Raw genomic sequence first — 264,913 nt, 5'->3', positions numbered from 1 at the left:
CAGGACATTTGTGTCTGGGTGACACTCAGCTGGCGCCTTTCAGTCCCCTCCCCCTTGCTTTGCCCGGGAGCCACCTCCCCACTCAGTCCCCACCACATACACACCCTCGAGGCTGCACAACTCCTCGGGAGAGCCAATTCCTCTCACACAGGTGCGCACACGAGCACACACACACAGGGGCACAAACGGGCAACGTCCTGAGCATTCCTGCCCAGCCTCCACGGACCCCTTTCTCCCAAAGCCCCTTTCTTTCTCCCTCCTCTAGGCTGGCTCTAGGCCAACCTGGCATTCCCCTGCTAACCGGCTGCTTTCACTTGCTAATTATTCTAAATACTGCAGAAGGGCACGCAGCCTGCAGGGTCCGGGAAGGCTGGCTAAGGGCCACCCCAATTCCCTTCACCTCGAAGGCAATTCCCCCTTCCCTCTCCCCACTGTCCATCCCCTTCCTCTCCATGGACCCCACCACTGGGGGAAGCAGGCATGGGAGCAGCACTAGGGGAATCAGCCTTTTCTCCCCAGGATCGGCCTCCAGCTTTGGACTGACAGGCGGGGAGTGGAGCTGTGTGCCCCAGGCCTGTGCTGGGGGGAAAGGGGCAATGTCTGGGACAGCCAGGACCCCCCTACTGGGGGAGCGCCAGGCCTGAGAAGCTGAGCGAGGTTTGCCCCAGCTTCACAGTCACCTGGAGGCTCTTGGAAATCCCACTGCTGGGCTGCACCCTGGACCAATTAGACCGGAATCTCCAGGGTGGGACCCAGCCATCAGCATTTGTAAGGTCCCCAGAGGCTTCCAATGTGCAGCCAAAACTGAGAAGGAGCGCTGGAGAGGGCAGAACTCTTTCAGCAGGCCATGCTGGGGAGTGGGGAGAGCATCCACTAGGAGCCTCTCACTGCTATTCACCCCTGCCTTCTCCTCAGTGGGGTGGCTTTTTGGCCGGCACGGTGGCTCTTGCCTGTAATCTCAGCACTTTGGGAGGGTGAGGCGGGTGGCTTACCCGAGGAAAGGCGTGTGAGACCAGCCTGGCCAACTTGGTGAAACCGCCTCTCTACTAAAAATACAAAAAAATTTGCTGGGGGTGGTGGCGGGCACCTGTAATCCTAGCTACTCAGGATACTGAGGCCGGGGAATCACTTGAACCGGGAGGCGGAGGTTGCAGTGAACCAAGATTACGCCACTGCACTACAGTCTGGGCAACCAAGCGAGAATCTCAAAAGAAAGAGAGAGAAAAAAAAAAAAAGAATGTTCGCCCGGGTGCAGTGGCTCACGCCAGTAATCCCAGCACTGTGGAAGGCCGAGGTGGGTGGATCCCGAGATCAGGTGTTCAAAACCAGCCTAACCAAGATGGTGAAACCTCATCCCTACTAAAAATTAAAAAATTAGCCAGGCATGGTGGTGGGTGTCTGTAATCCCAGCTACTTTGGAGGCTGAGGCAGGAGAATCGCTTGAACCCAGGAGGCGGAGGTTGCAGTGAGGTGAGATTGTGCCACTGCACTCCAGCCTGGGTAACAAGAGTGAGACTCCATCTCAAAAAAAAAAAAAAAAAAAGTTTATTTATCTCTTTTTTTTTTTTTTTTGAGACGTCTCGTTCTGTCGCCCCCAACTGAAGTGCATGATGTCAGCTCACTGCAACCTGCGCACCCCGCCCCCACCAGGTTCAAGCAATTCTTTTTTTTTTTTTTTCTTTTTTTTTTTTTTTGAGACGGAGTTTCGCTCTTGTTACCCAGGCTGGAGTGCAATGGCGTGATCTCGGCTCACCGCAACCTCCGCCTCCCGGGTTCAGGCAATTCTCCTGCCTCAGCCTCCTGAGTAGCTGGGATTACAGGCACACACCACCATGCCCAGCTAATTTTTTGTATTTTTAATAGAGATGGGGTTTCACCATGTTGACCAGGATGGTCTCGATCTCTTGACCTCGTGATCCACCCGCCTCGGCCTCCCAAAGTGCTGGGATTACAGGCTTGAGCCACCGCGCCCGGCCTTAATTATTGTATTTTTAGTAGAGACGGGGCTTCACCATCTTGGCCAGGCTGGATCCTCAAGTGATCCGAGGACCACCCGAAGTGGTGAGCCACCACATTACAGGGGTGAGCCACCTCGCCCGACCCCACCTCCTTTTAAGTGTTGGGGGAAGCCCGTTCTCAAAGCAAGGAGCCACCCTTGTGTCCCGGAACTTCCTGCCTTCCCATTTCTGCCTTCCCACTGTATCCCCCACTAGGAACGTGCTGGAGAGGGAGGGAAGGGCCAGGACGTGGGAGAAAAGCCCAGGAGCTCACACCTTGGAGGGCTCCCCCTCCCTGCCCAGGGCACGTCCTGTTCCACAGGACAGGCCACCCAGGGCCCAGTAACTCTCAGGTCTGGAAGGCCCCCAGAAATCCCCTGAACCCCGAACGTTATGCTCCGCTGGGACGCACTGGCCAGGCCCCCCTGCAGAGCGGAGCTAGGTCTGGAACTAGTGTCAGGAAAGGCTCTCCGCCTCCGCCTCCGCCCCAGGACCCGGACTTGCAGGAAGAGGGTGAGCAGGAGGGCGGGAAGGAAGGCGGGGTGGGGCGGTGGAGGGTCAGGTGCAGCTCCCTCCTGGGCTGATGCCCAAAGGTAAACAGGTGTAGGTGCGCTCCCGGCAGGGGGCAGTGGGCTGGTCTTGGGGCAGGCCTGGGCCTGTCGGGGGTGGGGATGTGGGGAGGGGCCGCCGAGCCGGACTTGTTAACAATGGGGTGGGGGAGCGGCCGGGTCCTGCTGACGCATTCTTGTTTGATGAGGAGGAAAACAGGTGACAAGCAAGGGGTGCCACCTCTGGCAGAGGAGGGGGCTTTGTGAGCCCCCCTGCCAAAGCCTCGCTGACTACTGTGAGCTGAGCAGCAGGTGAGGCGCAGGAGGCCCCCAGGCGCTGCCTCCTTCTTCCCAGGGCACCTGTGTCCGCCCCACTCTTGGCTCCCAGGTGGGTAGGTCAGAGGCACTGGGCGTGCTGGGGCTTGAACCTTCCGTGTCTGCGTCAGAAGTTGGCGGGGGCCAACTGGACGGATGCTGTCCCCCGGAAGCCAGCCTGAGCTGGCCAGGCAAGGAGAGGTGGGGGGATCCTCACCGAGGGGGCTGTCAGGGCTGAGGGTCTACCTGCTGGACCCCGCCAGCCTCCCAGTACGGTCCTCAACCAACCCCCGTCAGGTCCCCACCTGCCCTGGGCCACACCACCTGTTCTGAGGACAGAGGGGTCTGAGCCCCAGGCTCCGAACTCCCAGGAAAGCAGCAGTTCCAGGAATTGGAGAGGTGTGCACACCTCCACGAAGCCCACCCTGCTCACGGTCCCCAGGGCTCTTTGCAGCCCGAGCCGCTGTGGGGTTGCGGTGGGTGGGCAGCCCTCCCAGTGCTGCTGTTTGCCCAGGGAATTAAGCTGAGGCGGGGCGGCTGCCCACAGCTCTCCCCTCACCCAGCCACCCACAGGCTCGGACAGCAGCCCTGCAGCCCCACCAGCTGCCCCGCCTCGCTTCCTGCCTAACCCTGGCCACCAAGCCCTGTCCCCACCCCCACTGAGGACCAGAGTGCCCTCGATTTCCTTCTAGTGAACTGCGTCCGGGCCGCCTGGGATACAGCCCCTGCCTCCTCAGCCCACAGCTCCGCAGGCCCTGCGGGAAGGTGGCAGTCCTGCTCATTCCTACCTGCCAAGCATCCTCGCCCCCGCCATGTGAAGTATTTCTCGAATAAATGAATGAATGCATGTGCCGGCTGGCAGATCAATACAAGACAGAAAACCAGCCAAGAAGCCAGATAGGCAGCACCCAGGGGTTCTCCAGGCCCAGGGCTAGGAACATTCCTGAGGCCTCTGGAGGCGGTGGTTTGACCCGGGGCTGTGCAGACGGAGAAGGCATTTCAGCCCGGGGAGAACTCTGAGGAAAGCCCCAGGCTGCCCGGTTCGGGAACTGAGCAAGGGGACCAGCTGTTGGCCCTGTGGATATGGGGGCCTCTCCTGTGGAAGTGAGAACAGAGGGAGGGGAGCAGAGAGCCAGGCCGCCATTAGGAAACCAGGGGACCAGGGAGGAGGGGGCGAAGCCAAGGGGAGCCGGGAGGACGCCTGGGAGCTCTGGCTAGGGTAGCCGCTGCGCTGGCACGCCTGTTCCCTGCCGCCCTGAAGGGAGCGCCCACAGTGCGGAACGCCGCAGGGCACCCTGAGTGCGCAGTGGAAGCTGGCTTTGGCCCCGGGGGTCCCCGAGGCCTCCCACGGGTCATTTCCTTAGTGCGGTTGGCGGGGTGTGGGGAGGGTCTGAGAGCAGGCAGCAAACTCCAGCTCCAAGTGGAGAGAAAGGCAGGAGAGGGTGAGGGCAGGGGTGAGGGCAGGGGTGAGGGCGGGCAGACCCAGAGAGAGCGCTAAGATGGGAGGCCTAGGCCGGCTCAGGGGCTCGTGCCTGTAATCCCAGCGCTTCGGAGGCCGAGGCGGGCAGATCACAAGGTCAGGGATGGAGACCAGCCTGGCCAACAAGGTGAAACCCTGTCTCTACTAAAAATACAAAAATTAGCTGGGCATGATGGCCTGTGTCTGTAGTGCCAGCTACTTGGGAGGCTGAGGCAGGAGAATCTTTTGAACCCGGTAGGCGGAGGTTCCAGTGAGCCAAGATCATGCCACTGCATTCCAGAGTAAGACTCCGTCTCAAAAAAAGAAAAAAAAAGATGGGAGTCCTAAGGGTGTTTGAAGGGAAGAAGGGGCATGGGTGGCCCCGAGGGAGGGCAGGCTGAAGGTGCTGGGGGTTGGCAGTGCTGAGCGAGCTCCCGGTGGGAGCAGGAGGAAGAGGGTCTCCGGAGGTAGGGAGGTTGGAAAGGGAAGAGAAAGGATGGGGAGGGGGTGGGCTGCAGCAGGATGAACCTGAGAGTGTGGGGAGCTCTGGCTAGTGTGCCCTTACACACCTGGGGTGTAAGGGGCGGAAGGGCGGAGGAGCAGGAGGTCTGGAGTAACTTCGGAAGGAGCAAGGGGAGCAGAGATGGGACAGGAGCCCCGAGAGGGACAGCAGCACCGTGAGGTCAGGGTGGCTGACCTGCACCCAGCTCGCAGGATGCAGGTGGAGGCTGGAGATTCTCAGCTGCAGGAGAGGAAGGCCCTGGTCTCAGGTGCCAGACCTGGTGGCCCGGTTTCTTACACCTTTGGGCTGAGTGGGGGAGGGGCACCAAGGAAGAAGGGCCAGACCCAGTCTAAGGGAAGCCTTTCTAAGTCACGGAGTTGGGAAGCCTGCAGCTGGCAGCTGTACCCGAGGGACTCGCAGGCCCTGAGGCTGAAATGTTTGGGCATTGCAGCTTCAGGACGGGAATTCTGTTCTCGGAGCTTTGCTCATGAGGGATGGTGCCTTTTCCAAGCTGAGTCTCCTGCAACCCTCTTTCATTCCCCAGACTGAACCCTCTTTCAGGCACCCCATAACATGCTCAAACTCATGGAGAGGCACCTCAAACTCTCCATATGCCTGGCCGGATTTCCCTGTTCCCCCCGTGGGCCTCCCTCACGCAGCAGCCAGCTGTCTCCTAGCCCGCTGCCCTCGCTCCAAACAGCCACTGGCCCTTCTTTTTTCTTTTTATCCTTTTTTTTTTTTTTTTTTTTTTGGACAGAGTCTTGCTCTGTCACCCAGGCTGGAGTGCAGTGGCACCATCTCAGCTCACTGCAACCTCAGCCTCCTGGATTCAAGCAATTCTCTTGCCTCAGCCTCCCAAGTAGCTAGAATGACAGGTGTCTGCCACCACATCCAGCTAACTTTTTGTATTTTTAGTAGAGATGGGGTTTCACCATGTTGGCCACGCTGGTCTTGAACTCCTGGGCTTAAGTGATCTTCCCACCTCGGCCTCTGAAAGTGTTCAGATACAGGTGGGAGCCACCTGTAATCTGGCTTTTTTTTTTTAAAGGAAAAGCCACCGCACCTGGCTTTTTTTAAAGGAAAAAATTTTTTTTTTTTTTTTTTTTTTTTTGAGACGGAATTTCGCTCTTGTTATCCAGGCTGGAGTGCAATGGCGCGATCTCGGCTCACCGCAACCTCCGCCTCCTGGGTTCAGGCAATTCTCCTGCCTCAGCCTCCTGAGTAGCTGGGATTACAGGCATGCGCCACCATGCCCAGCTAATTTTTTTTTTTGTATTTTTAGTAGAGACGGGGTTTCACCATGTTGACCAGGTTGGTCTCGATCTCTCGACCTCGTGATCCACCCACCTCGGCCTCCCAAAGTGCTGGGATTACAGGCTTGAGCCACCACGCCCGGCCCCTTTTTTGTGTTTTTAGTAGAGACGGGGTTTCACCATGTTGACCAGGATGGTCTCGATCTCTCGACCTCGTGATCCACCCGCCTCGGCCTCCCAAAGTGCTGGGATTACAGGCTTGAGCCACCGCGCCCGGCCGGAAAAATTTTTATATCATAACAGTATATGCACCTGGAATACATATCAACCTTAAAAAGACTTAGTATGTTAAAAAACACACAAAAGAAGCCAGGCACAGTGGCTCAGGCCTGTAATCCCAGCACTTTGGGAGGCCGAGGCGGGTGGATCACGAGGTCAAGAGATCGAGACCATCCTGGTCAACATGGTGAAACCCCATCTCTACTAAAAATACAAAACATTAGCTGGGCATGGTGGCGCCTGCCTGTAATCCCAGCTACTCAGGAGGCTGAGGCAGGAGAATTGCCTGAACCTAGGAGGTGGAGGTTTCGGTAAGCCAAGATCGCGCCATTGCACTCCAGCCTGGGTAACGAGCGAAACTCCGTCTCAAAACACACACACACACACACACACACACACACACACACACACATACACACATACACAAAAGGTCACTAGCTCTTCCTTCAGCTCCTGTTCCTGGGTAGCCATAACCACTTTCATTTCTTTCACTGGTTCAAATAATCCCTGCTGTTCTGTTTTTGTGGTGTGTGTGTGTGACACAGTCTCGCTCTGTCCCCCAGGCTGAGTGCAATGGTATGATCTCAGCTCACTGCAACCTCTGCCTCCTGGATTCAAATGATTCTCCTGCCTCAGCCCAGTAGCTTCGACTACAGACACATGCCACCATGCCCGGCTAATTTTTGTATTTTTGGTAGAGATGGGGGCTTCACCATGTTGTCCAGGCTAGTCTTGAACTCCTGATCTCAGGTGATCCACCTACCTTGGCCTTCCAAAGTGCTGGGATTACAGGTGTGAGCCACCATGACTAGCCTTATACTTCTTCTTCTTCTTCTTCTTTTTTTTTTTTTTTGAGACAGAGTTTCGCTCTTATTACCCAGGCTGGAGTGCAATGGCCCGATCTCGGCTCACCGCAACCTCCACCTCCTGGGTTCAGGCAATTCTCCTGCCTCAGCCTCCTGAGTAGCTGGGATTACAGGCACGCGCCACCATGCCCAGCTAATTTTTTGTATTTTTAGTAGAGACAAGGTTTCACCATGTTGACCAGGATGGTCTCAATCTCTTGACCTCGTGATCCACCCGCCTCGGCCTCCCAAAGTGCTGGGATTACAGGCTTGAGCCACCGCGCCCGGCCTTATACTTCTGATTACTACCAGCACCGGATCTTCAATGTATCTGAATGTTACCCAGTGGCTTCCTGCCATAGAAGGTGAGGATATGGCTCGCTTTCCTCCTCCAGCCTCCTGTTCGGTCAGATTTTTTGTTAGGTAGCCAGACACCCTGTGACTGGTATGACGTGATGCATATTACTCACCGCAGAGCCCAGGGTGCACTCTGAGTACATGTCCTTTCGTGAAGGCTGCGAGAGTTAATAATTGCCTCATTTCTTGTCATTTTAAAAATTCTTTGTGCTCTTATGGCTAATTATTCACAAACGTTCCAAAAAGTCTTATAAATTCTTATCAATACCATTCTCTAGCCGGGCGCGGTGGCTCAAGCCTGTAATCCCAGCACTTTGGGAGGCCGAGGCGGGTGGATCACAAGGTCGAGAGATCGAGACCAACCTGGTCAACATGGTGAAACCCCGTCTCTACTAAAAATAGAAAAAATTAGCTGGGCATGGTGGCGCGTGCCTGTAATCCCAGCTACTCAGGAGGCTGAGGCAGGAGAATTGCCTGAACCCAGGAGGCGGAGGTTGCGGTGAGCCGAGATCGGGCCATTGCACTCCAGCCTGGGTAATAAGAGCGAAACTCCGAAAAAAAAAAAAAAAAAAAAATTCTTATCAATACCATTCTCTTCGAATACCCTTTTAAAAATCCATAAATAGGCCAGGTGCAGTGGCTCACGCCTGTAATCCCAGCACTTTGGGAGGTCAAGGCAGGCAGATCACCTGAGGTCAGGAGTTCGAGGACCAGCGTGGCCAACACGGCAAAACCCTGTCTCTACTAAAAAATACAAATATCAGCTGGGCGTGGTGGCACACACCTATAATCCCAACTACTCAGGAGGCTGAGGCAGGAGAATTGCTTCAACCCAGGAGGCAGAAGTTGCAGTGAGTCGAGATTGTACCACTGCACTCCAGCCTGGGTGAGAAGAGCAAGACTCCATCACAAAAGAAAAAATAGGCCGGGCACGGTGGCTCAAGCCTGTAATCCCAGTACTTTGGGAGGCCGAGGTGGGTGGATCACGAGGTCAAGAGATCGAGACCATCCTGGTCAATATGGTGAAACCCCGTCTCTACTAAAAATACAAAAAAGTAGCTGGGCATGGTGGCACGTGCCTGTAATCCCAGCTACTCGGGAGGCTGAGGCAGGAGAATTGCCTGAACCCAGGAGGCGGAGGTTGCGGTGAGCCGAGATCGCGCCATTGCACTCCAGCCTGGGTAACAAGAGCGAAAACTCCGTCTCGAAAAAAAAAAAAAAAAAAAAGAAAGAAAAAATAAAAAGGCTGGGCACGGTGGCTCCTGCCTGTAATCCCAGCACTTTGGGAGGCTCAGGTGGATGGATCACTTGAGGTCAGGAATTTTTCCTTCCCTCTCTCCCTTCTTCCCTCCCTCCCTCCCTCCCTTTCTTCCTCTTTGTCTTTCTTTCATTTTGGAGCTGTCTATCATTAAATTCTCACTTCAAGTTGAAGGCTTTCCTCAAATGTCTAGCCATACTGGCTGTAAATTCATTTCTTTTTTTTTTTTTTTTTTGAGATGGAGTTTCGTTCTTGTTACCCAGGCTGGAGTGCAATGGCATTGTCTCGGCTCACTGCAACCTCCGCCTCCTGGGTTCAGGCAATTCTCCTGTCTCAGCCTCCTGAGTAGCTGGGATTACAGGCACGCACCACCATACCCAGCTAATTTTTCGTATTTTTAGTAGAGACGGGGTTTCACCTTGTTGACCAGGATGGTCTCGATCTCTTGACCTCGTGATCCACCCGCCTTGGCCTCCCAAAGTGCTGGGATTACAGGCTTGAGCCACTGCGCCCAGCCTGTAAATTCATTTCTAAAATTGAAGTGCTGAAAAGCTATCTACAGTTCAGCAAGTATAGGCAGCTGCCAGCACTCAGGCTTTGCTGTCCGACCACCTAGCCTTTTTGCTGGAGGGCTCTAATGCTCAATACCTGTGGACGTTTTTTCCAGGGCCATTTTATTAGCTCAGGTTTTGAGCCTGGCAGGGCTCTCCAACGCCGTTTTATTACCCCTACAGGTTTTGAGCCTGGCATGATGGCTGCAGAGCCAGGAAGGGGTCAGGTTTTTGTTTTTCAGGATGCAGACCTCTTTCCAGGCTGATCTCGAACTCCTAACCTCAGGTGATCTACCTGCCTTAGCCTCCCAAATATCCTTGTTTTTAGACCAGTGTCTGATCCCTACCACTTAAAAGTGCTTAGTGTCCCTTGGCCCAGAACCTGGATCAATTGCTCCAGAAAATAAACCTCCCATCTCAGTGGGGTCGGAGCTGGGCGGGAGCATTGTCTCTGTGCAGGGAGTGGGAAGACAGGGGGCTAGAAATCTCCTTAGTGTGAACACTTCAGCTTTGTGCAGAATCTGGGGGGAACAATCATTCAACTTTCTTTTGGTACCCACTTCTGTACACCCGCACAGAAGCTGTGCCTCTGCTCTGACACCTTCTCTTCATCTTCACATGTTCTCAGCCTACATTTGCTGAATCTCTCATCAGCCATTATCTCCCCTTCTGGGATTTGTTTTGTTTTGTTTTGTTTGAAACGGAGTCTTGCTCTGTCTCTGAGGCTGGAATGCAGTGGTGCGATCTCAGCTCCCTGTAACACTGCCTTCTGGGTTCAAGTGATTCTCCTGCCTCAGCCTCTCTAGTAGCTGGGATTACAGGTACCTATCACCATGCCTGGCTAATTTTTGTATTTTTAGAGACAGGGTTTCACCACGTTGGCCAGGCTGGCCTCAAACTCCTGACCTCAGGTGATCCGCCCGTCTCGGCCTCCCAAAGTGCCGGGATTGCAGGCATGAGCCATCACACCCAGCCCCATTTTGTTTTTCGTTTTTTCTTTTCTTGTGGATTGATGGGGTTTTGTTTGTTTGTTTGTTTGTCTGTTTGTTTTGAGATGGAGTCTTGTTCTGTCTCACCTAGGCTGGAGTGAAGTGGTGTGATCTTGGCTCACTGCAGCCTCTGCCTTCCAGGTTCAAGTGATTCTCCTGTCTCAACATCCTGAGCAGCTGGGACTACAGGCATAGACCACCACACCCAGCTAATGTGTGTATGTTTAATAGAGATGGGGTTTGGCTAGGCTGATCTCAAACTCCTAACCTCAGGTGATCTACCTGCCTCAGCCTCCCAAAGTGCTGGGATTACAGGCCTGAGTCACTGTGCCCAGCTTAGTTTTATTCTTATTGAGGTAAAATTCATGTGCAATTAAATGAGCCGATCTTAAGTGTATGATTCAATCCGTTTTGACAGATACGTATCAAAACACAGAAGTTCCTCAGGCCCCTTTCCAGGGGATCCCTACCACCATCCCTAAGCAACCACTCATTTGATTTCTATTGTCATGGGTCAGTTTTGCCTGATCTAAAATTTCCTATGGAGGATATCAGACAGTTTGTACTTTGTGTTCAGCTTTCACACAGCATGTTATTTTTGGAGTTTAACTATGCTGTTGCATGCATCAGTAGATTGTTCCTTTTCATGGCTGAATAGTATTTCATCAGCTGATGGTAAGTGTTTGTTTATCTCCAGTCTCCTCTTGATGGATATCTGGGTTGTTTCCAGTTACGATATATTGTGAATAAAGCTGCTATGAGGCCGGGTGTGGTGGCTCACGCCTGTAATCCCAGCACTTTGGGAGGCCGAGGCGGGTGGATCACGAGGTCAAGAGATCGAGACCATTCTGGTCAACATGGTGAACCCCGTCTCTACTAAAAATACAAAAATTAGCTGGGTATGGTGGCACGTGCCTGTAATCCCAGCTACTCAGGAGGCTGAGGCAGGAGAATTGCCTGAACCCGGGAGGCGGAGGTTGCGGTGAGCCGAGATCGCGCCATTGCACTCCAGTCTGGGTAACAAGAGCGAAACTCTGTCTCAAAAAAAAAAAAAAAAAAAAAAAAAAAAAAAAGCTGCTATGAACATTCTCGTACAAGGCTTTTTGTAATATAGCTTTGTTTTTTAAAAAATCCCTTTACTTTTCATTTGGATGGGGTTTGGGAAATGAAGACATAAATGTGTGCAGTCTACCTGCCATATCCAACTGGACTACCCTGAGTTGATTCTTTTTTTATTATTATTATTATTTTTTTATTTTTGAGATGGAGTCTCGCCCTGTCACCCAGGCTGCTGTGCAGTGGTGTGATCTCAACACACCACAACCTCCGCCTCCCAGGTTCAAGCAATTCTGCCTCAGCCTTCCCAGTAGCTGGGGACTACAGGTGCATGCCACCACACCTGGCTAACGTTTGTATTTTTAGTAGAGATAAGACAGGTTTGCCGGGCGCGGTGGCTCAAGCCTGTAATCCCAGCACTTTGGGAGGCCGAGGCGGGTGGATCACGAGGTCGAGAGATCGAGACCATCCTGGTCAACATGGTGAAACCCCATCTCTACTAAAAATACAAAAAATTAGCTGGGCATGGTGGCGCATGCCTGTAATCCCAGCTACTCAGGAGGCTGAGGCAGGAGAATTGCTTGAACCCAGGAGGCGGAGGTTGCGGTGAGCCGAGATCGCGCCATTGCACTCTAGCCTGGGTAACAAGAGCGACACTCTGTCTCAAAAAAAAAAAAAAAAAAAAAAAAGACAGGTTTTCACCATGTTGCCCAGGCTGGTCTCCAACTCCTGATCTCAAGTGATCCACCCACCTCGGCCTCCCAAAGTGCTGGGATTACAGGTGTAAGCCACCACACCCGAACCCTGAGTTGATTCTTAAAAGTGGAGGCGCGGGTATCCAGCAGGAGTGCAGGGAAGAAAGGAAGGAGAGTGAGCAAAGGCGTGGAGGTGGGACCCCCCTAGTGTGCCCAGGAGGCTGCTAGCCTCTCAGTGCTAGGGAAGGTAGGGGCCAGGGTGACCCTTTTCAAGGGCAGTTCTGACCACAAGACTCCTCTGCGAATAGCACAGTGACTTCCCTTGCCTACAGAAGGAGCTTCGGGCCCCCTCTAAGCTACATCAAGATCTGACTCCTGCTCACCCCTCATCTTCCCGCCTCCCCTGCCCTCTGTGACCGGTCACACTAATGCACCACTCAGAATCCCTGTTTTCACTCTTCCTGTCTCAATCCCTGCCCCTCTGCCTTGAATGACCACCCTCCCTCTGTCCCGCTTCCCCCCCTGGATAATGCCCTTCAGGACTTAGTTCCACAATCCCCAGTCCTGGTCTCCACCTGGGTAAGGTGTGATCTCTGGGCTCCCACAGTATCTTCGACACCCCGCAGCTGCTGGAGACCAGGAAAGCCGGTGCATGGTACTGATGACCATACAATGAACCTCTTGAGAGGGGGAATATACAATGGACTACAGGGTGCATGCCACCATGCCACCCAAGCCCAGGTCTGAAAACGCAGGTGGGAGCTTTTCTCTCAATGCAGCTGGTGACACCTGCAGAGGGAGGGTCCTCCCTGCATCACTGTCCTGGCAGAACTTGTGCCAGCCTTTTTGGCCCTTCTGTTTGAGCAGGCAGTTGGTAACACTCATTGGGGCCCCCAGGCTGGTGCCTGAACCAATGTTAGCTCTGGCAACACCACCTCTCTCACAGAAGGGTGGGCCTGCTGGAGCAGAGTTGGGGTTGCGGGAGACATTGGCTCTGCCCCTAGCTGGCCAGAGTTCCAGAACACCCACATCCCACTGTCCATCCTTGACCCTGAGCCCTTTTCGCTGGTGGGTCTAGAACTCAGTTTGGGGGACGACCTCCATCACAATCCCTTTCCCTGCTTCACCCCCACAGCCTGGTGAATTCCCCCAGGGCAGAGGACAAGTGTGGGGGTGGTGGGGGGGCTCTGTTCCTGCCTGCCCAGTACCCATGCCCCTCGCCTGCTGCCAGCACAGACTGCCCACTGTGGGACTCCTGGCTGCCTTCGAGGGTTCAGGTTTGCTATGGGCAGCACCTGGGCTGGGCCCTGAGCTCTGGGAGGCACCGCATCAGCTGCTGGGCCTCTGGCAGACCCCAGATTCCTTGAGGGGCGTGGATGGGAGGTGGGGCTTGTCTGTTTGCCCTTTTCTGGGAGCCAGGAGCAGGTGGAGTGACCCTCAATGACAGCAGCAAGCACCTGTCATCTGCAGGGAGCCTCCTAGCGTCACCCATAGCTGAGGAAAATGAGGCACAGAGAGAGGACACAACTCTGAGGATGGTGGCACAAGTGGAGCTGGCTTCTCATGGCACTGCCAGCTGGGGACTCGTGTGGACGTCTCCACCTCTCCACTCACCCCTGAAGCGTATGTGTCTCCCCTGCTGGCACACAGTTGGTGCTCAGCAGAGCATGGCAGCATGGATGGGGGCAGCAGGATGTGCCCCAGTTCTCACAATGACTTACTGGCAGACCCAGATCCAAAAGCCAGAGTTTTCAGCGGGGCAGACAGTGGGGAACTATCAGAAAGGCAGCTCAGGAGGCCAGGCGCAGTGGCTCATGACTGTAATCCCAGCACTTTGGGAGGCCAGTGGCGGGGAGCAGGTAGAAATCACCTGAGGTCAGGAGTTCGAGACCAGCCTGGCCAACATGGTAAAACCCCTTCTCTACTAAAAATACAAAAAATTTAGCCACACGTGGTGGTGCACGCCTGTAATCCCAGCTACCAGGAAGGCTGAGGCAGGAGGCTCGCTTGAACCCCAGAGGGGGAGGTTGCAGTGAGCAGAGATGGCACCATTGCACTCCAGCCTGGGTGACAAGAGTGAAACGCTGTCAAGAAAGAAGAAAAGAGAGAGAGGGAGGGAGGGAGGGAGAGAGAAAGAAGAGAAGAGAAGAGAGGAGAGGCAGCTCAGGCCTGTCCCACCTGTCAAGAAAGAAAGAAAGGGGTGGGGGGAGGAAGGAAGGAAAAGAAAAAGAAAGAGGCCGGGCGCGGTGGCTCAAGCCTGTAATCCCAGCACTTTGGGAGGCCAAGGCGGGTGGATCACAAGGTCAAGAGATCGAGACCATCCCGGTCAACATGGTGAAAACCCGTCTCTACTAAAAATACAAAAAATTAGCTGGGCATGGTGGTGCGTGCCCGTAATCCCAGCTACTCAGGAGGCTGAGGCAGGAGAATTGCCTGAACCCAGGAGGCGGAGGTCGCGGTGAGCCGAGATCGCGCCATTGCACTCCAGCCTGGGTAACAAGAGCGAAACTCTGTCTCAAAAAAAAAAAAAAAAGAAAGAGAAAGAGAAAGAAAGAGCAAAAGAAAGACAAAGAAAGAAAACAAAGAGAGAGAAAAGAAAAAAAGGCAGCAGCTCAGGCCTGCACACCTGTCCCTCTGTCCTCAGGGCCCAGGCCTCACTTTCGGCCCAGCCTTCCCGCTGGCCTCATTGAAAGGCCCCTATTGAAGAATGAAGTGTGTGGTGTCCTGCCAGGTAAAATACACTGAGCTATCTCCATTCATTCATTCATTCATTCATTCATTTCAGGCAGACAGGAGGACCCTTCCATGGGTGTGGACGACAGGCAAACACACAGAGCAAGAGCACACTGAAGATGCCCTTCAGGGTCATCTCACTGAATCCCCTGCCTCAGGGCAACTATCCTGTCAGCTACCCACCTTCCCTCCCTCCAGTTAGGGAATGAGGCCTCCTGGTTTCCCACTGCTGAGGCAGGATCCGTCAGTCCTCAGTTTGGGGTCGGGGACCATGGTGGAAACCTGGCTCTCAGCCTGCTCCTGAGGAGGGCTTCCCTGTGCCCTCCCGCCCCTAGCCAGCAGCCTGCATCTTCCAAATACGACCCAAGACACCGCACCCTCCTCATTGGCGGCCCCCAGGCCACTCCTGCCGGGCAGCCCACCCCTCTGATGCCCCTCTCCACACACAGTCCAACCTCAGCTGATGCCAGGGCCCCAGGCCACTCTCCCTCCACTCCCCCACACCCAGCTGTCCTCTCCCACACCCCTGTCCTCCTCCCTACTTCCCAGCTTTCCTTCCATAAGGCCGGTCCCGGTCTTGAGGCCCCTCCTGTCCTTCAAAATCCAGTCCACACACCTGTGCCTCGGCCTCCCTGAACCACCTATGACCGTGGCTGCTCCCCAAATCCAGGCCACAGCCCTGTGTCTCTCCTGTGGCCTGGATGACCCAGGCCTGCAGCGCACCCCAAATTCCCCGATGTTTCCAAGAGCACCATCTTCTTGTCTGGGATTTCCTCTCTCTTCCCGCTTCCTACCTCGCTGGGTTCATGAACAAATGAACGAACCTGCCCGACCCGGCAAAAATCCCCACTGGCGGGGGCCTGTGAGGGACCCTTCCCCGGGGACAGCGCCCCCCCTCCCCCCCCCTCCTTTCCGCTCCCCACCGCAGCCCAGCACGGAGAAAGCGGGGAGCCAGGCCTCAGGGGCGCGCCGGGCCGGTGGGGGCTCCTGGGCCCGCGATGGGGATGCCCGCACCAGCACCCGCACCCGCACCCGCACCCGCACCCGCACCCGCTGCCCAGCGCAGCCCCGGCGGCGTCCCCGGTTGCCTGGAGCCGCGGGCCTGGGAGCAGTGGGTGCCAGCGGCTGACGCCACCGCTGCTCGCCGGCCGAACCCCGCTTCCGGGCTGCTTCAGAGGAATGGGGAATGTAGAGAAGCCCCCCGCAGGCTGCCCCAACCCCAGTTCCTGCCCAACCCCCAGCTCGGGCTCCCCGGGCTCTCTGGATGCCCACTCGTTGTTTGCCTCCCCTCCGTCTCCACCTTCCCTCCCTCTTCAGCCTCCTCTCCTGCCCCCGTTCTGTCCCCACTCAAGCCCCCGGCCCCCGGGCCTCTCCTGTCCCTTGCTCCCTGGGCCTCTCCTTTCCCTTGCACCCTGGACCTTCTCGGAGGTTCTAGCTGCCCAGGCGCGGTGGAGGCCAAGGGTGGTGTGGAGCTGGCGCGCCCCCTCGCGGTCCGGCCCGGGCTCGGCCCATCTCCCCGCCTGCGGAAGTCCTCCCGGAGCTCCCCGGGTTCAACCCCCGAGCACGGCGGGAGCAGGGCGCCCCGCCCCCGGCGGCACAGCCACGTCCAGGAGGCCCCTACCGGAGGCCTCCAATAATGGGAGCTGAGGCTGGGCCACGGGGCCAGGGGACGGGCCCGTTCAGCTCCTCCTTTGCCGAGCCAGGAGGGGTGACAAGTGCCTGATGGGTTGCTTAAAGAGACCTGTGAGTAACATTTCCTTGATCTTACAGGCCAGGAAGTCTTCCTGCGGTAGGGTTTGCGGAACCAGCAGCGTCCCTCCTGGGGCCACCACGTTCCTGGGGCCACCATGTCTCTGGAACCGTGCTGAGCCTTTGTAATGCTAATCTACTGTGGTGTGTTTGGGGAGGGTTGGGGGGCTGTAGTATAGTTGTCCTTGCAAGAGGAGAGACTGAGGTGCAGAGAAGTGTCTAGAAGGTGCCAGAAGGTGACTATCCAGCCTGGTATCACTGCCTGGTGATTTTGTTTCTTTGATCTTCAAGAATGGCCTCACTGGGTGAGCCCAGGGGCCAGGAGCCTCCAAATGCTGTCAGCGACTCGGGACTGTTTGGGGGCAGATAAGAGGAGGTGAGGGGTGCCAGGGGTTCTGGATAAATTGATCAGAACTCAGAACACATTTATTTTATTTTATTTTACTTTTTGAGGAGTTTCACTCTTGTCGACCAGGCTGGAGTGCCATGGCACTGACCACAGCCTCTGCCTCCCGAGTCCAAGCGGTTTACGGTATTTCACTGAATGGATGTAATAGATTGAACCAGTTATCTATTAATGGACACTTAAGTTGTTTCCAGGTTTCTTGCTATTGCAAATTCTGCCCCCTTGGGGTAGAAAATGTGTGTATATACGTGTCCTGTACACCACCACCTTTGTATAGACATCTATATGCAGGATACATTCCAAGAGTTGAATTGCTAAATCAAAACGTATGTATCTTTAAAATTTATTTTATTTTATTTTTATGTATGTATGTATGTATGTATGTATTTATTTATTTATTTATTTTTTTTGAGACGGAGTTTCGCTCTCGTTACCCAGGCTGGAGTGCAATGGCGCGATCTCGGCTCACCGCAACCTCCGCCTCCTGGGCTCAGGCAATTCTCCTGCCTCAGCTTCCTAAGTAGCTGGGATTACAGGCACGCGCCACCACGCCCAGCTAGTTTTTTGTATTTTTAGTAGAGACGGGGTTTCACTATGTTGACCAGGATGGTCTCGATCTCTCGACCTCGTGATCCACCCGCCTCGGCCTCCCAAAGTGCTGGGATTACAGGCTTGAGCCACCGCGCCCGGCCTGTATGTATTTATTTATTTTGAGACAGTCTTGCTCTGTCACCCAGGCTTCAGCGCAGTGGTACAATCATGGCTCACTGAAGACTTGATCTCCCACCTCAGACTCCCAAGTAACTGAGACCACAGGCGCTGCCACCGCACGCAGCTAAGTGTTGCTTTTTTTTTTTTTTCTTTTTTTTTGAGACGGAGTTTCGCTCTTGTTACCCAGGCTGGAGTGCAATGGCACGATTTCGGCTCACTGCAACCTCCGCCTCCTGGGTTCAGGCAATTCTCCTGCCTCAGCCTCCTGAGTAGCTGGGATTACAGGCACGCGCCACCATGCCCAGCTAATTTTTTGTATTTTTAGTAGAGACGGGGTTTCACCATGTTGACCAGGATGGTCTTGATCTCTTGACCTCGTGATCCACCCGCCTTGGCCTCCCAAAGTGCTGGGATTACAGGCTTGAGCCACCGCGCCCGGCTGTGTTGCTTTTTTTTAATTTGAGACAGAGTTTCACTCTTGTTGCCCAGGCTGGAGGGCAGTAGTGCGATCTCAGCTCACTGCAACCTCTGCCTCCCAGATTCAAGCAATTCTCCTGCTTCAGCCTCCCAACTAGCTGGAACTACAGGCATGCGCCACCACACCTGGTTAATTTAAAATTTTTTATGGAGACATGATCTTGCTTTGTTACCTACGCTGGTCACAAATTCTGGTCTCAAATCCACCTTGACCTCACAAAACGCTGGGATTCCAGAAATGGGCCACCATGCCCAGCTGGGAACCGCAAATTTAAACAACAACGAGATACCACTACACGGCTATCACAATGGCTAAAATCCGAAACACTGAGAACACCAAATGCTGGTGAGAGCTTGGAGCTACGGGAGTTCTCACTCATTACTGGTAGAAATGCAAAATGCTACAGCCACTTTGTAAGACAGCGTGGCAATTTTTAGAAAGCAAACGTACTCTTACCATATGATCCAGGAATCGTGTTGCTTGCTATTTATCCAAATGAGTTGAAAATTTACATCCAAACAAAAACCTACACAAGAATGTTTGTAGCAGCCTTATTCATAACTGCCAAAAATTGGAAGCAATTGACATCCTTTAGTAGGTGAATGGAGAAGCAAACTGAGGTACATTCATATAAGATATACTTTTTTTTTTTTTTTTGAGACGGAGTTTCGCTCTTGTTACCCAGGCTGGAGTGCAATGGCGCAATCTCGGCTCACTGCAACCTCCGCTTCCTGGGTTCAGGCAATTCTCCTGCCTCAGCCTCCTAAGTAGCTGGGATTACAGGCACGCGCCACCATGCCCAGCTAATTTTTTGTATTTTTAGTAGAGACGGGGTTTCACCATGTTGACCGGGATGGTCTCGATCTCTTGACCTCGTGATCCACCCGCCTCGGCCTCCCAAAGTGCTGGGATTACAGGCTTGAGCCACCGCGCCCGGCCCCATATTAGATATACTTTTAAGCAGCCAATGTGGTGGTGGCTCATGCCTGTAATCCCAGCAGTTTGGGAGGCCGAGGTAGGTTGATCACCTGGATCATCAGGAGTTCCAGACTAGCCTGGCCAACACGGTGAAACTCCGTCACTACTAAAGATACAGAAATTATCTGGTGGTGCATGCCTGTAATCCCAGCTACTCAGGAGGTTGAGGCAGGGGAATCTCTTGAACCCAGGAGGCAGAGGTTGCAATGAGCAGAGATTACACCACTGTACTTACAGCCTGGTCAACAGAGCAGGGCGGCATCTCAAAAAAAAGAAAAAATAAAGAAAGACATATTATTCAGTGATAGGAAATGAACTATCAAGCCACAAAAAGCCATAGAGGAAACTTGAACATTGATCAGAGAAGAAGCCAATCCAAAAGGCTGCATACTGTACGATTCCAACTATGTGACATTCTGGAAAAGGTAAAACATTAGAGACACTGAAATGATCAATGACTGCCAAGGGTCTGTGGGGTTGGCGGGAGGAACAGAGGGAGGAAGGGAGGGATGAGTCAGTGGAGCACAGAGGATTTTTAAGGTGCTGAACCATGCTGAATGATACTGTAATTGTGGATATTGACATTATGCAATTGGCAAAACACACAGAACTGTATAATACAAAGCATGAGCCCTATTTTAAACTATGAACTTAAGGAAACAATCAATAAAGTGAGGAGACAACTCACAGAATGAGAGAAATATTTGCCAACTAGCTATCTGACAGTGGATTAATAACCAGAATCTATAAGGAGCTCAAACAACTCTATGGGAAAATATCTAGTAATCCGATCAAAATGGGCAAAAGCTCTGAATAGACTTTTCTTAAAAGGAGACATACAAATGACAAACAGATACATGAAAAGGTGCTCAACGTCATTGATCATCAGAGAAATGGAAATCAAAATTATAATGAGGTATTTTCTCACCCAAGTTAAAATGGCTTTTTTTTTTTTTTTTTTTTTTGAGACATAGTTTTGCTCTTGTTGCCCAGGCTGGAGTGCAATGGCATGATCTCGGCTCCCCACAACCTCCACCTCCCAGGTTCAAGCGATTCTCCTGCCTCAGCCTCCTGAGTAGCTGGGATTACAGGCGTGCACTGCCACACCCAGCTGATTTTCTGTTTTTGGTAGAGACGGAGTTTCTCCATATTGGTCAGGCTGGTCTCGAACTCTCGAACTCAGGTGATCCACCCACCTCAGTGGTAATCCCAAAGTACTGGGATTACAGGCATGAACCACCTCGTCCAGGCTCTAAAATGGCTTTTATCCAAAAGACAGGCAATAAATGCTGGCAAGGATGTGGAGAAAAGGGAACTTTTATACACTGTTGGTGGCAATGCGAATTAGTATAACTGCTGTGGAACAGTATAGAGGTTCCTCAAAAAACTAAAAATAGAGCCACCAGGTGACCCAGCAATTCCACTGCTAGGTATATACCCTAAAGAAAGGAAATCAGTATATCGAAGAGATACCTATACTCCCATGTTTATTGCAGCTATTCGCAAGAGCTAAGAAGTGGAAGCAACCTAAGTGTCCCCACCCAAATCTCATCTTGAATTATAGCTCCCATAATCCCCATATGTCATGGGAGGGACCCGGTAGGAGCTAATTGAATCATGGGAGAAGGTTTTTTCTGTGCTGTCCTCGTGAGAGTCAATAAGTCTCATGAGATCTGATGGTTTTATAGAGGGCAGTTCCCCTGCACACACTCTCTTGCCTGCTGCCATGTAAGATGTGCCTTTTCTCTTCCTTGGCCTTATTCTCTGATTGTGAGGCCTCCCCAGCAATGTGAAACTCTGAGCCTATTAAATCTCTTTTTCTTTTTTTCTTTTTTGAGATGGAGTTTCACTCTTGTTGCCCAAGCTGGAGTGCAATGGTGTGATCTCAGCTCACTGCAACCTCCACCTCCCTGGTTCAAGCAATTCTCCTGGCTCAGCCTCCTGAGTAGCTGGGATTACAGGCACCCACCACCGTGCCTGGCTAATTTTCGTATTTTTTAGTAGAGAGAGGGTTTCGCCATGTTGACCAGGTTGGTCTTGAACTCCTGACTTCATGATTCACCCGCCTCAGCCTCCCAAAGTACTGGGATTATAGGCTTGAGCCACTGTGCCCAACAGTTCTCTTTTTCTTTATAAATTACCCAGTCTTGGGTATTTCTTCATAGTAGTATGAAAATGGACTGATACACTAAGTGTCCATCAACAAACAAATGGATAAAGAAAACGTTGTTTATATATACCTGGGAGTACTAGTCAGCCATAAAAGAAGACTGAGATCCTGTCATTTGCAATAATATGGATGGAGCGGGAGGTCATTGTGTTATGTGAAATAAGCCAGGCACAGAAAGGCAAACTTCACGTGTTCTCACTTATCTGTGGGACCTAAAATTTAAAACAATTGAACTTATGGAGATGGAGGGCAGAAGGATGGTTATCAGAGGATGGGAAAGGTAATGATGGGGGTAGAGGGAGAAGGGGGGATGGTTAATATGCACAAAAATATAATCCGATAGAATGAATAAGATCTAGTATTTGATAGCACAGCAGGGTGTCTATAGTCAACAATTTATTCTACATTAAAAATAACTATGGGCAGGGCACGGTGGCTCATTCCTTTAATCCCAGCACTTTAAGAGGCCGAGGCGGGTAAATCACCTGAAATCAGGAGTTCGAGACCAGTCTGGCCAACATGGTGAAACACTGTCTCTACTAAAAATACAAAAATTAAGGCCGGGCGCGGTGGCTGAAGCCTGTAATCCCAGCACTTTGGGAGGCTGAGGTGGGTGGATCACGAGGTCAAGAGATCAAGACCATCCTGGTCAACATGGTGAAACCCCGTCTCTACTAAAAATACAAAAAAATTAGCTGGGCATGGTGGCACGTGCCTGTAATCCCAGCTACTCAGGAGGCTGAGGCAGGAGAATTGCCTGAACCCAGGAGGCGGAGGTTGCGGTGAGCCGAGATCGCGCCATTGCACTCCAGCCTGGGCAACAAGAGTGAAACTCTGTCTCAAAAAAAAAAAAAAAAAAATTAGCCAGGCGTAGTGGCATATGCCTGTAATCTCAGTTACTCTAAAGGCTGAGGAAGGAAAATCATCTGAACCCAGGAGGCAGAGGTTGCAGTGAGCTGAAATCGCACCGCTGTACTCCAGCTTGGGTGACAGAGCGAGACTCCATCTCAAAAATAAATAAATAAATAAATAAAAATATGTGGTTTAATTTCCTTTATTATTGCTATTTTGCCTTACTGGAGTTTTAATTCTTTTATCTATTCCTATTTTATTTACGTTTATCAGACTTTCTGTTTTATAGCTTTTTGGTCTTGCTTAGAAAAGCTTATCCCAGGTAGGGAACAGTGGCTCACACCTATAATCCCCGCACTTTGAGAGACCGAGGCAGGCAGATCACTTGAGGTCAGGAGTTTTAGACCAGCCTGGCCAACGTTGTGAAATCTTGTCTCTATTAAAAATACAAAAATTAGCTGGGTGTGGTGGAACGTGCCTGTAATCCCAGCTACTTGGGAGGCTGAGGCAGGAGAATCACTTGAAGTGAGATCACACCACTGCACTCCAACCTGGAAGACAGAGTAAGACTCAGTCTCAGCACACACACACACACACACACACACACACACACACACACACCCCACACACAAAGCTTAGATTGGGATAAATAAAATCACCGGTGTTCTTTCCTAGCACTTGTGGTTTTTTTTTTTTTTTTTTTGAGACAGAGTTTCGCTCTTGTTACCCAGGCTGGAGTGCAATGGCGTGATCTCGGCTCACCGCAACCTCCGCCTCCTGGGTTCAGGCAATTCTCCTGCCTCAGCCTCCTGAGTAGCTGGGATTATAGGCACGCGCCACCATGCCCAGCTAATTTTTTGTATTTTTAGTAGAGACGGGGTTTCACCATGTTGACCAGGTTGGTCTCGATCTCTCGACCTTGTGATCCACCCGCCTCGGCCTCCCAAAGTGCTGGGATTACAGGCTTGAGCCACCGCGCCCGGCCACTTGTTTTGTTTTTAAGTTTGTATTACTGAGCCATCTGAGTTTTTTCCCAGTCCCGATACAGTTTCTTCCATGGAGATATCTAGATCTATTTCTTGGGTGTATTCTCTTCCATTGAAATGCTTTTGTTTATTTCATCAACAGTACACCAGTTAAAGCAAAAAAGCTTTATAACTTAATTATTCATTTAATAATTGGTAGGGGATCTATCTTCCTTGGTTTTTCATTTTCCCAAGAAAACTTTCTGGATAGTCTACTTTTGTTCATTTTCTTCAGGTGAACTTTAAACTCATTTTCACAACTACAAACTGAATGTCCCCTAAGCAAACTGGTTTGAATTCAGGTCCTTAAAGAGTCTGGGGCATCACTGGGAAACCATGCCTGCTTGAGGGATGGAAGCAAAGTGTGAGCAAAGCGTGGGGGTGCTGGAAGCCAGGGCCAGAAGCCTCCTGCGGAGCCTGCGAGGTACCCGGCAGAGCAGGGCGCACTTGCCAGAAGTGTTCCGGCACCTCACAGGCAGAGCTGGAGGGAGGAGAGGCCAAGCCTGCAGGAGCCCCACTGGGAGCAGATCAAAGACAAGCGCAGCCAACAGTTCTTCACAGCTGAGTGACACAAACAAGAGGGTGCCAGGCCAGAGCTGATGGAATCGCCCTGGGTGACCAGAAGGCTCAGCGGGCCATCTAAAGGGCACCCCCCAGCACCTGGCCTTGGCCCCACCCAGAGGGCGTTCAAGGTACCCAGTAAATCTGTGATGAACAAATAAATAAGTGCATGAAGGCTAACTCCTCTAGGAGGAGGAGCAGGGGCAGGGAAGGAGGCCCAAAGGGATGGCGTTCACATCCCTGGGAAGGCAAAGAGAAGTGGAGGAGGTTGGGGTAAAGCTTTTTTTTTTTTGAGACAGAGTCTTGCTCCGTCGTCTAGGCTGGAGTGCAGTGGCACAATCTCGGCTCACTGCAACCTCTGCCTCCCGGGTTCAAGCGATTCTTCTGCCTCAGCCTCCCAAGGAGCTGGGACTACAGGCACCTGCCACTACAAACAGCTGGTTTTGTTTTGTTTTTTTTTTTGTATTTTTTATTAGAGACAGGGTTTCACCACATTAGTCAGGCTGGTCTTGAACTCCTGAACTCAGGTGATCTACCTGCCTTGGCCCCCCAACGTGCTGGGATTACAGGCTGACTAGTTCTGTGACTTCAGCCAAGGGAGGGCCTCTCTGAATAACACGTCAAAAAGGCCCCTTGGATTTGAGGTAAATTAAATGACATCATGCATACAAAGGGCCTGGTATCTAGTAGGTGCTCAAGAAATGTTAGCCAGTGCCCCTCCAGTTCTTCCCTGGCATTCCTTATAAGAAAAGGTGAAAGGCCAGGCATGGCGGCTCACGCCTGTAATTCCAGCACTTTGGGAGGCCGAGGCGGGTGGATCACCTTAGGTTGGGAGTTCGAGACCAGCCTGACCAACATGGAGAAACCCTGTCTCTAGTAAAAAATACAAAATTAGCCAGGTGTGGTGGCAGATGCCTGTAATCCCAGCTACTCAGGAGGCTGAGACAGGAGAACTGCCTGAACCCAGGAGATGAACATTGCAGTGCGCTGAGATCACGCCATTGCATTCCAGCCTGGGCAACAAGAGCAAAACTCTGTCTCAAAAAAAAAAAAGAAAGAAAGAAAGAAAGAAAACATGAAAGACTGACCACCCTTGGGCTATTTGAATACCCCAGGCCTTGCTCTTATTTTTATATGTAAGAGGATTTCTTTCTTTCTTTCTTTTTTTTTTTTTTTTGAGCATAGTGTCTCACTCTGTTGCCCAAGCGTGAGCCACCATGCCTGGCCAGCATTTTATTTTATTATTATTATTTTTGAGAGGGAGTCTCACCCTGTCACCCAGGCTGGAGTGCAGTGGCGCAATCTCAGCTCACTGCAACCTCTGCCTCCACGGTTCAAGTGATTCTTCTGCCTCAGCCTCCCAAGTAGCTGGGTTTACAGATGTGTGCCACCACACCCAGGTAATTTTTTTGTATTTTTATTTTTATTTATTTATTTATTTATTTATTTTGAGACGGAGTTTTGCTCTTGTTACCCAGGCTGGAGTGCAATGGCGCGATCTCGGCTCACCGCAACCTCCGCCTCCTGGGTTCAGGCAATTCTCCTGCCTCAGCCTCCCGAGTAGCTGGGATTACAGGCACACGCCACCATGCCCAGCTAATTTTTTTGTATTTTTAGTAGAGACGGGGTTTCACCATGTTGACCGGTATGGTCTCGATCTCTTGACCTCATGATCCACCCGCCTCAGCCTCCCAAAGTGCTGGGATTACAGGCTTGAGCCACCGAGCCCGGCATTTTTTTGTATTTTTAGTAGAGACGGGGTTTCGCCATGTTGGCCAGGCTGCTCTTGAACTCCTGACTTTAAGTAATCCACAGTCTTGGCCTCCAGAAGTGCTGGGATTACAGGCGTGAGCCACCGCGCCAAGCCCTTTCCTATCCTTCTTCCTTCTTTCCTCCTTCCTCCCTCTGGAAATATCATCTCTGTGAGCGGGAAGTGGGGGCTTAACTATGGCTGGCACCTTGGCGCTCTGCACAAGTTTGTGGATGTGAGAACTAAGATTTCTGAGACCGCAACTAAAACCCCACTTGTTCCCTTTGCTAAAGTAGCTTATGTTGGGTCTAGTTAGGGAATTATTGCTTTACCTCAATCAATACCTATTTGTTGTCAACCCAAGGCTGATAATAGGTTGAGAATAATTTCATTTTTTCATTCTCTCTACTCTTAGTAAATATCATTGTCTCAAATACAACGTGCTTTTCAGAATGAATTTTTTGGAAAATCAGATCGGCAGCTTTGCATCGCAAACACCACTCCTGAGCTGCCCAGCATGAGGAGAAAGAAGAGGCCGCCCGGGCTGCACCCTTTCCTGGCCAGCTGTGTTGACTTAGTACGGCTGACCTCTCTGCACCGGAGCTTCCTCATCTGCACGAGGAAGATGACAGCTGTGCCTGACTCCCAGGTTTCTGAAGAGGATTAGGGGAGCATTAGCAAGCGCAGTGTTGGTCGTAGGGATGGGCAAACAGAAGGCGCTCAGTGCAGGGTAGTTAGCAACCCCATTAGACTCAAGACACTGAAGCAAACTGAAGGAAATGCAGCAAACCACACAGTTTATTTACAAAAATGCAATGACATCATACAAAATTGAAAATATTAGCTTCTTCAAGAGCATCAAGGATTCCCTTCCTAAGACCTATGGAGCAAAATATTATTATCAGTATTTTTCTTAAGCATCTACTATGGGCTAGGAACTGTTCAGAAATTCAGGTTAAATCCTGGACCACGCCCTCAGGGTGTTCACTTGAGCCCAAAACACCCTATCCACGGTAGCTCACTAGCCTAGCCCCCTCATTCTGTTCTGTGACACTTAACAGTTTAAATTTCCTGAACTTAGCCCTTAGGACTACACGAGGACCAGTTCCGCGAAATCATTCTGGGTATTTCCTGACACAGGAAGCTGCCTTTTATCTCCCCCAGCGACAACAGGCCTGAAATTGTCCTCCGGCCGGAGGGAAGACCGCCCATCCCTCTCCAGGCTCTGTGCCCCCATTTCCTCCTCCTCTTTGGGTGGCTGTGGGCGGAGGGAGCGCTTGGGAGCCCTAAAGCTTGGTGCTCACTAGGCAGGGAGCAGGGACTCATGCCTGTAGTCCCAGCACTTTGGGAGGCTGAGGCGGGTGGATCAGGAGATCAGGAATTTGAGACCAGCCTGAGCAACACGGTAAAACCCCAATTTAGTAATAATACAAAAAAATTAGCCGGGCGTGTTGGCATGCGCCTGTAATTCCAGCTACTAGGGAAGCTGAAGCAGGAGAATCGTTTGAATCGGGGAGGCAGAGGTTGCAGTGAGCCGAGATCGTGCCACTGCACGACAGAGTGAGACTCCCTCTCAAAAAAAAAAAAAAAAAGAAAAGAAAAAACGAAAAAAAGAAAAGCTTGGTGTTCCCTCAAATCTTTTGGGCAGGGACGGGTTAGAGGAAGGAGTGACGCTAGGTTTTTCAGGAGCTGGGTCTGCAACCACAACATCCAGCCCTGCAAGGGCGTTAATTCAGGAGCGCCGCCCCCCCCACCCCACACACACACCCTGGAGCTGCAATTGGAAGCTGGGTCTGGAACCCGAGCTCCGGAGCAGCCTCGCCAGCCCACATGATACGTTTTTGCGTAATGCAGGGTGGAAGGGGCAGACGTCTACGCAAGCCCCTGGTTCATCAAATGGACACATGTTGGCATCTACTGTGCCACCTGCTCCGTGCCGGGCTCTCTGGGGAACGTGATCGGCCTTGGTGCCTGCCCACAGAATGCGACCTGGAGAAAGGAATTCGTCGCTTTCCCCAGCAGTCTTTATCAAAAAGTTCGGTCTTTCAACGAAAACAGCAAGTGACCTATAAGGATCCTGCCAGCAGCAGGACATAAAGCCGATCGAGAACCTTCTCTGATGAGGCAAGGAACAGGCGCGTCGAGGTTCCTGTTAAGATCGGAGTACGCCTCACTTCAGAGCCACACTCAAGATGGCCGTCGGTCCGATCCTGGGCTCCGCCCAGGCGCACTTCCGCCTGCCACTCTAAACATGGCTCATCCTGGGGCGGGACCAAGAGCGGAAGTGGGTGTGACGGGGACGGGGGCCTGGTGGGCTAGCTAGAGAAAGATACTGGGGAGTGGGATCTGCGGGGTTCGGAGCTATGATTCCCCCACAGGAGGCATCCGCCAGGCGGCGGGAGATCGAGGACAAGCTGAAGCAGGTGGGCATGGGGCTGGGGAGGCTGGGAAGGAGGTGAGGGAAAGGGGCCAACAGCGGGGCCTGGGTGTCTACTCCGAGAGGAGGCAGCGGTGGGAGGGAGCGCACCCTGCGAGGCGATGGGGTTGGGGGTAGGCCGTGGGGTCGGGACGCAGTGGCCTTTAGCCTCTGGCTTCTGGTGATGTCCTCCCCTTCCCTGCCCCCAGGAGGAGGAGACGCTGTCCTTCATCCGAGACAGCCTGGAGAAGAGCGACCAGCTCACTAACAACATGGTGAGTCTCCCCGCAGCTGGGGGAGGGCGGCAGTCCTCCGGACCCTGGGGGACAGCCGTGCGACCTGGCCGTTCCGGTTCCTGCGGCCTGGGGTTCTGGCACGCGTAGCGTCGGAGGCAGTGTGTGGGTTTCCTCCCTAGCCCCCTCCCGGTGTTCCGCCCCTCCCTGAGAAGGATGCACTTCCCACTGGCCTGGACTTGCTGCTTTCTGTCTAAACTCGCCATTCTTCCTTGTCTCCTTCTGCAAACACTGAGACTGACCAGGTGGGCTCGGTACTGGGCATGCGTCCTTGTCAATGGACCCTCTGCCCGGGAGGCTGGCTCTTTGAGATTACTGAGGGCAGAGAAGACTCAGCCTTCACTCCAGAGGACTTTAGGGGAAAGAGTCCTGAAGTCAGGCAGATCTGGGATCTAATCCTTGCTGCTTGGATGTGCGGCTCCTGATAGGTAACTCTGGTGTCTGCGAATTTATCTGCTAAAACAGAGACTGTGCCAGCCTCCCAATGTGTCTGTGATGGTCATTTGCGCTAATGCAAGAGACTGCATCTTGCACAGTGCCTGGTATATAATAGGTACTCAATAAATGAGTTTCTTTCTTTATTCCTAGGGGAGACTGGAAAAGCACAAAGTGAATAATACAAACTAGTATTTGTATTTAGTCACACAATAATAAAGTCTTAGTCCTTTTTTAAAAAATTTTATTAAAATTTTTTTTTTTTAGGCCGGGCACGGTGGCTCAAGCCTGTAATCCTAGCACTTTGGGAGGCCGAGGCGGGTGGATCACGAGGTCGAGAGATCGAGACCACCCTGGTCAACATGGTGAAACCCTGTCTCTACTAAAAATACAAAAAATTAGCTGGGCATGGTGGCACGTGCCTGTAATCCCAGCTACTCGGGAGGCTGAGGCAGGAGAATTGCCTGAACCCAGGAGGCGGAGGTTGTGGTGAGCCGAGATCACGCCATTGCACTCCAGCCTGGGTAACAAGAGCGAAGCTCTGTCTCAAAAAAAAAAAAATTTTTATTTTTTTTATTTTTTATTTTTTATTTTTTATTTTTATTTATTTTTTTTTTTTGAGACGGAGTTTCGCTCTTGTTACCCAGGCTGGAGTGCAATGGCGCGATCTCGGCTCACCGCAACCTCCGCCTCCTGGGTTCAGGCAATTCTCCTGCCTCAGCCTCCCGAGTAGCTGGGATTACAGGCACGCGCCACCATGTCCAGCTAATTTTTTGTATTTTTAGTAGAGACGGGGTTTCACCATGTTGACCAGGGTGGTCTCGATCTCTCGACCTCGTGATCCACCCGCCTCGGCCTCCCAAAGTGCTGGGATTACAGGCTTGAGCCACCGCGCCCGGCCAGCATTTTTTATTTTTTTATTTTTTATTTTTTTTATTTTTAGAGAAAGGGTCCCGCTCTGTTGTGCAAGCTAGAGTGCAGTGGCATGACTGTAGCTCACTGTAGTCTCTAACTCCTGGGCTCAGGCAGTCCTCCTGCCTCAGCCTCACAGTAGCTGGGACTGTAGGCATGCACCACCACGCCTTGCTAATTGTGTGTGTGTGTGTGTGTGTGTGTGTGTGTGTAGACAGGGTCTCACTGTGTTGTCCAGGCTTGTTTTGAACTCCTAGGCTCAAGCGATCCTCCCGCCTCAGCCTCCCAAATTGCTGGGATTACAAGCATGAACCATCATGCCCAGTTTCTAGTCCTTATTTAATGAGTTTCATCCTTAGAGAGGGTTTTGACAGCAATGCATTTAAGGCTACTCTGTATGAAATGACCTCCAGTCCAGTTTAGGAATGCATCAGAGAGAGCAGAAGTTGAGATTTGGAGATTTGGCTTCAAAGGGTGGAAAGGAAGCCATCTTGGGCTGATTATTTTAGGAAGCATTAATACGATGGTTGGTTTGCCTTCAGATAAAATTTCAATCAATTTGTCTTAGACCACCTACTATCTGCCAGGCGAATGATAGGTGCTGAGGGCACAGTGGGGAACAGGTACACTCTGGTCCTTCCCTTGTGGAGTTTATTATCTAGAAACCAGATAAAAGGCAGGAAATGCCACAGGTGGGTGTGTAGAAGCAGTGCTGGGACCACCATGAGGCCTGAGATCAAGAGGCTTCCCTCCTGCAGGTGTCTATCTTATCATCCTTTGAGAGCCGCCTTATGAAGCTGGAGAACTCCATCATCCCTGTGCACAAGCAGACGGAGAATCTGCAGCGGTTGCAGGAGAATGTGGAGAAGACTCTGTCCTGCCTGGACCATGTGATCAGCTACTACCATGTGGCCAGTGACACTGAGAAGATCATTAGAGAGGGGTGAGTGAGGCCCAGAGGGTCAATTCTGAATGCCTCTTGGACCAACAGCCCTAGTCCTTAAAAGGGAGGAGGGGTAGAATATATTTAAGCCTGGAGTCCCCTGTATTAATTCCCTTCTGCCCCTTCCAAATACATTGTCCTTAGTCCCTCTTCATCCTCCATGCCTCAGCGTGATCTGGCTCTTCTTCTCAGTCCCACAGGAAGGCTGGAAGAGTACCTGGGAAGCATGGCCAAGATTCAGAAGGCAGTGGAGTATTTCCAGGACAACAGCCCAGACAGCCCAGAACTCAACAAAGTGGTAAGGGATCAGCAGAATAATGTGAGAGGTTTGGGGACATCAGTCTCTGCCCTGGTCTCATGAGGGACATGGGGCCAGCGTGAGGATGTATGTGATAGAATACACAAAAGGGTAAGACAGTACATCCTATAGGCATTAGGATTTCTGCCTCAAGAATTACACATTTTTTTTTAATTTTTTGGGACTCATTTTATTAAAAATTCTTTATTATAAATTTTTAAAATATATTATAAAAATTAATTTATATGCCGGGCGCGGTGGCTCAAGCCTGTAATCCCAGCACTTTGGGAGGCCGAGGCGGGTGGATCACGAGGTCGAGAGTTCGAGACCATCCTGGTCGACATGGTGAAACCCCGTCTCTACTAAAAATACAAAAAATCAGCTGGGCATGGTGGCGTGTGCCTGTAATCCCAGCTACTCAGGAGGCTGAGGCAGGAGAATTGCCTGAACCCAGGAGGCGGAGGTTGCGGTGAGCCGAGATCGTGCCATTGCACTCCAGCCTGGGTAACAAGAGCGAAACTCCGTCTCAAAAAAAAAAAAAAAAAAAAAAAAATTATTTAATTTATATTATAAATTACATATGTTTAATTTTTTTTTTTTTTTTTTGAGACAGAGTCCCACTCTCACCCAAGCTGGAATGCAGTGCTTGGCTCACTACAACCTCAGCCTCCCAGGTCCATGCGATTCTCCTGCCTTAGCCTCCTGAGTAGCTGGGACTACAGGTGTGCGCCACTGCATCTGGCTAATTTTTGTATTTTTAGTAGAGATGGGGTTTCACCATGTTGGCCAGTCTGGTCTCGAACTCCTGACCTCAGGTGATCCTGCGCCTTGGCCTGGGATTACAGGCATGAGCCATCGCACCCACCCACATTTGATTTTAAAAATGTATTTGTTGTTTCTTTATTTTGGTTAAAAATGCATAATATAAAACATACTTTTTTTTTTTTGAGATGGAGTTTTGCTCTTGTTGCACAAGCTGGAGTGCAGTGGCGCAATCTCGGCTCACTGCAACCTCCACCTTCCGGATTCAAGCAATTCTCCTGCCTCAGCCTCCTGAGTAGCTGGGATTACAGGCACGTTCCACCATGCCTGGCTAATTTTTTTTGGTATTTTTAGTATAAATAGGGTTTCACCATGCTATCCAGGCTGGTTTCAAACTCCTGACTTCAGGTGATCTGCCTGCCTCGGCCTCCCAAAGTGCTGGGATTAGAGGCCTGAGCCACCACGCCCGGCCAAAATGTACTATTTTAACTCTAAATTGATGGTTGGACCATCTTGGCCAACATGGTGAAACTCCGTCTCTACTAAAAATATGAAAATTAGCCAGGCATGGTGTCACGTGCCTCTAGTCCCAGCTACTTGAGGCTGAGGCAGGAGAATTGTTTGAACCCGGGAGACAGAGGTTGCAGTGAGCCGAGATCATGCCACTTCACTCCAGCCTGGCGACAGAGCGAGACTCCGTCTCAAAAAACAAAAACAAAAAACAGTGGCATTAAGTACATTCACATTGTTGTGTAGCCCTCACCATTATTATCTCCACAAGTATGTTCATCTTCCCCAAGTGAAACTCTATACCCGTCAAACACTAACTCCCCATTCTCTCTTCCTCTGTCTTCTGGTAACCACCATTCCACTTTCTGTTTCCGTGAATCTACTCTAGGGACCTGAACCTATGTGACTTTTTTTTGCATTATGTCTTTTTAATATATATGTTTTAAGAGACAGGGTCTGAGCTGGGCACGGTGGCTCATGCCTGTAATCCCAGCACTTTGGGAGGCTGAGGCAGATGGATCACCTGAGGTCAGGAGTTCAAGACCAGCCTGATCAACATGGAGAAACCCCATCTCTACTAAAAATATAAAATTAGCCAGGTGTGGTGCACGCCTGTAATCCCAGCTACTTGGGAGGCTGAGACAGGAGAATCTCTTGAACCCATAGGCGTAGGTTGTGGTAAGCTGAGATCACGTCATTGCACTCCAGCCTGGGCAACAAGAGTGAAAGCCTGTCTCAAAAAAATAAATAAATAAAAGAGACAGGGTCTGGCTTTGTCACCCAGGCCAGACTACAGTGGCACAACCATAGCTACTGCAGCCTCAAACTCCTGGGCTCAAGCAATCCTCCCACCTCAGCCTTCCGAATAGCTGGGCCCGCAGGCATGTGCCACCATGCCCAGCTAAGTTTTAAATTTTTTGTAGAGATGAGGTCTTCTGTGTTGCTCAGGCTGGTCTTAAACTACTGTCCTCACTTGATCTCCCACCTTGGCCTCTCAGAGTGCTGCGAGGGATTACGGGCATGAGCCACTGTACCTGCCGGCATTTTATCTTTAAGTTTTGGGGTTATTAGGTCATCAGAGAAAGATGGTAGCTGGGCCTCTGGAAATAACAAATCTATTTTCCACCTTAATGGATTTGCCTATTCTGAACTTCTAATATAAATGGTATCTTATAATACCTGGTCTCTTGTGACTGGCTTCTTTCACTTGGCATGATGCTTTCAAGATCCATCCATGCTATAGCATGTGTTAGTACTTCATTCCTTTTTCTTGCCATATGATATTCCTTTATTTGGGCAGACCACATTTTCTTTTTGAGATAGAGTCTCAGCCGGGTGCAGTGGCTCATACCTGTAATCCCAGCACTTTGGGAGGCTGAGGCAGGCGGATCACCTGAGATCAGGAGTTCAAGACTAGCCTGGCCAACATGGTGAAACCTTGTCTCTTAAAAAAAAAAAAAAAAAGAAAAGAAAAGAAGAAAAAAAAAGATGGAGTCTCACTCTGTCACCCAGGCTGGAGTTCAGTGGCAGCTCTATCTCGGCTTACTGCAACCTCCATCTCCCAGGTTCAAACAACTCTCTACCTCAATCTCCTGAGTAGCTGGGATTATAGGCGCCCACCAACACGCTCAGCTAATTTTTGGTATTTTTAGTAGAGACAGGGTTTCACCATCTTGGCCAGGCTGGTCTTGAACTCCTGACCTCATGATGCACCTGCCTCAGCCTCCCAAAGTGCTGGGATTACAGGCGTGAGCCACCTCACACAGCCCAGACCACATTTTCTTTAACCATTTATCCTCCGATGGACACTTAGGTGGTTTCCAATTTTTGTCTCTTGTGAGTAACACTGGTATAAACCCTCTTAAACATGTCATCTTGTGGACAGATTTATTCTCTTCTATGTTTGTGATACCTGTCTCTTATCAGATACGTAGTTTACAAATATTTTCTCTCATTCTGTGGGGTTTACAAATATTTTCTCTCATTCTCACTTTGTTGATGGTATTCTTTGCAGCACAAAAGTTTTCAGTTTGATATTGTCCAATTCATTTATTTATTTTCTTTGGCAAACCCCTCACTAACAAGGAGACAAATTAACGATACAGTGAGAAAATAATCAGCCAGTATTTATTAAGCACCCACTTTCTTGTAAAACCCTGGGTTTTACCTGTAAACATAAATTTTGAGAGAACATGAAGTCAAGGAGTCACCAAAGCCGCTTCCCGACATTTCTTCTTTGGTTAAAGGATATCAGGGCAGAAAAGGACAGAGGCCCCGAGTTAGGAAGACAGAGCTTGCTCAGGCAGGGACCAGCCAGGTATGGCAGAACACTGAAGCAGCAGGCACCCACTTCCTTCTGTCATCCCTGCAGAAACTGCTCTTTGAGAGGGGAAAGGAGTCCCTGGAGTCCGAGTTCCGGAGCCTGATGACGCGGCACAGTAAGGTCGTCTCCCCTGTGCTCATCTTGGATCTGATAAGTGGTGACGATGATCTGGAGGCCCAGGAGGACGTGGCCCTGGAGCACCTGCCTGAGAGCGTGCTCCAGGATGTCATTCGCATCTCCCGCTGGCTGGTGGAATATGGCCGCAACCAAGGTGAGGGGCTGTGGTTCAGCCACATGGCACTCCAGAGGCAGAGGGAGTTTTCTCCCCTTTATTCTTTAATCCACTGGTCATGGGCTTTTGATAAAAGAATGTTTAACTGGGGCTAGGTACATTGGCTCACACCTGTAATCCCAGCACTTTGGGAGGCAGAGGCTGGTGGATCACGAGGTCAGGAGTTTGAGACCAGCCTGATCAACATGGTGAAACCCTGTCTCTACTAAAAATGCAAAAATTAGGTGGGTGTGGTGCCACATGCCCGTAATCCCAGCTAGTCAGGAGGCTGAGGCAAGAGAACGGCTTGAATCCAGGAGACAGAGGTTGCAGTGAGCTGAGATCGCACCACTGCACTTCAGCCTGGGTGACAGAGCAAGTCTCCGGGGGGGGGGGGGGGGGGGAAAGAAAGTTCAACTGGAACCAATATAAACAACAGTTTTATGACTTACATATCAGATTGTGAATCTAGGTAAATTCAAAGTTTTCTTGACTTGGTTTTTATGTTCCTTTGCCTTTTTTGATTAGTTGTAAAATATTCAAATGGTACAGAAAGCCATGGGTGAAAAGTCAAAGTCCATCTCCCACTTCCCTGATGCCTCTGTGACATAACCCACAGATGAGCACTGTTAAGGTGTATCTATGCCGGGCACAGTAGCCACGCCTGTAATCCTAACACTGTGGGAGGCTGAGGCATGTGGATGGCTTCAGCTCAGGAATTCAAGACCTGGCCAACAAGGTGAAACCCTGTCTCTACAAAAAATAGAAAAATGAGCTGGGTGTGGTGACACATGCCTGTCGTCCCAGCTACTCGGAAGGTGAGGTTGAGGAGTGACTTGAACCTGGGAGGTGGAGGTTGTGGTGAGCTGCGAACACACCACTGCTCTCCAGCCTGGGGGACAGAGCGAGGCTCTGTCTCAAAAGAAAGAAAAAAAAAAAAAGGTTTATTTATACCCTTCCAAAAAAAAAAAATCTTTTTTTTTTTTTTGAGACAAAGTCTTGCTCTGTCATCCAGACTGGAGTGCAGTGGCATGATCTTGGCTCACTGCAACCTCCACAGCCCAGGCTTAAACAGTTCTCCTGCCTCAACCTCCCGAGTAGCTGGGATTATAGGTGCGCGCCACTGCACATGGCTAATTTTTTTTTTTTTTTTTTTTTTTTTTGGTATTTTTAGTAAAGTTGGGGTTTCACCATTTTGGCCAGGCTGGTCTTGAACTCCTAACCTCAGGTAATCCACCTGCCTCGGCCTCCCAAAGTACTAGGATTACAGGCATGAGCCACCGTGCCTGCCCCCCCCAAAAATCTTCATGCAAATCTGTGTGTGTGTGTGTAAGAGAGAATATGTATGTATCTTCTAAGTCTCAAATGAGAGGACATGTACTTACACTGTCTTATGATTATTATTTTTTAACTTCATGATATGCCTTGAGATTGTTTCATATCAGTAGATGTAGATTTGCTTTGTTCTTTTCAACAGCTATATAATATCCATGACACGATGTTGCCATTATTTCTTTACCCAGTCCTAAGATTAGAAAAACAAATCTTTAAGCGAAAATTTTAGAAAATAAAAACTCCAATGGATATTCAGTGTGGCACTGTTTTGTTTTTGAGATGATGTCTCGCTATTACCCAGGCTGGGGTGCAGTGGCGTGATCTCGGCTCACTGCAACCTCTCCCTCTCAAGTTCAGGCAGTTCTACTGCCTAAGTCTCCTGAATAGCTGGGATTACACCACCATGCCCAGCTAAGTTTTGTATTTTTTGGTAGAGACAGGGTTTTGCCACGTTGGCCGGGCTGGTTTTGAACTCCTGACCTCAGGTGATCTGCCTGCCTCGGCCTCCACAAGTGCTGGGATTACAGGCTTGAGCCACCGCGCCCGGCTAATTTTTGTATTTTTTAGTAGAGATGGCGTTTCACCATGTTGGCCAAGATGGTCTCAATCTCTTGACCTTGTGATCGCCTGCCTCGGCCTCCCAAAGGGCTGGGATTACATGTGTGAGCCACCATGCCCGGCCTAATTTGTACTTTGTTAATGACTAAAGATGTGTGTTCTTCATTCACTGACATTTGTTGTCTTTTCACCTCCTATAAATTGCTCATGTTCTTTGACCCCTTACCAAGTCGAATCTGGATGTTAACTTTATGTTTTTTACTTTTTTTAAAAAAAAAGTACCATTCAAAACTTACAACTAGGGCTGGGCAAGGTGGCTCATGCCTGTAATCCCAGCACTTTGGGAGGCTGAGGTGGGTGGATCATTTGAAGTCAGGAGTTCAAGATGAGCCTGGCCAGCATGGTGAAACCCCATCTCTACTAAAAAATACAAAAAATAGCCAGGTGGTAGTGGCATGTGCCTATAATCCCAGCTACTTGAGAGGCTGAGGCAGGAGAATTGCTTGAGCCTGGGAGGTGGAGGTTGTAGTGAGCCGAGATTGCGCCATTACACTTAGTCTGGGCAACAGAATAAGACCCGGTCTCAAAAACAAATAACAACTTACAACTAATTATCAGTTCTATTAGAGGATATTTTTCTCTTTTGAGACTTTGCCTGGCTGGACACAGTGTCTCATGCCTGTAATCCCAGCACTCTGGGAGGCTGAAGTGGGCAGATTGTTTGAGCCCAGGAGGTGAAGCCTGCAGTGAACCATGATGGTGCCACTGTACTCCAGCCTGGGCAACAGAGAAAGACCCTGCCTAAAAAAAAAAAAAAAAAAAAAAATTGAAAGACTGCCTGATTTGGGACAAGACGTGGGTGGCTTGTGACCCAGAATGGAAAGCAGATGCTAGGAAGGGTTGACAGGTAGACATGGCAGGTCTGCAAGGCAGGGCAGGGCCTGGCAGCCATACCTCTATCGCTCCGTGTCTCCTTAGATTTCATGAACGTCTACTACCAGATACGCTCCAGCCAGCTGGACCGCTCCATCAAGGGCCTGAAGGAGCATTTCCATAAGAGCAGTTCTTCCTCTGGGGTACCCTACTCCCCTGCTATCCCCAACAAGAGGAAAGACACACCTACCAAGAAGCCAGTCAAGCGGCCAGGTGAGCCCCCATCCTAGCCCATCTCTGCCACAGCCAGAGGCTGACTGGGACCTGCACTGCTTTTGTCCAGTCTAGCGTTCGCAGCATCAGGTCCCTCCAGAGTTTGTTGTCATGGTAACCCCGACTGTAGATACACAGGACAGAAAGCAAGTGTCTGCCCACCCAGTGAGTCCCCCCAAGGGTGAGGCTCTTCCTTCCAGCCAGCAGAGCCTGGGGGTTACACAGCTTCTTTGTAGTGGGGGGCTTACAGGTACTCAGTTAATCCTGTCTGAGGCAGGCTGCAGAGGCCTCCAGGGCAGAGCCCCTGCCTGGACCCCCCCCTCACACACACATCGCCCTGTCAGGAGGCCTGACACACTGCTGCAGCTAGGAAGGATGCTGAGACAGCAAGGGGACAGGCGCTCTAACCTTCACCTTCCAGAAAAGCAGGGTGACCTGAAGTGACGTTTAGCTGAGAGCTGGATGGGGAGAATTTCACTTTCCCGGTCAATCCACAAAGGAAAGAAACCCCAGAGCATCCTCTCAGAAGAACTTAAACTGGCTTTGGGCTCCAGTGTGAGTTGGCGCCTTGTGGAAAGGGGCACCACGATGAGAGGCCTGGGCGGGGCTGTCGCTGTCCTGGGTGAACATCTCGTCATCTCTCTGTTCTTTCTCACTGGCGTCATGTCCCTTGTAGTCTGTGCTCCAGGTAAATAGCGTCTCTGTGAGCCACAGCTTGGCAAGCCTGGTCTCGCCACCGAGAGGTGCTTGCTGCAGCTTGAGGAGATGCTGGGATGTTCCAGTGGGGACTTGGTTATTAGGTGGGACTGAGATTGCTCTGGGAGAGAAAGCCAGAGATGCCGGGGCTGCTCCAACCCAGGCCGGCCCCCTGCCCAGCTGCTGCTGCAAGCACCTGCCCTAGCTGCTGTGGGACCTACTTCTCGTGACAACAGGCTTTGTGTAGAGCTTACTTACTTACTTACCCTCCCTTTCTCCAGTTCCTACCTGCTCCGCCCCTCGGAGAGCGCAGCGTCTGCTCCACGAGGGCACCTGCTCCCCTGCAGGCCCTTGTTTAGGGTTTGGAGAAACGGGCAGAACAGGGGCCGCTCTCAGAGGCACAAGTGAGTAGAGCATTAGGGAGCTGGGGCCTGGGGCCTTCTCCCTACCCACCCAGACAAAACCTGCTGCCAACGGGGACTGCTAGCCCAGCCTGTGGGCCCAGCTGCCTGTGCGGTGGCCAGGGCATTTCTGTGTCTTCCGTGTGGTGTGGAGCAGCCGTCCCTGTAAGGCTGCGAGGCTGCTTGGGCCCCAGCTAGTCTGCACTCGCTTCCTCTTCTGCCTGGTTCTGTGACTGGCCCCCAGGAGGCCCCAGAGCCCTATTTGCACTGCCCTAAGAGTGCCCGCTGGCCATGCAGCCCCCCGGCCTTTCAGGGAGCAGGGATCTGATCTCAGGGAGCTCACAGTGGACCACATCGATCCTTGCCCCAGAGATACAAGAGGAAAACTCTCCGGCTGTGGGGGGCTGTGGGGTTTCAAGAGTCGTCAGGAACTGGTGGGCTCAGGACTGATGTCAGGCTTTAAGGAATCAAGCCCTGGGGACGTTGGTTCCCACTTCTGAGGAGAGGGGCAGGGGGGCCTCCCAGGTGAAGTAGTGACCTCAGTATCCCTGGAGGTAATTAGGTGCCTGATGGGTTTGGTGGCCACCAGATCCACGTTCCCGACCCACATCCTGCGGGTGTGCGTCTGCCTCTGCTCCTGGTGGGTCGTGGGACAGGAATCAGATTCACTCATTAGTGAGCCGTGCTTGCTGAAGGGGAGAGAATGAACAAAGCAGATGAGAGCCAGGCCGTGGGACTTGGTTATTAGGAGCTAATCGTGAACTGGGTATGGTGGCTCATGCCTGTAATCCCAATACTTTGGGAGGCTGAGGTAGGCGGATCACCTGAGGTCAGGAGTTCAAGACCAGCCTGGCCAACATGGTGAAACTCCATCTCTATTAAAAATAGAAAAAAAAATTAGCCAGGCATGGTGGCACATGCCTGTAATTCCAGCTACTCGGGAGGCTGAGGCAGGAGAATAGTTCGAACCTGGGAGGCAGAGGTTGCAGTGAGCTGAGATTGAGCCACTGCACTCCAGCTTGGGTGACAGGACGAGACTCTGTCTCAAAAACAAAGAAGGAAAAAAAGAGCTAATTGTGGTGTGGTGTGGTGTGGTGTGGTGCAGTGCAGGTGCAAGCAATGAGCCTCCAGACACTGCCCCTTCCTCCCTCAGCTTTCTGAGGAGCTGCCAGGACACAGCATCCTCACTGTGCTCAGATGGGCAGTGGGGGGCGGGGGCGTCCCGGGTGCCTTCCTTCTCCCATACATTTTGTTAACAAGGCAGCTGCACTTATCTATTTGAGACGGGAGTTGATTTCTCCACGTCTTCGGCCCCGAGATGTCTCATTCCCACAGAGGAGGCTGACAGAGGAGGCTGACAGAGGAGGCTGACCCAGGCGGCTGTGGGCGCTGCCGTTTTTGTGCTGATTGCTTTCACTTGTGATATTAACTTTTGGTTTTTTCCTCCATGCCAAGAACATGTACCTTCTCCTTCCGAGTGCACCCTCCAGGCTCTCTGTGTGGTGGCTTCTGTTAACCCCTTCTTGGCTTTCGGATTTTTTCCTGTGGCTTTGGTGGTTTGGAGAACTCTGCTGTGTGGGTAGGCTGCCGCTGGGTCTGTGAGCCTTCCACCTTGGGCACAGCGCTCCCCGGAAGTTCAGTTGGGATGGCTTCCCGCTGGCTGCTGTTCAGCTTATGTCCCAACACTGAGCATGCTCAGAGAACTCTGCCTGGAGTCTGGGGCTGGGCTGGGCTGGAGGCCTGCTGGCTTCAGGGTGCCCCCAGGCTCTGCCATCCTGGTTGTGCCCTCTGGGTATGAGAGCTTTATCACCAGTTCCTCCGACCTGAGCCCCTGCCTTTTCTGATGACAGGGCCACTCCGTGGTATTTTTTATTTTCACTTTTCCTGGTGGATCTTGGTCCGTTGTTATCTCTATCACCCTCGGTCCTTTCAGAAATGAACTGAAATCCAGGACAAGGAGGGTCAGTAGTAGAATCAAGGCTCCTGTGGAGAAGGAAATGACTCCTTTCCTTCGTCCTTGTCCCCAGGGTCTCTGGGGGTCCCAGGGAAGGGCCTGCTCACTGTATGGGGCCGGGTGCGGGGCCTGGGGGCAGGCGGAGGGCCGCTGCTGTTTTCTCTCACTCATTTCCTAGGTCTTCTTATCTCCTCTCTGTGTGGCTCTGGTGACAGGGACGATCCGTAAGGCTCAGAACCTTCTGAAACAGTATTCCCAGCATGGTCTAGATGGGAAAAAGGGGGGCTCTAACCTCATTCCTCTGGAAGGTAATCACCCTGTGTTCCCTCCCGTCCCTCCTCCTCCACTGTGTGTCCACGCACTTGGCAGGGCAGAGCCTCCCCCCAGGAGGGCCTCGGGAGAAACCCTGAGGGGAGCAGGGTGGGAACGGCAGGTCCCGGATGCCACTCGGGCTTCAGTGGGTGCAGGGACAGTTTCGCGGCCCTCGGCCTGGTCCTCTCTGGCTGATGGCAGCTCTGCCCTCCCTGAGGCTTCCCTCCTCCCCTCCCTGTCTCTGTCCGCGTCTCCCGTGTGAACTCAGAGAAAGTTATTTGTCTTGGGGCAGCCCTTTCACGCTCAGACCAGCAGTGGCAGGCCCCAGCTGGCCGAGGCCTCCTGGCCTTCCCCTCTTTAGAAAGGGGAGCGTGTGCAGCAGGGGACAGGCAAACCGGGGCTGTTCCCAAATACAGTGAGGTGGGGAACCCCCTGGGGCCAGGCGTCAGCTCTTCAGCGCCTCCTTGGTCCTTTCCCACTGCCCTGGGCCTCCAGGCTTGGGGAAGTGAGCAGCTAAGGACGGTCCTGGGTGCTCACTGAAGTCAGGCTTGAAATGGCTGTTCCCAAGGTAGCTTGAGGTAGAGGAGGGGCTCAGAGCCCTTCCCGATGCCCGCTTCCCACCCCCCATCTGACATCCCCCTCCTGGAGATGAAAGGCTTCTTCCCCGCACCCCAAGGGGCAGCCCACCTGGCCCCTGGATAAACGCTGCTTGTGTTTGTGCGGCCAACGTCTCGCCAGGTCACGAGCATGATTTCCGAGTTAAGCACCTGTCCGAGGCCCTGAACGACAAGCACAGGCCACTGGCCGGTGAGTACCGCAGTCCAGCCCCAGGGCAGCCGCTGACAATGCCTTTGCAGCGGTCCCCAGATGGCCTGCTCCTGCCTGGCCCAGCCGGGCCCACTCTGCTCTGAAGATGGCCAGGCCTATGCGCCTCTCTCCACTCTCTCTCTTTTGGGCCTAGGGTCTCCTTGCCTCTCTCCAGATGGGAGTGCGTGCCTGGCTCTCAGGCCTGGGCCAAGGGGAGAAGCTGCTGCTACTCAGAAAGTAGGCAGAGAGGGAAGGCGGCTGCCTTGAGGGGAGGGAGCCCTGATGTCTGTCTCCTGCAACAGCTCAGAGCTCTGACCCCCTCGGAGCCCATCCCTTGGCACACAGGACCAGGCGGTTCTGCCACTGGTTTTGTCTGTAGGCGCCCCTGCTGCGGCCTCCAGTAGTAGGGTCTGGCCTCCTCCTGGGGCAGCTGGCAACCCCTCTTCTCTGGGAATTACCAGCCCCTTCTCAGATTTTGACCCCATGCCAGCCAGCCTCAAAGACTGCAGCCCACCACCCTCTTAGACGTTCCAGAAACCCTGACTGGGGTGGTCACTGCCTTTGCAGGCCCTGCGTTTGCCCACATGGATGACCCCAGTGCCAGCCTCCTTGAGGTGGCACTGCCACCTGCCCACCCTGGGCTTCCCTCTGTCAGGTACAACTCAGAATGCTCAGTCCTGGGGTCAGTATCCAGGACATTGATTCAGGGACCTTCTCTCCTTATCCTTCTGTCCCTCACCCTCCTACCTCTGCAGAACACTCAGTCCTGGGGTCAGTATCCAGGACGTTGATTCAGGGACCTTCCCTCCTTATCCTTCCGTCCCTTACCCTCCTACCTCTGCAGAACGCTCAGTCCTGGGGTCAGTATCCAGGACGTTGATTCTCAGGGATCTTCCCTCCTTATCCTTCCGTCCCTCACCCTCCTGCCTCTGGCATCTGACCCCTCTGTCTGCACAGAGCTGAGAATGAAGCCAGAACAAAGGCTAGGCTCAGCTCTAGTTGTTCCTCTCACACCTGGCGGGGTCTGCTGGCATCCTCGCAGCTTTCTGCCAGCACAGTCGGCCTCTTCCCCATCCGCTGCTGGTCTGGACTACAGGCCAGGAGCCGGGGGACCCACGCCACTCCCAGCCAGGAGTGTGGCTGGCCTCAGACCGGCAGCTCAAGAGCTGTGCCATCCCCAGGGAGAGATGACATGCTGGACGTGGAGACAGATGCCTACATCCACTGCGTCAGTGCCTTCGTCAAGCTGGCCCAGAGCGAGTACCAGCTGCTGGCTGACATCATCCCTGAGCACCACCAGAAGAAGACCTTCGACTCCCTGATACAGGTCCTGCCCTGCCCCAGGGGCTCTGCGGCCAGCCCTATTGAGAGCTGTCACCGCAGACTCTGCAGCCCTCAACTCCAGCCACCACCGCCACCTTGTGCCCTGGGGACTGGTCCTGGGTAGACACTCACCACCTCCGCATCGCCCCTCTTCCTGCACACTGGCCCCGTCACACCCTACAAGGATCCCCTACCAGCCTGGAGCCAGCTCCCACTGCCCTGCCCTTCCTTGAACCGTCTCCCTGTCCACTCAGGATGCCCTGGATGGGCTGATGCTGGAGGGGGAGAACATTGTGTCTGCTGCCCGGAAGGCCATTGTGCGGCATGACTTCTCCACAGTGCTCACCGTCTTCCCCATCCTGCGGCACCTCAAGCAGACGAAGCCTGAGTTCGACCAGGTGCTCCAGGTGTGTGGCGAGGTGCCCTCGGAAACACGACCAGGAGGCATCCTGCTGCCGGCATGGCCGCCCCACTCCCTCCCCTGGAGAACCCCATTCTCCGTCTCACACCTCTGCTCTGAGGGCGCATGCAAGCCGCGTAGAAGGGGCCCTGGGCGGGTGAGACGCTCACAGGGCGACTGGAGGCGAGCTGGGGGCCCCCTGTGCTTCCTCAGGGCACGGCCGCCAGCACCAAGAACAAGCTGCCTGGCCTGATCACCTCCATGGAGACCATCGGTGCCAAAGCGCTGGAGGACTTCGCGGACAACATCAAGGTGCCTGCCGTCCTCCCCTTCCTCCGCCCAGGCCCAGCGCCACAGCGACCTGGCCCTGGGGGGCTCTCAGAGAGCAGATCTCCAAGAGGGTGGGTTGTCCCTGGGGGTCTCTGGTTGGGCTGCAGGCCTACTGTCGGCACCCCTGTGCTTTCCTTTCCTTCCCGGGGCCTCCAAGCCCTCTGAGGCAGGAAGCCCCTCTTCCACTTGGTCCAGCCTGGCTAGGCTTCTGTGCCTGAGAGGTGTCCTAGCACCTGTCTGCCAGGAGGTGGCACCATGAGCAGGCACACCAGGGTGTGGGGTGGGCCAGGGGCTGCTTCAGGGAACCAGAGGCTGTTTCTCCGCAGAATGACCCGGACAAGGAATATAACATGCCCAAGGACGGCACCGTGCACGAGCTCACCAGCAACGTAGGCACCGCCGAGGGTACTGGGGAGGGAGGAGGAACGAGCTCACCGGCAACCCAGGCACCACCAGAGCACTGGGGAGGGGGAGGGACGCAGGCCCAGGTCCCTTCCAGTGGAAGGGACCCACCAGAGTTGCACCTTTGTAAGCAGTCCCTGGTGGCAGGATGGGTGGTGACATGCTTCGTGTCTGTAACGGACGAGGCCTTTCCTGGCAGACCAGGGCCCACGAAATAAAACACAGTTTCCAGCCTCACTCTTTACTGGGCAGATGCCAGCCTGGGCTGGTCCTGGTCACTCAGAGGGGTCTGTGTGGGAGCCGTTGGCCAGGCCTGCCACTTGCCCTTCTGCACCATCTTCTCCCCACCCAGGCCATCCTCTTCCTGCAGCAGCTTTTGGACTTCCAGGAGACGGCAGGTGCCATGCTGGCCTCCCAAGGTACTGGCACCTCCCAGCTGGGCCCCCTGCCCCACTCCCCTCCTTGCCTAGAGACATGAGGTTAGAGGGCAGGGCACAGTGAGGGGGTCTCTCCAGGCCGTGGATATGTGGCCTGCACAGGGGCCCTGGGGCTGAGCATCAGGAGAGCAAGGTTTGCCTGCACCTTTCAAGACTAGACACTGGACCTCTGGCCCCTCCCTCAGCCCCTTTGACCTTCCTCGCCCTGGAAGCAGTGTCCTCACTCTGGGAGCAGTGCTGGCTGGTTGGAAGATGTCCTTTCTGCCCCTGCCCGCCTCCCAGATCCTTCTCTCGTGTCTGCCTGCTCTGATCAGGCTCGCTCAGCTGGCCTTCCATGGGTATCAAGCGTCTCAGGGCCAGCTGGGTGTCTTCCTGCGGGCCCCTGCCCTGAGACTGGCGCTCAGGGGGTCGGCCTGTGAGCAAGAGCAGCTTTCTCGGTCATTCCAAGCACTGAGGTCCCCAGGCCCTCCCCTCCCTTCCCATTTTGGGGGCAGGGAGCCTGTGGGCAGCCTCCAGTCTTTGGATCTCCAGCTCTCTACTTTGCAGGGCACGCCCTGGTCCTCATAAGGTCCCGCCTGCTGTGTCTTGCTGTCCGTTCTGGCTGTCGTGGGGAGAGGTCTGCTTCGTGGGTTGACGTGCCGTTTCTAACCTGTTTTTTGCACTTTGCATCTTTCTCCCTCCTTTGTCTCTCCCTGCATCCCCTCTGTGCACTGCCTTTCACTCCGTAGTTCTTGGGGACACATACAATATTCCTTTAGACCCCCGAGGTAAGCAGTACGGTTCTGCAGCCCCCCTCTTGTCCCTCTGAAGCCTGGCGGGTGAGGTTCCCTGGGGACTGAGCCTCAGGACCTATTGGGGAGCCCGGGACAGAGGGGACACGAGTCTTCCCAGGGTGCTCTCAGTTCTCTCTGCTCCATTCAGGGCCACTCTGTCTCTGACCTTATCCACAGCACCTGCCGGGGTCAGTGCCCTGAATACACCCCGCAGGCTCGCCCAGCCTCCCTGCCTTGCCATCGCCCTCAGCTTTCCACACTGTGGAGGCCACTGCTTCCTCTGTTCAGTAGGACCTGGTAGAGGGGGATGTTGGAAATGTAGGGGGAGGTGGAGAGGCTGTGGGGAGCTCCTTCTAAGCCTCTGCTGTTGGCAGAAGGGAAGAGGCAGCCCTGTAGAAACCACCCAGGGTGGGCCAGGGGTGGGGTGGGGGCAGGGCGCTGGCATCTCACTCTTGTCCTGCCCACCCTCCTGCTGAACTGGGCCAGTTCCTTGGCCACACCACCCCATCATAGAGGGCAGCTCTGGGTTCCAAAAAGTCCAGGGATGGTGCTTTCTGCAGCAGGAGCTTCCCTGTGACTTAGCAGGTGGCCAGCTCTGCCCGAGAAAGCCCAGGGCCTGTCTCAGTGCCCCCTCAGACTGCTGCATGGGCCGGGGGAAGGGCCGTTGAGGGTCTTGGCTACTGCCACTGCAATAACAGGCCTTCTCTCACAGAGACCAGTTCTTCCGCCACCAGCTACAGCTCCGAGTTCAGCAAGCGGCTGCTAAGCACCTATATCTGTGAGTGTTCTCCTGCGCGGACCAGCAGCCCTGCTGCTGGCATGCCCTACCTTTCCCTTCCTTCCATCTGTGCTCTCTGGCTATTCCCAGAGCCCTCTCCTAAGTGCCATCTGACCTTTGGGACCGCAGCCTGGCCTCTAGTTCAGAGACTGAGGGGAGTTGGGCTAAGGCCTTCTGAAGCAGGATGAGGAGCAATGGATAGGAGTGGGTTAGTGGGTCCTGGGATGGGGTCATTTGGGTCAAACTGCCATGGTGGGGATGGCCCCACTTTTCCCTATGCAGGTAAAGTGCTGGGCAACCTGCAGTTGAACTTGCTGAGCAAGTCCAAGGTGTATGAGGACCCAGCTCTGAGTGCCATCTTCTTGCACAACAACTACAATTACATCCTCAAGTCCCTGGAGAAGTAAGTGGCCTGCGGGAGGGAGTCTGTAGCTTTCACCTTCCCCTCAGCTGTGCAGCTGTGCCAGCCCCTGCCCTCCTGGGCTCCTTCTCTTGTGGTCGAGAGGGGAGGGGGTACTTCAGTCTCCTCCATCCCAGGACCCAGAAGGTGGGAGTGCTACTGCTATAGAATTCATGAGGTTTGGGGTGCAACGGGAGGCCCCCCCAGGCATTGCTACAGCCTTTGCACCTAGGTGCCAATCCTGTCCTTCTCTCCTCTGTCCCTTACCCCCACCCAGGTCCGAGCTGATCCAGCTGGTAGCAGTGACACAGAAGACTGCCGAGCGCTCCTACCGGGAGCACATTGAGCAGCAGATCCAGACCTACCAGCGCAGGTGAGAGGCTGGCCTCGCCCTGCCCCTGCATGGACCCCCTGCCATCTCGGCCCTCTCCCCACCCCTGTGCCACCACTCAATCTTCCTTCTCAGCACCTCAGGACACAGGGATCAGTCATGGGGAACTCCTGCCCTCTGGACCCTAATCTTCCACTTGGTTTTTAATCAAACTCATGGGGTGGAGAGAGAAGCCCCCTCCTGTGCCACCACCTGCTCCTAGAGGCCCACTATGGCCAGCCACTTTAGAGGGGAGCCTGCCAAGTATCAAGGCTAAGAATAATTGAAGAGCTGGCTGTCAGAGATGTGGGTAATGTTTAGCCTAGGAGAAGCGCAAGGTTATGAGAGCACTTGAGCTTGGCTGGGCCTTGCTCTGTGGGGATCTCTGTGCTTCTCTGGTCCTCTTTCTTCCTGGCTTTGTTTCTTCCCTTTGAATGTGTCCCCCACTTTCTCTTGTTTATCTCCCCTCCACTCACTCCTTTCTTTCCGATCTGTTTCTCCATCTTTTTTTTTTTTTTTTTGAGACGGAGTTTCGCTCTTGTTACCCAGGCTGGAGTGCAATGGCGTAATCTCGGCTCACCGCAACCTCCGCCTCCCGGGTTCAGGCAATTCTCCTGCCTCAGCCTCCTGAGTAGCTTGGATTACAGGCATGTGCCACCATGCCCAGCTACTTTTTTGTATTTTTAGTAGAGAAGGGGTTTCACCATGTTGACCAGGATGGTCTCGATCTCTTGACCTTGTGATCCACCTGCCTCGGCCTCCCAAAGTGCTGGGATTACAGGCTTGAGCCACCGCGCCTGGCCCTGTTTCTCCATCTTTTTTTTTTTTTTGAGACGGAGTTTCGCTCTTGTTACCCAGGCTGGAGTGCAATGGCGCGATCTCGGCTCACTGCAACCTCCGCCTCCCGGGTTCAGGCAATTCTCCTGCCTCAGCCTCCTGAGTAGCTGGGATTACAGGCACGCACCACCATGCCCAGCTAATTTTTTGTATTTTTAGTAGAGACGGGGTTTCACCATGTTGACCAGGATGGTCTCGATCTCTTGACCTCGTGATCCACCCGCCTCGGCCTCCCAAAGTGCTGGGATTACAGGCTTGAGCCACCGCGCCCGGCCTGTTTAGACAATTTCTATTCCCAGGAAAAGAATCTGTTGTTTTGCTTAGTTGTGACCCACATCCCTTCCTACCACCAACCACTAAGTAGATCCAGAGATTTAGCAAACAGCACAAACCAGGCCGTCGAGGCAGGCCGTCCTCTGCCCTCATGCTTCTCTTTCTGTCTGGCAGTTGGTTAAAGGTGACCGATTACATCGCAGAGAAGAATCTACCTGTGTTCCAGCCGGGAGTCAAGGTGGGCTCAAGGCCTGGGCTGGGAAGGGGTGTCTAGCAGACGGGGTACTTTGTCATGTCTCTGGGAAAAGTGGACAAGCGTCCCTCTGGGATCAGAGAGCAAAGGATACGTAAGGCCATCAGGGCACAGGAGAGAAGCCCAGGCCAAGGGTGTTTGGGACAGAGTGCAGGCAGGCCGCCCTGCTCTGACTGAGCTTTCTCTGCCGTCTCTCCTGGCTTCCCAGCTCCGGGACAAGGAGCGGCAGATTATCAAGGAGCGTTTTAAGGTGAGTTGCGGTCCTCTCCCCTCCACTGCTTGCTGCTGCCGTTGAGACAACACAGACCCAAAGTTTTGTCTCTGGGTCCCTTCCTTTTTCACCTTTTTGGTGGCCAGGGCTTCAATGATGGCCTCGAAGAACTATGCAAAATCCAGAAGGCCTGGGCTATTCCGGACACGGAGCAGAGGGACAGGATTCGCCAGGCTCAGAAGACCATTGTCAAGGAGACATACGGGGCCTTTCTGCAGAAGTGAGCCCCTTCCCAGCCTGTGCTGCCCGCAGCCCCAGTGGGCATCTTCGAGCTCCTCTCCCTCAATGGAAAAAGGGAAACGGTGATGGGTTTAGGCCGCAGATCCAGCACCCTGGGCTTTGGGGCGGGGCTGGACAGGGAATCACTCTGGGTCACGCCTTCCAAGACTCTATCAGGAGTGCCCTAGGCTGAGGGTGGAGCTGGGGAGGGTCGGCTTCCCTGTCCCCTGACGGCAGTGCCCTCTCAGGTTTGGCAGCGTGCCCTTCACCAAGAACCCGGAGAAGTACATCAAGTACGGTGTGGAGCAGGTGGGCGACATGATCGATCGCCTTTTCGACACCTCTGCCTGAGCCTGCTGCTAGCCCTGCCTGGTTCCAGACTGATGTGTCATTGGACAGATAAGCCAGTGTTAAGTTGCCTCTGGCCGGGTGAGCTCGAAGTCCTTTGGGACACAGACCTGTCTCCAACACCCCATCCAGGAGCCATGTCCCCAAGCCATCTAGTCCTGGGTTCCGCTCTTTCCCCACACCCCGTGTTCCCAACCAAACCAGCACTCTCCCGGAAGACTGGAGTTTCTTCACACCTTGGCTTTTGTGACCCTGATGGCTTCTGAAACAGGAAGGGAGAGAAGGAAGACAGGCCTGTGCCCACTGCTGCCCCATGTATACCAAGAGCAGGAGGCCAGCATGGTCCTACCTCCAGCCTAGGTCAGAGGTGAGGCCAGAGAAGTCCCCCTATAGCCCAGAAATGTGGTGAGGCCCAGAGGGCCAGAGCCCCTGGAGAAGGCAGGCAGCATTGACCCCTCTCTTGGATTTAGTGCAGAAAACACATTCCCGCTCTCCCACAGGCCTGAGGTCTGGGACCTTTCCATCTCCCAGGAGTCCCCTAGGTGCCTGGGGGCAGGCCTGCTCACTGGCCATTCCCCCTGGAGTCCAGCACATTGCAGGAGGCATTTGGAGGAGTTCCGCCCCACCCTCTGCAGCCTTCCTTAGGCCCGTGTCTCTGGTCCCCAGCCTCAGTGCCTCCTGGCCCAGGGCCAAGCAGTCATGTTGCAGAAGGAGCAGTTAGGCTGCCTCCCCGTGCACTGGGAGACAGGGACAATGGGTAAAAGATCAGGAGCAAAGTAGAGGTCAGAAGCAAAAAAATAGGACCCCATCTATTTAGGACGAGAATGAAGACTGGCCCTTGAGGCACACTTGCACATGGGGATGGGTTTATTTCACGCTTTGCTTGTATGCCAGCAGAGGGAGAGCTCAGGGTGGCTTTGTCCAGAGACCCTGTCATGGCCTCCCCCAGCCATGGGACAGCAAACGTCACCCTAAGGCGTGCAGCCCAGGCCCTGCCCCGTTATGGTCTAGGCCTCCTGCCATGGGGTGCAGCCTCTCCAGGGGCTGGGTCAGACTTGCACGCTGCCCACATCCAAATGCCAGCGAAGATGAATTGGCAGCACAGCACCCCAGCCACATACACCAGGAAGAAGATGCGGTCAGCAGTCTCAGGCCAGCTCCTCTGTGACCCCTTTACTCCCCTGGGGGGCTCTGTAGGGACAAAGGCAGGGAAAGAAGTTGTTCTTCAGGGTCCCCCCAACATGATCAGAGTGAACCCCAGGGCTCATCAGCCTGAATCTTTCCCTTTCTTAGATTCTCAGGTGATGTACTTTTGGGTCTAGCCCATTTCAGGCCATCTTCAGTTGAAGAAACCCCTCTCAGAAAGACTGTGGAAGGCATGGGGTTATCAGGGCGTTGAGGTCACCTGGGACTTCAGGGAGGCTAAGTTTGCTCCCTGCCCCAGACCTGTTTCTTCCAAGGAAGGAGGACATGGTGGTGACCAGGGACAGAAAAGCCAGCAGGGTAAATGCAGGGAGCCTCTACACATGCCTGGAGCCCCTTGCCCTCACCCCAGCCCTAGGAGCCCTAGGTGTGCTGCTAGGCCTCATTCCTTACCCCCCAGCCCCTGCCCACCTTCAGGATGAGGCCCTGAGTTGCCATGCTCTCGATGTTCCCCTCTTAGGGCTGGGCTGGGGCTGCTCTTGGCCCCAAGGCTGCCCTTGGCCAGCAGCCCAGCCAGCAGCACAGTCTCCACGGTGCTGAGGAAGAGCAGCAGCAGCAGGATGGTGAAGAAGTAAACTGGGGGAGACAGGGCATGGGGAGATGATCAGAGGCTAGTCCCTGTGTCTCTGGTGCCCAGCCAGCTGAGCAGCAGCGGGTGGCAGGGAGAAACAGGGCAGGCCAGGTGAGGGAACAGGGCTTACTGAGCAGGGGGTTGCAGGAGGAGGAGCTTGGCAGGGCCTCTACCAGGGAGGAGTGGAAGACCAGGTAGCTCAGCAGCAAGGTCACCTTGTAGGCAATGCGCTCGATGGTCCAGAGGGGCAGCAGCCCCCCGCACACATCGGCCAACAGCAGCGCCTCCGCAGGCACCAAGAGAGCAATGATGGACTTGAGTGCAGTGTTCTTCAGGCTCAGCTGGAAGGGGAAAAAGCCAGGGCCTTGCAGGGAGAGGAAGGAGGTGGGCAGCAGGGGTATGGGGCCCGGCCTCTGTCAGCCTCCTCCCGACTGGACTCACCGTCACTTTGAAGCAGGGCACCACCTGATGGAGTGGGACTTGGGTCTTCAGGTCATAAACTACATATTCCCTCTTAACACTCACAATCTCGTTCACCGCGTGGGCCTGGAACTCTAACTCCATCACTGAGGGTAGGAATGAGAACTGTGAACTAGGAGGGAGAGATCCCTGCTGCCAAATCTGGGGGCAGCACATGAGCCCAGGATGACGGAGATTTCTGATGGCTTCTGGCAGGGACAGACTTGGGGACAAAGCCGATCCATAGAAGGGCTTCCCAAACCTTGTTTCGCAACATCCCAAATTGTCTCCAGTTAAAGGAGGGCCTTTATGAGATTGGTAGATGAGCTTTCATTGTAAAAATAAAAGTACTTTGCACCACTTCATGATGGAGGGAGAAGTGGTCAGATTCATCCGTCTGTTTATCATCTCACACTTGAAGTAGGGTCCACAGGGCTATGGCTGTGGTTCCTCATGGAGGGAAGGGGAGGACTTCTCTGCCCGGTTAGATGTCACCCAGTGGGCTCATACAAGGTGGCTGCACCTTCAGGTTGTTCCCAGGAGGCAGGCCGCAGCAACCAGAGCCTCTGGCCTCGCTGCAAGGGGCCCACCCCCGTAGTCAGACCATGGCTGTTGAGGGCAGTTGCTCCAGGAGGACCGAAGACTGATGCGGCCCAGACTTCTAGGATTGCGGAGCTGCTGGGAGTCCAAGTTTGAGTCTGTGACCCTAGAGAGGGGCCCTAAGGCTGCCACTCGAGTCGGGCGCAGTGGGGAGCGCAGGTTCTGCCTCCCCAAGCCTGGGGTAGACTGCTCTAAACACAGAGCTGGGAGCCTTCCTCCCCTCCCCAGCCCTGCAGCCCCTGCCCTGTCAGCACCTGTGTTGCTGAGAGCATAGAAGCTGAGGCTGCAGTTGCTCTGGTCCCGGGGGAAATGGAGGAGCTCGAAGTCGCAGTTGGTCTCTGTGGTGAGGGCCAGGTTGAGCTTCACGTGGCCGTCCTGGTCTACTCGGGCCTGTGGGCTCTGGTCCCTCCAGTCTACCCAGAGCCTGTGGAGAAAGGCACCACAGCCAGAGCCCCAGCCCCTTGGACAGGGGCAGGGGAGGACCCTGGCATCCCACCCCCAATCCCGGGTGCTATCAGAGTTTTGGCAGGAGGAGAGGAACTTGAGGCAGTGGAGGTGCCATTGCTAGTCTAGCAGGGACCGCCAGGAGGGGCCTGTTCACTCAGACGGCCTCTAGGCTATAGATGAGGAAAAGGAGAGCTTTGCAGGGCGGATTCCTGGGGCAGGAACTGTCACTTACGCCTCCAGGATGGTGAGCCTTGGTGTCCAGAGAGAGTCCCAGGGCAGCGTGACAGCATGCTGCGGCTGTGCACTATTGTTCCAGGCCAGGCGAGTGTCCAGCCAGGACTGGGGACACAAGGGCACCACTGACGATCCTCTCCACATGTCCATCCCCCTAAGCTCAGCAGGTTGATGAAGCCTGGTACTTCTGAGCTGGACTCAGCTGGGCTTTCCCATCATACCTCCCCAGGGATAGGAGCTCACCAGCTTAAGCAGCAGCATGGAGGACACTGTGTACCGCAGGATGTCCTGGGAGAAGGGCAGTGCATCACCTCAGGGTGGGCACTGTGTGACAGAACACGGCAGGAGATCCCAGCACTATCCAGATCTGAGTCCTGTTCCCTCCCCAGCTCAGGACTTAGGTCCCTTGGCCTAGCGGCACTTACCACATTAAACACATTGGACACAAACACTTGCACATCCACGAGCAGGGGTGCACTCCCATTGTTCGGAATCTGGATGCTTTCCGAACCTTCTGGGGCAAGTTGAAGTTGAAGAAGAGATATGGCCAGACTGAGCAATAAAGGTCAAGGTCACTCAGGTACCCTAGGGCCCAAATCCCAAAGTTTATGACCTTGCCCTCCACCTACTGGCTTCTGGCCCTTGGAAGCCCTCCCCATGGACCAAGGGTGAGGTGATGCTGAGCCCCAGGAAGGTGAGACGGAGCAGGAGCTGCAGGGCCATGATCAGCTGCACGGAGGGACTGGAGGGAGCAGCGGTGCCTGGGCTACAACCTCTGTTCCAGTCACTTCTCTGGCAGCTGAGCAATTGGTCAGAGGCAGCTGTTCTGGGCAAAGACCCTGGGGCCTTGGACTTGGCAGTCCCTGCCTCAGTTCCGCAAATGCCCAAAGACAAAGCCCAGGACCCAGCCCCACCCACCATGCACCTGCCTTGGTGTCCCTTTCCCGCTCCATTTCCGCCACCTGGAACCTCTACCGCTCCCTGACTTTGTTCTTCTAATCAGGGCCCACAGGTGTCCCTGTATTTCAGTGACCGACACCAGCCTGCCTAAGACCCAAACCCTTGGTCAGACTGTTCTGTGCTCAATGCTGTGAGATGGGGACAGCCTTAAGAGTTTCCCTGCTCTCTTAAACACTGAACTGATTTTATGTAAAGAGCCTTGGTTCAAGAACCCTGGACATGGTGGCTCATGCCTGTAATCTCAGCACTTTGGGATACCAAGGAGGGGGCATTGCTTGAGCCCAGGGGTTCAAGACCAGGGTAACATAGGGAGACTCTGTCTCTACCAAAAATACAAAAATTAGCTGGGTGTGGTGGCATGCATCTGTAGTCCTGGCTACTCAGGAGGCTGAAGCTGGATCATAAGCCCAGGAAGTGGAGGTTGCAGTGAGCCAAGATCAGACCACTGCACTCCATTCTGAGTGACAGAGCAAGGCTCTGCCCTCCCCCCACCACACACACCAAAAAAAAAAAAAAGAGAGAGAGAGAGAAAAGAACTCTGGTAATTTCAGCACTTTGGGAGGCTAAGGCAGGTGGATCACCTGAGATCAGGAGTTTGAGATCAGTCTGGTCAACATGGTGAAACCTGTCTCTACTAAAAATACAAAAATTAGCCATATTAGCGTTTGTGGTGGCAGATGCCTGTAACCTCAGCTACGCAGGAGGCTGAGGCAGGAGAATCACCTGAACCCAGGAGGCGGATGTTACAGTGAGCTGAGATCATGCCATTGCACTCTAGCCTGGGCAACAAGAGTGAAATTCCATCTCAGAAACAAACAAACAAACAACAACAACAACAAAAACAAGTATGGAAAGGGAGTTCTACTTGAAGAAAGGTAAAGGCCAACTCATGAGCAAAGCCCTGGGCATTCCTGTCCTGAACCAGATTCTCAGCTTGCACCAGCCCAGCAGTGCTGTGTACCTGGAGCCCAACCTGCCAGGAAAGACTCTGCTGGCCCCCTGGGTGAAATCGGGTCTCCAATGGCGACCTGATCCTGGTCAGCTGCAGCCAGAGAAGGAAAAGCCAAGACCAAAAGTGGGCGGAGACTGGCTGGGCTGCCCGGACTCAAAGGGGCCCTGCGAACTGGAAGCAGGCAAGGAAGGACCTGTCACACACCAGCGCACAAATCCGATTGGGAACACACATCTGTCATTGACCGACTTTATTGAACGCCTTAAGCAGTCTGCCTGCCCCTGTCACACGCATTGGCGGAGGCCAGTTTGGCAGTGTATATATGTAGCTGGTGTCACAGGGTGGGCCACAGGCAAAGAGCCTTCGGTTGTCCTGTGCTGCCCAGCCTCGGATTTTTATGCGGGTTGCAACCCAGCTGCCTTAGGTGTGCTCAGCCCTCCTTCCTGGTAGCTCTGCAAAGGGTCCTACACTCACCCCTAGGAAGCCCCTCTGTGAAGCACCAGAAGCTGCTGCTTCCCACGGAGTATCAAGTCATTGAGAAACGCTAGGTAGCGCTGTCACTGCATGTGAAACGGTTTATGCGTTTTATTAACAGGCAAAGCTCTCCCCACGATCCCCCAACAATGACTCCAACTCTGTAACATCCAAGCGTGCCCGCTAAGTGCTTTCAGGTCACATCAACTGTCAGGAGGCTGTTGCCTGCCTTTGGGCCCTGCCAGGACCGGCCGGGACCAGGCTCGAGGGTACACGGCTGGGAAGCGCCGGGGCAAGGACTTAGGGGCCCTGCAGCCTCGCTCACGTGCGTCAGGTCGGTGGACTCGCGCTCCATCACGCTGCCGTTGTGGGTGCCCGGCGCGGCAGCGCACACGCGGCCCGAGGCTCGGCGTGGGGCACGGCCCAACAGGCCCTCACAGATCTTGCGGAAGCCTTTGCGGAAGTGCTTGGAGACCAGAGCATAAACGATGGGGTTGACGCAGGAGTTGGCGTAGGAGACCAGGTGCGAGAGGATGCGCAGCGCGTAAGTGGCGCGCGTGAGCGGGAAACTGCCGAACCACACGCAGAGGATGAGCGCGTGGTGGGGCATCCAGCAGAGGCAGAAGAGCGCGGCCACGATGAGGATCATGCGCGTCACCTTGCGCTTGGCTCGCCGGGCACCCGAGCCGGCGGCCACCGGGTCGACGGCGCGCCAGAGGTAGCGCAGGGTGCGCGCGTAGGTCAGGCCGAGAACCAGCACCGGAAGCAGGTAGCTGAAGACGAAGGTGCAGAGGTCCATGGCGCGGCGGCGAGGCGCGCTCCACGCCGGATGGCACACGGTCAGGTTGGCCAGCTGTGACTGGCGGTAGTAGCTCAGGTAGGGCCCGGAGAAGAGCAGCGACAGCCCCCAGATGAGCCCGATCGCTGCCAGCGCGTTTCGAGGCGTGCGCAGCTCGCGGGAGTGCAACGGGTAGCGGATGGCCAGATACCTGCGGTCAGGAGGGGAAGGGACACATCGGCTGAACTGGCGCATTCACGCTGGCGGGCCGCGACCCCTGCACCTCGGGCTCCAGGGCTGCTCTCGAGGAAGGTCCTTAGCTCATGGTTACACTGCACACCCCGGAGATGGAGGTGAGGCTCGGGGTGAGGGTGGAGGTGGGGGTGACCCAGCGCATCCCAGACACTCAGCGGAGCCTGGAGACCCGGCAGGCCGGCAGCAGGAAAGGTGCGCCTGCAAAGCATTCTCCCGCTGCCCCCGGGGATTGGAACCACCGACGACTCCACCGAGAGGGCACCCCAAAGCCACTGAAGACTAAGGGTTGGAGAACCGGCTGTGGACTCCGGGAGGCTGTGACTATCCACTAGTGACGGTGCCGCAGGAGGCAGGGAGGGAGGGCCCAGGCGCCTGAGGCTCTAGCAGACAGTCTGGAGAAGACATGCTGGGCAAGGGACAATTAGTTTCTCAGGGGATTCCTGAGAAAATCCGAGCTCTGTGGGACCCACCAGCGAGCTGGGAACCAACGCACTTCGCGCTCAGTAGCTACAGGTGTGTGGGGAAGTCTGGCCTCGCCTCTCTGTTTTTCCGGAGGAGGGAGAGGGGAAGATACCTGGATTTCCTCCCCAGGAACCATCCTAGTGTCCTTTCAAGCTCTACGTAAGCCCCACGCTCTCCCGAATGTGCCTCTCTCGCTCTCCTCTGGCTGGGGAGGGAGAACCCCAGGGCACGCTCCTCTCCGGGCCTCTGACTTGTTTTGTTTTGTTTGGAGCGGAGTCGCAGAATGGGCTGGGACTGAGTTAGGGACCTTTAGGCATGCTCGCTCAGACTTCTGCATGGGTCCTCGCAAAGGACCCAAGGTCCACAGCCTGGACCTGAGCCTACTGTACCAACCAACCAACCAAACTGTGGCTTGGAGGCAACCGCAGTGGAGGCGCCCGAGGTTGGCTGCAGGAGACAGACGGTCACTTCACACACCCGATCCCCGGCTGGCAACTCTGAGCTAGTTGCTTAGGAACTCAGCTCTTCTCTACATGGGGTACGTACTTTGTCCCATTCCAACCTCACGGTGTTAAGGTCAGAGTTAGGATTAAACTCAGGGTTAGGGTTAGGCTCAAGCCAGGCGAACGCGCGAGAACGCTTCGTACAGGGAAATGCTGCGGGTTGTCAGGCGCAGGCGGCCCCGGAGAGCCACATTCTCTAGGCTTCGAGGCCCCAGGACGCAAGTAACCGAGGAACAACACGGTCCCCATCCTAATTCCTTTTTCTTCTCCTAATTCCTCTTTCTTCTCCGCGCCCGCTTGCCTTCCACTACCTTCTCAATGGCCTCTCCCACTCTGCACGTCCCTTCTTGATACCCCGGTACCGCCTCCCTCGCCATCTCCCGCGTGGATGCCCAACCCCCAGGGACGCCAGAGCGCTGGCTCACCTGTCCAGGGAGACGGCGGCCAGCGTGAAGCTGCTGGCGTGCATGGTGAGGAAGATGAGGAAGTGTACCGCCTTGCACATCAGCGAGCCGAACACCCAACCGTCCAGCGTGTAGATGGTGGCCTGGAAGGGCACGCAGCACAAGATGAAACACAGGTCGGCCACGCCCAGGTTGAGGATGAACAAGTTGGTGGTGCTGACCGCTTGGCCGCCGCGCAGCAGCACCGCCAGCACCAGCGCGTTGCCCACGGTGCCCACGAGGAAGATGAGCGCGAAGAGCAAGGGCACGATGACTGCCTCTGGGTGCCAGCCGCCCCCGCCGCCGGGTTGGTTCGCGTTCCCGGCCCCTGCGCCGCCGGAGACGTTCATGGTGCCGCCGACCCCGAGGCTGCCCGGGTTCCTGCAGCCGTCTGGGTCTCCGCGAGCAGGAAGCTCCCGCGACTGCGACCGCTGCAGCTCCCAGTGCGACTCCGCCGGGCTGCAGGCGGAGGGAGCCTTGCCGCGTCTGGGGCGGGGATGGGGGATGCGCTGGGGTCAGGAGGAGGAGCGAGAAACCGGAGGGTGAGGTTGTCCCCCCGCAGCGGCCGGCAGGACCGGGGGAAGGGCTGCGGGGTGGCCTCAGCGCGCATCCCGTGGCGCGGGCGGAGAACGGCGCTTGGGCCTGCTCGGCGCTCCAGCCCCCGGAGTCATGGGTTCTGGGCTGACCTGGTGGACTGACTTCCCCGGCAGACGCCGAAGAGGTGGAGGGGTCGATCTCCGGTCCTCCGTGTGCGCCGCACCCCTTGCGACTCGGCGCTTTCCTGAAGCCTGGCAGGCGCGCGGGACGTCCGGGGACCGTCGAGGGATGGGAGTGCCCTCAAAAGAGGACCCCTGGGAGACCAGGGTGGGGGTGAGGAGACACGGGGCGGAAGCGGATGAGGGGCACCGGAGTCTGGTTCTTTCGCCCAGGCTGGAGTGCAGTGGCTCACTGCAACCTCCATCTCCCCGGTTCAAACGGTTCTCCTGCCTCGGCCTCCTGAGTAGCTGGGACTACAGTCGTCCACCACAGCCTGGGTAATTTTTTGTATCTTTCTTTAGTAGAGACCAGGCTGTTTCTACTAAATATCTCATGTTGGCCAGGCTGGTCTCAAACTCCCGACCTCAAGTGATCCACCCGCCTTGGCCTCCTAAAGTGCTGGGATTACAGGCTGAGCCACCGCGCCTGGACACCTTATTCCCTTCGCTTGCTCATTAGACGTTTTCCCTCCAATTCAATCCAATATATTGAGCATCTGTTGTGTCAAGTTCTGTCTTTGGCGCCGTGCCTCAGTTTGCTAAGCTGTAACAAGGAAATGGTAACACTTCCTTCTCAGAGGAATCTGCTAAGAAAGGAAGGAGAGGTATAGGAGAGACCTGAACCCAGTTAGTTAAATCTGAATACATCAGATCCTTCTTCTTTTTCTCCTTACCTTATTCGGTATACCTTGAGGAAATTCAAAGTAGTAGAGTTCCACACACAAGCAGCATTTTCCTGGGTGGTATTTAGGTTGCAATAAAATTCAAGCATTTGTTTCTGCATCAAGCATTTGGGACAATGAATCATTACTATTTAAGTAGAACTTTAAACCTCCCAGTTCAGCGGGTCTGAAAATCACCACCTTCTGTCTCTGCAGCTTCGTGTCTGCCTCACCTTCCCCTGTCCTGCTCCCTGGGGCCCAGTGTCAAGAAGATTCATTTTCTTCTTTTGTTCCCCCCAAGGATAGAGCCACTGAGGAGCCCTGCTACCTCCTCTTCTTGGTAAGAAAAACTTATTCACACCGCTGCCCTGCCTGCCTACTCATTGAACAGGAAGATGATAACAGCTTGTGTCTATGAGATGCTTACCATTTATTTATTCAACAAATATTTATGAAGCACCTGCTCCTTACCAGGCACTGTTCTGTGTCCTTAGGCTGTACTATACCAGTGAGCTCTACACAGATCCAGGTGCCCTGTGAACTTTCTAGCAACAGACAATAAACATAACGTATTAAGCTACTGCAAGTTGATAAGTACTTGCAGTAAAAGTACTTTAGAGTAAGGGGATTTGGGAGTACCAGGGTGGTGGCGATTGTGCAACGTAAAGCAGGGTGGGCAAGCAGACCTCATTAAGTTGACATTTGAGCGAAGTCTTGAAGAAGGTGAGGGGCTAGCAAGGTGAATATTTAGAGGAAGAGCATTTCTTTTCTTTTCTTTTTTCTTTTTTGGAGACAGAGTGTTGTTCCATTGCCCAGGTTGGAGTGCAGTGGCATGATCTCAGCTCACTACCACCTCTGCCCCCAGGGCTCAAGCAATTCTCCTACCTCAGCCTCCTGAGTACCTGAGACTACAGCTATCCACATGCAGCTAATTTTTTGTATTTTTAGTAGAGTCGGGGTTTTACCACATTAGCCAAGGTGGTCTCTAACTCTCGACCTCAGGCAATCCGCCTGCCTTGGGCTTCCAAAGTGCAGGGATTACAGACATGAGCCACTGTGCTCAGCCTGTTTTCTTTTTTCAGAGATGGAGTCTCCCTATGTTGCCCAGACTGGTCTCAAACTCATGGGCTCAAGCGATTCTTCCACCTCAGCCTCCCAAAGTGACCACCATGCCTGGCCAGAAAAGCATTTCAAAAAGAGAGTACAGGGCACGGTGGCTCACGCCTGTAATCCCAGCACTTTGGGAGGCCAAGGCGGGTGGATCACGAGGTCAAGAGATCGAGACCATCCTGGTCAACATGGTGAAAGCCCGTCTCTACTAAAAATACAAAAAATTAGCTGGGCATGGTGGCGCGTGCCTGTCATCCCAGCTACTCAGGAGGCTGAGGCAGGAGAATTCCCTGAACCCAGGAGGCGGAGGTTGCGGTGAGCCGAGACCGCGCCATTGCACTCCAGCCTGGGTAACAAGAGCGAAACTCCGTCTCAAAAAAAAAAAAAAAAAAAAAGAGAGAGTACAGCCAGTGCAAAGGCCATACAATAGAAGTGTGCCTGTGTTCCTGAGGCAAGGAAGCTGGTATGACCTGAGTTGAACCACTGAGAGACGTGAGAGACATAGTGTGTAGGGCTTTTTTTCTTTCCCTAATCTAAGGACTGTGGCATGTAGTCTCAGTAAAATGAGGAGGCAGTGCAGGATTTTCGCTAGAGGACCAACATGATACCACTTCTTTTGGTAACAGCTTTGTTGAAATATAATTCACTTGGTTTTGAGTATATTCCCAGAGGTGTGTGGCAGCTGCCACAATCACATCTAGAACGTTTTCTTCCCACTCATACCTGTTAGCTGTTAACCTCCAATCTCCCATCTCCACCCCCACCCTACCTCCACAGGCCCAGACAACCCCTGAGCTACTTTTTGTCTCTACAGATTTGCCTATTCTTAACCTTTCATAGAAAAGAAATCATACAATACATGACCTTTTATGTGTGGCTTTCACTTAGCATGATGTTTTCAAAGTTCATCCACATTGTAGCATAATCAGTACATCACATTGTGTGTGTGTGTGTGTGTGTGTGTGTGTGTGTGTGATGGAGTTTTGCTCTTCAAAGGCACAATCTCTGCTTACCGCAACCTCCGCCTGCCAGGTTCAAGCGATTCTCCTGCCTCAGCCTCCTGAGTAGCTGGGATGACAGGCATGTGCCACCACACTGGCTAATTTTGTATTTTTAGCACAGACGGGGTTTCTCCATGTTGATCAGGCCGGTCTCAAACTCCTGACCTCAGGTGATCCTCACCTTGGCTTCCCAAAGTGCTGAGGTAACAGGCGTGAGCCACTTTACTCCTTTTTATGGTCAAATAATATTCCATTGTATCGTTATACCACATTCTATTTCCATTCACTTATCAATGAACATTTGGGAAACTTGCTTTTTAAAGAAATTTATTTTATTATTTTTAGAGACAGGGTCTTGTTCTGTCACCCGGACTGGAGTGCAGTGGCATGATCATAGCTCACTGTAACCTCAATCTCCTTCCATATCAGCTTCTCATGTCACCCTTCCATGTCTGCCATGGGCTCAAGCAATCCTTCCATGTCAGCTTCTCAAGTTACCGGGACTACTGGTAGGTGCCACTACGTCTGGCCTTTTTTTTTTTGGTAGAGACAGGGGCCTCACTGTGTTGCCCAGGCTGGTCTTGAATTCCTGGCCTCAAGCAATCCTCAGCCTCAACCAAAGCACCGTGATTACAGGTCTGAGCCACCACACCTGGCCAGACACTTACTTTTTTGTTTTGTTTTGTTTTGTTTTTGAGACAGTCTTAGACCCAGGCTGGAGTGCAATCTCGGCTCACTGCAACCTCCACCTCCCGAGTTTTAAGCGCTCAGCCTCCTGAGTAGCTGGGATTACAGGCGCCCACCACCACATCCAGTTAATTTTTGTATTTTTAGTGGGGACCGGGTTTCACCCTGTTGTTAGGTCTGGAACGCCTGACCTCAGGTGATCTGCCTGCCTCGGTCTCCCAAAGTGCTGGGTTAACAGGCATGAGCCACTGCGCCCGGTCTCAGACACTTATTTTAAAATGCATCATTTAATCTTCATAACAATCATTTAAATTGGTTATCCCCATTTCATAGATGAAGAAACAGGATTACCGGGAGATTAAGTTACTTGCCCAATTATCTCCCTGCCGCTAATGACAGAGCGGGAATTGGAATCCCAGGTCTCAGAATCTAGAAGCTGCAGGGCAAAAATTTGTATTTTCCCTTGTCTCAACACTTCTCCCTCTTTGGACTGATCGCCCCAAAGTGCAGGGATCCACAGTCCCAAGCGGTCTGAGAAAGTCCCCCCATTAGGGACACCGTCTGCTGACTGCGCAGCGCTTCCTCCGGCTTTGCTTTCTCACGGTCAGTCCCAGAGGAAAGGTCAGGCAGAGGCGGGTCCCTTACAGACGGGGTGTTCCGTTCCTGTAGGGGGAACCCCACCTCTTAAATCCCTGGGGATGTAGACACCCCGAAATCCAGTGTCTTTGGCCTCCTGCTTTCTGCTGGGCGGGACGTGAGCCAGATCCCCAGTCCAGGATGCAGGACGTGGGGTCCACCTCCGGTCCTCCCACCCTTGGTGTGTGAGGTGGGACTGCCCCTGAGATCTCAGCAACCGCGTTCTCACTGCGGCCGCGAGCCCCCCATCTAGCCCGCCACGATTCTGGACTCTGGATGCCAGGACCCCTCGCGCAGGCGCGCTCCAGCGAATGGCTCCCCGCTGCTGCAAGGGCCGCCGCGGCGAAGTCCGCCGCTATCCCATCAGCCCGGCCAGGCAGGTCCCGCTCTCACCAGCCCGGGTCTTCCCGCCTCCCCTATCCCGTCGTGCTCTGCGGCGCAGGAGCAAGATGGCTGCTGAGAAGCAGGTCCCTGGCGGCGGCGGCGGCGGCGGCGGCGGCAGCAGCAGTGGTAGTGGCAGCGGTGGTGGACGTGGTGCCGGAGGGGAAGAAAATAAAGAAAACGAACGTCCTTCCGCCGGATCGAAGGCAAACAAAGAATTTGGGGATAGCCTGAGTTTGGAGAGTATCCTAGAGTAATCGGGCCTAACTCGGAATGACTACGTGTCGATCTGGAGGGCTGGGGGCGGGAGAGGCGGCGGGTCCCGGCACGTCCTGGCTGGAGAGGCCGAGGGTTGCAGTTTTTCTGGCCCTTACTTTTTGGCGCTCAGTGTTCCGGGGGCTCTGTTTCTCAACTAGTCTTTCCTCGCGTCCCCCTCGCCTTGGCTAGGTCCTTTTCTTCCAGTGGCACTGGGGTATCAGGCAGGTTTCTCCAGGTGACACTATGGCCTCCCCTCTGAGCTCCTGCTTTGGCACCTTGAGCCACTGAACTGGGGAAAGGAAACTGCAGTCTTGACATTTCACTTTATAATCTTGTCTGACAGTCCTCGTAGACTGAGTAGTAAAACCTGCAGGTTGATACTTTGAAAGTGAAGGTAAAGATTGATTCCTAGGAAAAGCTTGTTGCCTGTTTTGATTGTAAGTTACCGTAGTTAATATCGTTTGTGTCATTTTTTTTCTGATGGATCTGTAGGCGTTTTGTCGTGATGAGAGTCATTAATATAAGCTAGGGGAATCAGTTTCTAGTTTTCATCAGTGTGTATCTGTCTTAACTGAGTGCTTGTGGTACTGTTTGTGGCCTTTTGAAATGAATAACAAATGGAGAAAATGTAGGCGAGTTTCTGAAATAACATATTGAGCTTGACATCTTAATGTGCTTAAAGTTTTCAGGGGTTTAGAGTTAAATTTTTAGAATTAGTGGTAATAGTTTCAAGCAGATGTTAGCAAGCCCTAATTTTACTGAGAACCTTATATCTCTTTGTCCCTTTTTAGTCATTGAAAGAGTCCTTTTAGTATTCACTATTTATTTTTTACTTTCTATGGCAAGATACTGAAAGTATAGTGTTCACTATTTTAAAATGTCTCTAGAGAAGCGTTGAGGAAACATTAAAAGAAAACTATAACTCTAATAGATGAAGATCATTGGACTTTCTAAAGTTTAGTACATAATCTTAAATATTTTCACCTTTTTTTTTTTTTTTTTTGAGACGGAGTTTCGCTCTTGTTACCCAGGCTGGAGTGCAATGGCGCGATCTCGGCTCACTGCAACCTCCGCCTCCTGGGTTCAGGCAATTCTCCTGCCTCAGCCTCCTGAGTAGCTGGGATTACAGGCACATGCCACCATGCCCAGCTAATTTTTTGTATTTTTAGTAGAGACGGGGTTTCACCATGTTGACCAGGATGGTCTCGATCTCTCGACCTCGTGATCCACCCGCCTTGGCCTCCCAAAGTGCTGGGATTACAGGCTTGAGCCACCGCGCCCGGCCAATATTTTCACATTCTTAAAAGGAGAGTTTGGTCAGTCGTTCTTCTTTTAAAAGAAAAACCTTAATACTTTTATGCAAACTGTGGCCTATCTTGGTTGACATATGCTAATCATAGACTCTCTAAGCATCACTGCTGTTAAGGAAAGGTAGATTTGGCAAGTGTTGAAGATTATGCAAATGGAGGCTTAGTACATGTCATTTATAACCTGAATCTGAATGAATAAAATATGGGGTCTAGGTGTAAATTGGTGTGAACCACCCCAGTTGTCGTCAATATTTAGAATCCAGCAGCTTAATTTAAACTGGGTTTTGCCAGTGGCCAGTAATGCCCTCCTTCTTTAGTTTGAAAGTAGTAACAGTTCAGGCAATCAGTTTTTCTGTAGCTTAGCCTTGTTCTGTGACATGATAGATATTGAAAATGGTTACAAAAGATCTCACTAACATACTAAATGTGTAATGTGTTGTGGTTTGACACAGATAGAGACTGATGGTACAGGTTTTGGTTTGTTTGGATTCTTGCCATTGTAAGATTTTCCTTAATCCTGACTCTAGTTCTTCAGATTATTAAGGAATCCCAGCAGCAGCATGGTTTACGGCATGGAGATTTTCAGAGGTACAGGTTAGTATCACATACAAGATGTATGGAAATCACTGTGGGATGTCTTTGCTTTTGTTAATATCCTATTTGCTATATCAGAAAATATACCTAGAAAGTCTAACATTTTTCTTTTTTTTTTTTTTTTGAGACAGAGTCTCGCTTTTGTTACCAGGCTGGAGTGCAATGGCGCAATCTCAGCTCACCGCAACCTCCGCCTCCTGGGTTCAGGCAATTCTCCTGCCTCAGCCTCCTGAGTAGCTGGGATTACAGGCACGCGCCACCATGCCCAGCTAATTTTTTGTATTTTTAGTAGAGACGGGGTTTCACCATGTTGACCAGGATGGTCTCGATCTCTTGACCTTGTGGTCCACCCGCCTCGGCTCCCAAAGTGCTAGGATTACAGGGCTTGAGCCACCGCGCCCGGCCTTCTTTTTTTTTTTTTTTGAGATGGAGTCTCACTGTCACTCAAGCTGGTACAGTGAGTACAGTGGTGTGATCCTGGCTCACTGCAGCCTTTGCCTCCCGAGTTCAAGGAGTTCTCCTGCTTCTGCCTCCCTGGTTCAACAGATTCTTCTGCCTCAGCCTCCCGAGTAGCTGGGATTACAGGCTCGTGCCCCCACACCCAGCGAATTTTTGTATTTTTAGTAGAGATGGGGTTTCACTGTGTTGGCCAGACTGATCTTGAACTGACCTCAGGTGATTTGCCTGCCTAGGTCTCCCAAAGTGTTGGGATTACAGGCATGAGCCACTGCGCATGGCCTAGCACTGAGTTTATATTGAATTCTCAAAATATATGTAATTTTTAAACTTAAAATTTTATGATTAGGCTGGGTGCAGAGGCTCAACGCCTGTAATCCCAGCACTTTGAGAGGCCGAGGCGGGCAGATCACCTGAGGTCAGGAGTTCCAGACCAGCTTGGCCAACATGGTGAAATCCTATCGCTGCTAAAAATACAAAACTCAGCTGGGCGTGGTAGCAGGCACCTGTAATCTCAGCTACTTGGGAGCTGAGACAGGAGAATTGCTTGAGCTCTGGAGGTGAAGGTTACAGTGAGTCAAGACTGTGCCACTGCACTCCAGCCTTTGCAACAGAGCAGAGATGGTATTTTAGTAGAGAGCATTTTTAGTAGAGATGGGGTTTTGCCATGTTGGCCAGGCTGGTCTTGAACTCCTGACCTCAGGTGATCCATCTGCGCTGGCCTCTCCAACTGCTAGGATTACAGGAGTGAGCCACCCTGCCTGGCCTAATTTTTGTATTTTTAGTAGACATGGGGTTTCACCATGTTGGCTAGGCCGGTCTTGATCTCCTGACCTCAAATGATCTGCCTGCCTTGGCCTCCCAAAGTGCCGGGATTACAGGCATGAGCCCCCATGCCCAGCTAAAGATCTTTTTTTTTTTTCTGAGATGGAGTTTCACTCTTATTACCTAGGCTGGAGTGCAATGGCGCGATCTCGGCTCACCACGACCTTCGCTTCCTGGGTTCAAGCAATTCTACCTCAGCCTCCCGAGTAGCTGGGACTACAGGCTACGCCACCATGCCCAGCTAATTTTTGTATTTTTAGTAGAGACGGGGTTTCACCATGTTGACCAGGATGGTCTTGATCTCTTGACCTCGTGATCCACCCGCCTCGGCCTCCCAAAGTGCTGGGATTATAGGCGTGAGCCACCACGCCTGGCCCCTAGCTAAAGATTTTAATAAATGGATTCATACTTCTCACTGGACCCTCCAGAGTTTTTGTTGTTGTTGTTAAAAATAGATTCATACTGCGAGAAATTTTTTACCAATGTTTGTTTCTGCTTGTAATGTGTGAGTGTTTCATTTGACTTTTATGTAAAAGGGTAAGTAATACCTAAAACTGCTATTAGGGATTGAGAGAAAAAAGCCAGTTCATAAATTGAACCTAGACTATTATTTCATTTATTTACTTACTTACTTACTTACTTACTGAGACAGAGTCTCATTCTGTCACCCAGGCTGGAGTGCAGTGATGCTGTCTCAGTTCACTGTAACCTCCACCTCCCGGGTTCAAGCAGTTCTCCTGCCGCAGTCTCCTGAGTAGCTGGGACTACAGGTGTGTGCCACCAAACCCAGCTAATTTGTGTATTTTTAGTAGAGACGGGGTTTCAGTGTGTTACCCCTGACCTCATGATCCACACACCTCAGCCTTCCAAAGTGCTGGGATTATAGGCATGAGCCACCATGCCTGGCCTGTTTCTTTTTTTATTTTTACGTATTTGTTTTTTAATTTCTTTTTTTTTTCCCTCTTTTTTACTTTGTGCATCATGCAAAGCAATATTTCTTTCTTTAATAACCTATTCCCTGGTAGCTTTGAGATGCTGAAGTAGTATTTTATTTATTTATTTATTTTTGAGATGGTGTCTTGTTCTGTCGCCCAGGCTGGAGTGCAGTGGTATGATCTTGGCTCGCTACACCCTTCACCTCCCAGATTCAAGTGATTCTCGTGCCTCAGCCTCCTGAGTAGCTGGTACTGCTGGCACATGCCACCACGCCTGGCTAATTTTTAGTAGAGATGGGCTTCACCATGTTGGCCAGGTTGGTCTTGAACTCCTGACCTCAGGTGATCCACCTGCTTCAGTCTCCCAAAGTGCTGGGATTACAGGCAAGAGCCACTGTCCCTGACCTATTTATTTATTTTTATTTCATTTTATTTATTTATTTGAGACAGAGTCTCGCTCTGCCTCCCAGGCTGGAATGTAGTGATACAATCTTGGCTCATTGCAACCTCTGGGTTGCAGAGCTCACTGAGCCTTCTGGGTTCAAACAATTCTCCTGCCTCAGCCTCCCAAGTACCTGGGACTATAGGCATGCGCCACTATGACTGGCCAGTTTTTTTATTTTTGTAGAGACGAGGTTTTACCATGTTGGTCAGGCTAGTCTGGAACTCCTTACCTCAAGTGATCTGCCCTCCTTGGCCTCTCAAAAGTGCTGGGATTACAGCTGTGAGCCACCATAGCCGGCTCCTTGAAGTAGTATTTAAATATCATTTTATATACCATATTACTTCGACTTAAAGCTTAGTTCAATTATATATATATATTACTAATTTAGTCGAAATATGTATATTGGTTGAATATCTGTGTACTAGACACTGTGCTAAGGCATTGCAGAAAATTTAGAAATGAAATCCTAGCCTGGTGTGGTGGCACATGCTGTATTGCCAATTACTTGGGAGGATGAGGCCCAAGAATTGCTTAAGCCCAAGAGTTCGAGACCAGCCTGGGCAACAGCAACATGGTGAGACTCTGTCTCAAAAAAATAATTCTCCCTGCAATAAAAGGATTTATATTAGTAGGCAACTATGTGAGAACATAATTATAATGTCATACACTGTAATAGAAGGAAGAATAAAGAGGTACCTGAGGCCAGGTGCAGTGGTGGCTGCTTGTAATCCCAGCTACTTGAGAGGCTGAGGCAGCAGAATCGCTTGAACCTGGGAGGCGGTGGTTGCAGTGAGCCAAGGTTGCACCACTGCACTCCAGCTTGGTGACAGAGTGAGATTTCATCTCAAAAAAAAAAAAAAAACAAAACTACATGAGCACAGAGGAACAGGCTTGACATAGAGGTGACATTTATAGTGCTTCTTGGCAGTAACCTAATTGGCTTCCTCATTTTTCTTCAGACCTGCATGCAGGTCTTTCTCCATGTGTCCGGTGTCATTCTAGTCTCCTTCAGGATGCCCCTTTCCCAGCTTTACATTCATTAGAATCCTCCTCATTATTATTGGTTTTTTTTGAGACAGAGTCTCACTGTGTCGCCCAGGCTGGAGTGCAGTGTCACTGTCTCAGCTCACTGCAACCTCCACCTCCCGGGTTCAAGCAATTCTCTGCCTCCCCAGTCACTGGGATTACAGGTGCCTGCCACCGTGCCTCGCTAATTTTTGTGTTCATCATCTTGACCAGGATGGTCTTGAACTTCTGACCTTGTGATCCACCCACCTTAGCCTCCCAAAGTTCTGGGATTACAGGTGTGAGCCACCACGCCCAGCCCCTCTTTCTAGGCCCCACCATCAGTTCACTGCAGCCGAAGGTGCTAACAAGAGAATGATTACTTGTGTCCATTCAACTTGACATTGCCTTGTTTTCTTGGTTGCCATTGTCTCTGCATGATCATCCTCAACTTTAATGTGGGTTCCTTGAGCATGGGCACTATGTCGTCCATCTCCTTGTGTTTCCTATAATACCAATCATATGCTCCCCCCACCCCCCCGCCGCCACCATTTTTGAGTTGTTCAATAAATGTTTACGGCTGGGTATGGTGGCTCATGCCTGTAATCCCAGCACTCTGCGAGGCTGAGATGGGTGGATCGCTGGAGTCTAAGGACTTCAAGACCAGCCTGGGCAACATGGTGAAACCCTGTCTCTACAAAAAGCATAAAAATTAGCCAAGTGTGGTGGCTGCACCCTTGTAGTCCCAACTACTCAGGAGGCTGAGGTGGGGGGATTGATTGAGCCCAGCTGCAGTGAGCCAAGATCACAACACTGCACTCCAGTCTGGGTGATAGAGCAAGACTCTGTCTCAAAAAAAAAGAAAAGAAAAAAATGTTTGGAAGCTGTTATGTGATAATTATAGTAACAGTAAGTATGATACCCCAAACTGTTGACCCTTGACCTTGCCTTATTACATAATTTATTATTCAAAATAATCTCAGCTTGGCTGAGTAAGTTTTATTTGTGGTTTCTTACAGGGGCTACTGTTCCCGTAGACAAAGACGTCTTCGAAAAACACTCAACTTCAAGATGGGGAACAGACACAAATTCACAGGGAAGAAAGTGACGGAAGATCTGCTGACTGATAATAGGTAATGACTGCTCTGTGCTAGTTGCAAAGTACATCCTGCTAATGCATTTATTGAACAATGACAGTGTGCTAGACTTCACACTAAACCTTTTAATTATCTCTGGTGACTCTTTTAACAGCTCTGTGGGGTGGGCATTGTTTACTATTTCTGCGTTCTAAGGCAAGGAAACTGAGGCTCAGAGAAGTTCAGTAGCTTGTTCAAGAACTGTGTTGGGGCCGGGCACAGTGGCTCACACTTGTAATCCAAACATTTTTGGAGGCCAAGGCGGGCGGATCACTTGCAGTCAGAAGTTCAAGGCCAACCTGGCCAATATGGCAAAACCCCATCTCTACTAAAAAATGCAAAAATTAGCCGGGTGTGGTCTCGGGCATCTGTAATCCCAGCTGCTCTGGAGGCTGAGGCAGGAGAATAGCTTGAACTTGGGAGGCAGAGGTTGCTGTGAGCTGAGATTGCACCATTGCACTCCATCCTAGGCAATAAGAGTGAAATTCCATCTCAAAAAAGAGAGGCGGTTCCCTCTCTCAGCTTTGGAGCTCCCATCCTCTGTCTCTGTACAGGTAAGTTTCTTCCTTCTCCCTTCCTTCTTGCCTCTCTTGCCTGTTAAACTCTTTGCTCCCTAAAAAAAAAAAACAGAACCGTGTTGGGATGGCAAATGTTCAAGTCAGTGATTAGAATCTAATTGATTATTAGGTAAGGTTTCTAGAATGTAAATTCCAGTGTCTAAAACTAGATGCTTAAATCAATATATCATTTTTTTTTTTTTTTTTTTTTTTTGAGACGGAGTTTCGCTTGTTACCCAGGCTGGAGTGCAATGGCACGATCTCGGCTCACCACAACCTCTGCCTCCTTGGGTTCAAGCAATTCTCCTGCCTCAGCCTCCTTAGTAGCTGGGATTACAGGCACGCGCCGCCATGCCCAGCTAATTTTTTTGTATTTTTAGTAGAGACGGGGTTTCACCATGTTGACCAGGATGGTCTCGATCTCTTGACCTCGTGATCCACCCGCCTCGGCCTCCCAAAGTGCTGGGATTACAGGCTTGAGCCACCGCGCCCAGCTAAATCAGTATATCTTAATGAAATCGAGTGGTGTGTAATTTTTTTTTTTTTTTTTTTGAGACAGAGTCTCTCTCTGTTGCCCAGGCGGGAGTGCAGTGGTGTGATCTCGGCTCACTGCAACCCCCACCTCCCAAATTCAAGTAGTTCTCCTGCCTCAGCCTCCCAAGTAGCTGGGATTACAGTCATGTGCCACCACACCAGCTGATTTTTGTATTTTTAGTAGAGACAGGATTTCACCAGGTTGGTCTCGAGCTGATCCACCCACCTTGGCCTCCCACAGTGCTGGGATTCCAGGTGTGAGCCACCATGCCCTGCTGGTGTGTGAATTATTATAGAAGAGTCCTGTATTTCAGTGCTGAATGCACTAGTGCTTAGCATTTCCTGAAGAATTTTTAGTCTGTCAAGCAACGTATAGTGAAGGTCTCCAGGTCTTCCTCACACTTAATGGGCCAAATTGTGCTCCTGCCACCTTTTCTGTAAATGAAGTTTTATTGGAACCCAGCCACACTCATTTACATAGGTATTGTTTGTAGCTACTTTTGTGCTACATCAGCAGAGTAGTTGTGACACACTAGATACAGGAGAAGAGGCATGGTCCATGAACCTTATTGACTTTCATCTTGTTGAAAGATGTTGGTCAATGCAAACCAAGGAATGCTACAGCAGAAGTGCCATGTTGTGTATCATTTACTGTTCAGCATTCTGAAGCCTTGGAAAGGAGACTTGAGGTTGAAGGCTCTTGACAGGGAAGTCAGTAAGCCTGCATGGAGGAGGCTTGACCTTGAAGGCTTTGTGAGAGTTAAGAGCATCCTGTGTCTGGGGAAACAGCATGCTGTGGTATCTGTGCATGCAGTCTAGGAACTGGAAAGCCCTGGACACTTGCTAGCTGCTACTCAGGCAGTGAAAAGGCTGTGAGCTTGTGTAGGCCACAGTCAGAAAACTAGAGCCTGGAGACCATCACAGGATGCGGCATTAAGTTTGATAAGAACGCCACTTAGGAGAAATCTCTCTTGCCCCTTTTTTTTTTTTTTTTTTTGAGACGGAGCTTCGCTCTTGTTACCCAGGCTGGAGTGCAATGGCGCGATCTCGGCTCACCGCAACCTCCGCCTCCTGGGTTCAGGCAATTCTCCTGCCTCAGCCTCCTGAGTAGCTTGGATTACAGGCATATGCCACCATGCCCAGCTACTTTTTTTTGTATTTTTAGTAGAGACAGGGTTTCACCATGTTGACCAGGATGGTCTCGATCTCTTGACCTTGTGATCCACCCGCCTCGGCCTCCCAAAGTGCTGGAATTACAGGCTAGAGCCACCGCGCCCGGCCGCCCCTTTTTTTTTGAGACAGTCTCGCTGTCACCCAGGTTGGAGTGCAGCAGTGGGATTATAGCTTACTGCAGCCTTAAACTGCTCCTGTGTCATCCTCTTGAGTAGCTGGGACTGTAGTCATGTACCACCTTGCCTACCTAACTTTTCTCTTTTTTTCTTTTGTTGAGATGGGATCTCACTATGCTGACCAGGCTGGTTTCAAACTCCTGGCCTCAAGCAATCCTCTCACCTCAGCCTCCCAATGTGCTGGGATTACAGATATGAGCCACTACACCATGCCTGTACTCTCTTAGGATATCAAGATCCTTTACTGTAAAGAGTCAAGGTTAAGCTGAAGTTTAAGACAGATTGATGAAGGCAGTAAAGAAAGATTCACCTCTACAATAATAAAGTAGTTAACTAACTTAATTGAGCTTAGTAAGTGCCAGGCTCTGGTCTAAATGTGTTATTTCTATTACTGCATGGGAGAGTGGTGCACAGAAACATTAGTGCTTTGCCCACAGACACACAGCTAGTAAGTGGTGGCACTGGGGTTCTAACCCAGGCTCTGGAGCCCTTGTTTATTACCACTTTAATATACTGCCCCCCCACCCCACCAACTTTTTTTTGAGACGGAGTCTCGCTGTTGTGCAGATTTCAGTACAGTGGCATCATCTTGACTCACCACAACCTCTGCCTCCTGGGTTCAACCTCAGCCTCCCCAGAAGCTGGGATTACAGGCATGTGCCACAATACCAAGCTAATTTTTGTATTTTTAGTAGAGATGGGGTTTTACCATGTTGACCAGGCTTGTCTCGAGCTCCTGACCTCAGTTGATCTGCTCGCCTTGGCCTCCCAAAGTGGTGGGATTACAGGGGTAAGACACCATGCCCAGTAAATATACTGCCCTTTTTTGGGGGGATGAACTATCATTCTTGTTGCCCAGGCTTGAGTGCAATGGTGCGATTTCCACTCACTGCAACCTCTCCCTCCTGGGTTCAAGCAGTTTTCTAGAGATATGTCCAGTAGATGATAAGAAACCTGAGATTGAGTCCAGGTTGCGAATACAGGTACTGGTTTAGAGTTGTGGCTAATAATGCTAGAAGAGTTGTTTTGAGAGTAGCAAAAGAGGGAGAGTATAAAAAAAAAGTTGAGAAGCTGAAGATTCCATCTCAGAGAATATCTGCGTCTGCTGATGGCTTTGTTGTCTCTCCTCATCTGTCTCTCATCTAGATACTTGCTTCTGGTTCTGATGGATGCCGAAAGAGCCTGGAGCTACGCAATGCAGCTCAAACAGGAAGCCAACACTGAACCCCGAAAACGGTTTCACTTGTTATCTCGCCTACGCAAAGCTGTGAAGCATGCAGAGGAATTGGAACGCCTGTGTGAGAGCAATCGTGTAGATGCTAAGACCAAGTTAGAGGCTCAGGTTAGTGCCTTAACATCCAGCTTTGTTTATCGTGGAGAATCAATATGTTTTATTTATTTTTATTTATTTATTTTTAGAGACGGGATTTCACATTGTTGGTCAGGGTGGTTTCGAACTCCTGACCTCAGGTGATCCACCCACCTAGGCCTCCCAAAGTGCTGGGATTATAGGTGTGAGCCACGACGCCCAGCCTCAAGATGTTTTAAAAAGCTACAGTTAAACAGAACAGAATTTCTTAATGTTAGAAAGTGATAGTCAGGGGCCGGGCGCGGTGGCTCAAGCCTGTAATCCCAGCACTTTGGGAGGCCGAGGTGGGTGGATCACGAGGTCGAGAGATCGAGACCATCCTGGTCAACAAGGTGAAACCCCGTCTCTACTAAAAATACAAAAAGTTAGCTGGGCATGGTGGTGCGTGCCTGTAATCCCAGCTACTTAGGAGGCTGAGGCAGGAGAATTGCCTGAGCCCAGGAGGCGGAGGTTGCGGTGAGCCGAGATCGCGCCATTGCACTCCAGCCTGGGTAACAAGAGCGAAACTTCGTCTCAAAAAAAAAAAAAAAAAAAGGTGAAGTTAGCATCTTTTGTTTATGAGCTCTTGATTTTTTATGTTTTTTTTTCTTTTATTGAGATGGAGTCTTGCTCTGCTGCCCAGGCTGGAGTGCCATGTGGCACAGCCTTGACTTGCTGCAACCTCTGCCTACTGGGTTCAAGCAGTTCTCCTGCCTCAGACTCCCAAATAGCTAGAATTACAGGCTCATGCCACCCCACCCGGCTAATTTTTTTGTGTTTTTAGTAGAGATGGGGTTTCACCATGTTGGCAAGGCTGGTCTCAGACTCCTGACCTCAGCCTCCCAAATTGCTGGAATTACAGGTGTGAGCCACCACTCCCAGCTTTTTTCTTTTCTTTTTTTTTTTTGAGATGGATTTTCACTCTTATTGCCCAGGCCGGAGTACAGTGGTGTGATTACAGCTCACCACTATCTCTACCTGCTGGGTTCAAGTGATTCTCCTGCCTCAGCCTCCCGAATAGCTGAGATTACAGGCATACGCCACCACACCCGGCTAATTTTGTATTTTTAGTAGAGACGGGTTTTTCCATGGTCAGACTGGTCTCAAACTCCCGACCTCAGATGATCCGCTCATTGTGGCCTCCCAAAGTGCTGGGATTACAGGTGTGAGCCACTGAGCCCAGCCTTATCTTGTTTTTTTTTTAATTGGGTAATGCTTCATTCCATAAAATAGAATGAGTATTCCCAAGCTCTTGTTTTTTTTATAACTAGCTGTAACTTTTTTTTTCAAGACGTAGTCTTGCTTTGTCACCCATGCTGGAGTCTGGAGTGCAGTGGCATGATCTTGGCTCACTGCAACCTCTGCCTCCCGGGTTCAAGAAATTCTGCTGCCTCAGCCTTCCAAGTAGCTGGGATTACAGGCACATGCCACCCACGCCTGGCTACTTTTTGTATTTTTAGTAGAGAGAGGGTTTCACCGTGTTGGCCAGGCTGGTCTCGAGCTCCTGACCTCATGTTCTGCCCACTTTGATTTCCCAAAGTGCTGGGATTACAGTCATGAGCCACCACACCTGACCAACTAGCTGTAACTTTTTAAGAAAGATCATGTTTTGCTATATAGATTAAAGCTTACGTCTTGTACCTGGAAAATTTCACAAAGAACTTTTTTTGGAAATGAATTTTTTAAAAAAGAGATGGTAGATATTGCAAGGTTTTATTCAACTTCTTTTTTTTTTTTTTGAGACGGAGTTTCGCTCTTGTTACCCAGGCTGGAGTGCAATGGTGCGATCTCGGCTCACCGCAACCTCCGCCTCCTGGGTTCAGGCAATTCTCCTGCCTCAGCCTCCTGAGTAGCTGGGATTACAGGCACGAGCCACCATACCCAGCTAATTTTTTGTATTTTTAGTAGAGACAGGGTTTCACCATGTCAACCAGGATGGTCTGGAACTCTCGACCTCGTGATCCACCCGCCTCGGCCTCCCAAAGTGCTGGGATTACAGGCTTGAGCCACCGCGCCCGGCCTTATTCAACTTCTGATGCTTATGTCATAGCCCAGAAAATGGTTGTTAAACAAAATGAAGAAACCAAATTTCCTTCTTTTGAAGTTCTCTCCTGGGAAGTGAATGAATCATAAATTGCCTATGTATCACATTTTATTGCTTAAATAAGTATTTCTTTTTAAAAATCAACCTGTGAGCCGGGCGCGGTGGCTCAAGCCTGTAATCCCAGCACTTTGGGAGGCCGAGGCGGGTGGATCACGAGGTCGAGAGATCGAGACCATCCTGGTCAACATGGTGAAACCCCGTCTCTACTAAAAATACAAAAAAGTAGCTGGGCATGGTGGCGCGTGCCTGTAATCCCAGCTACTCAGGAGGCTGAGGCAGGAGAATTGCCTGAGCCCAGGAGGCGGAGGTTGCGGTGAGCCGAGATCGCGCCATTGCACTCCAGCCTGGGTAACAAGAGCGAAACTCTGTCTCAAAAAAAAAAAAAAAAAAAAAAAATCAACCTGTGATTAATATATCCATATAATATAGCTATATTATACATCTATAATATATATATTAAATATATGGATATATATAATATATATATTATATATCTATTTTTGTTTTTTAGCGACAGAGTCTCGCTCTGTCCCAGGCTGGAGTGCAGTCATGGCTTAAGCAATCCTCCTGTCAAGGCCTCCTGAGTAGTTGGGACTAGAAGGGCACACCACCACATGCTGCTAATTTTTTTTTTTTTTGGAGATGGAGTCTCAAATATCGATCCATTTCCCAGGTTGGGTTGCAGTGGCACAATCTTAGCTCACTGCATCCTCCGCCTCCCAGGTTCAAGCAATTCTCCTGCCTCAGCCTCCTGAGTAGCAGGGATTACAGGTGCCTGCCACCACACCTGGCTAATTTTTTTGTATTTTTAGTAGAGATGGATTTTCATCATGTTGGCCACCCTGGTCTCCAATTCCTGACCTCAGGTGGTCGGCTCACTTTGGCCTCCCAAAGTGCTGGGGTTGTAAGCGTCAGCTACCGGGCCTGGCCACATACAGCTAATTTAAAAAAATTTTTTGTAGAAATGTGGTCTTGCTGTGTTGCCCAGGCTGATCTCGAACTCTTGAGCTAAAGCAACCCTCCTGCCTCAGCATCCCAAATTGCTAGGATTACAGGTGTGAGCCCCCATGCCCAACCAATATCCTTGTTCTTTTTCTTCTTTTTTAAAATTTATTTTTATATTTAATTATTTAGAGACGGAGTCCCACTCTCTTGCCAGGCTGGAGTGCAGTGGCGCAATCTTGGCTCACTGCAACCTCCACCTCCCAGGTTCAAGCGATTCTCTTGCTTCAGCTTCCCAAGTAGCTGGGACTACAGGCACGTACCACCACAGCCAGCTAATTTTTGTATTTTTAGTAGAGACAGGGTTTTCCCATGTTGGCCAGGATGGTCTCAATCCCTTGACCTCATGATTCACCCGCCTTGGCCTCCCAAAGTGCTGGGATAACAGGCATGCGCCACCGCACCCAGCCTATTTTTAATTTTGTGATAGAGACAGGGTCTTGTTATTTTGCCCTGACTTGTCTTGAACTGTGGGTTCAAGCGATCCTCCCACTTTGGCCTCCCAAAGTGCTAAAATCACAGGTGTGAGCCACTGTGCCTAGCCAATATCCATATTCTTGATATTGAAGTTAGAAGCCAATAAAGGAATATTGAGTGGTTTGGTATTGAAGCAGTTCCTCCTCTTCTGTCTGCTCACAGGCTTACACAGCTTACCTCTCAGGAATGCTACGTTTTGAACATCAAGAATGGAAAGCTGCCATTGAGGCTTTTAACAAATGCAAGTAAGTCCTATAGTCCCAAGGCTGTGGCCAGTGTTAATTATAGATAGTCAAATTTAAGCTGCAGATCAGGTAGTGGATTATTTCTGTGAAAGTGAGGGTGACTTTTCTTTCCTATAGAAATGTTGATGATTCTCTTTCATCTTTAGAGCATGCCAGTTATGGTAGTTGTTAGAAGAGCTTCAAAGGGCCATAATTTGTTTTTAGTCACTGTGTTCCCCAGGAGTTTTTCTTTTATACAGCTGATGTAAAACCTGACTTTTCTTTTCTCTCAGAACTATCTATGAGAAGCTAGCCAGTGCTTTCACAGAGGAGCAGGCTGTGCTGTATAACCAACGTGTGGAAGAGATTTCACCTAACATCCGCTATTGTGCATATAATATTGGTGAGCAGGGATCAAGACATTATACTCAACTTGAGCATTGACAGGTGGCCTAGTGGGAGTTCATTGCAGAGATCCTAGAGAGTCAACATAACTTTCTTCTCCTTCCCTTGCCTCCATCTTTGGCCTGAGTTTCGGTTCATGGCAAAAGCAGAACTGTTGACGCCAACCCAGCTCAAAATTACAGTAGATAGTTCTGCCTCTGTGTCTGTTCTGCTGTGCTGTGTACCCCTGAAGAGCAGTCTTGAGTCTCCTGGGTCTCTGGCTGAGTTTGTTTTTTACTTTTTTCTTTTTTTTTGAGATGGAGTTTCGCTTTTGTTGTCCAGGCTGGAGTGTAATGGCGTGGTCTTGGCTCCCAGGTTCAAGCGATTCTCCTACCTCAGCCTCCTGAGTAGCTGGGCTTACAGACATGTGCCACCATATCCAGTTCTTTTTTTTTTTTTTTTTTAGTAAAGATGGGATTTCTCCATGTTGGTCAGGCTGGTCTCAAACTCCCAACATCAGGTGATCTGCCCGCCCGGGCCTCCCAAAGTGCTGGGATTACAGGCTTGAGCCACTGCGCCCGGCCATTTTCTACTTTTTAAGAGCAGTTTTAGGTTCACAGCAAAACAGAAAGATACAGAGACCCATATAAGCCCACCTCCCACATCCGCAGCCTCTCCCATGATCATCTTCCCCCACCACAGGGGTGTGTTTCTTACAATTAGTGACCCTTCATCGACACATCATAATCTCCCAAAGTTTACATCAGGATTTATGCTTGATATTGTACATTCTATGGGTTTGGACAAATGTTTCATGACACATATTTACCATTATAGTAACATACAGAGTATTTTCTTTTCTTTTTTTTTTTTTTTGAGACGGAGTTTCGCTCTTGTTACCCAGGCTAGAGTGCAATGGTGCGATCTCGGCTCACCGCAACCTCCGCCTCCTGGGTTCAAGCAATTCTCCTGTCTCAGCCTCCTGAGTAGCTGGGATTACAGGCACGTGCCACCATGCTCAGCTAATTTTTTGTATTTTTAGTAGAGACGGGGTTTCACCATGATGACCAGGATGGTCTCGATCTCTCGACCTCGTGATCCACCCGCCTTGGCCTCCCAAAGTGCTGGGATTACAGGCTTGAGCCACCGCGCCCGGCCCGACATACAGAGTATTTTCCTTGCCCCAATCAATTTCATTCTTTGAAAAGACTTGTCTTCAGAGAACAGATCATACTGTACATTCATTGAAGTAGCATGTGGAGGGGGAAGAGCTGTTTAAGTCTGAGTTGAATCTAGTGAATCTCAAGAAAACAGACCAGACCCTTGAAGATTTTCCTGTCTTTCTCTCTCAGGGGACCAGTCAGCCATCAATGAACTCATGCAGATGAGATTGAGGTCTGGGGGCACTGAGGGTCTCTTGGCTGAAAAATTGGAGGTAATCTAGTGTGTATATTTTTGTGAAACATTTTGTGAGTTGGACAAAGTCCAGAAGAAGGAGTAATTTATAATCCCCTAGGGATATTTGATATTAATATATGTATATTTGTATCTGTATTACAAAATATCTACATTTGCTAAAAATTTTAACAAAAAGCTTTTTTCAGTTAACACTTCTAAGTATTCAATTTTTTTTTTTTTTTTTTGAGACAGAGTCTTACTCTGTCACCCAGGCTGGAGTGCAGTGGCACAATCTCAGTGTCAGCTCACTGCACCTTCCACCTCCCGAGTTCAAGTGTTTCCCATGCCTCAACCCCTGCCAAGTAGCTGGAACTACAGGCATGTGCCACCACACCCAGCTAATTTTTTTATGTTTTTAGTAGGGACAGAGTTTTACCATGTTGACTATTTATTCTATTTGTTTAAAACAAATAGAAATTGGTGGCTGGTGGGGTGGTTCACATCTGTAATCCTGGCACTGTGGGAGGCTGAGGTGAAAGGTTCACTTGAGCCCAGGCGTTCAAGACCAGCCTGGACAACATAGTGAGACCCCACCTCTACCAAAAAAAAAAAAAAAGTTTTAATTAGCTAGGCATGGTGACACACACCTGTAGTCCTAGCTACTTGGGAGGCTGAGGCAAGAGGATCACTTGAGCCCAGGAGTTCAAAGTTGCAGTAAGCTGTCTTTGGGCTTACTGCACTCCAGCCTGGCCAACAGAGCAAGTCTCTGTCTATTAAAAAAATTAAAGAGGCTGGGTGTAGTGGCTCACTCCTGGAATCCCAGCACTTTGAGAGGCTGAGGCAGGTGGATCACTTGAGGCCAGGAGTTCAAGACCAGCCTGGCAAAACCACTATCTCTACTAAAAATACAAAAATAAGTCAGGCATGATGGCATGTGCCTGTAGTTCCAGCTACCCAGGGGGCTGAGGCACAAGAATTACTTGAACCTGGGAGGCAGAGGTTGCAGTGAGCCTAGATTGCACCACTGCACTCCAGGCTGAATGACAGAATACAACTCTTTCTCAGAAAAATGAAAGAAAGCAATTGGTATATACTACTTTTTTTTTTTTTTTTTTTTTTTAAAGATGGGGTTTCACCGTGATGGCCAGGCTGGTCTTGAACTCCTGACCTCAGGTGATCCACTCACCTCGGCCTCCCAAAGTGCTAGGATTACAGGCGTGAGCCACTGCACCCAGCCGGTATATACTCTTTATGGAGCATAATATGTTGATTCTAGAAAGAGGCAAATGATAGATTCCACTTATTTTCACCTCCATCACTCATATCCCCAGTTAAAGCTTTAACTTTTTCAAACTGCTTTTCAGGCTTTGATCACTCAGACTCGAGCCAAACAGGCAGCTACCATGAGTGAAGTGGAGTGGAGAGGGAGAACAGTTCCAGTGAAGATCGACAAAGTGCGGATTTTCTTATTGGGATTGGCTGATAATGAAGCAGCTATTGTCCAGGTGAGGTGGAAGAACTTACTGTGCTGTCTTCTATATGTGTCTGAAGGGTGTCCTTGTGTGTTTAAGATGTAGTGGCTCATTGGTACGCAGTTCTCATAAACATTTAATGCTGTTTGGGATTTTGTAAGTCTGGAGGTGTAACTTATTGAATAACATTATTTTGAAAACTGAGTTTATCGAGGAATTCTTAATGTTTAGAGGGCAAAGAAATTGACAGCAACAGTCATTAACATAAAAAATAGGAGGTATAAGAGGCTGGCTTAAAGGAAGGAGGCACATTTGGCCCAGCAGGTGGTGCAGCAGCTTAACTATTATGTCCCTGAAGTCTGTCTGACATGTTGTCATAGCCTCCTAGCCTTAAAGGGTTCACCTCTTAGTCCTGGGCCTTTGCAGGAGAGCCTGGTTCAACCAGAATGTCTTGTTTTGTGTGCGGTGTACATGCAATATACACGCAGAGCTGTATCACTTGATACTGGCTACTGACGTAATTACCTGTTTGTGGGCACGAACAACCAAATGTGTTCTAAACATTAGACATCCTGGTGATCTTGCTATGTATGAGGTGGACAGTGATGGGGGCACTTTTTAGAGCTTTTCCACATGAGTTAAAGGACGTCTTTAAAAAAACAGGCTGCTGACAGTCGACTTCCTCATCAGGGAACAGTGGCATTTCCTAAGACTTCACAGTAATCTTTTGCACCCTGAATAATTTGTGTATGAATTGAAGGGGGCAGCATTTTGTTAATGTGTTGATGAGTTGGCTTAGGCATCTAAACTTTTCAGCGACTTGCTCTAAAATGGCTACTCTGGGTTGGAGGCAGCTTTTAACAACTGAAGACTTTATGTGTGTCCTTGTCTGTTTCATATAGTCTCTCTCATATCCTCATATCCCTTTTATTTGCTTGAAGGACAGAAGACTAGAACAGTACCAGAAAGTTAATTTGTCCTTCAGCTGAAAGGCTGAGGAACTTTTCTGAGAGCATTCTGTTGGCACTGTTGTATGGTGCTACCTCCTCAGGACAAAGGCTCTGGTAGCAACCATTTATATTATGTGACTGGTTTAATGCTTTGGTTTAAAGTGGTAAATGCTGGGAGAAAGAAATCACCTCATCCTCAGTTCAGTGCCCAGCAGCAGAGACAGTGGGGCAGGAATTCTGACTTGAAGAGCAGTTGAGGGAGAGAGATCCATAGGGGCAAGTTAAATGAGGGCTCTTTGAGAGTGGGGCTGCAGACACATACCAAATAAAAAACAGGAAAAGCTAACGTTAAGTAATTTTGAAAAGTCACTGCTGACACGGTGGCTCATGCCTGTAATATAGCGCTTTGAGAGGTGGAGGCAAGAAGATCACTTGAGCTCAGTAGTTGGAGACCAGCCTGGGCAACATGGTGAAACCCCATCTCTACAAAAAAATTTAGCCAAGCGTGATGGCGTGTACCTGTAGTCCCACCTACTCAGAGGCTGAGGCAAGAGGATCACTTGAGCCTGGGAGCTTGAGGCTGTAGCCTGGATAGCACTGTGCAACTCTGTCTCCAAAAAAAACAAAGTTGATAACGCTTGAAGTTTAGAAAATACATTGATGTTTTAAGAAGATCGATTTGGAAAGGGTGGGAAGGGGACGAGAGATAAGACACTACACAGTGGGTACAGTGTCCACTGCTTGGGTGACAGGTGTACCAAAGTCTCAGAAATCACCACAGAATAACTTATCCATGTAACTAAAAACCACCTGTTCCCCCGGAAACTATTGAAATTAAATTTAATTATCTAAAGATCAACTTACAGTCTCACTTCCCATATGCCTTCATTGATGTGATGTCATACTGAAAGGAAAGCACTGTTTCCTTTTATTTTTTTTTTTTACATTCATGAGCGTTCTTATGTGTTTTTTTTCCCTTGTTGGAATTATACTAAGATATAGTTTTGTATCCTGGTTTTTTTGTTTGTTTTCTTTTGTTTTTTAAATTGAGACAGAGTCTCGCTCTATCACCAGGCTGGAGTGCAGTGGCCTGATCTCAGCTCACTGCAACCTCCGCCTTCCAGGTTAAAGCAATTCTCTGCCTCAGCCTCCTGAGTAGCTGGGATTACAGGTATGAGCCCCACATACCTGGCGAATTTTTTATTTTTTATTTTTAGTAGAGATGGGGTTTCACCATCTTGGCCAGGCTGGTCTTGAACTCCTGACATCGTGATCCACCCGCCTCGGCCTCCGAAAGTGCTGGGGTTACATGCATGAGCCACCTCGCCTGGCCTGTCTCCTGTTTTTATTAACATGTTGTAAGAATTATTTTATTATTATTATTTTTTTGAGACGGAGTTTTGCTCTTGTTACCCAGGCTGGAGTGCAATGGCGCGATCTCGGCTCACTGCAACCTCCGCCTCCTGGATTCAGGCAATTCTCCTGCCTCAGCCTCCTGAGTAGCTGGGATTATAGGCACGTACCACCATGCCCAGCTAATTTTTTGTATTTTTAGTAGAGACGGGGTTTCACCATGTTGACCAGGTTGGTCTCGATCTCTTGACCTCATGATCCACCCACCTCGGCCTCCCAAAGTGCTAGGATTACAGGCTTGAGCCACCACACCCGGACTTATTTATTTATTTGTTTGAGATGGAGTCTCACTCTGTCACCCAGGCTGGAATGCAATGGCACGATCTCGGCTCACTGCAACCTCCGGGTTCAAGCGATTCTCCTGCCTCAGCCTCCCAGGTAGCTGGGATTATAGGCACATGCAACTGCGCCCAGCTAATTTTTTTGGTATTTTTAGTAGAGACGGGGTGTCACCATCTTGGCCAAGCTAGTCTCGAACTCCTGACCTTGTGATCCACCCTCCTCCGCATCCACCTTCCAAAGTCCTGGGATTATAGGCGTGAGCCACTGAGCCCAGCTTTGTAGGGGCTTTTAATTGCTCTTCCACAAGAGACAGTGGAGTGTTTGAAGGGTACATGAGTTTAAAAGATTGGGAGGAACCATATGAGGACAGTTTGAGGTCTTGTGATTTGGAAAGAAAAAGGCTGAAGGAGGAAGAAACCTGTTAACATAATGAATTACACTGATGAATTTTCACTATTTACCCAGTCTTGCATATCTGAGTTAAGCCCACTTGGTTATGACATAGTATACTTCTTATATATTGCTGGATTTTATTTGTCAGCATGTTAACAATTTGTGCACTTATTTATTTTCATGGGGAATAATAGCCTATAATTTTCTTTCTTTCTTTCTTTCTTTTTTTTTTTTTTTTTTTTTTTTTGAGGCAGGTTCTTCCTCCTTCGCCCAGGCTGTAGAGCAGTGGTGTGATCAAGGCTCACTGCAGCCTCTGCCTCCTTGGCTCAAGCAATCCTCCCAGCTCAGTATCCCAAGTAACTGGGACTGCAGGCACATGCTACCATGCCTAGCTAACTTTTGTATTTTTTGTAGCAATAGAGTTTCGTCCTGTTACCTAGGCTGGTCTTAAACACCTAGGCTCAAGTGATCTATGTACCTCCACCTCCCAGTGTGCCGGAATTAGGTGTGAGCCCCCGAGCCAGCCATGTCATGTGGTTTTCAGAGTCTGGTATCTGGATTTACAGACCTTATTAGATAGGTTTGGAACTGTTCCTCCTTTCTGTTTTCTGAAAGAGTTTATGTAATAATAGTATTTTCTCCCTTAAATGTTTGTTACAAATCATCAGTGAAACCCTTGGGCCTAGAATTTTCTTTATGGGAAAGCTGTTAAAATTTATTTTTGCTTATTTTATACAAATTCAGTTTTTTAAAGAGATATAGGTCTGTGCATTTTTAAATTTCATTTTGTGTTGGTTTGGATACGTTTTCTTTGGTAAGGAATTTATTTCGTGTAAGTTGTTAAATTTATTGGCACAAAGTTTATGAGATATTCCTTTATTAATGTTTGTAGCATCAGAGTGTTTTCTTCTATTAAAGTCTTGTTAATGTGCTGGTTACAGTTTATGCAGTTATTTCTTGGTGGTTGTTCGGTTTTGGAGATTTTTTGAGTCACAGTCTTGCTGTGTTGCCCAGGCTGGTCTCGAACTCTGTCCAAGTAGCTGGGGTTATCGTGCATTCCACAACCCCAATTTATCTCTGCTTTTTAAGTATCTTACATAGGCCTTAGGGTCACCTCTTAAATAGCCTTTAAGTAATGTGGTAGGTGTAAAAGATGTATCTCAAGTAACTAGAACTACAGGCACTTGTCAAACAAAATGTACTGACCCCAGGGCCTCTTGGTAGGTTTTAGCTTTAAAAACTACTAAATACCTAATGTCCTGTATCATCATATACATCTCAAGTCAAACCAGTAAGTAAAGTAATTTAATGATGGTGTCAAGTGATGCCTAGTTAAATCCCAGTTATCAGGTGTAGCACTGTTAGTGATTAAACAGCTATGGAATGAACCATGGGATTTAAATGGGAAACATGCCCTTTGGCCGATTGAGGATGGTCCCAGGAAGAACCAGTTTCCCCTTGGTGCTGCTGTTAGATTATTTGGCTGGATATAATATGGGCCTTTCCCACCTGGCCAGTTCTAATTATTTCTGTTCTTTTTTTTTTTTTCACATTCAGATTGGAGGAATACAGTTCTCATTATTTTGTTGTTCTCTGTCCTGGAAACAGAACTATGACTTAGAGATACATGGTACTTGATTTTGGTATCTTTCTTTTTTTAAAAAAAAAAAAAAATTTTCTTATTTTTTGTAGGATTGGAATTTTCTTTTTCTTTTCTTTCTTTTTTTGTTTTTAGACGGAGTATTGCTCTTATTGCCCAGGCTGGAGTGCAATGGTGTGACTAGGCTCACGGCAGCCTCTGCCTCCCAGGTTCAAGCCGTTCTTCTGCCTCAGCCTCCAGAGTAGCTGGGGCTACAGGCGCATTTCACCACGCCAAACTAATTTTTTTTTTTTTTTTTTTTTTTTTTTTTTTGTGATGGAGTTTCGCTCATTACCCAGGGTGGAGTGCAGTGGCATGATCTCAGCTCACCGCAACCTCCGCCTCCTGGGTTCAGGCAATTCTCCTGCCTCAGCCTCCTGAGTAGCTGGGATTATAGGCACGCGCCACCATGCCCAGCTAATTTTTTGTATTTTTAGTAGAGATGGGGTTTCACCAAGTTGACCAGGATGGTCTCTATCTCTTGACCTCATGATCCACCCGCCTCGGCCTCCCAAAGTGCTGGGATTACAGGCTTGAGCCACCGCGCCCAGCACCAAACTAATTTTTAAATTTTTTGTAGAGACAGGATCTTTCCTTGTTGCCCAGGCTTGTCTCAAACTCCTGGATCAAGCAGTCGTCCTGCCTCAGCCTCCAAAGTGCTGGAATTACACTTGTGAGCCACAGCGCCTGGCCTAATTTTTTGTAGAGAGGGGGATCTCAACTGTGTTGCCCAGGCTGTTCCCAAACAATCCTCCTTCCTCAGCCTCCAAAATGTTAGAACTATAGGCATGAACCTCTGCACCTGACCTAGTTTTTTATTTATTTATTTTATTTTTTTTTTTTGAGACAGTTTTGCTCTTGTTGCCCAAGCTGGAGTGCAATGGCGCGATCTCGGCTCACCGCAACCTCCGCCTCCTGGGTTCAGGCAATTCTCCTGCCTCAGCCTCCTGAGTAGCTGGGATTACAGGCACGTGCCACCATGTCCAGCTAATTTTTTGTATTTTTAGTAGAGACGGGGTTTCACCATGTTGACCAGGATGGTCTCGATCTCTTGACCTCGTGATCCACCCGCCTCGGCCTCCCAAAGTGCTGGGATTACAGGCGTGAGCCACTGCGCCCGGCCTTAGTTTTTTATTTTTTGTAGAGATGGGGTTCTTCCTGTGTTGCCCAGGCGGGTCTCAAACTCCTGGCCACAGGTCATCCTCCTGCCTTGACCTTTCAAAGTGCTGGGATTGCTATTTTGTTTTCTTTAATGCTTGATCACTCCTGACTTGTCACTAGTTGCATTTAGAGATTATTTTTAGATAGCTCTTTCTGCAGGGAGGACAGACTTTAAATATCTGCAGCCTTGGTGATTCTTATTCTCAAGTTATAGTTAGTATTTTAATGTTTGAGTGGAAGAAAGACCATTTATCTTTTTCTTTAAAAAAAAAATATATACACTCACACACACACACACACACACACACACACACACACACACACATATATATATTTTCCCCCTCAAGTGAGGTTTGTTTCCTTCTTTACCAGATTTCCATGTGTTTTTTCCTAGACCTCAATGGGCTGGGTAAGGTTTGATTCCTGTCCCCATAGTAGGGGTGTGGTAGGGAATGTGGTCAGACTTGCCCTGTGTGTCTCTTAGTCATACTACCACCTTCCAGCATTCCATAGACAAGTGAAAACAATCTGAGAATGTGGTTTTTAACAGCAGGAGGTCTGTACATCAGGCTACACTGCAGCTCAGTTTCCTCTGCACCAGTCAGCTTTGAAACAGGCTGACAAGAAAACCTGAACTGCAGAAAAGCCCATCCTGAAGGTTTCGAGTTTTGTAAAAACTGACCTAGGATTGATTGATTCATCTGGACTAATCAGTAACATATTACTTCTGGGCTTAAGATTTCTCCCTGTCATAGGCACACCTGGGAAAAGGTCTGGTCAGACCACAAATTTTTATGCAGGGAGCTTGCCACTTGTGTTTAGGAGCACATTCTGGTTGGTCCAGTGGCTGGCGGAGAAGGTGGGCGCACATGTGGCCAGGAATCCTGCCTCTGCGTGTTGAGACGAGTTTCTTATTCCTTTTAGGAATCATCTCGCCCTCAAATATAGATTTATAGCAGGCGTCCCCAAACTGTGGCCCCCTGAGGCCATTTATCTGGCCCCCCGCCATACTTCAGGAAGGAGCACCTCTTTCATTGGTGGTCAGTGAGAGGAGCACAGTATGTGGCAGCCCTCCAACGGTCTGAGGGACAGTGAACTGGCCCCCTGTGTAAAAAGTTTGGGGACGCCTGATTTATAGTATAAAAGTGTAAATAGCAAAATATGTTGAGGGCTTCCTATTTGGAGACATTTTGCCCTGCCCAGGGAGAATGATGAGAGCTTCTCCTTCAGAGATGAGTGGTCTGAGTCATTGCAGCGTGGGTGTCATAAGAAAACACAAGTGACTTAAGTCCTCCCCTTCAAATAGACTTTTTCCTTCATTGCTTTTTAAGATGTTTGTCAATTGCCCAGTGGGAACTTAAGAGTTTTGTGGAAGCAGTGGGGATGTTTGCTGGATTTCTGCACCTTGATGCAGAGGCGTAGTCAAAGGGAGCAGAGATAATACGTAGCCGTCAAGAGGTTTGGCATTTTATCGTCTTGTAAGTTTTGAACTTGAACTGTACCCTACCTACAGGAAAAGAGGCAAATCCTGTGTAGCTGGTAAGACGAAGTTTGTTCATTTCTTGAACGCCCATTGCCCCAACCACTGAACCCCACCTATCTGAGAAGGGTGTTGGTGGCATGTTTGTTGGATTACATGGAATTAAAACGGGCACTGTAGCTCATCGTTTCTACTGAGAATGTGGCTCTGGGATAGTGTTTCTTTTTTCTTTTTTTTTTTTTTATTCGAGACAGGGTCTCACTCTGTTACCCAGGCTAGAATGCAGTGGCAGAGTGATCTCGGTTCATGCAGCCTTCACCTCCTGGGCTCGGGTGGTCCTCCCAACCTCAGCCTCCCGAATAGCTGGGACCACAGGCATGCACTACCACACCTGGCTAATATTTTTGCATTTTTTTGCAGAGATGGGGTTTTGGCATGTTGCCCAGGCTGGTCTTGAACTCCGGGGTTCAAGCAATCTGCCTACCTCTGCCTCCCAAAGTGCTGGGATCACAGGTGTGACCCACTGCGTCTGACTCCATGCGTGTTTCTGAAGCCATGCTGAGTCCATCATGTCTTTTTTTTTTACTTTAAGTTCTGTGATACATGTGCAGAACATGCAGGTTTGTTACATAGGTATACGTGTGTCATGGTGGTTTGCTGCACCTGTCAGCCTGTCATCTAGGTTTTCAGCTCCGCATGCATTAGGTATTTGTCCTAATGCTCTCACTCCCATTGCTCCCCACTTCCCGCCATTCACATGTCTTACTCAAGTTTTTAGTACTCTAGATTCATGTAGCCTCTTCCAATTGCTGAGTATTATACAGCAGCACTATTCCATAGATTAGTACTTTGAAAAATTAGACCAGTAAGGTTGATGAGGTGATTCTAAAGAATCTTGCCAACCTGAGAGTGGCCAACGATATTTTATAAAGTGCGTGCCCCAGTGTTGCTGCACCGTCTAGTGTAGTAGCCATTCAACACATGTGGTTATTGAAATTTAAGTTAATGAAACTTCTGGCTGGGCACCATGGCTCATGCCTGTAATCCCAGCACATTGGGAGGCCAAGGCAGGCGGATCACCTGAGGTTGGAAGTTAGAGACCAGCCTGGCCAACATGGTAAAATAGCCAAGCATAGTGGCGGGCGCCTGTAGTCTCGGCTACTTGGGAGGCTGAGGCAGGAGAATTACATGAACCCGGGAGGCAGCAGTTGCAGTGAGCTGAGATTGTGCTGCTACCCTCCAGCCTGGGCAACAGAGTGAGACTCTGTCTCAGAAAAATAAATTAATAAAAGATAAATTAATAAAACTTCTGAGTGCTCAGTATGTGTATTGGACAGTGGACGTAGAGGATATTTCCTGTGGCAGAGCGTCTGTTGGACAGTGCTGCTCTGGTGTTTTTGGGAGTCAGTGGTGGCCTTGTTTGCTTTACTACATTTATAGGATGACTCTGCCCCAGTTCACTCCCAAGTTAGTGAACAATAGGAAAGTCAAGTAACTTGTAAGTGGAAAAGTATGTTTGATTTATATTGGGTAAGTTACAAGGAAGATTTTTTTTTTTTCACACTGGAGACTAGAAAAACAGAAGAAAAAGATTCTTAAGAACTTTTAAGAAAAGCTTTCTTAGGCCGGGCACGGTGGCTCAAGCCTGTAATCCCAGCATTTTGGGAGGCCGAGGCGGGTGGATCACGAGGTCAAGAGACCAAGACCGTCCTGGTCAACATGGTGAAACCCCGTCTCTAATAAAAATACGAAAAATTAGCTGGGCATGGTGGCGCGTGCCTGTAATCCTAGCTACTTAGGAGGCTGAGGCAGGAGAATTGCCTGAACCCAGGAGGCGGAGGTTGCGGTGAGCCGAGATCGCGCCATTGCACTCCAGCCTGGGTAACGAGAGCGAAACTCCGTCTCAAAAAAAAAAAAAAAGAAAGAAAGAAAAGCTTTCTTAAGAGAAGAAAAAATATTTTTCTTTAAGCGCCCCCCACCCATCTCTTAAAGGAGTGAGCAGTACTGAATTTTCCTTTGCGCTTTCTTAGAGGTCAGTGGAACATTAAGACTTTTTTTTCAGATCGAATTCCAATTTCTATGGGAAGTCAAATATTGTAATAGAATGTTGATGTTTTAATTTCACAGTAGGTCCGCCAGTCACACAGGTTCATCTCCATTCTGTCTTTTGTCCATTTCTGTCTGCTCAGTCGGATTCTTTAGGATGATAATGTGGCTTGGCAGGTATTCAGTTAGTGAATCACTTTTCACTTACCCCAGCTGTGCCAGCTGTGTAGCAGATGGATGACGTCCAGTACTTGTGCAAAGACTGTCGTCTCATGCATGTCAACCTTGTCTGTCCTGAAAGTTGTTCTCAGAGTAGTCATGTGGAATATCTGAGTGCAGCATGTCTATGGTGAAGTTAGTATGATATTTAGGAGAACTGTCTTTTTGGTGGGTATTGATTAGTCTTTTTATTTTTTATTTATTTTTTATTTTTTTGAGACAGAGTCTCTGTCTGTTGCCCAGGTTGGAGTGCGGTGGCACGTTCTTGGCTCACTGCAACCTCGGCCTCCTGAATTCAAATAATTCTCCTGCCTCAGCCTCCCAAGTAGCTGGGACTACAGGCACATGCCACCATGCCTGGCTAATTTTTTGTATTTTTAGTAAAGACAGGGTTTCACCATGTTAGCCAGGATGGTGATTAGTCATTTTTATTACTTGCTTGGACCTACAAGGAATCATCTTTGAGTTGGGTTACATTCGTAATGGGTAATTTTGTTGGCCTACGGTAGAGCTTGACAGTTTGTTCTGGAAGGAAAAGATAAAGAAGCTTCTGGTGTGCTGTGCTTCAGTGTGAGTGCCCTGAGTTCAGTCTGTAAGGCCCCTCAAGGAGTGCCAGGTCCTGGGCAGAGGGCAGAGTGCTGGAGGGAAGTAGCAGGAAGTTCTGTTCTAGGAAGAGACATAATGCCTTGCTAAGTTTCACATCAGTTTTTTCAGCATGTTTACTTTAAAAATATAACTCCCGGCTGGGCGCGGTGGCTCAAGCCTGTAATCCCAGCACTTTGGGAGGCCGAGGCGGGTGGATCACGAGGTCAAGAGATCGAGACCATCTTGGTCAACATGGTGAAACCTCGTCTCTACTAAAAATACAAAACATTAGCTGGGCATGGTGGCGCGTGCCTGTAATCCCAGCTACTCAGGAGGTTGAGGCAGGAGAATTGCCTGAACCCAGGAGGCGGAGGTTGCGGTGAGCCGAGATCGTGCCATTGCACTCCAGCCTGGGTAACAAGAGCAAAACTCCATCTCAAAAAAAAAAAAAATTTAACTCCCCTTTCCATATGAATAATGACTAACGCTATAAGAAAACATATGGTAGAGAATAGTAACAATTAAAACGGTCTCTGGTGTGGAGTGAGTGTGTGGTCAGTCTCCAAGCGTGATTTTGCTTTCCTCACATTAGATGACTATGGTTTGCTCAAAGTAAAGTTTCTTACTTTGATCTGCCCTTGTTTAGGCTGAAAGCGAAGAAACCAAGGAGCGCCTGTTCGAATCCATGCTCAGCGAGTGTCGGGACGCCATCCAGGTGGTTCGGGAGGAGCTCAAGCCAGATCAGGTAGGACCCTGAGCCGGAGCCCTGGTGCTTGCTCTGAGCAGGGTCCAGCTCAGCCTGTGACCCCTTCTCAGGTGGACCCCAGTGCTCTAAGTGCACTGCTCTCTTGGCCACTGGCTTTTGTTGTTGTTTTTTAAGGTGTGGTAGTCAGGACAAAAAAGGGCCTTTGGGCTCCATCACATTCAGAAATGAATTTTTCTCTCCCCTGTTCTTCCTAATGGTTTCCTATGTGGCCTGTTAAGCCTGTCATCTCAAATTTTGTCTCCAGGTGGACCTCTCCAGTGCCTCCTTTTTCTAAAAATACTATCCCTGTGATTCCTTCAGGCATCTAGACTGAAAATCTCAGATCTGTTTGTCTCTTTTGTCCCTGTCACCAAGCCCACTTTCTTCTCCCTTTGCAGTGCTCGTGTCTATTGTTGATTTGCCTGTTTCTATTTCGCCTTTCTTCTCGTGCCTAGGCAGCTACGAAGGTGTCCTGATCGCTGCTTCTGTCTTGGTCTCGGTTCCTTCCTCCAGGCCTTTCTTTTGCAAAGTACAAATGGAATCTTCCTAGATGTAGCTTCCCTGTCTAATTATAAAAAGCCCAGTGATTGGCTGGGCACGGTGGCTCACGCCTGTAATCCCAGCACTTTGGGAGGCCAAGGTGGGCAGATCACGAGGTCAAAAGATCGAGACCATCCTGGCCAACATGGTGAAACCCCATCTCTAAGAAAAAAAAAAAAAAAACCCCAGTGATTTCCTCTAGGTATTGAGCAGTAGCCTCCAAACTTTTGTGATGATAAGCCCCATGAGCAGCATTCAGCCTGCACCACTGATGTGTTTATTTATGAATTATATATCTTATTATTTGACTAATTTATCATATATAAAATGCATTAAAATAAGGGTTTTTTTGAATTAAATAAATAGAAGTGGAAATTCTAATTTTCTTTTCATACCCGGACTCCCTGGGTTTTATGTGCCCTACTTAGAGACCACTGGTCTCTGAGTTCAGACTTCAGCTGGTGTACAAGCCATCCTCAGTCTCTTCCCAGCCTCGTACGTTGCTCCATCTTCTGAGTCCTCTGCCTCAAGCTGTTCCACTTACCGTCATCTCAGTAATGCCTTTCCCCCCAGTACGTTACACTGTTCTTATTCCCCTCCTTTCTCACACTTGGATAATCTTTCCTGCCCTTCTTCACCTGCCCAAACCTCACCTGTTTTTCAAGGTCCAGCTCATAGCTTACTATCTCTGAAAGGTATGCCTGCACACCGTCCCAGCCCACAGAGACCTCTGCAGTTTCTAAATATCGGATACTTGCAGCTGTAGGGTGTTTTTGTTTTGTTTTTGGAGATGAAGTTTCACTCTTGTTCTCCAGGCTGGAGTGTAATGGTGCAATCTCAGCTCACCACAACCTCTGCCTCCCAGGTTCAAGTGATTCTCCTGCCTCAGCCTTCCGAGTAGCTGGGATTACAGGCATGTGCCACCAAGCTCGGCTAATTTTGTATTTTTAGTAGAGATGGAGTTTCTCCATGTTGGTCAGACTGGTCTCGAACTCCTGACCTCATGATCCGCCCGCCTTGGTCTCCCAAAGTGCTGGGATTACAGGCATGAGCCACTGCGCCCAGCCAGCTATAAGTCTTGATAGTTAATTATTGGCTCTTCATAAAAATTTATTTTTATTGTGGTAAAAAACGTTAAACACAAAACATACCACCTTACCCATTTTTAAGTATACCGTTCAGTAGTAATTACTTTTATCATGCACAACCGTCACCACCAGTCCATCTCCAGAACTCTCTTCATTTTGTAAAACTGAAACTCGGTACCTATTAAACAACAATAACTTCAAGTGTTGCTTTGGAACTATTTTTTTCAGCATCTGCCACGGAGCTTTGAGTATGAACTTTTTTTCTGCAATCACTGCTTTCTCTAAGGAGTCTCCTGCTTCCTTGCCCTTTTAGGCTGCCTTTATGTGTTGTTCTTCCCTTCATCAACTTAACAGAGGTACCTACAGGGTTCCAGCCCCTGTCGCTGTCACTCACCTTGAATGCATGGCAGTTGGGAGACACGTCACAGAATGTAAGGAATGTGGTGCTGCAGGGCACATTCATTTCCTATTGCTGCGATCATATTACCACAGACTTAATAGTTTAAGATGATACAAATGCATTATCTTATACTTCTAGAGGTCAGAATCTCATGGGTTCACAGGGCTGTGTTCCTGTAGAAGCCCTGGGGGAATCTTTTTCCAGTATTACCAAGAATGCATCTCCTGGCTCCTAGCGGCTGCCCATAGTTCTTGGCTTGTGGCCCTCGGCTTGTGCTTCAAAGCCATCAGCTCCTCTCCCCTCTGCTTCCATTTCTACATCTTCTCCATCTCTTCTCCATGTGCCTCCCTCTTCTCAGGACTCTGGGATTACCTTAGGCCCACCCAGATAATTCAGAGATCCTGAACTTAATCATACCTGCAGAGTCTCTCTCTCTTACCGTATATCGTAACATCTTCACAGATTCCAGAGGCTAGGATGCAGATAGCTCTGGGGATACATTATTAAGCCAGCCACAAAAGGCAGGCTCTGCCAGCACAGGGGTGGAACTGGGATCTATGGCCTCCACCTTCACCCAGAGCCATGGACTGAGTGTGATTTCAGTGCGTTGGGATGAGGCACTGGGAGGAGTGGACAGGAAGTCTCATCTGTCCTTTACCCTCAGTTCTCTTATTTGAGGTCAGTTTTTAGATGCCAGTGACAATTTGAGTGCCACTGTCATTCTAGATTATGTCAAGTAGTAGAGCTTTGATATTTGAGGACTCCTGTCTTATTTGAGAAGTCTGTGTCTATGTTCAGGGCACTTCAGAGACCCCACCATTGCGTGAGATGGTCAGAGCAACAGAGAGCATCAGTTGCTTTGCTTTTTACCTTTTTCACTTTCTGCAGAAACAGAGAGATTATATCCTTGATGGAGAGTCGGGGAAGGTGTCTAATCTTCAGTACTTGCACAGGTAAGAGTTATTTTAATTTTTCTACTTTTTAATATTGTTAAAAGATCATTTGAACAAAAGATTATACATTATGTTTTTAATTTCTTTGTTTCTTTTTTCTTTTTTTTTTTTTTTTTTTTAAGATAGAGTCTCGCTCTTGCCCAGGCTGGAGTACAGTGGTATGATCTTGACTTACTGGAGCCTCAACGTCCCGGCTCAATCAATTCTCTCACCTCAGCCTCCCCCAAGTAGCTGGGACTATAGGCATGCATCACTACACCCAGCTAAATTTTTTTTTGTAGTGATAGGGTTTTGCCATGTTGCCCAGGCTGGTCTTGAACTCCTGGACTTGAGCAATCTGCCCATCTCAGCCTCCCAAAATTCTGGGATTACAGGCATAAACCACTGCACCTGGCCTACATTTAAAATTTCTTTTTTTTTTTTTTTTTGAGACGGAGTCTTTGTGTTTTGAATGTGTTAAAATTGTCCATTTCACATTGAAGTTTAATTTCAACTCAAGTTTAACTCCATCTGGAGTTTATTTTTGTGGAAGGTAAGGATCTGCTTCTCTTTTTTCCATAAAGATAATAGGTTGTTCTGGGAAGATTTATTGATCACTGCATCCTTTCCCTGCGGCTCTGCCAGGCATGGGTCCCACTTTCTCCATGTGTGCTCTTTCTCTGGACTCTTCTGCTTCATTGGTTTATTTGTCTGTACTTGGACCATCACAGTGCATTATATACCTTTGCGTCAATCTCGACACCTGATAGAGCAAGTTCTCCTCGCCAGGTTTGTCCTTGGGGGTATCTTGACAATTCTTGTCCCTTCCTCCTTTGTATACATGTGAAAGTCACTCATCCCAGCACTTTAGGCAGCCAAGGCAGGTGGATCACTTGAGTTCAGGTATTCAAGACCAGCCTGGGGGAAACCCATCTTTGCAAAAAAAAAATTTTTTAAATTAGCCAGACATGGTGATGCATGCCCATAAGTCCCAGCTACTTGGGAGGCTTAGGCAGGAGAATTGCTTGAGCCCACAGATCTAGGCTGTGAGCCATGATCATGCTACTGCACTCCAGCCTGAACAACAGAGTGAGACCCCGTCTCAGAAATGAATAAAGTAGAATCACCTTGTCAAGTTTCATTTTTTAAAAAGATGAGTCATTTTGTTTTACAGAAGAGAAGAAGAGTGATTTCTTTTGAAACGTAGAGGGAGAAAGAAGATCATTAGGAAAACTCCACTTCCCATCAGATTCTCTTTTCCATCTGACCTTGAAATTTTGATTTCTTAGTGACTGCTTGTAATTTATATGGTGAACCTGACAATATCCTTAACCATTCCCCTATTCCTCTCCATATTCCTATAAAAGCAAAACCACAAAAACTCCCTTCTCTACCCTTAAACTTTACCTTAGAAGTTTTCTGCAAATGTCAAATTCACATAAAATGTTCCCCCAGAGGACTCAGCAAGAAGGGCCCTTAGACGATGTCTGTTTCAACAACCCGATGAGAAAGACGAGGTTCTAGGAGGTTAAGTGATATGTTTGTAGTTAACAGCCACAAAAAATCAGGAGTTAGTCTACCTTCCTCACCTTGAAAAGACCCTTTGAAACATTCGACAAGGCTTAGGAAACTTTGGAAATTTTGAAACCCCCGCCCATGGATTCATTCTCCCACCCTAAGATATAGCTGGTATCATACCATGGATTTCAGATCAGGGCAGAGGCCAGCTTTGGGGTAAATTGATGAATCAGGCTGCTGCCCCCACCACACACACACAGGATCTTGCTCTGTTGCCCAGGCTGTGGTGTGGTGGTGCAATCACAGCTCACTGCAACCTGGACCTTCTGGGCTCAAGCAGCCCTCCCACCTCAGCCTCCCAAGTGGCTGAGACTGTGTGTGCCACCATGCACGAATTTTTTGTTGAGACAGGTTTTTGGCATGTTCAGGCTGGTCTTGAACTCCTGGACTCAAGCAGTCCGCCTGCCTTGGCCTCCCAAAGTGCTAGGATTTCAGGCATGAGCCCCATGCCTGGTCCAGCTTTTGTATTTCAGTAAAACTTTGGAAAGCTGTATCTAAATACCCATCATTTTGTGATAATTTTTTTTGTTTTGAGTCTGATTCTGCAAAGCTTTTTAGGAAAATCCATCTCATGACCTTCTCTCCTGTTTCTCAGAAGCATCCACTTTTAATTCTTTTAATACATGTCTATGGGATTTACCTCAGTATCTCTAAATAACATGCAGATTTGAGATTTCATCATTTTGTACCTCTACACCGCTGTGTCTCACTCTTCCACTCACTTCTCCCTGCCTTGACCCTTCTTGACTCCCACCTAACCTCACACAGGTTTTCTCATTGCTGACACCATCCAAGAGCTCCTTTGTGTTTTCTGAATGTTTGGTTTTGTTTCTCTTTTTTGAGACGGAGTTTCACTCTTGTCACCCAGGCTGGAGTGCAATGGCGCTATCTCAGCTCACTACAACCTCTTCTTCCTGGGTTCAAGTGATTCTCCTGCCTCAGCATCCCAAGTAGCTGGGATTACAGGCACCGCCACCACACCCAGCTAATTTTTAGTAGAGACAGGGTTTCACAATGATAGCCAGGCCGATCTCAAACTCCTTACCTGAGGTATCTACCTGCCTCAACCTCCCAAAATGCAGAATGCTGGGTTTATAGGCATGAGCCACTGCACCTGGCTTTTTTTTTTTTTTTTTTTTTTTATAAATAGAATCTTGTTTTGTTGCCCAGGCTGGAGTGCGATGGCGTGATCTGGGCACACTGCAACCTCTGCCTCCTGGATTCAAGCCCTTCTCCTGCCTCAGCCACCCTCGTAGCTGGGATTACAGGCACGTGCCAGCACACCTGGCTAATTTTTTTTTTTTTTTTTTTTTTAAGTAGAGATGGGGTTTTGCCATGTTGGCCAGGCTGGTCTTGAACTCCTGACCTCAAGTAATCTGCCCACCTCAGCCTCCCAAAGACTTGGAATTACAGGCATGAGCCACCGCTCCTGGCTAAATGTTACCTAGTGTCTCATTCTAATTTCACAACTGCACAGCCTTCCCTTATCTTTCTGGGGTTGGTAATCATTTTTTGAAGGTCTTCTCCGCGTAGAAGAACTTCCCTCTTGATTCTGGCCTCTTCCTTCTTGGTAGAGGCTTTCCTTGATTAAATGTCTAGTGATTCTTGGTCATCCACTCCTGTTGAAGGATGTGGCTTGTCAGATGCAAGCTCTGCATAAGAGCATGAAGCTCCTCTTGGTGTTTGGCTCTGCCCTTCCACCAAGGACTCCAACTCCAGAACCTTGAAGGGTTTCCGTTGTGCTGTTGAGATCTCCGGGATATACAAGGCCGCTCTTGTTCTGGAAGCAGAGTAGAGACCAGTGGTCAGTGCTCAGAACTTGACAGTCCCTGCATCGTGTGCTCATTGTGGAGCCCCTGACCTCAGCTGCGTCCCCTGTCCCCGGCATCTTTTGTATTCTCTCTAAGCTCTGGCCTCTGGTCTTCTGCCAGAGTGGGCTGGGGCTCTAGACACAGAAGTGCTGCTTAAACAGATTTTCGACAGTGAACATGGGTTTAGCCCTAAATATTAAAAGCACTTGCCAGGTGGTACAGTTAAAATAGTCTCTTCCGTTTATACACATGGTTAGTATGCATAACCACCCAAGTGACTGTACCTTAATGTTTTCTGAGTGGAGAAGACCCTCAGATGAGTGGGAGCAGCTGCAGTGGAAGAATATTGTCCTGTAGTGTGAGCTGGTCAGGGCACTAATCCCTGCTTCAGAAACTGGCTTGCCATCCATGGGCCATCTCTTTTTTTATTTGAGACAAGGTCTTACTCTGACACCCAGGCTGGCATGCAGTGGCACATTCTTGGCTCACCATAATCCCCACCTCCCAGGCTCAGGTGATCCTCCCACCTCAGCCTCCTGAATAGCTGGGACCACAAGCCTGAGCCACCATGCCCAGCCAGTTTTATTTTTTTTTTCATGTTTAGAGTCAAGGTTTTGCTGTTACTCAGACTGGAGTGCAGTGGTGTGACCATAACTCACTGCTGCCTTGAATGCTAGGCTCAAGTGATCCTCCTGCTGGGATCCCACTCTGTGTGTGTTTTTTTGTTTTCCTCCACTGTGTGGTTCTTGAAAAAAGATGCAGAAGGTATAAATCAAGCAAAAAATCATGATAAGGTCCCATACAGGCCCCCTGCAAACTTGCCACTTGATGTAGCCAAATTCAGGGTCCCTTGAAGCCCAGGCCAAATGGCCCTGCTGTGGCCGCCCACCCCATCCCCCACTTCCTCTGGGCAAGCCCCAACTCGTCGTCCAGTCCTCCTCCCAGTTCCTCCGCTTCTCTGAGTATAACTTGAGCTGACTTGGGGTGCATTCCAGCTACCTGACTTATATCAAGCTGTCAACGGCAATCAAGCGTAATGAGAACATGGCCAAAGGTCTGCAGAGGGCTCTGCTGCAGCAGCAGCCAGAGGATGACAGCAAACGCTCCCCCAGGCCCCAGGACCTGATCCGGCTCTACGACATCATCCTACAGGTGACCCTTGAGGGCCGGGAAGGGAAGGGCCTGTCTTTTTCCTTTTCCTGTGTTAGACACAAAATGACTTAATTTTGCATCATGGAAGGGCTGTGACAAGCAGGATGTATTAGTAGCTTGGCAAAAGACAAAGGTCTTACACCAGTTCTGCAGTCTGTGAGCCCCAGCTCTCAGCCATGTTGGTGTGTAGAGAACAGTGACCCCAGCTCATCACTGAGAACTTCACCTGTGTAAGACGCTCCCCAGTGCTGTAGAGCATCTGATACCCGAGTCCATGCCATCTCGGCCCCTAGGGAGTTTGTCAGTAGGACTGTGAGACACACACAGAGTCAAGCCATCTGAGTACAGGTAGTTGCTCAGCAAAATAAAAGCTCAGCGCTGGAACAGATCCCTTCCAGCTGAAATGGGCCAAGAAGTCTCTGAGGTGGGTTAGCTGTGAGCTGTGGTATAAAGGACACACATGTTTCCACAGTCAGAGAGAGGAGTGGAGGCGATACCAGGTGTGGCTGTTGCCAGGTCACCTCACAGGCTTTTCCCCATTGTATTGAGCTTGGGCTTTTTTTTCCTCACCCTTATCTGTTCTTACACAGTCTTCTGTCAAAAATTCAGTCTGAGATCTCTTCATGAATTTTCTTGTTGCATCTGTTGTACAGAATCTGGTGGAATTGCTCCAGCTTCCTGGTTTAGAGGAGGACAAAGCCTTCCAGAAAGAGATAGGCCTCAAGACTCTGGTTTTTAAAGCTTACAGGTAACGTGCCATGGGATGGGCAGAGGCTTCCTCTGCCTCCCAGCTTCTATAAGCATTGGGAGCGTGACCTGGCCCACAGCAGATGGGATGGTTGGCTTTGATTGTATGGTTACCCTGCCTGTGATCAGAGGAAGGTCAGCCCGGCATGTGCAAGGAGAATTTCTAAAGGCTGTGGCCAGTAGTGGCCAGTGATCTTGTCTGCTCTTTGGCCAGGTCAGAGGACGTGGAGTGCACACGTTAAACTTGGCTTCCTCCACTTACCTCCTCCCTCCCAGGGGAAAAGGGGCAAGCCTTGAAGGGGTGTTAGTTAGCAGAACCAGAGTGGCCAGTTCAAGGAACTTGAACTAACTCGGGATAAAGCTAAACTCAGTTTCTTAAATGACTTGTGTCACTCGTAACTTGGAAGTGGGCTGGGCAGCAAGATGGGGTGCAGCCAGGATGGAAGGCAGAGCCCCTGCATTCTTGCCCTTCCTCTCCTGACCCTCACACACCAGTGTGCTCCGGCGCTCCAGCGTGCCCCGTCTTCACTCCGTGGCCCCTTCTGTCCTGTCAGGGACCAGCATTGCTCAGACTCTGCTGAGTCCAGGAGAGGAATTTCACTCAGGAAGACCCCTCTGTGGGTTTTGTTTTTGGGAACGCGATGAGCAGAGATGAATGATTGCAACTCGGGTGTGTGGATATGGGGGTAGGATTTCTGTTCGAGCTGGGCAGCGTTCTTCCTTCCTGTCCCTGACTTCACCATGCTCCTTTTGGGAACTGTTCATCCTCTGCAGAGTCAGCCAGTCAGTTAAAACCCATGGCTCAGTGTTGGGCCTACCTGGGCATCTCTGATTGCTGGGAAGCATCTCTGCAGGGCAGCCTACAAATCTGAACATTTCCCACGAAGGGGGCTCCCATGCAGTGATCCCAAGTTAAGAACCCTGTTTCCTAAACTGCAAGGAAAGCCTTGGTCTTGGGTAATTGCTGCTTTAGAATATTGTGGCTCTTTTCCCCTCCCCATCAGGTGTTTTTTCATTGCTCAGTCCTATGTGCTGGTGAAGAAGTGGAGCGAAGCCCTTGTCCTGTACGATAGAGTCCTGAAATATGCAAATGAAGTCAACTCTGATGCTGGCGCCTTCAAGAACAGCCTAAAGGTGAGACGTTGGCCTCTCCTCGTTTGCAAGTCTGGCAGGTTATGGAGTCCGGCTGTGGGAGTTGTGAGGGTAACAACAGCTGGGCTCTACCTCAGGCTGGTCCTCCCTGGCTGCCCAAGGGACCTGGTGTGTCCCTGACTGCCCAGGAGCTGCAGGCTGTGTCACTCATGGCTGTGCTCCAGGCCTGAGGAGGATTTAGGTATGAAGAAGGGAAGGCGTTTTTCTGATATAAAACAAGCAAAAGGCTGAGCATGGGGGCTCACCCCTGTAATCCCAGCACTTTGGGAGGCCGAGGCGGGTGGATCACACCTTAGGTCAGATGTCTGATACCAGCCTGACCAACGTGGTGAAACCTAGTCTCTACTAAAAATACAAAAATCAGCCAGGTGTGGTGTCACCCGCCTGTAATCCCAGCTACTCAGGAGGCTGAGGCAGGAGAATTGCCTGAACCCAGGAGGCGGAGGTTGCGGTGAGCCGAGATGGCGCCATTGCACTCCAGCCTGGGTAACAAGAGCGAAACTCCGTCTCAAAAAAAAAAAGACTGCATTTCAAAATAAAGTGCAGCCATGGAAGGCTTGCTTTGCTCCCCCACCCCACCCCACTACCAAGACAGAGTCTCACTCCGTCTCCCATCTCCCACGCCCGGAGCTTTACTGATTATTGAATGACAACTAGCTTCTTAAGCTTGTGACCTGCTGTGATGATACAGAACTTACTGCAACATCGGCTGGTCCAAAGAATCCGTGTGTATTTGATGAGTAGAGACCATTTAGAAAAGGAAGCAAAGGTTCCCGTTGTTAGAGTCACACCAGTGTAAAAGCTGCTGCTGCTGGATCCCGTGCAAGCTCAGAGGGTAGAGAAGAGACCTGGTTTCTGCCCTCAGAGAGCTTGCGGTTTTGTTGTAGCCACAGCCTGGCACGCAGGAGCCCACCTGTAGATGGGGAAAAAGTAGAAGAGGGCCCCAAACAGGTAGAGCTGGGAGAGAGCAGAGGGATGTGGGGCAGGTGGGGGTGACGGGCGTGGCAGCGTCACCGCCGTGGACTATCATCTTGGGACGCGGCGCAGACCAGTGTAGACCTGATCTCGTGCGGAATGGTTTGGGGGGACGTGTCAGAGAATGGAGGCGTGATGGGTTCTGTGGTGTCCAGACCGTCTCAGATCATTCCTGGTGTGCCAAGCAAGAGACCGAGGCCAGGAAAATTCACCCGCATTGAAGCAGCGGGGTGAACCGACTGAGGGCTTATTCCCCTGGGCCAGAGGGCCCAGCCCTGAGTCCCAGCTTGCTACCACACGGGAGCGTGGCCAGCGCATTGCCTGACCTCTCCATGCTTCTGTTTTCTCGTCTGTAAAATGGGAGTGCAAACTGCCTCAGGATTATTGAGACGGTTGAGCTAGTGACTATGTAAACCGCTTAAAGCAGGCGTCCCCAAACTTTTTACACAGGGGGCCAGTTCACTGTCCCTTAGACTGCTAGAAGGCCACCACATACTGTGCTCCTCTCACTGACCACCAATGAAAGAGGTGCCCCTTCCTGAAGTGCGGTGGGGGGCCGGATAAATGACCTCAGGGGGCCGCATGCGGCCAGAGGGCCGTAGTTTGGGGATGCCTGGCTTAAAGCAATGCCTGGCACAGTGTTTAGTGTATGATAACTTTATTAATGTTATCAACATCATCATTATTTCCAGGCAGTATCACTTAAGCCATGGCATAGCTTTTCCCGTTTCAAACGGGCTAACGTTTTGTTTTGTTTTAATTTGTTCTAATAGGGAGAACCATTTAAAAAGTCTAATGTCCTGTGAAAATAGCAGTGGTATTGCGTAGCCCAGGTTAGTTTGGTGTGCTGCTCTGAGCTGGCCCTGGCTCTGGAGGACACATTTTCTGAATCGTTGCAGGACCTGCCTGACGTGCAAGAGCTCATCACTCAAGTGCGGTCGGAGAAATGCTCCCTGCAGGCCGCGGCCATCCTTGGTGAGCCCCTGCCTGGCCTCTGTATCCGCAGACTCCCCTCCTGCCACTCCCCTTCTCTCCCACACCCCACACGACTGTTTTAAGATTTGAAAGGTTGTCTTGATTCATCTGTATGATGTTTCTTTTTCCTGGCCTCCACTTGTGCCAGTTGGGCACCGGCTCGTGTAGAAGCATTTTGAGGTGCGCTGTTACCCTGGCCCTTCTCCCTGTTACTGTCCTCATGCCACTGTGCTGACTTCACTGGGCCGGCAGCGTTGGATCTGGGATTGATCTGTTTATCTGCACCCCTTCTCAGCAGGAGACATGCTGACTTCCCCACATGCTGGCTCCTTTTGCTTTTAGGATGTAGGGGCCACGTGTGTGACAGGCCTCATTTGTGACTAATATGCTGTTATAAGTCCTTGTTCTTACCGAACCTCTGTGAAACTTTCAGATGCAGATGATTCTCATCAAACAGAGCCTTCCTTCCAAGTCAAAGACAGTAAGGTAAGTCTGGGCCATGGTTTTTGAGGAACACAGAGCAGGATTAGTAACAGACTAGGAACGCATGCTCACTGCAGAGCAGCAGACCCTTCATTTCTAAGGAAACCCCCCGCCGCCCTCCCTCCTCTTGCCCAACCTGAAAGCTTCCTGCATAAAGTTTGCTAGATGTCAGATCATCCCCGATAAGAAGATTAAGGAACCTGTTGCTGTACAGAGTAGCACCTGTGGGTAAGAGCTGTATCTCGTAACATGGCCAACAGATCTGTACCCCAAACCTGCCCCTCTCTCAGCCTCTCTGGGTTTCAGTGACTCTGACTACAAGGGACATGGTAGCCCCTCCTCGTAGGAGGCTGTTGGAATTGAGTGATTAACTGGATGGCCCCTGTAAAGCTCTAACCTGGGCAGTCGGCACTCAGGAAATGTTCCGCCAAGGGTGTCCTGTGATGCTTACATACGTCTCTTTGATTTGACTTCCAGCCTCTGGTTGAACGGTTTGAGACATTCTGCTTGGACCCATCCCTGGTCACCAAGCAAGCCAACCTTGTGCACTTCCCACCAGGCTTCCAGCCCATCCCCTGCAAGCCTTTGTTTTTTGACCTGGCCCTCAACCATGTGGCTTTCCCACCCCTTGAGGACAAGTTGGAACAGAAGACCAAGAGTGGCCTCACTGGATACATCAAGGGCATCTTTGGGTTCAGGAGCTAACCAGGCTCTTCCTCGGGGGCGGGGGAGATTCGGACTCTTCGTCTGTATTGTGAGAAAGTCCCAGCAAGTTCCATGATATTAAATCCAGGTCTGCATTGGCCCGGGGCAGGAGTTTACACCTTCAGCCCTGCATTCCTACGTCTTGTGTTTGTACACTTACGTTCTTAACCAGTGTGTTAGGAGAGCGCCCTGTCATCTTCTGGTAGATGTGTACGGGGTCCCCCTGTCTCCTTTACCTCCTGGGAGAGGGGCCACTGCTGTCTGGTGCCCTGTTTGGTCGGTAATGCGTTCAGGAGTCCACACCAGGCACAGCTGGGGCCTTGAAACGCTGTCATGCTTCTTCAGTACCATGGATTTGAAATGAACTCATCCTTGCTGTGAGCATCCAGGATCCCTTGAAAAGTTTATCTATGACTATGAAACTGGCAACGTCACCCCAGAATTACGGTCAGCCTTATTCCCCTTCACCTCCCAGTGAACGCTAAGAAGTTTCAGAACAAGCAGAGAGCTCTATTTTTAGAAGAAATGTGTTACATTCAGAAATGATGAAACCAAATCTTATATTAAAAGGCAAAGATGACGGAGACTGTGCCCATTTCTTACGTGCCCTCCCTCACGTCAGTCCCCGGTCTCTCCTCGGGAGCCTGGTTGTGTGAAGCCGCTGAGGTAAAGTGTGACCTGACTTACTGGCAACGAGGTGTGGCCGATGCCAGACACAGATGTTAGAAGCACTATTTTTAAGGAGTTCCCAGTCTGTAATTTTTAGATGCCATTACACTTTAATTCCCTTCTTTTGGCCCCTTTTTTTCTTAGTCATCCTTTTTCATTTATATTATAACATCAATAATAGAAGTCACAAAAGCAATGTAAGAAAGAAAGCAAGGAATAAAAGTGATTTCAACATGGACCTGACACTTACGACTCCCTTTGGAAATCAAAACTCACCTGTCCCATAGGAAAGAAAAGCAGGAGCCGCCAGATTTTTCAGGCCAGTTGTCCTGGCGCTTGAGGAGGTGAGGCTATGTGTTTGAAGCCAACCTGGGCAACATAAGAACCTCTCATTTAAAAAAAAAAAAAAAAAAAAACCCAAGAGCATTGTTTCAGGATGGCACTATAACTCCTCAAGGATTTTCCCTGCCCGATGCCCAGATGGAGCTGATTCATTGAGACAGGAATTGCAATAGAGAGAGTCTAATTCACACAAAGCTGGCTAAATGGGAGACTGGAGTTTATCATTACTCAAGTGGGTCTCCCTGAAAATTCAGAGCCTGGGAATTTAAGGATAATTTGGTGGGTAGGGGGTCAGGAAGTGGGGAGTCCTGATTGGAGATCAGGAGTTGGAGATGAAGGCACAGGGAGCTGAAGCTGTCTTGTGCTCAGTCGGTTTCCCGGCTGTGGGCCACAAGACCAGATGAGCCAGTTTGGATAGGTGGTGGGTGCCAGCTGATCCAGAGTGCAGGATCTGAAAAACATCTCAAGCACCATTCTTAGGTTTTACAACATTGATGTCATCCCTAGGAGCAATTGGGAAGGTTCAGAATCTTGTGGCCTCTGGCTGCATGACTCCTAAGCCATCATTTCCAATCTTGTGGCTGATGTGTTAGTCCTACGGAGGCAATCTGGTCCCCAGGCGAGAAGGGGGTTTATCTCTGAAAAGGGCTGTTGCCATCTTTGTTTCAAAGTTAAACAGTTAAACCATACGCTTCTCCCAAAGTTCGGCTTATTCCCAGGAATGAACAAGGACAGCTTGGAGGTTAGAAGCAAGATGGAGTGGGTTAGGTCAGATATTTTTCACTGTAATAATCTCACTCTTCGCATTTTTGTAAAGGTGGTTTTAGAATGCCACTGTGCGCTTGGCTGTGCCCCTTGTTTTCCTAGTAAGTTGCAGGGAGAGAGGATTAGGAGCGCAGAGGATGATGAGACCCAAATCAGACTTGTTAGAACTGAGTGGTGGCGAGCAACCTCTAGATGCTAGCAGCAGGGCTCTGAGGCCCTGGGGTTTGTTTTGGGTCTGAGAGCCACAGAAAGATTTTTTTTTTAATTGAAAGTTTCATCATCTAGGCCATATAAATTTAGGACTACCCTCATCCCCTCCCTCCCTCTGAAAATATAAGACAGATAGGCTAGACACAGTGGCTTACACCTATGATCCCAGTACTTTGGGAGGCTGAGGCAGGCAGATCACTTGAAGCCAGAAGTTCGAGACCAGCCTGACCAACATGGCAAGACCTTTGTACCTATCAAAAAAATGTTTGTAAAGAAAAATATATAAAGTACAGATTTGGTCTTAGGCTGAGGTCCAGGGTTTTGATCAGGTCAGTGTCCTTGGGGGCTGAGGGACCACAGGTTTGGGAGCTGGGGGGAGCTTCATACATGTCCTCACCCTCCTCCCAGGGTCATAGGCCAAGATTCTGCACCTCCCTTGTCTCGTCTCTGCACTGACTGCTCTCCTCCAGCTCCAAGAACCCGACTCCAGGCCCGGCCGTGCGGCAGTCTCAGGCCTGCCTGGTACCATTGCCTGCAGGCATGGCGAGGGGGACAGGCAGGGGGAGTGCCCTCATCCTCCTGGAAGGTGTCCCTTTGTCCTGCCCACAGGCCTCCCAGTCCCTCATACTCTCGAGTGCTGGCCTCATGGGGATCCAGGACCCATAAACTAGAGATGGAGACGAATCCCGACTGCACCTTTTCCTTCTCGGGTTGCCTAATGCTTTGTCTCTCGGCCACACTACAAATTCCATTCCCCCACAGTGCTCCTGCCAGGCATTCTGAGCAGCATTGGCTGTTATTGGTCAGTGATGCTGTTTAGTATTAAAAGCAGGTGTTTACATAAGAAGACAGATCTGGCTGGGCCGAGGTCTCCGGCGAGCTCGAACATCCCTTCACGTGGGACCCCCGGACATTAAGCAGGCTGTGTCGTGGGGGACAGAGCGCCAGACGCAGGACCCCCTCCAGTCCTCAGGCCCGGGAACCCGCTCTGCCTCTGAAGCAGGTTTCAAGTCAGGCCCTCACTGCCCCGGGCCTCACACGATGTTCACTGGGGGTTTTCACAGAAAGCACTTCGGAGGTCACACAGTCCTGCCTTCCCACGGAGCAGGACATGTGGATGAGGACCCAGGGCTGGGAATGGGTCTGTTCCAAGGGGAGTTCCTGTGTTGTGTTTGCTCTGGTCCCTCCTCCAGGATGGCCTCTGGTGCTGTCCGCAAGCTCTGACCCTGGAAGAGGCTTCTGTCTCCAACATCAAGAGAGGATGAAGAGAGCCGCATTCAGTCTCCTTATACTTTATTTATTTAGAGACAGAGTCTCGCTCTGTCAACCAGGCTGAAGTACAGTGGCCCAATCTCAGCTCACTGCAACCTCAGCCTACCAGGCTGAAGCAATTCTCTTGCCTCAGTTTCCCATGTAGCTGGGATTGCAGGTGCCCGCCACCATGGCCAGCTAATTTTTTGTATTTTTAGCAGACAAGGTTTCACTATGTTGGCCAGGCTGGTCTCAAATGCCTGACCTCATGATCCGCCCGTTTCGGCCTCCCAAAGTGCTGGATTGCAGGCGTGAGCCACTGCATCCAGCCTATGTGATCATGGTTTCTATTCTGTTCCAGACGAGCCCCACCAGGCCTGCTGGTTTAGGGTGGGGCTCTGTTCCTGGCCTGTTCCTCTCTTCCCGAACGTTGCCTGGATGTGCTTTCTCCTCTCCGGTTTTACGTAAAGTCAGTAAGAACTCTTGGATTCCCTGCTGGAAATGAAGCAGTGCCAGGCTTGGTTCTTACTCCTTCCCCTGATGGCAACGTGAGCCTTTCACCACGACCACGAGGTGACAGCTTGTGATGACAGGGTACCCTCAACCCACAGAGGCCCTGGGCCAGAGCTGGACTTCCCTACCCGAAGCCAAGGCAGTGGCTTCACTCCCGTAGGAGCGGAAGGCCGACGCCAGGGGCTTTTCAGGTGAGACTGCGCTCTGTTCACTGTCATCGCTGTGGCAATGCTAATTTTTCACATATGAGGTATCATTAGTCACACACACAAAAAACTCATTGATCACAGAATTCTAAACAGCACAATTCTGTCTGCAGCCTTGAAAAGCTTGGAACATTTAGAGGTCTAGGAAAATATCCAAAGATAGCAGAAATATGTGTTGGTTCTAATTTTTTGTTTGGAGATACTTGTTGCTACAGAGGAGATGGAAACCAGATTTAGCTGTAAAATTTACCGATGTTCCAAAGCAAAGAGAATAAATTGGAAACTGCCTGCATCCTGACAACACCAACTGGAAGATTCCAGCCTGTTGTTCTGTTAAATGTTGGAGACACTTGGGAGCAGGACCTGGGAGGGGCCGTGGTTGGGGGCACCGCCCAGGGCCAGCTGGGGTGGCAGGCTATTCGGGTTGCACACAGTGGATAGGCCCTGTCTTCTAGGTCCGCCCGCTGCTCCATGCACCTTCTGGCACAGAGAGAGGGGCTCTACAAGCGTCCGCTAGAGGTATTATTATTTTTTTTTTTTTCTGAGACAAGGTTTCACTCTTGTTGCCCAGGCTGGAGTACAGTGGCACAATCTTGGCTCACTGCAACCTCTGCCTCCCAGATTCAAGTGATTCTCCTGCCTCAGCCTCCCATGTAGCTGGGATTACAGGCATGTGCCATCATGCCTGGCTAATTTTTTTTTTTTTGAGACACAATTTCATTCTTGTTGCCCAGGCTGGAGTGCAATGGCATGATCTCAGCTCACCACAACCTCCACCTCCCAGGTTCAAGCAATTCTCCTGCCTCAGCCTCCCAAGTAGCTAGGACTATAGGTGTACACCACCATGCCCAGCTAATTTTGTGTTTATTTAAATTTTTTAATTTTTATTATTTATTTATTTATTTTTCTTTTGCGACGGAGTTTCACTCTTGTTACCCAGGCTGAAGTGCAATGGCGCAATCTCGGCTCACCGCAACCTGTCTCCTGGGTTCAAGCAATTCTCCTGCCTCAGCCTCCCGAGTAGCTGGGATTACAGGCACGCACCATCATGCCCAGCTAATGTTTTGTATTTTTAGTAGAGACGGGGTTTCACCATGTTGACCAGGATGGTCTCGATCTCTTGACCTCGTGATCCACCTGTCTTGGCCTCCCAAAGTGCTGGGATTACAGGCATGAGCCACCGCGCCTGGCCTATGTATTTTTTTTTTAGTAGATATGGGGTTTCACCATTTGGTCAAGCTGGTCTGGATCTCTTGACCTCAAGTGATCCACCCACCTTGGCCTCCCAAAATACTGGGATTATAGGCGTGAGCCACTGCGCCCAGCCGATTTTTTGTATTTTTGGTAGAGACAGGGTTTCACCACATTGGTCAGGCTGGTTTTGAACTCCTGACCTCAGGTGATCCATCCACCTTGGCTTCCCTAAGTACAGGCATGAGCCACTGCACCTGGCTCAGAGGTACTATTATTTGGTACAGACTAAAGAAAATATCTCAAACAGCCAGGCATAGTGGTGCGTGCCTGTAGTCCCATCTACTTAGGAGGCTGAGCTGGGAGGATCGCTGGAACCCAGGAGGTCAAGGCTGCTGTGAGCTGTAATCACATCACTACATTCCAGCCTGGGTGACAGAGTGAGACCCAACCTCAAAAAAAAAAAAAAAAAAAAAAAAGTACCTCAAATGACGAATGCAGATGGAATACTTGTGAAGACCTTTTCAAACTGTTAGGGTACTGTCATCTGAGGCTGGTGGCCCTGTGTTTGGCTTTTGCTTTGGGCCAGGTTCCTGCGTGCCTTAGCCCACCAGAGGCGTTACCTGCTCAGCTGCTGTGTGCTCGCTCTGAGACCTGCAGAGAACTTCTTCAAGACATCAGGGAACTGCTTTTCTCCCCCAGTGATCACTCTCCCCCAGGAGCAGTTTGGTGTCGGGAATAGGAGCCTTGTTTGTCTGTGATCCTTGTCTGTGGCAGGTGTTTTGTTCACCTTCTTTAAATGTACCTCTCTGTTCTCCTGCACCACTCAGGGTTGAATAAATCCCCACCACTTGGAAAAGAACCATATCCTTTCTGTTAGGCCGACTTTCCCTAGGATCTGCTTTTTTTTTTTTTTTTTTTTTTTAAGATGGAGTCTTGCTCTGTTGCCCAGGCTGGAGTGCAACGCCGCCGCCATCATAGCTCACTGCAACCTTCACCTCCCAGGTTCAAACAATTCTCCTTCCTCAGTCTCCTAAGGGATTACAGGCCTGAGCCACCATGCCCGGCTACTTTTTTGTATTTTTAGTAGAGACAGGATTTCACCATGTTGGACAGGCTGGTCTCAAACTCTTGACCTTAAGTGATCTGCAGCCTTGGCCTCCCAAAGTGCTTCCCAGAGATCTTCTGACTCAGCAATGCAGTTATGATGGGCAGGTACCTGGGCCCATAAAAGCTGAGTAACGTTAGCTGCGGCTCTTCTATGGAATGGAGAAGGGTGTGGCTGTGCAAAGGCCTGGCCACGCAGTGCCCCCCTGTGCTGCCCAAGAAGAGGTGTGGGACAGAGAGAGCCAGCGCCCAGGGTCCACTGAGCTTGAGTGGCTGGGGGAGACCATAAGGAGTTTCCCCAAAAACGTTCTGAGTCCAGATCCCAAGAGAGTGTGGGCTGCTGTACCCTGAGTCAGTGGGCACACAGAGCTCAGAGACCCTTCCGCTCAGCCAGGCTGCGCCCTTGTCTCCCCCTTCCCAGGAAGTCCTAAGTCTGTGCAACGCCATTCAGACAGTAGTTTGGGTCTGATGAGCTGCTGTGTGTGCCGGGCGGTTTAACCTCCCCTTTCCAGCTTCCTGACAATAGAGACAAATCAGGCAGCTATGAGAACTGCTTGTTCCTTCGTTTTCGTGTTTGTTTGTTTTATAAATCTTTTTCTCCCTCAGACCAGTTAGGCCGAATTTCCCTAGGATCTTTCGTTTTTTTTAAGACGGAGTCTTGCTCTGTCGCCCAAGCTGGAGCGCAATGCCGCCATCATAGCTCACTGCAACCTTCAGCTGCCAGGTTCCAGCAATTCTTCTTCAGCCTCCCAAGTAGGCTGGTTGTGACCAGATCCTTGCTGCCGTGGTGCAGCCGGTGGAACATTTTCTCCAGCGGTCACACAAGTCATTATCCTGGCATGGACAGTTAGCTGGCTGCCTGCATCAGAGGCACTTCTCCATAGCAAGGCTGCAGGTCCCCGGACCTAGCTAGTACGGACAGCTATTATATTATTATTATTATTATTATTATTATTATTATTACTATTGAGACAGAATTTGGAGTCTTGCTCAGGCTGGAGTCCAGTGGCACAATCTCAGCTCACTGCCATCTCTGCCTCCCAGGTTCAAGCAATTCTCCTGCTTCAGTCTCCAGAGAAGCTGGGATTACAGGCATGCACCATCATGCCAGGCTAATTTTGTATTTTGTATTTTTTTTTTTTCTGAGATGGAGTTTCGCTCTTGTTGCCCAGGCTGAAGCAAAATGGCACGATCTTGGCTCACTGCAACCTCTGCCTCCCTGGTTGAAGCGATTCTCCTGTCTCGGCCTCCCGAGTAGCTGGGATTACAGACATGCACCACCATGCCCAGCTAATTTTGTATTTTTAGTAAAGATGGGATTTCTCCATGTTGGGCAGGCTGGTCTGGAGCTCCTGACCTCAGGTGATCCGGCTGCCCCGGCCTCCCAAAGTGCTGGGATTACAGGCGTAAGCCACCGCACCTAGCCTAATTTTGTCTTTTTAATAGAGACGGGGTTTCTTCATGTTGGTCAGGCTGGTCTCGAATGCCTGATCTCAGGTGATCCACCTGCCTTAGCCTCCCAAAGTGCTAGGATTACAGGCGTAAGCCACCGTGCCCAGCCAGACAGCTATTATCTTAAAGACGGCATAAAGACCCAGGCCCTTCGGCCTACCAGTTCCTGAGTAAGATTGGCTGGGCTGCAGACTTCTGGCGTGCAGGGATGGCGCGTGTGCAAGGTGGCTGCAGGGGCTGGGGAGTGGGCTGCAGCAGCGCGGGTCCTACAGCGGAACCGGGCTGGTGCTGTGGGTCCCCTTTCTCCCAGGGAGAGGGGATGATGATTCAGAGGGAGGGACAGATACCCCAAGGCAGCCTTGGTTTTGAGGATTCCGGGGGCTCCCTCTGTGTTCTCTCTCTTGTCGTTTAGTGTGGGGAATCCTACCTGGTCTCCTAATGCACACAGGGTTCGGCTGTTTTCTGTGTTTTGGAGTTTTTGTAGTTGCCTCCTCTGAAGTCCCTAAGGAATCACTAGCACCTGTGCCTCCAAATTGCTGTCTGGTTGGGCAAGCTGTGCCATCTTTTGCTTCTCTCTAGGCCGACCTTGGCATTTCATTTCTTTTTATCAGACTTGCTGGGCAGACTCACAGCCAAAAGAGCCCCCTCCAGATGGCCCTACAGATTCCTGGACCACAGCCTCTGACCCCACCGCTGTACCTGCAGACAATGGAACGCGGCTGCTCCCTTGAACCCCCAGCCCTCCGGACTGTGCTCCTCTGGGCCCTGCCGGAGGAGGCTGCCTCTGCTCTGCTCAGCGGGCCAAGGGAGGAAAGAGGTCATCACTCAGCTTCGGTCCAAGGGTCTGGAAGCGGAGGTTTTGTACAAACAGGGCAATTTCCTGCGATGGCAAAGCCTCGCCTCATCAGGAACACATGGGAGCCTGGCAGTTTATGGCTCCCAGGGCAAAGTAGGCAATTACCACCATCTGCCTCGGCCAGGAGAAGCATGCCTCCCCAGGAGCCCCAGAGCTGGAGGAGAGTGAGCACCACAGGGCTTAACCGCTGACACACTTGCCAATGGCCACCCCGTGTGGCAGTCACATGTGCCCAGCCGTGACTGGCAGCCTTGGAGCTGGGAGTCTCACTGTTTTTGGTCTGATCAGGCCTCTTGCTCAGGTCCCAGGCCGGGTGAGCTGCCAGCTGCCCACATCGGTGTGGAGCTCCAGGTGCAAGGAGTGAGCAAGCTGCCGTGTAAAGTTGTGGCTGGCAGAGGCCCGAGCAGCTCCAGGGACACTTTCATCTCTAACCTCTCAATCCACCGAGGAACAAGCGGGGCCAGGAGAGGGGAAGGACTCACTGGGCCCTTCAAAGTGGGGAGATGCTATCTTTGTATACATGGGTTTAAAAAATAATTTTTTTCTAAAAAGGAAAAAGAGAGCCGGGCGCGGTGGCTCAAGCCTGTAATCCCAGCACTTTGGGAGGCCAAGGCGGGTGGATCACGAGGTCAAGAGATCGAGACCATCCTGGTCAACATGGTGAAACCCCGTCTCTACTAAAAATACAAAAAAATTAGCTGGGCATGGCGGCGCGTGCCTGTAATCCCAGCTACTCAGGAGGCTGAGGCAGGAGAATTGCCTGAACCCAGGAGGCGGAGGTTGCGGTGAGCCGAGATCGCGCCATTGCACTCCAGCCTGGGTAACAAGAGCGAAACTCCGTCTCAAAAAAAAAAAAAAAAAAAAAAAAAGAAAAAGGAAGAAAAAAAATAATTTTTTTCTGAGACAGTCTTGCTCTGTCACCCAGGCTGGAGTGCAGTGGCTCAATCTCAGCTCACTGCAACTTCCACCTCCTGGCTTCAAGTGATTCTTCTGCCTCAGCCTCCCGAGTAGCTGGGATTACAGGCGTCCGCCACCATGCCCGGCTAATTTTTATAGTTTTAGTAGAGATGGGGTTTCACATGTTGGTCAGGCTGGTCTCAAACTCTGACCTCATGATCCATCTGCCTCAGGCTCTCAAAGTGCTGGGATTACAGGCTTCCGCCACCGTGCAAGGCCAAAAAAAATTTTTTTTGAGATGGAGTTTTGCTTATGTTGTCCAGTCTGGAGTGCAGTGGCTCAATCTTGGCTCACTGCAACCTCCACCTCCCGGGTTCAAGTGATCCTTCTGCCTCAGCCTCCCAAGTAGCTGGGACTACAGGCCCCTGCCTCCATGCCTGGCTAATTTTTTTTTGTATTTTTAGTAGAGACAGGTTTTTTTCTTTGTTTGTTGGTTGGTTTTTGAGATGAAGTCTACCCAGGCTGGAGTGCAGTGGCGTGATCTCGGCTCACTGCAACCTCTGCCTCCCAGGTTCAAGCGATTCTCCTGCCTCAGCCTCCCAAGTAACTGGTATTACAGGGGCCCACCACCATGCCTGGCTAATTTTTGTATTTTTAGTAGAGATGGGGTTTCACTATGTTGGCCAGACTGGTCTCGAACTCCTGACCTCAAGTGATCCACCCTCCTTGGCCTCCCAAAGGGCTGGGATTACAAGCGTGAAGCACCAAGTCTGGCCAAAAAAAAAAAAAAAAATTTAACTGCAAGCAAAGAGATCTGGCAGAGGCCAGGACTTAGGGCTGAAGGTTGGGGCACCCTATCCAACCTCCAGGCCAGAGCTGTTCGAAGAAATCCTGATGTGCCCCAAGCGCAAGCCTCATCTGTCACTTTAGAGTTCTCAGCAGCCATGTTTTAAAGAGTAAAAAACAACAGGTCAAAATTTAAAACGCACCTGTAATCTCAGCTACTCGGGAGGTGAGGTAGGAAAATCACTTGAACCTGGGAAGTGGAGGTTGCAGTGAGCCGAGACCGTGCCAGTGCACTCCAGCTTGGGACACAGACTCCATTTAAAAAAAAATTTTTGCGCAGGGCGCGGTGGCTCAAGCCTGTAATCCCAGCACTTTGGGAGGCCGAGGCGGGTGGATCACGAGGTCGAGAGATCAAGACCATCCTGGTCAACATGGTGAAACCCCGTCTCTACTAAAAGTGCAAAAAATTAGCTGGGCATGGTGGCACGTGCCTGTAATCCCAGCTACTCAGGAGGCTGAGGCAGGAGACTTGCCTGAACCCAGGAGGCAGAGGTTGCGGTGAGCCGAGATCGCGCCATTGCACTCCAGCCTGGGTAACAAGGGCGAAACTCCGTCTCAAAAAAAAAAAAAAAATTTTTTTGCCGGGCGCGGTGGCTCAAGCCTGTAATCTCAGCACTTTGGGAGGCCGAGGCAGGTGAATCACAAGGTCAAGAGATCGAGACCATCCTGGTCAACATGGTGAAACCCCGTCTCTACTAAAAATACAAAAAAATTAGCTGGGCATAGTGGCACGTGCCTGTAATCCCAGCTACTCAGGAGGCTGAGGCAGGAGAATTGCCTGAACCCAGGAGGTGGAGGTTGCGGTGAGCCGAGATCGCGCCATTGCACTCCAGCCTGGGTAACAAGAGCGAAACTCTGTCTCAAAAAAAAAAAAAAAAAAAAAAAAAAAAAAATTTTAATACGTTTCATTTAATTCAATATATCCAAAATATTTCAATATGTAATCAATACAAAAATTAATGCGATGCTACCCCAGGTGCGGTGGCTCACTCCTGTAATCCTAGCACTTTGAGAGGCCAAGGTGGGCAGATCACTTGGGGTCAGAAGTTTGAGATCAGCCTGGCCAGCATGGTGAAACACCGTCTCTACTAAAAATACAAAAAAATTAGCCGGGCGTGGTGGTGGACGCCTGCGATCTCAGCTACTCAGGAGGCTGAGGCAGGAGAATCTCTGGAATCCAGAAGCCGGAGGTTGCAGTAAGCCGAGAGTCGTGCCATTGTACTCCAGCCTGGGCAACAGAGCAAGACTTGTCCACCCCCCCCAAAAAAATAATGAAATGTTTTACATTATTTTTCCATAGTACGTCTTGGAAATCTGGTGTGAATTTTGCACGTAGACCACATCTCACTACACCACACACAGCAGGCTTTGCGGCTGCCAAAAGGGACGCTGAGGGGCTTGATCCAGGCACTCAGCCCCATCTTGGCCTTTTAAATAAAGGACTCCTCTCTCTCTAAAGTGTGAGGCCAGAGGTGAAGCACAGACAGCCATGCCCCGCTCCGTGTCCCTGTCCATTCTCCTGTTTTCTCCTGGAGCCAGGATCGCTGCCATCCGACAGAAGCATCCGCAGTGACAGCTCCCCTCCGGGCCTGGGATGTTCCTGCCTGCCGCCTGGCAACCCTCATTAGAGCAGCCGGGCCTGATTTGATCCGGCATGAGAAGGTCACGCCAGGAAGTCAGCTCTTGTTTTTCTTGCAGTGAATCAGTTAGCCCTTAATCTCTGGGGCGTGTGAGGGCCCCCGCAGTGCTCATTTCCTTCCAGGAGGGATTCTGCCTGAGTGTTCCAGATCTCAGCCTCACTGCCCTCTGCCCAGGGCACCTCCCCCTGCACAGCTCAGGGGCCTCCCCTGGCTGCTCCCAGGCTGGAGTCTGGACACCTCTCCCCAGGGCCCCACTTCCAAAGACTGTCACCTCCCAGGGAAGGGTCAAGCTCAAAGGTGAAGCAGCCCGGCTCAGTGGCTCACGCCTGTGATCCCAGCACTTTGGGAGGCTGAGGAAGGTGGATCACTTGAAGTCAGGAGTTCAAGACCAGCCTGGCCAACATGTTGGAACCTCATCTCTACTAAAAATACAAAAATTAACCGGGCGTGGTGGTGGGCGCCTGTAATCCCAGCTACTCAAGAGCCTGAAGCAGGAGAATCGCTTGAACCCAGGAGGCGGAGGCTTACAGTTAGCTGAGCTCGCATCACTACACTCCAGCCTGGGCGACAGAGCAAGACTCCGTCTCAAAAAAATAAATAAAAGCCACCAGGGGCCATTCCTGGTGAGGGAAGAGGCAGGTGGGGAAACCCAAGTGCAGCGGGCGCCCCGCCTCTCTGGAGCTGGCCTGAGGATCCGAGGATCCCAGTGAAGCTCGTCCTACTTCATCGGGCTCCGAGCCCCGCACAGATGGCGCACAGAGCCCTGCACAGAGCCAGCCAGGAAGATGGGGCGAGGAGGTGCTGCCCTGTGCAGGCTTTGTAAAGTGGGCCCTGGAATCCCAGTTGCTGGGGAGGCTGAGGCAGAATAATAGCTTGAACCTGGGAGGTGGAGGTTGCAGTGAGCCGAGATTGAGATCATGACATTGGACTGCAGCCTGGGTGACAGAGCGAGACTTTGTCTCAAAAAAAAGGACCTCGTGCCAGTTGTCTGGAGTAAATGTCCCCTGGCTGCCCCGTCATGTCGGTGGAGAACAGAGAGCCAGGCCCTGGGCTGGCAGGACAGCCCCTCCTCTCCTGGGGGATGGAGAGCTGGGGGTGGGGAACGGCCAGGCAGGCAGCGGGGCCTCTGAGCTGCCTGGCAGTGCTGATTCACCCTGCGCTCCGGGGCTGGGGCCTCTCCTCGTCTGTCTCCAGCCTCCTCTGTCCTTGCCCAGCTCCTTCCCCATCTGGGTGTGACCGCCGCGGCGCTCCCCGGGGCATGTGGGTGTAACAAGTCCAAACCTTCTGTGGGAGTCAGGCAGGCTCGGCCCCGCCCTCCGGGCTGTGCCCTTTCCTCCCAGACTGGTTGTGCAGGAGCGGGTGAGTGCGGCCCCTGTGGGTGCATGCGCGGCAGGCCTGGGGCCCGGCCACCCGCTGCCTCACCTGCAGGGAGGGGCCTCCCAGAAACTCCCTTCCTGGGTACCCAGCCGCCCCACCTTGCCAGACTTAGCTGACCAGCCAACAAGGACGCCCGCTGCCTCCCACCTGCCCTCCTGCCCGCCTTCGCCAGCCAAGCCCAGCCTGAGCCAGCACCTGCCTTTACGACCATGTTCAAGGGGCTGAGCAAAGGCTCCCAGGGGAAGGGGTCCCCCAAGGGCTCCCCCAGCAAGCACAGCCGGTGAGCGGGGCTGGGGGAACGAGGGAGCTGGGGTGGGGGTGGTGCCAGGCCCAGGTCCTTGAGCCACCTGGAGGCGGCAGCCCAGAGCCCAGGACCAGCCCCGCGCTGGCATTTGGTGTCCTGAGGCCAAAGGGCCCAGGAGTGAACTCTCTCCCTCCTTGCCTTGGGATCCACAGGCCCAGGCCAAACTCCAGCCCTGGAAGGAGGTGGGGCATGGCCTGGGGCTTCCCGCATTCTCTAGGGAGGCCTGTGGGCCACAGACTGAGGCCGCTGAGCGGGAGAAGTGCTGGACAGGAGCCTGCCCTGATGCCCTCCTCTGCCAGAGGCTGGGAGACAGGAGAGCCCAGCTGCCTTACTGTAGCTCTGCCCCAAGGCTCTACTTGGCCGGAATGACCCCTGGGGCCCGGGTGCAGGGCATGAGGACTGGGGTGGGTGGGGCCTGGGGTAGGGACACAGAGGCCCTGCTGCCTTCTGCCTAAGCTGCAGCTTTCCCTAGAGTCCTTGTTGTGTGGAAGAGCTGGGGGTTCATGGCCGGTCACCATGGCTCACGCCTAGAATCCCCGAACTTTGGGAGGCCAACTCAGGAGGATTCCTTGAGCCCAGGAGTTTGAGACCAGCCTGGGCAACATAGGGAGATCCTGTTTCTACCAAAAAAAAAAAAAAAATTAAAATTAAAAATAGCCAGGCATGGTGGCACATGCCTATTGCTTAAGCCCAGGAGTTTGAGGCTGCAGTGAGCCATGATCACACCACTGCACTCCCGCCTGCGTGCTGGGTGACGGAGTGAGACTCTGTCTTTTTTAAAAAAAAAAAAAAAAAAAAAAAAAAGCCAGGTGCCATGGCTTACATCTGTAATCCTGCCACGTTAGGAGGCCAAGGTGGGTAGATCACTTGAGCCCAGGAGTTAGAGACCAGCCTGGGCAACATGACGAAACCCCGTCTCTATAAAACATACAAAATTTATCTGGATGTGGTTGTGCATGCCTGTAGTCCCAGCTACTTGGGACGCTGAGGTGAAAGGATCACTTGAGCCGGGAAGTCGAAGCTGCAGGGAGCCATGATCACTCCACTGCACTCTAGCCTGGATGACAGAGCAAGACCCTGTCTGGTTAAAACAAACAAAACAAAGCAAAATAGAGCTGGGGTTTCCTTTCCCTGCGGGTGTGGGGCAGGGGCACTGGGCCTCCCTGGGAGCCCCCGGCTCTCTGGGGCCCAGCCCTGGCTCTCTGAGGATTGGGCAGTGTTCTTCCCACTCAGTGGCTTCAGCTGGTCTGCAGAGGCGGCGGCAGCCCGCCTGGGTCCAGGGTGTCGAGATAAGCACAGGGATGAAAGGCCCGTGTGGGAGTGGGGGACGCCCATTACCCTGATAGGGATCAGGGCACCAACAGACACCAAGGCTGGGTGTCTGGGCGGACGGGAAAGACAGTGGTTAAGACTCTCGACTAACACTCTCGCCGTGTGACCTGTCCTCCCTGGGGCGCCTGAGCCCCACCCAGGGTGGAGTGTGCAGCTCCTGGCGGGAACGGCCGTCCCAGGAGGTGGAACCTGAACACCCAGCGCCTGCAGCTCCCACTGTCGGGGTAGGCTCCCGGGCAGTGGGTTCCTGGCCTGGGGCAGCTTGGTCCTCAGGGCCTGCTGGCTCTGGTTGCTGCCCCCTCACCTCAGGTGCGATCCACTTATTTGACATGAACTTACTGGACACTGACTACAGGCCAGAACTGTTCTAGGCACTGGCGATGTCGCCATAGACAGAACTGACCAGGCCCCTGCCTTCAAGGCGCCAGCCCTCTAGCGGGATAAAAACTGACATGTACTGGGCGCCTACCCTGCACCAGGCCCACAATGGATGTTTCAGGTGGATAAATATAATTAATGCTCACAATAGCCTTAAGGGATAGAGGTTACTATTATCAAAATCCTGCTTTACGAGTGAGGCATCTCAGGCACAGAGACTAACTTGCCCTAGGTCACACAGCATGAACTATGGAGAAAGATGAAACCAGGCTGTCTTGGCCACAGAGTTCTCCAGACTGCTGTGCCTTCACCGGCACTGCCCATTTGCCGGGGTGGCCCATCCTTTGACCCAGCTCAGTGAGGGCTTCAGGGTGATGATCCCCAGAGACGCTGCGCTTTTGAGGCTTGGACCGCTCTGCCGTTTTTTAGGTCTGCTTGACCCTGTGACCTCCGCCGAGTGGTGCAAGCACACGGCTGGCGCTCTCTGGAGGCTGCAGGGCGAGCACACAGAGAAAGCCCTGGGGTGGACGCCAGGCTTCCCTGACCCTGTGACCCAGAGCAAGTCAGGGCCCAATCTGGGCTTTGAACCCTCAACTCGAGAATGTTAGGGTGCCCAGCAGTCTCTCGCGCCTGCCCCATCCCCACTCTGACAGTGAAGGGCTGCTCCAGGCCACTACTGAGGCCTGCCCTCTGGCAAAGCCCCCGGGGGGAGGAGGTGTGGGAGGACACAGGGCTGGAGTGGGCGGAGGTGGCGGTGGGGGCCTTGCTGCTGCTCCCCTGCCCAACTGCCCCTCCCCAGGGCCCAGCCAGGCTGGGTGAGGCGGTGATTCACTGGGTCAGGGAGGGAAGCGACAGGCAGCTGGGTGGGGTCGGGAACTCACTGCCAGCAGAGCTGGCTGAGGCTGGGACACCGACCACCTGCTCCCCAGCGCCACACACACCTGGGACCCTCACCTTTTGAATGCTTATTTGAGGGGGCAGTGCTAATACCCCCAACCCCAGAACTAGCTCACAGAGCCTCCTGCAGACAGACAGAGAGAGACCCCAGAGTCGGGGCAGTAAGCTGGGCTGTGGGGCAGGATGGGGTGGAGGGAGGGCAGTGGACGCCACCTGGCTGGGGCACAGAGGGGCCTCTTCCACCCAGCTGCCTGCTGTCCCCTCCACCCACCAGGGCTGCCACCCAGGAGCTGGCCTTGCTCATCTCCCGCATGCAAGCCAACGCTGACCAGGTGGAGCGGGACATCCTGGAGACGCAGAAGAGGCTGCAGCAGGTGAGTCCAGGCAGCAGGTGGCAGGCTGTGGGCAGGCTGGGTGGCCCGGGAGGCCCATCATCAAGCCTGGGACTCCCTGAGTGGCCCCTGGTGATGGTGAAGATGGGACAGGCAACCCTTGTCTGCACCACACGTCCCCTAACACATGGTGGAGAGAGGGCTCAGCTTCCATCTTTGCTGGGCTCCCGTGTCCTTGTCACCTGCTCCATGAATGCCCTGGACCTGACCCTGTGGCTGGCATGGGCCTCAAGGTTGGCCAGCATAGCTGGGGTCGCAAAGGTGGGGCTCAGGCCCACAGTGAGGGGCAGCAGGGGTGTGGGGGCTCGGGGCCCTGGCGAGTCTGTCCATCCCCTGCCCACAGGACCGGCAGAACAGCGAGCAGAGCCAGGCCCTGCAGCACCAGCAAGAGACGGGCCGCAGCCTGAAGGAGGCCGAGGTGCTGCTCAAGGATCTCTTCCTGGACGTGGACAAGGCCCGGCGGCTCAAGCACCCACAGGCCGAGGAGATCGAGAAGGAGTGAGTGGGGCTGCGGCAGGGCTGGGGGTCCCCGGGGAAGACCCAGGCCCAGCGCTGACCTGCCGGCCACCTTCTTGACAGCATCAAGCAGCTGCACCAGCGGGTGACCCAAGAGTGTGCAGAGTACCGAGCCCTGTACGAGAAGATGGTGCTGCCCCCCGATGTGGAACCCAGGGTCGACTGGGCACGGGTGCTGGAGCAGAAACAGGTCAGGAGCTCAAAGTCACACCCCTGTGTGATAAGAAGGCGATCCAGAACTGCATTTAATCCAGGACCTGACTGCAGGCTTGAACCTGGGCGGCTCAGGGGTCCGGGCAGGGAGACAGCAGAGCAGACAGTGCAGTCAGGGAAGACTTTCTGCAGGAGGAGGCACATGAAGAGCCCTCAGAGCCAGGAAAGGGCTCGGGTGGGTCAGGGTGAAGTAGTGAGGAGAGGATATTCCAGAAAGAAGGAGCAAAAAAGGCTCCTGCTGGGAGGAAGCCTGGGGTTCAACGGGAAGTGGGGAATTCTGGGCAGGTGGGCAGAGCCAGGTCATGGGGCATTCTGATCCCTGGGTGAGGAGTTGTGCTTTGGTGCCACACAGAAGGGGTGTCATGATGACAACACGGGGACAGTGGGGAAGGGCCTGGGTGGAGCGGGGCGTGCTGAGGGCCCCAGAGGTGTCCGGGCAGGAAGAACTGAGGCTGGGTCACAGACAAGGAAGGCTGGAGCTGGGAGACTTCTCAGAGCCTGAGCCCAGCGTCTGGGAACCAGTGGGATTCAGGGGCCACTCCAGAATGACATTGTCCCTAGATGAGCAGGGCATGCAACCCAGCTGCTCCCAGGCTCCTCCACCCTCTGCCCAAATAACCAAGTCCACTTCTGCACGTGGGGGGCGTGTGGGGTTCTGGCTCCCCACCTCGGTCCTGTGGGGACTGAGGCGCGGTCTCTCCTGCAGAAGCAGGTCTTTGCCGGCCAGTACGGGCCGGGCATAGCAGAGCTGGAGCAGCAGATTGCAGAGCACAACATCCTGCAGAAGGAGATCGAGGCCTACGGGCAGCAGCTGCGGGACCTCGTCGGGCCGGTGGGTGAGCCCATCCGGATGTCACAGCCCAGCCCAGCCCCAGCCCGTTTCCCCAGTCAAAGCCGGAGCTAGATTGGCTGGGCCCCGGGCATAGGGGTGGGTAGGTATGGCTGGCCCAGATCGTAGGTGCTGTCTCCCTGCACCCCGCCTCTCACGGGCCTGTTTCTCCCCTTGGTCGAGGCAGGACGCAGCCACCGTCCGGAGCCAATACCGAGACCTACTGGTGAGCAGGAGGGAGGGTTGTGCTGGGTGGCTGCGGGTGGGCGCCGGTGGCCTGCCGGGACCCTGTACATGGGGCCAGTGTTCCTGAGCTCGGCCCGATGGCGCCTTTTGTCCCCTCCCTCTCTCCCCATCCTGCGGCTGGCGCCGGGTCCTGAGCACAGAAGGCGGCGTCGTGGCGCGGGCAGAGCCTGGGCAGCCTGTACACGCACCTGCAGGGCTGCACGCGGCAGCTGAGCGCCCTGGGAGAGCAGCAGCGCCGCATCCTGCAGCAGGACTGGAGCGACCTCATGGCCGACCCCGCGGGCGTGCGGCGGGAGTATGAGGTCGGCGGGGAGAGGTTGGGGCCGGGTGGGGGCGGCCATAGCCGTCATGGTCCTCACTGCCGCTCCCCACCGGCCTCGCCCCCAGCACTTTAAGCAGTGTGAGCTGCTGAGCCAGGAGCAGAGCGTGAACCAGCTGGAGGACGACGGCGAGCGCATGGTGGAGCTGCGGCACCCGGCAGTGGGGCCCATCCAGGTGCGCTGCGGGCAGGGCGGCCATGTGAGAAGGGACGTGTGAAGGAGGGACGGTGGCATGGAGCGGGGGAGGAGCGTGGTCCGAGGGCTCCGTGCTACGGTCCCCAGGCCCACCAGGAGGCCCTGAAGATGGAGTGGCAGAACTTCCTGAACCTGTGCATCTGCCAGGAGGCCCAGCTGCAGCAAGTGGAGGACTACCGCCGGGTGAGCCCTCGGGCAGGCGGCAGAGGGGGCAGGGGGCGCAGGGGGCGCAGGGGCAGGCACCAGGGGCAGGAGGTCCCACAGCACACCTGCCACGGGACAGGCACCGCACCTCTAAACTAGACAGAGCTGGCAGGGCACAGTGGCTCACGCCTGTAATCCCAGCACTTTGGGAGGCCGAAGCTGGTGGATCACTTGAGGTCAGGAGTTCGAGATCAGCCTGGCCAACATGGTGAAAGCCCGTCTCTACTAAAAATACAGAAATTACCCAGACTTGGTGCCCCAGACTTGGTGGCGCGTGTCTGTAGACCCAGCTACTCAGGAGGCTGAGGCAGGAGAATCGCTTGAACCCAGAAGGTGGAGGTTGCAGTGAGCTGAGATTGGGCCACTGCACTCCAGCCTGGGCGACAGAGAGAGACTCCGTCTCAAAAATAAAATAAAATAGAGCTGTGTGGTTGCCACTGGGTCCCAGAGGGCAAGTGAAGGCATGGGTACATTCTCAATAGGGTGAAACCATCCCCAGGGGGGTGAAAATTGGTTCTTAAGGGCAGAAAAATACCTTAACTCTTTTTATGCATGAAGTAAAGAGTCACATACAGTACCTAAGCTGTATATAGGCATATCTGTGGTATTAAATGTCATGGGGGCCAGGTGTGGTGGCTCCTACCTGTAATCCCAGCACTTTGGAAGGCCGAGCCAGGAGAATTGCTTGAGCCCAGTAGTTCCAGACCAGCCCAGGCAACATAGCAAGACCCTGTCTCCATACAAATAAATAAATCTCTATAAAAAATAAATAAATAAAAACTTACAGAGTTGGGGTGGGGGAAATTAAGAAAAGATGTCTTAAAAGGCTCTTTAGGAGAACTGTAATGGAAAAAGGGGTTGAGAAACCCCAATATAATATACAACTGGGATTTGGGGGCAGGTGATGTTTCATACCTTTTCCTATAGAGCCACAAGTTGTGATCACACGCATTGACGATAATTCTGTAAAAGCACCTGGGATGTTTCTCTAGAGCACATTCCCAGCTTCTTCTCCAGGGCTGGGGCAAGTGCAGCCCCCATACTCTCCGTCCCAGCAAGAAAGACTTCAGGTGCTGGAGGGAGGCAAGTGGGGGTGCCCTTCATTTGTGCAGGAAGGACAAAGGCCAAGTGTTCCTGGGTAGGAAAAAAAGACTGACCAGAATAGGGGAAAGTGACGCTTCAGGTTAAGCTGCTTTCGTTTAGCTGGTGCCGGTTTAGCTGGTTTTGTTTTATCTGGTTTAGGTTTCGCTGGTTTAGCTTTATCTGGTTTAGGTTTCGCTGGTTTAGGTTTAGCTGATTTGGCTTTACCTGGTTTAGGTTTAGCTGGTTGACATTTATGTGGTGTTTAGCTGGTTTGTGTTTAGCTGCTTTAGTTTTAGCTGGTTTAGGTTTAGCTGGTTTAGCTTTATCTGGTTTACGTTTATGTGGTGTTTAGCTGGTTTGTGTTTAGCTGGTTTGTGTTTAGCTGGCTTAGGGTGAGCTGGTTTAGTTTAGCTGGTTTTTGTTTACCTGGTTTGTGTTTAGCTGGTTTGTATTTAGCTGGGTTAGGTTTAGTTAGCTTAGGTTTAGCTAGTTTAGGTTTAGCTGGTTTGTGTTTAGCTGGTTTAGATTTAGATGGTTTAAGTTTAGCTAGTTTGTGTTTAGCTGGTTTCGATTCAGCTGGTTTAGATTTAGCTGGCTTAGGGTGAGTGTGCTGGTTTAGTTTAGCTGGTTTATGTTTATCTGGTTGGTGTTTAGCTGGTTTGTACTTAGCTGTTTTAGTTTTAGATAGTTTAGGTTTAGCTTTGTGTTTAGCTGGTTTAGGTTTAACTGGTTTGTGTTTCGCTGGTTTAGGTTTAGATAGTTTAGGTTTAGCTGGTTGAAGGTTAGCTGGTTTGTGTTTAGCTGGTTTAGGTTTAGATAGTTTAGGTTTAGCTGGTTTAGGTTTAACTGGTTTGTGTTTAGCTGGTTTAGGTTTAGATAGTTTAGGTTTAGCTGGTTTAGGTTTAGCTGGTTGAGGGTTAGCTGGTTTGTGTTTAGCTGGTTTCGGTTTAGCTGGCTTAGGTTCAGCTGATTTGTGAGGTAAGTGGGCAGCAGGTTGCCCCAGGATCTGTCCTTGACCACCCAGCAACCTCAGTTCCAGGAAGAGGCCGACTCAGTCAGCCAGACCCTGGCGAAGCTCAGCTCCAACTTGGATGCCAAGCACGACCCTGCACCTGGGGCCCCCCCTGGCACCCCGTCAGAGCTGCTGCGACAACTGGAGGTGAGACAACCGTGCCAGGCCATGCGCACCCCACTTCTGGGAACTGGGTCATTCCATCTTTCTGAGCCTCACCCCTTCTGCCTCAGTATCAAGCCCTGGCCTGAGTGCTCGTGGGGGGTCTGCTCTAGCAGAAGGCTGGCCGGGTACCAGCAAGCCCCTCCCGTCTCTGGACATCAGTTTCCTCATTTGTAGCAGGACAAGGGCAGCCTGGGAGAGCTCTGAGGCCCCTCTAGCCTCTGCTCGGAGGCCTGGGTGGTGCTGTGCTGTCCCATGCCCTGCAACTAGCAGATCCCAGGATTCCAGGCCCCAGAGAGGAGTTCCTTTTACTTTGCTGACTTAGAGACCCCTGCCTTCATGAAGGCCAGCCCCTGGTCCTTTTGAAGGACGGGTATGGGGCGGCAAGCCTCCAATGCAGCCTGGCCTGAGTCCCCACTGCCTGGGCCCCTGGCAGGCAGAGGAGAAACAGCTGGCTGTCACCGAGAGGGCCACTGAAGACCTGCAGCGGCGAAGCCGGGAGGTGGCCCCTCTGCCACAGCGAAGACATCCGCCCCAGCAGCCCCTGCTCGTGGACAGCATCTGCGACTGGGACTCAGGAGAAGTGTGAACTCTCCCACCCCACCCCTACCACCATCCAGCCCCACCCAGCCCAGCCCCTCCCATGGCCAGTCCCATCCTTGCTCAGCCCCGGCCGCCTCCTGCACCCGCTTCAGCCCTGCTCCTTCCCTTGACCCAGACCCTCCCTCTCCAAGTCCTGTCCTGCCTCTTCCCCACCCCAGCACCTCCCGCCCCTGCTCCTGTCCCTGTTCAGCTGCTGTCCCACCTGTCTCTGTCCCCAGTCCCTACTCTGTCCTGGCCTTGGCCCTCTCTCCAGCCCCTGCCCCTGAGCCTGAAGGAACCGCTCCCCATCTGTGCCCCTAGGTGCAGCTTCTGCGGGGTGAGCGGTATAAGCTGATGGACAACACTGACCCGCACACCTGGGTCGTGCAGGGCCCTGGTGGGGAGACCAAGCGTGCCCCTGCTGCCTGCCTCTGCATCCCAGCACCGGACCCTGAAGCTGTGGCCAGGGCCTCTCGGTAGGTCTGTCTAGGGATAGTAACTCAGAGACAGGCTGTGGGCAGACCAGACCCGCCCTGCACTGTCCAAGGCCATGGCCCAGCAAGCAGACCCCTGCTCAAAGGCTGGGCTTCACTGGACCTGCGTCTACTGGCGCTGGGGAGGGAGAGAGGCAGAGTAGGGACGTCCTTCTCCGATCTCCTCCTCGTTCTAGGCTGGCCTCAGAGCTGCAGGCCCTGAAACAGAAACTGGCCACCGTCCAGAGCCGCCTGAAGGCCAGTGCTGTGGAGTCTGTTCGGCCCAGCCAACAGGGTATCCGGGGCACCTGGGGAGGGGTGGCTGTGGGGCTGGAGGGAGTCTGTGATGGGCAGGGGGTAGCCTTGGGTTAGGGACCACTGCTCTGGGGATTTCCTCTCTGGGGTGGCCCTGCCCATTCCCTCCACCTACCCACACAGGACCCTCTGTGGGCACCTGGTGGGGGCACCCATCTGGCAGTCAGGAGATAGGCCCTGGGCCCTCACCAGCACCTCTGTCCCCAGCTCCATCTGGCTCGGCCCCAGCCAACCCACAGGCCCAGAAGCTCCTGACGCAGATGACCCAGCTGGATGGGGACCTGGGGCAGATAGAGAGGCAGGTGTTGGCCTCGGCACGGGCCCCACTGAGCCGCACCACACCCCTGGAGGACCTGGAGGGCCGCATCCACAGCCACGAGGTGGGTGAGCGGTTGGCAAGGGCAGCTGGGATGAGTCGCGCCCGGTCCCTGGTGATCACACTTGAGGGAGGTGAGGCAAGTGCAGGAGCAGCTGGTTTAGGTTTACTGGTCTGTATTCAGCTGGTTTAGGTTCAGGTGGTTTGTATTCAGCTGGTTTAGGTTTAGTGGTTTGTATTCAGCTGGTTTAGGTTCAGGTGGTTTGTATTCAGCTGGTTTAGGTTTAGTGGTTTGTATTCAGCTGGTTTAGGTTCAGGTGGTTTGTATTCAGCTGGTTTAGGTTTAGTGGATTGTATTCAGCTGGTTTAGGTTCAGGTGGTTTGTATTCAGCTGGTTTAGGTTTAGGTGGTTTGTATTCAGCTGGTTGAAGTTCAGGTGGTTTGTATTCAGCTGGTTTAGGTTTAGTGGTTTGTATTCAGCTGGCTGACGTTCAGGTGGGCCTGAGGAACAGAAGGGCGTGGACGGACCCGGGCTCAGACAAGCTAGTTCCCCTCCTGGCTCCTCCACTGACCAACTCTGTGACCTTGGACTACAGAACCTCTCTGGGCCTCGGTTTCCTCATCCCTGAAGCAGACGTAATAATGCCCAGCTCACCCGATCATTCAGGAAGGTTCCAATAGGGCCCAATGTCAGTACCCCCAGGAGGCATTCTGGCGAAGCTCCTGAAATAGCCAGGGAGCCTGGAGAATCTTAGGAAGAGATGTCCCCTGGCTGCAAGTGGGGGCCCTCCTGGGGAGGTGGTGACGTTGTGTAAACGCCTTACCCCAAAACTGCAAATTCTCTGCCAGGTGGAAGCAGTGCTAAAAGTGAAGACCGCCTTTCCCACACCGGGCCGCAGTGTGGATTATCTTTCCAAACCAGTTTCTTTTTCTGTCTTGAGAGTCTCTCTCCATCACCCAGACTGGAGTGCAGTGGCGCAATCTCAGCTCAGTGCAAACTCCGCCTCCCAGGTTCAAGCGATTCTCCTGCCTCAGCCTCATGAGTAGCTGGGATTACAGGCGCCCACCACCACGCCCAGCTAATTTTTTGTATTTTTAGTAGAAACAGGGTTTCACTATGTTGGCCAGGCTGGTCTGGAACTCCTGACCTCAAGTGATCCACCCACCTCAGCCTCCCAAAGTGCTGGGATTATAGGCATGAGCCACTGTGCCCGGCCTGTTTTTTTTTTTTTTTTTTTTTTTTCTGAGATGAGGTCTCACTCTGTCACCCAGGCTGGAGGGCAATGGTGCACAACGGTGTGATCTCAGCCCACTGCAATCTCTACCTCCCAGGCTTGAGTGGTCCTCCCACCTCAGCCTCCTGAGTAGCTGGGACCACAGGAAGGACACATCGAGCCCAGCTAATTGTTTTGGTAGAGATGGGGTTTTGCCACGTTGCCCAGGTTGGTCTTGAACTCCTGAGCTCACGTGATCCTCCCGCCTCAGCCTCCCAAAGTGCTAGGATTATAGGCATGAGCCACTGCACCTGGCCATATTATTTCGAGATGGGGTCTTGCTCTGTTGCCCAGGCTTGAGGGCAGTGGCACAATCAAGGCTCACGGCAGCCTCAACCTCCGGGTCTCAAACAATTCCCCTCTCTCCACCTCCCAGGAAGCTGGGTTCTTAGGTTTTGAAGTCACAGTATCTGCCGCATCAGTGTGGTGGGGTCCGTGGATGGTGCCTGGTGCAGAGTTGGCATTACCCGGTGATGGATAGGGCAGAAGAGTGAACGGCTGATGACAGAATGAGGGCAGCAGTCCCCAGTAGGCAGACCCAGAGCTTTGGCTGGAGCAACAGGGCTGGGTGACCTGAAGGTCTTGTGATCAGGACAGTGACATGAAGATGACTGTAGGTAACTGTGTGCCTGGTGCTCTCCGCTGAGCTCTGGACACAGGCTCTTGTGTCATCCTCCCATTAATCATTCTTTTTTTTTTTTTTTTTTTTGAGATGGAGTCTCGCCCTGTCACCCAGACTGGAGTGCAATGGCATGCACTCTGCCTCTCAGGTTTAAACGATTCTCTTGACTCAGCTTCCCGAGTAGCTGGGATTACAGGGACCCACCACCATGCCCAACTAATTTTTGGATTTTTAGTAAAGACAGGGTTTCACCATGTTGGCCAGACTGGTCTCGAACTCCTGACCTCCTGATCGCCCACCACAGCCTCCCAAAGTGCTGGGATTACAGGTGTGAGCCATTGCACCTGGCCAATCATTCTTTTACATTTATTTATTCTTTTGAGATGGCGTCCTGCTCTTGTCGCCAGGCTGGAGTGCAGTGGCATGATCTCAGCTTGCTGCAACCCCCACCGTCTGGGGTTCAAGCAATTCTCCTGCCTCAGCCTCCTGAGTACTCAGATTATAGGTGCACGCCACTGTAGCTGGCTAATTTTTGTATTTTCAGTGGAAACAGGGTCTTGCCATGTTGGCCAGACTGGCCTCAAACTCCTGACCTCAAGTGATCCACTTGCCTCGGCCTCCCAAAGTGCTGGGATTACAGGTGTGAGCCATTGTGCCCAGCCCCACCTATCAATCATTCAGTAGATGAGGAGACTGAGGGTCACAGAGGCTGATCTGCCCTAGGTCATCCACAAAGGAAAGAGCAGGGGCAGAACTGAACCCAGTTCTCTGTACTGAACCCAAGTATGTACCCATCACACTCTGTGGCCTCCGTGGGCACAGAGTTAGGGTATCCTGGTAGAAGAGTTGGGCAGAACCCACCTACCCAGAGATCCTTGACCCCGCCCCTCTCCAGGGCATAGCCCAGCGCCTGCAGAGCCTGGGAGCGGAGAAGGAGACAGCCCAGAAGGAGTGCGAGGCATTTCTGTCCACACGGCCCGTGGGTCCCGCTGCCCTGCAGCTGCCTGTGGCTCTCAACAGCGTGAAGAACAGGTTCAGTGACGTGCAGGTTCTGTGCAGCCTCTACGGGGAGAAGTGAGTGTTCTGGGGACAGGGCAGCCGGGCAGGGCAGCAGCGTATGGCTCGGGGAGTGTCTGAGCCTTGCCTCCTGTGTGGCAGAGCCAAGGCTGCCCTGGGTCTGGAGCGGCAGATCCGGGATGCAGACAGGGTCATCCAAGGCCTCGAGGCCGCCCTGGTGCAGGAGGCCCCCATCCCTGCTGAACCAGGGGCGCTGCAGGAGAGAGTCAGTGAGCTGCAGGTAAGGGGCTGGCCGGGGCCTCTGGTGGGAGGGGGCACAGCTGATCCAGCAGGTGGGGTGGACATGGCGTCTCCCCAACCACAAGGATGCATGGTTGCATCCACTTCTCCCGCAGCGCCAGCGGAGGGAGCTGCTGGATCAGCAGGCCTGCGTGCTGGGGCTGCACCGTGCGCTGAAGGCCGCCGAGCACGCGTGCGCTGCGCTGCAGAACAACTTCCAGGAGTTCTGCCAAGACCTGCCTCGCCAGCAGCGCCAGGTGCGAGCCCTTACCGACCGCTACCACGCCGCAGGGGACCAGCTGGACCTGCGGTGAGCGGCTGGGTGCTCGGGGCACACGGTGTGGGCTGGTGCAGAGCCAGGCACTGCTGCCTACAAGCTGTGTGATCCTGGGCTGGTGCCTTCACGTCTCTGAAGCTGCTTCCTCAGCTCTAAAATGTAATAACAACAGCACTTGCCTCCCAGGGTGGTGCCTGGCAGAGACTGGCCCATCTCTGAATCCCCAGCTCAGGGTCAGGGAGTGGGGATCTGCAGAGCAGGCTGCTCAGCCACCTGACCTGCCCCGGGAGGAGGCTCCCACCTGCCTCCCTGTGCACCTACCCCTGTCCCCAGAGGGCAGGTCTCACCTTTGTTCTGTGCCTTGTCCTCCTGCAGGGAAAAGATGGTGCAGGATGCCGCCCTCACCTACCAGCAGTTCAAGAATTGCAAGGACAACCTGAGCTCCTGGCTGGAGCACCTGCCCCACAGCCAGGTGCGGCCCAACGACGGCCCCAGCCAGATCGCCTACAAGCTGCAGGCGCAGAAGGTGAGGCCCGGCAGGGACAGCTTGCATGTGCCCATGTTGCCCCCTAGTGGCCAAAGCTCAGAAGCACCCTAAGGGTCTTCAAAGCCCAGGCCACGAGGCCTTGGGCCCCTTCCCTGGCCTCCCGCTGAAATGTTCACTTTGCCCACTGACAGGGCCAGCCCCTTGCTGCATGGCCTGGCTGGGGCAGTGGGATTTACAAGCTCAGGCCACTGAGCCCTGAGGGTTCCGGCCACTACTGCATCTTGCTCATACTCATCAAACCCCTGCCATGTACCAGGCCATGGGTTCACTAGGGCACAACCCTGTGCCCAGGCAGCTCCCAGCCTGGTGAGGGAGGTGTGTGATGTGGATAAGCGTTGGTGGGAGAAGCCAGTGTGCTGGGGGTGCCCCCAGACAGGACACCCGTGTGGGTCAGGGCCGGTGGTGTGGGAGGAAGCCAGGGTAGCCAGGGGAAGATAAAGTGTCCCACGCAGAGGACACAGCAGTCAGGGGAAAGGACAGGGACTCAGGTGAGGGTGACCAGATGGGCAGACCACACAGGCCCTTCCGGCACGGGACCCAGGCTGCATGCTCTCCTGCAGCCCCTGGGAGCTGCTGGGAAGGGGGTGCTTCCAGACTGGTGTTTAGAAGCTGGCTCTGGCTGCGAGTAGAGAATGGCAAACAGGGTGGGAGTGAGGACACTGAGACCTGTGCCGACCCAGGGTGGAAATCCAGGTGAGAGAGGGTGGGGTCCTGGGCGGGGAAGGGACATTAGCACAGGGCGAGGTGGGCAGGTCTGAGACAGAGACTGAAGAATTAGGTGGACTTGGTGACGGCACGAAGGGGACATTGAATGAGACAGGGCCCAGGGGTGTCCAGGGTGCTACTGGGGACAACTGGGAAGAGGGGGTACCCCCACCCGAGGCAGGAACGCAGGGAGCAGAGCATATCTGGGGACATGAATGGGACCGGCTGGGTCTTGCTGAAATGGGGTGACCAGGACAGCCGGGGTGGTGGATGTAGGTGTATGGGAGGGAACTGGGCTGGGGGCTCCTCTAGGAGCTTGTGGAAGCAAAGATGGGTCTAGAACTGCCGGAAAATGAGAATATCTGGGGAGACAGTAGGGAGGTGACATTGGGAAAGAGGCCTGGGACAGATTCTCAGCCCTGGCTGCAAACTAGAATCTCCCAGGGAGCTTTCAAAGCATCCCCAGGCCAGGACCCTTCCTAGACCAAATACATTGGATTATTGTGGTCAGAACATCAGTATGTTCAGTTCCCAGGTGAATAAAAGTGGGCATCCCGGGTTAAGAACTTTCAAACTGGAGCCGTGATTCTCAAAGGGTGGCCCCTGGATGAGCTATAGCAGCATCACCTGGGGACTTGTCAGAAATGTAAATTATTGGCCGGGCACAGTGGCTCACACCTGTAATCCCAGCACTTTGGGAGGCTGAAGTGGGTGGATCACCTGAGGTCAGGAGTTTGAAACCAACCTGGCCAACATGGTGAAGCCCCATGTCTACTAAAATTAGCCTGGCATGGTGATGGGCACCCATAATCCCAGCTACACGGGAGGCTGAGGCGTGAGAACCGCTTGAACCTGGGAAGCTGCAGTGAGCTGAGATCACGTACTCCAACCTGGGCGACAGAGTGAGATTCAGTCCCAAAAAAGAAAAAGCGTGGGGGGTGGGGTGGGGAGAAGAAAGGGATTCTGCCAAGGCGCCTAGGAGAGAAAGGAGGGAAAACAGAGAATGATGTCAGGGAAAGGAGGAAGTCTGGCCTGGGTCTCACTCCCTGCCCTTCCTGACTCTGGGAGGCAGCGCCGGCTGACTGTGGCCCTGCAGGCACTGGCTGGAGGAGAGTCACGGTGAGTGGCATTTCCTGGCCTCCTGACTCTGGCTTCTTCCCTGGCAGAGGCTGACGCAGGAGATCCAAAGCCGAGAGCGTGACAGGGCCATGGCATCCCGCCTCTCCCAGGCCCTGCAGGCGGCGCTCCAGGTAAGCAGCTTGCTTTCAGCTTGTCCCTCTCCATGTGTCTCCCACCTCCCTCTTCCAGCTTTGTCCCCACACCCAGCTTCCCCCACTGGCTGCCAGAGTGCTGTCCTTTCCTCCCTGCTCAGGACTACGAGCTGCACGCAGACACCTACCGCTGCTCCCTGGAGCCCACCCTGGCAGTGCCAGCCCCCAAGAGACCCCGAGTGGCTCCCCTGCAGGAGAGCATCCAGGCCCAGGTGAGATGGGACCTGGGGGCACAGTGGACCAGCTCTGCAGGCCCCAAGGCAGGAGCTGACTCCACCCTTCCTCCCTCCCTCTGCCCTCTTCAGGAGAAGAACCTTGCAAAGGCCTATACAGAGGTTGCAGCGGCTCAGCAGCAGCAGCTGCAGCAGCTGGAGTTTGCTAGAAAAATGCTGGAGAAGGTACGTAGACAACACGTACACTTTTCCCACAACGGCCAGGAATAACCAGGAATGCCACTCTGTTCCCGCAATGCCAGGCCATCACCCTGGCAGTCTCCCTTCCTCCTCTCCCTGCTGCCTGCTGCCCTTGGGCAGCCCTGGCTGCTGGAAAGGGGTGCAGCTCCTGGTCACCCAGTTTTCTCTCCAGCAGTTTTTACAGACTGGTGTCCATCCTAGTGTTAGGCGCTACAGATGGCATTCAGTGTGGTCACACCTTGGCCAATGGACAGTCCTTCAATGGGACAGGACCACTAACCCCAGAGAGCAGAGAAAAATCCCATAGAGCCTTCAGCCTTAACCCAGCCACCTGGCTCTCCACCCTCGTCATACACACCCTTGAGCCAGAATGTCTCCAGGATGCCTGGTGACTTGCCAGTTTTTCTGTTATACTCAGCCATAGTCATGGTCCCTAGATGGAAGGGGAAAGGGTAGAGGTTTGGGAGGGACAGGGAGAACCTGTCCTATTTGCACTTTTTTTTTTTTTTTTGAGACAGAGTCTTGCTCTATCGCCAAGGCTGGAGTACAGTGGTGCAATCTCAGCTCACTGCAACTTCTGCCTCTCCAGTTCAAGCAATTCTGCCTCAGCCTCCTGAGTAGCTGGGATTATAGGCATGCATCACCACGCCCAGCTAATTTTCTGTATTTCTAGTAGAGATGGGGTTTCACTATGTTGATCAGGCTGGTCTCAAACTCCTGACCTCAGCTGATCTGTTCGCCTCGGCCTCCCAAAGTGCTGGGACTCCAGGCGTGAGCCACCGCACCCCGCCCCTATTTGTACCACTTTCTTTCTTTCTTTTTTGAGATGGAGTCCCGCTCTGCCGTCCAGGTTAGAGTGCAGTGGTGTCACCTCTGCTCACTGCAACTTCTGCCTCCCGGGTTCAAGCAATTCTCCTGCCTCAGCCTCCCGAGTAGCTGGGATTACAGGCACGTGCCATCACGCCCAGCTGATTTTTGTACTTTTAGTAGAGACAGTGTTTTACCATGTTGGCCAGGCTGGTCTCAAACTCCTGACCTCGTGATCAGCCCACCTTGGCCTCCCAAAGTGATGGGATTACAGGTGTGAGCCCTGGCACACAACCCCTATTTGCACTTTCTAATGCAAACCAGGCCTGCACACTGCCTTGGGTACTAACATCATTGCACTGACTGGGTTTTCTCAAAACCCTATATCCAAGCATCTTAGGTCTTCAGCTCTACCTCTGAGGACCCACTGGGGAGTCTCAGGAAACAGGGAGGGGTCTTTGATCTCAGGAAAAACGTGGGCTCCTGTCTCAACTGCCCATCCGCCATGTTCTACCTTCTTCCTCTCTGCAGAAGGAGCTCAGTGAGGATATCCAGGAGACCCATGATGCAAAGCAGGCGTCCAAGAGCCCTGCCCAAGCAGGGAGAGAGTCAGAGGCCCTGAAGGCCCAGCTGGAAGAGGAGAGGAAGCGGGTGGCCCAGGTGCAGCATGAGCTGGAGGAGCAGAGGAGCCAGCTGCTGCAGCTGAGGACCCAGCGGCCCTTGGAGAGGCTGGAGGAAAAGGAAGTAGTGGAGTTCTACCGGGACCCCCAGCTGGAAGGCAGCCTGTCCAGGGCGAAGGCCCAGCTGGAGGACGAGGGCAAGCGGCGGGCCAGCCTGCAGGCAGACCTGGAAGCGGCAGCCCAGAAGGTCGTGCAGCTAGAGAGCAAGAGGAAGACCATGCAGCCTCATCTGCTGACCAAGGAGGTCACCCAGGTGGAGAGGGACCCCGGCCTGGACAGCCAGGCGGCCCAGCTCAGGGTCCAGATCCAGCAGCTCCTCAGGGAGGATGCTGTCGTCTCAGCCCGACTGGAAGGGCTGAAGAAGGAGCTACTGGCCCTTGAGAAGAGGGAGGCGGACGTGAAGGAGAAGGTCGTGGTGAAAGAGGTGGTCAAGGTGGAGAAGGATCTGGAAATGCTCAAGGCAGCCCAGACTCTGAGGCTGCAGCTTGAGGAGGGTGCTGCACGGAGGAAGCGGGTGGAGGAGGCTGTGGCCAAGCTACGGGCACACATCCAAGACCTGGAGCGGGCTATCAGCGCGGTGGAGCCCAAGGTCATCGTGAAGGAGGTGAAGAAGGTGGAGCAGGACCCAGGCCTCCTCCAGGAGTCCTCCAGGCTGAGGAGCCTCCTCGAGGAGGAGAGGGGCAAGAACGCAACGCTGGCCAGGGAGCTGAGTGACCTGCGCAGCAAGTACAGCATGGTGGAGAAGCAGAGGCCCAAGGTGCAGCTCCAGGAGCACGTCCGCGAGGTCTTCCAGGTGGATCCGGAAACAGAGCAGGAGATCACCCGGCTCAGGGCCAAGCTGCAGGAGACAGCGGGCAAGAGGAACAGTGTGGAGAGGGAGGTGGAGAAGCTGCTGCCTGACCTGGAGGTCCTGCGGGCCCAGAAGCCGACGGTGGAGTATAAGGAGGTGACCCAGGAGGTGGTACGGCACGAGAGGAGCCCCGAGGTGCTGCGCGAGATCGACCGGCTCAAGGCTCAGCTCAACGAGCTGGTCAACAGCCACGGGCGCTCCCAGGAGCAGCTCATCCGCCTGCAGGGCGAGCGCGACGAGTGGAGGCGTGAGCGGGCCAAGGTGGAGACAAAGACGGTGAGCAAGGAGGTGGTGCGCCACGAGAAGGATCCAGTGCTGGAGAAGGAGGCAGAGCGGCTCCGCCAGGAGGTGCGGGAGGCGGCCCAGAAGAGGCGGCTGGCAGAGGACGTGGTGTACGAGCTGCAGAGCAAGCGGCTGCTGCTGGAGAGGAGGAAGCCCGAGGAGAAGGTGGTGGTGCAGGAGGTCGTGGTCACCCAGAAGGACCCCAAGCTGCGAGAGGAGCACAGCCGGCTGAGCCGGAGCCTGGATGAGGAGGTGGGCCGGCGGCGGCAGCTGGAGCTTGAGGTGCAGCAGCTGCAGGCAGGCGTGGAGGAGCAGGAGGGCCTGCTCAGCTTCCAGGAGGACCGCAGCAAGAAGCTGGCTGTGGAGAGGGAGCTGCGGCAGCTGACCTTGAGGATCCAGGAGCTTGAGAAGCGGCCTCCCGTGGTGCAGGAGAAGATCATCATGGAGGAAGTGGTCAAGCTGGAGAAGGACCCGGACCTGGAGAAGTCCACAGACGCCCTGCGGCGGGACCTGGACCAGGAGAAGGCCCAGGTGAAGGAGCTGCATCGGGAGTGCAAGAACCTTCAGGTCCAGATCGACGTCCTCCAGAAAGCCAAATCGCAGGAGAAGACCATCTACAAGGAAGTGATCCGGGTGCAGAAGGACCGAGTGCTGGAGGATGAGCGGGCCCGCGTGTGGGAGATGCTCAACCGCGAGCGCACAGCCCGGCAGGCCCGGGAGGAGGAGGCACGGCGCCTGCGGGAGCGCATTGACCGGGCGGAGGCTCTGGAGAGGACCTGGTCCCGGGAGGAGGCTGAGCTGCAGAGGGCCCGGGACCAGGCGGACCAGGAGCGTGGGCGGCTGCAGCAGGAGCTGCGGGCTCTGGAGAGGCAGAAGCAGCAGCAGACGCTGCAACTGCAGGAGGAGTCGAAACTGCTCAGCCAGAAGACAGAGAGCGAGCGGCAGAAGGCAGCCCAGCGGGGCCAGGAGCTCTCACGGCTTGAGGCGGCCATCCTCCAAGAAAAAGACCAGATCTATGATAAGGAGCGGACCCTCCGGGACCTCCATGCCAAGGTGAGCCGGGAGGAGCTCAGCCAGGAGACCCAGACACGGGAGACCAACCTTTCCACCAAGATCTCCATCCTGGAACCCGAGACGGGGAAGGACATGTCCCCGTACGAAGCCTACAAGAGCGGCATCATCGACAGGAGCCAGTACCTGCAGCTGCAGGAGCTCGAGTGCGACTGGGAGGAGGTCACCACCTCGGGGCCCTGTGGGGAGGAGTCTGTGCTCCTGGACCGCAAGAGCGGGAAGCAGTACTCCATTGAGGCCGCGCTCCGCTGCCGGCGGATCTCCAAGGAGGAGTACCACCTGTACAAGGACGGCCACCTGCCCATCTCCGAGTTCGCGCTGCTTGTCGCTGGAGAGACCAAGCCGAGCTCCTCGCTCTCCATCGGCTCTATCATCTCCAAGTCCCCACTCGCCTCCCCGGCCCCCCAGAGTGCCAGTTTCTTCTCTCCCAGCTTCTCTCTTGGGCTCAGTGATGACAGCTTCCCCATCGCTGGGATCTACGACACAACTACCGACAACAAGTGCAGCATCAAGACGGCCATGGCCAAGAACATGCTGGACCCCATCACCGGGCAGAAGCTGCTGGAGGCCCAGGCGGCCACAGGGGGCATCGTGGACCTGCTCAGCCGCGAGCGCTACTCTGTGCACAAGGCCATGGAGAGGGGCTTGATCGAGAACACCTCCACGCAGAGGTTGCTCAATGCTCAGAAGGCCTTCACCGGTATCGAGGACCCCGTCACCAAGAAGAGGCTGTCGGTGGGCGAGGCTGTCCAGAAGGGCTGGATGCCCCGGGAGAGCGTGCTCCCACACCTGCAGGTGCAGCACCTGACCGGGGGGCTTATCGACCCCAAGAGGACAGGCCGCATCCCCATCCAGCAGGCCCTCCTCTCCGGGATGATCAGCGAAGAGCTGGCCCAGCTCCTGCAGGACGAGTCCAACTACGAGAAGGATTTGACAGACCCCATCTCCAAGGAACGGCTGAGCTACAAGGAGGCCATGGCCCGCTGCCGCAAGGACCCTCTGAGTGGCCTGCTGCTCCTTCCCGGGGCGCTGGAGGGATACCGCTGCTACCGCTTGGCCTCCTCCACTATCCCACGCTCCCTGTGCTGACACAGGCCAGGCAGCCGGTAGGTGAATGTGTGTGTTGGGGCGGCTAGGATACCCCTTGTCTCAGAGTAGCTTCATCCCAAGCAGTGGGTCTTCCCGTTGGCCACTGTTTATTATTATTTTACTACTGTGGTGTTGGGCTCCCTCCCCTGACCTTGGTGACCAACCCATCCCCAGACCACTACAGCAGCAGCTCAGTCCTTCCTCCCTCCGTGTCTACCCAGTGATCCCAATAAACGAATTCTCCCTGTGCCATGTGGTGTCCCGTTCATTCATGTTTTGGAGCGCAGGAGCCACACATCTGGGGGATGAGTACAAGGACATTGTTGCTCAAGTCCTTTCCGGGAGGACGTGCCCAACCCGCCTGTCTAGGAAATGGGCATCCTCAGGAGCCTGTGCCTCTTTGGGTATTGGGCAGGAATGTGATGGCAGGTCACAGAAAGAGATGATGGTTTAAAATCACTCGAGGCCAGGTTACGTGGCTCATGCTTATAATCCCAGCACTTTGGGAGGCTGAGGTGGGCGGATCACGAGGTCAGAAGTTTGAGACCAGTCTGACCAATATGGTGAAACCCAATCTCTACTAACAATACAAAAATTAGCCAGTCGTGATGGCGTGCACCTGTTATCCCAACTACTTGGGAGGCTGAGGCAGGAGAATCGTTTGAACCTGGGAGGCAGAGGTTGAAGTGAGCCAAGATGATGCCACTGCACTCTAGCCTGGGCAACAGAGCGAGACTCCATCTCAAAAAAAAAAAAAAACAAATCACTAAAGGAGGTCAATTGGGTTCTTTGTAACTCAGAGAAAGGATAAATGCTTGAGGGAATGGATACCCCATTTACCCTGATGTGATTATGACGCACTGGATGCCTGTATCAAAATATCTCATGCATCCCATAAATGCATACACCTACTATGTACCCACACAAGTTAAAAATTGAAAAGGGATCATGGGGCTGGGCTTGGTGGCTCACACCTGTAATCCTAGCACTTCGAGAGGTGGGCGGTGGGGGGGTGCAGATCACCTGAGGTCCGCCTGGCCAACATGGTGAAACGCTGTCTTTACTAAAAATACAAAAAAAATAGCCGGGCTTGGTGGCATACGCCTATAATTCCAGCTACTTGGGAGGCTGAGGCAGGAGAATTGCTTGAACCCTGGAGGCAATGGAGGTCGCAGTTATAGCTGAGATTGCCTATAATCCCAGCTACTCAGGAAACAGGCAGGAGAATTGCTTGAACCCAGGAGGTGGAGGTTGTGGATGGAGATTGTGCCACTGCACTCCAGCCTGGGTGACAGAGCAATTCTGTCTCAAAAAAAAAAAAAAAAAAAGGCCAGGTGCAGTGGCTCAAGCCTGTAATCCCAGCAGTTTGGGAGGCAAAGGTGGGTGGATCACAAGGTCAGGACATTGAGACCATCCTGGCCAATATGGTGAAACCCCATTTCTACTAAACATACCAATATTAGCTGGGCGTGGTGGCACATGCCTGTGATCCCAGTTCCTCAGGAGGCTGATGCAGCAGAATCGCTTGGAAGGGGAGGCAGAGGTTGCAGTAAGCCGAGACTGTGCCACTGCACTGCAGCCTGGCAACAGGGAGTGACTCCGTCTCAAAAAAAAAAAAAAAAAAGATCATGAAAGAGCCCCTGCCTCCCCACCCACCCCATGCCCACTTCCCCACTGTCTCAGTTTGGGTCAGGGTTGTCTCCAGTCCTATTTCAATGTCCCCCTTGTCAGGAAGCCCAGGTGTCCCCCGTGAGCGGTACAACCAGAAAACTCAGGAACATTATCACGTTTATTTCTTGTCAAGCCAGAAACGAACCAAGATAAGCACATCTTGGGTGAAGGAACAACTCCTTAGTGCAGCCGCAGCCCAGCTCTCCTGGGATCGGGGGCATGTCCTCTTCTCCTGTCCCTCACTCCCTCCTGTTTAACTTGGGACTCTGAAATGAAACTCAACTCTTCCCCCAAACATTTTAAATCCAAAAAGACCAGCAGGGGGCACCCTTTCCTCAGGGTCTGGCCCTGCCCAGACCAGGCAGGCCCCCTGCCTTCAACTTGGCACCCGTTGTTCCAGTGCCCGGGGACCTCCGTGCATGGAGCATCTGTGCCTCTATTTTGAAATGACTCTGTCAAACCCAAAAAACAACACGGGATCTCGCTAACCTGCGGGCAGGACTAACCCAGACTCAGCCCTCTGCAGGTTGATGCCAATTCCCTAACGCTTTGCTTTCCCCAGATGCGTCCTCTCTCGGGAATGGGTGGGAGGCAGCTGGGGCAGCAGCCGCTCGAGAGAGGATCTGAGTGTGGCCTTGAGGTTCTCAATGGCAGAATCGCTGCACCACATACTGGCGCACGGCCGGGGAGGGCTCCGGGGACGAGAAGTACCGGTGGGCCAGGGCGGTCTTGGCTGTGATCCGCCGGCTGGGGTCATACTGCAGGAGTTGCTGGGAAGGAAGGAGGAGAAGGAAGATGGGGTCTGAACGCAGCCAGGGTGGGGGGAGGAGTTCCCCTCCCAGGTCCCAGATCACGGGCCTGAGCCCCAAAACGGCTGCCCTCAAACCTAGAACCGCATGAAACCACAACCTCCCGGCTCTCCAGCCAGTTCCGGACACTCATGGAATCTGGACAGTCCTAATGAGTCACCCAGGTCTCCTCAGGCCACTGAAGCTGAGTCACCCTACTCCTTGGGGAGGGTCCCAGGTCCCAGCCTGCTTCTAGTCGGGAAGATCCCTGACGTGTCAGGAAGCAGGGGACTGAAGCTGTCCAGGGAGCAACCCTGGGCGGGGGGCATAGGAACTCACACTCTAAGAAGCCAGACCTGTCCAGCCCTCTACCTTAGAGTCTCTAAACCCAGGCAGGATGTGGAAGGACCCCTGTTGTGGAACAGCCTGGATGGAGGGCTCGGAGCCTTGGCTGGAGTCCGTGCCATCCTGCTGCCACTGGGCGGGTAGACAACACACAGAGACTTCTGGAGAGCTGGGCACAGGACCTGAAGATGAAAATACTGACCCGCCTTCCTCTCACTCAATACCGGATTAAGGACAGAAATGTGGCTCCAAGACTTTCAAGAATGGAGGGTGGGATGGGTGAAGTGGCTCACACCTGTAATCCCCCAGCACTTTGAGAGGCCGAGACAAGAGGATCGCTTGAGCCCAGGAGTTCAAGACCAGTCTGGGCAACATAGAGAACCTTTTTTTTTTTTTTTTTTTTTTTTGAAACAGTGTCTCACTCTGTAGACTAGGCTGGAGAGCAGTGGTGTGATCTCAGCTCACTGCAACCTCCGTCTCCCAGGTCCTGGCTCAAGCAATTCTCCTGCCTCAGCCTCCAGAGTAGCTGGGATTACAGGCACACACCACCATGCCCAGCTAATTTTTCTATTTTTTTTTTTTTTTTTAGTAGAGATGGGGTTTCACCATCTTGGCCAGGCTGGTCTTGAACTCCTGACCTCATGATCCACCCGCCTCAGCCTCCCAAAGTGCTGGGATTACAGGCGTGAGCCACCACACCTGGATGTGAGATCCCAGTTCTACAAAAAAATACAAAAATTAGCTGGGCATGGTGGCACATGCCTATAGTCCCAGATACCCAGGAAGCTGAGGCAGGAGGATTGAGCCCAGGAGTTTGAGACCAGCCTGGGCAATGTGGTGAAATGCTGTCTCTACAAAAAAAAAAAATACAAAAATTACCCAGGCACAGTGGCATGCACCTGTGCTCCCAGCTACTCAGAAGGCTGAGATGGGAGGATCGCTTGTGGCTTGGAGGTCAAGGCTGCGAGTCACATCACTGCAATCCAGCCTTGGTAACTGAGTGAGACCCCCTGTCTCAAAAAGAAAAAAAGAACAGACGGCTCTGCCAGTTGCTTCCTGGACTGTCCAGCCTGGGCCAGCTCAAGGCCAACAGGAGGGATGAGAGGACCATGGCATGGGCCCATGCAGCAAGGAACAGCCTGTTCTGAAGACTGACCACCATAGGAGTCACAGGGGAAACACCCAGGCAGTAGGAGGTGTGGCCCCAGCTGGGCACAGTGGCTCGTGCCTCTAATCCCAGCACTCTGGGTGGAAGATCACCTGAGGTCAGGAGTTCAAGACCAGCCTGGCCAATATTGTGAAACCCCGTCTCTACCTTAAAACAAAACAAAAAAAATTTAGCTGGGCGTGGTGGCAGGCACCTGTAGTCCCAGCCACCCAGGAGGCTGAGGCAGGAGAATTGCTTGAACCCAGGAGGCAGAGGTTGCAATGGGCTGAGATCACGCCATTGCACTCCAGCCTGGGTAACAAGAATGAAACCCTGTCTCAAAAAAAAAAAAAAATTAGAAAATAAAAGAAAAGAAGGTATGGCCCCAGCCTGGGGAAGCATACAGCTTAGATGGAGCAATAATGTCCACAAAGAGGAATACCAAACACAGAAGGCAACTCGGGGAAAAGGGCGCATAGCTTGGCATAAAGACAGAGCTAACTCAGCGATCGCCGCTCTCACAGGGAAGATAAACACTGCACTTATCGTGAGGGAGGCTCCCAGGTCAATCAATCAGTATACTCAAGGACAAGGACGAGCCAGCTGTGTATCAGGAAAGAAAACCTGGCCTCAGGCTAAGAAAGTGCCATGGTTATGAAAGAGGCCGGCTGATGAGGACACACTCTAATTGGAGCAGCAGCCAGAGCCCACGTGCACCTACCATGAGCAGGTCCCTGCCTTCTGGCTCCAGATTGGGCACGATCTCTTCCAGCCCCTTCCTTGTCCACTTAGGGAAGTTGCCCTTATAGTCAGGCAGCTGTGTGACCCCGGGCCATACGGCTTCGCTGGGTGTCCCCAGCATACGAAAGATACGAAAGAGCTGGTCAATCTCAGAGTCACCAGGAAACAGGGCTTTTCGCGTCACCTGGAATGAGGAAGAAGAGAAGGTGTGGGGTCCGACACTGTCATACAGAATCTAATATGAGATAAGTGGCCAGACCCAGGGAGACGCCTGTCAAGATAGCTTTCCCACGGCTATGCATAGAATTCTGGCCTTTATTGGAATAAAGCTGGCCTCCTCAGATCTTCAGCCAGTACCAAACACCTTTTTTTAAAAAATAGAGACAGATTCTTGCTCTGTTGCCCAGGCTGGAATGCAGTGGCCTAATCATAACTCACTGCGGCCTCAACCACAGGCTCAAGCAATTCTCCTGCCTCAACCTCCTGAGTAGCTGGGACTACAAGCATGCACCATCACACCCAGCTAATTTTTTTTTCTTGCTTTTATTTCATTCCCAGACTTCCCAGGACAAGCCCCAGACTTTCTTTCTTTTTTTTTTAAGACGAAGCCTTGCTCTGTCACCCAGACTGGAGTGCAGTGGCACAATCTTGGCTCACTGTAACCTCCGCCTCCTGAGTTCAAGCAATTCTCCTGCCTCAGCCTCCAGAGTAGCTGGGATTACAGGTGCACAACACTGCACCCGGCAAAAAAAAAAAAATTTTTTTTTTGAGATGGAGTCTAGCTCTGTCACCCAGGCTGGAGTGCAATGGCACGCTCTCAGCTCGCTGCAACCTCCGCCTCCTGGGTTCAAGGCGACTCTCCTGCCTCAGCCTCCCTCCCTGGTAGCTGGAATTACAGGCATGCAGCACCACATCCAGCTAATTTTTGTATTTTTAGTAGAGACAGGATTTCACCATGTTGGTAAAGCTGGTCTCGAACTCCTGACCTCGTGATCTGCCCACCTCGGCCTCCCAAAGTGCTGAGCCACCACGCCCAGCCTAATTTTTTGTATTTTTAGTAGAGACGGGGTTTCACCATGTTGGCCAGGCTGGTCTTGAACTCCTGACCTCAGGTGATCCACTCGCCTCAGCCTCTCAAAGTGCTGGGATTACAGGCGTGAGCCACTGTGCCCAGCCCCAAACACTCTTTAATCCACCTCTCCTGTAAATCAGTGGGCCCCACCCAACCCCAGAAGGACCCCGTCGGTGGCACCCCGTGGCCATGTGTGCCCCTCTACCATCTCCGCAAAGATGCAACCAATGCTCCAGATATCCACAGCTGTGGTATAGAACTTGCTGCCCAGGAGAATCTCGGGGGCGCGATACCACAGCGTCACCACCTGCAGGGCAAGGAAACAGCAACATTCAGGGTGGCTGAGTGCATTGGTGACACTCCTCCTGCTGCCCCTCTCCTCTTTGTCTCACGATACCTCATGGGTATAGGTGCGCAGCGGCACCCCGAAGGCTCGAGCCAGGCCGAAGTCAGCCAGCTTGATGGCACCTAACTCATTAATGAGCAGATTCTGGGGCTTCAGGTCTCGGTGGATGACCCGATGTGCGTGGCAGAAACTCACCCCCTGCAGCAGCTGGAAGAGGTAACTCTGGAGAAATGAGTGTGAGGTGGAGCCAGCTGAGTGGAGGCGCTGAGAGGACAGGGATAGCGGGGACGGGGCGTCACCTCCCCTTCCCTGCCCTTCCCTCCCTACCTTGATGAGGTGCATGGGGAGCTCTGAGCCTGGGGTGGAGTCCATGTACTTCTTCAGGTCCTGGCTGAGGAACTCAAACACCAGATAAAGCTTCCTCTCATTGTGTACTACATCCAACAGCCTGGCAGGGAGATGGCAGTCAGGATGTCACCTTCGCCATCCCAGCTTCCCCACCTCCATCCCCAACCCACCTGACAATGTTGGGGTGCTTCAGCTCCTTGAGCAGGGAGATCTCCCTGATGGCAGTGCTTGGGACCCCCTCTGTCTCCCTGCAAGAAACAAGCCATGGGCACAGAGGCCGGGGCCAAGAAGGGCACTTCCAGCCAGGGGGATTGGCTTCCGTGTTCCTTATCCCTGTAGGATGGCCCGGGCCATGTGCTCCTTGGTTTGTCACCCACCAAGATCCACAGAGCAGGGCCCAGGCAAAGGCTGATCAGGAAGCAGTGAGCTGGGTGGGGGATGGGCAAGGGCTGCAGGCAGCACCCAGAGATGAGTGTGGACTCCCAGAAGGAGGAAACGGACCGGAGACTGCCCAGGCTGTGATGGTCCAGGGTGGGTAACTCGGGCTGTCCCAGCACTCACAGATCTAGCCTGATTTTCTTCAGGGCCACCAGCTGTCCTGTCTCCCTGTTCTTGGCCTTGTATACCACCCCGTAGGTGCCCTCTCCGATCTTCTCTACCTTCTGGAACACATCCATGGCAGCAGAGCTGTCCGGGAAACAGAAGGCGCCGAGCCATTTGCACCCCACGCCCAGTGCCCCCACTGCCCCTCCAGCCACCACATGACACCCTGCCCAGCCACACCCAGGTTGCCCGGCTCCCAAGGAATGTGGCCCAGCCACCCCCTTTAGTTGGCTGATCCTGCCTGGGAACCTGGCTGGGGGCCGGAGACCACCTCTCCCACAGCCCAGCCCAGCCTGGACCCCCAGGGGTTTGGGGGCCACCCCTCGCCCAGCCCGGCACACCCAGGACCCCCAGGCTTCTTGCCTGTGCCCGACCTCAGAGGGCAGGGCCCACACTCTCCCACCCAGGCCTCTGCCCAGCCCAGCCATAACCCCCAGGGAGTACGGGGGCCACCCCTCGCCCAGCCCAGCCCAGCCCCCCAGGCCGCTCACCCGTGCCCCGCCTCAGAGGGCAGGACCACCCTCTTCCACCCAGGCCCCCGCCCAGCCCAGCCAGGCCCAGGCTCTGGGGACAAACGGCGACCAGGAAGGGCTGCCCAGGGGCTGGGGCCACTGGGGACAGAGGTCAGGGGTCAGGAGAGCCCTGAAGCCACAGTCCTGCCCTGGGCTGCAAGGTCAGGGCCCAGGGCCTTGGCCCGGCCCGTGTGATGCCACTCAGCCTCCTCTGAGGGCAGAGGCTGGCCGGGGGCAACACCCCTGCGTCCTGGGCCACCCACCCAGGTCCCTGGGCCCCCAGCGCCCTCCCCGAAGGCCCCCGGCCCAGAATTCACCAGAAGCCCTGAGAGGCTGCAGCCCACGACCGGTTGTGGCTCCCCCTCCTGGCCCCCACCAGCGCTGCACCAGGTGCACACATCGAGGGCACGCCCCCTGGGCCTTTATTCACCAGGACCTTCTGGAACCCTCCACGGCCCCACACCAGGCACAGCCCCGGCACCCAAGCTTGGCCACCTGCAGTCTCCCAGGGTGGAGCTGTCGGATTTGGGGCCTGCATTCAGGGCTGTCATTGCTGAACCAATCCCGAAGTAGCGGAAGGGGCTGGATTCACCACCCGCCCCTGTTTTCGGGCTGCAAACAAGGCCGTCGCTGGAGGGGGTGTCTGTGCTCTCCGGCGTTCCTGCAGCTCCAGAGGGTTTGACCCCCGAAAGACGTGGGGGTGTTGCTGGGCTGCTGTTTCTACTGGCCGCCGCCCCGCTCCTGCTGGTACAGCCTCTGCTCCCGGATGGCTTGTTCCAGCAAGGGCAGGTTCATCCCCTCCACACAGGTCAGCACCCGCGCCTTCACCACGGAGCCCCCAGCTGCAAGACAAACACCAGGGCACGAGCGGTGACTGGCAGCCAGTCAACAACGTCCTCCAAGATGCATGCATGCCAGCTGTTCCCTCAACAGCTCTGTCCTGGCTTTTGGCAGCAAGCGGGGTGGACAAGAAAACGGCATCTGGGGCGAAGGCAACTGTGTACTTGGGCCTAGAACTGTGGGCCAGTCATGCACAGCAGGCCGGTGTCTGGAGCTCAGCTGGTGGCCAGAAAACTCTCTGGACTGACGGAAAGGCCCCCTTGGCACTTTGGGACACGCTGTCATCAGAAACCACAGGAAAAGAGACACCCATATTTTAAAAATCCCAGGGACTGAGCTCCAGGTAAGTTTGGCTTTACGGGAGCAGGTCACCGCACCCTGGATGAGAGGCTCAGGGGCTTCTCACAGATGCGATGGGGAACTGCTACATGATGGACAGGTCTGCCCATGTGCAGGTGGCACCAAACAGGAAAGACATCTGGGATTTGCCACTACAGACTTTTTTTTTTTTTGAGATGGAGTTTAGTTCTTGTTGCCCAGGCTGGAGTGCAATGGCCCAATCTCAGCTCACCACAACCTCCGCCTCTCGAGTTCTAGTGGTTATCCTGCCTCAGCCTCCTAAGTAGCTGGGATTACAGGTATGCACCACCACGCCTGACTAATTTTTGTATTTCTTATAGAGATGGGGTGTTGCCATGTTGCCCAGCTTGGTCTCAAACTCCTGGGCTCAAGCGATCTGCCTGCCTCAGCCACCCAACGTGCGGGGATTATAGGTATGAGCCACTGTGCCTAGCTGATGTTTGTTTTTTCCCCCAGTCATAGCTTGCAATAGAAAAAAAAAAAAAAAAAGTTAAAAAAATTTTTGCACTCATGTTCTCTCTGCTCTCTGCTCTCTGCTCTCTGCTCACTTTAATGAATAGATTTCCAAGGCAGGCAGATCACCTGAGGTCAGGATGCGAGACCAGCCTGGCCAACATGGCAAAACCCCATCTCTACTAAAAATACAAAAATTAGCTGAGTATGGTGGTGCGTGCCTGTAATCCTAGCTACTCAGGAGGCCGAGGCAGGGGAATCACTTGAACCTGGGAGGCAGAGACTGCAGTGAGCCAAGATCACGCCACTGCACTCCAGCCTGGTGACAGAGTAAGACTCCACCTCAAAAAATAAAAAATAAGTCAATAAAAAGCAGTCAGAATGCAGTGGGGTGAGGCCTGGAGAGAGGAAGGGGTTATAGGGAACACACACGTTCTTTTAGGAGGGTTGTCTGCAAAGGGAGGGAAGGTCATGGGCAGGCAGGGCAGACTCTAGTGTAGAAGATGACGTCTTAACACTGGGACTCTTATTTCCATTTAGAGGCTTGAGTGCCTTCCATGTCAAGAGGGAAGAACTGTGGTAACCTTTTAGGTAGGAGGGACCCACTTCCTCTTAGACTAGAGGAAGAAGCTAATGGTGGCCGTTTCAGTGTCTGATTGTAGGAGGCTGCCTGTGGCCTCAGTTCTAGCTGGGACATAAAGCAATCTGCCGGTTGGGACAGGGCAGGAGAGGAAGTGGCTTCCTACCAGGCAGGGGTGTGGTATCTGGGAAGGGCGCGTGGCCAGAACACAAGAAGAATTTCTAGGCAGTGCAGGGGGACCCCAGTGAGCCCCTGAAATCACTGTGCTCCAAGTCCTCAGAGCTCTCTGCACTCAACGGGTGCCAGGACCAGGAGGGTGGAGGCTGGGGTCTCGGAGCGGGAGTGATGGAAAGCAAGGCCCAGAGGGGCAGAGAGGCGGGGGAAACCGCCCAGGAGTCCTGAGTCCACAGGTCCTGCCAGGGCAAGAAGGACGCAGCAGAAGGAGAAGTGAGAGTGGGCGGCGTGCACTGGGGCCCGGGACGGCAAGCTCAGGGAGACACGTCCAAGGCGTGGCGGCGGGCGTGGGAGGTGTAACTGGGCCAGAGGTGCATGGTGGTGGAACCAGCTGGCAGCAGGGAGACAGGGAGGGATGTGTGATGTGACATGCCTGAGAAGCCAGTGGAACTCAGGCCCACTCCAGACTGTGGGTGTGTGGTCTGGGGAGGAGGGTTTGGGCAAGTCCCAGAGCCGGCTGGTAAGGATGTTTGAAGAGGGAGGTGCACACGGGATGCCTGGAAGGTTTCCCCCCATCCCTCCCTTTCTCTTTTCTTTTTTCTTCCCTTTATTCTCTCTCTGTTTTTTGTTGTTGTTGTTGTTGTTGTTTGTCTTTTTGTTTTGTTTTGGCAAGCTCTTGCTCTGTCGCCCAGGCTACAGTGTAGTGGTACGATCTTGGCTCACTGCAACCTCCGCCTCCTGGGTTCAAGCAATTCTCCTGCCTCAGCTTCCCAAGTAGCTGGGATTACAGGCATGTGTTACCATGCCCAGCTAATTTTTGTACTTTAGTAGAGACGGGGGTTTCTGCATGTTGGTCAGGGTGGTCTCGAACTCCTGACCTCAGGTGATCCACCCACTTCAGCCTCCCAAAGTGCTGGGATTACAGGCATAAGCCACTATGCCCAGCCTGTTTTATTTTTGTTTTATTTTCATTTATTTACTTATTTATAGAAACAGCCTCTTGCTACATTTCCCAGGCTGGTCTTGAACTCCTGGGCTCAAGCAATCCTCCCTTCTCAAAGTGCTAGAATTACAGGTGTGAGCAACCACACCCGGACTTTTTTTTTTTCTCTTTTCTTTTTTTTGAGATGAAGCTTTGCCCTTGTTGCCCAAGCTGGAGTGCAATGGCGCAATCTTGGCTCACTGTAACCTCTGCTTTCTGCATTCAAGCAATTCTTCTGCCTCAGCCTCCTGAGTAGCTGGGATTACAGGCATGTGCCACCATATCTGGCTAATCTTTGTATTTTTAGTAGAGACAGAGTTTCATCATGTTGGCCAGGCTGGTCTTGAACTCCTGACCTCAGATTATCTGCCCACCTTGGCCTCCCAAAGTGCTGGGCTTACAGACATGAGCCACCAAACCCAGCCTTTTTTTTTTTTTTTTCCAGACAGAGTCTTGCTCTGTTGCTCAGGCTAGAGTGTAGTGGTATGATCTCGGCTCACTGCTACCTCCACTTCCCAAGTTCAAGCAATTATCCTGCCTCAGCCTCACTGAGCTGGGACTACAGGCACCCACCACTATGCCCGGCTGATTTTTATATTTTTAGTAGAGACAGGGTTTCACCATATTGGCCAGGCTGGTCTGGAACTCTTGACTTTGTGATCTGCCTGCCTCAGCCTCCCAAAGTGCTAGAATTACAGGTATGAGCCACTGCACCTGGCCTTTCTCCCTCTCTCTCTCTTTTTTTTTAAAAATAGGGTCTCACTCTGTCACCCAGGCTGGAGTACAGTAGTGCAATCTCGGCTCACTGTAACCTTGAACTCCTGGGCTCAAGCAATCCTCCCATCTCAGCCTCTCAAGTAACTGAGACTACAAGTATGTACCACCACACCTGGCTAATTTTTTAATTTTTGTAAAGATGGGGTCTCACTATGTTGCCCAGGCTGGTCTCAAACTCCTGGCCTCAAGCAATCCTCCCTCCTTGGCATCCCAAAGTGCTAAGATTACAGGTCTGAGCCACCACACTTGGCCTTCACAGGGAGGTTTAACGTAGCCACAGGATGCCCCCTCTGCCCAGGCCAGAGGTCAGGGAGGCTGGAGCACAGTCAGCCTGATGCTCTCCTCCCTCCTCCTCATCTTTGATTCCCAGTCCCCACCATGAATGACAAGCATGTTTGACTTAGAAAATCAAGACAGGCTGGGCACAGTGGCTCACATCTGTAATCCCAGCACTTTGGGAAGCCAAGGTGGGTGGATCATAAGGTCAGGAGCTCAAGACCTGCCTGGCCAAGATAGTGAAACCCCATCCCTGCTAAGAACACAAAAATTAGCTGGGTCTGGTGGCAGGCGCCTATAATCCCAGCTACTCAGGAGGCTGAGGCAGGAGAATTGCTTGAACCCAGGGGGCGGAGGTTGCAGTGAGCCGAGATCGCGCCATTGCACTCCAGCCTGGGCGATAGAGTAAGATGCCATCTCATTAAAACAAAAAGAAAGAAAAAAAAAAAGAAAATTAAGACAAAAATATTTTAAGGGAAAAAAAAAAAACACACAAAAAACAGGTTGTGATGCAAATTCTGAGAGTAGTGAACTGGCCCATGTCTGGTAACAGGCTGCTTCCTCTGAGGCCTGATTAGCTTCAGGTTCAATTTTTTTGGCAAGAACCCATCAGAGATGGTGCTATGTGCGTCCTCCTCATGCCTCATATCAGAGGCACATGATGTTTGTCCTGATTTTTATCACGTTTACGCTGATCAAGCCGGCCCAGGCACTGCCAGCGGGTCCCTCCATCCCAATGTTCCCATCGAAATGTTTCCTAATGATTTTGGCCGGTAGCGAGGACCGTGGCCTGGATTTATCTTGTAAGGGCTTTTAAAGTGATGACTTTGAAGTTACGCATTTCTCCTGCATTTATTCACTGTAACTTTTCTCTGAAGAACTTTCTAGGATGGGCACAGTGGCTCACGCCTATAATTCCAGCACTTTGGGAGTCCGAGGCAGGCGGATCTCAAGGTCAAATGACCAAGATAGACCATCCTGGCCAAAATGGTGAAACCCAGTCTCTACTAAAAATACAAAAATTAGGCCGGGCGCGGTGGCTCAAGCCTGTAATCCCAGCACTTTGGGAGGCCGAGGCGGGTGGATCACAAGGTCAGGAGATCGAGACCATCCTGGTCAACATGGTGAAACCCCGTCTCTACTAAAAATACAAAAAATTAGCTGGGCATGGTGGCGCGTGCCTGTAATCCCAGCTACTCAGGAGGCTGAGGCAGGAGAATTGCCTGAACCCAGGAGGCGGAGGTTGCGGTGAGCCGAGATCGTGCCATTGCACTCCAGCCTGGGTAACAAGAGCGAAACTTCGTCTCAAAAAAAAAAAAAAAAAAAAAAAAAAAAAAAAAAAAAAAATTAGCTGGGCTTGGTGGCGCATGACTGCAGTCCCAGCTACTCAGGAGGCTGAGGCATGAGAATTGCTTGAACTGGAAGGCAGAGGTTGCATTGAGCTGAGATCGTGTCACTCCACTCCAGCCTGGCAACAGAGCGAGACTCCATCTCAAAAAAAAAAACAAAACAAAACAAAAAAAACTTTCCTTCATCAACCATTTGGTTTCTCCGATAGGCAATCCACACAGAAATGGCAGGATAGGGCTGTGTGCGGTGGCTCACGCCTCTAATCCTAGCACTGTGGGAGGCCAAGACAGGCAGATCACTTGACAGCAGGAGTTCAAGGCCAGCCTGGCCAACATGGTGAAACCCTCTCTCTACTGAGAATACAAAAATTAGCTGGGCATGATGGCGGGCGCCTGTAATCCCAGCTACTTGGGAGGCTGAGGCAGGAGAATCATTTGAATCTGGAAGACGGAGGTTGTAGTGAGCTGAGATTGCATCACTGCACTCTAGCCTGAGCCACAGAGCAAGACTCCATCTCTAAATGAATAAATAAATGAACAAACAAACAAACCTCTCCTGTATTTGCAATGGGGCCTTAAGTTCCAGACCCTGGGCAGTGTGTTCCCGAGAGCTCCAGAGACTCACTGTAGGAGTGAGACCATCAGAGAATGCCCTGAGGGTTTCTGGACTGTAATCAAGGGAGAAACCATTTTGCAAAGGTCCTTTGTATCCGTTCCTCCCTCCCAAACCTCACCCAAATCAATGAGCTAATTTTTGTATTTTTAGTAGAGACGGGGTTTTGCCATGTTGGCCAGGCTGGTCTCAAATTCCTGACCTCAGGTGATCCACCGGCCTAGGCCTCCCAAAGTGCTGGGATTACAGGTGCCAGCCACCCTATCTTTGAGTTGGCACCATGCGGCCAGTCCATTCTGAGTTGAATCCTCAAGAATCCTTGAACTTTCGGGCTGTGAGCACAAAGGCTTAAGCCTGATAAAGATTAACTTTTATTAAATAAAAAATAATTAGGCTAGGCGTGGTGGCTCATGCCGGTAATCCCAGTACTTTGGGAGGCCGAGGCCAGTAGATCACCTGAGGCCAGGAGTTCAAGACCAGAGTGGCCAACATGGTGAAACCCCGTCTCTACTAAAAATACGAAAATTAGCCGGGCATGGTGGCTGGTGCCTGTCATCTCATGCCTCAGGAGGCTGAGGCATGAGAATCGCTTAAACCCGGGAGGCAGAGGTTGCAGTGAGCCAAGATCGTGCCACTGCACTTGGCCTGGACAACAGAGCAAGATTCTATCTCAAGAAAAAAAAAAAAAAAAAAAAAAACCAGGCCGGGTGCGGTGGCTCACACCTGTAATCCAAGCATTTTGGAGGCCAAGGCGGGCGGATCACCTGAGGTCAGGAGTTCAAGACCAGCCTGACCAACATGGTGAAACCCCGTCTTTTAAAAAAATTTTTTTTAATTTATAAAAAAAAAAAGAGAAGAAAAAAAAACAGCAATAAAAATCAGAAGGCTGGGTTTGGTGGTGCATACCTGTAATCCCAGCACGTTGGGAGGCTACACAGAGTTTCACTCTTATTACCTAGGCTGAAGTGCAATGGCACGATCTCGGCTCACCGCGACTTCCACCTCCTGGGTTCAAGCAATTCTCCTGCCTCAGCCTCCTGAGTAGCTGGGACTACAGACATGCGCCACCACGCCCAGCTAATTTTTTGTATTTTTAGTAGAGATGGGGTTTCACCATGTTGACCAGGATGGTCTTGATCTCTTGACCTCATGATCCACCTGCCTCAGCCTCCCAAAGTGCTGGGATTATAGGTGTGAGCCACTGCACCTGGTCCTTTTTTTAAATTTAACTTTAGATGCCTACTATATCTGGCATTTCTCTCCGTGTTATCCCTCCCCACACCCCTCCCTCCCCACCACCCTGCTGTCTCTCCCCTACCCTCCTCAGCTGCCCCCAGTGTGTGATACTCCTCTCCCTGAGTCCATGTGTTCTCATTATTCAACATCCACCTATGAGTGAGAACATGCAGTGTTTGACTTTCTGTTCTTGTGTCAGTTTGCTGAGAATGACGGTTTCCAGATTCAGCCAAGTCCATTTTCTTTGTTCAGTCTATTATTGATGGGCATTTGGGTTGGTTCCAGGTCTTTGCTATTATACACAGGGCTGCAATGAACATAAGTGTGCATGTGTCTTTATAGTAGAACGATTTATAGTTCTTTGGGTATATGTCCAGTAATGGGATTGCTGGGTAAAACGGAATTTCTATTTCTAAATCCTTGAGAAATCGCCACACTGTCTTCTACAGTGGTTGAACTAATTTACACTCCCACCAACTGTGTAAGAGTATTTCTATTTCTCCACATCCTCTCCAGCATCTGTTGTCTCCAGATTTTTTAATGATCGCCATTCTAACTGGCGTGCGATGATATCTCAATGTGGTTTTGATTTGCATTTCTCTAATGACCAGTGATGATGAGCATTTTTTCATATGTTTGTTGGCCTCATATATGTCTTCTTTTGAAAAGTGAATGACACCTTCTTTCTACAGAAAATTTAAAAATTAGCCGATCATGGTGGTGCACACCCATGGGCCCAGCTACTCAGGAGCCTGAGGTAGAAGGATCACATGAGCCCGGGAGGTGGAGGCTGCAGTGAGCTGTGAACAAATCACTGCACTCTAGCCTAGATGACAGAGCAAGACCTTGTCTTAAAAAAAATTTTTTTTTTTAAATTTTTTACAGACTCAGATTAGGCTGGGCGCAGTGGCTCACGCCTGTAATCCCAGCACTTTGGGAGGCCAAGGTGGGTGGATCACAAGGTCAGGAGTTCAAGACCAGCCTGGCCAACATGGTGAAATGCCATCTCTACTACAAATACAAAAAAAGTAGCTGGGCATGGTGGCAGGCACCTGTAATCCCAGCCATTCTGGAGGCTGAGGCAGAGAATTGCTTAACCCCGGGAAGCAGAGGTTGCAGTGAGCAGAGATCCCACCACTGCTCTCCAGCCTGAACAATAGAGTGAAACTCCATCTCGAAAAGAAAAAATAAAAACACTCAAGATTAAGGGCTGACAGGCATATTCAAAAAGATCTAACCAAACTGCCTCACATCAGGGATGGTGCTTGTAGACCTGAAGAAATCAGTCGTTTCTCTCTCCTGGTTCTCACTTCCCCCTGGGGACCACCTCTTCACTGTAGTACTGTCTTTTTTTTGGAGACAGAGTCTCACTCTTTCACCCAGGCTAGGGTACAGTGGCACGACCTTGGCTCATTGCAACCTCCACCTCCCCGGTTCAAGTGATTCTCCTGCCTCAGTTTTCTAGTAGCTGGGACTAGAGGCACATGCTACTACACCCAGCTAATTTTTGTATTTTTAGTAGAGATGGGGTTTTGCCATGTTGGCCAGGCTGGTCTCGAATTCCCGACCTCAGGTGATTCACCAGCCTGGGCCTCCCAAAGTGCTGGGATTACAGGTGCTAGCCACCCTGTCTTTGACTTGGCACCATGTGGCCAGTCCACTCTGAGTTGAAACCTCAAGAGTCCTTGAACTTTCAGGCTAATTTGGAAGAAACGTCAACCCTGATGAGACACTGGGATTGGGTCACAAGCCCATTCCTCACTGACTGCCCCAAAGACTGCCCCAGCTCAGGCCCCAGGATGAGAAAGTGGGTGTGTGGCTGCAGCTCACCCTGCTGGTGCTGGAGCTCCCCAAGGACGATATACAGGGAGCCCACCTGGGCATGGAAGGGCTCCACCAACTTGGTACAGACAAGAACCTGGTGCTGACTGGATCCGTGCTGAGCCGTCAGCGTCACCCTAGACTGGATCATGTCATAGAGGCACAACCTGGAGGGCAAAAGAAATGCAAAAATTTCCATCCATAGTAGAACTACCACCACGCTCAAAATGTTTGCATGGCCAAGAAACCCACGGAGAAGTGTTCAGCCTTAATCTGGCAGGTACCACCACACCCAGCTAATTTTTGTATTTTTAGTAGAGACAGGTTATCACCATGTTGGCCAGGATGGTATCGATCTTTTGCCCTTGTGATTCACCCACCTTGGCCTCCCAAAGTGCTAGAAGTATAGGCATGAGCCATTTTTTTCTTTTCTCTTTCTTTTTTGAGATGGAGTCTTGCTCTGTCGACCAAGCGGGAGTGCAGTGGTGCAGTCTTGGCTCACTGCAACCTCCACCTCCTGGGTTCAGGCGTTTCTCCTGACCCAGCCTCCTGAGTAGTGAGGATTTACACACGCCTGCCAACACACCTGGTTAATTTTTGTATTTTTAGTAGAGATGGAGTTTTGCCATTTTGGCCAGGCTGGTCTCAAACTCCTAACCTCAGGTGATCTGCCCACCTTGGCCTCCAAAAGTGCTGAGATTACAGGCGTGAGCCACTGTGCCCAGCGTAGGTTAAAATATTTCTATATGTGTATACACATATGTCTCTAAGATTCTCCCCGTGATTCTCACCTCCTGATACTCACATCCTTGTGCATCCTCTACCATGCTGAGTAAGGCTGACCTGTGTCATCAATAGGATACTGCAGAAATGACTTGAGACTGACTTTTGGGGGCTAAGTCATGAAAGACATTTTGGTTTTCACTCTGCTCTTTTTCTTGGTCACCGCTTCTAGCAGAAACTGCTGTGTTATGAGGAACCTCACACAGAACTACACAGAAATCCACATTGTCAGGAACTGAGTTGTCTTGCCAAGAGCCAGCACTAATTTGCCAAACATGTGAACAAGCCACCTTGGAAGTACAGCTCCCGGCCCCGGTCAAGCCTTTGGATAACTGCAGCCCTGGCCAACATCTTGACAACACTCACCTGAGTGACCCCGAGCCAGATCCAAACAGCTAAACCACTCCCAAATTCCTGATCCACCGTAAGTATGGGACAGTAGTTATTTCAAATTTGGGGGAGACTGGGCACAGTGGCTCATGCCTGTAATCCCAGCACCTTGGGAGGCTGAGTCAGGAGGACCACTTGAGCCAGGAGTTTGACACCAGCCTTGACAATACAGGGAGTCCCTGCCTCTACTAAAAAGTAAAATTGTGTGTGTGTGGGGGGGGGGGGGTGGTTAATTTGTTATACAGCAGATATATAACTGACAGAGTATATATGCATATATGTATATTGGGTGTCTCCATACCCACCCTCATATACAAACACATACACGTGGAAGAGCACATGAAAATAATCACCAAAGGTTAGCAGTGGTTGTCTGGACAATGGGATTATGGGTGACTTTTCCTTCCTCTTTATACCTTTATGGACTATCTACATTTTTTACAATGAGTATTAATTTTTTCAGTAGTTTAATACAATTAGACAAAGTTATAAAAATCTATTTTGGCCAGGTGTGGTGGTTTATGCCTGTAATCCCAGCACTTTGGGAGGCAGAGGCAGGCGGATCATGAGGTCAGGAGTTTGAGATCAACCTGGCCAATATGGTGAAACCACATCTTTACTAAAAAATACAAAAATCAGCCGGGCGCGGTGGCTCAAGCCTGTAATCCCAGCACTTTGGGAGGCCGAGGCGGGTGGATCACGAGGTCGAGAGATCGAGACCATCGTGGTCAATGTGGTGAAACCCCGTCTCTACTAAAAATACAAAAAATTAGCTGGGCATGGTGGCGCGTGCCTGTAATCCCAGCTACTCAGGAGGCTGAGGCAGGAGAATTGCTTGAACCCAGGAGGCGGAGGTTGCGGTGAGCCCAGATCGCGCCATTGCACTCCAGCCTGGGTCACAAGAGCGACACTCTGTCTCAAAAAAAAAAAAAAAAAAAAAATACAAAAATCAGGCCAGGCACAGTGGCTCACACCTGTAATCCCAGCACTCCAGGCAGATCACCTGAGGTCAGGAGTTCAAGATCAGCCTGACCAACATGGAGAAACCCAGTCTACTAAAAATACAAAATTAGCCGGGTGTGGTGGTATAATCCCAGCTACTCGGGAGGCTGAGGCAGGAGAATTGCTTGAACACAGGAGGCGGAGGTTGGAGTGAGCCAAGATCACAGCATTGTACCCCAGCCTGGGCAACAAGAGCAAAACTGCATCTCAAAAAAAAAAAAAAAATTAGCCAGGCGTGGTGGTGTGCACCTGTAGTCTCAGTTATTTGGGAGGCTGAGGCAGGAGAATCATTTGAATCCAGGAGGTGGAGGTTGCAGTGAGCTGAGACGGCGCCACTGCACTCCAGCTTGAGTGACAAGAGTGAGATTCTGTCTCAAAAAAAAAAAAACAAAAAAACTTTTAATTATTTTGGGGGAGGGTAGAGAAAGACATTTAACCATCACCCCACCAGTGAAAAACATAACCATTATTACCTGCCAAATGTCCTCAGTGTGCTGCCATCAGGAACTTGGCCTGCACTGACCTCCCAGGGGAGGTAAAAGATCCCAGGTTTGGGCAGCATCACGGGCTCCTGTAACCAAATAGCTGAGATGGGTTCTGCAGATTCCTGATAAACCAAATAGACTACAAAACAAAGATTAGCAGATATATGATACCAAAAGCATCTTGAAGACTAGCTTTTTTGTTGTTGTTGTTGTTTGTTTTTTGTTTTTTTTTGAGACGGAGTTTCGCTCTCGTTACCCAGGCTGGAGTGCAATGGCACGATCTCGGCTCACTGCAACCTCCGCCTCCTGGGTTCAGGCAATTCTCCTGCCTCAGCCTCCTGAATAGCTGGGATTACAGGCATGTGCCACCACGCCCAGCTAATTTTTTGTATTTTTAGTAGAGACGGGGTTTCACCATGTTGACCAGGATGGTCTCGATCTCTTGACCTCATGATCCACCCGCCTCGGCCTCCCAAAGTGCTGGGATTACAGGCTTGAGCCACTGCGCCCGGCCCTTTGTTTTTTTGAGATGGACTTTCACTCTTGTTGCCCAGGCTGGAGTGCAATGGCATGATCTTGGCTCTCTGCAACCTCCACCTCCCAGGTTCAAGCAATTCTCCTGCCTCAGTCTCCCAAGTAGCTGCAACTACAGGTGAGCACCACCATGCGCAGCTAATTTTTTGTATTTTCATAGAAAGGGGGTTTCACCATGTTAGACAGGCTAGTCTCAAACTCCTGACCTCGGGTGGATCCACCCGCCTCAGCCTCCCACAGTGCTGAGATTACAGGTATGAGCCACTGGGCCCAGCCAGCAGTGTTTCAAATTAAAAAAAAAATTTTTTTTAATAGGATATGCATTCATGTATTTAAAAACAAACAAACAAACATAGACCTGCCTTGACAACAGAGTGAGACTTCATCTCTATGAAAAAATTTAAAAATTAGGCCAAGCACAGTGGTTCACACCTGTAATCCCAGCTCTTTGGGAGGCCAAGGTGGGTGGATTCCTTGAGACTAGGAGTTCAGGACCAGCCTGGGCTACATGGCAACTCCCCATCTCTATTTAAAAAATAAAAAAATTAAGCAGGCATGATATCTCTCACCCATTGTCCCAGCTACTTAGGAGGCTGAGGCAGGAGGATCGCTTCACCACAGGAGGTTGAAGCTGCAGTGAGCTATGATCACATCATTATACTCTAGCCTGGGAAAGAGTAAGACTCTGTTTCAAAATAATAATAATCCAAAACAATATTAAAAAGCTATGTGTGGGCTGGGCGTGGTGGCTCACACCTGTAATCCAAGCACTTTGGAGGCCAAGGCGGGTGGATCATCCGAGGTCAGGAGTTCAAGATAAGCCTGACTAACGTGGTGAAACCCTGTCCATAAAAAACTAAAAAAATAAAAAGCTATGTGTGGCCCAGAATGGTGGCCCACACCTGTAATCCCGGTGCTCTAGGAGGCCAAGGAGGGAGGACTGCTTGAGGCCAGGAGTTCAGGACCAGCCTGAGAACAAAACAACACCCTGACTTCATAAAAAAATTTTTAAAAATTGGCCGGGCAAGGTGGTTCACGCCTGTAATCCCAGCACTTTGAGAGGCTGAGGCGGGTGGATCACAAGGTCATGAGATCGAGACCATCCTGGCCAACATGGTGAAACCTCATCTCTATTAAAAATGTAAAAATTAGCTGGGCGTGGTGGCATGCACCTGTAGTCCCAACTTCTTGGGAGGCTTAGGCAGGAGAATTGCTTGAACCTGGGAGGCGGCAGTTGCAGTGAACCAAGATTGCACCAGGGCACTCCAGCCTGGGTAACAGAACAAGACTCTGTCTTACAAATATATATATATTAGTTAAAAAAAAATCAGGCAAGCTAGAAACACATGTAGTACCAGCTACTCAGGCAGCTGAATTTCTTTTTTTTTTTTTTTTTGAGACGGAGTTTCACTCTTGTTACTCAGGTTGGAGTGCAATGGTGCGATCTCGGCTCACCGCAACCTCCGCCTGCCGGGTTCAGGCAATTCTCCTGCCTCAGCCTCCTGAGTAGCTGGGATTACAGGCACACGCCACCGTGCCCAGCTAATTTTTTGTATTTTTAGTAGAGATGGGGTTTCACCATGTTGACCAGGATGGTCTCGATCTCTTGACCTCGTGATCCACCCACCTCGGCCTCCCAAAGTGCTGGGATTACAGGCTTGAGCCACCGCACCTGGCCCCCCAATAAAATTATTGGCATACAGTACCCTTCAATCTATTTGTGTAACCTGATTCTTCCTGGACACCAGACAAGAACCCGGGTGCCAAGAGGGCAGAGGCTTGGATACTGCTGCAGACCCTACACAGAGCCTGGCCAGAGGGAAGCAACCGCTGGCTTGCTCCCTCTGGTTCCTGTAACTGCTTGCTCGCATGCTCCCTTTTGAGAGGACTGGCCAGTGGCAGGCTGAGTGAAAGCAGCCACTCCAGTTCTCAGCCACGAAGGGGATCAAGGGAACAATCCCATCTCAGCATGATTTCGGCTCACTGCAATCTCTGCCTCCCAGGTTCAAGAGATTCTCCTGCTTCAGCCTGCCAAGTAGCTGCGCCCACCACCACACTCAGCTTTTTTTTTTTTTTTTTTTTTTTGTATTTTCATAGAGACCGTGTTCACCAGTTTGGCCAGGCTGGTCTCGAACTCCTGACTTCAAGTGATCCATCCAACAGAGTCTTGCTCTGTCACCCAGGCTGGAGTGTAGTGGCACGATCTCGGTTCACTGCAACCTCCGCCTCCCAGGTTTAAGCGATTCTCCTGCCTCAGCCTCCTAGGTAGCTGGGACTACAGGTGCATGCCACCTCTCCCGGCTAAATTTTTTTTTGAGATGGGGAGTCTCACTCTGTCACCCAGACTGGAGTGCTGTGGTGAGATCCTGGCTCATTGCAACCTCTGCCTTCTGGATTCAAGCGATTCTCCAGCCTCAGCCTCCTACGTAGCTGGGAACACAGGCGCATGCCACCACTCCCAGCTAATTTTTTTTTGAGACGGAGTCTCACTCTGTCGCCCAGGCTGGAGTGCAATGGTGCCATGTTGGCTCACTGAAACCTCCGCCTCCTGGGCTCAAGCAGTTCTCCTGCCTCAGCCTCCTGAGTAGCTGGGACTACAGGCAGCTACAGACATCATGATCTGCCACCACCACACCCAGCTAAATTTTTTGTATTCTTAGTAGAGACAGGGTTTCACCATGTTGGTCAGGATGGTCTTAATCTCTTGACCTCGTGATCTGCCTGCCTCAGCCTCCCAAAGTGCCTGGATTACAGGCATGAGCCACTGTGCTTGGCAATTTTTGCAGTTTTAGTAGAGACAGGATTTCACCATGTTTGCCAGGATGGTCTTGAACTCCTGATCTCATGATCCGTCTGCCTTGGTCCCCCAAAGTGCTAGGATTACAGGTGTGAGCTACTGTGCCCAGAAACACTTGAATAATTTTTTGTGTTTTTAGTAAATATGGGGTTTCACCATGTTAGCCAGGATGGTCTCCATCTCCTGACCTCATGATCTAACCGCCTCAGCCTCCCAAAGTGCTGGGATTACAGGCATGAGACACAGCCTGGCCTCTCCAAAATCTTTCATCTTAACCTGAACATCTCCTTTCTATTGATCCCAGGTCTTTAGACAAACTCAATCAACTGTCAACCAGAAAATGTTTAAATTCACCTATAGCCTGGAAGCCCCCACCTCCCCGCTTTCAGTTGTCCCACCTTTCTAGACTAAATCAAAGTATTTCTCAAATGTATTTGATTGATGTCTCATGCCTCCTTAAAATGTATAAAACCAAGCTGTACCCTGATCCCTTTGCACATGTTCTAAGGACCTCCTGACGGCTGTGTCACAAGCCATGGTCAATCCTATTTGGCTCAGAATAAATCTCTTTGATTTTTTTTTTTTTTGAGACAGAGTCTTACTCTGTCACACAGGGTGGAGTGCAGTGGCATGACCTCAACTCACTGCAACCTCCACCTCCCAGGTTCAAGCGATTCTCCTGCTTCAGCCTCCCGAGTAGCTGGGACCACAGGCACATGCCACCATGCCCAGCTAATTTTTTTGTATTTTAAGTAGAGATGGGGTTTCACTGTGTTAGCCAGGATGGTCTTGATCTCCTGATCTGCCCGCCTCGGCCTCCCAAAGTGCTGGGATTACAGGTGTGAGACTTTGCTCCTGGCCTGTAATTTTTTTTTTTTTTTTTTTTTTTTTCAGTAGAGACAGGGTTTCACCATGTTGGTCAGGCTGGTCTCGAACCCCTAATCTCAGATATCTGCCCACCTCAACCTCCCAAAGTGCTGGGATTACAGGCGTGAGCCGCTGTGCCCTGCCAAGTTCTTTTCATCAACACATTCCTCTTGTACCCTCTCAGGCACATAGTGCCAGGAAGACGTGTTCTGTTTGTCAGCAAAAGAGACACTCTGCCTGTGACTATGGTGCAGATCACTTGGTGCAAGGTCCTGGTCATAGCTGGCAAGTGAGACTCATGCTGGTAGCCCTGGGGGCATTACAAATTGTCTTGACAGGATTAGATGCTGACTCTGGACTGGGCTTTGCTTACCTGCTAGAAGCTACATATTCTTCCAAAAAATCAGAACAAGGCTGGATGCAGTGGCTCAAGCCTGTAATACCAGCACTTGAAGAGGCTCAGGCGGGCAGATCACTTGAGCTCAGGAGTTTGAGACCAGCTTGGGCAACCTCATTTCTACTAAAAATATGAAAATTAGCAGGGTGTGGTAGTGTGTGCCTGTAATCCCAACTACTTGGGAGGATGAGATGGGAGGATTGCTTGAGCCTGGGAGGTCAAGGCTGCAGTGAGCTGATCGCACCACTGCACTCCAACCTGGGTGACAGTGACACCCTTTCTCACAAAAATAAAATTAAATTCAAAAAAATGAAAAAGCAGGCTGGGCACCGTGGCTCATGCCTGTAATCCCAGAACTTTGGGAGGCTGAGGTGGTCAGATCACAAGGTCAGGAGATCACCATCCTGGCTAACGTGGTGAAAACTCCATCTCTACTAAAAATACAAAAAATTAGCCAGGCATGGTGGCATGCTCCTGCAGTCCCAGCTACTCAGGAGGCTGAGGTAGGAGAATCACTTGAACCCGGGAGGTGGAGGCTGTAGTGAGCTGAGATCATGCTATTGCACTCCAGCCTGGGCAACACAGCAAGCCTCCATCTCAAAAAAAAAAAGAAAAGAAAAGAAAAGAAAGAAAAAAAAAGCAATGGCTGGGCGCAGTGGCTCAAACCTGTAATCCCAGCACTTTGGGAGGCTGAGGTGGGTGAATCACCAGAGTTCAGGAGTTCAAGACCAGCCTGACCAAGATGATGAAACCCTGTCTCTACTAAATACAAAAAAAAAAAAAAGTTAGCCGGATGTGGTGGCTCATGCCTGCAGTCCCAGATACTTGGAAGGCTGAGGTATTGCTTCAACCTGGAAGGTGGAGGCTGCAGTGAGCCAAGATCACACCATTGCACTCCAGCCCACGTAACAGGTGAAACTCTGTCTGAAAAAAAAAAAAAAAAAGAAAAGAAAAGAAAAAGCAGAACAAGAGATAGTGCACAGATTTGGAAAGCCAACCATTGTTTCTTCAGAACAGGGAACACATTGCACAGCCCATAATGTCTAGCAATGAGAAAAAATACCTCTTCCTGAGAGTCACAGTTTGATAAAGAAGTAAAATGTCCTTTGTAAAAACTGTATCAGTGAGAGAATCAGGGGAGTGGGGAGATCTGATCTGATCTAGCCAATGCCCCTCTTGCCCTTGGCCTCTAAGCTGCCCTTAATTATTCCTGGGTTTGGGCCAAGCTAACTTTGGGAGACATTTAGTTTATAGTTTAAATGCTAATAGCCATTCCTTAAAAGGCAACCAACTTTGTAAAGCTAATGAGAGACCACCAGGCTAGGAGGACAGAGGAGCCCAAATTCGGCTAAGACTGCCAGCCATGATTCCAGAGGTCACAAGCTACACAACTTCCCCAGGTAACACCACTATTGCAGACCTAAGATTGGCCTTTGGAGATATCTTTTCAGGTTTTTTGCATATCTGATACCAACAACTCCACATGGACCCCATGACTATGAAACTCTCACCGAGGGAGGAGTTCGCTGGCATAACGATTATACTTTCTTCTTTCTTTTCTTTTTTTTTTTTTTGAGACAGAGTCTCTCTCTGTTGCCCAGGCTGGAGTGCAATGGCATGATCTTGGCTCACTGAAACCACTCCTGTGGCCCCCTCAGAAGTGACTCAACCTGCATGAGGACCATTTGCCACACCCCTATGGTTGCACCCCCAACCCATCAGCAGCAAGCACCCACTGCCTAGCTGCCCCCACTCCTTCCTCCCGAAACTGTATTTGAATAATTCCGAATCTCTGAGCCTTCCAGGAGATTGACTAATATGCCAACTCCTACGTGGTGTGGCCAGCCTTGTGTCAATTAAACTCTTTCCTGACGTAATACCATGATCTCCATGAACAGATTTTGTTTGTGCTGCAGGAACCTATCAGGTGGTTATAGAAGTGGCTCAGGCTATGAAAACACTCGTCGTCTAAAACAGAGAGATGTATGCTCAATAACATGAGAGGACTAAAGGAGTGTCCCCACCTGATATTCCTGTTTTTCTGGTGGATCTGGGAAACAAAGGGTGGGGAGGATGCTGGGATGACTATGAAACTCTCACCGAGGGAGGAGTTCGCTGGCGTAATGATTATACTTTCTTCTTTCTTTTCTTTTTTTTTTCTTTTTTTTTTTTTTTTTTTTTTTTGAGACAGAGTCTCTCTCTTTTGCCCAGGCTGGAGTGCAATGGCATGATCTTGGCTCACTGCAACCTCCGCCTCTGGGGTTCAAGCGATTCTCCTGCCTCAGCCTCTGGAGTAGCTGGGATTACAGGCGCTTGCTACCACATCCAGCTAATTTTTTGTATTTTTAGTAGAGATGGGGTTTCACCATGTTAGCCAGGATGGTCTCAATCTCCTGACCTCATGATCCACCCACCTGGGGCTCCCACTTTTTTCTTTTTTTCTTTCTTCACTATATCACTGTGGTAGGCCAATACTCCCTGATAATCACAGATAGGTCTACATAGCACTCCAGTTACATGGACAAATTTCCACAGCACTGCCTTAACACTTAGCAAATAATTAAACCTAGAGAAACAGGCCGGGCACAATGGCTTACATGTGTAATCCCACACTTTGGGAGGCCAAGGCAGGTGAATCACCTGAGTTAAGGAGTTCAAGACCAGTCTGACCAACATGACGAACCCCCGTCTCTACTAAACGTACAAAAGAATTAGCCGGGTATAGTGGCACGCTCCTGTAGTCCCAGCTACTCAGGCTGAGGCAGGAGAATTGCTTGAACTGGAGGGGCAGAAGTTGCAGTGAGCTGAGATTGCACCATTGCACTCCAGCCTCGGCAATAGAGCGAGACTCTGACCAAAAAAAAAGGACAATTTTCCCTTATCTTCATTCTGAAGGCTTCTGTATCATATAAAACTATGATCAGCCGGTCACAGTGGCTCACACCTGTAATCCCAGCACTTTGGAAGGCCAACACAGCCAGATCACTTGAGGTCAGGAGTTGGAAACCATCCTGGCCAAGTGGTGCAACCCTGTCTCTCCTAAAAATACAAAAATTAGCCAGGCACGATGGCAGGCGCCTGTAATCCCAGCTACCTGGGAGGCTGAGGCAGGAGAATCACTTGAACTCGGGAGGCAAAGGTGCAGTGAGCTGAGATCATGCCACTGTACTCCAGCCTGGGCGACAGAGCGAGACTCTGTCTGAAAAAATAATTAATTAATTAATTAAACTATGATCAATGCTTGAGCCCAAGAGATTGGGGCTGCAATGACCTATGGTTGTACCACTGCACTCTAGTCTGGGTGACAGAGCAAAACCCTGTCTCAAACAAAACAAAGCAAAACTGTGATCAAATGTATTTGTATGCCTTTTCTCCTATTAATCACTTTTGCCAAAATGCATCCTGCCAAAAATGCATCATCTGAATTAAATCATGAAGAAATAACAGACAAATCCAAATTAAGAGATATTCTATTGTAGGAGCCAAGGGGCGCTCTGAGGAGTCATTGCAAAAGAATCAACTTGCAAACGGCAAAGCAGTAGTCAAAAAGACGTACAAATTTATGTAGCATGTACATATGGGAGCCTTCAGAAGGAAAATCCAAAGATATGGGGAAAATTTTACATTTTTATGCAAATGATTGAATATAAAAGGTATGATCTTATGCTAATAGTCTGAGTGAGGAAGCCAGCAAGGCCTGTCTGTCTAGATTCTTCCTGGCCTCTCTGCAGCATTCCTTCTTTCTGGGTGTGGGGCAGGACCCTCTCTGGAATGGGATCTTACGGGCTACAGTTAAACAAGATAGGTCAGATAATTTCTTTTTTTTTAAAGACGGAGTCTCACTCTGTCGCTCAGGTCGAGTGCAGTGGCACAATCTCAGCTCACTGCAACCTCTGCCTCCTGGGTTCAAGTGATTCTCCTGCCTCAGCCTCCCAAGTAGCAGGACTACAGGTGTGTGCCACCATGCCCAGCTAATTTTTGTATTTTTAGTAGAGTCAGTATTTCACCATGTTGGCCAGGATGGTCTCGATCTCTTGACCTTGTGATCCACCCACCTCAGACTCCCAAAGTGTTGGGACTACAGGGTAAGCCACCGCGCCCAGCCCATATAATTTCTCTGTGGCCAGTTTTTACACCAAAAGATGGAGGGAAAGTTAGAGTCATATATTTAGGGTTTTTTTGTTTGTTTGTTCTTTTTTTTTTTGAGACGGAGTCTTGCTCTGTCGCCCAAGTTGGAGTACAGTGGTGTGATCTCGGCTCACTGCAACTTCTGCCTCTCAGATTCAAGCTATTCTCCTGCCTCAGCCTCCCGAGTAGCTGGGATTACAGGCGCGTGCCACCACACCTGGTTAATTTTTTTTTTTTTTTTTTTTTATTTTTAGTAGAGATGGGTTTCACCGTGTTAGCCAGGATGGGCCCGATCTCCTGACCTCATGATCCGCCCACCTCTACCTCCCAAAGTGGTGGGATTACAGGTGTGAGCCACCTTGCCTGGCCTATATTTAGGGTTTTATGGTTGACTTTGGGGGAAAAGGACTCTGTTTTCTATGACCTGCCTTGGAAAAGAACGATTCAAATTGCTCTGGCCTACCTCGGGGGAGAATGGGCCTGAGGGAGAGGAGGGCAGAAGGTAAAAAAAGAGTTTGCTTCTTGGGCTGCTTTGGAGGCTTTTATTTTGGGGTATTATTTTCTGAGACCCAACAGTACAAAACAACAGGCTCATACACTTCAAAAGTGTTACTGTCTGTCAGCCAGCCAGGCACGGTTGCTCATACCTGTAATCCCAGCACTTTGGAAGGCGACGGTGAGTAGATCACATGAGGCCAGGAGTTTGAGACCAGCCTGGTCAGCATGATGAAACCCTGCCTCTACTAAAGACACAAAAATTAGCCAGGCACAGTAGTGCATGCCTGTAGTCCCAGCTACTCAGGAGACTGAGACATGAGAATCATTCGAACCCAGGAGGCGGAGGTTGGAGTGAGCTGAGATCATTGAACTGCAGTCCAGCCTGGGTGACAGAGGAAGACATAGTTTTTTTTTTTTTTTTTTTTTTTTTAGACGGAGTTTCGCTCTTGTTACCCAGGCTGGAGTGCAATGGCGCGGTCTCGGCTCACCGCAACCTCCGCCTCCTGGGTTCAGGCAATTCTCCTGCCTCAGCCTCCTGAGTAGCTGGGATTACAGGCACGCACCACCATGCCCAGCTAATTTTTTTTTTGTATTTTTAGTAGAGACGGGGTTTCACCATGTTGACCAGGATGGTCTCGATCTCTTGACCTCATGATCCACCCGCCTCGGCCTCCCAAAGTGCTGGGATTACAGGCTTGAGCCACCGCGCCCGGCCCTTTTTTTTTTTTTTTTTTTTTTTTTTTTAAATGGGGTTTCACCATGTTGGCCAGACTGGTCTCGAACTCCTGACCTCAAGTGATCCACCCACCTTGGCCTCCTAAAGTGCTGGGATTACAGGCGTGAGCCACCACACCTGGCCAGGAAGATATAGTCTTTAAAAAAATGTTGAAGCCACAGAAGACAAGAAAAGTTCTTTGTTCTATTCTTGTAATTTTTGTATAAATTTGAAATTATTTCAAAATAAAAACCCAGCAAATTTAGCTATTCATCTAAATCTTTTCTATTCAATGCTGAGTACACCCACTATCATTATTACATTAAGAGCAATTGGGGCCAGGCACAGTGGTTCATGCCTGTAATCCCAGCACTTTGGGAGGCTGAGGCGAACGGATTACCAGGTCAGGAGTTCAAAACCAGCCTGACTAACATGGTGAAACCCCATCTCTACCAAAAATACAAAAATTAGCTGGGTGTGGTGGCACATGCCTATAATCCCAGCTACTCAGGAGGCTGAGGCAGGAGAATTGCTTGAACGCAGGAGGTGGAGGTTGTAGTGAGCTGATATCGTGCCACTGCACTCCAGCCGGGGAGACAGAGCGAGATTCTGTTTCAAAAAAAAAAAAGAGCAATTGGTTTCCTAGAATATTAGAATTAGAATAGAACTAGAAGAGTCTGCTGTCAAGTAGCCATTTGTTCACTCGGAAAAGATTTGCTGAGCACCTTTAGTGGGGCCAGCACTGGGTCAGGTACAGAGAATAAACAAGACATCCTCCCTGCTGTTGAGGGGGCCTGAGATCAGCACCTTAATAAGATTAATGAGGATCGGGAGGTCCTAGAGGCTACGAGTGTGTATTATAGCTCGATTATTCAAATTATGAATGTTATGCATCTCTCGTAGTTTTACTTCTTCTGAGAAAACCAAAGTCATAGTATTTCACAGACTAGAGACAGGCTGGGTGCAGTGGCTCATGCCTGTAATGTCAGCACTTTGGGAGGCCGAGGCGGGTGGATCAACTGAATTAGGAGTTCGAGACCAGCCTGGATGACATGGCAAAATGCCGTCTCTACTAAAAATACAAAAATTAGCCAGGTGTGGTGGTGCACCCCTGTAATTCCAGCTCCTCGGGAGGCTGAGGTAGGAGAATCGCTTGAACCCAGGAGGTGGAGGTTGCAATGAGCTGAGATCACACCACTGCACTCCATCCTGTGCTACAGAGTGAGACTCCATCTCAAAACAAACAAACAAACAAAAGATGACTAGAGATGATTCAACAAATCCATGAATCTCCCTCATCTGCAATTTCACTGGGCCAGAACTATTTCTTTTTCTTTTTTTCCTGTAGAGATCAGGTCTCACTATGTTGTCCAGTCTGGAGTGCAATGTCACAATCTTAGCTCACTGCAACTTCCACCTCCCGGGCTCAAGTCACCATCCCATCTCAGCCTCCAGAGTAGCTGGGACAAAAGGCACATGCTACTATGCCCAGCTAATTTTTTGTAGAGATGGGGTTTTGCCATGTTGCCCAGGCTGGTCTTGAACTCCTGGGCTCAAGCGATATGCTCGCCTTGGCCTCCCAAAGTGCTGGGATTATAGCTGTGAGCCACTGCGCCTGGTCTTTTTTTAAATTTTAAAATATTTTTTAAATGTTTATTTATTTAGAGGCCAATTTATGAGACTGGCCAATTTTTATATTTTTGGTATAGAGGAGGTTTCCTCATGTTGCCCAGGCTAGTCTTGAACTCCTGGGCTCAAGTGATCCACCTGCCTCGGCCTCCCAAAGTGGGATTACAGGCATTAGCCACTGTGCCCGGCCAATTTAGCTTTGCCTTAACAGCTTGTGCTCGTTATAGAGTGCCTGCTTCCTTTTTTTTTTTTTTTTTTAAGAGTTGGGGAGTACGGCAGGGTGCTGGGGGTGGGGGCCTCACTATGTTGTCCAGGTTGATCTCAAACGACTGAGCTCAATTGATCCTTTTGCCTCCCAAAGTGCTGGGATTATAGGCATGAACCACAGTGCCCAGCCCTTGGAGTGCCAGCTTTTTTTTTTTTTTTTTTTTTTTTTTGATATGGAGTCTCACTCTGTCACTAGGCTGGAGTGCAATGGCACGATCTCAGCTCACTGCAACCTCCACCTCCCAGGTTAAAGCGATTCTCCTGCCTCAGCCTCCCGAGTGGCTGGGACTACAAGTGCACACCACCACGCCCAGCTGCTTTTTGTATTTTTAGTAGAGACAGGGTTTCACCAAGTTGGCCATAATGGTCTCGATCTCTTTGACCTAGCGATCCACCCGCCTCAGCCTCCCAAAGTATTGGGACTACAGGCGTGAGCCACCGCGCCCGGCCTTTGTTTTGTTTGACAGAGTCTCGCTCTGTCGCCCACGCTGGAGTGTGGCTTGATCTCGGCTCACTGCAATTTCCACCTCCCGGGTTCAAGGGGACTCTCCTGCCTCAGCCTCCCGAGTAGCTGGGATTACAGGCGCCCACTACCATGCTTGGCTAACTTTGTGCTTTTAGTAGATATGGGGTTTAACCACGTTGGTCATGAAGGTCTCAAACTCCTGACCTCAAATGATCCACCCGCCTCGGCCTCCCAAAGGGCTGGGATTACAGGTGTGAGCCACCGTGCCCGGCTAGAGTGCCAGCTTTTGACAAGAGGAATAAAATTCACAGTAACCAGGCTAAACGTTTTGGGGTCATTAAAAACAGTATCAGTAACAATGTCTTGCCCTAATACTGGAGGCTGTAACAAAAGGAAGCATCTTTAATTTTTGTACTTTTAGTAGATACGGGGTTTTGCCATACTGCCCAGGCTGGTCTCGAACTCCTGACCTCAGGTGATCCACCCGACTGGGCCTCCCAAAGCGCTGGATTACAGGAGTGAGCCACGGCGCCCAGCCAGTCCTATAGTAAGTTTTAACAGTAAGTGTGCACTTCCCATGATGCTGACGATGATATGGCGAAAGCAAAGAAGTCTGGATTCCAAGACCTCTAGTAACTACCAGGTTGGGAGGAAAAGAATGTCTGATTTTCCAGGCTTAGAGCAGCACTGTCCGCTCGGCCTCATTCTAAATCCGCCTCCACCCGTTCAACGCGGGCAATGCCCACAATCCCACACTCTGGCAGTAATGACACCATTATCTTAACAAAAGGTAACTAGAGTCTCTCCCCCCAAGAGACTTTTGTTCCCGTCCCATTCTCCTCCAACCCAGGTGGACTTTGCAAAAGCCTACCCTCCCTCGCAATTCCGCAAAGCCAGTCTCCCGCCTCCGGCTCTAGAGTCTCCTACCCCATCTCATTTCCAGGGAGGCCTAAGAGTGCGGACCCGGAAGCGTGACGGACGCGGGACGGGGAGGGGGCAGTCCCAAGGCGAAAGCGCAGGCGCAGTCCCTCCTGAGCCTCGTTGACCCGCCCCTTTTAAGGCCGCCGCCAACCTGTCTAGGCGTCGCCGAGGCCTCGAGTTTCCTCTTTCCGCCCTGCGTTGGTCACGTGACGGGGGAGGAGGCAAGATATAAAAAGTGCTTCACTGTCCTACTCCCCGGACAGCCCGCGGGGCGGTTTCTTGACCTTCTCTGGAGTTCGTCGCCCGAGGGACCGCTCGGGAGCCTCCCCTGGCCAGGAGCAGGGGATTCGTCTGCCCCGCGAACCTCCCCAGTCACGGCACGGACGTCGCCCTTTCCGACTCGCTCGCTGTCGGTCACGCGCCGAACGTGCCGCGGAGAAAGAGAAGGGGCGGGCCTGGGCGGGCCGGGCGAGCGGAGGCGGGGACTCGCGCGGTCCTGAGGCTGCCTCTTAGGTCCCGGCCGGCGCTGGAGCCGCGGACTTTGGTTGTCACTGCCTCTTCTCACGGTGCTTACTTCGCTGCCGCTGGCCGTCATCATGAACCCCGACCTGCGCAGGGAGCGGGACTCCGCCAGCTTCAACCCGGAGCTGCTTACACACATCCTGGACGGCAGCCCCGAGAATACCCGGCGCCGCAGAGAGATCGGTGAGGGCGGCGGGCGAGACCTCCCTCCTTTCCCGAGCAAAGCTGGAGACTCCCTCGATGCGGAGTCAGAGGGCGCTGTGGGGCCTAGGCCCTCTCGCTCAGCGTTAGGGGAGCCGGGACCCCTACTTCAAGGAGCAGCCTGTGTCCCTGGTGGGGGGATATCGCGATTCCCGAGGTGTGTCCGCGACTCTGAAGTCTGTTGTGATCCAGGGAGGGTGGAACGGAGCCCCGAGTGTCTTTCTTCCTTTTAATGCCCTTTAACTCCCTTGCAGAGAACATGATCCTGAACGACCCAGACTTCCAGCATGAGGACTTGAACTTCCTATCTCGCAGCCAGCGTTATGAGGTGGCTGTCAGGAAGAGTGCCATCATGGTGAAGAAGATGAGGGAGTTTGGCATCGCAGACCCTGATGAAATCATGTGGTTTAAAAAGTAGGTGTGCCTTAGCACAGAGCAAGTGTTGTCAAGTCTGAACTTTAAAGCTGCAGTTTATGGTGTCCTTTCATCACCGTGCTTGGCGTTTGAAGATGCAAACTCGTATATTTTCATGCCACTTTAAAGTTATGTGTGTGGAAAATAATGTGATGACTTTTGTATCCAAGCCTTTTCATGGAATGACATGTTTGTAGAATGCTGATAATGAATGGAAATACAGGAGTTTTTGTTCTGAAGAGTACAGTTGGAAGGTTTTTATAAAAACATTGCTCTAGCCAGGCGTGGTAGCTTATGCTTGTAATCCCAGCACTTTGGGAGGCCGAGGTGGCCGGATTACGTGATCAGGAGCTAGAGACCATCCTGGCCAACATGGTGAAACCCCATCTCTACTAAAAATGCAAAAAGCAGCTGAGCGTGGTGGCCCATGCCTGTAATCCCAGCTACTTGGGAGGCTGAGGCAGGAGAATCACTTGAACCCAAGAGGTGGCAGTTGCAGTGAGCCGAGATAGTGCCACTGCACTACAACCTGGCGACAGAGTGAGACTCCGTCTCAAAAAAAAAAAAAAAAAAAAAAAATTGCTCTGCCCAAGCATCTCAAATTTGAAGATTTACATGCAGAAGCATTTTGCTCTTTGTTACGAGGACTACTATATTTCTGAAACTGGAAGGATTTTTTTTTTTTAGTTGCACGACCAATTAAGTATTTTGGAGCTGGCCGGGCGCGGTGGCTCACGCCTGTAATCCCAGCACTTTGGGAGGCCGAGGTGGGTGGATCACGAGGTCAAGAGATCGAGACCATCCTGGTCAACATGGTGAAACCCCGTCTCTACTAAAAATACAAAAAATTAGCTGGGCATGGTGATGCGTGCCTGTAATCCCAGCTACTCAGGAGGCTGAGGCAGGAGAATTGCCTGAACCCAGGAGGCGGAGGTTGCGGTGAGCCGAGATCGCGCCATTGCACTCCAGCCTGGTTAACAAGAGTGAAACTCCTTCTCAAAAAAAAAAAAAAAAGTATTTTGGAGCAATAGATTATATTATATGGTAGTGTGGACCTGGATGAAGAATAATCAGTCATGTCTCTGAATAAATGTAAAGTAGTCTAGGAACCTAGTAGTTTTGAATTGGTGATAGTTCTTAAATGGTCTTGTGCATATGAGAGAGATGTCGTAAAAACCTGCCTTGGTTCTAGTGTGAAATATAATATCCTTTTTTTTTCAGACCATGTGTTTTGTTGTAGTTTGGTTTGTTTTTGGTTTTGGTTTTTGTTTTGAGATGGAGTCTCGCTCTGTCACCCAGGCAGGAGTGCAGTGGTGCAGTCTCAGCTCACTGCAACCTCCGCCTCTGGGGTTCAAGCAATTCTCCTGTCTCAGCCTCCCAAGTAGCTGAGACTACAGGCACATGCCACCACGCCTGGCTAATTTTTTGTATTTTTAGTAGAGGTGGGGTTTCACAGTACTAGCCAGGATGGTCTTGAACTCCTGACCTCATGATCTGCCTGCCTTGGCCTCCCAAAGTGCTGGGTTACAGGTGTAAGCCACCATGCCTAGGCTGTGTTTTGTTTCTGAGACAGAGTTTTACTCTTGTTGCCTAGGCTGGAGTGCAATGGTTCGGTCTTGGCTCACAGCAACCTCTGCCTCCCAGGTTCAAGCGACTCTCCTGCCTCAGCCTCCCGAGTAGCTGGGATTGCAAGGGCCTGCCGCCGTGCCTGGCTCATTTTTGTATTTTTAGTAGAGGTGGGTTTTCACCATGTTAGCCGGGATGGTCTTGATCTCCTGACCTTGTGAGTCGCCCACCTCGGCCTCCCAAAGTGCTGCAATTATACAAAATACAAAAATACGATTATAGGTGTGAGCCATCGCTCTGGACCTTGTTTTTTTGATTAGAATTAAAACAGGGGCTGACTCAGGGTGCACTGCGTATGAGTTAGCCCTGCTCCACAAGGAGCAGTAAAAATAAATTTAAAAAAATATGGACTTTGGGCTGGGCACGGTGGCTCACACCTGTAATCCCAGCACTTTGGAAGGCTGAGGCAGGTGGATTGCTGGAGGCCAGGAGCTCAAGACCAGCCTGGCCAAAACGGTGGAACCCTGTCTCTACTAAAAATAAAATTAGCTGAGCATAGTGGCTCCCACCTGTGGTCCCAGCTACTTGGGAGGCTGAAACAGGAGAATCCCTTGAACCTGGGAAGCAGAGGCTGCAGTGAGCCAAGATCGCGCCACTGTACACTCCACCCTGAGCAACAGAGTGAGACTCAGTCTTAAAAAAAAAAAAGGACTTTTTTGCCTTAACCTAAACAAATGCTGTTACATGATCCTAGTACATGATTCTCTTGACCTGTAGCATTTCTTCTCATTTATTCCTGAGCATTTTCTCTTTTACGTTTCTCCATTTTAAAGGAAATCCAGTATTTTCATCAGTAAAGATTAAATCATATGAGTGTATAGACTAGAACTGAGCTAAAGAGAATATGTTTGGCATTTAGGTTCTGCCTTTGTGGTAATAATGGTCACTGCCTCTAGTGTCTTTGGTATTGATTTTCAGCTTGACTTGGGTTATTTTTGTGAAGATGAAATGGTTTACTCTGGCCCTTTGGACTTCCCTAGAACTCCACTCAGTTTTAGCTGTATTTTTTTTTTTTTTTTTTCAAATCACCGTCCTTCCAAATGGTCTTTTTTGTTTTTAAAGTTTGTAACTCATGGCTGGGGGAATATTGAGATAGAGTAACTTTTAGATTATGTTACTGATGGTCTGTGTTGGGTTTGTAAATTTAAAAAAAATTAGAAGATTTTATTCCTTCTTAAAATGTTAGGAAAGAAGTGGGGGTTTTTTGTTTGTTTTTGAATGGGTGGTGCAGTGCATTTCAAAGTTTATAGATGATTTCATAACCTGTGACCTGTTCATAATGTGTAACCAGACTCGAGTGAGGTCACAATGAAATAGAACAAAGTCCTTTATGTGGGTTAAAGATTCTTGGACACCAGCAAGTTATTTTGTGTGTCATTTTTCATGTGAAGTATTAAAGTACAAACTTCAACACACCCTTTGACACCCTTCCAGTGTGCCTAGAACATGAAAAGGAGATCGGTTTTTAAGTTAGAGAAGGAGTTTGTAAGTTAGTCCTGGCAATTACTGCATGCCATGAAGTTCAAGCCTGGAAGCCTGGGTAATATAATCTCATTGACTGTAACTCACACCAGTATTTCTTGTACCTCTAAGAAAGAGATCATGCTGCCAGTTAACCATGACATGCTATTAATTGTGAAATACATCACATGTCTTTTTTTTTTTTTTTTTTTTTTTGAGATAGAGTCCTATGCTGTTGCTGCCCAGGCTGGATGGAGTGCAATGGTGCAATCTTAGCTCACTGCAACCTCCAAGTCCTGGGTTTAAGCAATTCTCATACCTCAGCCTCCCACGTAGTTAGGATCATAGGCGACTGCTACAATGCCTGCCTAATTTTTTTGTATTTTTAGTAGAGACTTGGTTTCCCCATGTTGGTCAGACTGGTCTTGAACTCCTGACCTTGGGTGATCCGCTCACCTCAGCCTCCCAAAGTGCTGGGATTACAGTGTGAGCCACCATGCCTGGCCATTTCTTTCTCTTCTCCTCTTCTCTCCTCTCCTCTCCTCTCCTTCTCTCCTTCTCTCCTTCTCTTCTCCTCTTCTCTTCTTTTTGAGACAGGGTCTTGCCTTGTTGCCCAGGCAGTAGTGTAGGGGCACAATCATAGTTTACTGTAACCTCAAACTCCTGGGTTCAAGTGATCCCCCACCTCAGCCTCCCAAAGTGCTAGGATTGTAAACTCCGTGATGAGAGTTTTTGTTTCCACGTAGGTTATATTTATGTAAGATAGAAAAGAAAATGGGGCCGGGCATGATGGCTCATGCCAGTAATCCCAGCACTTTGGATTTTTAGTAGAGACGGGGTTTCCCCATGTTGGCCAGGCTGGTCTCAAAACTCCGGACCTCAGATAGGAGTGCTGAGATGGTCGGATCACTTAAGGCCAGGCCACTTCGAGACCAACATGGCCAACATGGCAAAACGCTGTCTCTGCTAAAATACAAAATTAGACAGGCTTGGTGGCATATGCCCCTAATCCCAGCTACTTGGGAGGCTGAGGCACGAGAATCACTTGAACCTAGGAGGTAGAGGTTGCAGTGAGCTGGGATGACACCACTGTACTCCAGCCTGGGCAACAGAGGGCGACTCTTTCCAGAAAAAAAAGAAAGAAATAAAAGAAGTGGTGGAAACAATCATGTAGTACTTATTTAGGAAATAGGAAAGTAAGGGTATGTTGTATTTACTATTATCTCTTCTAAGGCGGTAGTTTGGTTTCAGGGTTCCCCAACACTGCAATGGCAGCCTGCCCCTTCTCTCCTTTAGTTCATGCTCTGCCCATTGCACAGGCCAAGATAAACTGGTAGTAACATTGCTTCCTAATCATCTTTTAAGAAGTCATGAAGATCAGTTAGATGAGATGTATTTTGTACTTTAAACTCTTTAGATACGCACTTTGTCGAAGTACTAACTTGATCCCCATAAAATGTGTGACACAGCACAGCCAAGGCCAACTCCTGTGGACTCTATTTTGTGAGAAGAGAATGAAGAACTAAATTTCTTTTTTTTTTTTTTGACACAGAGTTTCGCTCTTGTTACCCAGGCTGGATTGCAATGGCGCGATCTCGGCTCACCGCAACCTCCGCCTCCTGGGTTCAGGCAATTCTCCTGCCTCAGCCTCCTGAGTAGCTGGGATTACAGGCGTGTGCCACCATGCCCTGCTAATTTTTTGTATTTTTAGTACAGACGGGGTTTCACCATGTTGACCAGGATGGTCTCGATCTCTTGACCTTGTGATCCACCTGCCTCGGCCTCCCAAAGTGCTGGGATTACAGGCTTGAGCCACCGCGCCTGGCAAGAACTAAATTTCAACCTGATATAGAGTTACTCTGGAGTAATGATCATTGACCGTTGGGGATAAATGTTTACATGCCCACATTACTTATTTGTAAACCCTGAAGAACTTTAGAGATCTAAGATTCTGCCCTGGAATATGTATTTACTCTTCTGGATATTTGATTATATTACCTAGGGAAAGATAGTCAAAATTATTTCTTCCTTGGAGCTCTTGTTAACAACTCTCCAAATAAGTCTTCTGTGGAGTTCCTTCTGATCTTTGAAACAAGTAAGTAAAACCTAAATAAAGCAAAGAAGAAAAACACATACATTCTAAAAAATTCAACCAACCAAACCAGCAAATAATACCAACAACCTCCCCTTCCCAAAGTTAGAGATGTTTTTATGCTAAAACTTAGGTAGAATTTGTTTCCTGGATTAAATGTAAATGTAAAATGAATTGTGGCCTTGAAATAATTAGAAGAAGAAAAGAGACCATCAGGTTCTGCTGTTGGCTTTTTAACAGTAATGAAACAGTAAATATTATACTTGATTTCATAAGAAGGGGTTTACATTTTCCTAACCTTCTCCCTAAAGAGGCCAAAGCTGTTTGGCAAGAATGGATTCTAGGACGCGGTTTCTAGAGGAAGGCTGAGACCCTTTTCTTTTCTCTCCTGTAGACTGCATTTGGTCAATTTTGTGGAACCTGTGAGCCTCAATTACTCCATGTTTATTCCTACCTTGCTGAATCAGGGCACCACTGCTCAGCAAGAGAAATGGCTGCCTTCATCCAAAGGACTCCAGATAATTGGCACCTACGCCCAAACGGAAATGGGTCACGGTTAGTCCACATTGAGGGTCTGTGGGTAACCCACCTCAGGACATCAGTTAACAGTGATTGCCGGCATTTGATTTTTTTTTTCTGCTGCTACCTGTTTGGAATTTTTATTTTTAAATTGTTAAGTCAAAATTCCGCTTCTTGTTTTCTCTTAGGTATTTTTTTCCAGAGACTGGTCCAGGGCTCTGGCCAATAAACATCATTCACTGTTATTTCCTAAAGCCTTTTCTTAGTGAACAGTTTGAAAAGATGGGGTTTACAGTGCAGCAGGGAACCCCATTACGTTACTCTGTCTAATGAGTAAAGACTTTGTTGGAAATTCTTCAGAGGGTTAGTGCCTCACAATATCTGGAAGATGCTTCTCTGCTGTAATGCAGTTAAAGCTGTGGATTTTAATGGGGGCAGCCGATTAGCAGCTACCTGTCTCATCTCTCATTGCCCACTAGCAGGGTGATAAGGCAGTCTGTGAAAAACTCCATGATTCTCTTCATCTGACTTCAGTCTCTTTAGACATTTTTTTCCCATACTTGTCTGGGAACTCTTGTATTGCCAGTAATTCTTGGTTAAATTGTTCCTAAATGTCTGGCTCCCTTCAAAAAGTTTTGCTTTTTTTCTTAATGTGAAGTATGTTTGTTTTCTTAGACAAGACCATTGACAGGTTTGAGTGTTTGAAATTTGAGCTGCCCAGCCTTATGTCTCATTATCAAAATAGAAGGAGTAAAGAAAGGGAAAGAGAAAGGGACGCAGATCATGGAAACATCATTCTGTGTTTGAGTGCTGATTTTGATGTGTGAATTCGTTTAAGGAAAATGTTATTTATTGTGATGTCCATGGAGACAGCAAATTGCTGGTCATGGTTAGACGTTCCAGACACCTTACTAAACACCCAAGACTTCAGGATAGAAGACAGAAAAGATTCTTTTTTTTTTTTTTTTTTTTTTTTTTTTTTTTTTTTTTTTTTTTTGAGACGGAGTTTCGCTCTTTTTGCCCAGGCAGGAATGTAGTGGCCCAGTCTTGGCTCACTGCAACCTCTGCCTCCTGGGTTCAGGCGATTCTCCTGCCTCAGCCTCCCTAGTAGCTAGAATTATAGGCAACCACCACCACACCCAGCTAATATTGTATTTTTAGTAGAGATGGGGTTTCACCATTGGCCAGGCTGGTCTTGAACTCCTGACCTCAGATGATCTGCCTGCCTCAGCCTCCCAAAGTACTGGGATTATAGGTGTGAGCCACCCTGCCCAGCTGACAAATAAGATTCTTTTTTTTTAATTATTTTAATTAATTAATTTATTTATTTTAAGACCGGGTTTCACCATTTTGGCCAGGCTGGTATTGAACTCCTGACCTCAGGCGATCCACCCGCCTGGGCCTCCCAAAATGCTGGGATTACAGACATGAACCACCGTGCCTGGCCTGCCCTAAATTTTGAAAGGAGAGAGGAAGAAAGGAACACTTAAACTATGCTGCTTTATGCACTGGTACAGCGTCAAGAAAATAAAAACAAAACAAAAAAACTGTGCTGGTTTGAGGAGAACAGAAAGGGGTCGGAGATCATGTATGGCTGTGAGCAAGTTTGCATTTGTGAAGAGTTTTTTTTCCCTTATTCCTTCTAGTTTTAGGTATTTTCTTGTATTTGAACCAATGTTGTCTTAATCTCTGTGGTCTAGAGAACAGTGTCCTAAGATCAGCCTTTTTTTCTTGCTGGAATTTTGTTAATTCATATTGCTGTTCTTGGTTGACTATTGATCTTTTCCTTGGAAACAAGTCAGGTTGGTTAATTTGCATCATGTTGCAGTTTTACCTTATATGTAAAAAGTCAACATCAAGGAGATTGGCAATAGAGCGACTTATATAGAATGAGATCTAACTGTTTAGATTCTGAGACTTTGGAAAATGGATCAACCATGATTATCTAACGCGTTCTCACAGAAGTAGCTATAACTTTGAGTTTGGGATTCGTTCACTTCTGGCTGAGAAGTGAAGGAGCCCGGAGGTGTTCACGTTCACTCCATGTTCCTTCCAAATCCTAAAATTCAGTCACCTACGAAAGTCTCAGTCACCAGCCTTATCTCTTCTTTCTAGAGTGTGTCTTTTTTCCTTTAAAGACACGAAGAAGCTCAGACACACACCTGCCCAGTGGGTCTGGGAGCCCACTGGAGTACAGTGGCTTGATCATAGCTCACTGCAGCCTTGATCGCCTAGACTGAAGTGATACTCCTGCCTCAGCCTCCCGAGTAGCTGGGAGTATAGGTACATAACACCATGCCCAGTTGATTTTTTAAATTTTTGGTAGAGATAGGATGTTGCTGTGTTGCCCAGGTTTGTAAGGCTTTTTAAAATCTGGTAGGATAAGTCTGCTGTAGTTACATTTCAAGATAAATGTATTTGGTATTCATGCCTGCCTCTTCTAGATGAATTCTGATCTGAATTTGTCAAGTTCTAAAAAAAAAAAAATTCTACAGGAATTAAAACTTTGTTTTTTTTTCTCCTTCTTTATCATCTTGTATCTACAAGAATAGTTTTATATTGAAGCCTTGTATTTTCTTGGGAAGCTATTTTTTTTCTATTATTTATATCTTCTTTTTTTCCTCCGCCCTATTAGGTATTTATCTTTTTTCTTTTTTTCTTTTTTTTTTTTTGAGGCAGAGTTTCACCCTGTTGCCAGGCTGGAGTGCAGTGTCACCATCTTGGCTCATTGCAACCTCTGCCTCCCAACTTCAAGTGATTCTCCTGTCTCAGCCTCCTGAATAGCTGGGATTACAGATGTGTGCCACCACACCCAGCTAATTTTCGTACTTTTAGTAGAGACGGGGTTTCACCATGTTGGCCAGGTTGGTCTTGATCTCTTGACCTCGTGTCTGCCTGCCTTCACCTCCCAATGTGCTGGAATTATAGGCATGAGCCACCACGCTCAGCCTTCACTTTTTTAAAAAAATAAATTGTAATATTCTCATCTAAGCTATTTAATAAATTTAAAATAATATATTTTGTTACTCTTTTTTGAAACGGAGTCTCTGTTGCTTAGGCTGGAGTGCAGCGGCAGGATCTTGGCTCACTGCAACCCTCTGTCTCCTGGGTTCAAGGTATTCTCCTGCCTCAGCCTCCTCAGTAGCTGGGATTACAGGCGTGTACCACCATACCTGGCTAATTTTGTGTATTTTTAGTAGTGATGGGTTTTCACCACATTGGCCAGGCTGGCCTCAAACTCCTGACCTCAGGTGACCCACCTGCCTCAGCCTCCCAAAATGCTAGGATTATAGGGAGCCACTGCTGCTTTTTTAAATTGTCTTTTTCTTTACTGGGATTTCCATTTGAATGATCCTGACAGATAAGAATGATGTTAATTTTTTTTACCCCTTGTAACCTGCAGCTTTTCTCAGTTCACTTATTGTGGGATTTTATTGTCATTGTTGATTTCCTAGGATGATAACCATGCTGTCTGAAGAGGTGCTTTTTATTTCTTCCTTTCTCATATATAATTAGTCTAATTGTTTTTTCCTCAGTATTGATTGTCAGCTTTTCCAGCCTTGTATCATGTGGAAAGAGAGGCTGGGGATGCCTTTTGATGTTTTGGTTTTAAAATAACTGACTCTAGTGCTTCACTAAGTACGATGTTGGTGCTTGGTAATTTTACAATAAATTATTTAAAAATAATATATCATCTTTATCATGCATAACCAGCTTTTAAAACAAGTACTTGGCTTAAGTCAAAAAACTATGCAGATCACTTTCTCCTTGTAACATTTCTAGATTTCGTCCACATCTCAGTAATCCTTGTCTTTTGTTCTTTTTTCTTCCTCACTCTTGCTGTCATCTTAATCTACTGTAATCCTTGTCTTAGTTGCAAGAAATATTTTTTTTCCTGAAACTTTTCTTTAGTGTCAGAACCATTTGTGACTGTAGTGGTTTTACCCCGACCTGTGAGCGCATTTGTTGTGACCTTAGCGTCCATCTTCGCTCTGTGATACACTCGGATGTAAATCTTCCAGAGTCTGATGGGTGCTTGACAGTGGCCTTCCCTTCACCAGAAATTGCTCTGACTTCTAGTGAAGTAAAACAACCTTCCATGGAAGCACGAAAAGTGGCTGGTCCCAGGTTTCAGTCTTAACTGAGTTTTTGCCTTCCAGGTTCTAAGTGTACATTGATTTTTCTTCCTAGACACTACCCTTAAAAGGCTGGGGACAGTTGACATTCCTGTTTGAGTGAAAAGCACTCTCATCCCATGAATGTGTTTTTCTTGGGATTTCTGCTATTTTTTTTTTTTTTTTTTTTTTGAGATGGAGTCTTGCTCTGTCTCCCAGGCTGAAATGCAGTGGTGAAGTCTCGGCTCATTGCAACCTCTGCCTCCCAGGTTCAAGTGATTCACTTGCCTCAGCCTCCCTAGTGGGATTACAGGCACCTGCCACCACGCCCAGCTATTTTTTTGTATTTTTAGTAGAGACAGGGTTTCACCATGTTGGCCAGGCTCGACTCGAACTCCTGACCTCAGGGGACCCGCTCACCTCAGCCTCCCAAAGTGCTAGGATTATAGGCATAAGCCACAATGCCTCACCTTTTTTTTTTTTTTTTAAATGATTATAGTGTCATTTGTCAAGTGATAGGAAGTTAGAAAAATAGTACTAAGAGACCCTGTGAACCCATCACCAAGTCTCCACCACTTGTGGGATTTCCATTTTCAGTGCTTCCAGGGACAGCTCTGTCTTTTTCAGCATGTCTTTTTAGCATCTTCATTACAGTCAGTCTTTAGTACATGCTGTGCTTACGAAGTAATCTCCGCAGCTAGGAGACAGGACTAGGTGACATGGTTCTTTTTTTGAAAAATAGGTTTAGCAGGTAAAAGTACCATTTCCTTACATGCATATATTATGTAATGTTGAAGACTGGGCTTTGGCAGTACCCATTGCCCAAATAGTGAAAACTGTACCCAGTAGGTAACATTTCAGGCCTCAGACCCCTCCCATCCTCCCACATTTTGAAGCCTCCAATGTCTGTTTTGGTTTGTTTTTTGAGACAGAATCTCTGTTGCCGAAGATGGAGTGCAGTGGCACTATCATGGCTCATGGCTCACTGCAACCTCTGCTTCCTGGTTTCAAGTGATTCTCCTGCCTCAGTCTCCCAAGTAGCTGGGATTAAAGGCACCCGCTATCACTTGCCTCGGCCTCCCAAAGTGCTGGGATTACAGGCGTGAGCCACTGTGCCCCGCCCCCATGTCTCTTACTCCATTCTGCATGTCAGTGTGTACCCCTTGCTCAGCTCCCATGCTAATGAGATTCTTGTTCTTTTTTTGCTATTATCTTTTTTCCCTGAGCAAGTCTCAGCCTTAATTTCTTCTCTGTAAAATGAGGGATGCAGTCACACATACTTAGATTTTTCTTTTTTTTTTTTTTCTTTTTTCTTTCTTTGTGGAGGAATTTGTACGCGATTTTTCTTTTTCTAAAGTGTGATTGCTTGGTGGAAACACCAGCCTCTAGATTGGAAGAAGCCATTGATCAGCCCTTGTCAAAGTTGTTGTCCTCCTTAACTTGCATGGAACAAACAGGAATTCAAAAACAAACATCTTTAGGCTCATTTCAAAGACACATAGAATGATAAGAGCAGTGTGGAGTTAACAGATTTGGAACTGGCAATTAAACAGAATACCAGTAATGTGGGAAAACGCAAAGGCATATAGAACAATTTCCTATTCTTAGCAATAAATTCACACAGAATCCTGTCACCTGCACGTTTTAAATAGAAAAGAATGACCCCAGAATGTGGATTTAAAATTAATAACGCTAAGATGGTTATTATCATTAGTGATAACTTCTATATAATTGTAATGGAGAGCTTATTATGCATGAATCTGTAACTTGTTATTATGGTCTTCGCTAGAAATTGCATGTCTTTTATTTCTGAAATAAATTATTGGGATGAAGAGTACTGTGAGTTTTTGTATTAAATTGTTTCAGTAGAGCATGGCTGAATATTTAACATGATGAATCTGAATGAACTGATCAGAGTTGGAGCCGGTCGAGGTGCTTAATGCCTGTAATCCCAGTACTTTGGGAGGCCAAGGTGGGCAGAGCACCCGAGGTCAGGAGTTCAAGACCAGCCTGACCAACATGGAGAAATCCTGTCTCTACTAAAAATACAAAATTAGCCCAGCATGGTGGCGCGTGCCTGTAATCCCAGCTACTAGGGAGGCTGAGGCAGGAGAATTGCTTGAACCCGGGAGGCAGAGTTGAGTTTGCGGTAAGCCGAGATTGCACCATTGCACTCCAGCCTAGGCAACAAGAGCAAAACTCTGTCTCAAAAAAAAAAAAAAAAAAAAAAAAAAAAACGCAAGGAAATTATCAGACTTATGTGAGAAATGTGGTTCTACACTGGACGTTCTGTGGACAGAAGAGAAAAAATCCCAGCCTAGAAGCATTATTGAAATTGCATTGAGAAAAAACTTTAGTCTAGGGGTCAGATTGTCACTCTGAGAGAACTACTGCATTCTGTCTCGCTCTCATCAGAGGAAATTCTTGTACCAGTACCACTCAAATTCTGTGTTCTCCAACTCCTGGCCTCAAGGGATTCTCCTACCTTAACATCCAAAATAGCTGGGATTACAGGCACATGCCACCACACCCAGCAAATTCTCCATTCTTTACAAAAAATTTTTTTTTCTTTGTTGAGACAGTCTCACTCTGTTGCCCAGGCTGGAGTGCAGTGGCATGATCTCGGCTCACTGCAACCTCCACCTCCTGGATTCAAGCCATTCTCCTGCCTCAGCCTCCCAAGTAGCTTGGATTACGGGCATGTGCCGTCATGCCTGGCTAATTTTGTAGCCTGGAGTCTTGGTCAGGCTGGTCTCAAACTCCTGACCTCAAGTGATCTGCCCACCACAGCCCCTCAAAGTTCTGGGATCATAGCCATGAGCCCTATACAACTTTTCAAATTCTCGTTTTTTGTTTTTTTTTTTTTGAGACGGAGTCTTACTCTGTCACCCAGGCTGGAGTGCAGTGGCGTGATCTCAGCTCACTGCAACTTCTGCTTCCTAGGTTGAAGCGATTTTCCTGCCTCAGCCTCCTGAATAGCTGGGACTACTGACTCTCACCACCGTACTTGGCTGATTTTTGTATTTTTAGTAGGGATGGGGTTTTGCCATGTTGGCCAGGCTGGTCTCGAACTCCTGACTTCAGGTGATCTAACCACCTTGGCCCCCCAAAGTGCTGAGATTACAGGCATGAGCCACTTGCACCAGCCTCTCAAATTCTCTTTATTTCCTTTAATTCCTGGGCTGGGATCCTCTGCCTGGCACACATGGTTTTGTGTTACTTTGGCTTTGGAATCAATAACCAATCCCTGTCATCATACTCCTTGCTGACTCAGGAAAAATGGAAATTACCAAGAGTTATAAAGCAATACAGAAAGGTACAGTGCTCCCATCTATGATTAAGTGCACGCAGCTAATTAATACTTAAGAAGGTTTTTTTTTGTCTCCTCTCCTTGCTCTGTTTAAATTGCTGATTCTCTCACATCTGATGACTCTTCTCTCAAATGCCCATCCTTGCTATTTCCTCGAAGTTTTGTGCACCGAGGGCGGCCTGAGCCTCTGGATCTTCACTTGGGCATGTTCCTGCCCACCTTGCTTCACCAGGCAACTGCGGAGCAGCAGGAGCGCTTCTTCATGCCCGCCTGGAACTTGGAGATCATTGGCACTTATGCCCAGACAGAGATGGGTCATGGTATGGTGTATTCAGTCTACTTAATGGGTTGGGCGGGCCCCCGTGAACTTAGCATGTATTGGAGTGCCCACCATGTGCCATTGATGAAGTGTCAATGTTCTATGGTCTCTTTAAATGAGCTCTTTTTGCAGAGTCCAGGTTTTAGTATAAACACTGCTTTGTAGTGATAAAATTATTGTCTTTTATGCCATAGTTCCCTTCAGAAGGTCAAGAATGGCAAGACAGGCCTTATTTACCAAGTGGTTTTTCAGTGTTACTAAGGTCATATAGAATCTGTGTGCATATAGAGCCTAAAGCTGTTATTTTCTTCAGTACTATCTGATTACCTTTATTACTGATACCTTAATGAACTTTTGAAATTCCAGAAGAAATACAAATAATAATTTGTGCACTCTTGGATTTGCTTCAGGGAAATGGGTACCTGTTTTTGTGTTTGTTTTGTTCTGTTCTTTTGTTTTGTTTTGTTTTTTCCCACCACCTGTCAAGCAGGAAATGGGTACTTATAACCAAAGTATGTAACATTTTATGCCTTGGAGTTATTTGTACTTTGAGCCAATCAGTAGTTCTACAAGTGACTTAGCCAGGGAGTAGAAACATCAAGAGAAGCGGAACTTGCCAGCCTTTGGTTTCAGACTCTGTGTCTCCACCTTTCATTGATCTTTCCATCCCCTCCTGCTTTCTTCATGCACCTGGGTGGGCTGGTGGTGGCCGTTGTTCTTTGCATCTGCTCTGAATTGGTCCGAGTTTGCCATTCATTTGCTTATAGCTTCTCTTTTTTTTTTGCTCTGATGTTGCAGAAGAACTGGTCTAGGGTGTATCTACCACTTGCTTCTTATTTCCGTATAGCTGTTGCTTTTTACTTGGTGCTGAGTAGTATTTTACAGGATTTTCATGAAACTACAGGTGGAATAGTATTTGTTTCAGTTGTGCTTTTGAAAACATTTTGTCCTTATCTGTCTTTTTAATGTTACTGCTTTTCTGTAAAAGCTGCTTCTTTGATGAAAGCTGTCTGTGTCTGATTTGTTGGCTCCCTCTCAGGAAAGTTGTGGATCACACGTAAGTTGGTTATTCAGCTTGGAAGCTTCTAAATGTTTCAAAGTGTAAGGGTTTAATGAGGTTAGCGTTGTAAAAGCAGACTGGTAAAGGGTTCCTAACATTTGCTTTGTTACAGTATTTTCATGGAGAGTGCCACCTAGAACATTTTTCTATAACTTTTTAAAAATAAGTTTGTTATATTTTTGTTAAGATTTAAAACATAAGCATAAGACCCTGTCTATCCCAGTATGCGTATGAACCTGGAAACTCTTCCTTGGCGCATTAAGGAACCAGCTAGGACTAAGTTAGACCTGCTACTGTAGGGTCAATTGAGACCTTATTGTTGGACCTTTAGGAATTTTTTTTCTTTTTTCTTTTTTTAAATTCTTTTTGTTTGTTTTTGTTTTTTCTTTTTCTTTTTTCTTTTTTCTTTTTTTTTTTAGGAATTTTTTTAAAGTTACATTCTAGGTTATTTCTCCCATAACGGTTATACTTTTCAAATGTCTTATTTTCCATTCTAGCAATCATTCTGAAATAAATTTTTAATTTATAAGAATTTTAGCTGAAATGACTTCCTCTCACATGTTATCTTATTCTCATTAGTATAGAATTCTAGAATGTTGAATGGGTGTTGTTAATACAATACATATGAGTTGAAATTGGCATACTGCAACTCAGAGATAGGTTTAAAAGGACAGTTAAAATCCCAGTTAAATTCATATATTGTGATCTTAAAAATGTGATTCTAAGTTCCTTTATATTTTCCTTTAGTTGCTATAAATAAATGTAACAAATCAAATATAGAAATGGAACATACATGACACTTACATTTTCAACTTAATGGGAAACCATCAGATAGTATGGGAAATTCAGATCTTGGTTATCAACCAGTTGTAGCTCATCTACAGGTGTTTTTTGTTAGATTTTCTTTTTCTCTGAGATATGAGAGAGTTTAAAGGACTGTGCAGGAAATTTTACCTTGTGCCTATTTTTTTTTTTCCATCTCTTTCTTATTTGACGTCAATGTGATTTATCTCCTTAGGAACTCATCTTCGAGGCTTGGAAACCACAGCCACATATGACCCTAAAACCCAGGAGTTCATTCTCAACAGTCCTACTGTGACCTCCATTAAATGGTGGCCGGGTGGACGTAAGTGAATTTTTCAGCATTTATTGGATTTTTTGAAGGTTTGTCATGAGATTTTGCTTAGAATGTAGTGCTTATATGAGAATGTCTGCCAGGCTTGGTTGGCTCATGCCTATAATCCTAACACTTCAGGAGGCTGAGGCAGGCAGATCACTTGAGGTCAGGAATTCAAGACCAGCCTGGTTAATATGGTGAAACCCTGTCTCTACTAAAAATACAAAAATTCGGTTGAAGGCGGAGGCTCATGCCTGTACTCTCAGCACTTTGGGAGGCCGAGGCAGGTGGATCCCCTGAGGTCAGGAGTTTGAGACCAGCCTGGCCAACATGACAAAACCCTGTCTCTATTAAAAATACAAAAATAGCCTGGCATACTGGCTGGCACTTGTAATCCCAGCTACTGGGGAGGCTGAGGCAGGAGAATTGCTTCAACCTGGAAGGCAGAAGTTGCAGTAAGCTGAGATTGTGCCATTGCACTTCAGCCTGGGTAAAAAGAGAGAAAAGTTCGTCTCAAAAAAAAAAAAAAAAAAAAAATGAGCCTAGCATGGTGGAGCACACCTGTAGTCCCAGCTACTTGGGAGGCTGAGGTAGGAGAATTGCTTAAACCGGGAAGGTTGCAGTGAGCTGAGATCACACCATTGCACTCCAGTCTGGGCAATGGAGTGAGACTCCATGGTGGGGGCTGGGAGATAAGGGGCAGCCGAGCATAGTGGCACATACCTGTAGACCTGTAGTTGTGGCTACTCAGGAGGCTGAGGTGGGAGGACTGCTTGACTCCAAGAGTTCAAGCCTGCAGTGAGCCTATGATCATGCTACTACACTCTAGCCTGGGTGACAGAGTGAAACCCTATCTCCTAAAAGAAAAATTAATAAATAGCTTTGACATGAAACTTTTATATCTTCTTATCGCCATTCTGAGTTATCTTGGAATATGTATTTCCGATACAGTTAGTGGTTGAAGGATTTTTTAATTCACGTTATCTGTAAGTGTCTATATCTATATAGATATATTGATAGATTTTTTTATTTTTTGAGACGGAGTCTTGCTTTGTCATCCAGGCTGGAGTGCAGTGGCGCGATCTCGGCTCACTGCAACCTCCACCTCCTGGGTTCAAGTGATTCTCCTGCCTCAGCCTACCAAGTATCTGGGATTACAGACGTGTGCTACCACGCCCAGCTAATTTTTGTATTTTTAATAGAGACAGGGTTTTACCATGTTGACTAGGCTGGTCTTGAACTCCTGACCTCGTTCCGCCCACCTTGACCTCCCAAAGTGCTAGGATTACAGGTGTGAGCCACCGTACCTGGCTTTTTTTTTTTTTTTTTTTTTAAGACAGAGTCTTGCTCTGTTGCCCAGGGTAGAATGCAGTGGTGCAATCTCAGCTCACTGCAACCTCTGCCTCCCAGGTTCAAGCAATTCTCCTGCCTCGGCCTCCCAAGTAGCTGGGATTGCAGGCGCGTGCCACCACACCCGGCTTATTTTTTGTGTTTTTAGTAGAGATGGGGTTTTACTGTGTTAGCCAGGATGGTCTCGATCTCCTGACTTCGTGTCCGCCTACCTCAGCCTCCCAAAGTGCTGGGATTACAGGTGTGAACCACAGCACTCAGCCATATATTTTATTTAATTGTAATTTAAACGTATGAAGCCGTATGTAGCTAGTGATTACTGTTTTGGACAGTACTGCCTTAAGGAATAACAAGGAAGTAATTTAAATTAATATTTTTATCCTAAAATTTTCTCTGTGTAAATGCATGAGAAATAAGTAGAAGAGAAAGTAGTAACTGTCAGCTTAAGGGAATTTCTTTCTGAAAGCTAGGTGTGATGCTGTCAGCAGAAAGGCTCTCTGGACACGGATTGGTTTAGTCTAGTGTTAGATTTAACATATGCTTTCTTCTTTTTCTACCCTTTGAAAATTTAAGAACGTTTGCTAACCTCTCCCTTGTTCTCTTTGATGATACAGTTGGAAAGACTTCAAATCATGCAATAGTTCTTGCCCAGCTCATCACTAAGGGGAAATGCTATGGATTACATGCCTTTATTGTACCTATTCGTGAAATCGGGACCCATAAACCTTTGCCAGGTAAGAATTGTTCATCTGTTGTTGAGATGAAAATTAAACTGAGCACTTTCTTCTGCAGAAGGTAGGATGCCCTACTGAAAAGGCAGAGCGAAAGCCAGAAATTCTAGAGCATAAACATCTCATGACTTTCCTTTCATCCATGGTAGGAATTACTGTTGGTGACATTGGCCCCAAATTTGGTTATGATGAGATGGACAATGGCTACCTCAAAATGGACAACTATCGTATTCCCAGAGAAAACATGCTGATGAAGTATGCCCAGGTATGTTTTGATGGAAAATAGAAGAAGAGGCATCAAACAGTGGGGTTGCAGTGGCTGTTACTAACAACAGAGTTAGAATGGTCTTTTTTTTTAGAAGGTAATAACAACCGGGCGGTCTGGCATATTCCTGTTATCCCGGCACTTTGGGAGGCTGAGTGTGTGGACTGCTTGAGCCCAAGAGTTCAAGACCAGCCTGGGCAACATAGTGAGAGCCTGTCTCTACAAAAAGTAAAAAAGTCTAACTGGCTGGGCGCGGTGGCTCACGCCTGTAATCCCAGCACTTTGGGAGGCCGAGGCGGGTGGATCACGAGGTCAAGAGATCGAGACCATCATGGTCAACATGGTGAAACCCCGTCTCTACTAAAAATACAAAAAATCAGCTGGACATGGTGGCGCGAGAGCTGTAATCCCAGCTACTCAGGAGGCTGAGGCAGGAGAATTGCCTGAACCCAGGAGGCAGAGGTTGCAGTGAGCCGAGATCGTGCCATTGCACTCCAGCCTGGGTAACAAGAGCGAAACTCTGTCTCAAAAAAAAAAAAAAAGTCTAACTGGGTATGGTGCACATGTGTGTAGTCCCAACTATTTGGGAGGCTAGGGTGGGAGGATCACTTGAGCCTGGGAGGTCAAGGCTGCAGTAAGCTGTCTGTGCAACTGTACTCCAGCCTGGATGACAGTGTGACCCTGTCTCAAAAAAAAAGGAAGTAAAAATGCATTTTTACTTCTTTTTTTTTTTTTTTTTTTTTTTTTTTTTTTTTTTTTTTTTGAGATGGAGTTTCACTCTCGTTACCCAGGCTGGAGTGCAATGGCGCGATCTCGGCTCACCGCAACCTCCGCCTCCTGGGTTCAGGCAATTCTCCTGCCTCAGCCTCCTGAGTAGCTGGGATTACAGGCACGCACCACCATGCCCAGCTAGTTTTTTGTATTTTTAGTAGAGACGGGGTTTCACCACGTTGACCAGGATGGTCTCGATCTCTCGACCTCGTGATCCACCCGCCTTGGCCTCCCAAAGTGCTGGGATTACAGGCTTGAGCCACTGCACCCGGCCACTGCATTTTTGCTTCTGATGTTTCTTTTATTTTGACAGTGAAATCAGAAGCAGTTAGCAGTGAAGGACATATTTTGATGTGCTAAACCAATGATTCTCAAACATTTGCATGTGTTAGAATCACCTGGAAAGCCAGTTAAAGCTCAGATTGCTAGGCCCTACCCCAGAGTTTCTGATTCAGTTGGTCAGGGTGGGGACTAAGATGTAGTATTTCACACAAGTTGCCAGGTGATGCTGATGCTGCTGTTCCAGGGAGCACATTTGAGAACCACTGAACTGCCTCTTGGGCTTAACAGAAGGAAGCATCAGTTCCATGTTCTTCTTCCAGGTGAAGCCTGATGGCACGTATGTGAAACCGCTGAGTAACAAGCTGACTTATGGGACCATGGTGTTTGTCAGGTCCTTCCTTGTGGGAGAAGCTGCTCGGGCTCTGTCTAAGGCATGCACCATTGCCATCCGATACAGCACTGTGAGGCACCAGTCTGAAATCAAGCCAGGGTAAGGGTAGAGTCCGAGATGGGCTCAGAACTGAAGCCCTAGTTTTCACCCTATTCAGATCCCAGAATTCCCAAATGTCAGTACAGAAGATGCATTGTCACTGCCAAATTGGCTAGGGTGATACTGGGCCTGCAACTTGGTATCTAGACTTCGTTTTCTTAAGAGGAGAGATAGGAGTAACCACCTTTGTTATAATCAGTGGCTTCCAAAAAAGAAAAAAAGAGAATTACCCACCTTATTATTTTTAACCTCCTAAGAAAAGTAGTAGTAATATTACTTGAGCTTTATAAGTGAAATGTTCAACACACTAAAGGCAATTTAAAAGTTCCAGTTACTACTGGCAACTATAAGTTGTATATGGTGAAAGTGACATTAGGCCAGACATGGTGGCTTATGCCTGTAATCTCAGCGTAAGAGATTTACTCTGAGATTACTTTAGGAGGCCGAGGCAGGGGATCACAAGGGCAGGAGTTTTAAGACCAGCCTGGCCAAGATGGTGAAACCCCGTCTCTACTAAAAATACAAAAATAAGCAGGGTGTGGTGGCGGGCACCTGTAATCCCAGCTACTCAGGAGGCTGAGGCACAGAAATGCTTGAACCCGGGAGGCAGAGGTTGCAGTGAGCCAAGATCATGCCGCTGCACTCCAGCCTGGGCAACAGAACAAGACTCCATCTCAAAAAAAAACAAAAAAACGAAAGTGACGGCCTTGCGCGGTGGCTCACGCCTGTAATCCTAGCACTTTGGGAGGCCGAGGTGGGTAGATCACCTGAGGTCAGGAGTTCAAGATCAGCCTGGCCATCATGGTGAAACCGCATCTTTTTAAAAAAAAAAAAAAAAAAAAAAGTGACATTGAATTTGTTTCCCTTTTACATTCATGGCCATAGTTTATTCCTACAACTGCCTTTCACTGATACTCCCTGATACTCTTTTTGCTCTTAACGAATAAGAAACTGGCCAGGTTTTGTAACTTACACCTATAATCCAAGCACTTTGGGAGGCCAAGGCAGGAAGATTACTTGAGCCTAGGAGTTTGAGACCAACCTGGGCAACATAGCAAGACCCTGTGTCTATTTTTTTTTCTTTTCTTTTGAGACAGAGTCTCACTCTGTCACCCACACCAGAGTGCAGTGGTGCAATTTCAGCTTGCTGCAACCTTTGCCTCCTGGGTTCAAGTGATTCTACTAAGCCTCCCAAGTAGCTGGGATTACAGGCACACGCCACCACACCCAGCCAATTTTTTTTTTCTTTTATTTTGAGACAGTCTTGCACTGTCCCCAGGCACCAGGCTGGAGTGCAGTGGTGCGATCTCAGCTCACTGCAACTTACGTCTCCTGGGTTCAAGCAATTCTCCTGCCTCGGCCTCCCAGGTAGCTGGGACTACAGGCACGCACCACCATGCCCAGCTAATTTTTTTGTATTTTTAGTAGAGACAGGGTTTCACCATGTTGGCCAGGATGGTCTTGATCTCTTGACCTAGTGATCCACCCGCCTCAGCCTCCCAAAGTGCTGGGATTACAAGCTTGAGCCACCACGCCTGGCCTTACCCAGCCAATTTTTATATTTTTAGTAGAGCCACGGTTTCACTATGTTGGGTAGACTTGTCCATTTTCAAAAAGATTAAAAATGGGCCAGGTGCAGTAGCTCATACTATAATCCCAGCACTTTGGGAGGCTGAGGCAGGCAGATCACAAGGTCAGGAGTTCAAGACCAGCCCGTAGTGAGACCCCATCTTTACTGAAAATACAAAATTTAGCCAGGCATTGTGGTGTGTGCCTGTAGTCCCAGCTACTCAGGAGGCTGAGGCAGAAGACTCACTTGAACCCGGGAGGCAGAAGTTGCAGGAAGCCAAGATTGCACCACTGTACTCCAACCTGGGTGACAGAGAGAGACTCTTGTCTCAATGAAAAATAAATAAATATGGAATTCAGATGGCAGATAAGGAACTAAAAAAGAAAAAAAGGGAAAAATAATAATAAATTTATTTTAAGGCCAGGCACAGTGGCTCATGCCTGTAATCTCAGCACTTTGGGAGGCCAAGGCAGGTCAATCGCTTGAAGTCAGAAGTTCAAGATCAGCCTGGCCAATGTAGTGAAACCTGATCTTTACTAAAAATAACAAAAATTAGCTGGGCATAGTGGCAGTGCCTGTAATTCCAGCTATTCAGGAGACTGAGGCAGGAGAATCACTTGAACCCAGGAGGTAGAGGTTACAGTGAGCCAAGATCACAACACTGTGCCCCAGCCTGGGTGATAGAGGGAGACTTTGTCTCAAAAAAAAAAAAAAAATATTGATAATTACATTTTTAAAAAGTAATAAAGAGGCCGGGCGTGGTGGCTCACGCCTGTAATCCTAGCACTTTGGGAAACCGAGGTGGGTGAATCACCTGAGGTCAGGAGTTCAAGACCAGCCTGGCCATCATGGTGAAACCCCATCTTTATTTAAAAAAAAAAAAAGGTAATAAAGAAATTGATACAAGCAGACCTCTGCTAATTCTTACACTTCAAAATATTCAACACTGCATTGGGTCTTCTCCAAGATTGTGGTCAAAATACAGTATATTTAGCCATCTAGCAAGCAGATCTTTTCAGCATTGCCTCTTATTAGGTTGACTAGTGTTGGTTTTACGTGTTGCTAGGAGCTGTGGTTTTCTTAATCATACTGGAAAGACTAGGATAGATATGGATTATGCAGACAGAAAATTCTGTCAACCTAAAGCTGTACAAGGTAATTAGAGCATGGTCTTCGGGAGCCAGATAGCCTACATTTGGCTGAGCACCATGGCTCACACCTGTAATCCCAACATTATGGGAGGATGAGGCAGGAGAATTGCTTGAACCCAGGAGGCAGAGCTTGCATCGAGCCAAGACTGCACCACTGCACTCCAGCCTGAGCAACAGAGGGAGATTCCATCTCAAAAAAAAAGAAAAAAGCCTCAATTTAAATCTAAGACATGCCACATATGAGCTGTGCGACCTCAGGCAGATTCTTAACCTCTCAGTTTCCCATGTGTAAAATGGAGATAATAATAGTAACTACCTCACAGTGCCCTTATGAAGACTAAAGTTAAAATATCAAGCGCTTTTATTAGAACCTGGCACATAGAAAGTTCTGTATAGACATTGACTTATTATTATTATTTTCTATGTAATGTAGTGAACCAGAACCGCAGATTTTGGATTTTCAAACCCAGCAGTATAAACTCTTTCCGCTTCTGGCCACTGCCTATGCCTTCCAGTTTGTGGGCGCATACATGAAGGAGACCTATTACCGGATTAACGAAGGCATTGGTCAAGGGGACCTGAGTGAACTCCCTGAGGTATGTGTTTGGTCTCATTGACTCATGGGCACCCTTCTGTTTCATGGTTGCCTATTGGACCATGTCCAGAGAAAATTAAATGTTGGGATTGATTGCCTGAAAAGAATTATGTATTCTAAGAACTTTTTCTGGTTGAAAGTGGATCAGATATGAAGATCTGTGGGGTTTGTTTTTAAGTATTTTTAGTGTTATTAGAAATGTTGTACCATGTCGATTATTTGTCATTCAAGGAAACCTAAGTGGTGACTTTTTTTCCAAGTAGAACAACAGCTCAGGGGGGCATGGGTAGTGTTCTCTGTTCTTCTGGCCTCTGACAGCTGCACTTCTTCAGTTGGCGTGTGTGGCAGCTGTGTTTTGACAGTGGCCAGGATGTGAGAGGAGGGGTGTGTTTTTTCATTGGTTCTTGGCCTCTCAGCACCACAGATGTCCTGACGGATTTGTGCTTGTCCTCTCAGCTTCATGCCCTCACCGCCGGACTTAAGGCTTTCACCTCCTGGACGGCAAACACTGGCATTGAAGCATGTCGGATGGCTTGTGGTGGGCATGGCTATTCTCATTGCAGTGGTCTTCCAAATATTTATGTCAATTTCACCCCAACCTGTACATTTGAGGGAGAAAACACTGTGATGATGCTACAGACGGCTAGGTGAGAATCAAATTCGTGATTTTTCTCATCTGTTCGTAAGAATGTTCTAGTATTTTTCCTAGGTTCTTGTTCCCATGTTTTCTTTTCACCATATATGTATATATGTTCCTGAAGGTATAATTTTGCCTTCCATACTGACTCACTGTGCTAGAGAGTATGAAGCACCTGTTACATCGTTTGAAGTCATATCAAGAGTAGAGTTACTGGGCTGGGCGCCATGGCTCACACCTGTAATCCCAGCACTTTGGGAGGCAAGGCAGGCAGATCACTTGAGGTCAGGAGTTCAAGACCAGACTGACCAACATGGTGAAGCCCTGTCTCTACTAAAAAACACAAAAAATTAAGCCGGGCGTGGTGGCTCAAGCCTGTAATCCCAGCACTTTGGGAGGCTGAGGCGGGTGGATCACAAGGTCAAGAGATCGAGACCATCCTGGTCAACATGTTGAAACCCCGTCTCTACTAAAAATACAAAAAATTAGCTGGGCATGGTGGCGCGTGCCTGTAGTCCCAGCTACTCAGGAGGCTGAGGCAGGAGAATTGCCTGAACCCAGGAGGCGGAGGTTGCGGTGAGCCGAGATTGCGCCATTGCACTCCAGCCTGGGTAACAAGAGCGAAACTCCGTCTCAAAAAAAAAACACACACAAAAAAAATTAGCCGGGCATGGTGGCGCATGCCTGTAATCTCAGCTACGTGGGAGGCTGAGGCTGAAGAATCGCTTGAACCTGGGAGGCAGAGGTTGCAGTGAGCCATGATTGGGCCATTGCACTCCAGCCTAGGCAACAAGAACGAAACTCCATCTCAAAAAAAATGAAAAAAGAGTGGAGTTACTAAAAGTATGTTTACTGGTGATTTTTAGGTTCCTGATGAAAAGTTATGACCAGGTGCACTCAGGAAAACTGGTGTGTGGCATGGTGTCCTATTTGAATGACCTGCCCAGTCAGCGCATCCAGCCACAGCAGGTAGCAGTCTGGCCAAACATGGTGGACATCAACAGCCCTGACAGCCTAACGGAAGCATATAAACTCCGTGCAGCCAGGTGAGCTCCCCCTCAAGAGCTAGAGTACGCAGCAGTGGGGCTGGGGCCCTGAGAGGTGACAAGAAGGCATCTGTCATCTATCTGATGACTTGATCATTTCCTCATACCTCCAATCTGTGTCTTAACAGATTAGTAGAAATTGCTGCCAAAAACCTTCAGGCAGAGGTGATTCACAGAAAAAGCAAGGAGGTAGCATGGAACCTAACTTCTGTTGACCTCGTTCGAGCGAGTGAGGTCAGTGGTAGTTCTTTTTCTCTTTCTCTGCGCCCCAGCATCCTGCCTTTTCTAGTGCAGAAACCCTAGTCACTGTGTATTGAATCTTTTTCCATTCTCAAACTCTGGTGTTTTCTTTCTATCTTAGGCACATTGCCACTATGTGGTAGTTAAGCTCTTTTCAGAAAAACTCCTCAAAATCCAAGATAAAGCCATTCAGGCTGTCTTAAGGAAGTTATGTCTGTTGTATTCTCTGTATGGAATCAGTCAGAATACAGGGGATTTTCTTCAGGTCAGTATTTTCTAAGTTTTTTGTTGGTTGTTGTTGTTTTTGAGACAGAATCTTGCTGTTACCCACGCTGGAGTGCGATGGCATGAACTCAGCTCACTGTAACCTCCGCCTCCTAGATTGAAGTGATTCTCCTGCCTCAGCCTCCCAAGCAGCAGGGACTACTACCATCACGCCCGGCTAATTTTTTGTATCTTTAGTAAAGACGGGATTTCACCGTATTAGCCAGGATGGTCTTGATCTCCTGACCTTGTGATCCACCCATCTCAGCCTCTCAAAGTGTTGGGATTACAGGCATGAGTGAGCCACCACACCCAGCCTTGTTGTTTTAAGAAAAATAATTGTTGGCCTCGCGCAGTGGCTCACTCACGCCTAAATACCAGCACTTTGGGAGCCCAGGGCGGGTGCAGTGATCACTTGAGGTCAGGAATTCAAGACCAGCCTGACCAACATGGTGAAATCCCATCTCTACTAAAAATACAAAAATTAGCCGGTTATGGTGGTGTACACCTGTAATCTCAGCTATGAGGGAAGCTGAGGCACAAGAATCATTTGAACCGTGGAGGCAGAGGTTGCAGTGAGCCAAGATGGCACCACTGTACTCTAGCCTGGGTGACAGAGTAAGATTCTGTCTCAGCCGGACGCGGTGGCTCATACCTGTAATCCCAGCACTTTGGGAGGCCGAGGCGGGTGGATAACGAGGTCAAGAAATCGAGACCATCCTGGTCAACATGGTGAAACCCCGTCTCTACTAAAAATACAAAAAATTAGCTGGGCATGGTGGTGCGTGCCTGTAATCCCCCAGCTATTCGGGAGGCTGAGGCAGGAGAATTGCCTGAACCCAGGAGGTGGAGGTTGCAGTGAGCCAAGATTGTGCCATTGCACTCCAGCCTGGGTAACAAGAGCGAAACTCCGTCTCAAAAAAAAAAGACTCTCAAAAAACCAAAAGATAAAAGAAAAATAATTGTTGTCTGCTTTATAGCTGTATATGCACATAATTATGTCTGTTTATATGTATGTTTTATTTACTTATTTTGGTCTCTTTTAGGGGAGCATCATGACAGAGTCTCAGATTACCCAAGTAAACCAGCGTGTAAAGGAGTTACTCACTCTGATTCGCTCAGATGCTGTTGCTTTGGTTGATGCATTTGATTTTCAGGATGTGACGCTTGGCTCTGTGCTTGGCCGCTATGATGGGAATGTGTATGAAAACTTGTTTGAGTGGGCTAAGAACTCCCCACTGAACAAAGCAGAGGTAAAATCCAATATCTTTGCACCTTTTTTAAAGTCTTCACTTTAATATTGAGGCAAGAAAGGCCTCTGGAAAGAGATTTATCTGTGAAAGCTTTGAAAGCACTGTGGCCACTTCTGACAGTCACTTTATTTGAGAAACAGGCTCAAAAGGGAACTGGGTTAGTCCCACAGTAACCAGGGTCTTAATCAATTTCAATTTTTGTTAACAAATTGAACATTAAAAAATATATTCAAGCCGGGTGTGTTGGCTCATGCCTATAATCCCAGCACTTTGGGAGGCCAAGGTGGGTAGATCACCCTAGGTCAAGAGTTTGAGACTAGCCTGGCCAAAATGGTGAAACCCCTGTCTCTACTAAAAATACAAGAAATCTCCAGGTGCGGTGACTCACACCTGTAATCCTAGCACTTTGGGAGGCCAAGGCAGGCAGATCATGAGTCCAGGAGATCGAGACCATCCTGGACAACATGGTGAAACCCCGTCTTTACTAAGAATACAAAAATTAGTGGGTTGTGGTGGCTCACGCCTGTAGTCCCAGCTTCTCAGGAGACTGAGGCAGGAGAATTACTTGAACCTGGGAGGCAGAGGTTACAGGGAGCCGAAACTGCACCACTGCCCTCTAGCCTGGATGACAAGAGCAAAACTCTATCTCAAAAAATATACACACACACATGCACACACACAGAGACACAAATAGAATAGAATAAAATATACACAGAGAATTCATTGTGCTCTTTCGTATACCCTTTGTCTAGCTGCAATGACTATCAAGTCATGACCAGTTGTGTTTCATCTGAGCACCCCTCCTCCTTCTCTTGGGGACTATTTTGAAATAAACCTAAGATATTAGATACTTTTATTCATAAATAATTCAACGCATAGCTCTGAAAGATTAGGACCCTTTTTTTTTTTTTTTTTTTTTTAAAGATGGGGTTTCACCATGTTGGTTAGGCTGTTTTTGAACTCCTGACCTCAGGTGATCCACCTGCCTTGGCCTCCAAGTGCTTGGATTACAGGCATGAGCCGCTGCGCCCGGCCAAGGACTCTTAAGAAACAACCACAGGCCAGGCACAGTGACTCATGCCTGTAATCCTAGCACTTTGGGAGGCTGAGGTGGGTGGATCACTTGAGTTGAGGAGTTCTAGACCAGCCTGGGCAACGTGGCAGACCCCCATCTCTACAAAAAATACAAATATCAGTTAGGCATTGTGGCGCACACCTGTAGTTCCAGCTGCTTGGGAGGCTGAGATGGGAAGATCACTGGAGCCTGGGAGGCAGAGGCTGTAGTGAGCCAAGATTGTGCCACTGCACTCCAGCCTGGGCAACAGAGTAGGACTCCGTCTCAAAAAAAAAATTAAAAAAGGTGGGGGTATATTATTTAACGTGGCAAACTCTTTATCTGTAGTTCCTCTCTCTCCCTTCCCTACAGGTCCATGAATCTTACCACAAGCACCTGAAGTCACTCCAGTCCAAGCTCTGAAGTGGCACAAGGACAAGTTGAATCTGCTCCAGGAAGTACTTGTGTGCAACTCAAATCTGTGTGGAATCTTTTTCGAATTCAAATAGCTATAGAGCAAATGATAAATTGACCCCTTTTTATAAATGGGGGGGGGGAATGAACAGATTTCAGAGATTAAATGAAAAACAGATATTTTAAGTGCAATTAACACTGAAAGAGACCTGTTAAGGATTCAGAAAAAGCTTAAGAAATGCAATATTACTTCCTTTTGTAATGCTGCTGATCCCAATAGACTATGACTTTTGATAATTAGCAGAATTTAACTACTAAGTAGTTAATTATTTTCACATTTTAATTGCTAATCACTGGCTATATAAGGGTTTTTAAGCAAAGGTGTTTTTTGAAGTGGTATAAAACCCTTCCAAGCTTTCCTGCTCAGTGTCCTACCAGACTTAACCATGGGGGCCTGGCTTAAAAGCAGGGTTGAAGAAAACGGACTAGGGGAAGGAAACTAATTGGAAAACGTAATGTGAATGAGTTTGTGCTTGGCACAGGCTCTGCCTGCTTGCTCTCCTTTGCTGATGGATTGTGTTTATCAAATTATTCATGCTAGAGTTTTTCCAACAAGAGGACTTCTTTAGCATGGGCCTACCATTGTCTTGTGTAATTAGTAATTTTCCATTTGAAGGATCAATAAATTGTCACAGTAGTAGGAAGCTTAGGGAGAGCTCTCAGCTGTGGCACTGCTGTAACTGTGGTGACCATGTTAACTGGATTTTCTGGGACAATCAGATATCAAATATTATGTCATCTTGGCGTAAGCCATTAAAAGCTTGGAGGTTACCATATTTGGCATTAAAAAGAAAATGTCACTTAAGTCACCTCACTCGCAAAAGTAGCACAGAAAAACCCTTTGACACAAACCATGTGTTCTGATTTTTGGTTCAGAAAATATAATCATTGAAACTATGGGTTTTTTTGTTTGTTTGTTTGTTTAAAAACATCTGAGAAAAAACAAAACCAAGAAACTATAGTTAGAAGATAAATGGAAGTTCCATAGGTTCTAGTTCTTAGATGTATGGCTTTGTTTTCAGTGTATTTCTAGGAGCTTCATCTGAATTGCTACATTGTCCTTTCAGTTGAAATCTAATTTACACAATCATTCTCTATTTAAAGGTTAAATACATACTTTTTATTTTTTTCTTAAAATCAATGTAAGTCACTTTTTTTTTTTATCTGTCTCATATGCCTCATGAAACTGCTGTTCTAGAACCAATCCTAAGAATATGGTATAATTCCATGAAAACATAATTCTTATCTTGGGACCTGACATAAAATCTTTCCTGGAGAACTGGTAATAAGAGACTTTTAGGTTACAGCAGAAATGCTACATGTTGACAGAAGCCTTAATCTTTCCACTGGGAGAACTAATTGATAATTGTGTTAAGATTGAAGATTAAACCTGTGTTAATCTCATGTGAGTCTGTCTTGACAGTAGTTCAGATTCTGGAAAGTGATAGAAAGTAAACTTAAATGGCTTAATACTGACCTACTAGATGTAGAATTGTTTCAAAATTAGTGTTGAAAGACCTTATTCACAGATGACTCTCTGGGCAGGATCTGAGGGTGTTTGAAATGACACCCACCTAATCCAGATGCATAGATGGGCTGTCTTAGCAGGTTTAAGGAGCTCATAGACACTACAGAACCCCCTTTGACCCAGTACCTCAAGTTTTATTTAAAATCTAAATCTGACATTTGATGCTATTTTTATTAATATTTGGAATGTTCTGTCTTGAACCTTATTCAGTATAATCAAAGAACAAAGATATAGTAAACTTCACTGATTTGTACTATTAAGAGAGAGAAAATGTGCCACACAATTAAACATAGGTTTAAATTATGAAGAAATGTAAAATATAGGTTTATTAGATTTCAGTAACACTAAGAACAAAAAAGAAAGCCGTGAAACCTGCTGGAGCGGATAGCTGTTAATCAGCATAATTCCTGTTGTGTGTAGCAATAGTTGTGAGTGGCTCCAGTCATTTCAGGAGTCCGTGGAAGTACCTGATACACATTTATTGGCTGTACCTTAAAGGAAGTGGCAGGTCCAGTTTGTTCTCTCTACCACACCAGACTGCCACTGACAAGTTTGGGTCCGTTGGATTCAAAATTTCGTGAGCCATTTTCACAAGTACAAAGATAGATTTTAATCTTGTCTTCTCCAAAATTACTGAGTAGAATTTTTATTTTTTATTCTTACCTTTTTGAGATGGGATATCACCCTGTCACCCAGACTGGAGTGCAGTGGTAGAATCTTGGCTCGTGGCGACCTTTGCCTCCCGGGTTCAAGTGGTCCTCCCACCTCAGCCTTCTGAGTATCTGGGACCACAGGCACGTGCCACCATACCCAGCTAATTTGTTCTTTTTTTGGTGGGGGATCGGGGGGGGGGGCGGGGGCGGAAGGCTCGCTCTGTTCCCCAGGTTGGAGTGCAGTGACGTGATCTTGGCTCACTGCAACCTCCTCCTGAGTTCAAGTGATTCTCCTGCCTCAGCCTCTAGAATAGCTGGGAATACGGTATTTTTGGTAGAGACGGGCTTTCACCGTGTTGGCCAGACTGGTCTCGAACTCCCAACCTGGTGATCTGCTCACCTCGGCCTCCCAAAGTGCTAGAATTACAGGCCTGAGCCATTGCGCTGGGCCAGTTTGTTCTTTTTTTGTAGAGATGGGGTTTTGCCATGTTGCCCAGGTTGGTCTCAGACTCTGGGCTCAAGCAATCATCCTGCCTCTGCCTCCCAAAGTACTGATTGCAGGTGTGAGCCACAGCACCTCGCCCAGAGTGAGCAGAATTAATGAGATTTTGTGTGTGTGTGTGTGTTAGATGATATTGATTTAAGCCTTTTTGAAAAAAAGTACTCTCAACAGAATACAAAATTGAAAATTTGAGGTTTAATAGAGATGTATTGGCTATCTGCAATGAATTCTTGCTCAAGTGTTTGGAGTTCTACTTTATGCTTCGTATTTATGAATACGAATAAGGTCATTTTAGTGACCGCAAAGCAGAGTTGGTGGTATTGTCTTTAGAACATACCACTACTGGCCGGGCGCGGTGGCTCAAGCCTGTAATCCCAGCACTTTTGGAGGCCGAGGCGGGTGGATCACGAGGTCGAGAGATCGAGACCATCCTGGTCAACATGGTGAAACCCCGTCTCTACTAAAAATACAAAAAAACTAGCTGGGCGTGGTGGCGCGTGCCTGTAATCCCAGCTACTCAGGAGGCTGAGGCAGGAGAATTGCCTGAGCCCAGGAGGCGGAGGTTGCGGTGAGCTGAGATCGCGCCATTGCACTCCAGCCTGGGTAACAAGAGCGAAACTCCGTCTCAAAAAAAATAAATAAATAAATAAAATAAAAAAAGAACATACCACTACTAAGTATCAGCTTATCTTCAGAACATACAACATTCACTGTGTTCATATGCTGTTACTACAAGAAGTCACCACTTGTAATTTCAGATTACATATACCTGAAGGCATTTTACAGTTCCTAAAGTTAACATGTTAGATCTTTTTTTTCCACCCCATGAAGGTCTCACTCTTATCCAGGCTGCAGTGCAGTGGTGTGATTGTAGCACACTGTGGCCACCAACTCTTGGGCTCAAGTGATCCTCCTGCCTCGGCCTCTGAGAAGCTGGGATTACAGGTGTGCACCACCACACCTGGCTAATTTTTAATTTTTTTACATTTTGGAGATAGGGTCTGGCTATGTTTCCTTGAGCTGGTCTTGAACTCCTGGTCTCAGGTGATCCTCCCCGCTTGGGCCTCCCAAAGGGTTGGGATTACAGGAGTGAGCTACCACGCTGGGCCAACATGTTACATCTTTTGTTATTGTTGATACGGAATCTCACTTTTGCCCAGGCAGGAGTGCAATGGCACAATTTCGGTTCACTGCAACCATCACCTCCCAGGTTTAAGCAATTCTCCCACCTCAACCTCCTGAGTAGCTGAGATTATAGGCACCCACCATCACGCCCAGCTAATTTTTGTATTTTAAGCACAGATGGGGTTTCACCATGCAGGCCAGGTGATCTGCAATCCCCTCCACCCCAAACAAAGTGCTGGGATTACAGGTTTGAGCTACCACACCCAGCCAACATGTTACATCTTAATTCTTGGATTTTCTTCACTGCAGGGCTTTGGGTGGAGAAATAAAACTCTTCAAATGCATAATTCTGGAGATCCCTGTGAATCAATAATTATTTAGACAACTGCGGCTTGGCTCAAAATCTCTCCTCTCCCTTTTCTGAGTTATTCATCTTATTAGAAAGGAAGTGAATTAGATGTAGGTGGTCTGTAACACTTGCACATCTTTTACACGTGTAGAGGGTATGCCTCACATATATAGGTTGTCTTCAAGCAGTAGCTGCTACTACAACTAGAGAGAGAAGGAGTGCCAGGAAATTGATGACCTTGAGACCAAGAGTCTTGATGTTCTGACTTAGATAAAGTTTTTGATCATTTTCATGAAATAATGCGGGGAAGTCATTTCTGCTGTTTATTTACTACTGCGTTCCTGGAGGATTAGAACAAGTGACGCCGTAATTTACTAAAATGACTTTTTATTTTAAAATACTGATGATGGGGGTCAGGCGCGGTGGCTCATGCCCATAATCCCAGCACTTTGGGAGGCCAACGCAGGCAGATCACTAGGTCAAGAGATCTAGACCATCCTGGCCAACGTGGTGAAACCCCGTCTCTACTAAAAATTCAAAAATCAGCTGGGTGTGGTGGTGGGCACATGTAATCCCAGCTACTCAGGAGGCTGAAGCATTAGAATCGCTTGAACCTGGGAGACAGAGGTTGCCATAAGCCAAGATCGCACCATTGCATTCCAGCCTGGGCAACAGAGTGAGACACTGTCTCAAAAAAAAAAAAAAAAAAAAAAAGCTGGACGCGGTGGCTTACGCCTATAATCCCAGCACTTTGGGAGGCTGAGATGGGTGGATCACGAGGTCAAGAGATCGAGACTATCCTGGTCAGCATGGTGAAACCCCGTCTCTACTAAAAATACAAAAATTAGCTGGGTATGGTAGCGCACGCCTGTAGTCCCAGTTACTCGGGAGGCTGAGGCAGGAGAATTGCTTGAACCCAGGAGACGGAGGTTGTGGTGAGCCAAGATCGCGCCATTGCACTCCAGCGAAACTCCCCATCTCAAAAAAAAAAAAAAAAACCTGATGATGGAGTTTTGCTTTTAACTATACACACTTTAACAAATTTTCCAGTACCTACTCCTGTGATCCATGATAGTAAACATAGAAACACATAAGGAGCATTGCTGGAGTTGCCAGACGTTAGCTGTTGCATATGTGCACATTCCTAGATTCTAGGGTGTTTTTGCCCTAAATTTAAGTGGGTCATTGGTTGTCTTGGGAAGATCATGGAAAATTGGGGATTTTTTAAGAATTCTGATTAGCTGGGCATGGTGGCGCGTGCCTGTAATCCCAGCTACTCGGGAAGCTGAGGCAGGAGAAGTGCCTGAACCCAGGAGGCGGAGGTTGTGGTGAGCCGAGATTGAGCCATTGCACTCCAGCCTGGGTAACAACAGTGAAACACTGTCTCAAAAAAAAAAAAAAAAGAATTCAGAACCAAAATACGTTTTGAATGTTTCTTAAGATTATATTTTATGTAGTAAATGTGTGATTTCCACTTTCAGACTGCTGACTACACTTCATAAATGCCTTTTTATTTCCAATTGCTATGGATTCAACTAAATGTATCTCTTGGGAGCGGGTCATTACTTTGCTTTTTCCCCCTTTGCTGTTGTGGTGTGAGTTTGGTTCATACCTGAGAAGATGCATTTAGTATGTGTTGTTACCCAGCCCTGGCTTGATGGGTGTTCTGTGGGGGTAGGGGTAGGCGGATGAGGGGCATCTGGCCAGAGCATGTGAATGGATCACAGTTGGCCAGCCGGTGACCTGCCACCACTGCGGATAAGCCAAACTGCAAACCGTTCTTTCTTCTGTGAAATTGAATAACACTTAATAAAATCCATAATTAGCACATACTAGACAAAATGTGACGTATCTTTTTGTGGGGTGACAGCATTGGGTTTCATTCTGGCTATACAGCTTTGATTGGATTTTTTTTTTTTTTTTTTTTTTTTTTTTTTTTTTTTTTGAGGCGGAGTTTCGCTCTTGTTACCCAGGCTGGAGTGCAATGGCGCGATCTCGGCTCACCGCAACCTCCGCCTCCTGGGTTCAGGCAATTCTCCGGCCTCAGCCTCCTAAGTAGCTGGGATTATAGGCACGCACCACCATGCCCAGCTAGTATTTTTAGTAGAGACGGGGTTTCACCATGTTGACCAGGATGGTCTCGATCTCTCGACCTTGTGATTCACCCGCCTCGGCCTCCCAAAGTGCTGGGATTACAGGCTTGAGCCACCGCGCCCGGCTTGATTGGATTATTAAACAAGAAGGTCAGTCACTTTTTGGGGTGTGGAATAAACACGGATCAATTTGTGGATTCACTTGTCACCCTTCCAATATCAACACAATTCTCGCGCCTCCGCGCCGGCCACGTGTCAGCCATCGGAAGAGGGCAGGAGGAACTTTTTAAGTGTCCCCGGCAGTCCTTAAGAGGGCCTTTGATCCTGGCGCCCTCTTCCCGGAGAGGCGTTGGGGCAGCTCCTAGCAACATGCTTGCCGCCGGCAGAGGCCTGGCCCCGCCAGCGTTCTCGCGGGGCTCCCTGGGTGCTGTAGTTCCTCACGGCGTTCCCGCCTCCTCGGTGCGGGAGGGTAACCGGAACGCCGACTACAACTCCCAGGATGGCTCGGGTCCGCCTTTCCGCGGGAGGCCGGATGGCTGAGGGTGGCTGCAGCGGTCGGAAGCCGGAGGCCTAGTCTGGCTGGGCTGGGCGATCTGAATGGAGCCGGGGACGGCGCTGCTCCCAGCGGCCGCGCCTCCCGGAGCACGGCGCGTAACGGGAGGCTTCCGGGGCTGGGAGCGTTACAGGCTGCTCTTGGGGGCCAGATAGGCCGAGCGCTCAGAAGGGTGACGCATTGAGGGGCGCGGAGTTTCGGGACGGAGGGGCGACTCCGGGGAGGGCTTTTGCTTAGGGGTGGTCTCGGGATCTGTAAACACCTGGTGCGCCTCTGTAGTCCCACCTACTCGGGACGCTGAGGCAGGAGAATCACTTGAACCTGGGAGGCAAAGGTTGTGGTGAGCCGAGATGGCGCCACCGCACTCCAGGCTGGACAACACAGCGAGACTCCGTCTCAAAAAAAAAAAAAAAAAAAAAAAAAGGAAGGAAGAAAGAAAATACAAGGATTCGGGGTGGGCTCTGTAGGTAAGCCCACTTAACCTTTGCATTCCAGTAACAGGACAGGCCACCACCTGGGACATAAAGATGACCCCTCTGACTTATTTCTGCCAAGACATCCTGTAGGTGGGTTTTGGTAAAGCAGAGAAGTGGGAGGAAGAGAGCTAATTCTGAGGAAAACTATTCTCAGTAGGTCAGATTTACTGCCTATGTAAAGGGAAATATTTCTACCATCAGTGAAAATCGTGTTGCTGGACGTGGTGGCTCACACCTGTAATCCCGGCACTTTGAGAGACCAATGCAGGAGGAATGCTTGAGTCCCAGAGTTCAATACCAGCCTTGGTAATACAGTGAGACCCCGTCTCTAAAAATAATTTTTAAAAAAGAAAAAGAATATCATGGCAAAGGGTAACCAGAGCTCACACCTGCTTTTGTGCTAAATGCTGCCTAGAAAGTAATCATGGGTGTTGCCTGGGAAAGGGCTCCAGCCTTGGAGCCAGGCACCCACCTCCTTTCTGAAATGAGTACTTGCCACTTGCCGCATCAGCTTCCAGGGTAAGGGATGATGGCCACTGCCCTTTGTTCAAATAATCGCAAAGCCTCAGAAAGCCCGGTGACTTACCCTGAGCACTTTTTTTTTTTTCTTTTTTTTTTCAGACAGAGTCTCACTCTGTCGCCAAGCTGGAGTGCAGTGGCGCGATCTTGGCGCACTGCAACCTCTGCCTCCCGGGTTCAAGCGATTCTCCTGCCTTAGCTTCCCAAGTAGCTGGAACTACAGGCGTGTGCCACAACGTCCAGCTAATTTTTGTATTTTTAGTAAAGATGGAGTTTCACCATGTTGGCCAGGATGGTCTCCATCATTTGACCTCATGATCCACCTGCCTCAGCCTCCCAAAGTGCTGGGATTACAGGCATAAGCCACCATGCCCAGCCTTACAGCACTTTTTTTTAAGATAGAGTCTCTTTCTGTTGCCCAGGCTGGAGTGCAGTGCCACGATCTCAGCTCACTGCAACCTGCACCTTCTGGGTTCAAGCGATTCTCATGCCTGAGCCTCCTGAGTAGCTGGGATTACAGGTGCACACCACCACACCCAGCTAATTTTTGTATTTTTAAAAGAGATGGGGTTTCACCATGTTGACCAGACTAGACTCAAACTTCTGACCTCAGGTGATCCACCTGCCTTGGCCTCCCAGAGTGCTGGGATTACAGGTGTAAGCTACTGCACTAGGCCTGGAATTTTTAATTTATGAAAATAGGCTTTACTTGAATGGGCAAAGTAAGAAGAGCTTTGACAACCTTTGGATTCAGATTCATGTTCTGTTGAAGCTACATTTTTTTTTTTTAAGATGGAGTCTCACTCTGTCCTCTGTTGCCTAGGCTGGAGTGCAATGGCATGATCTTGGCTCACTGCAACCTCTACCTAGTGGGTTCAAGCGATTCTCCTGCTTCAGCCTCCTGAGTAACTGGAATTACAGGCGCTTGCCACCATGCCTGGCTAATTTTTTGTATTTTTAGTAGAGACGGGGTTTCACCATGTTGGCCAGGTTGATCACAAACTCCTGAGCTCAGGTGATCCACCTGCCTTGGCCTCCCAGAGTGCTGAGATTACGGGCATGAGCCACCTCACCCGGGCTCTTTTTTTTTTTTTTTGAGATGGAGTCCCACTTCTGTCACCTAGTCTGGAGTGCAATGGCGTGGTCTCGGCTCACTGCAACCTCCACCTTCCAGGTTCAAGCGAGTCTCATACCTCAGCCTCCCGAGTACCTGGGGTTATAGATGTATGCCATTACACCTGGCTAATTTTTATATTTTTAGTAGAGATGAGGTTTCACCATGTTGGCCAGGCTGGTCTCGAACTCCTGGCCTCAGGTGATCTGCCCACCTCAGCCTCTGAAAGTGCTGGGATTACAGATTACAGGTGTGAGCCACAGCGTCCGGCCAAAACTACATCATTTTTTAAATTTTTTAGATGGGGTCTCACTCTGTGGCCCAGGCTGGAGTGCAATGGCACGATCTTGGCTCACTGCAACCTCCGCCTCCCAGGTTCAAGCGATTCTCCTGCCTCAGCCTTCCGAGTAGCTGGGATTACAGGCATGTGCCACTATGCCCAGCTAATTTTTGAATTTTTAGTATAGACGGGGTTTCACCATAATGGTCAGGCTGGTCTCGAACTCCTGACCTCGTGATCTGCCCACCTCAGCCTGCCAAAGTGCTGGGATTACAGGTGTGAGCCACCATGCCTGGCCAAAGCTACATCATTTTTAAGCAGTCACTTTCATTTTCTTCATTAGGAAGCATGAGCCTGATTTGGGTAGAATCCAGATGAGCTGGCCAGTGCTGTAAAGGAGCTTCGATCAACCCCGAGAGCCTTGAGATGGTAGGCAGAGTTCAGAGTAAGATGCATGGAAATTCAAACATGCCCCCATCCTGCATCCCCAAAGATCTTGACTGCATGCAGCACTTTGGGGGCTGGGCGACAAGGACCAGAATGGAGACCTTGGAGAAGACTGACAGGCGGTGGCATTGATACCAAACTTGCGATGAGTAAGTTTGCTTCTGAGCTTCTGAGCATCCAGCTGGAAGTAGGTTTTTTGTTTTGTTTTGTTTTTTGAGACAGAGTTTCGCTCTTTTGCCCAGGCTGGAGTGCAATGGCGCAATCTTGGCTCACTGCAACCTCTACCTCCTGGGTTCAAGCAATTCTCCTACTTCAGCCTCCCCAGTAGCTGGGATTACAGGCACGCACTACCACACCTATCTAATTTTTTGTGTTTTTAATAAAGACAAGGTTTCTCCATTTTGGTCAGGCTGGTCTTGAACTCCCGACCTCAGGTGATCCGCCCACCTTGGCCTCCCAAAATACTGCGATTACAGGCGTGAGCCACTGTGCCTGGCCTGGAAGCAATTTTAAGTGTCTGTTCCTGGTTATTGAGAAGTTGGAATAGAAGATATTTCTAGTCACATGAATCTCAGCTGGGAGGGTTTGCATGTCATGTCTGGAAAAGAAGTGACTTCTGCCCACCCATTTGGCACCCATCACTGGTTAGTGGGGCTGTGTTCATGCTCTGAATGAGTCTGTTTTCAGAAACTCTAGGAACGCATAAAGGACTTACATCTACAAATGCCACTGGTGCCCCTGCCTCTGGTGACTTAACAAGACAATGCAATTCATTCTGCATTTCCAGTTTCCACCTGTGTTCACTGTTTGCTTATGTTGATGTGATTTGTTTATCCCATTTTAGGCGCCAAAAACCAAGAAGGGATGGAAAGGTGAGTGGAGAGATGGAATATTAATTACCCTTATGCCAAATAGAGATCTTTTCCCCAGAACAATGAGATGTGTGTTTTATTTAAATGTTTTTGATGAGAGTCTTGCTGTTTTTCCCATTATTCCATCGGCTGCCTTGGTCTTCCTTATGCTGCCTCACTGGTCCTCAGAGAAGCCTGGAAAAAATGCTCCTTGGGCTCTGTATCCAGAAATAGGTGGTTGGGATTCACGGTGGGAAATCCGGGTGGGAAAACAAATTCGGTATTTGCACTTAGGTTCCCCCACATGCCTCCTTCAGAAAGTGGCCATTGATGAGGACATCCAGACCAGTTCTGAGGGGTCTTTGATGGAAGGGTACAAAGAGCCTACTTGTCTGAAAGTAGCCTCCCTGTGCCTAGAAATCTTGGGAACTTTTCCCAAAGAGCTGCGCTCGGCCGCGTTCAGAGCCTGGAAGGCTGATCGTTGGCCAGTGTGCCATGGTAGGCAGGTAGAATATAGGTTCTGCTGAAAATCTGCACCATCATCCTTTTAGTTATTTGATTTCATTTTATTTTTTTGAGACAGAGTCTCGTTCTTGTCGCCCAGGCTAGAGTACAGTGGTACGATCTTGGCTCACTGCAGCCTCCACCTCCCAGGTTCAAGAGATTCTCCTGCCTCAGTCTCCCAAGTAGCTGGGCTTACAGGCCCAAATGCCACCATGTCCAGCTAATTTTTGTATATTTAGTAGACATTAGGTTTCACCATGTTGGCCAGGCTGGTCTTGAACTCCTGACCTCGTGGTCTGTCTACCTTGGCCTCCCAAAGTGCTGGGATTACAGGTGTGAGCCACTGTGCCTGACTGAGATAGTTATTTTTAAATTTCTGCCTCCGGATGTTTCAACAAGGCAGTCAGTATGGCTTGAGCTAGAGACTTAGAAAACACCTCATGCCAGCCGGGCGCGGTGGCTCAAGCCTGTAATCCCAGCACTTTGGGAGGCCGAGGCAGGTGGATCACGAGGTCGAGAGATCGAGACCATCCTGGTCAACATGGTGAAACCCCGTCTCTATTAAAAATACAAAAAATTAGCTGGGCATGGTGGCGTGTGCCTGTAATCCCAGCTACTCAGGAGGCTGAGGCAGGAGAATTGCCTGAGCCCAGGAGGCGGAGGTTGCGGTGAGCCGAGATCGCGCCATTGCACTCCAGCCTCGGTAACAAGAGCAAAAAAACTCCGTCTAAAAAAAAAAAAAAAAGAAAAGAAAACATCTCATGGCCAATGAGAGGAGAGCTAAGCCTAAGTCCCAACATCTGAAAGCCCTGAGGCCTTCTGGCGAGTCTCAAGCCTTGAGGTTTTGTTTTTGTTTTTTTGGTTTTTTTTTTGAGACGGAGTTTCGTTCTTGTTGCCCAGGCTGGAGTGCAATGGCGTGATCTCGGCTCACCGCACCGCAACCTCCGCCTCCTGGGTTCAGGCAATTCTCCTGCCTCAGCCTCCTGAGTAGCTGGGATTACAGGCACGCGCCACCATGCCCAGCTAATTTTTTGTATTTTTAGTAGAGACAGTGTTTCACCATGTTGACCAGGATGGTCTTGGTCTCTTGACCTCGTGATCCACCCGCCTCGGCCTCCCAAAGTGCTGGGATTACAGGCTTGAGCCACCGCTCCCGGCATGAGCCTTGAGGTTTTTAAGGGCCAGTCTTCTTTCCTCCTGAAGTCATGACAGTCCCTTTTCTGTTCCAGGCTCCATTGATGATTTGCTTGATGACCTTCTAGGGGATGATAGTAAGTGCCCCTTTCCCAGAATCCCCTAATTTGGCCTGCTGTTGCTGTTGCTTTTTTTTTCTATCTTGCCCAGGCTGGTCCCAAGCCTCTGGGCTCAATCGATCCTCCTGCCTCATGAACCAGAGTGCTGGGATTACAGGCATGAGCCACTACACTCAGCCTTTTTAAAAAATTGAGATATAATTTATATAGCATAAAGTCTACTCCCGTAAAGTATACAACTTAGGGGTTTTAGAATATTCACAAAGATGTACAAACATCACCACTACCTAATTCCAGAACACTTCCATCACCCCATAAAGAAACCCCATACCCATTAGTAGTCAATTTCATTCTCTCCTCCCTCCAACCTTAGGCAACCACTTTTTTTTTTTTTTTGAGACAGAATCTCACTCTGTCACCCAGGCTGCAGTGCAGTGGTGCAATCTGGGCTCACTGCAGCCTCTGCCTCCTGGGTTCAAGCGATTCTTATGCCTCAGCTTCCAAAGTAGCTGGGGCTACAGGCACACACCACCACACCCAGCTAATTTTTGTATTTTTTGTAGAGATGGGGTTTTGCCGTGTTGGCCAGGCTGGTCTGAAACTCCTGGCCTCAGACACCTGCATCAGCCTCCCAAAGTGTTGGGATTACAGGCATGAGCCACCATGCCTGGCACACTTAGCTTCTCTGATGTAGCATAATATTTTCCATGTTTATCCACTCTGTAGCGTGAATCAGTACTTTATAACTTCTTTTTATGGCTAAATAATGTTCCATTGTGTGGATAAATCACATTTTGTTTAGCTCTTCATCAGTTGATGGATATCTGAGTTATTTCCACAATTTGGCTGTTAGGAATACTGCTGTTACGAACGTTTGTATACTAGTTTTTGGGTAGACATGTGTTTTCAGTTCTTGTGGAATTCCTGGACCGTATGGTAACTGTAGGTTTAACCTTTTGAGGAGACTGCTTTTTTCACAGCAGCCATGCTGTTTTATATCCCACCAGCAGTGTAAGAGGGGTCCAGTTTCTCTACATCCTTGCTAATAGTTATTTTCCTTCTTTTTGATTATTGCCATCCTAGAGTATAAAGCGGGTATCCCACTGTAGTTTTGATGGGTATTTCCCTCATGACATGATGTTCAGCATCTTTTCATGTGTTTATTGGCCATGCGTATATCTTCTTTGGAGAAATGTCTGTTCAGATCCTTTGCCCCTTTTAATTGGGTTACTTGTCTTTGTATCGTTGAGTTGTAAGAGTTCCTTACATTCTGGATGCTAATCCATATTGTTTGTGTTTGTGTTGGTCTTTTAAGGAGCATGGCTTCATGGTCATGCAAAGCTTACCAGGGACAGAGAGGCTTAGGTTAGCTTTCCCCCACATGGCTCTAGAGAACCCGCCACGCTCCAGCCGACAGTTTGGGCTGTGGAAAAGCGGTTGTTCCTCCTGCATTTTCTTGGGGTGCAGTTGGGTTGGGCTCTTCATTTGGTATTCAGCATTTAGGGTTGACTTCCTCCTTGGAAATGTTGCACCCTCTCTCCCACTCAGGTTTTCCAAGGGGTGACATTGGGACCTGCTTACGGGGGCAGTTTTCCTTCCTCCTAACAAAGAGGCAGCTTGGGGAGGGAGTTGGCAAGCCTTTGCATCTTGACTCCAGGTCCCTTTAGCTGAATGACACGTTTTGTCTTTTTTTCCAGTGACACTACCTGAGAAGACTGTTAAACTAGCTTCACGTGCCAGAGACACCACAGGTGTATCTCAGATGCTCCCTTCTTCAAAGGCTAGAACAAAGTAAGGGCGGGGTTGGCCTGGGTATCTGTGACCTACTTTAGTCTAAATGCTCTTTGCCTCTCCACCCCCGACTTTCTACTTGGCATCTGCTTGCCCTTTTTTTTGAGAGAGAGAGTCTCCATAGCCCAGGCTGGAGTGCAGTGGCACAACCACAGCTTGCCACAGCCTTGACCTCTTGGGCATCAATCCCCTGACTTCAGCCTCCTGAGTAGCTGGGCCTACAGGTACATGCACCACCACACCCAGCTAACTTTTTTTTTTTTTTTTGAGACGGAGTCTAGCTCTGTTACTCAGGCTGGAGTACAGTGGTGCAATCTCAGCTCACTGCAACCTCTACCTCCCAGGTTCCAGCAGTTCTCCTGCCTCAGCCTCCCAAGTAGCTGGAATTACAGGCACACACCACCATGCCTGGCTAATTTGTTATTAGTAGAGACGGGGTTTCACCATGTTGGCCAGCCTGGTCTCGAACTCCTGACCTCAGGTGATCCGCCCACCTCAGCCTCCCAATGTGCTGGGATTACAGATAGGAGCCACTGCACCTGGCCAGCTCCTGCTTTTATTGAAGGAGCCTGGGGAAGTTAAAGAGAACTGCACAGGTCAGCAGTCCTGGCTTCTGTTCTACATCTGTTACTTATGGTATGACCTTTGGCAGTTTCTGAACTTCTCTGAGACCTAATTTTCTTATCCTCATAATTAAAGGATTGGCTTAGATCAGTGATTTTCAAATTGTGTTCTACGGTTCACCTGGCAGATGAGAGATAGAGAAGAGGTTTGTGGCCCTCCTCCCTCATGTGATCTGGAACAGTTGTTTTTCTCTCTTATATATTGTTTTTGTTTTGTTTTACTTTATTTTATTTTTTGAAATGAAATCTTGCTCTGTCGCCCAGGCTGGAGTGCAGTGGCGTGATGTCGGCTCATTGCAGCCTCTATCTCCCAGGTTCAAGTGATTCTCCTGCCTCAGCTTCCCGAGTAGCTGGGATTACAGGTGACCGCCACAACACCTGGCTAATTTTTGTATTTTTAGTAGAGACAGGGTTTTACCATGTTGGCCAGGTTGGTCTCAAACTTCTGACCTCAAGTGATCCCTCGGCCTCCCTCAGTGCTGGGATTATAGGCATGAGCCACCATGCCCAGCCCTTTACATATTATTTTTAACAATTTGTTTTTAAGGCAGTTCTGCTGCTTTAACAAAGTGGAAAATCGCTGCATCGGGTGGCCTGTGACATTCCTTTTGCTGTTCAAAAACTTTAGAACAGCACCTCTGTTCTCCAGAGAAATCTATCAGAGTTTCCTTAGACTTTCTCTAAGCCACTCTTGCCCTTTTTAGAGTCATCCAGTGCCCTGGGATGCAGGTAGGGGCTGATGCCTCCTCTTTGCAGGTCCTTCTTGGGAGATGGTGTCTTCAGCCCCGTGGCAGGCCTGGAAGAAGCTGATGCTGAGGTAAGCCTGGCCATTCCCCACTTCTCCACCTCTCTGCTTATCCCCAGAAACAATGAGATGGGTGTCATGGCCAACGGGCTGCCCACAAAGGGTTTAGAAATCCCTGCAAAGTCAGTTTGTTCTTAAAGAAAAATAATGCCCCAGGGGCTGCTGAGCGAACCCAAAGCGGCATCCTCTTTTTTTTTCCGAGATGGAATCTAGCTGTGTCACCCAGGTTGGAGTGCAGTGGTGTGATCTCAGCTCACTGCAACCTCCACCTCCCAGGTTCAAGCAATTCCCCTTCCTCAGCCTCCCAAGTAGCTGGGATTACAGGTGTGTGCCACCATGCCCTGCTAATTATTTTGCATTTTTAGAAGAGATGGGGTTTTACCATGTTGGTCAGGCTGGTCTCGAACTCCTGACCTCGTGATCCACCCGACTCAGCCTCCCAAAGTGCTGGGATTACAGGCATGAGCCACCATGCCCAGCCTGCATCCTTTTTCCTGTAGAAAGATGAGTGGAGAGGAGAGCTCCCTGAAACTGTTGGAGTCTTAGACATTGCCCCCTTCCCATAATAAACTCCATAGCTGTCCATTGGCTTGGGTGGGAAGGAGCAGAATTCCAGTCCTGGATGAAAGGGTTCTCCACGGTTGGGAGGAGCAGGAAGGGCAGTGCTTTTGGAGTCTCTACAACCAGGCAGGTTTGGCTTCAAACAACTGCCAAGCCCAAGCAAGTGGAACAAAGCCACCCTCCTGCGTGAGCTCCGTTGGCCAAGCTCTGCTCCTGCAGTGCCATATACCCTAACAGCAGCAAGGGGCCAAGGCCCTGAGTTTTTTGTTTTTTGTTTTTTTGGTTTTTTGAGACGGAGTTTCGCTCTTGTTACCCAGGCTGGAGTGCAATGGCGCGATCTCAGCTCACCACAACCTCCGCCTACTGGGTTCAGGCAATTCTCCTGCCTCAGCCTCCTGAGTAGCTGGGATTACAGGCACTTGCCACGATGCCCAGCTAATTTTTTGTATTTTTAGTAGAGACGGGGTTTCGCCATGTTGACCAGGATGGTCTCAATCCCTTGACCTCGTGATCCACCCGCCTCGGCCTCCCAAAGTGCTGGGATTACAGGCTTGAGCCACAGCGCCCGGCCTAAGGCCCTGAGTTTTAAGGCCTAAGGCCTTGACTAGTGTACCTCCTTATCTGCGTCCTCACCCTCCTTGTGGACTTAGGTTTCAGGTGTCTCAGAGGCAGACCCACAGGCTCTGCTCCAGGCCATGAAGGTAAGGAAACAGCTTGCACAATTCTTAGAGCTGGGGGTGGGGTGAGGTAATGATATTTTGTGCCAAGACTTCATTCTCCCTCTAATTTCTTCCTTTACAACCTGTATTTCTGAGCCCTTCTTTGGGCAAGCATGGAGCTTGTCTGTGAGCCGTTGGCCTTCTTGACTCTCTGGGTATCAACCAATATTCCTGGTATACAGAGAGTGGAGGCTGCTAATGCCAGACACAGTGGCTCACGCTTATAATCCCAGCACTTTGGGAGGTTGAGGTGAGCAGATCACAAGGTCAGGAGTTCAAGACCACCATGGCCCACATAGTGAAACCCTGTCTCTACTAAAAATATAAAAATTAGCGGGGCATGGTGGCGTGAGCCTGTTAGCCCAGCTACTCGGGAGGCTAAGGCAGGAGAATCACTTGAATCCAGGAGGTGGAGGTTGTGGTGAACCAAGATGACGCCACTACACTCCAACCTGGGCAACAGAGCAAGACTCCGTCTCAAAAAACAAAAAGAGTGGAGGCTGCCACAGGCCTCTGGGGAAGTGGGACCAGCCCTACTTGGAGGCTCACCTGGCTGGGGCCCCTCACCTCCGCCTAGGGGACAGAGGGGGAGACTGTCTCCTCTAATGCTTGCTCTTCACCTTTCTCCATATTTCTCTTCACATCCCCAGCCAAGCCCCTTCAATATTGCTGTCTTCTCATCAGATAAATCCAGTGCTGATCTTTGCAGTGGAATTTTAAGGCACAGATTCTGAACACTTTATAAGAACAGAATCTCTAGCTTGGCCCAGGACATCTCGTTTTCCTCTCCTTGCAGCCAGCAGTACCCCCCTGTCTGACCCTGGGGTTTTTTTTTTGTCCCTTTTAGTTAACCCATTTTGCCATGGTCCCTAGGAGAAGGGCAAGCTTTTGGTTATAGCCCTATGGGGCGCATGTGTTTTGGTTGTTTTTTCTTTGTTTTATTTATTTTTTTTAGAGACACCATCTCATCTGTCACCCAGGCTACCAGGCTGGAGTTCAGTGCTGTGATCTCTCATTGCAACATTAAAGTCCTGGCCTTAAGTGATTCTCTTACCTTGGCCTCCTAAAATACTGTAATTACAGTCATGAGGCATCACATCTGGCCCAGATTCATCTTCTTTAACCTCATCTGGAAGTCTTTCTCCTCAAAGGCCAGGCACAGTCAGTCATACCTGTAATCCCAGAACTTTGGGAGGCCAAGGCAGTAGGATCGCTTGAGCCTAGGAGTTGGAGGCTGCAATGAGCTATGATCATACCACTGCACTTCAGCCTGGGTGACAGAATGAGACTCTGTATTTAAAAAAAGAAAAAAAAAAAAACCGCAGCATGGTAGCTCACACCTGTAATACCAGCACTTCGGGAGCCCAAGGCAGGTGGATCGCCTAATTTTTTTTTTTTTTTTTTTTTGAGACGGAGTTTCGCTCGTAACCCAGGCTGGAGTGCAATGGCGCGATCTCGGCTCACCACAACCTCCGCCTCCTGGGTTCAGGCAATTCTCCTGCCTCAGCCTCCTGAGTAGCTGGGATTACAGGCACGCGCCACCATGCCCAGCTAATTTTTTGTATTTTTAGTAGAGACAGTGTTTCACCACGTTGACCAGGATGGACTCGATCTCTTGACCTCGTGATCCACCCGCGTCGGCCTCCCAAAGTGCTGGGATTACAGGTGTGAGCCACCGCGCCCGGCCTAATTTTTGTATTTTCAGTAGAGACGGGGTTTCACCATATTGGCCAGGATGGTCTGGATTACTTGACCTTGTGATCCACCCGCCTCACCCTCCCAAAGTGCTGGGATTACAGGCTTGAGCCACTGCACCCGGCCTTTGTTTTCTTTAACTCAGTGTTTTTTCAGTAGTTTTCTCATTTTCCTTTGTTTTCTCACAATTCCGCCCCTGGCATGCCAACAGCCCTTCTCTCTCAGGTGGAAATCCTCACCCCCTCATCAGACATCATCCTCTGCCCTCCCTCCCTGGTTTTCTAGGACCTGGATGGCATGGATGCTGATATCTTAGGTCTGAAGATGTCTAATCCAGCCCCTAGCAAAAAAGCTGCAAAGGACCCTGGGAAAGGAGAGCTGCCCAACCACCCCAAGCCTGCGGGTGAGTCAGTAGCCAGTGAGAAAGGTGCATGGGAGATGGCTCCTCGAATTTGCTAGGGAGACTTTGAGGACATGGAAAATGCTAGAAGGAAGCATTTGTGTCCTTGGGTTCTCTCTGCGTGGATGGAGAGGCCAAGGAGCAGTTGTACATGTGTGTGTGTGAGTGTGTGTGGTGGGGTAAGGGGAGAGCTTGAGTTTCCTCCCTTCCTCGACCTGTTCCAGTCTTTCTGAGTCCAACACGGGCAGCTCCTGGAGAAGCTGTGTGAGTTAAAATGGAGAACTCTGGCCGGGCACGGTGGCTCAAGCCTGTAATCCCAGCACTTTGGGAGGCCGAGGCGGGTGGATCACGAGGTCGAGAGATCGAGACCATCCTGGTCAACATGGTGAAACCCCGTCTCTACTAAAAATACAAAAAAAAAATTAGCTGGGCATGGTAGCGTGTGCCTGTAATCCCAGCTACTCAGGAGGCTGAGGCAGGAGAATTGCCTGAACCCAGGAGGCGGAGGTTGCGGTGAGCCGAGATCGCGCCATTGCACTCCAGCCTGGGTAACAAGAGCGAAACTCCATCTCAAAAAAAAAAAAAAAAATGGAGAACTCTATGGTAGCCTGTGCCTCTCCTGAACCCATGTGTCTGGAGTGACTCATGATGAGAGAGCAGAGGTAGCTCCTACCATGTTTCCCTGGCAGAAACCCATGGGAGAACTGGCGGCCCCTCCCTTGGCTGTGCCCATGGCCATGAGCCCCCAGCTTCCCAGGAAGAAGTGCACCCATCCCAGGGGCCCCGGTCCGGTCCGTGGTGTGGGAGGACTTTGGCCAGGAGAGACCCAGGCCCACGACCTTGTCTTCTGCTTCCTGCAGGGGGTGCCATTCCCACCAAGCAGTCACCTCCATCTCCCAGCAGCTCTGGGCATCAGAACAGAAGGTTTTCCTCTGAAGGTACCATAGGCTCCTGTCATGCCTCTGGGACACTGGTTTGTGGGTGGATCAGCCTGGGGACACGTGCTGGCCCGAAGCCTAGCTGCTGCGTATGTTATGTGGAGAGCAGAGAGTTAGTGCCACCGGTGTAGTTCCTCATGAATTCATGTCGGGACCAGTTATACGATATTGGCTAAGATATTAGGGAACTCATTTGCAAAGACGTTAAAGCCAGATATCACACTGAAGATTTTCCAAAGTATAGGAAGAAGTCCCTTTCCTGTCATGAATGTGTGGATTTTTTTTTTCTTTTCTTTTTTTCTCTATTTTTTTTTTTTTGCTGTGCCCAAAGTTATCTCGAAAAATAGAGAATGTGTGGATGTTTTACTTCTCTTCTGATGCCTTCAGGACATTTCTAGAAGGCCATGCAGCCTGCAAGTCAGAGGCCCCACAGGCAAGCCTAAGGCAGGCTCATAAGCCCAGGGCCACCCTCCGACTCCCTATCCCCTTGCCCAGCCCTTCAGTGTTCCCCCGGGCCCTACCCTCCAGATGCCAGGGGGCTTTTTGTTTACTGGAGCAGATAGAAATTTTTTTTTTTTTTTGGAGATGGAGTCTTGCTCTGTCACCCAGGCTGGAGTGCAGTGGTGCGATCTCCACTTACTACAACGTCCACCTCCCAAGTACAAGCGAGTCTCCTGCCCCAGCCTCCTGAGTAGCTGGGATTACAGGTGTGCACCACTATGCCCAGCTAATTTTTTGTATTTTTAGTAGAGATAGGGTTTCGCCATGTTGGCCTATGCTGGTCTTGAACTCCTGACTTCGTGATCCGCCCACCTCAGCCTCCCAAAGTGCTGGGATTATAGGGGTGAGCCACGGCGCCTGGCCTGGAACAACCAGAAATCTTGACTCGAGGGCTACTCCCCCAGTTCAGGCTTGCTTTTCCTGAACTAAGTGCTGCAGCCTGACCTGTGCTTTCCCTTCTGCTGGGAGACTTGGAGGACCCGTTGGCAGGACTTCTCTCCTATGATGAAGAAGGAATCACTAAGAAGCCGCCTGTGACAGAGAGCAAAACAGCTTCTGACAAGAGCCCCAGCACGGTTAGAGATCAAGGTAGGGCGGACTGGGCTCATTTCTCAGCCGGAGGAAGGGTTTATTGCCAACAGGCTTACCATCCTTTCAGGTTCAGAACCAGGGGCCTCTCACAGGTGGGGACCAGAAGTCTAAGGTTGAAGACAAAGAGATCATCATCAATCTTCAGGAACAGGGAGGTGGGATGCATCATGAGCCTGGGAGTAGGCTGGGGGAGTTGGGTCCTGTGGACAGACCAGGCAGGTCCAAAGCCTGCCGTCCTACCCAAAGGTGCAGAGAAACCACCCCCGACTCATTGAGGTGTCATCGTTAAGGGCAAGCAGGCTGCGGTCATTGGGCCTTGTGTTCTGTCTTTTAGGTCCCTCTATTCCTCTCACTCCTGGGGACACCCCCATCCGAAAAAAAGAAGAATTGTTTGATGATGGAGATGACATCATGGCCACCTTGGGGTTTGGAGACAGCCCCAAAGCAGAGAAGAGGCAGATGGGAGACCAGTAAGAATCCCTATGAGTAGAGGGCCCTGGCCAGGCTGCTGCTTCCGGTTCAGGGCAAAGCTGGTGGACGGGTACAGTGGATGTCCCGAGAGCCCCTCATACCCACATGTTCCTGCTCTGTGTCCCGTCCTGCAGGGAAGGGCCTCGCCCTGCTCGCTCCACGCTGGATGAGCTGCTGGGTCGAGGCACAGCAACCAAACTTCTGACCCGCCCAGGCACAGGGGAGCGCAGGGAGTTCAAGCTAGACAAGAAGTACCAGAGGCCACAGGGTAAGGAGGCTTTTGGGGGATGCAACAGGAGGGGAGGGAGGCCTCTAGACCAGGCTTTCATCACAACCTGTAATTAGAAGTCAGCGTCACATCCAGATACATACGTGATTCTACACGTCTGTAGCTGAGACAGAAGCATCATGAAATATCACCGTGACCACTGTTTGTGCTCAGTCGTCTGGGAATGATGCTGTTTGATCTGGAAATACACTGGCTGTGACACATTCAGCTGGTTTCTCGGGCCTCTCATGGGTAGCAGCTTGCATTTGAAAAGCACTGCTCTGGCTAGTGTATCTCAAAGCATTGGCCCACAGCCGTCAGCTGAGATCGTTCTGTTTTTTGGGGTTTTTTTTTTGAGACCGAGTCTCACTCTGTTGCCAGGCTAGAGTGCAGTGGCACGATCTTGGCTCACTGCAACCTCCACTTCCTGGGTTCAAGCGATTCTCCTGCCTCAACCTCCCAAGTAGCTGGGTTTACAGGCGCGTGCCACCACACCCAGCTAATATTTTTTTGTATTTTTAGTAGAGACAGAGTTTCACCACATTGGCCAGGATGGTCTCGATCTCTTGATCTCATGATTTGCCCACTTTGGCCTCCCAAAGTGCTGGGATTACAGGCATGCACTACTGCACCCGGCTTTCTTTTCTTTTTTGAGACAGAGTCTCCCTCTGCTGCCCAGGCTGGAGTGCAATGGCGCAATCTCAGCTCACTGCAACCTCCGCCTCCTGGGTTCAAGCAACTCTTCTTTCTCAGCCTCCCAAGTAGCTAGAATTACAGGCACATGCCACCACGCCTGGCTAATTTTTGTATTTTTAGTAGAGACAGGTTTTCACCATGTTGGCCAGGCTGGTTTCGATCTCTTGACATCGTGATCTGCCCACCTCAGCCTCCCAAAGTGCTGGGATTACAGGCGTGAGCCACCGTGCCTGGCGAGAATCGTTCTTGTGACACACGCAGTTCACTGGGCCCGACCTCGAAGGATCCTGGGGTAGGGCCTGGCTGCCGCAAGGCCACTGCCTCTTCCTGGCTCCTGCCTGAGGTGCTCCCTTCACAGCGGCTTCCCTCTGCTTATCTTATACGACAAGCTACCAAATTCAGCTGTTGTTAGACAGAATTTTGCAGCCACAAATGAGCTTGGTTCCCCCTACTCCAGCTTATGATCACAGGCTCCTTAATTCACAGACAGTGAAGATGCGTGGGGTGACGAGGACTTCACCTTCGGAGCCTATCAGCCCACCGTGGGCTCCTCCGAGGGCCGGCAGTCCCGCCGGCAGTCTGTCAGGTAAGTGGGGCCTACGGGGGGCTTGGCCTCTGAGACAGGCCGACCACTGGGAAGACAGGCCCCTGCAGCTGTCCCCCAACCCAACCGAGAGTCTCTTGTGGGAGGCCACAGTGTGCAAGGCCCTCGGCTCTTCGAGGGCTGAAGGAAGTGGGAGGCAGCCTGGTCCCGCCAGCCCAGACAGAGTGGTGGAGATAGCCCCAGTGGGAGACCCATCCCAGCCGCTGCTCAGGTTCGCTAGGGCCCCACCCAGCCTCAGAAGGAAAGGAGAAGGTGGGCTAGCCTCCGTCTAAAGCCCTTGAAGTCATAAAAGGCTGTCATGTCAGGCTGGGCATGGTGGCTCACACCTGGAATCCTGGCACTTTGGGAGGCCAGGGCAGGTGGATCACGAGGTCAGGAGATCGAGACCATCCTGGCCAACATGGTGAAACCCTGTCTCTACTAAAAATACAAAAAAAAATTAGCTGGCCGTGGTAGCACGCACCCATAGTCCCAGCTATTCAGGAGGCTGAGGTAGGAGAATTGCTTGAACCTGGAGGCGGAGGTTGCAGTGATCCGAGATCATACCACTGCACTACAGCCTGGCAACAGAACAAGACTCCGTCTCAAAAAAAATTATAATAATTTAAAAAGGCTGCGCTGTTACTTGGTCTCCCCAAGGAACATACATCCCGACAAGTAGCAAGACCACCTCTGGGGGGGCTTCTCACACCCCGCTTCCCAGGAGCTCTGCTGTCAAACCTGCCGTGACAATTCTGACAGCATAATCCTCCCAGTTTACAACAAAAAAATTAAATCAGTGATAGGATTTGCTGAGTTTGCAGTTTTTTTCCCAGTATATATTTTCAACTTTGTATTTTGAAGTAATTTCAAACTTCAATAATCGGCTGGGTGCAGTGGCTCACGCCTGTAATCCCAGCAGTTTGGGAGACAGGTCGACCACCTGAGGTCAGGAGTTCGAGACCCGCCTGGCCAACATGGCGAAACCCCTGACTCTACTAAAAATACAAAAATTAGCTGGGTGGGATGGTGGGCGCCTGTAATCCCAGCTACTCAGGAGGCTGAGGGAGAAGGCGGAAGTTGTGGTGAGCTGAGATCATGCCACTACACTCTAGCCTGGGCAACAGAGAAAAACTCCGTCTAAAAAAAAACAAAAAAACAAAAAAAACTTCAGAAGTTGTAAAAACAGCACCAGGCGCTCCCGTCTCATCCTTTCCCAGGCTCAGCAGTTGTTACCGTTATGCCAGGGTGGCTTCCTCAGCCTCTTTCTATCTGAAGAGCTCTATGTACATCGGTATTTCTTCCCACACCCAGTACCTCCTTAACCCTGGGAACCTGCTGCCACTGGTCAGTGACAGATGAAGGCCATGGCCAAACAAATGAAGTAACAGAGTGGCTGTTGGTAGAAAGCCTGGAAACCACTTGATTCGACTTATTTTTTATTTTATTTTTTTGAGACGGAGTCTCTGTCGCCAGGCTGGAGTATAGTGGCACAATCTCAGCTCACTGCAACCTCTGCCTCCCGGGTTCGAGCAATTCTCCTGCCTCAGCCTCCTAAGTAGCTGGGATTACAGGTGCCCACCATCACGCCCAGCTAATTTTTGTATTTTTAGTAGAGATGGGTTTCACCATGTTGGCCAGGCTAGTCTCAATCTCCTGACCTTGTGATCTACCCACCTCAGCCTCCCAGAGTGCTGGGATTACAGGCATGAGCCACTGTGCCCAGCCTTTTATTTTTTTTTTAGACAGAGTCTCACTCTGTTGCCCAGGTTGGAGTGCAGTGGCATGATCTCAGTTTCCTGCAACTTCCACCTCCCAGGTTCAAGCAATTCTCATGCTTCAGCCTCCCAAATACCTGGGATTACAGATGCCTGCCACCATGCCTGGCTAATTTTTTTGTGTTTTTAGTAGAGATGGGGTTTTACCATGTTGGCCAGGCTAGTCTCAAACTCTTGGCCTTAAGCAATCTGCCCACTTTGGCCTCCCAAAGAGCTGGGGTTACAGGCATGAGCCACCGCACCCGGCCTGATTTTTCTTTAGACCTGTATGCCCGCATCTGTCATTTGATCCCGTTCTCTGTGGGTAGAACTGTCCCTGGTTCATGTGATAGAAGTCAAGGTCTCTATACTTCTTAGTGTTCTATAGACAGCACATGGCCTGCCACCTAAGCCAGTCTAGGAGCCACTGCTCACTGGGCCTCAGCTGACTGTGCAGGGTCCCTGGGCATCGTGACACCAAGCCACAGGCTGCTAAGGGGCCACTGAGACTGGCTGCTTCCCCTGCCTGACACTCTCCTTTCTGTCTTGAAGTAGGTTCTTAGCAGACAGTGGCCCAGACCCCAAGGGAGAACCAGGCTCCAGACAGAGTCCTCCAGCCACTTGCAGCCCCATCCAGCCCAGGAAGGGAGGAGCTGACTGGTTGGGCCTCAAGGACAATGACTTAGACCTGCTCCCTGCCTCACCCGCCACAGAGGCCCGTCAGGAAGGCTCAGCGCTTGTCATGCCCTCAGTGCGTCCTCCTGACAGCCAGCACTCTGCACCAGCTGGGATGCCCCCCTCCAAGGCAAAGCCACCAACCGAAGGTGCAGGGTCCCCTGCCGAAGCCAGCCAGGCTTCCAAGCTGCGAGCCTCAGAGAAGGAGGAAGAAGACTGGCTGAGCCATGCCCTGTCTCGGAAGAAGTCCCAAGGCCTGGCCAGAGAGCAGTGTGCTGAGGCCTCTGAGGGCCTGAGTTTTGCAGGGACAGTGGGCCATCCCCCTTCTGGCAGGTACGGGCTTGGGCTGCTATGGCTTGTAGGGGGACTCGAGGGGCCCCTTTCCCCCTCACCTGTCGCAGCCTCAGTTGGGAACAAGGCAGTGCGCCGTGGGCACAGAGGCCGTTTCTTGGCTTTGCTGCTCTGCCTTTTGGGCACTGCAGAGAGAGCCTCTGGCTCCGTGGCTTGCCCCAGGGACAGACCCAACAGGACTGGGGAGCTGTTGACATTTGTGCCCTGATTGCCATGGGGACAGGTGCTAACTTGATTGGGCAGAGCAGAGGATACCTGAGGTGGCAGACACACCACTGTCCTGCCTCTGAGCAGCACCCTGCCACAGCGCCCTCAGGCTGGCAGCCTCAGCGTCCAAACAGCTGGTGCTTCTGCCAGCTCCACTGAAGTGAATATGGCATGTGTGAGCTGAGATGTCCCTGTGCTCTTTGAGAGTGTTAGAGGAGACACAGTGGCCCAGAGGTACCTCCTGGAGAAGCCACAGAAGGGACAAGATAGTGAAGCCATGGGACAAGCTAGTGAGCGACCTCTGAGGGCTGGAAGGCACAAGGGCCAGCAGGTTGGGGGAAATCGTGAGCAGCGATGTGGCCCGAGCCCAGGGAGGTGAACTGGGCAATTTGTGACAGCCCAGGGACATCACCCAGTCCTGGGGTTGATGTCAGGAGGGCACTTCGGACTTTCGCCTGAGGCCGAGGGGAAAGCTGAGGCCAAAACAGAAGAGAGTCTGTCTCTTCACTGACCCGTGAGCCGAGAAGGAGGTAGAAATAACAGGAAAGGGAGCCAACTAGACTTGGGAGACTGAGCAGAGCCTTACTCTAGAGCTGAGCCAAGTTAAATGGGCTGGAGCAGGGATGCTGAGGCAGGAAGCGGGTGCTCGAAGGGAAGAGATGCCCACAGATCCCAGGAGCTCAGACCTGGGAGGAGAACGCCCCAAGACAGGATGGCGGGAGCAGGAGGAAGGGCAGCCATGAGCTTCCTGTGTGAAGCCTGTCCTGGGGCCCGTCTTCATCCAGCCTGACCTGGGGTCTCTGTCACCTTCACCTTGAATGCTGCCTTTTCTTAGCCAACCTCTCACCAGCACGCCGGAACTGGAGCAAGCAGCTGCTGGAGGGAGCTCTGGAACAACCGCCGGAGAAAGACCATGTGCCAGGCCTGGCGTCTCGGGGTGAGAGCGCAGTGGGCAGCACTCCGTCCTTAGAGAGGGCCAGCACACGATGGTGTGGAGACCCAACACAATTAACTGTGGTGTTCAGCCCCTGCGCCAGGCACGCTGGAGGAAGAGCTTTCTGAAGTCCAGGGGACTCTGTCCTCTGCCTGCCACCAGCACAACTGAGACCCCTTCCTTAGTCAGCTGTCAGTTGAACCCAAAGTTTTCCTTTACTGCTGGGACCGGGGTTGGCACCAGCTGGTGCCAACCCCGGTCCCAGCGTCCCACATAGAGGCTGCTCTCCTGGCCCTGTCTCCGCCTCCCACAGAGGCTGCTCACCCTCCCCCATCCCAGTGTCCCACACAGAGCTAGTTACTTTGCCCTGTCCCCATGTCCCATACAGAGGCTGCTCACCTTGCCCCATCCCTGTGCCCTCAGGTCCCCTGTGACTCGGAAACATGCCGCCTCAGCACACCCTACAGGCTCCCCAAAGCGGGGAGCAGCCCCTGGAGGCGTCTCGACCACGGGTTGGTTTTTTGTTTTCTGCTTTATTTGGGAGTTTAACCTGGGCAAGAAAGAGGTGCTTTGAGCTTCCTTTTGGGTCCCTGGGACATGAGTGACACCATCCCCTCCTGGACACTTGAAGGCCCACAGCCCTGGGCCACCCTGCTCATTTCTGTGCTGCTCATGTTTCAGAGCCTGCTATGTGTTTCCCGAGCACCCAGGAGCCCACAGAGCCTGCTCTGCCCATCCAGGTAGGGGTGCGGGCAGACAGGTGTAGGTCAAGGTCAGGGCTCAGGGAGTAATTCTCCATGCACAGAGGCAACACCAACACTTCGACCTGATGACCTGCCAGAAAAAAAATACATCAGGCATACCAAATGTGGCGTCGGCCACCTCCCCAGCACTTCCCTGAACTTCTAGCCTCACCGCTCCCAGACAGAGCCGGGTGTTAATTTCCCTACCTCAATGGGAATTCAAGGAGGTAGCCAGGCCAGGGAGCTGGGAATGCTGCCGTCAGAAAGCAGGGCCACAGGGTCCTGTTCTGTCCAGAAAGCCTCCTCCACCCCTGCCATTCTCCCGCCACATCTCTGCCTCTGTTTCCATGTGTGGCAGTCACCTCTGACACCTGAGCATGGGAGGTGTGGCCCCCAGGAGTGTGTCCCTGGGAGATGGTGGGTAGGGGGCAGCTTGTGGGAACCAGATTAGTGTTAACATGTGGGCTTCAGGGCTAACAGGAAAAGCCAGCGTCAGCTTTTGTCAGCGGAGACTCAGCTGGGGCTCAGCCATTTGTCTGGGAAGCCGGAGACCATGCTGGGAAGGAATCTGTTCCGAGGGGTGGAGGGAGACTCGTGCTCCTGACCGGACCTGCAAGGGGAAGGACGCTGGGGACTGCTCAGCTGCAGTGACTATGACAAGCTGGGAGGTCCAGTGAGCAGAGGGCCAGGAGGTAGCTGATCCCAGCTGGCCTGTCCCCTCCCTAACCAAGAATCCTCTCATCTCCTACAGCCCCTACTCCCAGAGTCCCTGGCCCTGAGCCTGCTGCCAGGCACAGAATACCAGAAGCAGCTCCTGGCAGCACAGGTGAAGCTTCAGAGCAGCACCACCGAGCTCCAGGCCGAGCTGCTGCAGAGCCAAGCCCGGCTGGCAGAGCTGGAGGCCCAGGTGAGTGCCATTGGGGCTGCTGGCACTGGGGGCAAAGTTGCCATGGGAGGGGTCACTGAGAGACTGAGAGTGACCGGAAACGTCCCCAGGAGGAAGGAGGGGCTGTTGGCACAGGGCAGCGTAGAGCACAGCCACCTTCCCTCCCTAATCGCTGGCCCTCCTGCCGTCTCCCAGGTGCGGAAGCTGGAGCTGGAACGGGCCCAGCATGAGCTGCTGCTGGGGAGTCTGCAGCAGCAGCACCAGGCAGACCTGGAGCTCATCGAGAGTTCACACAGGTACCCCGGTGCCGGCCCCAGCTCTGCCTTGGCTCTCACACTGACCCCAAAGGCCACCCCAGTGTGCTTGGAGAGGCCTTTAGGTGGCAGCCCTCTGCCTTCCTCATGCCATGGCTGGGTGTTCTGTTGGCAGAAGCCGCATCAAGATGCTAGAAATATCATACCAGCAACGGGAGGAGCGTCTCCGGAGAGAGAATGAGGAGCTGTCAGCTCGGTATCTGTCACACTGCCAGGAGGCCGAGCAGGCCCGTGCTGAGCTCACCGCCCAGCACCAGCGGCGCTTGGCGGCCGCAGCACAGGAGAAGGACCAGGAAATGGAGCGGCTCCGGGAGCTGCAGCGGTGAGACCCAGGGACAGGCAGCTGGGGATGGGCTTGCAAGGACTGGCCAGAAGGGAGACAAGACCCTCAGCTGTGGCTCAGCAGTCCTTGGACAGGGATTTGAGCCCTTCCCTCCCAGCCCAGTGAGTGAGGACTGAGGTCTGGGCACACTGACCCATCACACGCATGGGTGGAGTGCCACCTGCTCTTACAGAGACAGGATGGGGTATCCACAGGCTGTCCACGCATGGCATGGCAGGAGCAAGCCCCCCAGGGCCTAACTAAGCACAGGGTAATCCACTTACCAGCTCACGAAGTAGAGGCCAGAGACAAGGTCTGCCCAGGAAAGGCATGCACCGTTACGCCTGCCATGTTGATAGGGTTGCCTTTCTAGAAGAGAAGGAAACTAAGAAGTTACCTAAGGGAGTCAGAGGTCTCACTCTGTCGCCCAGAGAGGAGCGCAGTAGCACAGTCTCGGCAAACTACGCCTCCTGGGTTCAAGCGATTCTCCTGCCTCAGCCTCCAAAGTAGCTGGGATTACAGGCACCCACCATGCCTGGCTAATTTTTGTATTTTTAGTAGAGATGGGGTTTCACCACATTGGCCAGACTGGTCTTGAACTCCTGAGCTCGTGATCTGCCCACCTCGGCCTCCCAAAGTACTGGCTCAGAGCCAGCCTTTTAAGACTGCCCAGGGCCAGGCGCGGTGGCTCACACCTATAATCTCAGCACTTTGGGAGGCCAAGGTGGGAGGATCACTTGAGGCCAGGAGTTTGAGACCAGCCTGGGCAACACAACAAGACCTTGTCTCTAAAAACAGTTTTTAAATTAGCTGGGCCTGATCGTGACTTGGGAGGTTGAGGTGGAGAATACCTTGGGCCCACGAGGTCAGGCTGCAGTGAGCTATGATCATGCCACTGCACTCCAGCCTGGACCACAGAACAAAACCCTCTCTCTAAAAAGATTTTAAAAACAAAAAAGATACTTTGAGAGGCCAAGGCAGGAGGATTGCCTGAGGCTAGGAGTTCAAGACCAGCCTGGGCAACATAGCAAGATCTCATGTCTACAAAAATAAAAAAAGAAAAGAAAGAAAGACTGCTCAGGTTGGCCAGACTCAAAAGAAGTGCACACGTGGCTTTTCCTTGCTGTATGTAAAGTGCTCTTTGCTGAATAACCGGAGGAATCTCCATCTTAGTGCATGTAGCACTGAGGAACCATGACAGATAAGACAGAGGAGCTGGGGAAACTGAGGCAGTGCCCTGAGGAAGAGAGGCCTGGGAGCAAGGGCTGCTTCGAAGCACGCCCTTCCACAAGGAGCTGCGCTGTCTGGGTGGTCCTGCTCAGAGTGGCTGTGGGCCTTCCCCTCCCACCTCCCCTCAGGGCGTCCATCCTGGAGATGCGCAGAGACCATGAGGAGCAGCTGCAGCGGCTGAAGCTGCTGAAAGACAGAGAGGTCGATGCAGCCACCAGCGCCACCTCCCACACGCGGTATGTGTGCTGCCCCAACCGTGCCCGCCTGAGGGTGGGGGCTGGGGGGTTCTGAGACTTTCCGGAGGTGGTGACCCAGTCTCCTTCCAGGTCCCTGAATAGCATCATCCACCAGATGGAGAAGTTCTCCAGCAGCCTGCAGGAGCTGTCCTCCCGCGTGGAGGCCTCGCACCTCACCACCTCCCAGGAGCGGGAGCTGGGGATCCGGCAGCGGGATGAGCAGCTGCGGGGTACGCCCTCCCTCTCAGACCCCCAGACCCCTGGTGGGAAGGGGAGCAGTTGCCAGCACCCTGTGGGTTGCCCCCAGCACTGCAGGAGCGGCTCAGCCAGCAGCAGCGGGACCTGGAGGAAGAGCGGAGCCGGCAGCAGGAGGTCATCGGGAAGATGGAGGCGCGGCTGAGTGAGCAGAGCCGGCTGCTGGAGCAGGTGAGGCCCATGCTCCTGGCCCTCCTGTCATGGGGCCTCTCCTCCAGGACACCCGCAGGTGTGGTGGCACTCTCCTGACCTCACCTCCTCAGGAGGTCAGCGCCGAGGCTTGACTTACCCATGGGCATCCCACCCGCTACTTCCTGCCTCTATGTCTCCCTGCCCCAGCCAGGCCCTCAGCATTGCCCACCTGAGCACACAGGGGCCACCTGGCCAGGCCCCCACCACGCCCTGCCTGCTTCTCATCACCGAAAGCCCCTGAGCCACCCTGGCCGCCCTCCACAGTCTAACCCCAAAACCATCAGCTGCACTCAGAGCTGTCCCCTTACCCAAGCCCTGTGACATTGGGACAGATGCTCTTGCCTGTTAAATGTCATCCTAGCCTCTTCAGCTCTAACAGACATTGGAACTCCCTAAATACCTTTCATATGTAAGCACACGCCTTAATTAAATAATAATGACCTCAGCCAGGCACGGTTGCCTGTGCCTGTAATCCCGGCTACTTGGGGAGCTGAGGCAGGAGGATCACTTAAGTCCAAGAATTTGAGACCAGCCTAAGCAACATAGTGAGATCCCGTCTCTTAAAGAAAATTGTATGCCAGGCCTATCGGCTTGTACCTGTAATTCCAGCACTTTGGGAGGCCAAGGCTGACAGATCACTTGAGGTCAGGAGTTCGAGGTCAGCCTGGCTAACGTGGTGAAGCCCTGTCTCTAATAAAAACACAAAAACTAACCAGGCATGGTGGCGTATGCCTATAATCCCAGCTGCTAGGGAAGCGGAGGGAGGACAACCGCTTGAACGAGGAGGCCGAGGTTGCAGTGAGTGGAAATGGCACCACTGCACTCCGGCCTGGGAGACGGAGCGAGACTCTGTCTCAAAAATAAATAAATAAATAAATAAATAAATAAATAAAATGTTGTTGTAATTAGCTGCATGTGGTGGTGCTCACCTGCAGTCCCTGCCTTTTCTCACATCCCTGTCCGTACTGTGGAAATCTTTCCAGGCTGAATTCAATGGTAATGAACCAATCTTTCGATGCTGCCACCTCCATACAGCCCTCCTTGCCCTCTCACCTATCTTCTTGTTCCCAGCTAGTAGCTGTCATCCTTTAAGGTTTTACGAAACACTTTCTTTGTTTTGAGAGACAGGGTCTTGCTCTGTTGTCCAGGCTGGAGTGCAGTGGTGTGGTCATAGCTCACTGCAGCCTGACCTCCTCGGCTCAAGCCATCCTCCTGCCTCAGCTTCTAGCTCGTCTGCAGGCGCACACTACCACACCCAGCTAATGGTGTATTTTGTGTTGAGATGGGGGTCTCGCCATGTTGCCCAGGCTGGTCTTGAACTCCTGAGCTCAAGCAATCCACCCACCTAGGCCTTCCAACATTCCGAGAGTACAGGTGGGAGCCACCATGCCTGGCCAAAAACTTTTTTTTAGAGATGGGCTCTCACTGTCACTCAGGCTGGAGTGTCGTGGCAAGATCTTGGCTCGCTACAGCTTGAACTCACTCCCAGGCTCAAGCAGTCTTCCCTCAGCCTCCAAATAGTTGGGATCACAGGTGCGTGCCACTAGACCTGGCTAATTTTTCGTATTTTTTGTAGAAATGGGGGTTTGCCATGTTGCCCAGGCTGATCTCAAACTCCTGAGCTCTGACAATCCACCCACCCCACCTTGGCCTCCCAACATGCAGGGATTACAGGCATGAACCACCATGCCCAGCCAAAAAAAAAAATTTTTTTTTTTCTTGAGACCAAGTCTCACTCTTTCACCCAGGCTGCAGTGCAGTGGTGTGATCTTGACTTACTGCAACTTTTGCCTCCTGTGTTCAAGGGATTCTCCTGCCTCAGCCTCCTGAGCTGCTGGGATTACAGGCACCCACCACCACATGGAGCTAATTTTTGTATTTTTAGGAGAAACGGGTTTCACCATGTTGGCCAGGCTGGTCTCGAACTTCTGACCTCAGGTGATCCACCCGTCTCAGCCTCCCAAAGTACTGGGATAACAGGCCTGAGCCACTGCACCTGGCCAAAAAAAAAAAAAGTTTTTAAAGAAGAAAATGGCTGGGCGCAGTGGCTCACACCTGTAATCCCAGCACTTTGGGAGGCCGAGGCGGGTGGATCACGAGGTCAAGAGATCGAGACCATCCTGGTCAACATGGTGAAACCCCGTCTCTACTAAAAATACAAAAAACCAGCTGGGCATGGTGGCGCGTGCCTGTAATCCCAGCTACTCAGGAGGCTGAGGCAGGAGAATTGCCTGAATCCAGGAGGCAGAGGTTGCAATGAGCCGAGATCACGCCACTGCACTCCAGCCTGGGTAACAAGAGTGAAACTCCATCTCAAAAAAAAAAAAAAAAAAAGAAGAAAATGAAAATATCCCACTAGTCAGTGATGTCCAGTAGTGACCTGGTATCTACCCTGTCGCCGTACCAACGTAGATAGAGGTGCTTTTATGTTGTGAGCCATTTTGACCTGCCTCTTCATTTGGTAACTGTGTTAAGCACCTGCCTGGGGTCAGGCACAGGGAAGCTCTAGCCTCATTTGGTGTGGCTGGGCCCGTGGCATGGCACTAGACCGCCTTGTGCTAGCCTGCTTGGCTGATGGGTGAAAACAGGCAGAGTGCGGATGGAGCTGGTGATTCAGCTGTAGGGATGTTGCCCCTGGGCCTCCCAAGCTTCTAGCCTTGGTGCAGCTGGAGACCTGAGGGTTGGGCTGGTGCCTGCTGGGTCCTCTTCTTGGGCAAAATCGTACGGGCTGGGCCCTGGCGGTGCCTCCCAGGCACCCCTCATTTTGCGCCTCTTTGGGAAGGACGAGTCAGTGGCATAGTGTGGGAGACACTGGTGGGTTTGTGGCCAGGCCTGATCCTCAGGGTAAGAACCATGCTCTCAGTCTTACCCGGGCACTACAGGAACGCTGGCGGGTGACTGCCGAGCAGTCCAAGGCGGAGTCCATGCAGCGCGCCCTAGAGGAGCAAAGGAAGGTCACAGCCCAGCAGATGGCCATGGAAAGGGCGGAGCTGGAACGGGCCAAGGTGAGTCACGCCTTTGCCCTCAGCCCCTAACCTTGCCATGATGCCCAGGGACACTCATCCCATGCCCTCACCCCCACATCCCAGAGCGCCTTGCTGGAGGAGCAGAAGTCTGTCCTGCTCAAGTGCGGGGAGGAGCGGCGGCGCCTGGCGGCTGAGTGGGCGGAGTTCTCTGCGCAGCAAAAGCTGAGTAAGGAGCGGGCTGAACGTGAGGCCGAGCGGGCGCTGCAGGTGGACACCCAGCGAGAGGGCACCCTCATCAGCCTGGCCAAGGTAGGGCCCAGAGCCTCTGGCACAGCAGAGGGCTGGGGTAGCCTCTGCCCCTCCCTCTGGACACACCCGCGTCCAGTCTTAGGAAAAGAGAGCGTAGCACTAATGTCACAAGAACACAGGGATTAAAACAATAATCACATCCTCCTGCTCACAGCTTCCTTGTATTGTCCCAAATGCCTTATGCACATTTTCTCATTTGATCCTCATATTCCCATGACTTTGATCATTTAGAAATGAGGAACCTGAACTTCAGAGCTGAGCCTGCCGCAGGCAGGTGGCTGGTGAGGGCAGCACCCTGGCTTGGCCCTGGGCTTCTCTGGCCCTCCCTGGAAGCCCCTGCCTCCTAGGGGCAGGTTGGGCAGAGGGGACCCGAGAGTCCTGCACAGAGCGCAGTGCAACTCCTGGAGGAGAATGCAGCAGGGCCTCTGCCGTTCCCAGGAGCAGGCAGAGCTGAAGATCAGGGCCAGCGAGCTCCGGGCCGAGGAGAAGCAGCTGGCGGCCGAGAGAGCAGCCCTGGAGCAGGAGCGGCAGGAGCTGCGGCTGGAGAAGGAGAGGCTCAACGCTACTGCCATGCGTGTTAAGCTCCGCGCCGAGGAGGTGGAGAGCATGAGCAAGGTGCTGCTTGGGCACATGGGCATGGGCGCGGCCCAGCCCAGGCAGCCCTGACCCACGTGGCCTCCCTGCAGGTGGCCTCCGAGAAGTACGAGGAGGGGGAGCGGGCATTGCGCGAGGCCCGGCAGGTGCAGGCAGAGCAGCAGGCCCGGCTGCAGGCGGTGCAGCAACAGCAGGAGCGGCTACGGAAGCAGGAGCAGCACGTGCACCAGGCAAGGCTCCCCGAGTGAATGGCACCCCAGCCCCCAGAACCCCCAGCCTCCCACCTCACAGCTGAGGCCTTCTTTCCGGGGCAACGGGGACAGGAGCATCTGAGTCTGGCCCAGCAGAGGCTGCAGCTGGACCATGCACGACAGGACCTGCCCTCCAGCCTCCTAGGGCTGCTCCCCAGAGCCCAGGGCCCCGCAGCCTGCAGCCAGAGTGGTGAGTGGCTCCAGAATGAAGGGCGGGGGGGCTCAGGACTGGGCAGGGGCTAGGAGTGGGCAGGCCCCCCTCTAGCTGCTCCAGTTAAGGTGGCCAGCTGGGTTTTACAGTTGTCTTATTATTTCTTTTTGACACAAATAATGTGTGTTAATTTTAGGTAAATAGAAATAGGACACTATTTAAAATGTCACCTTTTCGTGACTCTGTACTCGGGGAAAAAAAGGAAATAAAGTCATTGTCAGGCTGGGTGAGGTGGCTTACTCCTATAATCCCAGCACTTTTGGCGACTGAGGCGGGCAGATCACCTGAGGAGTTCGAGACCAGCCTGGCCAACATGGTGTAACCCTGTCTCTACTAAAAAGACAAAATTAGCCGGGCATGGTGGCGGGAACCTATAATCCCAGCTACTCAGGAGGTTGAGGCAGGAAAATTGCTTGAACCCAGGAAGTGGAAGTTGCAGTGAGTCAAGATCCCACCACTGCACTCCAGCCTGGGTGACAGAGCAAGACTTCATTAAAAAAAAAAAAAATCCCCAGGCTTGGTGGCTTATACCTGTAATCCCAACACTTTGGGAGGCTGAGGTGAGCCAATCACAAGGTCAGGAGATCAAGACCATCCTGGCTAACATGGTGAAACTCCGTCTCCACTAAAAATACAAAAAAATTAGCTGGGCATGGTGTCACACGCCTGTAGTCCCAGCTACTCGGGAGGCTGAGGCAGGAGAATCGCTTGAACCCAGGAGGCGGAGGTTGCAGTGAGCTGAGATTGTGCCATTGCACTCCAGCCTGGGCTACAGAGCAAGACTCCATCTCAAAAAAAAAAAAAAAAAAAAAAAAAGTCACCCTCAACACCACTCCGAGTCTAGAGAGAAACACTTTTTAACGTTTCGATACATAATGTTCCACTCCACTCTGATACATATTTTTTTTTTTGGAGATGGAGTTTCACTCTTGTCACCCAAGCTGGAGTCCAGTGGTGTGATCTCAGCTCACTGCAACCTCCATCTCCCAGGTTCAAGTGATTCTCCTGCCTCAGCTTCCCAAGTAGCTGGGATTATAGGCAAGTGCCACTGCGCCTGGGTGATTTTGTATTTTTAGTAGAGACGGGGTTTCGCCATGTTGTCCAGGCTGGTCTGAAAGTCCTGACCTCAGGTGATCCACCTGCCTCAGCCTCCCAAAGGGCTGGGATTACAGGCATGAGCCAACATGCCTGGCCTGGTACATAGGTTTTTAAAAACAAAATTAGGATTGTATGTGTTGTTTGATAACTTGACTTTTTTCATTCAGTCATGTACAAATGGAACAGGTTTTCAGATCAGTCTTAAACATGTAGTCAGTTCCCAGTCAGCAGCTTTCACCTGTGAGGCTGCTCTGTGCTGAGTGACTTGTTGTCTTAAAGAGAAAGAGTACCCAGTGGACATCTTCCTACATACATCTTTGCACCTTTGCCTGATGATTTCACTTGAATGAATTCTTAGAAATGCCCTCGCCAGGTAGGAGCAGGTATGCATTTGTCAGAGGCTTCTGAGAGTTAGTGCCGTTGCACCCTGAGTGGATGACCAGGGTCCACCCACTGGCAGGGGCACACAGCCCTGCAGGAACAATCTGTGACTGGCGGCTTTTCCAGCAACACTTTGGTCCCTGACCTCCTCCTTGGCCTTTTCAGCCCTCGTGCCTCCTGCTCCCACCACCCCTTGGTGCAGCCAGCCACCGAATGGCCCAGACCCCAGCCCCTTGCACCTCCATGCCAGGCTGGTGCTGCTGAGGCACACGGCAGAGCAGGTGAGTCTCTCCTGACCTTGGGGATCCCCATGTTCACGAGTCCTTCCAGCTCAGGGCAGAGGCAGGAGGAGCACACGGTAGCCCTGGGGAGGGGTGACCCCAGCTCCTGGGGAGTGAAACTGCAGTTTGTTCGGTGAGCCAATTCTCATTTTCATGTGCCAAGCTCAGGGCTGAAGGCTTTGTTTATATTTTCTTATTTATTTATATTTAGAAATGGGATCAGGCCGGGCGCGGTGGCTCATGCCTGTAATCCCAGCACTTTGGGAGGCCGAGGCGGGTGGATCACGAGGTCGAGAGATCGAGACCATCCTGGTCAACATGGTGAAACCCCATCTCTATTAAAAATACACAAAATTAGCTGGGCATGGTGGCACGTGCCTGTAATCCCAGCTACTCAGGAGGCTGAGGCAGGAGAATTGCCTGAACCCAGGAGGCGGAGGTTGCGGTGAGCCGAGGTCGCGCCATTGCACTCCAGCCTGGGTAGCAAGAGCGAAACTCCGTCTCAAAAAGAAAAAAAAAAGAGGCCGGGCGCGGTGGCTCAAGCCTGTAATCCCAGCACTTTGGGAGGCCGAGGCGGGTGGATCACGAGGTCAAGAGATCGAGACCATCCTGGTCAACATAGTGAAACCCCGTCTCTACTAAAAATACAAAAAAATTAGCTGGGCATGGTGGCGCGTGCCTGTAATCCCAGCTACTCAGGAGGCTGAGGCAGGAGAATTGCCTGAACCCGGCAGGCGGAGGTTGCGGTGAGCCGAGATCACGCCATTGCACTCCAGCCTGGGTAACAAGAGTGAAACTCCATCTCAAAAAAAAAAAAAAAAAAGAAATGGGGTCTCAGTATGTTGCCCAGGTTGGTCTCAAACTCCTGGGCTCAAGTGATCCTACCCCCTTGGCCTGCGGAGTAGCTCAGATTACAGCCATGAGCCATTGTGCTTGGCCCACTTTGTGTATATTTTAAGCTTTTATGCTCACGCAGCCCTACAAGGAAGGGCTACAAGGAATGTTTACAGACAAGGGACCTGAGGCTTAGAGACACAAAGTCATGTGCTCGTAAGTTCCACAGCAAACAAACAGCCTTGCCAGGATTGACACTGTGGTCTGTACTGCTCCACACCTGGGCTCTTTCATGGCCCCTGCTGACTCTCAGAGCCAGGCAGAGTCAGGGAGGATGTGGGGAGGGCCTCAGTGAGGGCAGGCTCAGCTAGTGTCCAGGGCTCCACCCCTCTTTCAGTTCAGGGAAGGTGACTGCCCATCCAAATCTGCCTTGCAGGACCACGACTTCTTGGAGAATGAACAGTTCTTCCTGGAGACCCTGAAGAAAGGGCCCTACAATTTGACATCTCATTCAGCCTGAGTGGACCCCAGCCAATTCCCCAACAGAGAGCTCTGGCCCCAGAACTCTCTCCCGTTCCTCCTGCTGCCTCCATGGAGGCAGTGCCTGGGGAGGATTCTGAGATGCCCGAGGCCTAATGACAGCTCTTCTGTGGACAAGGTGCCAGCTAATCCTTTCCAAGTGTGCCAGCCTGGGCAGCCCCTGCTTCTGAGGCTCTGTGGTGTAGGCTGCCTTACCACAGCTTTGGCTGCCCTCCCCAAAGCCATCTAGCTTGGATCTGAGGGTCTGAGTCGGGAGTGAGGATACCCAGAGCTCTCAGTGGGCTCTGTGGGCTCCCCTCTACTCCACAGGTAAGACTGTTGTGGGCTCGTTTTGCCTGGGCTTCTTCTGAGGCAGGAGCTTTCTTGAGAGATGCCACAAACAGCCTTCCCTCCTCCCTGCTGGAGCAGCTCCCTCCCTGATGAGCTGGAGAAGGGCCCTCTGGTCTCCCGGCAGTACAAGGAGGGCACCAGCCAGATTCTGCCTTTCGGTGTGAGATGTTCCTGGAACTCAGCCGGGCCCGCCTCCTCCTGGGCTTGCCCAGAGCCCCCACCCTATTCCCAGCATTGCCCAAAGGACCAGCCAGCCTGGGTGAGCAGTGGCCTCCTCAGCTTCCTCCCCATCCGGGTGCTCCACCAGCGGTGGTGGAGGGACCTGTGGCAATGGTGGGGTGTAGGGAGGGACGAGGAGGGAAGGCTGCTCTGTGCTGCTCACCTACCCAAAGCCACAGCCCAGCCAAAGCGTGCAGTGGAGCTGACAAGGAATTGATCACCACAAATAGGAATTGCTCGGTCCTCCTCTACTCCCTCTGCTTTGCTCGACTAAGCTTTAAAAAACTGCTTTCATCATGGCTCATCAAAGTTTATACTTATTTCTTAGAAAATGCTTGCTGTGGGCTGGGTGTGGTGACTCACACCTGTAATCCCAGCACTCTGGGAGGCTGAGGCAGGCAGATCGAGAGGTTAGGAGATTGAGACCATCCTGGCCAACATGGTGAATGAAACCCCATCTCTACTAAAAATACGAAAAGTAGCTGGGCATGGTGGCGCATGCCTGTAGTCCCAGCTCCTCAGGAGGCTGAGGCAGGAGAATCACTTATACCCGGGAGGCAGAGGTTGCAGTGAGCTGAAATCGTGCCACTGTACTCCTGCCTGGTGACAGAACAAGACTGTCTCAAAAAAAAAAAAGAAAGAAAAAAAAGAAAGAAAATATTTGCTGTGTTTTCTGTTATTTGCTGGACGAGAAGTCTCAGAGCAGGCAGATGTTCCCATTAAAAAACCAGCCTGTCTGGGCGCAGTGGTTCATGCCTGTAATCCCAGCACTTTGGGAGGCCAAGGCGGGTGGATCACGAGGTCAAGAGATCAAGACCATCCTGGTCAACATGGTGAAACCTCGTCTCTACTAAAAATACAAAAAAATTAGCTGGGCATGGTGGCGCATGCCTGTAATCCCAGCTACTCGGGAGGCTGAGGCAGGAGAATTGCCTCAACCCAGGAGGCGGAGGTTGCGGTGAGCCGAGATGGCGCCATTGCACTCCAGCCTGGGTAACAAGAGTGAAACTCTGTCTCAAAAAAAAAAAAAAAAAAAAACAGCCTAGTCGGGCACAGTGGCTCACACCTGTAATTCCAACTCTTTAGGAGGCCGAGGCAGGTGGATCACCTGAGGTCAGGAATTCAAGACCAGCCTGACCAACAGAGAAACACCATCTCTACAAAAAATACAAAATTAGCCAGGCTTGGTGGTGCATGCCTGTAATCCCAGCTACTTGGGAGGCTAAGGCAAGAGAATCACTTGAACCTGGGAAGTAGAAGTTGCAGTGAGCCAAGATTGCGCCACTGCACTCCAACCTGTGCAACAAGAGCGAAACTCCACCTCAAAAAAATTAAAAAAAAAAAACCTGCCCAAAGTGACAGTGAGTAGCTAAGCCTGGATTTGAGTTCTGCCCTGGCCGATCCCCAAGTCCCAGGTTGTGAGCCACCTCACTCTCCTGCCTCCCAGAGGAGCAGGCTACACACAGTGCTGGAGTGGGAGGAAGATGTTTTCAGGTGCTTCTGGAGCTGGTACCAACACTGAGGAGTGAAGTGTCATGTGCCCCATTGCAAGGCTTGGTTAAGCCTCAAATTTGATTCTCCAGCAAAAGAGACTGAACCAGTTCTGAGGCAGTCCTGTGCAAAGAGCATTGGGCAGGGAGGGGTCCTAAGGATGGGCACGTCGGCCCAGGGGCAGTTGGCATCTAGGCAGCCACCTGCAGGATCTGCAAGTGATCAAGCACACATGTCAGTGAGGCTGGTGCTGGGAGACCCACAGGAGAGAGTATGGCCTTCAAGATAGTAGGGAGAAGGTTAGAATGAGGGAATGGGTTGAGAGCGCTTTGTGTATCTTGTTAAAGACATGCAACTCTTCAAGCCAAATTTTCAGGTCTTCACTAGAAGGTTTTAAACAAGGTTAAACCATATTTGTATTTTAGAAAACCCATTGGCTGGTGCGGTGGCTTACGCCTGTAATCCTAACACTGGAAGGCCAAGGTCTGTGGATCACTTGAGGTCAGGAATTCGAACCCAGCCTGGCCAACATGGTGAAACCCCATCTCTGCTAAAAATACAAAAAAAATTAGCCAGGCATGGTGTCGCCTGCCTGTAATCCCAGCTACTCGGGTGGCTGAGGCAGCAGAATGGCTTGAACCCGAGAGGCAGAGGTTACAGGGAGCCGAGATTGCACCACTGCACTCCAGCCCAGGCGACAGAGCGAGACTCCGTCTCAAAACAACAAACCCATGTGTCTGCAGGGTGGGGACCAGACCAGAGGAGACAAGAGTGGGGACAGAAGGCGTGTGAGAAGGCAGCTGGCAATGGTGCAGAGGAGGGACTTTGGGCAGGTCTGTGCCGGGCATGGCAGGGAGGGCTCACAGAAAAGCACCCTCGGACCTGGTGCCAGGCATGGAGGGTCGGAAAGGAAGACGTGTTGGGGGGGCCCCCCAGGTTCCTGGCTTGGGTGAGTGGGTGGTGGCACAGATGAGTATACAGTCCTGGGGGGACAGCCAAGCAGAGGCATTCCACAGGCGTTCAGTTATAATGGCAGTTTCCTCAGTGTAAGCGCCCAGCATTCCTGTCACTGCCATCAGAGTGTGGCAGGCATCCCAATTATCCTGTAGAGGGCGGAGTCCAGAAGTGAGCGTTGTGTGTAGCTGCTGCTCTTTTTCCTTCAAAATTGTACAGATCAGAGCCCAAGTGCTTCATTCAGTTCCTTTTAGAGAGAGAAATATTGGTGGAATGTAATGGAAAAAACGCCGATGCCAGACGCAGTGGTACACACCTGTAGCTGCTATCAGGAGGCTGAGGTGGGAGGATGGTTTGAGCCAGGAGTTCAAGACCAGCCTGGGCAACAGTGAGACCCTGTATCATTTAAAAAAACAAACAAACAAACAAACAAAAAACTGTAGAGCCACTGCTTCTAGTTTCAAGACATCCATCGTTATTTGCTTCAAGTTGGTACATATGGGAATCCATGTGAGGCCTCTCAGTTAATGTCCAAGCAGGCGCCACTCAGGATTCTAGGACAGCGAGAGGACAAGATGCAGCAATGCACTGCCGCCTGCCGAGGCCCCGTACGTCTTCATCTGGAGAGGGCTGGGGGTTGTGGGGTAGGGTAGGTGGATTTAGAGGCCGAAGAAAAGGATTCAGAAACAAAAGAACAAGGTGGCCGGGTGCAGTGGCTCACACCTGTCATAAATAACACCTGTTATTTATTTATATTATTTTGAGACGGAGTTTCATTCTTGTTGCCCAGGCTGGAGTGCAGTGGTGCCGTCTCGGCTCACTGCAGCCTCCTCCTCCTCCTGGGTTCAACTGATTCTCCTGCCTCAGCCTCCCAGGTAGCTGGGATTACAGGCGGCCGCCACCACGCCCGGCTAATTTTTGTATTTTTAGTAGAGATTGGGTTTCACCGTGTTGGCCAGGCTGGTCTCTTAACTCCTGACCTCAAGTGATCCAGTTGCCTAGGCTTCCCAAAGTGCTGGCGTGAGCCACCGCTCCTGGCCCTCTACTTGGGTTTTAAAACTAAGCAGGTCTACTCCGGAATCTGAGCTCACATTCCCTCTTCCATCCACGCCGGCGTCCCTGGGGAACTCTGGACGCCGCGTCCCGGGGCTGGGTGAGAACCCTGCCGGTCGACCCTAGTCTGTGCCGCCCCCCGGTTGCGGGCCGTGGGCAGGAGACCGGCTACTCTCAGCTCCGCCCCGCGGTCCACCGGGCACTTCCGGAACTGGGCGCCTGCAGGCCGCGGCCACCTCCATCTCTAGCCCAGACGACGGTGCACGTGCCTCCGGGGCAGGCGTCAGACACCTGCTCAGCAGCGCGGTGCTCAGGGTTAGGCCTGGGGACGGGGCCTGGCCAGGTGTGGGCGGGGCCTGCCGCGGTTCGCTCAGGCGCCGCGCTGGCCACCTGTGCCCGGGTCCTACTGGCGGCCGCGGTGACGCAGGCCAGAGGGAAGATGGCGGCGCCCTGGTGGCGAGCCTCGCTGTGCGGGTGTCGGAGATGGCGGACCTTCAGCACTTCAGGTGAGGGGTGTGGGGATGGGCAGCTTTTCTCGGGGGCCCTGTCGCCCGACCTCTGGGGTGCCGGCCTGACGTCCTCTCTCTGCTCACAGCCGTCCTGTGCCGCCGGACACCCCCGCTGGGGCCGATGCCCAACGAGGACATCGACGTGAGCAACCTGGACCGGCTGGAGAAGTACCGGAGCTTCGACCGCTACCGGCGCCAGGCAGAGAAGGAGGCGCAGACCCCGCACTGGTGGCGGACCTACCGGGAGCATTTCGGGGAGAAGACAGGTGCGGGGCGACTGGAGCAGAGGCTGCGGCCACTGGCGCTGGAACTCGGGAGACCCCTCGGCTTTTTCCCCGGGCGCTGAGCGAGCCTTGCCAGCGCCCCGGTGGATGCTGGGGGAATGGAAGGGCTCGCCTGCAGCCCTGTGGGCACTGTCGGCAGCTTAATCACGCCAGTATTTTTCACACCTTCTGTGCCCTCATACTTGGAAAATTCGCTTCCCCTGCTATTAGAGTTCCAGCTGCTAAAATATCTGCTCCTAAAATCTTGATCACCTGCCCTTCCAAATTGGGATACCCTTCCGTACGCCTAAAATACTCTGTAGGTATCTCTGGCCACACTGCATTCCGACTCTGTGCGCTGCCTCTCCCTAGATTGTAAGCGCCCTGTGGACAGGGATCCTGCTCTCCATTGGTTCCTTGCACCTAAACAGCGCAAGAATGTACGTGTGCAATACTTTGCTGAATGAAATTAAAGTCTTGGGTAGGGTGACTCAAAAAAAACCCAACCTTTAAGGTGCTTACAATTTATGGAGTATATCCTTTTTTTTTTTTTTTTTAATTTGATTGTTCATTCTTCTGTCCAACACCCACTCAGATTTTTTTTTATTCTTTTTTTTTTTTTTTTGAGACGGAGTTTCGCTCTTATTACCCAGGCTGGAGTGCAATGGCGCGATCTCGGCTCACCGCAACCTCCGCCTCCTGGGTTCAGGCAATTCTCCTGCCTCAGCCTCCTGAGTAGCTGGGATTACAGGCACGCACCACCACGCCCAGCTAGTTTTTTGTATTTTTAGTAGAGACGGGGTTTCACCATGTTGACCAGGATGGTCTTGATCTCTCGACCTCGTGAACCACCCGCCTCGGCCTCCCAAAGTGCTGGGATTACAGGCTTGAGCCACCGCGCCCGGCTCCTTTTTTTTTTTTCTTTTTTTTTAAGGCAGAGACTAGCTCCATTGCCCAGGCTGGAGTGCACAGTGGTGCGATCTTGGCTCACTGCAACCTCTGCCTCCTGGGTTCAAGCGATTTTTCTGCCTCAGCCTCCCAAATAGCTGGCACTGCAGGCATGGGCCACTACGCCCAGCTAATTTTTGTATTTTTAGTAGAGATGGGGGTGCCTAGGCTGGTCTTGAACTCCTGACCTCAAGTGATCAGCCTGCCTCGGCCTCCTATGGGATTACAGGCGTGAGCCACTGCACCTGGCCGAGAAGCACTTCTGTATGTCCTAGCATCAGTCATTCACTCTACCCGGGACAGCTGGGTGTTCATAGCCACTGTGAACAGGTTTGGAGGTGATCTCAACCATAATTGGAAGGACAGTTGACTTCAGTTTCCCACTAGACAAAACTGACTGGTTTGGGGATCAGAAAAACACAACCTCCAGCCTGGGTGAAATCCCGTCTCTACTAAAAATATACAAAAAAATTAGCCGGGCATGGTGGCAGGCGCCTGTAATCCCAGCTACTCGGGAGGCTGAGACAGGAGAATTGCTTGAACCTGGGAGGTGGAGGTTGCACTGAGCTGAGATCTTGCAACTGCACTCCAGCCTGGGGGACAGAGCGAGCCTCCATCTCAAAAAAAAAATAAAAACACAACCTCAGGTTGTATCTGATTTGCTTAACAACAAGATCCTGTTCAGGTCTGGGAAGTAGACTGCATAGTAAGTTTTAGTTTGTGAATCACAGGGAAAGCTTGAGCAGCAGAGCTCGAAGCACAGAATGAGAGCACTAGGTAGGGACGGGTAGTTTAACTAAGAAGATGTGCCCCCCCATCAGGTGCAATGGCTTATGCCTTAATCTCAGCTACTCGGGAGGCTGAGGCAGGAGGATCACTTGAGCCCAGTAGTTACCATCCTGGGCAATGTGGCGAAACCCCATCTTTACAAGAAATTCAAGAATTAGTCAGACAAGATGGTGTACGCTTATAGTCCCAGCTACTCAGAAGACTAAATCAGGGCAGTTCAGGCTGCAGTGAGCCATGACCCTGTTTTTCCAACACATCTTCCCTCCCCAGATCTCAAAGAGAAGATTGATATCGGGCTGCCTCCACCCAAAGTCTCCCGGACCCAACAGCTGCTGGAAAGGAAACAAGTCATCCGGGAGCTTCGGGCCAATGTGGAAGAGGAGCGGGCTGCCCGCCTCCGCACAGGTAAGCCTTCTCAGGGGAGGGGCCATCTCAGAGTTGGGGTACAGAGTGTGTCCCTGCCCCCACCCTGTACCCCAACTGGCTTTATTCCTGCCCAGCCAGTGTCCCACTGGACGCCGTGCGTGCCGAATGGGAGAGGACCTCTGGCCCCTACCACAAGCAGCGTCTGGCTGAGTATTATGGCCTCTACCGAGACCTATTCCACGGTGCCACCTTTGTGCCCCGAGTCGCCCTGCATGTGGCCTACGCTGTGGGTGAGGACGACCTGATGCCCGTGTACTATGGCAATGAGGTGACTCCAACCGAGGTAACTGCTCCCCTGGGCCTTCTCCCTGCCCTGTGTGCACACAGACACATCCCATCTCAGTGTCACAGACGCTCCTGGGTTTGGAATTTTGTTGTTCTCTCTTTGATTTCCTGGAAGACAACACCATGACAATTACTAAGAATGTAGTAGAAAATGAAGGAAAAAGAGGCTCTGTCTCAGCACATTCCTGTGACCAGCCTGCCGTCTGTGTTGTGCCCTCCTGCTCAGGCCTTGGCACACGTTCCTTTTTGTGGTTGTTGCCTGGACGGGCAACTCTGCAGGGCTCCTTCTCTAAGCATCCCTTTGCATGCCTGCCTGTGCCAGGGGCTGTCAAGGGCGTTTGGCTCAGAGAGGGTACCCCTTTCTCCAAGCCTCCCTGCAACAGCTTGTCTGTCTCTGGTGGAGCTGACAGCTTCCTTCTCTTTCTGCCAGGCTGCCCAAGCGCCAGAGGTGACCTATGAGGCAGAAGAGGGCTCCTTGTGGACGTTGCTACTCACTAGCTTGGGTGGGTGTCTGGGGCTCACCAGGCCTCCTACCCGCCTTACCTCCCATGAGCCAGGACCCTGGGGGGCTGGGGAAGGTGCCAGGTGGAGATCCCCAGCACTGGCTCCTAACAAGGGGCAGGGCAGCTGGGCCGGGGGCAGCTGGGCCATGGTCAGCGGGTGTGTTTCTGTGCAGATGGGCACCTGCTGGAGCCGGATGCTGAGTACCTCCACTGGCTGCTGTGAGTACCGGGGGTGGGGAGGGCCCAGGCGGGAGGGTCAGACCCGGGAGCTGGAACAAGCTGCACCTGAGTTTCACGGACTACCCATGGGACTTTGAATTCACCCCCCACCTCTGCCTCCTGAGGGGGTTAGGGGCCCTGGGATCCAGGTGTGTACTTGAAGACAGGTACAGGAGACAAAGCTTACAGTAGGCCTCGGTCAGCCCGAACAAGCCTCATCTTTTTTTCCCTCCCCACCGCACCCCTCGCCCACTTTTTTTTTTGAGTCAGGGTCTCACTCTGTCCCCTAGGCTGGAGTACAGTGGTGCAGTCATGGCTAATTGCAGCCTTTAATTCTTGGGCTCAAGTGACGCCCCCTACCTCAGGCTCCTGAGTAGCTGAGACTACAGGTACAAGCCACCACTCCCAGCTAATTTTTGTATTTATTTATTTATTATACAAAGAGCTCTTGGCATGGAATTTTTTGATTTTTTATAGGGACAGGGTTTCACCATGTTGCCCAGGCTAGTCTCTTGAGCTCAAGCGATCTGCCTGCCTCAGCCTCGCAAAGTGCTAGGATTACAGGCCTGAGCCACCATGCCTGGCCCCTTTGTCGCTCTAAATTCATTTCTTTGCCTGTAAAACTGGGATAATGTCACCACCTGACTTACTCAACTGTGACAGTCGTGGCGGAAGGAGTAGGAGAGGCCCTGCAGCTGTCCTGTCCCCCACATGCCCCTTGAACCATTGGTCACTCCTTCCCTGGGACCAGGCGTCTTCCCACAGGGCCCAGGCTGGGCTGCCTTCTACCTTCTTGGTAGCTTTGGGCTCTGAACAACAGGGCAGGGGGCAGAGGTCAGGACCGCGACCCCAGCTTTGAACCTTCTGGTTAATTGGGGACAGTGACTGGGAGGCTGGTTTCTGCCGTTTTTATTCAACTGCAGTTACCAACCTGTGTGGCAGGACCCTTTGGGAAGTTGTCCTGAGGCAGTGGCCGCACCTGTGACAGGCTGGGCACACACTCCCTGACGAGGTCCTGGAGACCTCAGGATGCAGAGGGAAAAGCAGCCAACTAGCCTCAGTGACTCTGGCCGACCCTCTGGCTCCCAGGGCCTGGAAGCAGGCTGCGTGGCCTCTCTGTCAAGTTGATGTTCTCTGGAGCCCTGTTTGCGGTATGTCCAGGTGTCCACAGAGCTTGGCTCCCTCCTCCATCCTAGGAGAGAGATCGCTTAGGGCTATCCTGCCAGGGAGTCATGTCAGCCTCTAGGGTATGTGTGGAGCTGGGGGGGACACTTCTGCCACCTCCTTGGATCGGTTATTAATGGGGACTTTCCTCCTCCCAGAACCAACATCCCGGGCAACCGGGTGGCTGAAGGACAGGAAACGTGTCCCTACCTCCCCCCCTTCCCTGCCCGAGGCTCTGGCATCCACCGTCTTGTCTTCCTGCTCTTCAAACAGGACCAGCTGATTGACTTCTCCGAGGACATGCGCCCCTCACCCTGGTAATCAACACCCTGGGCACATAACCTGGCCTCAGGCCAGCTCCCCTGGAATAGTCACTGTTGCTCAGTTCTCCCTCAACCTTGGCCTTGAGGCTGACAGAAGAGCAGGATAGGGTGCCAGTAGACCCACAGGAGTAGAGGGTGTGGGGCTCTGGTGCCCAGCTCTCCACTCTCACATGTTCTCCATCTTCTCATAGCTACCAGCTGGCCCAGCGGACCTTTCGCACCTTTGATTTCTATAAGAAACACCAAGAAGCCATGACTCCAGCTAGCCTGTCCTTCTTCCAGTGCCGCTGGGATGACTCTGTCACCCACATCTTCCACCAGCTTCTGGGTAAGAGCCATGGGGCTGGGGCATGGGGTGGGCCTGAGCTCCCAGGCCTTGCCTGCCCTGCCCGGGAGCAGCTTTGTTAGAAGGCCTCGGCAGGCCCCTGATGGGCAGCCCTCAGCCTGAGGGGGTGCAGGCCAGCAGGGGACCACCCCTGTGCCTCTCGCTCTTCTTGCAGACATGCGGGAGCCAGTGTTTGAGTTCGTGCGGCCGCCCCCTTACCACCCCAAGCAGAAGCGCTTCCCCCACCGGCAGCCCCTGCGCTACCTGGACCGGTACAGGGACAGTCATGAGCCCACTTATGGCATCTACTAAGGAGCCAGAGTGTGCCCACCTCAGAGCATGGGATTGATTGGCAGCAACAATAAAGACACAGCTCCAGAGGCCCACAGCTCCAGAGGCCCACGGAGGCAGCCCCTCCGTGGCTCCCTTCCATCAGGCCCAGGGCTTGGAGTGAAAGGGACTCTCAGGTGATGGTGTGGAGAATGTGAATAAAGATTTCTTGCCAAGCTTAGTGGCTCACGCCTGTAATCCCAACATTGGGAGGCTGAGGAGGGAGGATTGCTTGAGCCCAGGAATTTAAGACCAGCCTAGGCAACATAATGAGACCCTGCCTCTTTTTAAAATAAAAAATAAATTTGAAAAGATGATGATTTCTGCTGTAGCTGGCCTGGGTCGGTGTTCCAGAGCCAGAGGCCCCTGATGGAGCTGTATTGCTTCATGAGTGGGAAAGGGGCTGCCCCCCACCCCACGAGGTGGCCCTGGGATCTGAAGTGAAAGAAGGCAGTGGGCCAAAAACAGGTGTGGCCTGGGGATGGAGACATCCCAATCCAGCAGGTGCCTAAAACCCAGCTCCCTGAAAAAGTGCAGCAGAGCATCTGGGCTGAGGAGGGAGCATTTATTGAGCACTGGCTGTGTGCCCCGGGGATCCCACAGGCCCCTGGAAAGAGAATGCTTGCCCCAGCACTGACCCTCTGGGCAGGCTCCTTCCCCCACCCTGGGCTTGGGAGGAGAAGCCACATCAAGTAGGGAACAACATGTCTCAGAGACCTGCTCAGGGTCAGAAAGCCCCATGGAGCCTCTCACTGGATGGTTAGGTGTTTTGTTTCACCCTTCCCCAAAACGGAAGGCTGGCTAACTCGTAGCTGGAGGGTAGATCAGTGCACTTTTTCCAGAAAAACCACCTATCACTGCACAGAGGACGAAGTGCTTGCTCCAAGCAGCGGTGAGAGCATGTGCCGCCTCAACATCAGCCCAGCTTGGTTTAGAAAGGCCTTACCTCTCCTGGATTCCCCTTGGCCTGATAACACTGCCCAGGGAGGTCGGGGCCAGATCTCCAGACCCGCTTTCCAAAGCTGCTCAGCTGCAGGGGAAATGCTGGAGTGCCTCTAAATATTGAGGCTGCAGATCTGCTCGAACCCCAGGCTAGGAACTCTCCCCAGCAGAGGGCAGCAGGGAGAGGGGATGCTGGTTCCAGCTGAAAGCTGCTTTGTGTATTCATTCAAGGGCCGTTTGAAAAACACCAGTTAACTGGTCCCTGTCTCTTGGTGACCAGACATTTCCGTCTCGCTGTTTACTTTAAAAGAACCAAAATTACGTGTAGCCCAGAGAAGGGAGACACCCCAGTCTGGCAAGTGCCTGAAGCCCAGCTCCAGGAAAAAGTGCAGCAGCCCTCTTGGAGTCTGCAGGAAGCCCGCCCGCCCACATGCACTGACTTTCATCGCTGACCCCAGAGGGTTGGGGGGTGGGGTGGGGTCTATGCTGTTAGGCGATTGACAGATGAGTCCAGAAGAGGTTCCGCACTGCCTGTGGTCAGAAGCCCTGAGGCCCAGCGGGGTGCGATCTCGGCTCACCGCCACCTCTGCCTGCCGAGCTCAAGCGATTCTCCTGCCTCAGCCTCCCGAGTAGCTGGGATTACGGGCGCCCGCCACGACGCCCGGCTAATTTTGTATTTTTATTAGAGATGGGGCTTCTCCATGTTGGTCAGGCTGGTCTCGAACTCCCCACTTCAAGTGATCTGCCCACCTCGGGTTTCCCAAAGTGCTGAGATTACAGGCATGAACCACCACGCCCGTCCCCCTGCGGGGTTTTCGAGCCTCTGGTCTCCAGGAGCTGCGCTGAGGGCCCAGGGGAGTGGGATGGACCCACCAGGCCTGGACCCGAGGGAGCCGGACCCAGCTCCCAGCCAGGGTGGCGCGGTGCCTGGAGGGAGGGAGGGGCGCAACGCGAGAACGCGAAGCCTTCGAGCGGCCCAGGCTGAGGCGGGCAGGGGTGGCCTGGGCCCCGGCGACGCCTCTGGTCGGAGGTGTTGGAGGAGGGCCTGCCGCGCCGGACCGCGTCCCTGGGCGGGATTCCCGCCGCGCCCCGCCCCACCCCGCGTTGGCCACGCCCGGGCGCCCTTAGCGCGCAACGTCCGCGGTCCCTTTAAGACGCCCGGGGCGCACGCCGCTGCCGCCGCCGCTGCCGCCGCCGCCGCCGCCGGTCCATGGCAGCGCAGTTACTGGAGGAGAAGCTGACCTGCGCCATCTGCCTGGGGCTCTACCGGGACCCGGTGACGCTGCCCTGCGGTCACAACTTCTGCGGGGCCTGCATCCGGGACTGGTGGGGCCGCTGCGGGAAGGCGTGCCCCGAGTGTCGGGAGCCCTTCCCCGACGGCGCCGAGCTGCGCCGCAATGTGGCCCTCAGCGGCGTGCTGGAGGTGGTGCGCGCCGGGCCTGCCCGGGACCCCGGCCCTGAGCCCGGCCCCGGCGCGCGCTGCCCCCGCCACGGGCGGCCGCTGGAGCTCTTCTGCCGCACCGAGGGCCGCTGCGTGTGCACCGTGTGCGAGTGTCGTCTCCACGAGCGGGTGCTGCTGGACGCCGAGCGCCTGGAACGGGAGGTGACTCCACCGACGGGGGCGGGAGGGGGCCGGGCCCGCTGCAGCCTGGCCATGGCCAGGTGACTTCCGCGGGCGGCGCCCTGCTCTCTCTAGGCGCCCAGTGGGGGCGGGGAGCCTCAACTGGAGGTGGCTTCGCCCAACCTGGGAGTTGATTATAAAAATCGAGGGTCTGGGCCGGGCGCGGTGGCTCACGCCTGTAATCCCAGCACTTTGGGAGGCCGAGGCGGGTGGATCATGAGGTCAAGAGATCGAGACCATCCTGGTCAACATGGTGAAACCGCGTCTCTACTAAAAATACAAAAAATTAGCTGGGCATGGTGGCGCGGGCCTGTAATCCCAGCTATTCAGGAGACTGAGGCAGGAGAATTGCCTGAACCCAGGAGGCGGAGGTTTCAGTGAGCCGAGATCGCGCCATTGCACTCCAGCCTGGGTAACAAAAAAAAAAAAAAAAAAAAAAAAAAATCGGAGGTCTGTGCATCCGACTGGGATGTGCAGCCCAGCCAGGGCCACAGGGTAGGGTGGGGCTCAGGAGCTGCTTGGTGCCTTCTGGATGAACGCAGAAGCCTGGGCATGAGGCAGCAGCTCCCTGCCCCGTGCCCAGGCGCTAGAAAACCGTCGTGTGTCCCCGGCGATCTTCGAGCCTCCTTTCATTCGCTGTGTAGGAGGGCTTGGGGGCTGTTGGTAAATGGATCAGAGGAGCTCCTTGTCCTTAAGAGGCTTAGAATACACTTAAGAAGTCAGTGTTGGGCCGGGCGTAGTGGTCCGCGCCTGTAATCCAAGCACTTTGGAGGCCAAGACGGTTGGATCACCTGAGGTTGGGAGTTCATGACCAGCCTGACCAACATGGTGAAACCCCTTCTTTAAAAAAAAAAAAAAAAAAAAAGTCAGTGTTCCGGTCAGGTGTGAATGTATTGTTACAAAAATGCAGTGAGGAAAGCACGTGGCATGTGATAGCAATGTCAGGGTGACCCTGCTAAGCGGGCAGGGGAGGCCGCCTTCAGGCTGAGGGCTGAGGAAGCACCAGCCAGAAGGAAGATCTGAGGAAGAGCATTCTAGGCAGAGGAGGCAGCCTTGTCCCCGTCCCGGGAAGGGAAAGAACTAGGCACGTGGAGTCCCTGGGGGCAGATTTGTGCCACTGAGATCTGCGGGCCAGGCCCTGGGGGTCAGCGGGGTCAGATCAGGCAGGGTCCTGGGGGAGTGTGGCTCTTATTCTAGGGGGATGGGGACCATCACGCAGAATCATTTGGGGACAGAGGAGGGCTTGGAGGCAGGGCGGCACATGGTCAGATTTGGGCTTCATGGAGACTGATCACCTGGCTGGGGGCTGAAGTGGGCATAAGGACCTGAATCGAGGAGTAGCCTGGGGCAGGAGTGCAGGGAAGCAAGGAACCGGCTGGTGGGGCAGGGAGAGGAGACCAGGATGGAGGAGGAGGTGAGAAACGCTGAGGGGGAGCAGTACCTTGTGGAGGCAAAAACAGGCCAGAGGGGACACGGGGGACAGCAGAGAGGGTGGTAAGGGAGACACCTGGGTTTCTGTGTTGAGCAGGCATGTGGCTGGGGTGCTATGTGCTCGGAGGCCTCGTTTGGCTTTAGATGTACAGAGGTCAGAGTCGCCAGTGGGACAAACCAGGGGATGGGTCTGCAGCAGCTGTCCGAAGCTCAGGAGTGGGGAGCTGGAGGTCTAGAGCTGGGAGTCATTAGCACAGGAGAGAGAGAAGGTTCCGGGAAGGAGGAGGAGAAGGCCCTGCCTGCAGTCAAACGAAGCTGGAGCTCCCGGGGAGATGGGGAAGGCTGGGGGAACGGCACAAGGGTGCCAGGAAGAGAAGGGTACGGTGCCCATGCTGATGGGAGGCTCGGTACAAGGACAGAAATGACCTTCAGCATTGGTACCGTGGAGGTGGCCCATGCCACAAGACAAGACCATTTCAACAGCGAAGACAGGACACAGAGTCATTTGGGGACAGAGGAGGGCTGGGACTAAGGCATGGGCGCAGGATGGTGCAGGGACACTGGGTGGGACAGGAAGGGAAGGGATGGCCTGATGGGCAGGGAAGGATGGAGGTGTGCACGGCTGGGCGTTGGCGAGGTGGGAGGCCTGGGACTGAGGCCGCTGCAGCTGGAGAGGGCAGGAAGGCGGTGGTCAGAGAAGAAGAATGGATGCCTAGAATGGAGATTGTGGAGCTGGTGACAAGGGCCAGGGTGCGTTCGCAGGAGCAGCTGAGATGAGGTGAAGGAAGAGGGCTCCAGAGTGTTGGGGGACGTTGCTTGTAGCTGCTGAGGCTGCCAAGAAGGATGAGCTGAGATGTACTGCTGACGGGTGGGTGCAGAAGACTGAGCTAGGCGTGGAAATCCGCAACGGAGGCCAGTACACGATGGCCATTGCAGAGGAAGGGAGTGACAGGGGCAGCCAGTGGCACCAGGGGAACCAGGATTTTGCAAGAGAGAGGGAAAGGCCTGTGGGGGTGCTGTCCTTAGGGGAGGGCCGGGTGCCCTGGGAGAGCCTACCCTCCCACTTCCTGTGTTCCTATGTTAAATGCTCGAGGCAGGGGACCTGGAGGAGTGCTGGGCTTGGGAAGATCTGAGGACTTTGACCAAATTATCACCTTCTCTGAGCCCATTTCCTCTCTGATGTGTTAGGCGGGAACGGAAGCAAGGTGGTGAAGCTCTTGACCAGGCACTGGGAACAGGGCCCCTGGTATCTGCCTGGTTCATCCTGCTCCCATGAGAGCATGGTGTTTTGATTCCCAAAGGAATCGGGGAGCACAGCCACTTAGGGGTCCCTTTCTTCCCCCGCATGCCCAAAGCTAGGATCAGGGGCTGGCTGGGTCCCCTGAATAATCTACTTTGTGCATGCAAATAACTGGCCACTTGTCAGACAGCTTTGGTGCTTTGGGTGGTCCCTGAAGTCAGCTCCTCAAGCACCAGGATCTCCTGGGCCACTGACCCCTCTGCAGTGAGACAGAGACCAATGGCTTTAGTGTTTGGGGTCATCCCTGCAAGGCCCTCTGAGTCAGCATTATCGCTTTCATATATTGATGGGTGGAGGGTTAGGCAAGTGCTTTGCCCCAGCTTGCTCAACATGCAAGAAGTAGAAATGGGAATGAAGTTGGGTCTTGAGCCCAAGGCTTCCGCTCTGCTCAGATTCCACCTGCTGCCGGCAAGGAGAGACTGTCCAGACCCCTTGGCTCGCAGGTCCAACTTTCCCCGGGTTAGAGGGAGCCCGGTGCTCTGGAGGCTGGCCTGGGGTGGCATGCGGAGGGGCTGCATGGCATCTGCAGGTATGGTTGCTTGTCTGAGGAAGGATGTCACAGCCAATCCTGGCCCTCTCTCGTTGCTTGTCCCACGGGTGGGCACCACAGGCCCAGCTGAGAGCCAGCCTGGAGGTTACCCAGCAACAGGCCACTCAAGCCAAATGCCAGCTACTGCAACTACAGAAGCAAAGCAGCCAGATCCAGGTACGAGGCCTGTGCCTGCCCGCCCACCACGGCCTCACAGTGCATCCTGGGGGTGGCCACCGACGGGTCCCTGGAACACCGGGCAGCAGGGAGTGATGCTGAGCAGGGAGCTGGGCACAGGGGGCCTGGGGAGGTTCCCAGGACCTTGGCTGCCCACATCCCTGCCCCTCAGCTCAGCGAGCAGCCCTGGCCCTAGCCTGCCTTGGCGTGGCGCAGGACCCTAGCCACCCTGAAGCCCCTCCTGTTCCCATGCAGAGCTCCGCCTGCACCTTGGCCTCCTCAGTCTCCGGCAAGTTCAGCAGCCTGCTGCAGGCCCTGGAGATGCAGCACATAGCAGCGCTGAGGAGCATTGAGGCAGCCAAGACGCAGGCACTGGCACAGGCTCAAGATGAGGAGCAGCGACTGCGGGGCCACTTGGAGGTTCTGGCTCGCCATGGCTGCAGGATCCAGGAGCTCTTGGAGCAGGGGGATGCGCAGACCTTCCTGCAGGTGCCAGATGTCAGGGCACAGGTGGGGGGACTTGCTTCCCAGCCCCTCGAGCCCGGACTTACTTGCTCTCCCTGGGGCTCAGGAATCACAGCTCCTCCAGCCCCCAGGGCCTCTTGGGCCACTGACCCCTCTGCAGTGGGACGAAGACCAACAGCTGGGTGACCTGAAGGAGTTGCTACGCCGGCTGTGTGGCCTCCTCCTGGAAAACAGGGAGCACCCCGGGCCACCAGCCAAGCCTGTGAACTTAGGCCCTGTGGGTAAGGCTAACCCCAGACCCGTCCACTGGGCCCAGCTGCCCTTCCCACTGGGGGATGGAGGGGGGTCATGGCCCACACACTGTGACCTCTCCAACCACTCCCCTAACACTGCTTTGCCCCCTAGAGGCTCCAGGTCCCCTGGCACGGATCCCAAGCACAATTTGTCCACTGAGGAGGAAACTCCAGCAGAGTAAGGAGCCTTTTCGTGTGTGTGCACCTGGGTGTGTGCAAGGAAGTGCATGTGTGCGCCTGTGTGTGGTGTGCAAGGAAGTGCACGTGTGTCCTTGTGTGGTGTGCAAGGAAGTGCACGTGTGCCCGTGTGTGTGTGCAAGGAAGTGCACGTGTGTGCCTGTGTGGTGTGCAAGAAAGTGCACGTGTGTGGTAAAGAAGTGCACGTGTGCCCGTGTGTGGTGTGCAAGGAAGTACACGTGTGCATGTGTGGTGTGCAAGGAAGTGCATGTGTGCCCATGTGTGTGGTGTGCAAGGAAGTGCATGTGTGCCCATGTGTGGTGTGCAAGGAAGGGCACGTGTGTGCCTGTGTGGTAAGGGCACATGTGCCCGTGTGGTATGTAAGGAAGTGCACATGTACACCTGTGTGGTGTGCAAGGAAGTGCACATGTGCCTGTGTGTGCAAGGAAGTGCACGTGTGCCCGTGTGGTGTGTAAGGAAGTGCACATGTGCGCCTGTGTGTGTGTGCAAGGAAGTGCACGTGTGCCCATGTGTGGTGTGTAAGGAAGTGCATGTGTATGCCTGTGCGGTGTGCAAGGAAGTGCACGTGTGCCTGTGTGGTGTGCAAGGAAGTGCACATATGCCCATTTGTGTGGTGTACAAGGAAGTACACGTGTGCGCCTGTGTGTGGTGTGCAAGGAAGTGCCCGTGTGGTGTGCAAGGAAGTGCACGTGTGCCCGTGTGTGGTGTGCAAGGAAGTGCACATGTGCCCGTGTGTGTGTGCAAGGAAGTGCATGTGCGCCTGTGTGTGTGCAAGGAAGTGCACATGTGCCCGTGTGGTGTGTAAGGAAGTGCATGTGTGCACCTGTGTGGTGTGCAAGGAAGTGCACGCGTGCACCTGTGTGTGGTGTGCAAGGAAGTGCATGTGTGCCCCTGTGTGTGTGGTGTGCAAGGAAGTGCATGTGTGCACCTGTGTGTGCTGTGAGCACTGTGTGCGCACCTGTTTGTATGCATGTGTGATTCAGGGGCACGTGCTGTGACTGTTCTGTCCTGGATTTGTGGGCCTGGCCCCACCCCCTGCACACCTGGTGCACGTCCACCCTGAAGCAGGTGCAGCTAGCATATGTTGAAGGACAGAGTCTGGGACACAGATCTTTAATTCTTCCACTTAATACCGAGTTAATGGCTCTCGGAGCCCCAGTTTTCTCAGCTGTGAATGGGGCTGATAAAGGATTGCGCCTGTGAAGTGGTGGCGAGGATTCAGTGCTGTGGTGACGGCCAGTGCTCGGCGTGCCCAGCGGATGTTTAGCAGTGGGTAAATGGAAATGTGGCTCTGCTGTCTTCCCTGTGGACAGGACCCCTAGCCCACCTCTGTCCTTTCCCCAACAGATTATCGCAATCTAACCTTTGATCCTGTCAGTGCCAACCGTCACTTCTATCTGTCGCACCAGGACCAGCAGGTGAAACACTGTTATCAGTCCCAGGGCCCAGCTGGGCCAGGCAGCTTCGAGCTCTGGCAGGTGCAGTGTGTCCAGAGCTTCCAGGCTGGGCGCCACTACTGGGAGGTGCATGTGTCAGACCACTCAGTGACGCTGGGCGTCTCCTACCCGCAACTGCCACGGTGCAGGCTGGGGCCCCACACAGACAACATCGGCCGGGGCCCCTGCTCCTGGGGGCTCTGCGTCCAGGAGGATGGCCTCCAGGCCTGGCACAATGGGGAGGCCCAGCGCCTCCCAGGGGTGTCGGGGCGGCTCCTGGGCATGGATTTGGACATGGCCTCAGGCTGCCTCACCTTCTACAGCCTGGAGCCCTGGACCCAGCCCCTGCACACTTTCCATGCCCTCTTCACCCAGCCCCTCATCCCCGTCTTCTGGCTCCTCGAGGGTAGGACCCTGACCCTGTGCCATCAGCCGGGGGCTGTGTTCCCTCCAGGGCCCCAGGAAGAGGTCTCTGTGCTCAGCTGAAGAAGGCATGGGATGGAGCCCTGGCACAGCTGCCACCCTGCCTGTGTGCCCAAGAGCTGCCCAGCTCCAGCTTGGGGACCCAAGGACCAGCTGTTGGCCTGTCTGTGACTCAGAGAGAGATTGGGGGGTGTGGGGGTGGGCATAAACCCAGAGTTCACACTTCCAGCCTCTTAGAAAGGGACACGGTCTAGGAAGGGGATAAATGGGAAGCCCTCGCCTCAAACAGAACCCAGTTCTAGGCATCGCCTGGACCTAGGAGGCTAGAGCAGTGCCCAGGGGACTTCTGGGTTTACAGGACAGCATATGTGACAAAATTCAGATCCACCTGAATTTGCCTCTGGAGATGATAACGGGCCAAAGGAGCAGTCAGTGTGGGACAGTGAGCCAGGGGAAGATGGAGTCCTCCCTCCTTCCCGCCTGAGGCTCTAATTTTTTGTAACATTTGGGTAGACATCCATCCTGTCCTGGAGTCTTTTTATTTTGTGCATCCTTAAAATAGTATGGTATGAACAACTGTTTTCTGCATTTAAACATTTTAATTTTTTTAGGAGACAGTCCTGCTCTGTCACCCAGGCTGGAGTGCAGTGGTGCAGTCATGGCTCACTGCAGCCTTGAGCTCCTGAGCTCAAGGGATCCTCACACCTCAGCCTCTGCAGTAGCTGAGATTACAGTGTTTTCTGCAATTTTTTGACTTAACATAAGCGTTTTTCACATGATTGAACATTTTCACTCAAGGCTCACTGCAGCCTTGAGCTCCTGAGCTCAAGGGATCCTCACACCTCAGCCTCTGCAGTAGCTGAGATTACAGTGTTTTCTGCAATTTTTTGACTTAACATAAGCGTTTTTCACATGATTGAACATTTTCACTCAAGGCTCACTGCAGCCTTGAGCTCCTGAGCTCAAGGGATCCTCACACCTCAGCCTCTGCAGTAGCTGAGATTACAGTGTTTTCTGCAATTTTTTGACTTAACATAAGCGTTTTTCACATGATTGAACATTTTCACTGATGGATTGCTGTAGTCGTTCTAATGGCTATCAAATTTATTTACCCACTATTGGACATTTAAATTGCTTTCTTTTTAGCTATACAAATATCAGTATTGCCGGGCACGGTGGCTCACGCCTGTAATCCCAGTACTTTAGGAGGCTGAGGCAGGTGGATCACAAAGTCAGGAGTTCAAGACTAGCCTACCCAACATGGTGAAACCCCGTCTCTACTAAAAATGCAAAAATTAGTAGGCGTGGTGGTGGGGACCTGTAGTCCCAGCTACTCGGGAGGCTGAGACAGGAGAATTGCTTGAACCCGAGAGGTAGAGTAGCTGAGATTACAGTTCTCAGCTGTAATTTAGTGAGCCAAGATCGCACCACTGTATTCCAGTTTGGGTGACAGAGCAAGACTGTCTCAAAAAAAAAAAAAAAAAACCTAACAATGTGTTTTTTTCTTTTTGTTTTTTTTTTTTTTTTTTTTTTTTGAGACAGAGTCTCCCTCTGTCATGCAGGCTGGTGTGAAGTGGTGCCATCATGGGCTCATAGGATTCTCCAGCCTCCTGAGTAGCTGGGATTACAGGTGTGCACCACCATGCCCAGCTTTCGGTGCGTATTTCTGAGCAGGATGCCTGGCCACATTGATGGTCATGTGTGTAGGCTAAGTTAACTTAAGTGAGTCACTCAGGGAACAATGAGCACTTGAAGATTGTTTTATATAAAAGGCCGCAGTGAGGCCACCTTGAATCAGGCTGACCAAGGTCCCTCAGCCCTGTCACTGAGCAGCACATGACACTGGCCTGACCTCAGTCTAGCATCCCACCCCTGGGCATGGGGCTTCAGGGCAGCCACATGTGCAGGTGCCAGCTCAGGCTAGCTCCTCTAGGTGTGGTCTGGCCTTTGCCATTCCAGAGCATGCTACCACAAAGACCCCGGCCATGTTTTTGCTTGTATTTCCAGAAGTGGGGTTGCCAGGTCGTATAGCAGGTATAATTTTTTTTACTTGACATGTTCCACTTCTTGTTCTGGGAGGTGGTTCCAAGGGTATCTGCTTTTGGCTGGGCATGGTGGTTCACTGGGCACGTAAGTGCTGGGCATGTAATCCCAGCACTTTGGGAGGCTGAGGCGGGTGGATCACCTGAGACCAGGAGTTTAAGACCAGCCTGACCAACATGGCGAAATTCCATCTCTACTAAAAATAGCCGGGCATGGTGACATGCATCTGCAGTCCCAGCTACTCGGGAGGCTGAGGCAGCAGACTCGCTTGATCCCGGGAGGCAGAGGTTGCAGTGAGCCCAGATTGCATCACTGCACTACTACCTGGGCGACAGAGCGAGACTCCATCTCACAACAAAATGGGGTGTCTGCTTTTGTAACTTTTTTTTTTTTTTTTTTTTTTTTTTTTTCTGAGACGGAGTTTCGCTCTTGTTGCCCAGGCTGGAGTGCAATGGCACGATCTCGGCTCACCGCAACCTCCGCCTCCTGGGTTCAGGCAATTCTCCTGCCTCAGCCTCTTGAGTAGCTGGGATTACAGGCACGTGCCACCATGCCCAGCTAATTTTTTGTGTTTTTTTAGTAGAGACGGGGTTTCACCATGTTGACCAGGATGGTCTCGATCTCTCAACCTCGTGATCCACCCGCCTCTGCCTCCCAAAGTGCTGGGATTACAGGCTTGAGCCACCGCGCCCGGCCTTTTTTTTTTTTTTTTTTTTTTTTTTTTTTTTTTTTTTTTTGAGACGGAGTTTCACTCTTGTTACCCAGGCTGGAGTGCAATGGCGCGATCTCGGCTCACCGCAACCTCCGCCTCCTGGGTTCAAGCAATTCTCCTGCCTCAGCCTCCTGAGTAGCTGGGATTACAGGCACGTGCCACCATGCCCAGCTAATTTTTTGTATCTTTAGTAGAGAGGGTTTCACCATGTTGACCAGGATGGTCTCGATCTCTTGACCTCGTGATCCACCCGCCTCAGCCTCCCAAAGTGCTGGGATTACAGGCTTGAGCCACCGCGCCCGGCCGCTTTTGTAACTTTTAAAACTGCATCTATGTTATATGTACTCATGGATAAATATTTCACAATAAAAGTTTTTAAAAGAAAAATACATGCAATGTACATACTCCTTAGTATATAAAATGTTTTTTATATTTGTGGGAAAAAAAAAAAAAAAAAAGCTTTCGAGGTAGGAGGCCGCTCTCGTCAGGTATGGAGCTAGGTGCGGATGCAACGTGGCCCTTGATAGCACCTTACGTATAGTTGTGTCCCAAAGGAAGGATGAGGATGGCTGCTGAAGTCCTAAAAAGCAGGCCTAACTCAAGCTGTTGGCACACAGGCCTTACACAGAAAGCTGGAAGTTGAAATGGTGGAGTCCAACTTGCCTGGACCAGCTTCATGGGTTCTGCTGGTAACGTTTTTATCCATGGATGGCTTGCCTGAGTATGGAGAGTCGGTTTGACTACACCATGTGGAGCAAGTTTTAAAGAAGCAAAGGACTCCGAATTCATGCTTGAAGAAATGCAGGCAGACCTGCTAACCTAAAAACTAGAGTTTTTAATGACCACAGCAAGCAAGCATGCAGTTTGGCCATTGAAAGGGTCTTTCCTCACCCAGGCTGTAGTGCGGTGGCCCTTTGAGGCTCACCACAGGCTCAAACTCTTGGGCTCAAATGATCCTTGGCCTCCCAGTGGACTTTGTAGACAGCCTGATATGGAGTCTCAAGAAGGTTAAAAATGTCTCCAATTTCAATAAATGGCTGCAATCAAAAAAAAAAAAAAAAATTCCCACATGACAACCCCACCCCGGCCACTGCCACCATTGCATTCTCCGTCTTATGTCCCTGCTCCTAGCCTGTGGCTGTTTGTTCAAAAGCAGGCCAGGTTCTTGGATTGGTGCAGCCCAGTTAAGGACCTTCCAGCAAGATCCTCAGCTGGGAGCTCCCAGACATGGGGAGGGGTTCTGACATGCGCAGCCCAACGGTCAGGAGGCAGGCAGGACCTGCTGACCAGTTAGGGGCCACGGTGAAGCTGAAATGGCCAGCCAGGCAGGATGCAGGATTGGCCTGGCCAGGCAGCCATCATTGCTGTCCCCACCTCATACTTCCTTCTAATCCAAGGCTGCAGCAGAAGCCCCAACAGTGTGAGCCATCACTTTCTCTCTTTTTTAAAAAAGAGATGGGGCCAGGCCAGGCACAGTGGCTCACGCCTATAATCCCAGCACTCTGGCAGGCTGAGGAGGGTGGATCACCTGAAGTCAGGAGTTCGAGACCAGCCTGGCTGATGTGGTAAAACCTCATCTTTACTAAAAATACAAAAACTAGCGCAGTGTGGTGGTGGGCACTTGTAATCCCAGCTACTCAGGAGGCTGAGACAAGAAAATCTCTTGAACCCAAGAGGCGGAGGTTGAAGTGAGCTGAGATTGCACCACTGCCCTCGAGCCTGGGCAACTAAGAGCAAAACTCAAAAAAAAAAAAAAAAGAGAGAGAGAGATGGGGGCCTCACTCTGTCACCCAGGCTGGAGTGCAGGGTTGGGATCTCTGCTCACTGCAGCCTCCGCCTCCTGGGCTCGAGTGATCCTCCCTCCTCCTGCCTTGACCTCCTGAGTAGCTGGAACTACAGTTGCACACCACCTTGCCAGCTACATTTTTAATTTTTTTATAGAGAACAGGGTTCTCACTATGTTGCCCGGGGTGGTCCTGAACTCCTGGCTTTGAGCAATCCATGCCTAGCCAGTCTGATTCTGACAGAACTCTCCATCTCCTCTCCAGGAAAATGCACAGTGGGATCGAGGGAAAAGGCAGCACGGACTTGGGATGTGACATCTGGAAAGGGGACATGTTTGATTAGCCTGTGGGTGTTCCAGCATGTCTGGCCTACTCACCAGACCCCCTTATAGATTCTGCGCTTCAGTTATGCACAGTCAGGTGGAAGGTCACCTGGAGACAGAACAAGGGCAGGAGAGATTATGAAAGAGAGATCTCACGGGCCAGCAGGATTGGAGGTAGGTGGATTGGAGGCAAGAGGTGCATTAATCTGTTTTCATGCTAATAAAGACATAACACGAGACTGGGTCATGTATAAAGGAAAGAGTTGTTTTTGCTTGTTTTTGTTTGTTTTGAGATGGAATCTCGCTCTGTCACCCAGGCTGGAGTGCAGTGGTGTGATGTCAGCTCACTGCAACCTCTGCCTTCTGGGCTCAAGCGATTCTCCTGCCTCAGCCTCCCGAGTAGCCGGGACTATAGGTGTGTGCAACCACACCCAACTAATTTGTTTGTATTTTTAGTAGAGACAGTGTTTCACCGTATTAGCCAGAATGATCTCTATCTCCTGACCTCAGCCTTCCGAAGTGCCGGGATTACAGGCATAGGCCGCTGTGCCCGGCCAGGAAAGAGGTTTAATGGACTTATAATTTCACACAGCTGAGGAGGTCTCACAGTCATGGTAGAAAGTGAAGGAGGAGCAAAGTCATGTCTCACATGGTGGCAGGCAAGGAAAGCATGTGCAGGGGAACTGCCCTTTACAAACCATCAGATCAGCCAAGTGTGGTGGCTCATACCTGTAATCCCAGCACTTCGGGAGGCCAGAGCAGGGTGGATCACCTGAGGTCAGGAGTTTGAGACCAGCCTGGCCAACATGGTGAAGCCCCCTCTCTACTAAAAATACAAAAATTAGCTGGGTGGGGTGAAGCACCCCTGTAGTCCCAGCTGCTCCAGAGGCTGAGGCTCAAGATTGGCTTAAACCTGGGAGGCGGGGATTGCAGTGAGTTGAGATGAAGCCATTGCACTCTAGCCTGGGTGAAAGAGTGATACTCTGTCTCAAAAAAAAAAAAAAAAAAAAAAAAAGGCAGGCATAGTGGCTCATGCCTATAATTTTAGCATTTTGGGAGGCCCAGGTGGGCAGATCACAAGGTCAGGAGTTTGAGACCAGCCTGACCAACGTGATGAAACCCTGTCTCTGCAAAAAAATACAGAAATTAGCCAGGCGTGGTGGCCGGCACCTGTAATCTAAGCTACTTGGGGGGCCGAGGCAATCATGGCTTGAACCTGGGAGATGGAGGTTGGTGGTGAGCTGAGATGGCGCCATTGCATTGCAGCCCGCACAACGAGAGCGAAACTCTGTCTCAAAAAAAAAAAAGTGCTGTAGGGACATGGTTTGGATCCCCTTTCAATATCTTTCAGAGACACAAGTATAGCTAGAAATAGCTTTTTAATTACTCTCATCACTGGATGGCTTTTTGTTTTTTTGTTTGTTTGTTTGTTTGTTTTTCTCAGAGACAGGGTCTCAGTATGTTGGCCAGGCTGATGTCAAACTCCTGAGTTCAAGTCCTCCTCCCTCCGTTCCGGAAGTCCTGGGATCACAGGCATGAGCCGCCACGCCCAGCCAATTGTTTTTGTTTGCTAGTTTTCCTTTTTTTCTCAAGCAGTACTATAGCCAGAGTCAGATGTGAGATTTATAATTACTCAAGCTGCAACCCCTTGAGCTTAAATTCTGCTTCCTCCGCAGGACTAGTTATGTGACCTCTGGCAAGATATGGAACCTGTCGGAATTCCAGTCACCATCCTTTAGGACAGGGTCCTTGGACGGACAGAATGAGGGCCGGTGTGAACATGCTGAGCTCAGTGTGCCAGTTACCCTTGCCCTTGGCTCTGAGACAATTCATTTTGAAAGGAACTAATACATTGGGCAAACAACTTTTTTTTTTTTTTTTTTTTTTTTTTTGAGACGGAGTTTCACTCTTGTTACCCAGGCTGGAGTGCAATGGCGCGATCTTGGCCCACCGCAACCTCCGCCTCCTGGGTTCAGGCAATTCTCCTGCCTCAGCCTCCTGAGTAGCTGAGATTACAGGCACGTGCCACCATGCCCAGCTAATTTTTTGTATCTTTAGTAGAGACGGGGTTTCACCATGTTGACCAGGATGGTCTTGATCTCTTGACCTCGTGATCCACCCGCCTCGGCCTCGCAAAGTGCTGGGATTACAGGCTTGAGCCACCGCGCCCGGCCTATTGGGCAAACAACTTTAAAACTTTGGAAATGGAGGCCAGGGGGTGCAGTGGCTCATGCACTGCATTCCGTTTTTTTTTTTGGAAACGGAAATGAAATAGCAAAATGTCAGGCTGGGTGCCATGGCTCACACTTGTAATCCCAACACTTTGGGAGGCTGAGGCAGGCGGATCACCTGAGGTCAGAGGTTTGAGACCAGACTGGCCAACACGGTGAAA

General features: G+C 51.0%; 11 protein-coding genes across 35 annotated transcripts; 7 read left to right on the top strand and 4 right to left on the bottom strand.

Moving 5' to 3' along the window:
- The first annotated feature begins 27,790 nt into the window (after positions 1–27,790).
- On the top strand, positions 27,791–50,899 carry EXOC7 (exocyst complex component 7). Of its 11 annotated transcripts, XM_039476123.2 has the most exons (22): positions 27,791–27,940; positions 28,143–28,208; positions 30,332–30,516; positions 30,709–30,814; positions 34,458–34,680; positions 37,552–37,719; positions 38,697–38,819; positions 40,986–41,078; positions 41,821–41,889; positions 43,071–43,216; positions 43,467–43,619; positions 43,826–43,924; positions 44,269–44,331; positions 44,697–44,763; positions 45,510–45,548; positions 46,267–46,332; positions 46,615–46,735; positions 47,010–47,105; positions 48,387–48,450; positions 48,674–48,715; positions 48,823–48,956; positions 49,204–50,899. In XM_039476123.2, the coding sequence occupies exons 1-22, from the start codon at positions 27,881–27,883 to the stop codon at positions 49,304–49,306; spliced, it is 2,286 nt and encodes a 761-aa protein (XP_039332057.1). In that variant the 5' UTR covers positions 27,791–27,880; the 3' UTR covers positions 49,307–50,899. The 11 variants fall into 11 exon arrangements, with proteins under 11 accessions (XP_039332057.1, XP_039332060.1, XP_039332058.1 ...); XM_039476126.2 differs by lacking the exon at positions 41,821–41,889; XM_039476124.2 differs by lacking the exon at positions 45,510–45,548.
- On the bottom strand, positions 50,153–53,540 carry ZACN (zinc activated ion channel). The gene is given in 10 exon segments (XM_003931715.4): positions 50,153–50,494; positions 50,918–51,082; positions 51,208–51,418; positions 51,519–51,643; positions 52,391–52,560; positions 52,816–52,922; positions 53,061–53,105; positions 53,243–53,325; positions 53,328–53,369; positions 53,447–53,540. Coding segments are annotated over 10 exon segments (1,233 nt in total). The 3' UTR covers positions 50,153–50,303.
- A 1,721-nt stretch (positions 53,541–55,261) lies between these two features.
- GALR2 (galanin receptor 2) lies at positions 55,262–58,096 on the bottom strand. The gene is made up of 2 exons (XM_003931714.4): positions 57,627–58,096; positions 55,262–56,192 (listed from the first exon to the last, which is right to left on the bottom strand). The coding sequence occupies exons 1-2, from the start codon at positions 57,992–57,994 to the stop codon at positions 55,397–55,399; spliced, it is 1,164 nt and encodes a 387-aa protein (XP_003931763.1). The 5' UTR covers positions 57,995–58,096; the 3' UTR covers positions 55,262–55,396.
- Positions 58,097–62,918: 4,822 nt separating this feature from the next.
- SRP68 (signal recognition particle 68) lies at positions 62,919–104,726 on the top strand. Its single transcript, XM_039475974.2, has 16 exons — positions 62,919–63,119; positions 64,972–65,038; positions 69,724–69,837; positions 73,427–73,622; positions 77,374–77,456; positions 77,729–77,838; positions 79,172–79,254; positions 80,582–80,722; positions 91,504–91,602; positions 94,519–94,583; positions 98,947–99,103; positions 99,757–99,851; positions 100,855–100,984; positions 102,877–102,952; positions 103,386–103,438; positions 103,913–104,726. The coding sequence occupies exons 1-16, from the start codon at positions 62,945–62,947 to the stop codon at positions 104,138–104,140; spliced, it is 1,872 nt and encodes a 623-aa protein (XP_039331908.2). The 5' UTR covers positions 62,919–62,944; the 3' UTR covers positions 104,141–104,726.
- A 12,700-nt stretch (positions 104,727–117,426) lies between these two features.
- EVPL (envoplakin) lies at positions 117,427–138,665 on the top strand. 2 transcript variants are annotated; one of them, XM_003931716.4, is made up of 22 exons: positions 117,427–117,742; positions 120,648–120,747; positions 121,109–121,263; positions 121,345–121,471; positions 122,201–122,326; positions 122,511–122,549; positions 122,710–122,871; positions 122,957–123,064; positions 123,172–123,267; positions 125,405–125,530; positions 125,982–126,128; positions 126,449–126,603; positions 126,798–126,895; positions 127,123–127,295; positions 130,023–130,201; positions 130,286–130,424; positions 130,540–130,733; positions 131,076–131,226; positions 133,119–133,202; positions 133,325–133,435; positions 133,529–133,621; positions 134,975–138,665. In XM_003931716.4, exons 1-22 carry the CDS (start codon positions 117,672–117,674, stop codon positions 138,413–138,415), a joined length of 6,075 nt encoding a protein of 2,024 aa, XP_003931765.3. In that variant the 5' UTR covers positions 117,427–117,671; the 3' UTR covers positions 138,416–138,665. The 2 variants fall into 2 exon arrangements, with proteins under 2 accessions (XP_003931765.3, XP_010340701.3); XM_010342399.3 differs by lacking the exon at positions 117,427–117,742 and adding an exon at positions 117,751–119,322.
- Positions 138,666–140,186: 1,521 nt separating this feature from the next.
- CDK3 (cyclin dependent kinase 3) lies at positions 140,187–146,566 on the bottom strand. Of its 3 annotated transcripts, none has more exons than XM_010342402.3 (8): positions 146,484–146,566; positions 145,435–145,560; positions 145,044–145,121; positions 144,853–144,973; positions 144,577–144,747; positions 144,385–144,486; positions 143,088–143,291; positions 140,187–140,856 (listed from the first exon to the last, which is right to left on the bottom strand). In XM_010342402.3, the coding sequence occupies exons 1-8, from the start codon at positions 146,537–146,539 to the stop codon at positions 140,731–140,733; spliced, it is 984 nt and encodes a 327-aa protein (XP_010340704.3). In that variant the 5' UTR covers positions 146,540–146,566; the 3' UTR covers positions 140,187–140,730. The 3 variants fall into 3 exon arrangements, with proteins under 3 accessions (XP_010340704.3, XP_010340703.3, XP_003931767.3); XM_010342401.3 differs by having other exon boundaries at positions 146,306–146,536; XM_003931718.4 differs by lacking the exon at positions 146,484–146,566 and having other exon boundaries at positions 145,435–146,283.
- A 142-nt stretch (positions 146,567–146,708) lies between these two features.
- TEN1 (TEN1 subunit of CST complex) lies at positions 146,709–171,760 on the bottom strand. 5 transcript variants are annotated; one of them, XM_074388990.1, is made up of 4 exons: positions 171,480–171,760; positions 158,098–158,248; positions 155,459–155,616; positions 146,709–146,830 (listed from the first exon to the last, which is right to left on the bottom strand). In XM_074388990.1, exons 2-4 carry the CDS (start codon positions 158,184–158,186, stop codon positions 146,709–146,711), a joined length of 369 nt encoding a protein of 122 aa, XP_074245091.1. In that variant the 5' UTR covers positions 158,187–158,248; positions 171,480–171,760. The 5 variants fall into 5 exon arrangements, with proteins under 5 accessions (XP_074245091.1, XP_039332099.1, XP_039332102.1 ...); XM_039476165.2 differs by having other exon boundaries at positions 158,098–158,195; positions 171,480–171,759; XM_039476168.2 differs by lacking the exon at positions 171,480–171,760 and adding an exon at positions 171,279–171,473 and having other exon boundaries at positions 158,098–158,195.
- A 2-nt stretch (positions 171,761–171,762) lies between these two features.
- ACOX1 (acyl-CoA oxidase 1) lies at positions 171,763–205,820 on the top strand. Of its 2 annotated transcripts, none has more exons than XM_039476162.2 (14): positions 171,763–172,033; positions 172,306–172,465; positions 185,748–185,908; positions 187,986–188,093; positions 190,049–190,168; positions 190,315–190,430; positions 191,804–191,973; positions 195,128–195,290; positions 195,746–195,936; positions 196,793–196,972; positions 197,101–197,206; positions 197,334–197,477; positions 198,523–198,729; positions 200,156–205,820. In XM_039476162.2, exons 1-14 carry the CDS (start codon positions 171,925–171,927, stop codon positions 200,204–200,206), a joined length of 1,986 nt encoding a protein of 661 aa, XP_039332096.1. In that variant the 5' UTR covers positions 171,763–171,924; the 3' UTR covers positions 200,207–205,820. The 2 variants fall into 2 exon arrangements, with proteins under 2 accessions (XP_039332096.1, XP_039332097.1); XM_039476163.2 differs by lacking the exon at positions 185,748–185,908 and adding an exon at positions 178,039–178,199.
- Positions 205,821–206,975: 1,155 nt separating this feature from the next.
- FBF1 (Fas binding factor 1) lies at positions 206,976–239,561 on the top strand. Of its 7 annotated transcripts, XM_010342405.3 has the most exons (31): positions 206,976–207,232; positions 207,556–207,626; positions 209,793–209,878; positions 210,741–210,768; positions 212,481–212,522; positions 214,202–214,295; positions 215,675–215,735; positions 216,935–216,985; positions 218,984–219,101; positions 219,959–220,036; positions 221,006–221,125; positions 221,463–221,598; positions 221,734–221,867; positions 223,050–223,149; positions 225,456–225,911; positions 226,972–227,073; positions 227,494–227,582; positions 227,752–227,810; positions 228,565–228,720; positions 228,895–228,995; positions 229,129–229,335; positions 230,694–230,801; positions 230,892–231,031; positions 231,109–231,227; positions 234,131–234,253; positions 234,338–234,523; positions 234,962–235,138; positions 235,210–235,347; positions 235,441–235,558; positions 237,224–237,339; positions 238,610–239,561. In XM_010342405.3, the coding sequence occupies exons 3-31, from the start codon at positions 209,876–209,878 to the stop codon at positions 238,691–238,693; spliced, it is 3,444 nt and encodes a 1,147-aa protein (XP_010340707.2). In that variant the 5' UTR covers positions 206,976–207,232; positions 207,556–207,626; positions 209,793–209,875; the 3' UTR covers positions 238,694–239,561. The 7 variants fall into 7 exon arrangements, with proteins under 7 accessions (XP_010340707.2, XP_074245087.1, XP_010340705.2 ...); XM_074388986.1 differs by lacking the exon at positions 207,556–207,626 and having other exon boundaries at positions 206,976–207,154; XM_010342403.3 differs by lacking the exon at positions 207,556–207,626.
- A 3,043-nt stretch (positions 239,562–242,604) lies between these two features.
- MRPL38 (mitochondrial ribosomal protein L38) lies at positions 242,605–249,025 on the top strand. Its single transcript, XM_003931720.4, has 9 exons — positions 242,605–243,266; positions 243,356–243,535; positions 245,540–245,674; positions 245,770–245,978; positions 246,411–246,483; positions 246,657–246,702; positions 248,025–248,183; positions 248,381–248,517; positions 248,690–249,025. Exons 1-9 carry the CDS (start codon positions 243,200–243,202, stop codon positions 248,824–248,826), a joined length of 1,143 nt encoding a protein of 380 aa, XP_003931769.1. The 5' UTR covers positions 242,605–243,199; the 3' UTR covers positions 248,827–249,025.
- Positions 249,026–250,862: 1,837 nt separating this feature from the next.
- On the top strand, positions 250,863–262,764 carry TRIM65 (tripartite motif containing 65). The gene is made up of 6 exons (XM_039476388.2): positions 250,863–251,389; positions 254,749–254,844; positions 255,100–255,333; positions 255,416–255,590; positions 255,715–255,780; positions 257,148–262,764. The coding sequence occupies exons 1-6, from the start codon at positions 250,997–250,999 to the stop codon at positions 257,720–257,722; spliced, it is 1,539 nt and encodes a 512-aa protein (XP_039332322.1). The 5' UTR covers positions 250,863–250,996; the 3' UTR covers positions 257,723–262,764.
- Positions 262,765–264,913: the final 2,149 nt, after the last annotated feature.

Source organism: Saimiri boliviensis, chromosome 17, assembly GCF_048565385.1.
Source record: "Saimiri boliviensis isolate mSaiBol1 chromosome 17, mSaiBol1.pri, whole genome shotgun sequence".
In the NCBI taxonomy this organism is placed as follows: Eukaryota; Metazoa; Chordata; class Mammalia; order Primates; family Cebidae; genus Saimiri; species Saimiri boliviensis.
Note: the sequence above shows the minus strand (reverse complement) of the source record. Positions and strands in the feature narration are given on the sequence as shown.

What these genes read in the sequence shown, in the direction of transcription:
- EXOC7 (XM_039476123.2), top strand. Translation starts at nt 27,881, where the DNA reads ATGATTCCCCCACAGGAGGCATCCGCCAGGCGGCGGGAGATCGAGGAC. An exon ending in GGCCGCTCTCAGAGGCACAA is followed by an intron (nt 38,820 to 40,985) that starts GTGAGTAGAGCA and finishes CTCTGGTGACAG; the next exon opens with GGACGATCCGTAAGGCTCAG. An exon ending in CAAGCACAGGCCACTGGCCG is followed by an intron (nt 41,890 to 43,070) that starts GTGAGTACCGCA and finishes TGCCATCCCCAG; the next exon opens with GGAGAGATGACATGCTGGAC.
- GALR2 (XM_003931714.4), bottom strand. Translation starts at nt 57,994, where the DNA reads ATGAACGTCTCCGGCGGCGCAGGGGCCGGGAACGCGAACCAACCCGGC. An exon ending in GCCGCCGTCTCCCTGGACAG is followed by an intron (nt 56,193 to 57,626) that starts GTGAGCCAGCGC and finishes TCCTGACCGCAG; the next exon opens with GTATCTGGCCATCCGCTACC.
- SRP68 (XM_039475974.2), top strand. Translation starts at nt 62,945, where the DNA reads ATGGCTGCTGAGAAGCAGGTCCCTGGCGGCGGCGGCGGCGGCGGCGGC. An exon ending in GGATAGCCTGAGTTTGGAGA is followed by an intron (nt 63,120 to 64,971) that starts GTATCCTAGAGT and finishes TCCTGACTCTAG; the next exon opens with TTCTTCAGATTATTAAGGAA. An exon ending in TCCAAGTCAAAGACAGTAAG is followed by an intron (nt 103,439 to 103,912) that starts GTAAGTCTGGGC and finishes TTTGACTTCCAG; the next exon opens with CCTCTGGTTGAACGGTTTGA.
- EVPL (XM_003931716.4), top strand. Translation starts at nt 117,672, where the DNA reads ATGTTCAAGGGGCTGAGCAAAGGCTCCCAGGGGAAGGGGTCCCCCAAG. An exon ending in AGCTGCTGCGACAACTGGAG is followed by an intron (nt 125,531 to 125,981) that starts GTGAGACAACCG and finishes GGCCCCTGGCAG; the next exon opens with GCAGAGGAGAAACAGCTGGC. An exon ending in ACAAGCTGCAGGCGCAGAAG is followed by an intron (nt 131,227 to 133,118) that starts GTGAGGCCCGGC and finishes CTTCCCTGGCAG; the next exon opens with AGGCTGACGCAGGAGATCCA.
- CDK3 (XM_003931718.4), bottom strand. Translation starts at nt 145,904, where the DNA reads ATGGCTGGGCTGGGCAGAGGCCTGGGTGGGAGAGTGTGGGCCCTGCCC. An exon ending in AAGCACCCCAACATTGTCAG is followed by an intron (nt 144,974 to 145,043) that starts GTGGGTTGGGGA and finishes TCTCCCTGCCAG; the next exon opens with GCTGTTGGATGTAGTACACA. An exon ending in GTTGCATCTTTGCGGAGATG is followed by an intron (nt 143,292 to 144,384) that starts GTAGAGGGGCAC and finishes TCCTCATTCCAG; the next exon opens with GTGACGCGAAAAGCCCTGTT.
- TEN1 (XM_074388989.1), bottom strand. An exon ending in ACACTGAGGACATTTGGCAG is followed by an intron (nt 155,617 to 158,097) that starts GTAATAATGGTT and finishes TTTGCCCTCCAG; the next exon opens with GTTGTGCCTCTATGACATGA. An exon ending in GGAGCTCCAGCACCAGCAGG is followed by an intron (nt 146,831 to 155,458) that starts GTGAGCTGCAGC and finishes TTTGTCTTGCAG; the next exon opens with CTGGGGGCTCCGTGGTGAAG.
- ACOX1 (XM_039476162.2), top strand. Translation starts at nt 171,925, where the DNA reads ATGAACCCCGACCTGCGCAGGGAGCGGGACTCCGCCAGCTTCAACCCG. An exon ending in GACCCATAAACCTTTGCCAG is followed by an intron (nt 190,169 to 190,314) that starts GTAAGAATTGTT and finishes CATCCATGGTAG; the next exon opens with GAATTACTGTTGGTGACATT. An exon ending in ATGATGCTACAGACGGCTAG is followed by an intron (nt 195,937 to 196,792) that starts GTGAGAATCAAA and finishes GGTGATTTTTAG; the next exon opens with GTTCCTGATGAAAAGTTATG.
- FBF1 (XM_074388986.1), top strand. An exon ending in CAGAAGGTTTTCCTCTGAAG is followed by an intron (nt 220,037 to 221,005) that starts GTACCATAGGCT and finishes TTCTGCTGGGAG; the next exon opens with ACTTGGAGGACCCGTTGGCA. An exon ending in CGGAGCTGGAACGGGCCAAG is followed by an intron (nt 234,254 to 234,337) that starts GTGAGTCACGCC and finishes CCCACATCCCAG; the next exon opens with AGCGCCTTGCTGGAGGAGCA.
- MRPL38 (XM_003931720.4), top strand. Translation starts at nt 243,200, where the DNA reads ATGGCGGCGCCCTGGTGGCGAGCCTCGCTGTGCGGGTGTCGGAGATGG. An exon ending in GTTGCTACTCACTAGCTTGG is followed by an intron (nt 246,484 to 246,656) that starts GTGGGTGTCTGG and finishes GTTTCTGTGCAG; the next exon opens with ATGGGCACCTGCTGGAGCCG. An exon ending in GACATGCGCCCCTCACCCTG is followed by an intron (nt 248,184 to 248,380) that starts GTAATCAACACC and finishes ATCTTCTCATAG; the next exon opens with CTACCAGCTGGCCCAGCGGA.
- TRIM65 (XM_039476388.2), top strand. Translation starts at nt 250,997, where the DNA reads ATGGCAGCGCAGTTACTGGAGGAGAAGCTGACCTGCGCCATCTGCCTG. An exon ending in CCGAGCGCCTGGAACGGGAG is followed by an intron (nt 251,390 to 254,748) that starts GTGACTCCACCG and finishes TGGGCACCACAG; the next exon opens with GCCCAGCTGAGAGCCAGCCT. An exon ending in AGCAAAGCAGCCAGATCCAG is followed by an intron (nt 254,845 to 255,099) that starts GTACGAGGCCTG and finishes GTTCCCATGCAG; the next exon opens with AGCTCCGCCTGCACCTTGGC.